The following is a 250,949-nucleotide window of genomic DNA, read 5'->3' as shown; positions in this document are numbered from 1 at the left end:
TTTACTCTAAGTAATGTACCAATTCAGCTGGTAGGAAGGGAAAATCACTGATGCTTTGTACCGAAGATGAAATACAATAGTTATAATATTAAATAGAACAAATAAGTTATGCTATTATCCATTATACAAAATTTTTAAAATACTTCCTGATCAGATCATGAAATCCAGTTTGTCTTCTTTTGGTTAGGCTAAAATAGTGAAATCTAGAACTTTGTCTTATCCCTGCCAAACTTCACTATTCTTTCACTCCTATGCTGTACTCTTTATAGCCACAAGCCTCATTTCATTTATTCTATAGATCTTAAGCATCCCGATTCTAGACATGGATTGAGAACTTTTTCCAACTTTCTACTTCATTTAGTGTATGTGTACAAAATTCACTAGAGCCAATAATATTTTGTTACAGCTACCACTATTCAATGTAAAAAGTTAATGCCTGTGCTGAAAATAATTATCTTTAACATTCCGAGCCCACAGACTTCCTTATCAGCACATAAATAGAGTCATCAGTCTGGAACATAGCTATGGATGTGAGTTTGCATTCTGCTAGTCATGAACATGTCCTCAAAAAATCCAGCATATCCCCAATCCAATAATTATTCACATACCCTTCTTCTATTAATTTGGCTCTTTGCTCTGTTGTTGTGCCAGTTCAAAATCTATATGTGATTCACAGATCAGTTAACAGCATTACGCTCTGATTAGTCCACAGTCTCACCACAACCTTAGGGAGACATAATTTCCCGAATTTTGAAAGAAGACACTATGCTGCCACCTTGATGCTTTTTGAGTGAGATTTGTCTGCTTCACTAGAGTGATTAATGAACAAGGCTGAATTTCTGTTTTGTTCTCAAGCCATTTCACCCCTTCCTACTAACAATCTGATTCTTTGAACTCTTTTTGACACACTTTTAAGAAAACCCACTGAAGCATCTACACAAACTATTAATGTCAGTACTTGACCCGTTTCTCCATTTTTCCACTAGAAAATTTAAGAATAAAATATCATTTTTCTATTCTTAAAGATTTTCATAGATATAGGATGGGAAATAATCATATACCAGACAATCTAAAAGCACTGCTTGTAAAGAAATACTTCTGGAAAGAAAGTAAAAAATGATTAACATTGGTAGTCCCCAGGGAAGAGAACTGGGGAGTAGGTGTGAGAGTGAGATTTTTTTACTGTATACTCTTTCACACTTTCTGAATTTCAATCTCTGTGAATGTATCATCTCTCCAAAAGTTTTCAATTAAAAATTAAAATAAAGGGGGAAAAAGTTTTTATTTGTTCTGGGTTTCTATGGGATGGTGGGGGTTAGAAAAGGAAAAGAATATTAGATACTGGGAGTGATTAAGGGCCCAATTTTATGGAACAGGCGAAGCCTATATCTAAATAGAGCCCTAAATAATCAATAGCCTAGACACAGAAATTTCCTATGCAGGAAACATTAAGAAAACTGGAGTTAAACATGAGTGCTGGAAGATAAGTTTCAGTTGGAAATAAGGGGCCTGTTGTCATTAAGAGGAAAGTTTCATTATCATGTACTACATAATAGGGAGTAACTGCAATTTTATTTCATAAAGCTGGTACAAGATAAATGTCATGTTTAGGTAATGAAATCTGTCAGTAGCACCTAAAATGAACTTGTTAAAAAATGGAATCAGTTAATCCCATTAGGAACAGAATAATCCAGGATAAAACATGGACTTGCTTTGTGGTGACATGGATGAAACTTAAAAAGTGGGGGGCATTTAAATAATTTCAAAAAGAGAAAAAGAGGAATTGCAGAGTGAAGAACATGGGAGAAAATATCTGATTTGGAGCAACAATGATTTCAGTTAATAATATTGAGAATGAAGGAACTGCACAGCTGTGAGAAATGTCACTCTACATAGGTAAATTCTGGTACTAGGGTACAGTCATAATGCAAGGACTGAAGGTATCACTATATGAGTCAGTAGAATAATAGGAAAATAAAACGTGTTCAGAATGGATGGAAGATTCCCTTAAGGAAGGGAAGAGCAGAGGGACAGTAGACAGGGCCCTTCAGTTAGAGGGAATGGAAGGAAAAAAGTTTGTAAAAAGAGAAAAGGTACTCATCAACAAGGAAAACACAAAATAGCTACACTTACAAATTGATAGAACAATAAGAACAAGCGCTTCAAAGAAAGGAATCTCACATGGATAAGAAATACAATTAACATTCCAAGTAGCTGACTATATAAGAGAAATTGAAGCACAAACACCAGGAAGTTAGCAACTGAGGATGAGACATAGGGTGATGAGAAAGAGTACAGAATCTGAGGTCGCTGTTGACATATGTGAAATGAAATGAGACTGGTTCTAGATGACATGGAGAAGCTGGAGAGGAAATGGAAAGGGATGGGCAGGAGCAGGAGCAAGAGCAGGAATTGGTGGTTTGAAAGGAAGCAGATATATGGGTTCCCATTGCATAAGGACAAAATCTATGGCGGGGGAGGGGCAGGCAGGGCAGAAGAAGCACAAAATATTAGGGAAGGAAAAAAATAACTAAGAAAGCAAGGTGCTTGAGACGGTAGCACCTTGATCTAGACTACAGGGATGGGGGAAGTGCAGATAGCTCTCCCGCCAAAAAAGCCAAGCAAAGAAGACAGTGGATATTGGCAAGAGTCATACTAGGACATGGCATTTAAGTATCAAAGGGGCTTCTGTTAGCCCTGTCTAAGCAACTCTAAAAGTTTAGAGCTTGTTTTTTGTTTTTAAAGAAACAGTTCACAGTTTTTAATGAATCTGTAAACCAAAAAGCTCCCATTTCAAAATAAAAACAAATCCCAGGTCATGTAGATGTTTACAGTATGACTACGTTTATCTAAGCAACATATATACATGTTCAGTTTAAGATGTTAACTAAAATTCTGTGACAAACAAGCTTTTTTTAAATACCAACAACATTATAGAGTTAATGCCGAGTCCTAAGGATAATCTAGTAGTCACTAAGCTTTTCTTAAGTCTTCACTTCAGAGGCTGTTATTTCTAGTTCAAGTAAGCAAGCAGAATCGTTCATATGCTCGAACTTGGAATCTTGATTACTACCATATCAGGTGGCTCGCAAAACAAGAAGTCAACCATATTAAGAATGTTTTAAAGTGAACAACTTGCAAACCCTAGAGATGGATAAACCCTCAGAAGGCATTAACGACCATAGAAACTGCACAGGCTACTCTTCTGAAATGAGATCTCTCAAAGCAGTATAGTTCAAAATAAAAGATTTTAAATTAAAATTGGCATAGGTACAATTTCCCCACCAATTTGCGTGTGTCAAGCATTTAGTGAACTTTTCCACTTCAAAAAGTGAAATAGAAAACTGGATACCATATTTAATTAATTACAGAGCCTTCAACTCAGGGACAATATCTCTGCTGACCAGAGCCAGTTGACAGGGGAAATGAATTTGCGGCTCATCTTCTGCTCTGTCTTCTGTTCCTTGATTCAAATTTAAGAATGTTCATTTCACTTTTGGTTTTGTCACTTTTGCCTGTGGGGGTTTGGGCCTGCTGACCCTCCCCACTTGAAGAGGCAGCCTGCTGTTCTGCTTCTTTCTGCTTTAACACTATCCAATCAAATGCATAGTCATATTGGTAATTCAGCTTCCTGAAAAGCATGTGGAACAGCTGCCTCAGGGTACCTGTAATCCGGGGCTTCCTCAAAGGACAGCCCGCGACAGTGCTTTAAGTACATGGCAAATTCTGCAGGAAACCCCTTACATAAAACATCAACAGGTGTGGTCATCTTCATTTCACTAATCTGTTCACATTTTTGCTTCATTGTTGCAGCCTTTAGGCCTTGCCATGGCAGGCTGCCTCTATTAAAATACATCAAAACATGTCCCTATTGATTCCATGTCATCTCGGCGACTCTGTTCAATACCAATATGGGCACTGATACTAGCAAAGGAAGAGTGCCAGTGAGACTTTTACCGGATCTGTAGGGTATGTGTTGCCCTGTTCTGTTGTCTCTGTACTTCTTGGCCAAACCAAAATCAATAAGGAATAACTCCTTCCACTGCTGCCCAGTACCCATTAGGAAGTTTTCTGTTTAATGTCTCTGTGTATAAGATTCTGTGTATTGCACATATTCGATTCTACTGATCATCTGATCAGCTAACATAAGTACAGTTTTCATTGAGAACCTTCTTGAACAGAAATTGAAGAGATCTTCAAGGCTGGGTCCCAGAAGATCCATGACTAGCACATTATAGTCTGTTTCCTGACCATACCACCGTATCTGGGGGATGCCAACCCCACCTTGAAGAATATTATAGAGTTCCTTCTCATATAACAACCGCGGCTGCCTGGTATTCTGCGATTCTAATTTTACTGCCACCTGCTCGTGGTTGGTGAGGTCTATCGCCAAATGAACGTGCCCAAAGGAGCCAGAACCGATCTCCCGTACCAGTTTATATCTCCCTCCGACCAAGGACATCGGCCTTGGTCCACTGCTGCTCGCCATCCTGAGAGGACAAAGATGGGGTTGGGGTTAAGCTCTGACACCTCTAAGGGACGATGGACGCCCCTAGGGCTCGTCCACGGAGCCAAGGTTGTGAAGGCAGGTAGGTTTTGAACAGAAAACGCTGGCTGTTTCTCAGCGTCACAGGGCCCAGAATCGGCCAAGGGGAACCTGACCGCCGCTACTGTCGGGTTTCTTTTCACCAGCCCCACAGACTGTTGAGGGGGTTCTTACCGTTAGCAGGCTGAGCCTCTGGCTTCTGGCTTCCCGTTAACGGCCTCGCCTTCACGGCGACTTCGGGGGCTGGTACAGGGGAGCCGTGAAAGTTATGGCGGCGATACCGCTACCCACCACTGCCGCCGGCTCCCGCCAGGAAGGACCCCTGGTCACTCCGCCGACGCTGCCATCTTGTTACAATGGCTGCAGCCAACACAAAATTGCCCGGGTTCCAGGAAGGCGCTTCGTAGACGCAGAGAACTCTGGGAAGGGAATCACGGGCGCTCTTAGAACGTTCAAGACAGATTATCTGCAGAGCCTTTCAAAGGCATCAGCCTGTCCTAGAAAAACAGATCTACTCCACGTCCCCCATCTACTCATGTCACACATCTGAGCAGCTCTGATGTGGGGTTTCCTCCTCACAACGTCCAGGGGCCCTCTCCTTGCTCCAGCTTGAAGATGACCTCTGGTTTGGGAACTTGGTTCCTGTGAACAGGACACGATACAGGATGGGTCCAGTTAATTGGGTTTAGGCCTTTTCAACCACGCTTTCTATTTGCTCTTCAGGAAAGTAATCCCATTTCCCTGGGAATAGAGTAATAATCACAGAAGTGTAAAAGGACTGAAGTATCTCGGGCAAATCAAAAAGATGACACCATTACACACTTCAGATGCCCCAAAGCATTCAGCAGCTGAGAATGGAAGCAGCGTCTCTGAGGCCCCCTGGCAAGGGGCACAGGGCAGCTGTGCTTACTCACCCACTGCGCACAGTTGGCTGTAGGTCTCCAGTGTCACATCCTGGTACAGGGCACCTCTGTACAGGGTCCACGTGCGGCCACTCCTCCCTGCTCAAGTCCACAGGGACGTCCTCGAACGACCCCTGTTACAATACAGTCCCATTCAGGTGACATGGTCAGCACCGGGGGCTGGATGGAAGAGAAACTAGGAAGTTAGTTGTCTTTAATGATTTTCGTCAATGATATGCTATGCTTATTAATACCTAGTTATACCTAACATTGTGCAGGGTAAAAATATCTAAAGCTGTTAATTTCTCTTATTCATCATGTGTTAAATTCAATCAGTAAATTATTATTCAGAAATTAAGATGAAATTAGCTTTCTAAATCTTCTAGTTCTTTTAGGAAATACCTAGAATTCATTTCTTTCTTTCTTTGGCCAGTGCTGTGTGCTAATTCGCTCAGTCCCTGTCCGACTCTTTGTAACCCCATGAACTGGAGCCCCGCCAGGCTCCTCTGTCCGTGAGATTCTCCAGGCAAGAAAACTGGAGGTGGGTTGCCCTTTCCTTCTCTGGGGGATCTTCTTGACCCGGGATGGAACTCGAGTCTCCAGCATCGGCCGGAGGAATCTTTACCACTAGCGTCACCTGGGAAGGGTATCTGAGACCTCAGCAAAAACACAGTTATGCCTATTTCTCCCACCTGTTTCTCTGAGGCAAGCTAGACTTTTTCTGTCAAGCACCTACAAATTTCTCCAGCCTCTACCCGCTGCCCAATTCCAAAGTCACTTCATGTCTTTTTAGGTGTTTCTTATAATAGCACTCCACTCCCAAGTACAGAAAGCCGTTTCCTAGGACTGTTGTAACAAAGTATCACAAACCGTGTGGCTCAGAACAATAAGAATTCTTGCCTTGCAGTTCTGAGGGCCAGAAGTCTAAAACCAAGGTGTCAACCAGGTCATGCTCTTGTTGAAGGTGCTAGGGAGGGATGTGTTCCATGCCCTCTCCTGGTTCTGGTGGCCTCAGGCATCTCTTGTCCTATAGACGCATCACTCCAATCACACGGTCATCTACTCCTTGTGTGCCTCCACACGGTCTCTCTTGTGTGTTTGTGTGTCTCTGTGTCTGCACTTCCCTTTTTTGTAAGAAAGCCAGGCATATTGGATTAGGGCCCACCTAACGACCTTCGTTCTAGATTGATTACTTCTGGAAAGACCCGACAGGTTCCTGCTGTGAGCTGTGTGCTATGCCGGGATTCGTGGTCTCTGGAGGAGAGGAATTCGATCCAGGGCAAAGAGACGAGGCTTCCCCACTGGAACCTTTTGGGTAACAGAATTTTATTAAAATATAAGAGAGAGAGAGAGAGAGGAGAGAGGAGAGAGAGAAAGCTGCTGACATGGACATCAGAAAGGGGGCAGAAAGAATGCCCCCTTGCTAGTTTCTGGCAAGGTGTTTTATGTCTGTTAGCAAGCTTATTAATCAGATAAGAGATGACACCTCAAGGCTGAGGGAGTTTCACCAGGCCCCTCTCCCACAATATGCATTTTGAGATAGGATGGACCAAGGTGTGTCATCCCCCGGCCATAAAACAATTGACATGAATACTGGTTTCTTGAGCCATTATCAGCCCAAGGGTTGAGAAAAGAAAAAAAAAAAAAAAGTAGTTAGTCTTAGGCAGAAACCATTTGAAGAAAGGCAGGTTCCAAAGCAAATACATGGTTTCATTAACATAGCTTAAGAAAACTTTTCTGTAAGAAAAACATATTGGTTAGCTCAAGGCAGAACTAGGTGTCGTCAACACATATAGAGAAGAAAAAAAAAAAAAAAAAGTCTGCCACTTACAGTTTATTTTCTCCTGCTGCTCTGGGACTTCTGGCCTTCCTCCCTGTTACCATCTCAGGCCCTATTTTTAATTAAGGTCACATTCAGAAATAGTGGGGGTTAGGACGTCAACATATTTTCTTGGATGGACACAATTTTACTCATAACAGAGTCCTCAGGAAGGAGGAAAAGAGAGAACAGGCTCCATCTTGAAAGCAGGACTCCATCTTGGGCCGGACTGTGGACTTTGAGCTGTATGCGCAGTATCTATGGAAACAACATACCAACTGGAAAACCAGGCCCCCTGGATGGAAGAGCCCCAGGGCTTGTACCTAGACTCTCTGTTGCCTGAAAGAATACCCTAATTATCTGTGTAACCGAATAGAATCATAAATTCTATTATGCTTATTGGGGTATGACCTCAGGCCTATTGATAATTGTCCACTGTTAACTACCTAGGCTTAAGGCATATGAATCATGGGTTAACTTTGATTGTATCTTTCTTTTCCTTTGTTCTGAAGAAGGAATTCATAGGGCCTGGACTCCACGTTAGGCCTGTTCATGCTGATCACGCTAGGCTGCCTTTCCAATGGACTCTGAACTCTGTGTTTAGTGCCTATGAAAACAACAACAGAAGGGTAAGACCCCCTCCAGACAGGGGAACCTTGAAGATCGTATCTGGGTTACTCATCACCTAAGAGAAAACATACACTGATCACCCCTTCCTCCAGACAGGCCATAAATTTTTCTGTATCCATCTGAGTGTAACCTCGGGTTTATGATTATGGCTAATTGTTTGACTGTTTGAGCACATGAGCACATAGCACGTGAATGGTGGGATTATTGGGATTGTATTTTCCTTGGTTTATGTAAGTCTCAAGGAATCTGGGGTGGTGGGTTTCAGACACGTACACATGGGGTATAAAAGATTTTCACAAGTGCTGGTCGGGGGTCCTTGGCTAAGAGGAGACTCTGCCTTGGGCCTGCCGGTTGTAATAAACTGCACTCCACTATCTGCATTGTCCTTCTGAGTGAGTTTTGTTTCCCAGAACGTGTGGGTACAACACTTGGTGCATTGGCCAGGAAACTCTTCACTTTGAGGAGACAGTCTCATTTGAGGCCACCCTGAGGCTTTGTGGCTTGAATCTCCTAGAGGGGGGAAGGAGCCTTGCCCCTCTGGAAGAATTCAGCCTTTCAACGCCTGGTTTCTTCGCTTTGGCAGGTAGTGAAGGGCGGCAAGGGAACTGAGTGCTCAGGTGAGAGGAACCCACCCGGCAGGGTGGAAGAGGGGGCCTGATCACCCCCCCTGGGAGGCCACTAGAAGGGGCACGGACCCACAGGGGCCTGGAATAGGCAGGCAGCAGCGATTGCTTGGTACACAGGTCGACGAGCGTGCTACGGTTTAGGAAGGAAATTTGTGAAGGTCATTTAGGAGGTGTGTCCACGCTGTCTCAGGAAAATTATTACCAGCGACCGCCAGGGGATTTTTAGGATAGGAAAACTTTTCCTTGTATGCTCGTATTCTGCCCTCCCCCAGGAGGTGTCCTGTCTGCTTGTGAAATTCTTGACCCCTTGGAATTGTTAGGCTAGAAGGAAGGGGATACATAAGTGAGTATGAATTGCTTTCCTGGAGATGGCCTGGGACATGGGATATTTAACCCATCTGTGTTTTCATCACACCTGATCAAGCCCACCAAGGCAGAATGGACTTTAAGGGAGAACAGTCTTGGATCACGTGGGGTTCTGGTTCGATTGTGCTGACCGGCAGGTGAAGGCACGCTGATCCCCTTCTCCCTCTCTGGCAGGTAAGGCTCTTCTCACCCCAGTTGGGAAGGAGGCAGAATGGCAATTTAAGTGTCATTGAGTGGAACTATCAGAAGTACATAGGGTACTGAGAACTTCGCAGACAGAACAAAAAGGAAAAGTAGAAGAAGGTAAGCAGATGGGAGGAAGTGAATCTAAGGCAACTGTATTGGAGTGCATGATTAAAATTTAAAGAAGGGATTTGAAGGAGACTATGGGGTGAAGATGAAGCCTAACCGCCTCCACATACTCTGTGAGGTCGAATGGGCCCCTATGGGAGTAGGATGGCCACCAGAGAACACCATGAACTTAAAAATAGTGGAAGCAGTCTATACAGTAGTCACAGGAGAGCCAGGACACCTGGATCAATATCCATATATTGACTCATGGCTAGGGTTAGCTCAAGACCCTCCTACTTGGACAAGGCTCTGTATCCAGAAGGGAAAGGGAAAAATATTAATGGCACAAAATTGACTGATGATAAAAAAGGAAATTCTACAGAATTGGACGGGGACGACCTGACCCCTCCCCCATACTGGATAATGACGCGCCTGCCTCCCAGTGCTCCGCCAGGATGGGAGGCCGCCTTAATGCCCGATCCAGGGCCAGGTGAAGTCCTGCAGCAGCCGCTGCTCCTCCGCCAGCTCTCCCCGAGGTCGTAGAGCCGCCACCCTCGGCAGGCTCCTCCAATCCCGGTGACAGACGCCTCTGGCCAACACTTCCAGGATCCAGCTCCAGCCAAACCGCCCAAGCTATACCCGCCTCTCCCGGTGAGTACGGACAAGAAAGGGAGGGAGATGTTGGAATTAAGCAGAGAAGGAAATGGCAACCCACTCCAGTGTTCTTGCCTGGAGAATCCCAGGGATGGGGGAGCCTGGTGGGCTGCCGTCTCTGGGGTCACACAGACTTGGACATGACTGAAGCGACTTAGCAGCACAGCAGCAGCAGCAGCAGCAGCAACAAGGCTAATCGGAGAAGGCAATGGCACCCCACTCCAGTACTCTTGCCTGGAAAATCCCATGGACCGAGGAGCCTGGTAGGCTGTAGTCCATGGGGTCGCTAAGAGTCGGACATGACTGAGCGACTTCACTTTCACTTTTCACTTTCCTGCATTGGAGAAGGAAATGGCAACCCACTCCAGTGTTCTTGCCTGGAGAATCCTAGGGATGGGGGAGCCTGGTGGGCTGCCGTCTATGGGATCACACAGAGTCGGACACGACTGCAGTGACTTAGCAGCGCTCTGCCAGAGAGCCGGAGGGGAACGAAAGAGAACAGACAAGAGATTTACAATGCTAGCTGCTGCTCTGGGAAAGTCTATCTCGGGCCCTCCGGAAAACCTCATCTGCCCCAGGGACAGGAAAGTCCTTCAACCGGTCCCAGCGGAGGCCCCGGGGCCCCATTACAGCCGAACCAGTGTGCCTGGTGCCAAGCTTTTGGCCACTGGAAGAATGAATGCCCTAAGGCAAGGAAGGAAGAGGAAGCTCCCGCAGTTGTGGGGCTTGCTGACCTGGAAATTAAATAGGGCTGCTGGGGCTCAGAGATATCAGGTCCCCAAGAACCCACGGTAGCCTTAAAAGTGGGGGACCAAAACATTGACTTCATGGTGGATACAGGAGCAGAACTGTCGGTAGTAACAAAACCTGTGGCACCACTGTCCAAAAAGACTACCGCTGTAACTGGGGTATCAGGAGAAGAGATGATTAAATCGTTTTGCCAGCCCAGAAAATGTCAGATGGGGGGAGGGGGCACCAAGTGATTCATGAATTCCTCTACATTCCTGAGTGCCCAGTACCCCTGTTGGGAAGCGACTTGCTCTCCAAACTAGGAACACAAGTGACTTTCTCCTCTGAGGAGAGGCCCACCTTCCAGATGGACACTATGACTTACTTGCGCTCTCTCAATACCACCCCAAGATGAGTGGAGGTTGCATGAGCCTCCGAAGGAAGAACCGGTGGGCTGGAAGAGCATGAGAGAGAGCTAACGCAATTATTCCCTGAGGTCTGGGCGGAAGACAACCCCCCTCCCCCCCCCCCCCACCCCAGGCTGGCTAAACATCAAGCACCAGTGATAATAGAACTCAAACCAGGCACCATCCCAGTTAGAAAGTGCCAGTACCCGCTACCAGTAGAGGCCTGGGCCAGCATACTGCCCCACATCAATAGATTGAAGCAGGCATTCTAGTAGAGTGCCAGTCGGCTTGGAATACGCCGATCCTGCCAGTCAAAAAGGAAGGAGGACAGGACTATAGGCCTGTACAAGATCTCAGGCTAGTCCAGACCCTAGTTGGGTCCTATATACTGATGGCACTAGCCTGATAAAACAAGGACAACGGCTGTCAGGTTAGCCAAAGAGAAGGGGCTATCAAGACTGGAAAGGGATGGTGGGAATTGCCAAGTGGCAAATTATTGGTACCGGAGGAGCTGGCACACAATCTGGTAAGTCAAACACACCAAGCGACCCACCTAGGCCATGCTGCCTGCTCACAGGTTAATGCGGCCTCTCGGGTATTCAGACAAAAACCTCTGGATATTTAGCTGAAAGGCACGCTGCCCTTTGAACACCTGGGAGTGGACTTCACTGAAATGAAACCTCACTGACACTACCGTTACCTGCTGGTCATGGTATGTACGTTCTCGGGATGGGTAGAAGCTTTTCCTCCCTGGACTGAAAGAGCATCAGAAGTAGCCCGGTGCCTGCTTAGGGAAATAGTTCCCAGATTTGGACTTCCTACCAGCATTGGTTCAGACAATGACCCAGCTTTTGTAGCTGATTTAGTACAACAAGTAAGCAAAACTTTAAACATCAAATGGAAACTGCACACTGCATATAGGCCCAGAGTTCTGAGATGGTGGAATGAACCAACCGGACATTAAAGAGACTCTCTAAGTGGATCTTAGAGACTGACTGCTCCTGGGTGGACTTGCTCCCGACGGCTCTGCTCAGACTCAGGATGACCCCACGGTCCCAAGGCTATTCTCCATACGAAATTGTGTATGGGAGGCCCCCTCCCATAATAGAACAGGTGTCAACAAATTTGCCTCAGGTAAGGGGGAATAGGATTTCACAGCAGATGGAACTGGGTAAGGTAATAAATCGGGTAACTAAGTTTGTACAAGAAAGGGTGCCGTTCCCCCTTGGGGAACAGATTCATGAGTTTATGCTTGGTGACCAAGTATGGGTCAAAGATTGGAAACATGATTGGCTAGCCCCTTGGTGAAAGGGCCCTTATGTTATTCTAACTACCCTTACTGCAGTTAAGTTGCGGGTATTGTCCCTTGGATCCATCATACGAGGGTGAAGAGAACATACCACGCAGACCCAAAAAAACGCTGAGTGGACTGCACAGAGGGACCCCGCTGACCCTCGAGAGACTATGACCATCCTTAAGAAGAAGGAAAAGAAGATCCTGGATGAGCCCCTTCAGGATGAAGCCACACAATCAACTCCTGCTGCTTGGCCTCATCGACGTGGTTTTGAATTTAACTTCCATTTCAACTCAGGACAATGTTTTCATCTCATGGGCACATTCCTACGTGGACTTCCACAACACTTCCAACTGCTGGGTATGCAGGGCTATGCCTCTGTCAGCGATGGATGGACTTCCTTGGTGGGTGTCACCACTCTGCCAAGAAGATTTTAAACCACTCTGCTCTTTTCTGGGATGACGAAAAGAGACTTTCCTCTCTCTTGTCAATCATAACCTCTCCTTGCTCTCTTGGTGTAAGACCTACAGTCAATAGACTCGGCTCATGGGGTTACATTTGATATAAATGCCAGTGTAACAAAAGCCTAACCTACAACAAGCCCCAGTAAATCTACCTTATTTACATGCTAGGTGGACAAGATCCGTGTTTCAATGGTATGCGTATATTGCTGCCTATTCGTACCCTCTATAGGGACAACAGATATCATGATTAAAGTAGAGGCCTTGACTAATTTCACAAAACGGGCCCTCCTAGATAGAACAAAAGCCATCCAAGCCTTAAATGAAGAGCAAATCCAAATGAGAAAAGCGGTAATTCATAATAGAATGGCTTTGGACATACTCACAGCTGCTCAAGGAGAGACCAGTGCTATAATTAAGGTTGAATGTGGTGTATACATTCCTGACTTATCTGGCAACGTATCGACTGCTTTAGATGACATGAAAAACCAGGTAAAAGCAATGTCAAATGAAAACATTCCTTTCTGGACTTCGGTCCTATCTTGGGTGAAGGGCAATGGGTGGAAAACTATATTTACCACTGTTACAGTTGCCTTGATAGTTTTGCTTTGTGGACCCTGAATTTTACAATGTATAATGAACTTTGTAACCCGAAGGTTGATGTCATTCTCCCAAATTGGCGGTCGGAGAGCCAGGGTGCAATATATCCCTATGAATGATGCTCATAATATGAGTTAAGAGCATCAAGAGGGGGGAATGAAGAAGGAATTCATAGGGCCTGGACTCCATCTTAGGCCTATTCATGCTGATCATGCTCAGCCACCTTTCCAATGGACTCTGAACTCTGTGTTTAGTGCCTGTGAAAACAACAACAGAAGGATAAGACCCCCTCCAGGCAGGGGAACCTTGAAGATCGTATCTGGGTTACTCATCACCTAAGAGAAAACATACACTGATCACCCCTTCCTCCAGACAGGCCATAAATTTTTCTGTATCCATCTGAGTGTAACCTCGGGTTTATTGATTATTGGCTAATTGTTTGACTGTTTGAGCACATGAGCACATAGCACGTGAATGGTGGGATTATTGGGATTGTATTTTCCTTGGTTTATGTAAGTCTCAAGGAATCTGGGGTGGTGGGTTCAGACACGTACACATGGGGTATAAAAGATTTTCACAAGTGCTGGTCGGGGTCCTTGGCTAAGAGGAGACTCTGCCTTGGGCCTGCCGGTGTAATAAACTGCACTCCACTATCTGCATTGTCCTTCTGAGTGAGTTTGTTTCCCAGAACGTGTGGGTACAACACTTGGTGCATTGGCCAGGAAACTCTTCACTTTGAGGAGACAGGTCTCATTTGAGGCCACCCTGAGGCTTTGTGGCTTGAATCTCCTAGAGGGGGGAAGGAGCCTTGCCCCTCTGGAAGAATTCAGCCTTTCAACGCCTGGTTTCTTCGCTTTGGCAGGTAGTGAAGGGCGGCAAGGGAACTGAGTGCTCAGGTGAGGAGGAACCCACCCGGCAGGGTGGAAGAGGGGGCCTGATCACCCCCCCTGGGAGGCACTAGAAGGGGCACGGACCCACAGGGGCCTGGAATAGGCAGGCAGCAGCGATTGCTTGGTACACAGGTCGACGAGCGTGCTACGGTTTAGGAAGGAAATTTGTGAAGGTCATTTAGGAGGTGTGTCCACGCTGTCTCAGGGAAAATTATTACCAGCGACCGCCAGGGGATTTTTAGGATAGGAAACTTTTCCTTGTATGCTCGTATTCTGCCCTCCCCCAGGAGGTGTCCTGTCTGCTGTGAAATTCTTGACCCCTTGGAATTGTTAGGCTAGAAGGAAGGGGATACATAAGTGAGTATGAATTGGCTTTCCTGGAGATGGCCTGGGACATGGGATATTTAACCCATCTGTGTTTTCATCCACACCTGATCAAGCCCACCAAGGCAGAATGGACTTTAAGGGAGAAACAGTCTTGGATCACGTGGGGTTCTGGTTCGATTGTGCTGACCGGCAGGTGAAGGCACGCTGATCCCCCTTCTCCCTCTCTGGCAGGTAAGGCTCTTCTCACCCCAGTTGGGAAGGAGGCAGAATGGCAATTTAAGTGTCATTGAGTGGAACTATCAGAAGTACATAGGGTACTGAGAACTTCGCAGACAGAACAAAAAGGAAAAGTAGAAGAAGGTAAGCAAGATGGGAGGAAGTGAATCTAAGGCAACTGTATTGGAGTGCATGATTAAAATTTAAAGAAGGGATTTGAAGGAGACTATGGGGTGAAGATGAAGCCTAACCGCCTCCACATACTCTGTGAGGTCGAATGGGCCCCTATGGGAGTAGGATGGCCACCAGAGAACACCATGAACTTAAAAATAGTGGAAGCAGTCTATACAGTAGTCACAGGAGAGCCAGGACACCTGGATCAATATCCATATATTGACTCATGGCTAGGGTTAGCTCAAGACCCTCCTACTTGGACAAGGCTCTGTATCCAGAAGGGAAAGGGAAAAATATTAATGGCACAAAAATTGACTGATGATAAAAAAGGAAATTCTACAGAATTTGGACGGGGACGACCTGACCCCTCCCCCATACTGGATAATGACGCGCCTGCCTCCCAGTGCTCCGCCAGGATGGGAGGCCGCCTTAATGCCCGATCCAGGGCCAGGTGAAGTCCTGCAGCAGCCGCTGCTCCTCCGCCAGCTCTCCCCGAGGTCGTAGAGCCGCCACCTCGGCAGGCTCCTCCAATCCCGGTGACAGACGCCTCTGGCCAACACTTCCAGGATCCAGCTCCAGCCAAACCGCCCAAGCTATACCCGCCTCTCCCGGTGAGTACGGACAAGAAAGGGAGGGAGATGTTGGAATTAAGCAGAGAAGGAAATGGCAACCCACTCCAGTGTTCTTGCCTGGAGAATCCCAGGGATGGGGGAGCCTGGTGGGCTGCCGTCTCTGGGGTCACACAGACTTGGACATGACTGAAGCGACTTAGCAGCAGCAGCAGCAGCAGCAGCAGCAACAAGGCTAATCGGAGAAGGCAATGGCACCCCACTCCAGTACTCTTGCCTGGAAAATCCCATGGACCGAGGAGCCTGGTAGGCTGTAGTCCATGGGGTCGCTAAGAGTCGGACATGACTGAGCGACTTCACTTTCACTTTTCACTTTCCTGCATTGGAGAAGGAAATGGCAACCCACTCCAGTGTTCTTGCCTGGAGAATCCTAGGGATGGGGGAGCCTGGTGGGCTGCCGTCTATGGGATCACACAGAGTCGGACACGACTGCAGTGACTTAGCAGCGCTCTGCCAGAGAGCCGGAGGGAACGAAAGAGAACAGACAAGAGATTTACAATGCTAGCTGCTGCTCTGGGAAAGTCTATCTCGGGCCCTCCGGAAAACCTCATCTGCCCCAGGGACAGGAAAGTCCTTCAACCGGTCCCAGCGGAGGCCCCGGGCCCCATTACAGCCGAACCAGTGTGCCTGGTGCCAAGCTTTTGGCCACTGGAAGAATGAATGCCCTAAGGCAAGGAAGGAAGAGGAAGCTCCCGCAGTTGTGGGGCTTGCTGACCTGGAAATTAAATAGGGCTGCTGGGGCTCAGAGATATCAGGTCCCCAAGAACCCACGGTAGCCTTAAAAGTGGGGGACCAAAACATTGACTTCATGGTGGATACAGGAGCAGAACTGTCGGTAGTAACAAAACCTGTGGCACCACTGTCCAAAAAGACTACCGCTGTAACTGGGGTATCAGGAGAAGAGATGATTAAATCGTTTTGCCAGCCCAGAAAATGTCAGATGGGGGGAGGGGGCACCAAGTGATTCATGAATTCCTCTACATTCCTGAGTGCCCAGTACCCCTGTTGGGAAGCGACTTGCTCTCCAAACTAGGAACACAAGTGACTTTCTCCTCTGAGGAGAGGCCCACCTTCCAGATGGACACTATGACTTACTTGCGCTCTCTCAATACCACCCCAAGATGAGTGGAGGTTGCATGAGCCTCCGAAGGAAGAACCGGGTGGGCTGGAAGAGCATGAGAGAGAGCTAACGCAATTATTCCCTGAGGTCTGGGCGGAAGACAACCCCCCTCCCCCCCCCCCCCACCCCAGGCTGGCTAAACATCAAGCACCAGTGATAATAGAACTCAAACCAGGCACCATCCCAGTTAGAAAGTGCCAGTACCCGCTACCAGTAGAGGCCTGGGCCAGCATACTGCCCCACATCAATAGATTGAAGCAGGCATTCTAGTAGAGTGCCAGTCGGCTTGGAATACGCCGATCCTGCCAGTCAAAAAGGAAGGAGGACAGGACTATAGGCCTGTACAAGATCTCAGGCTAGTCCAGACCCTAGTTGGGTCCTATATACTGATGGCACTAGCCTGATAAAACAAGGACAACGGCTGTCAGGTTAGCCAAAGAGGAAGGGGCTATCAAGACTGGAAAGGGATGGTGGGAATTGCCAAGTGGCAAATTATTGGTACCGGAGGAGCTGGCACACAATCTGGTAAGTCAAACACACCAAGCGACCCACCTAGGCCATGCTGCCTGCTCACAGGTTAATGCGGCCTCTCGGGTATTCAGACAAAAACCTCTGGATATTTAGCTGAAAGGCACGCTGCCCTTTGAACACCTGGGAGTGGACTTCACTGAAATGAAACCTCACTGACACTACCGTTACCTGCTGGTCATGGTATGTACGTTCTCGGGATGGGTAGAAGCTTTTCCTCCCTGGACTGAAAGAGCATCAGAAGTAGCCCGGTGCCTGCTTAGGGAAATAGTTCCCAGATTTGGACTTCCTACCAGCATTGGTTCAGACAATGACCCAGCTTTTGTAGCTGATTTAGTACAACAAGTAAGCAAAACTTTAAACATCAAATGGAAACTGCACACTGCATATAGGCCCAGAGTTCTGAGATGGTGGAATGAACCAACCGGACATTAAAGAGACTCTCTAAGTGGATCTTAGAGACTGACTGCTCCTGGGTGGACTTGCTCCCGACGGCTCTGCTCAGACTCAGGATGACCCCACGGTCCCAAGGCTATTCTCCATACGAAATTGTGTATGGGAGGCCCCCTCCCATAATAGAACAGGTGTCAACAAATTTGCCTCAGGTAAGGGGGAATAGGATTTCACAGCAGATGGAACTGGGTAAGGTAATAAATCGGGTAACTAAGTTTGTACAAGAAAGGGTGCCGTTCCCCCTTGGGGAACAGATTCATGAGTTTATGCTTGGTGACCAAGTATGGGTCAAAGATTGGAAACATGATTGGCTAGCCCCTTGGTGAAAGGGCCCTTATGTTATTCTAACTACCCTTACTGCAGTTAAAGTTGCGGGTATTGTCCCTTGGATCCATCATACGAGGGTGAAGAGAACATACCACGCAGACCCAAAAAAACGCTGAGTGGACTGCACAGAGGGACCCCGCTGACCCTCGAGAGACTATGACCATCCTTAAGAAGAAGGAAAAGAAGATCCTGGATGAGCCCCTTCAGGATGAAGCCACACAATCAACTCCTGCTGCTTGGCCTCATCGACGTGGTTTTGAATTTAACTTCCATTTCAACTCAGGACAATGTTTTCATCTCATGGGCACATTCCTACGTGGACTTCCACAACACTTCCAACTGCTGGGTATGCAGGGCTATGCCTCTGTCAGCGATGGATGGACTTCCTTGGTGGGTGTCACCACTCTGCCAAGAAGATTTTAAACCACTCTGCTCTTTTCTGGGATGACGAAAAGAGACTTTCCTCTCTCTTGTCAATCATAACCTCTCCTTGCTCTCTTGGTGTAAGACCTACAGTCAATAGACTCGGCTCATGGGGTTACATTTGATATAAATGCCAGTGTAACAAAAGCCTAACCTACAACAAGCCCCAGTAAATCTACCTTATTTACATGCTAGGTGGACAAGATCCGTGTTTCAATGGTATGCGTATATTGCTGCCTTATTCGTACCCTCTATAGGGACAACAGATATCATGATTAAAGTAGAGGCCTTGACTAATTTCACAAAACGGGCCCTCCTAGATAGAACAAAAGCCATCCAAGCCTTAAATGAAGAGCAAATCCAAATGAGAAAAGCGGTAATTCATAATAGAATGGCTTTGGACATACTCACAGCTGCTCAAGGAGAGACCAGTGCTATAATTAAGGTTGAATGTGGTGTATACATTCCTGACTTATCTGGCAACGTATCGACTGCTTTAGATGACATGAAAAACCAGGTAAAAGCAATGTCAAATGAAAACATTCCTTTCTGGACTTCGGTCCTATCTTGGGTGAAGGGCAATGGGTGGAAAACTATATTTACCACTGTTACAGTTGCCTTGATAGTTTTGCTTTGTGGACCCTGAATTTTACAATGTATAATGAACTTTGTAACCCGAAGGTTGATGTCATTCTCCCAAATTGGCGGTCGGAGAGCCAGGGTGCAATATATCCCTATGAATGATGCTCATAATATGAGTTAAGAGCATCAAGAGGGGGGAATGAAGAAGGAATTCATAGGGCCTGGACTCCATCTTAGGCCTATTCATGCTGATCATGCTCAGCCACCTTTCCAATGGACTCTGAACTCTGTGTTTAGTGCCTGTGAAAACAACAACAGAAGGATAAGACCCCCTCCAGGCAGGGGAACCTTGAAGATCGTATCTGGGTTACTCATCACCTAAGAGAAAACATACACTGATCACCCCTTCCTCCAGACAGGCCATAAATTTTTCTGTATCCATCTGAGTGTAACCTCGGGTTTATTGATTATTGGCTAATTGTTTGACTGTTTGAGCACATGAGCACATAGCACGTGAATGGTGGGATTATTGGGATTGTATTTTCCTTGGTTTATGTAAGTCTCAAGGAATCTGGGGTGGTGGGTTCAGACACGTACACATGGGGTATAAAAGATTTTCACAAGTGCTGGTCGGGGTCCTTGGCTAAGAGGAGACTCTGCCTTGGGCCTGCCGGTGTAATAAACTGCACTCCACTATCTGCATTGTCCTTCTGAGTGAGTTTGTTTCCCAGAACGTGTGGGTACAACACTTGGTGCATTGGCCAGGAAACTCTTCACTTTGAGGAGACAGGTCTCATTTGAGGCCACCCTGAGGCTTTGTGGCTTGAATCTCCTAGAGGGGGGAAGGAGCCTTGCCCCTCTGGAAGAATTCAGCCTTTCAACGCCTGGTTTCTTCGCTTTGGCAGGTAGTGAAGGGCGGCAAGGGAACTGAGTGCTCAGGTGAGGAGGAACCCACCCGGCAGGGTGGAAGAGGGGGCCTGATCACCCCCCCTGGGAGGCACTAGAAGGGGCACGGACCCACAGGGGCCTGGAATAGGCAGGCAGCAGCGATTGCTTGGTACACAGGTCGACGAGCGTGCTACGGTTTAGGAAGGAAATTTGTGAAGGTCATTTAGGAGGTGTGTCCACGCTGTCTCAGGGAAAATTATTACCAGCGACCGCCAGGGGATTTTTAGGATAGGAAACTTTTCCTTGTATGCTCGTATTCTGCCCTCCCCCAGGAGGTGTCCTGTCTGCTGTGAAATTCTTGACCCCTTGGAATTGTTAGGCTAGAAGGAAGGGGATACATAAGTGAGTATGAATTGGCTTTCCTGGAGATGGCCTGGGACATGGGATATTTAACCCATCTGTGTTTTCATCCACACCTGATCAAGCCCACCAAGGCAGAATGGACTTTAAGGGAGAAACAGTCTTGGATCACGTGGGGTTCTGGTTCGATTGTGCTGACCGGCAGGTGAAGGCACGCTGATCCCCCTTCTCCCTCTCTGGCAGGTAAGGCTCTTCTCACCCCAGTTGGGAAGGAGGCAGAATGGCAATTTAAGTGTCATTGAGTGGAACTATCAGAAGTACATAGGGTACTGAGAACTTCGCAGACAGAACAAAAAGGAAAAGTAGAAGAAGGTAAGCAAGATGGGAGGAAGTGAATCTAAGGCAACTGTATTGGAGTGCATGATTAAAATTTAAAGAAGGGATTTGAAGGAGACTATGGGGTGAAGATGAAGCCTAACCGCCTCCACATACTCTGTGAGGTCGAATGGGCCCCTATGGGAGTAGGATGGCCACCAGAGAACACCATGAACTTAAAAATAGTGGAAGCAGTCTATACAGTAGTCACAGGAGAGCCAGGACACCTGGATCAATATCCATATATTGACTCATGGCTAGGGTTAGCTCAAGACCCTCCTACTTGGACAAGGCTCTGTATCCAGAAGGGAAAGGGAAAAATATTAATGGCACAAAAATTGACTGATGATAAAAAAGGAAATTCTACAGAATTTGGACGGGGACGACCTGACCCCTCCCCCATACTGGATAATGACGCGCCTGCCTCCCAGTGCTCCGCCAGGATGGGAGGCCGCCTTAATGCCCGATCCAGGGCCAGGTGAAGTCCTGCAGCAGCCGCTGCTCCTCCGCCAGCTCTCCCCGAGGTCGTAGAGCCGCCACCTCGGCAGGCTCCTCCAATCCCGGTGACAGACGCCTCTGGCCAACACTTCCAGGATCCAGCTCCAGCCAAACCGCCCAAGCTATACCCGCCTCTCCCGGTGAGTACGGACAAGAAAGGGAGGGAGATGTTGGAATTAAGCAGAGAAGGAAATGGCAACCCACTCCAGTGTTCTTGCCTGGAGAATCCCAGGGATGGGGGAGCCTGGTGGGCTGCCGTCTCTGGGGTCACACAGACTTGGACATGACTGAAGCGACTTAGCAGCAGCAGCAGCAGCAGCAGCAGCAACAAGGCTAATCGGAGAAGGCAATGGCACCCCACTCCAGTACTCTTGCCTGGAAAATCCCATGGACCGAGGAGCCTGGTAGGCTGTAGTCCATGGGGTCGCTAAGAGTCGGACATGACTGAGCGACTTCACTTTCACTTTTCACTTTCCTGCATTGGAGAAGGAAATGGCAACCCACTCCAGTGTTCTTGCCTGGAGAATCCTAGGGATGGGGGAGCCTGGTGGGCTGCCGTCTATGGGATCACACAGAGTCGGACACGACTGCAGTGACTTAGCAGCGCTCTGCCAGAGAGCCGGAGGGAACGAAAGAGAACAGACAAGAGATTTACAATGCTAGCTGCTGCTCTGGGAAAGTCTATCTCGGGCCCTCCGGAAAACCTCATCTGCCCCAGGGACAGGAAAGTCCTTCAACCGGTCCCAGCGGAGGCCCCGGGCCCCATTACAGCCGAACCAGTGTGCCTGGTGCCAAGCTTTTGGCCACTGGAAGAATGAATGCCCTAAGGCAAGGAAGGAAGAGGAAGCTCCCGCAGTTGTGGGGCTTGCTGACCTGGAAATTAAATAGGGCTGCTGGGGCTCAGAGATATCAGGTCCCCAAGAACCCACGGTAGCCTTAAAAGTGGGGGACCAAAACATTGACTTCATGGTGGATACAGGAGCAGAACTGTCGGTAGTAACAAAACCTGTGGCACCACTGTCCAAAAGACTACCGCTGTAACTGGGGTATCAGGAGAAGAGATGATTAAATCGTTTTGCCAGCCCAGAAAATGTCAGATGGGGGGAGGGGGCACCAAGTGATTCATGAATTCCTCTACATTCCTGAGTGCCCAGTACCCCTGTTGGGAAGCGACTTGCTCTCCAAACTAGGAACACAAGTGACTTTCTCCTCTGAGGAGAGGCCCACCTTCCAGATGGACACTATGACTTACTTGCGCTCTCTCAATACCACCCCAAGATGAGTGGAGGTTGCATGAGCCTCCGAAGGAAGAACCGGGTGGGCTGGAAGAGCATGAGAGAGAGCTAACGCAATTATTCCCTGAGGTCTGGGCGGAAGACAACCCCCCTCCCCCCCCCCCCCCCCCCACCCCAGGCTGGCTAAACATCAAGCACCAGTGATAATAGAACTCAAACCAGGCACCATCCCAGTTAGAAAGTGCCAGTACCCGCTACCAGTAGAGGCCTGGGCCAGCATACTGCCCCACATCAATAGATTGAAGCAGGCATTCTAGTAGAGTGCCAGTCGGCTTGGAATACGCCGATCCTGCCAGTCAAAAAGGAAGGAGGACAGGACTATAGGCCTGTACAAGATCTCAGGCTAGTCCAGACCCTAGTTGGGTCCTATATACTGATGGCACTAGCCTGATAAAACAAGGACAACGGCTGTCAGGTTAGCCAAAGAGGAAGGGGCTATCAAGACTGGAAAGGGATGGTGGGAATTGCCAAGTGGCAAATTATTGGTACCGGAGGAGCTGGCACACAATCTGGTAAGTCAAACACACCAAGCGACCCACCTAGGCCATGCTGCCTGCTCACAGGTTAATGCGGCCTCTCGGGTATTCAGACAAAAACCTCTGGATATTTAGCTGAAAGGCACGCTGCCCTTTGAACACCTGGGAGTGGACTTCACTGAAATGAAACCTCACTGACACTACCGTTACCTGCTGGTCATGGTATGTACGTTCTCGGGATGGGTAGAAGCTTTTCCTCCCTGGACTGAAAGAGCATCAGAAGTAGCCCGGTGCCTGCTTAGGGAAATAGTTCCCAGATTTGGACTTCCTACCAGCATTGGTTCAGACAATGACCCAGCTTTTGTAGCTGATTTAGTACAACAAGTAAGCAAAACTTTAAACATCAAATGGAAACTGCACACTGCATATAGGCCCAGAGTTCTGAGATGGTGGAATGAACCAACCGGACATTAAAGAGACTCTCTAAGTGGATCTTAGAGACTGACTGCTCCTGGGTGGACTTGCTCCCGACGGCTCTGCTCAGACTCAGGATGACCCCACGGTCCCAAGGCTATTCTCCATACGAAATTGTGTATGGGAGGCCCCCTCCCATAATAGAACAGGTGTCAACAAATTTGCCTCAGGTAAGGGGGAATAGGATTTCACAGCAGATGGAACTGGGTAAGGTAATAAATCGGGTAACTAAGTTTGTACAAGAAAGGGTGCCGTTCCCCCTTGGGGAACAGATTCATGAGTTTATGCTTGGTGACCAAGTATGGGTCAAAGATTGGAAACATGATTGGCTAGCCCCTTGGTGAAAGGGCCCTTATGTTATTCTAACTACCCTTACTGCAGTTAAAGTTGCGGGTATTGTCCCTTGGATCCATCATACGAGGGTGAAGAGAACATACCACGCAGACCCAAAAAAACGCTGAGTGGACTGCACAGAGGGACCCCGCTGACCCTCGAGAGACTATGACCATCCTTAAGAAGAAGGAAAAGAAGATCCTGGATGAGCCCCTTCAGGATGAAGCCACACAATCAACTCCTGCTGCTTGGCCTCATCGACGTGGTTTTGAATTTAACTTCCATTTCAACTCAGGACAATGTTTTCATCTCATGGGCACATTCCTACGTGGACTTCCACAACACTTCCAACTGCTGGGTATGCAGGGCTATGCCTCTGTCAGCGATGGATGGACTTCCTTGGTGGGTGTCACCACTCTGCCAAGAAGATTTTAAACCACTCTGCTCTTTTCTGGGATGACGAAAAGAGACTTTCCTCTCTCTTGTCAATCATAACCTCTCCTTGCTCTCTTGGTGTAAGACCTACAGTCAATAGACTCGGCTCATGGGGTTACATTTGATATAAATGCCAGTGTAACAAAAGCCTAACCTACAACAAGCCCCAGTAAATCTACCTTATTTACATGCTAGGTGGACAAGATCCGTGTTTCAATGGTATGCGTATATTGCTGCCTTATTCGTACCCTCTATAGGGACAACAGATATCATGATTAAAGTAGAGGCCTTGACTAATTTCACAAAACGGGCCCTCCTAGATAGAACAAAAGCCATCCAAGCCTTAAATGAAGAGCAAATCCAAATGAGAAAAGCGGTAATTCATAATAGAATGGCTTTGGACATACTCACAGCTGCTCAAGGAGAGACCAGTGCTATAATTAAGGTTGAATGTGGTGTATACATTCCTGACTTATCTGGCAACGTATCGACTGCTTTAGATGACATGAAAAACCAGGTAAAAGCAATGTCAAATGAAAACATTCCTTTCTGGACTTCGGTCCTATCTTGGGTGAAGGGCAATGGGTGGAAAACTATATTTACCACTGTTACAGTTGCCTTGATAGTTTTGCTTTGTGGACCCTGAATTTTACAATGTATAATGAACTTTGTAACCCGAAGGTTGATGTCATTCTCCCAAATTGGCGGTCGGAGAGCCAGGGTGCAATATATCCCTATGAATGATGCTCATAATATGAGTTAAGAGCATCAAGAGGGGGGAATGAAGAAGGAATTCATAGGGCCTGGACTCCATCTTAGGCCTATTCATGCTGATCATGCTCAGCCACCTTTCCAATGGACTCTGAACTCTGTGTTTAGTGCCTGTGAAAACAACAACAGAAGGATAAGACCCCCTCCAGGCAGGGGAACCTTGAAGATCGTATCTGGGTTACTCATCACCTAAGAGAAAACATACACTGATCACCCCTTCCTCCAGACAGGCCATAAATTTTTCTGTATCCATCTGAGTGTAACCTCGGGTTTATTGATTATTGGCTAATTGTTTGACTGTTTGAGCACATGAGCACATAGCACGTGAATGGTGGGATTATTGGGATTGTATTTTCCTTGGTTTATGTAAGTCTCAAGGAATCTGGGGTGGTGGGTTCAGACACGTACACATGGGGTATAAAAGATTTTCACAAGTGCTGGTCGGGGTCCTTGGCTAAGAGGAGACTCTGCCTTGGGCCTGCCGGTGTAATAAACTGCACTCCACTATCTGCATTGTCCTTCTGAGTGAGTTTGTTTCCCAGAACGTGTGGGTACAACACTTGGTGCATTGGCCAGGAAACTCTTCACTTTGAGGAGACAGGTCTCATTTGAGGCCACCCTGAGGCTTTGTGGCTTGAATCTCCTAGAGGGGGGAAGGAGCCTTGCCCCTCTGGAAGAATTCAGCCTTTCAACGCCTGGTTTCTTCGCTTTGGCAGGTAGTGAAGGGCGGCAAGGGAACTGAGTGCTCAGGTGAGGAGGAACCCACCCGGCAGGGTGGAAGAGGGGGCCTGATCACCCCCCTGGGAGGCACTAGAAGGGGCACGGACCCACAGGGGCCTGGAATAGGCAGGCAGCAGCGATTGCTTGGTACACAGGTCGACGAGCGTGCTACGGTTTAGGAAGGAAATTTGTGAAGGTCATTTAGGAGGTGTGTCCACGCTGTCTCAGGGAAAATTATTACCAGCGACCGCCAGGGGATTTTTAGGATAGGAAACTTTTCCTTGTATGCTCGTATTCTGCCCTCCCCCAGGAGGTGTCCTGTCTGCTGTGAAATTCTTGACCCCTTGGAATTGTTAGGCTAGAAGGAAGGGGATACATAAGTGAGTATGAATTGGCTTTCCTGGAGATGGCCTGGGACATGGGATATTTAACCCATCTGTGTTTTCATCCACACCTGATCAAGCCCACCAAGGCAGAATGGACTTTAAGGGAGAAACAGTCTTGGATCACGTGGGGTTCTGGTTCGATTGTGCTGACCGGCAGGTGAAGGCACGCTGATCCCCCTTCTCCCTCTCTGGCAGGTAAGGCTCTTCTCACCCCAGTTGGGAAGGAGGCAGAATGGCAATTTAAGTGTCATTGAGTGGAACTATCAGAAGTACATAGGGTACTGAGAACTTCGCAGACAGAACAAAAAGGAAAAGTAGAAGAAGGTAAGCAAGATGGGAGGAAGTGAATCTAAGGCAACTGTATTGGAGTGCATGATTAAAATTTAAAGAAGGGATTTGAAGGAGACTATGGGGTGAAGATGAAGCCTAACCGCCTCCACATACTCTGTGAGGTCGAATGGGCCCCTATGGGAGTAGGATGGCCACCAGAGAACACCATGAACTTAAAAATAGTGGAAGCAGTCTATACAGTAGTCACAGGAGAGCCAGGACACCTGGATCAATATCCATATATTGACTCATGGCTAGGGTTAGCTCAAGACCCTCCTACTTGGACAAGGCTCTGTATCCAGAAGGGAAAGGGAAAAATATTAATGGCACAAAAATTGACTGATGATAAAAAAGGAAATTCTACAGAATTTGGACGGGGACGACCTGACCCCTCCCCCATACTGGATAATGACGCGCCTGCCTCCCAGTGCTCCGCCAGGATGGGAGGCCGCCTTAATGCCCGATCCAGGGCCAGGTGAAGTCCTGCAGCAGCCGCTGCTCCTCCGCCAGCTCTCCCCGAGGTCGTAGAGCCGCCACCTCGGCAGGCTCCTCCAATCCCGGTGACAGACGCCTCTGGCCAACACTTCCAGGATCCAGCTCCAGCCAAACCGCCCAAGCTATACCCGCCTCTCCCGGTGAGTACGGACAAGAAAGGGAGGGAGATGTTGGAATTAAGCAGAGAAGGAAATGGCAACCCACTCCAGTGTTCTTGCCTGGAGAATCCCAGGGATGGGGGAGCCTGGTGGGCTGCCGTCTCTGGGGTCACACAGACTTGGACATGACTGAAGCGACTTAGCAGCAGCAGCAGCAGCAGCAGCAGCAACAAGGCTAATCGGAGAAGGCAATGGCACCCCACTCCAGTACTCTTGCCTGGAAAATCCCATGGACCGAGGAGCCTGGTAGGCTGTAGTCCATGGGGTCGCTAAGAGTCGGACATGACTGAGCGACTTCACTTTCACTTTTCACTTTCCTGCATTGGAGAAGGAAATGGCAACCCACTCCAGTGTTCTTGCCTGGAGAATCCTAGGGATGGGGGAGCCTGGTGGGCTGCCGTCTATGGGATCACACAGAGTCGGACACGACTGCAGTGACTTAGCAGCGCTCTGCCAGAGAGCCGGAGGGAACGAAAGAGAACAGACAAGAGATTTACAATGCTAGCTGCTGCTCTGGGAAAGTCTATCTCGGGCCCTCCGGAAAACCTCATCTGCCCCAGGGACAGGAAAGTCCTTCAACCGGTCCCAGCGGAGGCCCCGGGCCCCATTACAGCCGAACCAGTGTGCCTGGTGCCAAGCTTTTGGCCACTGGAAGAATGAATGCCCTAAGGCAAGGAAGGAAGAGGAAGCTCCCGCAGTTGTGGGGCTTGCTGACCTGGAAATTAAATAGGGCTGCTGGGGCTCAGAGATATCAGGTCCCCAAGAACCCACGGTAGCCTTAAAAGTGGGGGACCAAAACATTGACTTCATGGTGGATACAGGAGCAGAACTGTCGGTAGTAACAAAACCTGTGGCACCACTGTCCAAAAAGACTACCGCTGTAACTGGGGTATCAGGAGAAGAGATGATTAAATCGTTTTGCCAGCCCAGAAAATGTCAGATGGGGGGAGGGGGCACCAAGTGATTCATGAATTCCTCTACATTCCTGAGTGCCCAGTACCCCTGTTGGGAAGCGACTTGCTCTCCAAACTAGGAACACAAGTGACTTTCTCCTCTGAGGAGAGGCCCACCTTCCAGATGGACACTATGACTTACTTGCGCTCTCTCAATACCACCCCAAGATGAGTGGAGGTTGCATGAGCCTCCGAAGGAAGAACCGGGTGGGCTGGAAGAGCATGAGAGAGAGCTAACGCAATTATTCCCTGAGGTCTGGGCGGAAGACAACCCCCCTCCCCCCCCCCCACCCCAGGCTGGCTAAACATCAAGCACCAGTGATAATAGAACTCAAACCAGGCACCATCCCAGTTAGAAAGTGCCAGTACCCGCTACCAGTAGAGGCCTGGGCCAGCATACTGCCCCACATCAATAGATTGAAGCAGGCATTCTAGTAGAGTGCCAGTCGGCTTGGAATACGCCGATCCTGCCAGTCAAAAAGGAAGGAGGACAGGACTATAGGCCTGTACAAGATCTCAGGCTAGTCCAGACCCTAGTTGGGTCCTATATACTGATGGCACTAGCCTGATAAAACAAGGACAACGGCTGTCAGGTTAGCCAAAGAGGAAGGGGCTATCAAGACTGGAAAGGGATGGTGGGAATTGCCAAGTGGCAAATTATTGGTACCGGAGGAGCTGGCACACAATCTGGTAAGTCAAACACACCAAGCGACCCACCTAGGCCATGCTGCCTGCTCACAGGTTAATGCGGCCTCTCGGGTATTCAGACAAAAACCTCTGGATATTTAGCTGAAAGGCACGCTGCCCTTTGAACACCTGGGAGTGGACTTCACTGAAATGAAACCTCACTGACACTACCGTTACCTGCTGGTCATGGTATGTACGTTCTCGGGATGGGTAGAAGCTTTTCCTCCCTGGACTGAAAGAGCATCAGAAGTAGCCCGGTGCCTGCTTAGGGAAATAGTTCCCAGATTTGGACTTCCTACCAGCATTGGTTCAGACAATGACCCAGCTTTTGTAGCTGATTTAGTACAACAAGTAAGCAAAACTTTAAACATCAAATGGAAACTGCACACTGCATATAGGCCCAGAGTTCTGAGATGGTGGAATGAACCAACCGGACATTAAAGAGACTCTCTAAGTGGATCTTAGAGACTGACTGCTCCTGGGTGGACTTGCTCCCGACGGCTCTGCTCAGACTCAGGATGACCCCACGGTCCCAAGGCTATTCTCCATACGAAATTGTGTATGGGAGGCCCCCTCCCATAATAGAACAGGTGTCAACAAATTTGCCTCAGGTAAGGGGGAATAGGATTTCACAGCAGATGGAACTGGGTAAGGTAATAAATCGGGTAACTAAGTTTGTACAAGAAAGGGTGCCGTTCCCCCTTGGGGAACAGATTCATGAGTTTATGCTTGGTGACCAAGTATGGGTCAAAGATTGGAAACATGATTGGCTAGCCCCTTGGTGAAAGGGCCCTTATGTTATTCTAACTACCCTTACTGCAGTTAAAGTTGCGGGTATTGTCCCTTGGATCCATCATACGAGGGTGAAGAGAACATACCACGCAGACCCAAAAAAACGCTGAGTGGACTGCACAGAGGGACCCCGCTGACCCTCGAGAGACTATGACCATCCTTAAGAAGAAGGAAAAGAAGATCCTGGATGAGCCCCTTCAGGATGAAGCCACACAATCAACTCCTGCTGCTTGGCCTCATCGACGTGGTTTTGAATTTAACTTCCATTTCAACTCAGGACAATGTTTTCATCTCATGGGCACATTCCTACGTGGACTTCCACAACACTTCCAACTGCTGGGTATGCAGGGCTATGCCTCTGTCAGCGATGGATGGACTTCCTTGGTGGGTGTCACCACTCTGCCAAGAAGATTTTAAACCACTCTGCTCTTTTCTGGGATGACGAAAAGAGACTTTCCTCTCTCTTGTCAATCATAACCTCTCCTTGCTCTCTTGGTGTAAGACCTACAGTCAATAGACTCGGCTCATGGGGTTACATTTGATATAAATGCCAGTGTAACAAAAGCCTAACCTACAACAAGCCCCAGTAAATCTACCTTATTTACATGCTAGGTGGACAAGATCCGTGTTTCAATGGTATGCGTATATTGCTGCCTTATTCGTACCCTCTATAGGGACAACAGATATCATGATTAAAGTAGAGGCCTTGACTAATTTCACAAAACGGGCCCTCCTAGATAGAACAAAAGCCATCCAAGCCTTAAATGAAGAGCAAATCCAAATGAGAAAAGCGGTAATTCATAATAGAATGGCTTTGGACATACTCACAGCTGCTCAAGGAGAGACCAGTGCTATAATTAAGGTTGAATGTGGTGTATACATTCCTGACTTATCTGGCAACGTATCGACTGCTTTAGATGACATGAAAAACCAGGTAAAAGCAATGTCAAATGAAAACATTCCTTTCTGGACTTCGGTCCTATCTTGGGTGAAGGGCAATGGGTGGAAAACTATATTTACCACTGTTACAGTTGCCTTGATAGTTTTGCTTTGTGGACCCTGAATTTTACAATGTATAATGAACTTTGTAACCCGAAGGTTGATGTCATTCTCCCAAATTGGCGGTCGGAGAGCCAGGGTGCAATATATCCCTATGAATGATGCTCATAATATGAGTTAAGAGCATCAAGAGGGGGGAATGAAGAAGGAATTCATAGGGCCTGGACTCCATCTTAGGCCTATTCATGCTGATCATGCTCAGCCACCTTTCCAATGGACTCTGAACTCTGTGTTTAGTGCCTGTGAAAACAACAACAGAAGGATAAGACCCCCTTCAGGCAGGGGAGCCTTGAAGATCGTATCTGGGTTACTCATCACCTAAGAGAAAACATACACTGATCACCCCTTCCTCCAGACAGGCCATAAATTTTTCTGTATCTATCGGAGTGTAACCTTGGGTTTATTGAGTATCGGCTAATTGTTTGACTGTTTGAGCACATGAGCGCATAGCACGTGAATGGTGGGGTTATTGGGATTGCATTTTCCTTGGTTTATGTAAGTCTCAAGGAATTTGGGGTGGTGGGTTCAGACACGTACACATGGGAATAAAAGATTTTCACAAATGCTGGTCGGGGTCCTTGGCTAAGAGGAGACTCTGCCTTGGGCCTGCCGGTGTAATAAACTGCACTCCACTATCTGCGTTGTCCTTCTGAGTGAGTTTGTTTCCCAGAACGCGTGGCTACAACACTCATAGAGTCACAGGGTAGCTGTGCATACCCAGTGAGAGGAGGTGGCTGTAGTTTTCAGCGTCATGTCCTGGTACAGGAACCTCTGAGCAGAGTCCAGGTGCTGCCACTCCTCTCTTCTGAAGTCCACGGTCATGTCCTCAAAGGACACTGACACCTGTAAACACAGCCCCATTTGGGGTGACCAGGTCAGCACAGGGGGATAAGGGAAAGATAGGAAATTGTTTTTAGTGATTTTTACCATAATACCCATAGGCTATGCCTTTCAGAGGCCTACTTACACGTAATGCATAGAATGAAAATATCTAGTCATAAATTTCTGCCACCCATTGTACATAACAGTCGTTCGTTTTTAAAAATTATACTTTTTATTTGCTATCTATTTTATACATAGTAGTGTGTATACCTGACTCAGTTTGCTGTAGAGCAGAAACTAACACAGCAGTGCAAACCAACTATACTCCAATAATAAATAAATAAACAGTGTGATTGAAAGGGGGGAAAATAATCATTTTGTCCAGGATTTGAAGTTTGTTCTACTTTGTTGCTCATGTTCATGGGAAATTTGTGTTTTATTCGTTTTTGAAGGAGGCATGTATACTTTATTAAAATGTATTTATTTATATATCCTTGGCTGTGCTGGGTCTTTGTTCCTGTGCATGGGCTTTCTCTAGTTGTGGCAAGCGGGGGCTACCATCTAGGTGTGGTGCGAGGGCGTCTCATTGCAGTGGCTTCTCTCATTGCAGAACACAGGCTCTGGAGCACACAGGCTTCAGTGGTTGGGGTGCACAGGCTCAGCAGTTTGGCTCCCGGGCTCTAGAGCGCAGCCTCAGTAGTTTTATCGCACAGGGTCACTTGAACGAGCGGCCCCTGCCTTGACAAGCGGACTCTTAACCATCGGATCAGCAAGAAAACTCAGCATCTACACTTTTTTTCCCTCAATTTACATAGCTCCCTCTACTGCTGCTTTCATTTAGTCTTCAAAAATACAGGCATTTTCTCTTGACGCCTTCCTTCTGGGTCAATTTTAACTTAATTCCATACTTGTCGGAAAACGTACTCTGTCTGATTTCAACATATGGTCTATCTAGAAGAATGTTTCATGTGTCCCCAGAAAAGAATGTGTGTTCAGCCAAGGATGGGTGCGGTGTTCTCTAATATAGAAGTCAACTTGGTCACTTTACTCATTTGTCCTCCACTTGTTCAACCAGTTCTTTGTCGACTTTTTGGTGAAAATGGAAACAGAGATGTTAGAAATTTATATTGCTATGCAAAGGAACTAGAATACACAAAGCAGAGATTAGCATGGAGGATTTCTATTATGTAATGTTAAGACTTACTGTAACGCTACAGTAATTCAGACAGTGTGGTATGGATGTAAGTACAGACACACATATTAATGAAACAGAATAGAGGGTCTAAAAAACGGATTTGCACACATATGGACAACTGTTTTATGAAAAAAGTGACAAAGTACTTCAATGGGGAAAAGGAAAGCCTGTTTTAAAAACTGTGCTGGAACAAATAGATAAACATTTTGGAGGAGAAAGCAAACCGTGATCCACACCACACACCATATACAAAAATTAACTTAAGTGTTCTCACCGCACACACAAACACACACACCCACACACAAAGTAACTCTGTGAGGTGAAGAATGTGCTGACGAACTTGACTGTGGTATGAAAACAGACATACAGATCAATGGGACGGAGGAGAAAATCCAGAAATAAACCCACACATTGATGGTCAATTGATTTTTACCAAAGGAGCCAAGAATATGAAAAGGGAAAGGACAGTCTCTTCAATTAATGGTTTGGCAAAACTGGACAGCCACATGCAATAGAATGAAACTGGAGCGCTCTCTTACACCACACATCAAAGTTAACTGAAAATGGATTAAAGACTTGACCATAAGACCCCAAACCATACAACTTCTGATGAAACCAAAGGTGGTAAGCTCCTAGACGTAACTGGTGGAGATAAATTATTGGATTTGACACCAATATCAAAGGCAACGAAAGCAAAAATAAACGAGTGGGAATATACCAAACTAAAAAGTTTATGCACAGCAATTGAGACCTTCCACAAAATGACAAGGCAGCTTACTGAATGGGAAAAATATTTGCAAATTGTATGTCTGATATGTGGTTAAAATCCAAAATATGTGGGGCTTCCCTGATGATTCAGATGACAAAGAGTCTGCCCGCAATGCAGGACACCCTGCTTAGATCCCTGGGTCGGGAAGATCCCCTGGAGAAGGAAATGGATTTAAGGAAATAGAATTCAAATCCACAGATTTAAAATCTGTGCCTTGGGTTGACAACACTTCAACACACCAAGAGAGATAACCAGGCATTCTGTGCCATCTGGGGGGATGAATTAACAAGCATTCAATACCACTTCTGAAGTACATTTGACTAAAATTCGAATCTGTTTTGATCAAGCCTCTAAAATTCTCAGTTCATATTAACGTATGGACATGGGAACTATGAAATAACACCACAAGAATACAATTAGGAAATTCCAAAAGGTGGAACATAGTTCACGGCAAATGGCCAGGTTGCTTCAACAAAAACATAGCCAGGGGTAGAGCCCATTATATCAGTTCCGGATTAAAAGGGACTTGAGAGATTATTGGGAGACTATCCTCCACAAATCTCATATTTCTGTATATCTTTCAAGCAGACCAAAGATTGCCTTTTTTCCAAACTATCTTTTTGAATATTTATATAGTGAACAGCCTCAAAAGATAGAGCCTCCCTCTCCAGAGCAAAGGGCAAGTTACACTGGAAATTATGCTCAAGACACTTCTTCCTCAAGGCAAGGATCAGGCAGGCTTACTAGCCTTTATGAAAGAGTCGACACCCATAAGCTAGGGGTGCTTCACCTATAACGGAACCTACTGCACACGCAGGATTTATCTGGCCTTCTGCAACACCCTGTGGGGACTGAGGCTTAGGGAACTCGTGGAAATGTTGATACTCTGGCTGCCACTAACGCTGTGAGTATTCCAGTCCTTTGTCTCTCACCCAGGAGACTCATGTTTTCTACCAGCAGGCATAACACCATGGCCAGCTAACTCGTTAGCTTTCACGGAGGATAAAATAGTAGACCCTATGCCTCAACTACGGAAGCCCACACACCTAGAGCCTGTTTTGGCAACAAAAGAAGCCTCCACGGTAAGTCCGCACACAACAACGAAGAGATGCCCCTGCTCGCTAGAGCTAGAGCGATGCCTACACGCCAATGAACACCCAGCACAGACAAAATTAATAAAATAAAAAAAAATAAATAAACGAACCCATACCTGCCAACATCTTGACTTTAGCCCAATGGGAGCCATTTAGGACTTCACAACTACAAGACTAACATTTTGTGTTGTTTTAAGCCAATGAGTTTATGGCAGTTTGTTACAGGAATGATAGAAAACGGACAGAGGCAAATTCAGGAGATTTGAGAGAAGTCTCTGGAATCAGTAGTGGAAATGTTGATCAAATTGTACGGTCAATAAACGGTCGTCCACTTTACTGCCAGTCAGTGAGGAGGAACTGAAGAAGTTATTGCATACGAAGTACCCTGAAGTAGGTTTAAAGACAGGCAATGGCACCCCACTCCAGTACTCTTGCCTGGAAAATCGCAGGGACAGGGGAGCCTGGTGGGCTGCCGTCTGTGGGGTCGCACAGAGTCGGACACGACTGAAGTGACTTAGCAGCCGCAGCGGCAGCACAGGATGAATATCATCCTAAGAAAAAGGTAAAAAATCATTAGGGAGGGTGGAGGAAAATGGAAGAGGAAATGGGAGAATTAAAGTCACTTTCTCTTTCACCAAACCCTCCTCCTCCTTTCTCTGCTGTCTCCCCTCATTTTGCTCCCTTTCCACGGCAGCTCTTCATCTTCACGCCTCAATCTGACTCGTAGTAAGGGCGAAGCTATGTTCTTCAAAATGGGCAGTTAAATAGTAGATTTCCCTGCAAAGAAGGACAAGGAGACAGTAATGAATTATCTCCCTGTGTGAGGTGTGTGTTTGTCATGCCCTAGCTCTGATTCCATTTCATGCTTAGCCTAGATTTTGACCTCCAGGAGTATTTTCTTATCCGCAAACTATACAGCTGGGAAAACAGAGATGATAAAGCAATATTATTAAGGAATAACTGGGAAAGGAAACCCAAGAGTCATCTAATTCTACATTTTTCCTGAAGACAGCTAGCCTTCCCTAACCACTTTGCCAATAAAGCAAATGCCATCAAGTAGCTACCCAGGGTCGAAACAGTACAAATCTACATGCTGTTCAACTCCCCTACATTATTCACTGAGGGCTTCTTTTCCTGAGCCCAGGGAAGACCGCAGAAGTTTGCGCAAGTACCTGGCAGTGTGTTTTCAGTTTACAGCCCTGCATATGGGGATGTGCAATTGTAGTTGCACAGAATTCTTCAAGCAGCAGCTTTGGTTGTTTGTTGGAGCAGGCATGTCAGGACCAGAATGTGATGCACCACATCAGGGGGAATGTGGCCAAAATAATGTAACTATGTAGGCAAAATCCACTACAATATTGTAAAGTAATTATCCTCCAATTAAAATAAATTAATTACTTTAAAAAAAAAGAAAAAAAGACTCTGACTCTATGCCACCTCCCACATAATGGAAGAACTAAATGCTCGAGGGACCCACTGAGAGGGCCTGCAAATGGCCATAGCTGAAGTCCTTCCAAGAAAAGTGAGCTGGGAGAAATCACAGTAGTGTATCCAGAAGACTAGTGATTTCCCAGTTGATTTCCATTGGCAGTTTGTTGAGGCTTCCCAAGATTTACCATCATGGATCCAGGGGTAGCTCAAAATCACCCACTGGTCTTATCTACTTTGTGTCAAGCTTGGAGAAGGAAATGGCAACCCACTTCAGTGTTCTTGCCTGGAGAATCCCAGGGACGGGGGAGCCTTGTGGGCTGTGGTCTATGGGGTCACACAGAGTCGGACACGACTGAAGCGACTTAGCAGCAGCAGCAGCAGCAGCAACAGGACCGAATGCTACATAAAACCTAGCAGGAGCTGCTCAATTTGGGGACAATGTAGAGAAAGAGGAAGGAGAAAAGAAGCAGTTAAATATCACTGTGTTAGCCACTTGGTTACAACTATTTTCTGAGGGAAGAAGCCCTACTCTGGACAACATGTGAAGGTAGCCAAGGTAGCCAAGGTAGATGGGAAAACTGTATGTCATTATTACATTATGCCAAGATACTGAAAGAGGGACTGTAGAAAGAGATTCCTGAGAATGCAGACCCTGCAGGAACAAGGGAATCAGGAAAGCCTAGGACGAAACCCTCGGCTAGGGAATAATAGGAAAAAGGCTCAAAGTCAACTGATTGAGGGAATCTTGGATGTAGAAACTGGTGAACCACAAGCTTCAATAAGTTGCCCTCAGGCTAATTATGCTTGCCTTTTCTGGTAAATATTGGTGCTGGAGAGGACTCTTGAGAGTCCCTTGGACTGCAAGGAGATCAAACCAGTGAATTCTAAAGGAAATCATCCCTGAATATTCATTGGAAGGACTGATGATGAAGCTGAAGCTTCAAAGGCATGATGTGGACAGGATCAGGAGCAGGGTGGGCAAGATCAAGGGCAGCATGTGGGTGGGCTCAGAGGCAGAGGTGGGTGAATTAGGGGCAGGGTTTGGGTGGGAAGCCACCAGGAAGCTCACTTGGCTGGGGTTGGTGACAAAGTGTGGGCAGGGTTCAGGGTGGGACCTCCTTCCTAGTTGTTAGCACCTCACTTTCAATCTCTCTCCAGAGCCACAAGACTCTTCTGTTATGTTTACAACCCACAGAATAAGAGGTACTGCAAGCAACTCCAGGTGTTATGCCCTGAGCACTCAAGGGACCCCAAGGTGAGACTTGTCCTTCTCTCCCTCATGAACTTCCATTCCTCACCTTCTCCGTACCACCACCTTCTTCCTCCGGTTCTCCATGCTTGAAATGTCTCCTATTCCTTCTTCCTTCTGCCTGAATGCCTTCATACCTTCTGGCTAACCTCTGTGGGTCCCTACCTCTCTTCCTGACCTCCCCTACATTCCCCTCTTCTTACTGATCAATCATCTTCTAGTCTCACTTTTCTGTCTGCCTGACTGCTGTTTCTTATTGATAACCTCCTTGCCTGACCACATCCCTCAACATTTCTCTCTTTCTGCCTGTCTAGCCTACATTACCTGGAAAATCCCATGGATGGAGGAGCCTGGTAGGCTTCAGTCCATGGGGTCGCTAAGAGTCGGACATGACTGAGTGACTTCACTTTGACTTTTCACTTTCGTGCATTGGAGGAGGAAATGGCAACCCACTCCATTGTTCTTGCCTTGAGAATCCCATGGACAGAGGAGCCTGGTGGGCTGCAGTCCATGGGGTCACACAGAGTCGGACACGACTGAAGGACTTAGCAGCAGCAGCAGCAGCCTACATTCCTCTGCTCCTCACTGTATAACCATTCCCTGTTTCTCCTGTCTCCTTGCTTGCCATCTACTTTCTTTTCCAAGCCCCTGCCTGACATTCCACCCCCAATCATCCCCAAAAGGCCACCCTCAATTCCTCTCTTTCGACTTTCTGACTTCCCTTCATTCTTATTCTCCCAACCTCACATCCCAAGTCACCTTCTCCCTGATTCTCACCCCCAAAATCCTTTCTTCTTCCTTGTTTGATCAGCCCCCATCCATCTTACCCTCCTGGCCTCATTCCTCACCTCGTCCATGTTTTATCAACCTCCATTCATCTAAGTCTCCCTGTCAGACCTCCCCTCCATCCTTCCCCTCCTTCCTGTTTAATCTCTTTCTAGTCTTCCATTCTTCCTGCTGATCACCTCCTTTTCTATACCCCTGCCTAACTTCTTCCTCCATTCTCCATGCTTGATCATACTCCTTTCCTTCCTTCTTCTTAACTTGTTGTTGTTCACCCTCTCAGTCATGTCTGACTCTTTGAGACCCCATGGACTCCAGCACACCAGGCTTCCCTGTCCTTCATCATCTCCTGGAGCTTGTTCAAACTCATGTTCATCGAGATGGTGACACCATCCAAACATCTCATCCTCTGTTGTCCCCTTCTCCTCCTGCCTTCAATCTTTCCTGGCATCAGGGTCTTTTCTAATGAGTCAGTGCTTCAAATCAGGGAGCCAAAGTTTTGGAGCTTCAGCTTTAGCATCAGTCCTTCCAATAAATATTGAGGGTTGATTTCCTTTAGGATTGACTGGTTTGATTTCCTTGAAGTGCAAGGCATTCTCAAGAGTCTTCTTCAACACCACAGTTCGAAAGCATCAATTCTCTGGCGTTCAGCCCTCTGTATGGTCCAACTCTCATATCCATACATGATTACTGAAAAACCACTAGCTTTGACTATATGGACCTTCATTGGCAAAGTAATATCTCTGCTTTAATACGCTGTCTAGGTTGGTCATAGCTTTCCTACCAAGGAGAAGGTCTTTTAATTTCATGGTTGAAGTCAGCATTTGTAGTGATTTCAGAGCCCAAGAAAATAAATTCTGTCAGTTTCCATTGTTCCCACATCTACTTGCCATGAAGTGATGGGACTGGGGGCCATGATCTTTGCTTTTTGAATGTTGAGTTTTAAGCCAGGTTTTTCACCCCCCCCCACTTTCACTTTCATCAAGAGTCTCTCTAGTTCCTCTTCACTTTCTGCCATAATTGTGGTGTCATATGCATATCTAAGGTTATTGATATTTCTCCCTGCAGTCTTGATTCCAGTTTGTGCTTCACCCAGCTAGGCATTTCACATGATGTACTCTGCATAGAAGTTAAATAAGCAGACTGACAATATACAGCCTTGATGTACATCTTTCCCAATTTGGAACCAGTCCATTGTTCCATGTCTGGTTATAACTGTTGCTTCTTGACCTGCATACAGATTTCTCAGGAGACAGGTAAGGTGGTCTGGTATTCCCATTTCTTTAAGAATTTTCTGCAGTTTGTTGTGATCTACATAGTCAAAGGTTTTAGCACAGTCAATGAAGCAGTAGTAGATGTTTTTTCCGGAATCCTCTTGCTTTTTCTATGATCTAGCAGATGTTGGCAATTTGTTCTCGGGCTCCTCTGCCTTTTCTAAATCCAGTTTGAACCACTGGAAGTTCTCAGTTGGCATACTGTTGAAGCCTATCTTGAAGAATTTTGAGCATTACTTTGCTAGTGTGTAAGAACATTCTTTGGCATTGCCTTTCTTTGGAATTGGAATGAAAACTGACCTTTTCCAGTCCTGTGGCCACTGTGGAGTTTTCCAAATTTGTTGGCATATTGAGTGCAGCAATTTAACAGCATCATCTTTTAGGACTTGAAATAGCTGAGCTGCAATTCCATCACCTCCACTAGCTTTGTTCATAGTTATGCTTCCTAAGGCCCACTTGACTTTGAACTCCACAATGTCTGAATCTAGGTGAGTGATCACACCATTGTATCATTAAGATATTTTTTTGTAGTTCTGTGTATTCTTGCCAACTCTTCTTAATAGCTTCTGCTTATGTTAGGTCTGTACTGTTTCTCTCCTTTATTTTATCCATCTTTGCATGAAATGTTCCTTTGATATCTCTAATTTTCTTGAAGTGATCTCTAGTCTTTCCCATTCTGTTGTTTTCCTCTATTTCTTTGCATTGATCACTTAGAAATGCTTTCTTATCTTTCCTTGCTATTATTTTGAACTCTGCATTCAGATGGGTATATCTTTCCTTTTCTCCTTTGCCTTTAGCTTCTTCTTTTCTCGGCTATTTGTAAGGCTTCCTCAGACAACTATTTTGCCTTTTTCTTGGGGATCATTTTTATCACTGCGTCCTGTACAATGTTAAGAACCTCCATCCATAGTTCTTTAGGCACTCTATCAGATCTAATCCCTTGAATCTATTTTGTCACTCCCACTGTATAATTGTAGGGATTTAATTTAGGTCATATCTGAATGGCCTAGTGGTTTTCCCTACTTTCTTTAGTTTAAGTCTGAATTTTGCAATAAGGAGTTCATGGTCTGAGCCACAGTCAGCTCCCACTCGTTTTTTTACTGACTGTATAGAGCTTTTCCATCTTCTGTTGCAAAGAATATAATTAATCTGATTTCGGTATTGAGCATCTGGTGATGTCCATTCCATGTGTAGAGTTGTCTCTTGCATTGTTTTGCATTCCAGTCCCCTATGATGAAAAGGACATCTTTCTTTGGTGTTAATTCTAGAAGGTGTTGTAGGTCATCGTGGAGCCATTCAAATTCAGGTTCTTCAACATTAGTGGTTGAGGCACAGACTTGGATTACTGTGATATTGAATGGTTTGCCTTGGAAACGAACAGAGATCATTCTGTCGTTTTTGAGATTGCACCCAAGTACTGCATATCTGACAATTTTGTTGGCTATGAGGGCTACTCCATTTCTTCTAACGGATTTTTATGCACAGTAGTAGCTAAAATGGTCATCTGAATCAAATTTGCCCATTCTGGGCCACTGTAGTTCACTGATTCCTGAAATGTCAATCTTCACTCTTGCCATCTCTTGTTTGACCACTTCCAATTCACCTTGATTCATGGACCTAACATTCCAGGTTCCTATGAAATATTGTTCTTTACAGCATCAGACTTTACTTCCATCACCAGTCACATGAAAATTGGGTGTTGTTTTCGCTTTGGATCCAACTCTTAATACATTCTGGAGTTGTTTCTCCATTCTTCTCCAGTAGCATACTGGGCACCTACTGACCTGGGGAGTTTATATTTCAGTGTCATAACTTTTTGACACTTTTTGAAAACCCTCTTACACTGTTGGTGGGAATGCAAAGTAGTACAGCCACTATGGAGAAGAGTGTGGAGATTCCTTAAAAAACTGGAAATAGAACTGCCATATGACCCAACAATCCCACTGCTGGGCATACACACCGAGGAAAGCAGAATTGAAAGAGACACATGTACCCCAATGTTCATTGCTGCACTGTTTCTAATAGCCAGGACATGGAAGCAACCTAGAAGTCCATCAGCAAATGAATGGATAAGAAAGCTGTGGTACATATTCACAATGGAGTATTACTCAGCCATTAAAAAGAATACATTTGAATCAGTTCTAATGAGGTGGATGAAACTGGAGCCTATTATACAGAGTGAAGTAAGCCAGAAAGAAAAACACCAATACAGTATACTAACACATATATATGGAATTTAGAAAGATGGTAACGATAAGCCTATATGAGAGACAGAAAAAGAGACAGAGATGTATAGAACAGTCTTTTGGATTTTGTGGGAGAAGGGGAGGGTGGGCTGATCTGAGAGGATAGCACTGAAACATGTATATTATCCTATGTGAAACAGATCGCCAGTCCAGGTTCAATGTATCATACAGGTGCTCGGGCTGGTGCACTGGGATGACCCAGAGGGATGGGATGGGGAGGGAGGTGGGAGGGGGGTTCAGGATGGGGAACACATGTAAAACCCATGGCTGATTCATATCAACGATCTGTTTCTTTGAACTCTTTTTCACACACTTTGAACAAAACCCACTGAAACGTCTCCACAAAACTATTAATGTCAGTACTTGACCTGGTTTCTCCATTTTTCCACTAGAAAATTTAAGAATAAAATATTATTTCTCTATTCTTAAAGATTTTTCATAGATATAGGATGGAAAGTAATTATATACCAGGCAATCTAAAAGCATTATTTGTAAAGAAATATTTCTGGAAAGAAAGCAAAAAATGATTAATATTGGTTGTCCTCAGGGAAGAGAACTGGGGAGAGGACTTGTGCACATCTTTTCATGTGCTTATTTGCTATCTGTAGATAATCTTTGATAAAGCATCTGTGCATACATTTTGGACATTAATTGGGTAGGTAGTTTTCTTATTTGTAGCATTTCTGAGAGATTGTCATATATTCTGGATACGAGCCCTTTATCATTAAAATGTATTTTGCAAACAGTTTCTCCTAGTCTGTAACTTGTCTTCTGAAAAACAGAAGTTCTTAATTTTATGAACCAGAGTCTATTAATGGACCATATTTTTTGGTGTCATACCTAACAAATCTTTGCTTAACTCAAGGTCACAAATAATTTCCCTTATGTTTTTTGTAGAAGTTTTATAATTTTACACTTAGGCCAATGATCCATTTTGAGCTAATTTTCATATATCATATGAAATATAGATCCAAGTTCATGTAATTTTTTGTACATGCATTTCCACTTTTTGAAGAGAATGTACCTTTTGGACAGAAGAATACAAAATGTACAGAAAATACAACACAGTACTTTTGCATCTTTGTCAAAAGTTAACATATATATATGGGGCTATCTATCCACCCTCTACTTACTTGTCTTGATGCCAGTATCACACTGTCTTGCGACCCCACGGACTGTATGTAGCCTGCCAGGCTCCTCTGTCCATGGGACTCTCCAGGCAAGAATACTGGAGTGAGTTGCCAGTATTTCCTTCTCCAGGGGATCTTCCTGACCCAGGAATTGAACCCAGGTCTCCAGCATGGCAGGAAGATTCTTACCGACTGAGCTACAAGGGAAACCCCTGTCTTTATTACTGCACCTTTATAATAAGTCCTCATGAGAGTTATACATCATGAGAAACGCTGGGCTGGATGAAGCACCAGCTGTAATCAAGATTTCCGGGAGAAATATCAATAACTTCAGATATGCAGATGACACCACCCTTATGGCAAAAAGTGAATAAGAACTAAAGAGCCTCTTGAGGAGAGTGAAAAAGTTGGCTTAAAGCTCAACATTCAGAAAACGAAGATCATGGTATCCAGTCCCATCACTTCATGGCAAATAGATGGGGAAGCAGTGGAAACAGTGAGAGACTATTTTGGGGGGCTCCAAAATCACTGCCGATGGTGACTACAGCCGTGAAATTAAAAGACATTTACTCCTTGGAAGAAAAGTTATGACCAACCTCGGCAGCACATTAAAAATCAGAGACATTACTTAGCCAACAAAAGCCCATCTAGTCAAGGCTATGGTTTTTCCAGTAGTCACGGATGGATGTGAGAGTTGGACTGTAAAGAAAGCTGAGTGCCGAAGAATTGATGCTTTTGAACTGTGTTGTTGGGGAAGACTCTTGAGAGTCCCTTGGACTGCAAGGAGATCCAACCAGTCCATCCTAAAGGAAATCAATCCTGAATATTCATTGGAAGGACTGATGTTGAAGCTGAAACTCCAATACTTTGACCACCTGATGTGAAGAGCTGACTCATTTGAAAAGACCCTGATGCTGGGAAAGATTGGAGGCAGGAGGAGAAGGGGACGACAAAAGATGAGATGGTTGGATGGCATCACCGACTCAATGGACATGCGTTTTAGTAAACTCCAGGAGTTGGTGATGGACAGGGAGGCCTGGCGTGCTGCAGTCCATGGGGTCACAGTCAGACGCGACTGAGCAACTGAACTGAACTGAATAATAAGTCTTAAAGTCAGGGAGTGTAAGTCAGGCAAAACTCTGTCTTTTTATTCAAAGCTGTTTAGGCTATTTGGGTCCTTTGAATTTCCATATAAATTTTAGAATCATCTTAGTCAATTTCGACAAGAAAAGCTTGGTGGCACTATGATTGGCAATGTGCTAAATGCCTAGATCAGTTGGGGAGGAATTGACATCTTAACAATACTGTGTTTGCTGATCCATGAACACAGTATACATCTCTCCATTTATTTACATCCTTAAGAGTCTTTGGATTCCCTAAGTTCTCTCAGCAAGTTTTCTGTTTTTGGTATATAAATCTTACATGTCTCTTGTCAGGTTTGTCCATAAGTATTTGATATTTTTAATGCAATTATAAATGGTATTATAATAAGTATATGGAAATGCAATCAATTTTTGATAAATTGACCATGAGTCTTGAAACCTTACTAAGCTTATTTATTAATTTGAGTAGCTTTTAAATAAATAGATTCCATAAGGATTTTCTATGGAGACAATCATGTTTTACTTCACCCTTTCTAATCTGAATGCATTTTCTTTCTTTTTTGTTCTTGCTGCACTGGCTAGAATCTCTAATACAATGTTGAATACATGTGCCAAGAGGACATCCTTGACTTGTTCTTGATCCTAAGGGGAAAATATTCAATTTTTCACCCTTAAATATGATGTTAGCTATAGGTTTTTCACAGATGCCCTTTACCAAATTGGGGACATTGCCTTCTATTCCTAGTATACTGAGTTTTGTTTTGTTTTATTTTTTTTAATTAGTGTACCAACTTTGTCTAGTTGCAGTGAGTGGGGGCTACTCTTAGTTGCGGTGCATGGGCTTTGCATTGTGATGGCTTCTTGTTGCTGAGCACAGGCTCCGGGTGAGCAGGCCTTAGTGGTTGTGGCACACCGGCTCCAGAGCATGGGCTCAGTAGTTGTGGCACATGGTCTTAGCTGCTCTGGGGCATGTGGAAGCCTCCCAGACTAGAAACTGAACCCATTTCCCCTCCATTGACAGGCAGATTCCTGTCTACTGTACCACCAGGGAAGTCCCTAACAACATTTAATACATTGTGTTTTCATTTTCATCTAGTTCAAACTACTTTTTAAATTTCTCTTTTGATTTATTCTTTAATGCATGGGTTATCTAGATGTGTGTTATTCAGTTTTCAGTTACTTAGGGATTTTGCAATTATCTTTCTATTGGTTTCTAACTCAGTTCTACTGTGGCTAGAGAACATACTTTGTATAACTTGAATATCTTAATACTTATTGAGATGTATTTTTATGGGCAAAATTATAGTCTGCTTTGTAAAAGTTCTGTGTGCACTTAAAGGGAAAGGAATGTGGACTCTACCGTTATTTAGTGGAGTGTTCTATAAAAGCCGATTAGGCCAACTTGCTTAATAGAGTTGATCAGATCTTATGTATCTTTATTGATTTTCTGTCCACTTTTCTATCAAATACTTAGAGTATTGTTGAAATCTCCAATTATAAATGCTGACTTCTCTAATTCTTGCAGTTTTAAACAGTTGATTATCTTTTAAAGAGATCCAAATAATAAGAAAAATGTTTATTGCTTCCTGAATTCTGCTTCATGAATTTTGAAGCTCTATTATCACATGCATAAGCACTAAGGATTAGTTTGGATTCTTCTGATTAGTGTTAGCATGGTACACTATGCTTTTTTGTAGAAATTGACTAAGATGATTCTAAAATTTGTATGGAAATTCAAACTGTTTTTAAAAATCCTTTTTATTTTGTATTGAGGTATAGCTGATTAGCCATCTTGTGATAGTTTCAAGTGAACAGCGGAGGGACTCAGCCATACATATACATGTATCCATTCTCCCCAAAGCTCAGCTCCCATCCAAGCTGCCACGTAATGAGCAGAGTTCCATGTGCTCTACAGTAGGCCCTTACTGATTATTGATTTTAAATCGAACCGTGTGTACATGTCCATACCAAACTCCCTAAATATTCCGTCCCTCTGGCAAAGCCTAATACATGTTTTGCCATCCTTCTACTTTTAACCTAATCTTGTCTTTTATATTTAAAGTGGATTTCTTGCTTTTTTTTACCCACTTGAAAATCTATTTTCCACTTACATATAATAAGATTATAGATGCGGTTGTGTTTAAATCTACCATATGGCTATTTGTTTTCTATTTGTTCTATCAATTCCTTGGTCCTTTCCCCCTTTATTTCTGTCTTATTTTAAATTAATTATTTTTTATGATTCCATTTTGTATTCTTTGTTATGTTTAAGAGCTTTAATACTTCCTTGTTTTATTTTAGTGGTTGCTTTAGGGTTTATAGTGTTGATATCATTAGCTTATTACAATTTAATGTCTTGACATTATGCCATTTTATGTATAATTCAAGAACCTTACAACAACATACTTCCATGTCCTTTCCCACGTTTTGTGCTATGGTTGTCATATATTTAAATTTGAGTATGTTATAAATGGCATGACTCATTGATATTCTAATTTTAAACAGTTGATGATCTTTTAAAAAGATCCAAACAATGAAATCAATATTTATATTTACCCATGTAGTTACCATTTTTGATGCTCTTCATTCCTTTGTGTAGATGTAGATTTCCATCTGGCATCATTTGCCTTCTGCCTTAAGGAACTCTTTTGGTAGTGCAGGTCAGCACAGAAAACAGCAAAATTCTGTAAAGCAATTATCCTTCAATACAAAAATAAATTTTACAAAAGAGTATCAGATGCTGCAGAGAAGTCATTCGTGAAAAGAAGAGTCAGTGAGGCAAACTTCATTTCTGTCTTATTTTAAGAAATTGCCACAGCCACCTCAACCTTCAGCAAAAACCATCCTGATCAACCAGTAGCCATCATCATCAAGGCAGGACCTTCCGTCAGTAAAATGATTCTGACTCACCTAAGACTCAGATGATGGTTAGCCTCATTTAGGCATAAGTGCTCTGCTGCGCTCAGTCATGTTTGACTCTTTGCAACACTATGAACTGTAACCTGCCAGGCTCCTCTGTACATGCGATGTTCCAGGCAAGAATACTGGAGAGGGTTACCATTTCATCCTCCAGAGGATCTTCCCGACCCAGGGATCGACACACCGTCTCTTGTGTCTCCTCTGCTGGCAGGTGGATTCTTTATCATTCAGCCACCTGTGAAGCCCTTAAAGAATAAAGTTTTTAATTAATTAATTTACATTGTTTTTAAGATACAATGCTGTTGAACACTTAGTAGACTACAATACGATATGAAGGTAACTTTTACATGCATTCAGAAACCAAAAATTTGTGTCTCGCTTTATTGCAATATTCACTTTATTGCGGTGGTCTGGAATACTCACAATATCCCTGAGGTATGCCTGTACTAGTTGTTGCAATAAGAGGCTTGAGAGTGTGTACAATAAGTTACACTTGAGACTGACCACAGTTTGCTGAGGAAGCCCCCTACCTGGAAGAGTTAAGACTAACTGTAACACTGTTGAGGCTGCTGCTGCTGCTGCTAAGTCGCTTCAGTCCTGTCTGACTCTGTGCGACCCCATAGACGGCAGCCCACCAGGCTTCCCCGTCCCTGGGATTCTCCAGGCAAGAACACTGGAGTGGGTTGCCATTTCCTTCTCCAATGCATGAAAGTGAAAAGTGAAAGTGAAGTCGCTCAGTCCTGTCTGACTCTTAGCGACCCCATGGACTGCAGCCTACCACGCTCCTCCATCCATGGGATTTTCCAGGCAAGAGTACTGGAGTGGGGTGCCATTGCCTGTCTTTAAACCTACTTCAGGGTACTTCGTATGCAATAACTTCTTCAGTTCCTCCTCACTGACTGGCAGTAAAGTGGACGACCGTTTATTGACCGTACAATTTGATCAACATTTCCACTACTGATTCCAGAGACTTCTCTCAAATCTCCTGAATTTGCCTCTGTCCGTTTTCTATCATTCCTGTAACAAACTGCCATAAACTCATTGGCTTAAAACAACACAAAATGTTAGTCTTGTAGTTGTGAAGTCCTAAATGGCTCCCATTGGGCTAAAGTCAAGATGTTGGCAGGTATGGGTTCGTTTATTTATTTTTTTTTATTTTATTAATTTTGTCTGTGCTGGGTGTTCATTGGCGTGTAGGCATCGCTCTAGCTCTAGCGAGCAGGGGCATCTCTTCGTTGTTGTGTGCGGACTTACCGTGGAGGCTTCTTTTGTTGCCAAAACAGGCTCTAGGTGTGTGGGCTTCCGTAGTTGAGGCATAGGGTCTACTATTTTATCCTCCGTGAAAGCTAACGAGTTAGCTGGCCATGGTGTTATGCCTGCTGGTAGAAAACATGAGTCTCCTGGGTGAGAGACAAAGGACTGGAATACTCACAGCGTTAGTGGCAGCCAGAGTATCAACATTTCCACGAGTTCCCTAAGCCTCAGTCCCCACAGGGTGTTGCAGAAGGCCAGATAAATCCTGCGTGTGCAGTAGGTTCCGTTATAGGTGAAGCACCCCTAGCTTATGGGTGTCGACTCTTTCATAAAGGCTAGTAAGCCTGCCTGATCCTTGCCTTGAGGAAGAAGTGTCTTGAGCATAATTTCCAGTGTAACTTGCCCTTTGCTCTGGAGAGGGAGGCTCTATCTTTTGAGGCTGTTCACTATATAAATATTCAAAAAGATAGTTTGGAAAAAAGGCAATCTTTGGTCTGCTTGAAAGATATACAGAAATATGAGATTTGTGGAGGATAGTCTCCCAATAATCTCTCAAGTCCCTTTTAATCCGGAACTGATATAATGGGCTCTACCCCTGGCTATGTTTTTGTTGAAGCAACCTGGCCATTTGCCGTGAACTATGTTCCACCTTTTGGAATTTCCTAATTGTATTCTTGTGGTGTTATTTCATAGTTCCCATGTCCATACGTTAATATGAACTGAGAATTTTAGAGGCTTGATCAAAACAGATTCGAATTTTAGTCAAATGTACTTCAGAAGTGGTATTGAATGCTTGTTAATTCATCCCCCCAGATGGCACAGAATGCCTGGTTATCTCTCTTGGTGTGTTGAAGTGTTGTCAACCCAAGGCACAGATTTTAAATCTGTGGATTTGAATTCTATTTCCTTAAATCCATTTCCTTCTCCAGGGGATCTTCCCGACCCAGGGATCTAAGCAGGGTGTCCTGCATTGCGGGCAGACTCTTTGTCATCTGAATCATCAGGGAAGCCCCACATATTTTGGATTTTAACCACATATCAGACATACAATTTGCAAATATTTTTCCCATTCAGTAAGCTGCCTTGTCATTTTGTGGAAGGTCTCAATTGCTGTGCATAAACTTTTTAGTTTGGTATATTCCCACTCGTTTATTTTTGCTTTCGTTGCCTTTGATATTGGTGTCAAATCCAATAATTTATCTCCACCAGTTACGTCTAGGAGCTTACCACCTTTGGTTTCATCAGAAGTTGTATGGTTTGGGGTCTTATGGTCAAGTCTTTAATCCATTTTCAGTTAACTTTGATGTGTGGTGTAAGAGAGCGCTCCAGTTTCATTCTATTGCATGTGGCTGTCCAGTTTTGCCAAACCATTAATTGAAGAGACTGTCCTTTCCCTTTTCATATTCTTGGCTCCTTTGGTAAAAATCAATTGACCATCAATGTGTGGGTTTATTTCTGGATTTTCTCCTCCGTCCCATTGATCTGTATGTCTGTTTTCATACCACAGTCAAGTTCGTCAGCACATTCTTCACCTCACAGAGTTACTTTGTGTGTGGGTGTGTGTGTTTGTGTGTGCGGTGAGAACACTTAAGTTAATTTTTGTATATGGTGTGTGGTGTGGATCACGGTTTGCTTTCTCCTCCAAAATGTTTATCTATTTGTTCCAGCACAGTTTTTAAAACAGGCTTTCCTTTTCCCCATTGAAGTACTTTGTCACTTTTTTCATAAAACAGTTGTCCATATGTGTGCAAATCCGTTTTTTAGACCCTCTATTCTGTTTCATTAATATGTGTGTCTGTACTTACATCCATACCACACTGTCTGAATTACTGTAGCGTTACAGTAAGTCTTAACATTACATAATAGAAATCCTCCATGCTAATCTCTGCTTTGTGTATTCTAGTTCCTTTGCATAGCAATATAAATTTCTAACATCTCTGTTTCCATTTTCACCAAAAAGTCGACAAAGAACTGGTTGAACAAGTGGAGGACAAATGAGTAAAGTGACCAAGTTGACTTCTATATTAGAGAACACCGCACCCATCCTTGGCTGAACACACATTCTTTTCTGGGGACACATGAAACATTCTTCTAGATAGACCATATGTTGAAATCAGACAGAGTACGTTTTCCGACAAGTATGGAATTAAGTTAAAATTGACCCAGAAGGAAGGCGTCAAGAGAAAATGCCTGTATTTTTGAAGACTAAATGAAAGCAGCAGTAGAGGGAGCTATGTAAATTGAGGGAAAAAAAGTGTAGATGCTGAGTTTTCTTGCTGATCCGATGGTTAAGAGTCCGCTTGTCAAGGCAGGGGCCGCTCGTTCAAGTGACCCTGTGCGATAAAACTACTGAGGCTGCGCTCTAGAGCCCGGGAGCCAAACTGCTGAGCCTGTGCACCCCAACCACTGAAGCCTGTGTGCTCCAGAGCCTGTGTTCTGCAATGAGAGAAGCCACTGCAATGAGACGCCCTCGCACCACACCTAGATGGTAGCCCCCGCTTGCCACAACTAGAGAAAGCCCATGCACAGGAACAAAGACCCAGCACAGCCAAGGATATATAAATAAATACATTTTAATAAAGTATACATGCCTCCTTCAAAAACGAATAAAACACAAATTTCCCATGAACATGAGCAACAAAGTAGAACAAACTTCAAATCCTGGACAAAATGATTATTTTCCCCCCTTTCAATCACACTGTTTATTTATTTATTATTGGAGTATAGTTGGTTTGCACTGCTGTGTTAGTTTCTGCTCTACAGCAAACTGAGTCAGGTATACACACTACTATGTATAAAATAGATAGCAAATAAAAAGTATAATTTTTAAAAACGAACGACTGTTATGTACAATGGGTGGCAGAAATTTATGACTAGATATTTTCATTCTATGCATTACGTGTAAGTAGGCCTCTGAAAGGCATAGCCTATGGGTATTATGGTAAAAATCACTAAAAACAATTTCCTATCTTTCCCTTATCCCCCTGTGCTGACCTGGTCACCCCAAATGGGGCTGTGTTTACAGGTGTCAGTGTCCTTTGAGGACATGACCGTGAACTTCAGAAGAGAGGAGTGGCAGCACCTGGACTCTGCTCAGAGGTTCCTGTACCAGGACATGACGCTGAAAACTACAGCCACCTCCTCTCACTGGGTATGCACAGCTACCCTGTGACTCTATGAGTGTTGTAGCCACGCGTTCTGGGAAACAAACTCACTCAGAAGGACAACGCAGATAGTGGAGTGCAGTTTATTACACCGGCAGGCCCAAGGCAGAGTCTCCTCTTAGCCAAGGACCCCGACCAGCATTTGTGAAAATCTTTTATTCCCATGTGTACGTGTCTGAACCCACCACCCCAAATTCCTTGAGACTTACATAAACCAAGGAAAATGCAATCCCAATAACCCCACCATTCACGTGCTATGCGCTCATGTGCTCAAACAGTCAAACAATTAGCCGATACTCAATAAACCCAAGGTTACACTCCGATAGATACAGAAAAATTTATGGCCTGTCTGGAGGAAGGGGTGATCAGTGTATGTTTTCTCTTAGGTGATGAGTAACCCAGATACGATCTTCAAGGCTCCCCTGCCTGAAGGGGGTCTTATCCTTCTGTTGTTGTTTTCACAGGCACTAAACACAGAGTTCAGAGTCCATTGGAAAGGTGGCTGAGCATGATCAGCATGAATAGGCCTAAGATGGAGTCCAGGCCCTATGAATTCCTTCTTCATTCCCCCCTCTTGATGCTCTTAACTCATATTATGAGCATCATTCATAGGGATATATTGCACCCTGGCTCTCCGACCGCCAATTTGGGAGAATGACATCAACCTTCGGGTTACAAAGTTCATTATACATTGTAAAATTCAGGGTCCACAAAGCAAAACTATCAAGGCAACTGTAACAGTGGTAAATATAGTTTTCCACCCATTGCCCTTCACCCAAGATAGGACCGAAGTCCAGAAAGGAATGTTTTCATTTGACATTGCTTTTACCTGGTTTTTCATGTCATCTAAAGCAGTCGATACGTTGCCAGATAAGTCAGGAATGTATACACCACATTCAACCTTAATTATAGCACTGGTCTCTCCTTGAGCAGCTGTGAGTATGTCCAAAGCCATTCTATTATGAATTACCGCTTTTCTCATTTGGATTTGCTCTTCATTTAAGGCTTGGATGGCTTTTGTTCTATCTAGGAGGGCCCGTTTTGTGAAATTAGTCAAGGCCTCTACTTTAATCATGATATCTGTTGTCCCTATAGAGGGTACGAATAAGGCAGCAATATACGCATACCATTGAAACACGGATCTTGTCCACCTAGCATGTAAATAAGGTAGATTTACTGGGGCTTGTTGTAGGTTAGGCTTTTGTTACACTGGCATTTATATCAAATGTAACCCCATGAGCCGAGTCTATTGACTGTAGGTCTTACACCAAGAGAGCAAGGAGAGGTTATGATTGACAAGAGAGAGGAAAGTCTCTTTTCGTCATCCCAGAAAAGAGCAGAGTGGTTTAAAATCTTCTTGGCAGAGTGGTGACACCCACCAAGGAAGTCCATCCATCGCTGACAGAGGCATAGCCCTGCATACCCAGCAGTTGGAAGTGTTGTGGAAGTCCACGTAGGAATGTGCCCATGAGATGAAAACATTGTCCTGAGTTGAAATGGAAGTTAAATTCAAAACCACGTCGATGAGGCCAAGCAGCAGGAGTTGATTGTGTGGCTTCATCCTGAAGGGGCTCATCCAGGATCTTCTTTTCCTTCTTCTTAAGGATGGTCATAGTCTCTCGAGGGTCAGCGGGGTCCCTCTGTGCAGTCCACTCAGCGTTTTTTTGGGTCTGCGTGGTATGTTCTCTTCACCCTCGTATGATGGATCCAAGGGACAATACCCGCAACTTTAACTGCAGTAAGGGTAGTTAGAATAACATAAGGGCCCTTTCACCAAGGGGCTAGCCAATCATGTTTCCAATCTTTGACCCATACTTGGTCACCAAGCATAAACTCATGAATCTGTTCCCCAAGGGGGAACGGCACCCTTTCTTGTACAAACTTAGTTACCCGATTTATTACCTTACCCAGTTCCATCTGCTGTGAAATCCTATTCCCCCTTACCTGAGGCAAATTTGTTGACACCTGTTCTATTATGGGAGGGGGCCTCCCATACACAATTTCGTATGGAGAATAGCCTTGGGACCGTGGGGTCATCCTGAGTCTGAGCAGAGCCGTCGGGAGCAAGTCCACCCAGGAGCAGTCAGTCTCTAAGATCCACTTAGAGAGTCTCTTTAATGTCCGGTTGGTTCATTCCACCATCTCAGAACTCTGGGCCTATATGCAGTGTGCAGTTTCCATTTGATGTTTAAAGTTTTGCTTACTTGTTGTACTAAATCAGCTACAAAAGCTGGGTCATTGTCTGAACCAATGCTGGTAGGAAGTCCAAATCTGGGAACTATTTCCCTAAGCAGGCACCGGGCTACTTCTGATGCTCTTTCAGTCCAGGGAGGAAAAGCTTCTACCCATCCCGAGAACGTACATACCATGACCAGCAGGTAACGGTAGTGTCAGTGAGGTTTCATTTCAGTGAAGTCCACTCCCAGGTGTTCAAAGGGCAGCGTGCCTTTCAGCTAAATATCCAGAGGTTTTTGTCTGAATACCCGAGAGGCCGCATTAACCTGTGAGCAGGCAGCATGGCCTAGGTGGGTCGCTTGGTGTGTTTGACTTACCAGATTGTGTGCCAGCTCCTCCGGTACCAATAATTTGCCACTTGGCAATTCCCACCATCCCTTTCCAGTCTTGATAGCCCCTTCCTCTTTGGCTAACCTGACAGCCGTTGTCCTTGTTTTATCAGGCTAGTGCCATCAGTATATAGGACCCAACTAGGGTCTGGACTAGCCTGAGATCTTGTACAGGCCTATAGTCCTGTCCTCCTTCCTTTTTGACTGGCAGGATCGGCGTATTCCAAGCCGACTGGCACTCTACTAGAATGCCTGCTTCAATCTATTGATGTGGGGCAGTATGCTGGCCCAGGCCTCTACTGGTAGCGGGTACTGGCACTTTCTAACTGGGATGGTGCCTGGTTTGAGTTCTATTATCACTGGTGCTTGATGTTTAGCCAGCCTGGGGTGGGGGGGGGGGGGGGGTTGTCTTCCGCCCAGACCTCAGGGAATAATTGCGTTAGCTCTCTCTCATGCTCTTCCAGCCCACCCGGTTCTTCCTTCGGAGGCTCATGCAACCTCCACTCATCTTGGGGTGGTATTGAGAGAGCGCAAGTAAGTCATAGTGTCCATCTGGAAGGTGGGCCTCTCCTCAGAGGAGAAAGTCACTTGTGTTCCTAGTTTGGAGAGCAAGTCGCTTCCCAACAGGGGTACTGGGCACTCAGGAATGTAGAGGAATTCATGAATCACTTGGTGCCCCCTCCCCCCATCTGACATTTTCTGGGCTGGCAAAACGATTTAATCATCTCTTCTCCTGATACCCCAGTTACAGCGGTAGTCTTTTTGGACAGTGGTGCCACAGGTTTTGTTACTACCGACAGTTCTGCTCCTGTATCCACCATGAAGTCAATGTTTTGGTCCCCCACTTTTAAGGCTACCGTGGGTTCTTGGGGACCTGATATCTCTGAGCCCCAGCAGCCCTATTTAATTTCCAGGTCAGCAAGCCCCACAACTGCGGGAGCTTCCTCTTCCTTCCTTGCCTTAGGGCATTCATTCTTCCAGTGGCCAAAAGCTTGGCACCAGGCACACTGGTTCGGCTGTAATGGGGCCCGGGGCCTCCGCTGGGACCGGTTGAAGGACTTTCCTGTCCCTGGGGCAGATGAGGTTTTCCGGAGGGCCCGAGATAGACTTTCCCAGAGCAGCAGCTAGCATTGTAAATCTCTTGTCTGTTCTCTTTCGTTCCCTCCGGCTCTCTGGCAGAGCGCTGCTAAGTCACTGCAGTCGTGTCCGACTCTGTGTGATCCCATAGACGGCAGCCCACCAGGCTCCCCCATCCCTAGGATTCTCCAGGCAAGAACACTGGAGTGGGTTGCCATTTCCTTCTCCAATGCAGGAAAGTGAAAAGTGAAAGTGAAGTCGCTCAGTCATGTCCGACTCTTAGCGACCCCATGGACTACAGCCTACCAGGCTCCTCGGTCCATGGGATTTTCCAGGCAAGAGTACTGGAGTGGGGTGCCATTGCCTTCTCCGATTAGCCTTGTTGCTGCTGCTGCTGCTGCTGCTGCTGCTAAGTCGCTTCAGTCATGTCCAAGTCTGTGTGACCCCAGAGACGGCAGCCCACCAGGCTCCCCCATCCCTGGGATTCTCCAGGCAAGAACACTGGAGTGGGTTGCCATTTCCTTCTCTGCTTAATTCCAACATCTCCCTCCCTTTCTTGTCCGTACTCACCGGGAGAGGCGGGTATAGCTTGGGCGGTTTGGCTGGAGCTGGATCCTGGAAGTGTTGGCCAGAGGCGTCTGTCACCGGGATTGGAGGAGCCTGCCGAGGTGGCGGCTCTACGACCTCGGGGAGAGCTGGCGGAGGAGCAGCGGCTGCTGCAGGACTTCACCTGGCCCTGGATCGGGCATTAAGGCGGCCTCCCATCCTGGCGGAGCACTGGGAGGCAGGCGCGTCATTATCCAGTATGGGGGAGGGGTCAGGTCGTCCCCGTCCAAATTCTGTAGAATTTCCTTTTTTATCATCAGTCAATTTTTGTGCCATTAATATTTTTCCCTTTCCCTTCTGGATACAGAGCCTTGTCCAAGTAGGAGGGTCTTGAGCTAACCCTAGCCATGAGTCAATATATGGATATTGATCCAGGTGTCCTGGCTCTCCTGTGACTACTGTATAGACTGCTTCCACTATTTTTAAGTTCATGGTGTTCTCTGGTGGCCATCCTACTCCCATAGGGGCCCATTCGACCTCACAGAGTATGTGGAGGCGGTTAGGCTTCATCTTCACCCCATAGTCTCCTTCAAATCCCTTCTTTAAATTTTAATCATGCACTCCAATACAGTTGCCTTAGATTCACTTCCTCCCATCTTGCTTACCTTCTTCTACTTTTCCTTTTTGTTCTGTCTGCGAAGTTCTCAGTACCCTATGTACTTCTGATAGTTCCACTCAATGACACTTAAATTGCCATTCTGCCTCCTTCCCAACTGGGGTGAGAAGAGCCTTACCTGCCAGAGAGGGAGAAGGGGGATCAGCGTGCCTTCACCTGCCGGTCAGCACAATCGAACCAGAACCCCACGTGATCCAAGACTGTTTCTCCCTTAAAGTCCATTCTGCCTTGGTGGGCTTGATCAGGTGTGGATGAAAACACAGATGGGTTAAATATCCCATGTCCCAGGCCATCTCCAGGAAAGCCAATTCATACTCACTTATGTATCCCCTTCCTTCTAGCCTAACAATTCCAAGGGGTCAAGAATTTCACAGCAGACAGGACACCTCCTGGGGGAGGGCAGAATACGAGCATACAAGGAAAAGTTTCCTATCCTAAAAATCCCCTGGCGGTCGCTGGTAATAATTTTCCCTGAGACAGCGTGGACACACCTCCTAAATGACCTTCACAAATTTCCTTCCTAAACCGTAGCACGCTCGTCGACCTGTGTACCAAGCAATCGCTGCTGCCTGCCTATTCCAGGCCCCTGTGGGTCCGTGCCCCTTCTAGTGCCTCCCAGGGGGGGTGATCAGGCCCCCTCTTCCACCCTGCCGGGTGGGTTCCTCCTCACCTGAGCACTCAGTTCCCTTGCCGCCCTTCACTACCTGCCAAAGCGAAGAAACCAGGCGTTGAAAGGCTGAATTCTTCCAGAGGGGCAAGGCTCCTTCCCCCCTCTAGGAGATTCAAGCCACAAAGCCTCAGGGTGGCCTCAAATGAGACCTGTCTCCTCAAAGTGAAGAGTTTCCTGGCCAATGCACCAAGTGTTGTACCCACACGTTCTGGGAAACAAACTCACTCAGAAGGACAATGCAGATAGTGGAGTGCAGTTTATTACACCGGCAGGCCCAAGGCAGAGTCTCCTCTTAGCCAAGGACCCCGACCAGCACTTGTGAAAATCTTTTATACCCCATGTGTACGTGTCTGAACCCACCACCCCAGATTCCTTGAGACTTACATAAACCAAGGAAAATACAATCCCAATAATCCCACCATTCACGTGCTATGTGCTCATGTGCTCAAACAGTCAAACAATTAGCCAATAATCAATAAACCCGAGGTTACACTCAGATGGATACAGAAAAATTTATGGCCTGTCTGGAGGAAGGGGTGATCAGTGTATGTTTTCTCTTAGGTGATGAGTAACCCAGATACGATCTTCAAGGTTCCCCTGCCTGGAGGGGGTCTTATCCTTCTGTTGTTGTTTTCACAGGCACTAAACACAGAGTTCAGAGTCCATTGGAAAGGTGGCTGAGCATGATCAGCATGAATAGGCCTAAGATGGAGTCCAGGCCCTATGAATTCCTTCTTCATTCCCCCCTCTTGATGCTCTTAACTCATATTATGAGCATCATTCATAGGGATATATTGCACCCTGGCTCTCCGACCGCCAATTTGGGAGAATGACATCAACCTTCGGGTTACAAAGTTCATTATACATTGTAAAATTCAGGGTCCACAAAGCAAAACTATCAAGGCAACTGTAACAGTGGTAAATATAGTTTTCCACCCATTGCCCTTCACCCAAGATAGGACCGAAGTCCAGAAAGGAATGTTTTCATTTGACATTGCTTTTACCTGGTTTTTCATGTCATCTAAAGCAGTCGATACGTTGCCAGATAAGTCAGGAATGTATACACCACATTCAACCTTAATTATAGCACTGGTCTCTCCTTGAGCAGCTGTGAGTATGTCCAAAGCCATTCTATTATGAATTACCGCTTTTCTCATTTGGATTTGCTCTTCATTTAAGGCTTGGATGGCTTTTGTTCTATCTAGGAGGGCCCGTTTTGTGAAATTAGTCAAGGCCTCTACTTTAATCATGATATCTGTTGTCCCTATAGAGGGTACGAATAAGGCAGCAATATACGCATACCATTGAAACACGGATCTTGTCCACCTAGCATGTAAATAAGGTAGATTTACTGGGGCTTGTTGTAGGTTAGGCTTTTGTTACACTGGCATTTATATCAAATGTAACCCCATGAGCCGAGTCTATTGACTGTAGGTCTTACACCAAGAGAGCAAGGAGAGGTTATGATTGACAAGAGAGAGGAAAGTCTCTTTTCGTCATCCCAGAAAAGAGCAGAGTGGTTTAAAATCTTCTTGGCAGAGTGGTGACACCCACCAAGGAAGTCCATCCATCGCTGACAGAGGCATAGCCCTGCATACCCAGCAGTTGGAAGTGTTGTGGAAGTCCACGTAGGAATGTGCCCATGAGATGAAAACATTGTCCTGAGTTGAAATGGAAGTTAAATTCAAAACCACGTCGATGAGGCCAAGCAGCAGGAGTTGATTGTGTGGCTTCATCCTGAAGGGGCTCATCCAGGATCTTCTTTTCCTTCTTCTTAAGGATGGTCATAGTCTCTCGAGGGTCAGCGGGGTCCCTCTGTGCAGTCCACTCAGCGTTTTTTTGGGTCTGCGTGGTATGTTCTCTTCACCCTCGTATGATGGATCCAAGGGACAATACCCGCAACTTTAACTGCAGTAAGGGTAGTTAGAATAACATAAGGGCCCTTTCACCAAGGGGCTAGCCAATCATGTTTCCAATCTTTGACCCATACTTGGTCACCAAGCATAAACTCATGAATCTGTTCCCCAAGGGGGAACGGCACCCTTTCTTGTACAAACTTAGTTACCCGATTTATTACCTTACCCAGTTCCATCTGCTGTGAAATCCTATTCCCCCTTACCTGAGGCAAATTTGTTGACACCTGTTCTATTATGGGAGGGGGCCTCCCATACACAATTTCGTATGGAGAATAGCCTTGGGACCGTGGGGTCATCCTGAGTCTGAGCAGAGCCGTCGGGAGCAAGTCCACCCAGGAGCAGTCAGTCTCTAAGATCCACTTAGAGAGTCTCTTTAATGTCCGGTTGGTTCATTCCACCATCTCAGAACTCTGGGCCTATATGCAGTGTGCAGTTTCCATTTGATGTTTAAAGTTTTGCTTACTTGTTGTACTAAATCAGCTACAAAAGCTGGGTCATTGTCTGAACCAATGCTGGTAGGAAGTCCAAATCTGGGAACTATTTCCCTAAGCAGGCACCGGGCTACTTCTGATGCTCTTTCAGTCCAGGGAGGAAAAGCTTCTACCCATCCCGAGAACGTACATACCATGACCAGCAGGTAACGGTAGTGTCAGTGAGGTTTCATTTCAGTGAAGTCCACTCCCAGGTGTTCAAAGGGCAGCGTGCCTTTCAGCTAAATATCCAGAGGTTTTTGTCTGAATACCCGAGAGGCCGCATTAACCTGTGAGCAGGCAGCATGGCCTAGGTGGGTCGCTTGGTGTGTTTGACTTACCAGATTGTGTGCCAGCTCCTCCGGTACCAATAATTTGCCACTTGGCAATTCCCACCATCCCTTTCCAGTCTTGATAGCCCCTTCCTCTTTGGCTAACCTGACAGCCGTTGTCCTTGTTTTATCAGGCTAGTGCCATCAGTATATAGGACCCAACTAGGGTCTGGACTAGCCTGAGATCTTGTACAGGCCTATAGTCCTGTCCTCCTTCCTTTTTGACTGGCAGGATCGGCGTATTCCAAGCCGACTGGCACTCTACTAGAATGCCTGCTTCAATCTATTGATGTGGGGCAGTATGCTGGCCCAGGCCTCTACTGGTAGCGGGTACTGGCACTTTCTAACTGGGATGGTGCCTGGTTTGAGTTCTATTATCACTGGTGCTTGATGTTTAGCCAGCCTGGGGTGGGGGGGAGGGGGGGGTTGTCTTCCGCCCAGACCTCAGGGAATAATTGCGTTAGCTCTCTCTCATGCTCTTCCAGCCCACCCGGTTCTTCCTTCGGAGGCTCATGCAACCTCCACTCATCTTGGGGTGGTATTGAGAGAGCGCAAGTAAGTCATAGTGTCCATCTGGAAGGTGGGCCTCTCCTCAGAGGAGAAAGTCACTTGTGTTCCTAGTTTGGAGAGCAAGTCGCTTCCCAACAGGGGTACTGGGCACTCAGGAATGTAGAGGAATTCATGAATCACTTGGTGCCCCCTCCCCCCATCTGACATTTTCTGGGCTGGCAAAACGATTTAATCATCTCTTCTCCTGATACCCCAGTTACAGCGGTAGTCTTTTTGGACAGTGGTGCCACAGGTTTTGTTACTACCGACAGTTCTGCTCCTGTATCCACCATGAAGTCAATGTTTTGGTCCCCCACTTTTAAGGCTACCGTGGGTTCTTGGGGACCTGATATCTCTGAGCCCCAGCAGCCCTATTTAATTTCCAGGTCAGCAAGCCCCACAACTGCGGGAGCTTCCTCTTCCTTCCTTGCCTTAGGGCATTCATTCTTCCAGTGGCCAAAAGCTTGGCACCAGGCACACTGGTTCGGCTGTAATGGGGCCCGGGGCCTCCGCTGGGACCGGTTGAAGGACTTTCCTGTCCCTGGGGCAGATGAGGTTTTCCGGAGGGCCCGAGATAGACTTTCCCAGAGCAGCAGCTAGCATTGTAAATCTCTTGTCTGTTCTCTTTCGTTCCCTCCGGCTCTCTGGCAGAGCGCTGCTAAGTCACTGCAGTCGTGTCCGACTCTGTGTGATCCCATAGACGGCAGCCCACCAGGCTCCCCCATCCCTAGGATTCTCCAGGCAAGAACACTGGAGTGGGTTGCCATTTCCTTCTCCAATGCAGGAAAGTGAAAAGTGAAAGTGAAGTCGCTCAGTCATGTCCGACTCTTAGCGACCCCATGGACTACAGCCTACCAGGCTCCTCGGTCCATGGGATTTTCCAGGCAAGAGTACTGGAGTGGGGTGCCATTGCCTTCTCCGATTAGCCTTGTTGCTGCTGCTGCTGCTGCTGCTGCTGCTAAGTCGCTTCAGTCATGTCCAAGTCTGTGTGACCCCAGAGACGGCAGCCCACCAGGCTCCCCCATCCCTGGGATTCTCCAGGCAAGAACACTGGAGTGGGTTGCCATTTCCTTCTCTGCTTAATTCCAACATCTCCCTCCCTTTCTTGTCCGTACTCACCGGGAGAGGCGGGTATAGCTTGGGCGGTTTGGCTGGAGCTGGATCCTGGAAGTGTTGGCCAGAGGCGTCTGTCACCGGGATTGGAGGAGCCTGCCGAGGTGGCGGCTCTACGACCTCGGGGAGAGCTGGCGGAGGAGCAGCGGCTGCTGCAGGACTTCACCTGGCCCTGGATCGGGCATTAAGGCGGCCTCCCATCCTGGCGGAGCACTGGGAGGCAGGCGCGTCATTATCCAGTATGGGGGAGGGGTCAGGTCGTCCCCGTCCAAATTCTGTAGAATTTCCTTTTTTATCATCAGTCAATTTTTGTGCCATTAATATTTTTCCCTTTCCCTTCTGGATACAGAGCCTTGTCCAAGTAGGAGGGTCTTGAGCTAACCCTAGCCATGAGTCAATATATGGATATTGATCCAGGTGTCCTGGCTCTCCTGTGACTACTGTATAGACTGCTTCCACTATTTTTAAGTTCATGGTGTTCTCTGGTGGCCATCCTACTCCCATAGGGGCCCATTCGACCTCACAGAGTATGTGGAGGCGGTTAGGCTTCATCTTCACCCCATAGTCTCCTTCAAATCCCTTCTTTAAATTTTAATCATGCACTCCAATACAGTTGCCTTAGATTCACTTCCTCCCATCTTGCTTACCTTCTTCTACTTTTCCTTTTTGTTCTGTCTGCGAAGTTCTCAGTACCCTATGTACTTCTGATAGTTCCACTCAATGACACTTAAATTGCCATTCTGCCTCCTTCCCAACTGGGGTGAGAAGAGCCTTACCTGCCAGAGAGGGAGAAGGGGGATCAGCGTGCCTTCACCTGCCGGTCAGCACAATCGAACCAGAACCCCACGTGATCCAAGACTGTTTCTCCCTTAAAGTCCATTCTGCCTTGGTGGGCTTGATCAGGTGTGGATGAAAACACAGATGGGTTAAATATCCCATGTCCCAGGCCATCTCCAGGAAAGCCAATTCATACTCACTTATGTATCCCCTTCCTTCTAGCCTAACAATTCCAAGGGGTCAAGAATTTCACAGCAGACAGGACACCTCCTGGGGGAGGGCAGAATACGAGCATACAAGGAAAAGTTTCCTATCCTAAAAATCCCCTGGCGGTCGCTGGTAATAATTTTCCCTGAGACAGCGTGGACACACCTCCTAAATGACCTTCACAAATTTCCTTCCTAAACCGTAGCACGCTCGTCGACCTGTGTACCAAGCAATCGCTGCTGCCTGCCTATTCCAGGCCCCTGTGGGTCCGTGCCCCTTCTAGTGCCTCCCAGGGGGGGTGATCAGGCCCCCTCTTCCACCCTGCCGGGTGGGTTCCTCCTCACCTGAGCACTCAGTTCCCTTGCCGCCCTTCACTACCTGCCAAAGCGAAGAAACCAGGCGTTGAAAGGCTGAATTCTTCCAGAGGGGCAAGGCTCCTTCCCCCCTCTAGGAGATTCAAGCCACAAAGCCTCAGGGTGGCCTCAAATGAGACCTGTCTCCTCAAAGTGAAGAGTTTCCTGGCCAATGCACCAAGTGTTGTACCCACACGTTCTGGGAAACAAACTCACTCAGAAGGACAATGCAGATAGTGGAGTGCAGTTTATTACACCGGCAGGCCCAAGGCAGAGTCTCCTCTTAGCCAAGGACCCCGACCAGCACTTGTGAAAATCTTTTATACCCCATGTGTACGTGTCTGAACCCACCACCCCAGATTCCTTGAGACTTACATAAACCAAGGAAAATACAATCCCAATAATCCCACCATTCACGTGCTATGTGCTCATGTGCTCAAACAGTCAAACAATTAGCCAATAATCAATAAACCCGAGGTTACACTCAGATGGATACAGAAAAATTTATGGCCTGTCTGGAGGAAGGGGTGATCAGTGTATGTTTTCTCTTAGGTGATGAGTAACCCAGATACGATCTTCAAGGTTCCCCTGTCTGGAGGGGGTCTTACCCTTCTGTTGTTGTTTTCATAGGCACTAAACACAGAGTTCAGAGTCCATTGGAAAGGCAGCCTAGCGTGATCAGCATGAACAGGCCTAACGTGGAGTCCAGGCCCTATGAATTCCTTCTTCAGAACAAAGGAAAAGAAAGATACAATCAAAGTTAACCCATGATTCATATGCCTTAAGCCTAGGTAGTTAACAGTGGACAATTATCAATAGGCCTGAGGTCATACCCCAATAAGCATAATAGAATTTATGATTCTATTCGGTTACACAGATAATTAGGGTATTCTTTCAGGCAACAGAGAGTCTAGGTACAAGCCCTGGGGCTCTTCCATCCAGGGGGCCTGGTTTTCCAGTTGGTATGTTGTTTCCATAGATACTGGGCATACAGCTCAAAGTCCACAGTCCGGCCCAAGATGGAGTCCTGCTTTCAAGATGGAGCCTGTTCTCTCTGTTTCCTCCTTCCTGAGGACTCTGTTATGAGTAAAATTGTGTCCATCCAAGAAAATATGTTGACGTCCTAACCCCCACTATTTCTGAATGTGACCTTAATTAAAAATAGGGCCTGAGATGGTAACAGGGAGGAAGGCCAGAAGTCCCAGAGCAGCAGGAGAAAATAAACTGTAAGTGGCAGACTTTTTTTTTTTTTTTTTTCTTCTCTATATGTGTTGACGACACCTAGTTCTGCCTTGAGCTAACCAATATGTTTTTCTTACAGAAAAGTTTTTCTTAAGCTATGTTAATGAAACCATGTATTTGCTTTGGAACCTGCCTTTCTTCAAAATGGTTCTGCCTAAGACTAACTACTTTTTTTTTTTTTTTCTTTTCTCAACCCTTGGGCTGATAATGGCTCAAGAAACCAGTATTCATGTCAATTGTTTTATGGCCGGGGGATGACACACCTTGGTCCATCCTATCTCAAAAATGCATATTGTGGGAGAGGGGCCTGGTGAAACTCCCTCAGCCTTGAGGTGTCTCTCTTATCTGATTAATAAGCTTGCTAACAGACATAAAACACCTTGCCAGAAACTAGCAAGGGGGCATTCTTTCTGCCCCTTTCTGATGTCCATGTCAGCAGCTTTCTCTCTCTCTCTCTCTCTCTCTCTTATATTTTAATAAAATTCTGTTACCCAAAAGGTTCCAGTGGGGAAGCCTCGTCTCTTGCCCTGGATCGAATTCCTCTCCTCCAGAGACCACGAATCCCGGCATAGCACACAGCTCACAGCAGGAACCTGTCGGGTCTTTCCAGAAGTAATCAATCTAGAACGAGGTCGTTAGGTGGGCCCTAATCCAATATGCCTGGCTTTCTTACAAAAAAGGGAAGTGCAGACACAGAGACACACAAACACACAAGAGAGACCGTGTGGAGGCACACAAGGAGTAGATGACCGTGTGATTGGAGTGATGCGTCTATAGGACAAGAGATGCCTGAGGCCACCAGAAACCAGGAGAGGGGCATGGAACACATCCCTCCCTAGCACCTTCAACAAGAGCATGACCTGGTTGACACCTTGGTTTTAGACTTCTGGCCCTCAGAACTGCAAGGCAAGAAATTCTTATTGTTCTGAGCCACACGGTTTGTGATACTTTGTTACAACAGTCCTAGGAAACGGCTTTCTGTACTTGGGAGTGGAGTGCTATTATAAGAAACACCTAAAAAGACATGAAGTGACTTTGGAATTGGGCAGCGGGTAGAGGCTGGAGAAATTTGTAGGTGCTTGACAGAAAAAGTCTAGCTTGCCTCAGAGAAACAGGTGGGAGAAATAGGCATAACTGTGTTTTTGCTGAGGTCTCAGATACCCTTCCCAGGTGACGCTAGTGGTAAAGATTCCTCCGGCCGATGCTGGAGACTCGAGTTCCATCCCCGGGTCAAGAAGATCCCCCAGAGAAGGAAAGGGCAACCCACTCCAGTTTTCTTGCCTGGAGAATCTCACGGACAGAGGAGCCTGGCGGGCTCCAGTTCATGGGGTTACAAAGAGTCGGACAGGACTGAAGCGAATTAGCACACAGCACTGGCCAAAGAAAGAAATGAATTCTAGGTATTTCCTAAAAGAACTAGAAGATTTAGAAAAGCTAATTTCATCTTAATTTCTGAATAATAATTTACTGATTGAATTTAACACATGATGAATAAGAGAAATTAACAGCTTTAGATATTTTTACCCTGCACAATGTTAGGTATAACTAGGTATTTAATAAGCATAGCATATCATGACGAAAATCATTAAAGACAACTAACTTCCTAGTTCTCTTCCATCCAGCCCCCGGTGCTGACCATGTCACCTTGAATGGGACTGTATTGTAACAGGGGTCGTTCGAGGACGTCCCTGTGGACTTGAGCAGGGAGGAGTGGCCGCACGTGGACCCTGTACAGAGGTGCCTGTACCAGGATGTGACACTGGAGACCTACAGCCAACTGTGCGCAGTGGGTGAGTAAGCACAGCTGCCCTGTGCCCCTGCCAGGGGCCTCAGAGACGCTGCTTCCATTCTCAGCTGCTGAATGCTCTGGGGCATCTGAAGTGTGTAATGGTGTCATCTTTGATTTGCCCGAGATACTTCAGTCCTTTTACACTTCTGTGATTATTACTCTATTCCCAGGGAAATGGGATTACTTTCCTGAAGAGCAAATAGAAGCGTGGTTGAAAGGCCCTGAAACCCAATTAACTGGACCCAATCCTGTATCGTGTCCTGTTCACAGGGAACCAAGTTCCCAAACCAGAGGTCATCTTCAAGCTGGAGCAAGGAGAGGGCCCCTGGACGTTGGAGGAGGAAACCCCACATCAGAGCTGCTCAGATGTGTGACCTGAGTAGATGGGGGACGTGGAGTAGATCTGTTTTTCTAGGACAGGCTGATGCCTTTGAAAGGCTCTGCAGATAATCTGTCTTGAACGTTCTAAGAGCGCCCGTGATTCCCTTCCCAGAGTTCTCTGCGTCACGAAGCGCCTTCCTGGAACCCGGGGCATTTTGTGTTGGCTGCAGCCATTGTAACAAGATGGCAGCGTCGGCGGAGTGACCAGGGGTCCTTCCTGGCGGGAGCCGGCGGCAGTGGTGGTAGCGGTATCGCCGCCATAACTTCACGGCTCCCCTGTACCAGCCCCCGAAGTCGCCGTGAAGGCGAGGCCGTTAACGGGAAGCCAGAAGCCAGAGGCTCAGCCTGCTAACGGTAAGAACCCCCTCAACAGTCTGTGGGCTGGTGAAAAGAAACCCGACAGTAGCGGCGGTCAGGTTCCCCTTGGCCGATTCTGGGCCCTGTGACGCTGAGAAACAGCCAGCGTTTTCTGTTTCAAAACCTACCTGCCTTCACAACCTTGCTCCGTGGACGAGCCCTAGGGGCGTCCATCGTCCCCTTAGAGGTGTCAGAGCTTAACCCCAACCCCATCTTTGTCTCTCAGGATGGCGAGCAGCAGTGGACCCAAGGCCGATGTCCTTGTCGGAGGGAGATATAAACTGGTACGGGAGATCGGTTCTGGCTCCTTTGGGCACGTTCATTTGGCGATAGACCTCACCAACCACGAGCAGGTGGCAGTAAAATTAGAATCGCAGAATACCAGGCAGCCGCGGTTGTTATATGAGAAGGAACTCTATAATATTCTTCAAGGTGGGGTTGGCATCCCCCAGATACGGTGGTATGGTCAGGAAACAGACTATAATGTGCTAGTCATGGATCTTCTGGGACCCAGCCTTGAAGATCTCTTCAATTTCTGTTCAAGAAGGTTCTCAATGAAAACTGTACTTATGTTAGCTGATCAGATGATCAGTAGAATCGAATATGTGCATACACAGAATCTTATACACAGAGACATTAAACCAGAAAACTTCCTAATGGGTACTGGGCAGCAGTGGAAGGAGTTATTCCTTATTGATTTTGGTTTGGCCAAGAAGTACAGAGACAACAGAACAGGGCAACACATACCCTACAGATCCGGTAAAAGTCTCACTGGCACTCCTTCCTTTGCTAGTATCAGTGCCCATATTGGTATTGAACAGAGTCGCCGAGATGACATGGAATCAATAGGACATGTTTTGATGTATTTTAATAGAGGCAGCCTGCCATGGCAAGGCCTAAAGGCTGCAACAATGAAGCAAAAATGTGAACAGATTAGTGAAATGAAGATGACCACACCTGTTGATGTTTTATGTAAGGGGTTTCCTGCAGAATTTGCCATGTACTTAAAGCACTGTCGCGGGCTGTCCTTTGAGGAAGCCCCGGATTACAGGTACCTGAGGCAGCTGTTCCACATGCTTTTCAGGAAGCTGAATTACCAATATGACTATGCATTTGATTGGATAGTGTTAAAGCAGAAAGCAGAACAGCAGGCTGCCTCTTCAAGTGGGGAGGGTCAGCAGGCCCAAACCCCCACAGGCAAAAGTGACAAAACCAAAAGTGAAATGAAACATTCTTAAATTTGAATCAAGGAACAGAAGACAGAGCAGAAGATGAGCCGCAAATTCATTTCCCTGTCAACTGGCTCTGGTCAGCAGAGATATTGTCTCCTGAGTTGAAGGCTCTGTAATTAATTAAATATGGTATCCAGTTTTCTATTTCACTTTTTGAAGTGGAAAAGTTCACTAAATGCTTGACACACGCAAATTGGTGGGGAAATTGTACCTATGCCAATTTTAATTAAAATCTTTTATTTTGAACTATACTGCTTTGAGAGATCTCATTTCAGAAGAGTAGCCTGTGCAGTTGCTATGGTCGTTAATGCATTCTGAGGGTTTATCCATCTCTAGGGTTTGCAAGTTGTTCACTTAAAACATTCTTAATATGGTTGACTTCTTGTTTGCGAGCCACCTGATATGGTAGTAATCAAGATTCCAAGTTCGAGCATATGAACGATTCTGCTTGCTTACTTGAACTAGAAATAACAGCCTCTGAAGTGAAGACTTAAGAAAAGCTTAGTGACTACTAGATTATCCTTAGGACTCGGCATTAACTCTATAATGTTGTTGGTATTTAAAAAAAGCTTGTTTGTCACAGAATTTTAGTTAACATCTTAAACTGAACATGTATATATGTTGCTTAGATAAACGTAGTCATACTGTAAACATCTACATGACCTGGGATTTGTTTTTATTTTGAAATGGGAGCTTTTTGGTTTACAGATTCATTAAAAACTGTGAACTGTTTCTTTAAAAACAAAAAACAAGCTCTAAACTTTTAGAGTTGCTTAGACAGGGCTAACAGAAGCCCCTTTGATACTTAAATGCCATGTCCTAGTATGACTCTTGCCAATATCCACTGTCTTCTTTGCTTGGCTTTTTTGGCGGGAGAGCTATCTGCACTTCCCCCATCCCTGTAGTCTAGATCAAGGTGCTACCGTCTCAAGCACCTTGCTTTCTTAGTTATTTTTTTCCTTCCCTAATATTTTGTGCTTCTTCTGCCCTGCCTGCCCCTCCCCCGCCATAGATTTTTGTCCTTATGCAATGGGAACCCATATATCTGCTTCCTTTCAAAACCACCAATTCCTGCTCTTGCTCCTGCCAATCCCTTTCCATTTCCTCTCCAGCTTCTCCATGTCATCTAGAACCAGTCTCATTTCATTTCACATATGTCAACAGCGACCTCAGATTCTGTACTCTTTCTCATCACCCTATGTCTCATCCTCAGTTGCTAACTTCCTGGTGTTTGTGCTTCAATTTCTCTTATATAGTCAGCTACTTGGAATGTTAATTGTATTTCTTATCCATGTGAGATTCCTTTCTTTGAAGCGCTTGTTCTTATTGTTCTATCAATTTGTAAGTGTAGCTATTTTGTGTTTTCCTTGTTGATGAGTACCTTGTTCTCTTTTTACAAACTTTTTTCCTTCCATTCCCTCTAACTGAAGGGCCCTGTCTACTGTCCTCTGCTCTTCCCTTCCTTAAGGGAATCTTCCATCCATTCTGAACACGTTTTATTTTCCTATTATTCTACTGACTCATATAGTGATACCTTCAGTCCTTGCATTATGACTGTACCCTAGTACCAGAATTTACCTATGTAGAGTGACATTTCTCACAGCTGTGCAGTTCCTTCATTCTCAATATATTATTAACTGAAATCATTGTTGCCCAAATCAGATATTTTTCTCCCATGTTCTTCACTCTGCAATTCCTCTTTTTTCTCTTTTTGAAATTATTTAAATGCCCCCCACTTTTTAAGTTTCATCCATGTCACCACAAAGCAAGTCCATGTTTTATCCTGGATTATTCTGTTCCTAATGGGATTAACTGATTCCATTTTTTAACAAGTTCATTTTAGGTGCTACTGACAGATTTCATTACCTAAACCATGACATTTATCTTGTACCAGCTTTATGAAATAAAATTGCAGTTACTCCCTATTATGTAGTACATGATAATGAAACTTTCCTCTTAATGACAACAGGCCCCTTATTTCCAACTGAAACTTATCTTCCAGCACTCATGTTTAACTCCAGTTTTCTTAATGTTTCCTGCATAGGAAATTTCTGTGTCTAGGCTATTGATTATTTAGGGCTCTATTTAGATATAGGCTTCGCCTGTTCCATAAAATTGGGCCCTTAATCACTCCAGTATCTAATATTCTTTTCCTTTTCTAACCCCCACCATCCCATAGAAACCCAGAACAAATAAAAACTTTTTCCCCCTTTATTTTAATTTTTAATTGAAAACTTTTGGAGAGATGATACATTCACAGAGATTGAAATTCAGAAAGTGTGAAAGAGTATACAGTAAAAAAATCTCACTCTCACACCTACTCCCCAGTTCTCTTCCCTGGGGACTACCAATGTTAATCATTTTTTACTTTCTTTCCAGAAGTATTTCTTTACAAGCAGTGCTTTTAGATTGTCTGGTATATGATTATTTCCCATCCTATATCTATGAAAAATCTTTAAGAATAGAAAAATGATATTTTATTCTTAAATTTTCTAGTGGAAAAATGGAGAAACCGGGTCAAGTACTGACATTAATAGTTTTGTGTAGATGCTTCAGTGGGTTTTCTTAAAAGTGTGTCAAAAAGAGTTCAAAGAATCAGATTGTTAGTAGGAAGGGGTGAAATGGCTTGAGAACAAAACAGAAATTCAGCCTTGTTCATTAATCACTCTAGTGAAGCAGACAAATCTCACTCAAAAAGCATCAAGGTGGGCAGCATAGTGTCTTCTTTCAAAATTCGGAGAAAATTATGTCTCCCTAAGGTTGTGGTGAGACTGTGGACTAATCAGAGCGTAATGCTGTTAACTGATCTGTGAATCACATATAGATTTTGAACTGGCACAACAGAGCAGAAAGAGCCAAATTAATAGAAGAAGGGTATGTGAATAATTATTGGATTGGGGAATATGCTGGATTTTTTGAGGACATGTTCATGACTAGCAGAATGCAAACTCACATCCATAGCTATGGTTCCAGACTGATGACTCTATTTATGTGCTGATAAGGAAGTCTGTGGGCTCGGAATGTTAAAGATAATTATTTTCAGCACAGGCATTAACTTTTTACATTGAATAGTGGTAGCTGTAACTAAATATTATTGGCTCTAGTGAATTTTGTACACATACACTAAATGAAGTAGAAAGTTGGAAAAAGTTCTCAATCCATGTCTATGAATCGGGATGCTTAAGATCTATAGAATAAATGAAATGAGGCTTGTGGCTATAAAGAGTACAGCATAGGAGTGAAAGAATAGTGAAGTTTGGCAGGGATAAGACAAAGTTCTAGATTTCACTATTTTAGCCTAACCAAAAGAAGAAAACAAACTGGATTTCATGATCTGATCAGGCTCAGTATTTTAAAATTTTGTATAATGGGATAATAGCATAACTTATTTGTTCTATTTAATATTATAAAACTATTGTATTTCATCTTCTGTACAAAGCATCAGTGATTTCCCCTTCCAGCTGAATTGGTACATTACTTAGAGTAAAGATGAGCTGCTGGAAGAACTAAATGGGTACCAGATCGTCTATGTAAGTGGATACATGCTGTCTTGTTTTAATCTCTCCTGCACATGACCCATGTCATCTTGGGAAAATTATATACCTGTTCTGGGCTTTAGTTTCCTCTTTCAATCTAGCTCATATGGTTTCTGGGAGAATTAAATGAGTTTGTATGCGTGTACATACTTCTGTGTCACTTAGAACAGTGCCTGGCATGTCCTAAAAGCTATTTAAGTACATAGCATGTAGTAAGAACCATATGAGTGTTTTCTGTCATCGTCATCGTCATCATCATCATCTGGGTTGCCTGTGTCCAACCTGGATCCGTTGGATGTAACTCCTCTATATTTGGCTGCTGCTTCTGCTGCTGCTGAGTTGCTTCAGTCATGTCTGACGCTTAGCGACCCCATGGACTGCAGTCTACCAGGCTCCTCCGTCCATGGGAGTTTCCAGGCAAGAGTACTGGAGTGGGTTGCCATTGCCTTCTCCCTATATTTGGCTAACTGTATTAAATTTGAATTTTGCCTCCTCTTTCTCCTTTTAAGAGAGAAACATGGGATTGAATCATACACTCGATAACTACTGTAAAAGCTTCATTTCACAATGAGAAACGATGAATTCAAGAGGAATTATTCATTGTTTCTTTTAATTAAAATGATTACTCATTTTAGATAAAAAACTGTGACAATACGGTGACCAGATAAATATAAGGAAAACCAAAATAGACCTTTGTGTCATGTTGCTTTCATCAATAAGAACACATTGGATAAGTATACAGATTGTGAATATAAGTACACTGGAAAAATAACTTACATGATCCCATAGTTAGTTCATAAGAACAACCCCTTAAAAGTGACTCATTTGGGAATGGTTTGACGTAGACCTTAAACTTACAAGTTCTAATATAAGTAACATAGGCAAACCTTGAGAAGATTATCGGTTCTGGTTAAATTTTACTTTTTCCTTTTTCTATACCATGTCAGTTCTCATCTAAATGAGAAATTCTGAGAACCTAATCAGTGTGGGAAAGCCCTCAGCCAGAAACAAGAACACATTCCTCATTGAAAATTTCTTACTGGGAAGATAGCCTATGTATGCAGTGAATGTGGAAAGGTCCTCACTCAGAAGCCAACACCTCTTTGTCCATCCGATTAGTCATTCTGTGGAAAACCCCTATGAATGCAATCAGTGTGGTGAAACTTTCATTCATCAGTGGGTAGTGAGGTTGCATCAGAGAATTCATTCAGGAGAGAAACTCTGCATATGCACTGATGTAGGCAGGCTTTTATCCCAAAGACCCACTTGGTTGCACATCAAAAAATTCATAGTGGAGAGAAGCCATATGAATACAGTGACTATGGGACATCTTTCCCTTCCAAATCACAACTGCGTGAGCATAGCAAAACTCACACAGGGAAAAAACCCATACCTGCACAAGATGTGGGAAGGTCTTCACCAAAAGATCAAACCTCCTTATATACCAGAAGTTTTGGACTGGACAAAGAGCTTATGTTTATGCTGAATGTGGAAGGGCCTTCACTTAGAAGTCAATCTTGATGACACATCAGAGAATTCATACTGGTGAAAAACTTTATGAATGCAGTGACTGTGGTAAAATCTTTACACAGAAGTCACACCTCACTGTACACCTGAATGTTTATACTGGCAGGAAACCTTCCGTATGTACTGAATGAGAAACATCCTGAACTCCCCATGACCACTCTAGTAACACCTCCCCATTCTTCTCTAATGCTATCTTACCTTTGGTACCTTACGAACCTTCCTGACTTCCCCAGTCCTGCATTGGTATATCTCAGAAGGGGACTGTTCTATCCTGAATTATCACCCTCTCCCATAATTGTATCTCTTAGGAGATAATTTCTCTCTTGCACCCATGCCATATACTGAGGGCACCACTGTGGCACTAAAAATATCCCAGAACTCTATATATCTCAGATCCAAACACTCCCCTATCCTACTCCGGGAAGCTTTCTGGACCAGGGATCAAACCTGTGTCCCTTGTGTTGGCAAGTGGATTCTTATCCACTGTGCAACCAGTGAAGTCCTTAATGAGTTTTAATCCTAGTAGTATATGCTGGGGAGTTCTTCGTTTTCTCTCCAATCTATTTGACTTTACTGATTTTTGACATTTTAATTCTTCCTCAGCATTCTGAGAAATGCTTTCCCATTAGAAGCACTGATCCTGGCTTCTATACTCCTGGGTGAGAAAAAAAAAATAATAATAATCCTAGTAGTATAAAACATAGTATGCCTATTACTAAATACCTAATATAAAATAACATTTTGTAGAAGAATATATAATTGAAATTTATGCAATTCACTGTGTTCATGCAGTAATAGTTATTCTTTACTAAAAATGAGGACTACATAGACAGAAGAATGGATAGAAAAGATATGATATATACGCTTCCCGGGTTGCGCTAGTGGTAAAGAACCCGCTTGCCAATGCAGAAGACGTAAGAGACGTGGGTTTGATCCCTGAATTGGGAAGATCCCCTGGAGTAGGCAGTGGCAACCCAGTCTGGTATTCTTGCCTGGAGAATCCCCATGGACAGAGAAGTCTGGCCTGCTACAGTCTACGGGGTCGCAAAGAGTCAGACATGACTGAAGCGACTGAGTATACTCAGCCATCAAAAAAGAATGAAATAATTCCATTTGCAGCAATGTGGATGGACCTAGAGATTATTATACTAAATGAAATAGAGGAGGACAAATACCACATGATGTCACTTATATGTGGGGTCTAGAACATGAGAGTCCCTTGCACTGCAAGGAGATCCAAACAGTCCATCCTAAAGAAAATCAGTCCTGAATATTCATTGGCAGGATTGATGCTGAAGCTGAAACTCCAGTACTTTGGCCACCTGATGCGAAGAGCTGACTCATTTGAAAAGACCCTGATGCTGGGAAAGATTGAAGGTGGGAGGAGAAGGGGACGACAGAGGATGAGATGGTTGGATGGCATCACGGACTCAATGGACATGAGTTTGAGTACACTCTGGGAGTTGGTGATGGACAGGGAGGCCTGGCGTGCTGCAGTCCATAGGGTCGCAAAGAGTTGGACGTGACTGAGCGACTGAATTGAACTGAACTGAGAACATGACACAAACGAACTTCCTACAAAATAGAAACAGACTCACAGAGAGACATAGAGGACAGACTTGTCTTAGGCAAGGGAGAGGGGAAGGGAGAGGGATGGATTGGGAATTTGGGGTTAGCAAATACAAACTAGTACATATCCAGTGGACTACCAACAAGGTCCTACTTATAGCACAGGGAATGCTATTCAATATCCTGTGAAAAACTATAATGGAAAAGAATACTTTAAAATGTATGCATATGTATAACTTTGGCATACAGCAGAAATGAACACAATAGTGTATTAATAAATCAACTATACTTCAATAAAAATATTGATAAAAATGAGGACTAAATTAAGCCCTCTTAAATCCTCCAGCTAGTTTGAGAAACACTAGAAACACCTTTCCTAGGCAGTAAAGTACCAGATGTTATGCTGGGAACTGAGTAGGGAGAACTATATCATAGACACACTTGGCCCTGTAGCAACCCTGAAATGTGAAAAGCAAATACAGGTAGGTAGGAAAGGTAAATTCTCCATGGGCGGGGGGCAGTTTACTAGTGTTGGAGAAGCTTAAATTGGATGACAAGTAATGTAATGAAAAGTGCGAAAGTGTAGAAGTTTAAAAAACAAATGATCTCACATAGCTCTATGTCAAAGAAAGGTATATGTGACATTCAGGGAAGCAAAATGAATTAAAAATCTGAGGACAAATGCCGGATTCCATCGTAGAAAAAGTTAGCATTGTTTCCTTGATCTAATGGGTCACCATGGAGGGATTATATATGCAGGGAAGATACATGAACTAAGTTTTGTACCTTTGAAGAATTATACTCACTGTTGCAATTGTATTTTATATTTCATCATGTTTAAATGGAGATGTTTAAAAACAACATTAAAAGAGGAACTGACCGTAAACCGAGTCCTTGCACAGAATTTTAAGTCCAGACTGAAAATGGCATACTCTAAGACCAAATTTTAAACATTTAAATTTTCCAGTTTTAGGCAGGAGTGGCTGAGAAGTTAAAAATTATATATACTTAAGTGTACAATGGTGGTGTTTTAATATAAATATAGTCTTTTCACTTTGACCTACCTAAGGCCCAAGTAGTGTCAAAAGTTCCAGAGGAAAATTCAAATGTAGGATGGTTTGCACCTATATGAAATGAAATCGTCAGTGAGGTGTGCACATGAAGAACCATATCCACTGAGTTCTGCTTTGGCCCTATGACCTCAGCACTTTTAGCTGGTCCTAAGCCAGCGGTTCTCAAACTTGAACATGTATCAGAATCACCTAGAGGGTGCGTCAGCACACATATTGCGAAACTTCATACCCAAAAGTCTGGTGTAGGACCTGAGAATTTGCATTTCTGCCAATCTCTCAAATGATGCTGCCTCCGCTAGTCCAAGTAACATACTGTGAGAACCATTATCAAAAAGACGGCTGTGTCAAACCCTACTATAATACACTTACAACAAGGTTACTATCGACAACACTCTTTTTCATTAGGCCGACCCCTTGTCCAGTTTACACCTGTTGTTTGGTATAACCATTATTACTATTATTAATGGCTGCAATGCACAGCTTGTGAGATCTTAGTTCCCTGACCAGAAATTGAACCCTGATCCTCAGCAGTGAGACCACAGAGTCCTAACTACTGGACCTCCAGGAAGGAAGTCCCCCAGCATAATTGTTAACGATGCCTCTTTCCCATTCTAAAGTGTCCTGATTTAGATGATAAAGTACAAGGTTAACACGCCTACACTCCATAAGGAGATCAAACTTGTTTTTGAAATTCAGTTATCGTAAAACACTTCTCTTGGAAGAATTGGCATATTTTATACCTGTGACCAATGCAAATCTTACAAATGACTGTATATCTTTTCCAGCTACATCTGATAGGAAGGTAAGAAAGAAGCTTATATCTCGATTTTAATTACTCTGCAGGACTATCAGGCACAAATGTCTACAGTCGAAATAGATCCTGGTGCTGACTTTGTTCATCCTGTATCTCCTCTGACCTAAATTTATAGAGTCATACCTGGACATTTTGCTTCAGGGATTCTTAAAGTCCCCCTAAAGACACTGGGAAAGCAATGGGTGCAAAAAAACAGACACATGAATTAATGATAACTCATTAAAAACTTGGTTATTTCCTGCTTTTATTGGGAAGGGGCTTGGGTCTGTGAAGTCAGGAGCATTGTAGAGATCAGATCCACCAGCCTGGAAATACCCATACTTCAGCTGGGGGTCGCATCCTGTGGGAGAGCCAAGGAGCACCACATTTCTATGGCCACAAGCTGTGTATCTGTAACTGATATGATTGCGTGACACCTAGAAAAGGCAGGTTTCTCGCTGGGACCAAGTGTACAACTATCTGCTCCTAAGTTGTTAAGTATCTGTCTTTACACCCTGATCCAAGACTTCAATTTCTATAAAACAGTCATGTATATGCACAAATTTTAAATGCAGAAATGTCGCTACAGTGGTGTTAATTGTCAAAACCAAAACTATCCTTCATACATGTTTACTAACAGTATCTTGGTATTAAAAATACGCTACATGCAAAAACTCAATATTAAGAAACAGTTAAAATTGTACACAAAAATATTTGCTGACAGAGAAATATTTAAGTTACAGTAAAGAGAAAAAAAAGGTTAACAATTCTAGTTTTCACTTAAAGTGTGTGCATATATTAGTATATTAAAAACTCATAAGCAGAAACACTGAAGCCCATACCCAGAAAAAAATGCCTGAAAGCATAAACATCAAAATGTTAGTAGGATTGATAGTTAGGAGGTAATAGAGTTAGTTCAGTTCAGTTCAGTCAGTTCAGTCGCTCTGTCATGTCCGACTCCTTGCAACCCCATGGACTGCAACATGCCAGGACCCCTTGTCCATCACCAACTCCTGGAGTTTACTCAAAGTCTATTGAGTCCATGATGCCATCCAACCATCTCATCCTCTGTCATCCCCTTCTCCTCCCGCCTTCAATCTTTCCCAGCATCATGGTCTTTTCAAATGAATCAGTTCTTCCCATCAGGTGGCCAAAGTGTTGGAGTTTCAGCTTCAGTATCAGTCCTTCTAATGAATATTCAGGACTGATTTCCTTTAGGATTGACTGGTTTGATCCCCTTGCAGTCCAAGGGACTCTCAAGAGTCTTCTCCAACACCACAGTTCAAAAGCATCAGTTCTTTGGCACTCAGCTTTTTTATAGTCCCAAACTCACATCTGTACATGACTACTGGAAAAACCATAGCCTTAACTAGATGGACCTTTGTGGACAAAGTAATGTCTCTGCTTTTTAATATGCTGTCTAGCTTGGTCATAACTTTCCTTCCAAGGAGTAAGCGTCTTTTAATTTCATGGCTGGAATCACCATCTGCAGTGATTTTGGAGCTCAAAAAAATAAAGTCTGACACTGTTTCCACTGTTTCCCCATCTACTTCCCATGAAGTGATGGGACCAGATGCCATGATCTTAGTTTTTTGAATGTTGAGCTTTAAGCCAACTTTTTCACTCTCCTCCTTAACTTTCATCAAGAGGCTTTTTAGTTCCTCTTCACTTTCTGCCATAAGGGTGGTGTCATCTGCATATCTGAGGTTATTGATATTTCTCCAGGCAATCTTGATTCCAGCTTGTGCTTCTTCCAGCCCAGCGTTTCTTATGATGTACTCTGCATATAAGTTAAATAGGCAGGGTGACAATATACAGCCTTGACGTACTCCTTATCCTATTTGGAACCAGGCTGTTGTTCCATGTCCAGTTCTAACTGTTGCCTCCTGACCTGCATACACGTTTCTCAAGAGACAGGTCAGGTGGTCTGGTATTCCCATCTCTTTCAGAATTTTCCAAAGTTTATTGTGATCCACACAGCCAAAGGCTTTGGCATAGTCAATACAGCAGAAATAGATGTTTTTCTGGAACTCTCTTGCTTTTTCCATGATCCAGCGGATGTTGGCAATTTGATCTCTGGTTCCTCTGCCTTTTCTAAAACCAGCTTGAACATCTGGAAGTTCACGGTTCACGTATTGCTGAAGCCTGGCTTGGAGAATTTTGAGCATTACTTTACTAGTGTGTGAGATGAGTGCAATTGTGTGGTAGTTTGAGTATTCTTTGGCATTGCCTTTCTTTGGGATTGGAATGAAAACTGACCTTTTCCAGTCCTGTGGCCATTGCTGAGTTTTCCAAATTTGCTGGCATATTGAGTTCAGTACATTCACAGCATCATCTTTCAGGATTTGAAATAGCTCAACTGGAATCCCATCCCCTCCACTAGCTTTGTTCATAGTGATGCTTTCTAAGGCCCACTTGACTTCACATTCCAGGATGTCTGGAAAAATAGAAAGGGGGTCTAGGTGAGTGATCACACAATTGTGATTATCTGGGTCGTGAAGCTCTTTTTTGTACAGTTCTTCTGTGTATTCTTGCCACCTCTTCTTAATATCTTCTGCTTCTGTTAGGTTCATACCATTTCTGTTTTTTATGTTTACTAATATAAATAGTAAACATAAAATAATAAGGCATAGAATTAGCATAGAATTGGTATAAGGTTAAGACTCTATGGATTGCAAGGAACGTTCATGACACAAACCACATTATCTAACCACTGAGAAATTAGGTTAGAAATCAATTTTTAAAAAAGGATTAACTTTTTATTGCAAAATAGAAAAGTGCTTCAAAGTGCTTACACAGGTGAAATGAAAAAAAAATCATAACTGAAATTTTAAAATACTTATTAATGAACAATAATGATAATACAATACAACATATCTTGTGGATCTTAGATGGAAATGTTTAGCCTTCAGGCTTAAATTAGAAAAAGAGGGGTTGACTAATAATTCGCTGGGCATCTGATGTAAAAAATCCCATCATTGAATTAACAGTAGCCCCATCACCAAGGTAGATTCCCCCCATCACTCAACTCAGAATAGCCAACCAAACCCTTTCAAAATCACCCCTGACCAGCGCTAACCTGTAACCCTGACAACTCCTTTGCTTCCGAGTTCCAACCTCTAACAACCTGGTATTTAGTGGAGAGGCAAGGTAAGTCGAAAGCTCATGCTCAAGAGCACTTGGGAAGCCATGTTCCCCAGTCGACAGGCCGCTTTCATGCAGAGTTCATTAGAGTGCCTTTACACTTTGCAGATTTGCTGGGCTTCTAATATGGCTACATTCAAGTGTCATTGCTTCTTAGGGACCGCCATCGTGGAAGGGTGTCCTTGCACTACAGTGGAAGAAGCTTTTGCCTCCTGTCTCACCCAGCAGGCCAGTGGGGCTGCCCTGGGAGAAGGTAGCCTGCCCCTTATTTGGGTAAACTTCCTGGTGCAGGAAGGTCTTTGGGGTTAGGCTCTGAGGAGCTGCTAAAGGCAATACATGGGTGAGAGGGGCGCCATTACTAATGAAAAGAGTAAGAATAACCCAGAATAAGTCCAGGAGATACTGTTATAGCAGAAATTGATTAAGCCTGCTTCCAATATGCTAGGTCTTATTCTTTTAAGCCCACTCAGCCATTTTGTCGAAAATGTTTCTCTTTTTCACTTAATTACATTTTGAAAATGATTATTTCTAACCAAAGCTGTACATTGCACGTGGTGTTTGCTTCTCTGAGAAAGCGCTCCCTAACACTCCCTTCTTTTGTAAGCATTCTTTATTCCAGAAAGTCACAGTGTGATAGCTTCAAGGTCTGCCAAAACCCACCCAAGACTGCCTGACACCAACTTTGACCATGTAAAAGTTTTCCGAGAGGAAAGAAGAATGCAAGCTTGCATCTGCCCTACTCCTTACCTGCAACACTCCCTTCCCCTCCTGAACTATAAGACCCCCTTTCTATTTTTCCCAAGGGAGGGCACAGTCTTGAGGGCACTAGGCTACTGTGGCCTCCTTTGCCTGGCAAAGCAATAAAAGCTACTCTTTTCTACTTCACTCAAAAGTCTGTCTTTGCATTTCTTTTCGGCATTGGAGAACATGATAGCCTATGGTGAACGGTGTCGGATTCTTGATCTCCAGAGAAGATTTAGCTTCGGGACCAGGGACCAGGCTTGATCACTCAAGAGCTTTTGTGTAGCAGAGTTTTATTAAAGTATGGAAAGGGACAGAGAAAGCTTCTGACATAGACATCAGAAGGGGGACAGAGTGCCCCCCCCCGGCTAGTGTTAGCAAGGGAGTCATATACTTTTAAAATTAGTTATTACAATAAATCAAAAGAATCTCTCCAGGTTTTAAAGATCTTACTAGACCCACTCCCATAATTTACAGTTTAAGATAACAGGATTAGCCAGAAGGTTTTCAGGAAGGACAAACTGTCCTCAAGCAGGATACATTGTTATAAAATCCTTAGTACAGAGTGTGAACTGAGTTGTTTGTTGTGTAATCATCAGTTCTGGGCTTAAAGAAAAAAAAACAAAACGTTTTATGTAACTAAGGAATGTAGAGAAAGAAAGGAAAAAAGGTGTTTGTCCTTTCCTCCTCCTTGAGAATTCCAGACCCCTATCACCTCTTTGAGAGCCCCAGGCCCCTTTCTCCTCCTTGGGGACCCCGGACTTCTTCTTAACCTGCCTAGGAACTGACCCTCTCTTTCCCCTTTTTCTTTTAGGAGAATTATGTTGCCAAGGGAAAGGGGCGTCATTTTCATTCCATAACTACTTCCTACTGTTGAGGGGCATGATCCCTAAATTGTTGAGGCAACACATTCTCCTAACCCTCATATTGAGGGTCTCTGATCCAGGGGCTCCAAGTAATAGTTGGAGGAGGTTGTGGCACTGGTAGGAGCCTGGACAATCATTTGCAACTTAAAAGCTTTCAAACGGTTAGAAACAAATCCAGTTACACAGTTACAGATGCAGGGAGCAAACAGCAAAAACAGAACAATTAGAATTATTACGATTAAGATTGTGTTCTACCATGGGGAGCTAGTTAACGTTTCCCAAAGTGAGGTGACTGAGGCTCCAGGAGGATCCATAGCCTGAATCATCTTGTTCATGTGTTTAGTAAAGTAAGTAACATTAGTACTCATAACTAGTATATATGTACAACATTGGGTATGAATAATGGCACAAGTTCCTCCTTGTGCAGCCGTTAGAATATCTATGGCCAATCTGTTTTGTACAACCACCTTTCTAATTTGTATTTGTTCAGTATTAAGGGCTGAAGGTTAGTCAAAGCATCAACTCGTAGCATAACATCTGATGTGTAGTTCCCAGAGAGGAAACGAATATTATAGCCAGATAACCATACCAGTGAAATACAGATCTTGCCCAATGAGTTTTAAGGTGTGGCAGATTAGTAGGCTTCTCTGAAAACTCTGAAGCCGTGAGTAAAAGTTAGACCTAGGGTGCATCTTCCTATCCAGCCAGGGGGAAGCCACACCCATAGGTAAGAGCCACGTATCCAGTGGGTCCCATTTGGAGTAAACCCGTGTGACTGAGGGATCCAATCCCAATCAGTTCCTGGCCAGGCAAAAGGAGGACCTACGCTGAGATTGGAAAACACAGGAATGATTGTACTGTATATTTCTTGAGGCAAAAACCCCAGTTGTTTCCAATCATTATAAGTAAGTTGTCAGCTAACTTCTGGGGATGGCTCTATTTTTCCCCCAGCATATGGGAGCATTAGATAGTAGGCGTCCCCTTTTAGGAGTCAGCCATATGACCTCATCCCATATTTGATAAACATCAGGTAGAAAACCACCAGATCTAGACCCATTTACCTTCTTATGTGCTGTAAAATAGTCTAAACCGAGTTAAAACATAATCAAAGTTAAAAGTTACATTATGTCCATAGTTACATCAGTCCATCTTAGGATTGTCAGATGTCATCTGATCAAGAAGAGGTGTCACATATGATTTTTGTTGGTCAAAGTATTCTCAGAGTTGAAGAAAGTCCTTTCCTTGAAGTGGAGAAATCCACCATGGGAAGTCTTCAATTGATGAGGAGGGGAGTCCTCGGCAGACCCACCAGTTAGACTGATTGTGGAATGCAATGTAGGGATGAGTCCAGGACAGGAAGGCACTGTCTTGAAAGTCAAACGGCAGACTCAGGCAGGACTTTTGGAGTCGGCAGAAGCAAGCCCACCTGGATTCTCAGGCCCATCTCGGTTCCTGGCCCAAACAGTGGCTTGTTTGACTCCAAGGCTGGGTCAGGAGTCAACCTCCTGGTAATGTCTGTTGAAAAGCTAAAAGCTGAGTCACATAGTTTATTTTGAGGCTTCAGGATCTATCATGATATCTGTGCACAAAAACAGTCTGTCACAGAGACAGTCCCTTTTTCTTAGGGGCAGTTTGAGCCCTCATTAAAGCTATGGGTAAAACTTTAAACCAATTGTCTTGTGTTTCCTGAGTTAGCTTATGCAGATGTCTCTTAATAATGCCATTAGCTTTTTTCTACCTTTCCCGAAGATTAGGGTCTCCAGGTACAGTGTAAGTGATATTCTATTCCTAGAGCTTTCAACACCCCTTGAGTTACAGCAGCTTTAAAGGTGGAGCATTGTTGCTCTGAACTTTAGAGTTTAAGATCCCAGTTACATCATGAGGAGTCAGTACAGTAAGATTTTGTCCATTCATTAACCTCCGGCTTTAGTGGATACTGCTTTTGATGTGAAAGTAGGTGAGGGTCATTGAGCTTGATAAAGACAGGAACAGCATTTTGTGCACGACCCACCGTTTTTCCATCAGTTCACACTCCAGTATTTACAGTTGGATCCATTAAAAAGAGCTGGTTCGATCTCCATGAAAACAGAGGCCTGGACCTTGTTCGGTATATCCCTCTCCAGAAGGGGCGAGGGAGACTCTGGCAAGATTAGAAACTCGTGAGAAAACAGCACAGAGTCCCAGTTGCCACTTAAAGGATGACTGACATAATAATGTTTGGCTCATCCAGACAGTCCCATTATGGTAGTGGATCGGGCGGAAGGCGGGCCAGGGGCTTCAGTGAGCACAGAGAAAGTTGCCCCAGTGTCTAAAAGAAATCAACTGATTGACCCCCCCCCCCCCACACACACACACAGTTATTAATACCCAGGGTTCCTCAGGTGTAATTAGGATGGTAGCTTGTGTGGGGACCCCCGGGCACCTTCAGTCCAGATTGTCTTGAGAGTCCGACCCCTGGGGCCTACACTTTGGAGGGCAGTCTCTTCTCTAGTATTGGTCCTTTGCAGACCAGACCTGGAGCCAGGGGCGGCTTAGATGCCCGAGGGCAATCCCGCTTGAGATGCCCCTCCTTTCCACAGTAATAACAAGTGTTTCCCTTTTCACGTGGGTTCCTCTGGGCATTTTTCCTCATGCTGTTTCAGAGCAGATCCAACAGCCATTGTTGGGGCTTCAGTCTTTTGCCTGGTTCCTTTTTTGCCTCTTATTTTCCCCCTTATATTCTCTACCATAATATACCGTCTGAGCCAGCTGTAACAGTTTTTCTAAAGACTGATTCGGTCCAAACGCCTGTTTTTGCAACTTACGGCAGATATCTGGAGCTGACTGAGTGAGAAATCCATCTTTTAAGATCATTCCTCCTTCTGCACTTTGAAGATTGACGTCAGTAAACTTGTGGAGAGCCTCCCATAGTCTAAACTAGGAGTTTATCAGGAGTTTCCTTCTCTCCCTGGTCTATGTCAGCTAACTTAGCATAAAGGCTTAGCATGTGCTCACTTGAGTCCTTCAAGAATACATCTGGCAAAGTGACTCTGTCATAAGAACTGCTTGGCTCCTAGTAGGAAGGAGGGCTATTTCATGTTCCCTCTTTCCCCTTGTCTCACGTTCAAGCCATTCATCTCCAAAAGTAGTGGACTGTGTTAGTTGTTCAGTCGTGTCCAACTCTTTGCAACCCCACGAACTGTAGCCCGCCAGGCTTTTCTATCCAAGGAATTCTCCAGGCAGGAATACTGGAGTGGATTGCCATTCCCTTCTCCAGAGGAATTTCCCAACCCAGGGATCGAACCCTGGTCTCCTGCCTCGAAGGCAGATTCATTACCATTTGAGCTACAGGGAAGTCTCAGCTTCCCCCAAAACTCGAGTTCTCAAGTCAGGAGTCAGCGTCTGTCCCAAGACATACATTACATCTCTCCAAGTAAGCTCATAAAGTAAAGTTAGTCCCGTAAAGTCTTCTGTGTACTTTTTGGATCCTCTCAATGGTCTCGACTGCAATTAGTACTGTTTGAATTTCTACCAAGACAGAAGCAACCCCTCCTGGAAGGGTGCCCTGACTCTCAGCCTGTCCAGCTGGGAGCCCCAGATACAGGGGCAAAGTAAGAGAACAGGAGGCAGCTGAGGGTTTCACACCCAAATCTGCACCCTTAGGACACAAGTCTGGCATGTCTCATAGAGAGATAAAGAACAACACATATGGAACTTCTACCCATTTCTCTTGTTTCCTACAGAACTGGTCTAGTTGTAAAACAGTAATAATTGAGATTCTTCAACAGGTCAGCGTTCCCTGTCTTCCAAAGGATACTGTGGCCATTCAGTATCACAAAAGAAGATAGGGTGTCTTTCTAAATTCTGGGGATCAAACCTGTCCCAGCTTTTTTTAGAAAATACATTTTAAAGGAGTGGTTCTGGAACTGCTGGCTCCCATCTGTAAGAGAGAAAAAAGCGGCATCCACAGCCATGGCTTTTTTCCGCTGGAAGCGTCCTTCCCTGCTCTAGATGGGGGTGTAGAAGACTCTCCACCGGAAGCTTTCCTTCCCTGGTCAGATTTAGTCTGTCCCTTACCGATGGAGGCATCTTAACTTGTCCCTCCCGGTACTACCACTGAGGTGGGGTGGAGATGCATCAGGGGTAGACCTGATGGCATCGCAGATTGATTACTTCCATACCACCAAGACCTTTGTTTGATTTACCCTTTTCTCTGTTGCCACCCAGAGTGTAACAGAGTAGCTTTCCCGGAATGTTTCCCAAGCTAGTACTACTAGGGGAAGCATCCATCTTGTGTGTGCCTGTGCCCATTCCTGAGTACTGTCCTGATCTCAGTAGAAGTGGTGAGTCATTGCCACATCGGTATACCAAAAGAGGTGGTAGAGGGTTGGCTAGCGAGGAAAAAGTGAGCTACTTGAGCTACTAGGAACAATCCTTCCAGTTCATTTCCACAGATTCCAAAAAAGAATATCTAAGGAGTTGAGACAAAAGCCTCCTCTGGTCTACTAAGAGCTAGAGCTACCAGAGAAAGAAGCCCACTGTACTTCCAATCTGAACAGATCCTGCAGTTCCCAATCTGTGTCCTCAAAAACCTCATGGCCACCAGCAGTGCTTCTATCCATATAGATAGGAGGCACAGCCATGACAAAGACTCACTTTCAGGTCGCTGGCCCCTGAGGCAGGCAGCCAAACTAGTAACCTCCAGCCTGAGAGACGTTCCTGGAGCTAGAGTTCCACCTCGCTCCATACATGCTCCTAGTAACTTTCTAGCAAGGCTTGCCTAGTCTAGCAAGGCTAAGCGCTTCCATACATGGGGGTCTAAGTAAAAGTACACAGTAACGGCATGGACCACAAGTCCCTTGAAAGTCTATGGTCCAACAGATCAGGTTAGTAGTTCTAATTCCCCACGCAATTATGAAGTGGTCAAAGAGACCAGGAAAAGCTGACCGAGCAAGGAAAGTTCGGTCCACATGCTTCGCCCATTTCTGCCTGCTCCCCTCGCAGGGATGTTGGGTGTCTCTTTGCATTGGCAGGTCGGATAAAAGCCCGATAAGTCCATAATGAGTCTTGCTCCTTCCAGAAGCCTTCACTTTGAGATCCATCTTGGCTGAGGGGTACGTGCGCACCCCAGAAGAGGGTCCCAGGGTAGCTCAGGTGTGAAAAAAAGAAACCAAATAATTGGCCTGAAGGAAGACCAAGGACCCAGAAGAACTGACCTATATAAATGACTTAACCGCCTCTTTACTGTGCTTCTCCTCACTAGCGGGTATGCCCACACCCTTTCTCTCTGGGTGTGCATCTCTGCCTTGCTCCTATCCCAAATAAACAAACTGTTTCTCTATGTGCTCTCCCACTTGTTGTTGTGCTATGTCTCCAATAATAAGCTTTGCACCTGCATTTACAGTTTCTGCCTCCGTGATAAATGCATTTTCCACTGGGGACAAAGATCCAGGGAAAATTGGCTTCTAGCCTCTATCCCTTGCTAGTTTGGTGGCTAGGATTCCTGGTTTTCATCCAGGCTACCCAGGTTCAATTCGTGGGCAGGGAATTAAGATCTCGCTTCATGCCACCGTTCTCTTCTGCCTCGCCAAGATCAACACCAGTCCCTCCAGATGAAATAGTAAGTGCTATCAGCAAAAATTAGTTTATTTATTTATGTTTTGGCCCTGCTGTGTGGCTTGTGAGATCTCAGTTCCCCAAGCAGTGATTGAACCTGGGCTATGGCAGCTAAAGCCTGGAATTCTGACCACAAGACCACCAGGGAACTCCCCAAAATTAGTTATAAATTGATATGACCAATGGGTGTTTTCTCTGTCTAATGTAATGTGTCAATAAAAACATCTTCTAGGACATTTTATTATTCATAATTCCTCATAAAATAAAATCTAATAATTATCCTATTTGAAAGGATCTGGCCCTGTGCTCTGGTGTTCTCTGTATCTTTGTGCCCTCAGACCAGTCACATCTGTTCTGGGCCCCAGTTCTACATTCTGGGCATTAGAGGGCTGGACTTTGTGACTACCCAATAATAGTGTGAAATTTTTCCATTAAAAATCTGGGTGTAAATTAAATAAACTATCATTGGTTTTTATCTACTGACACATGTAAATAATTGTAGCTGTTGGTTCAGAGGTCCCTGCTCAGTGGTGGTGGTTTACTTGTTACATGGTATCTGACTCTTTGCTACCCCATGAAATGTAGCCTGCCAGGCTCCTCTGTCCATGGGGTTCCCCAGCAAGAATACTGGAGTAGGTTCCCCAGCAAGAATACAAGGATCAAACCCAGGTCTCCCACACTGCAGGTGGTCTCCTGCAACGCAGGCGGATTTTTGACCAGCTGAGCCACCAGGAAACCCTGCTCAGTAAATACTGTAAAATATTTTTCACCTACTAAAGGAAGGCATGCAAGACAAGACTGATCAGAAAACTGGATATTACTCCTTGCATGTGTGTGTGTGTGTGTGTGTGTGTGTGTGTGTGTGTGTGTACTCAGTCACTCAGTTGTGTCTGACTCTTTGTGACCCCATGGACTGTAGCCCACCACGTTCCTCTGTCCGTGGGATTCTCCAGGCAAGAATACTGGAGTGGGTTGCCATTTCCTCCTCCAGGGGATCTTCCTGACCCAGGGATCGAACCCGAGACTCCTTCGTCTCCTGCACTGCAGGTGGATTCTTTACCACTGAGTCACTGGATAAGCCCACTCCTTGCATCTACTGTAGGACAAAAGGTACTCATTGTTACATTCTTAGCTGCAGATGTGAAAAGATTATGACCTTGCATTCTTCCTTGTTTTCAACTAGATGCCCACATACTTGTGAAGATTTGAGACTGGCCTGCTCCAGAATGCAGGGCAGCCAGTGGTAGAGTTTAAGAGGAGACTGCTTTTCCTATTTAAAGTGGCAGTTCTCCAACACTTTCAATTCACATCACTCTGTCCTTCCAACCCTCTTTAGAAGTTATCACCTTTTAACAACGTTTATTGCCTTTCTTCTTCACCAGAATGTCAGGTCCAGGAAGTTAGGGGTTTGGGGGTTGCTTTGTTCAACCAAACATTAAGTATCAAGAGCAGTGACTGGTGATCAATAGATTATTGTTGAATGAATAAATAGCATCTTATATACTCGAAGTTTGCCATCTCTAGTATTTTCTGCATTACTCTACAAAATCAATATTATAACTAGTCGTGTCATCCAGAGATGCTTGCAGCGTCTTTTAAAGGGAATAATTAATCTTTTAACAAAATGAATACAGCCATATATGTTTTGCTGCTCTCTACATGTGTGGTAAAGATACTAAAAATATGGAGAAGGAAATGGCAACCCTCTCCAGTACTCTTGCCTGGAGAATCCCTTGGACAGAGGAGGCTGGTGGGCTACAGTCCATGGGGTCGCAAGAGTCGGATACGACTGAGCGACTGACACACACCCACAATTGAGATACTTGATGGTGCAAGGGCACACTTTCTCTACTCTCCCATCTCCTGCAGGAAGCAGGATGGGGCAGGCAGCACCTGGGAGGCAGGGTGACTCCCCCCACCCCCACCCCTTCTGGAAGTCTTGGGGCCTCAGTGCCTGCAACAGCTGGCCTTGGGCAAATAAAAGACTAAGTTGTTTAAAAAAAAAAAAAGATACTAAAAATAAAGCAGCTGAATACATATGTGAGAAGCAGAAATCACTGCAATATCAGCATGAACAGAAATGAGCAAACAGGAAATGAATAAGATAAATTCCAATAAAAAGGAAGGCTATGAAGAAAACAAATGCATAGTGAGGAGTTAGAGAGTTGTGGGATAGGTCAGGGAAGGAAAACATCTGAGGAAAACACATCTGAATGATAATATCTTATATGTGGATTTTAAAAACATGGTACAAATGAACTTATTTATACAACAGAAATAAACTCACAGATGTAGAAAACAAATTTATGGTTACCAAAGGCAGGTGGGGAAGAGGGTTAAATCGGAAGTTTGAGATTAAATTATACACAATACTATAAGTAAAATAAAGAACAAAGCTCTACTATATTAATCAGGAAAATTAAACTGTTAGATGGTGAGATGGACAGGGAAGTCGGGCGTGCTGTAGTCCATGGGGTTGTGAAGACTCAGACACGACTTGGTGATTGAACAACAACAACAAACTTAGATAAATATCTAAATATAAAAAGAGAAAGTCTGCATGGAGAAAAGTACAGTCCTGTCCTTGAATGGACTAAGAAAATCTTTGGCCCCAGCCCAGAGACGCCACCCAGTGGTGGGATGATCAAGAAGGCAGGCGCTCCATGGCCTTGACACTTAACTGTGGCCCCTGCCAAAGGTGCTCTGCCCCTAAGGCTCACCCCGGCACACCACTCATGCACCTGCTCAAATGTCTTTTTTTTTTTCTTTTTTAAAAAATTACTGAAATGCAGTTGATTAGCAATGTTGTATTAGCTTCAAGTGCACAGTAAAGTGATTCAGTTATACAGTCATTATTTTTACATTCTCTTCCATTGTAAGTTATTACAAGATGCAGGGATGGTGGTTCCACTACATCCTCATTCAACGTGCCTATTTGTCGTGCTGTGCAGAAGACAAATGGATCTTGGAGAAGGACAGTGGATTATCTAAACTTAACCAGGTAGTGTCTCCAACAGCAGCTGCTATACCAGATACAGTTTTGTTGCCTGAGCAAACGAACACATCCTTTGATACTTGGCATGTAGATACTTATCTGGTAAATGCCTTTTTTAAAATCAGTGCTGCTAGTAAAGACCAGCAAAAGCAGTTTTCTTTCCATTGGCAAGGCCAGCTATATACCTTCACTGTCCTACCTCAGAGGTAGATCAACTCTCCAGTCCTGTGTCATAATTTAGTTTGTAGGGATTTTGGTCAACTTTCCCTTCCACAAGACATCACATCACATGTCTTCATGCTCAGTCACTTTAATCATGTCTGGCTCTTTGCGACACTATGGACTGTAGCCTGCCAGGCTCCGCTGTCCACAGGATTCTCCAGGTAAGAATATTGGAGTGGGTTGCTGTGACCTACTTCAGGGGATCTTCCCAACCCAGGGGTCGAACCCATGTCCCTTACATCTCTTGCACTGGCAGGCAGATTCTTTACCACCGGTGCCACCTGGGAACCCCACATTGGTCCATTACATGGATATTATGCTGATTGGACCTAATGGACAAGAGTGACCAACTACTGTAGACTTGTGGATAAGATATTTGTGTGTCAGAGGACGGGAAATGAATCTGAGAAAAAATTCAGAGGCCTTCTATCTCAGTGAGATTACTAGGGGTCCAGTGGTGGGGGGCTTGTTGAGATACTCCTTCTAACCTCTTGAAGAGGAAGTTTTGCATCTGGCTCTTCCGTAAGCAAAAAGGAGGGACAACACCTAGGGCCTCTTTGGACATCAGAGGCAACACAGTCCTCATCTGGACGAGCTACTCTGGCCTATTTACCAGGTGATTCAAAATTAATGGCTACCAAAGTGGGAGGGCTTCCCTTGTGGCTCAGCTGGTAAAGAATCCGCCTGCAATGCAGGAGACATGGGTTGGATCCCTGGGTTGGGGAGATCCCCTGGAGAAGGGAAAGGCTACCCACTCCGGTATTCTGGCCTGGAGAATTCCATGGACTGTATAGTCTGTGGGATCACAAAGAGTAGGACACGACTGAGTGACTTTCACTTTCAAAGTGGGAGGGGTTAATTGCGAGTATGGGATTAACAGATGCACATTACCATACATAAAGTAGATAAACAACAGGCACCTACTATATAGCACAGGGAACTATATTCAGTATCTTGTAATGACCTATAATAGAAGAGAATGTAAAAATGATGACTGTATAGCTGAATCACTTTACTGTGCACTTGAAACTAATACAACATTGCTAATCAACTGCATTTCAGTAATTTTTTTTTAAAGAAAAAAAGACATTTGAGCAGGTACATGAGTGGTGTGCCGGGGTGAGCCTTAGAGGCAGAGCACCTTTGGCAGGGGCCACAGTTAAGTGTCAAGGCCATGGAGCGCCTGCCTTCTTGATCATCCCACCACTGGGTGGCGTCTCTGGGCTGGGGCCAAAGATTTTCTTAGTCCATTCAAGGACAGGACTGTACTTTTCTCCATGCAGACTTTCTCTTTTTATATTTAGATATTTATCTAAGTTTGTTGTTGTTGTTCAATCACCAAGTCGTGTCTGAGTCTTCACGACCCCATGGACTGCAGCACGCCCAACTTCCCTGTCCATCTCACCATCTAACAGTTTAATTTTCCAGATTAACTTAAACATTAAGTTAGTTTTAATAATATGATTAGCACTTATTCACCTACCACCCAAAATAAAAGGTATGGCCTTAACAATAATTCCATCTAACCACGTGTCTCCTCAATTCCTGGCCCTGCCTGTCCTCAACTGAGGTAAACATCATCCTAAATACCAAGTTCATCAATTTTTTATTTCCTTTTAATACAATTTTATCACAACTATACAAAATCCTAAATAATTCTTTTTAGTTTTATGAAAGTGTGTTACGCTTTTTATACTATTTCGGGAATCACAGTTCCCCCCCCCCCGCCCCCCGCCTTAAATTCATCCCTATTGTTGGGTACTGTTCTGGTTCATTCATTTTGACTCCATTCACTTTTGTTTCCAGGTTTTGCTATCGTGAACAAGATACCATGCATATTCTAGGTTTCCTGTGCAAGTGGTTCTCATAGATATATTCCTAAGCATGGACAGGATAGATTGTGAGGTCTGTAAATATTCACTGCAGGAGGAAATGCCAACTATTTTCTGAAGTGGTCACACTGATTTATATTCCTTCAACAGGGCAAGAAGATCCTGTATTTATATATCCTCTCCAACAGTCTGTTTTGTCAGACATAATTTTTGCAAGTTGAATGGGTGTAAAATGTTTTCTCATTATTTGTATTTCCCTGATCACTAATGACTTTGAACATCTCTTCGTATGATTATTGGCTCCTTCTTTCTTCTCTGAAATAGTCTAGTAGACTTAGCTTTTTAAAAACATAACCATAGTACTATTATGACATGACATTAACAATGATTCCTGGCGCTGTATTAGACTAGTATGCATACCAAACATGCTTCCACTGATTCCATTTCTTCTTTCATGTATTCATTCAGCAAACACCCAGACCAGGACTATAGGGGCAGAAAGAGAATCTGGGATAATCAGAGACTCTAACCATCTAAGAAAGTAAAAATTAGCTAAGAATGTAAAAGTATGCTCTGCCATTCATAAGGCTGGGAGAACCGACACAGATAAAGTCAGATGAAAAATAATAGGAAATATTATTTCTCTCAAGGATGTCCTGTATCTGTAATGCCATAAAGAACTCCTGCTTTGAGTGACTGCTGCTTTTTTACTCACTGAGAAACTTTGTTCTCTACAATCATAAAGTATCAAACTGTTTGATATCAGTATAGATAAAACATCCCACTCTTGCTGAAGAGCAGCTAAGGTTTCCAACCCCAGTGCAGAGAGAGGGGGGTATCTAGATAGAAAGTTCCATATCTATCTTAACTTTATGGTTTCCAAGGAAACAGGATTCTGAGTTCACTTTATAGTCCACATATAGCCCGGCTTTGGTTTGAGTTTACCAAAACACTGCTTCATTCACATTTCATCTGAACTTCACCATTTCTCAGAATTTCAGAACTCCATTTTTTCTTTTGTTTAGTGAACCACTCCATGGTTCCTCTGGTGTGTGGTCTCCCTCACTGACTGATAAATTTGTCAGACTACAGATTAATCCCAGATGTTCTTAGGCTAATTGGAATAGGACACGCTTATATTCCAGATTGTTAAACTGAGGCCCAGATGGAATGTCACTGGACTGAGAGCATCCAGCAAGTTCACACCTGAGCTCCTCCAAACACCTTCCTTACTTGAGGATTCAGAAGGGCCTGCAGTGGGATACAGAGCCCTCTACCTCGGTCAGGAGGATTCCATGAAGGAGATATTGGAACTTGGGTTCCAATACGTAGAAAGATACGTAGGCATTCCCAGGAGAAGGGCAGCATGACTTCTTCATGTGGCCCAGTGACATCTCCCAGAGGGCAAGGGCATCTCCAGGATTTCCTTACTAGAGGTGACAAGGGGCAACAAACTGGTTAAAGGGCAGAAGCGGTCTTGTCTTAAAGCTACATTTGCAAAGTAAGGGCACTATTACTATATAGATTTTATTTTATGAAAAAAGCAAATTTTCCTAAAATATTTTTATTGACATATTGTTATTAGATTAAGGGAAAATTTTAAAACTTATTTTAGCTGGGGTGGCTGGAGTGGGTATGTCGATAATGTCGATTTGGGGAGCATCCAAATCCCACAGCCAACCCCACAAGCCCAGCAGAGGGGAAGCTTACGCTGACTCCTTCCCCCTTTCCTCCAGCGCTTTATCCTAGGAGGGCCTGTAGGTCCCTGGTTTCTTCCCTTTCGCCCCTCGTGATATGTTCCAGGAGAAGCCTACAAGCAGTCCGACTTCTCATCCCCTGTTATCTGCCAGGAGATAATAGCCACTGGCATCTCTGTGTCTTCCCAGAGGCCTCTCACCTTCTCTGAACATCATTACACAGATCCATAGAGTTCAGAGCCAAAGATTCTTTCTCCAAGAAGCCCGCCCAGAGAAACGCCCCCATTCTTGCTCGCCACCGCTCCGCAACGTGAGTAGAGGCTTCCTCATCCTCTGTACGGAATGGACACTCCTCCGACATGGCGTACCCCACGGGGAAGCGCAACTTGGGCGCGGCCACATTCCCCGCCTGACAACGCTGCCGAGGGGCATTGAATGCCCCAAAACATTGACTCCGTAACATCGCCATGTTGACTGTTGGTTGACTGTGGCTTCGAACGTGGTTTTGCGCCTGTGCAGAGCCACGCCCCTTCGTGTGAACCTCCCACCCAAACCCCGAGAAGGGGCGGTGCTAGGGGTGGTGACCGGAAGCGGCTGCAGTTTTCTGCCGAGGTTTAATAGTTGTTGTGAAGAGGATCCCGTTGCTCTTTGCCGGAGCGGTGTGAAGGTAAAGGGGACCGAGGGAGGGTGAGTGTTGGGGAATTCTGTCTGGTCAGTGATGGAATCGGTTGTCTGGATATAGTTGGATGATTCGCCTTTTATTTTTCAGGCTTTCCTCTTTTCTCATATCAATGTTAAGGTCTTAAAGTTCACTCTGAGACCCACAGGGTTTGGTGCATTATATTCTAAGTGTTTTCCAAGAGTTGATTTTTTTTTTTTTTTTTTGGTCCATGAATTATTTAGAAGTGCGCTTTCATTTTACAAAAGTTTATCGTTTTACTAGACTTCTAAGTTTTCTTTGGTTAGAAAAATGTCTGCATGAAGCTCATTTCTTGAAATCTGAGGGGACTCATGGCCTAGTCTTTGGTGACTTTTTAATAAATGTTCCTTGTATAACTCGAAAATGATATTTAATTGTTTAGCTGTCAATTGTGTTGTACAAAATTTGTACTTTTTTGTTTGCTTATTCTCTTACAGAGAAAGGAGAGATTAAGTCTTCACTGTGATAATGATTTTATTCATTTCTTCTTCCGCTGTCCATGATCCAATTTGAGTTGTTTTGTATGGAGCGGTTAGTCTTAGATCGAGGTGCATATATTTGAATGTTCATTCGATTACTTAAGCACCGTTTGTTAAAAAGACTGCAGTTCCTCCACTGACTCCTTTTGTACCTTTGTCAAAAATAAATTTGCCATACTTTTGTGCAGCTATTTCTAGATTCTTAGTTATGTTCTATTTGTCTATGTGTCTGCTTTTATCGTGAAAGTATGTTGAATTTTGTCAATACTGTATGAATTTATATGATTTTTCTTCTTTAGCTTGTTAATATGGGGGAATCCCCTTATTGATTTTTGAATATTGAACCAGCCTTACATTCCTGGAATAAACTTCACTTGCTTGTGGTGTGTAATTCTTTTTTTTTATATTGCAAGAATTATTAATTAATGCTTTTTTTGAGGATTTTTGTGTCCAAGTTTGTGACAGACATTGGTCTGTAGTTTTCTTTTTTGGTCCTGTCTTTGGTTTTAGTATTAGGATAATACAGATCTCAATAAATGAGTTAGGAAGTGTTCTCTCCTCTTCTATTTTCTGGAAGAGATTATGTAGATGATATTTTTTCTTTTAATGTTCAGTAGAATTCTCCAGTGAAACCATCTGGGCCTGGAAATTTCCTTTTGGAAGCTTTTGATTATGGCTTCAATTTCTGCAGTAGTTAAATAACTATTCAGGTTATCTATTTAGTGTCTGTTCAGAGTACCTACATATTTAATAGTGGGTAAATTGTAGGAGTCTATGTTTTGTGAGAAAATTGGACTATTTCATCCAAGTTATTGAATTTATGTGCATAAAGCGGTGTGTAATATTCCCTTACTTTCAATGACTACAGAATCTATAGTTATATCTACTGTTTCATTTCTGATATTGGTAATTTGTGTCTTCTCTCTTTTTATCTTTGTCAGTCTTGCTAGAGGATTACGAATTTCATTGTCTTTTCAACAAACCAGCTTTTAGTTTCATTGATCTTTCTCTGTTTTCAATTTTATTGATTTCCACTCTTACATTTATTACTTGCTTCCTTCTGATTGCTTTGGGTTTTCTTTGCTCTTCTTTTTCTAGTATCTTACGTTGGAAGCTTACCTTATTGATTAATACCTTAATTCTTTTCTAATATAAACATTTAGGATTATAAATTTACCTTTCAACACTGCTTTATCTGCATCCCAAATTGTGATATGTTGTATTTTCATTTTTATTCATTACTTTTTAATTTCCCTTGAGACTTCCTCTTTGATCCATGGATTATTTAATTGTATTGTTTAATTTCCAAAGTTTGGCGACTTTCCTGTTACCTGTTACTGATTTCTAGTTTGATGCTATTATAATCAGAGAACATAAGCTGTATGATTCCAGTTTGTTAAGTTTTGTTTTATGACCCTGGAGAGTGTCACACAGGTGCTTGAAGAGAATGTGTATTCTATTCGTGTTTGGCTGGAGTAGGATGGATATGTTCAGTTAGGACTCTTGAGACTCTTTTCTTGGTCTTTTGATGCAGGCTTTTCTTAGAGCTTTGTTGTCTGTGCCTACTGATGGTTCTGAGTTATAAGCTTCTCTAGTGGCCTGTTTGTGATACACTCGAAGGAAAGGAAACCCAGGGAACTCACTGCAGTTGTTCCTTAGGCCCTGAGGTCTGTGGACGGTGCCTTTTCTTTTTAACTTTGAGTCTTTCTATTTGTATTTGTTGTTATGTCATTTTTTCCCCCTGGTCTCTTCCACATTCATTATTCTCTTCTATCTGTATTTTCCTGTATTAACTTTGTTAATGTAAATTTTGCTAGGTAAGCACCTGTTTCACATCAATATAAAATATGTTGCTATACAGTTAGGCATAATATCCTACAATAACTACTTTGAAACACTGCCTTATCTGGGAATGATTCTCATTCTGTCTTCTCTCTCTGTATATGTGTGCGTGTGTGTGTGTGTGTGAGAATATATATGTTTTTAAACTCTTCTTTATCTCATTTGCTAGGGAGTTATTTGTGACATTGGTCGTTTTAAAGGACCAGCTCTTTGTTTTCTTTAAACTCCTGTTATATTCATTTGATTTATTTAAGGTTTTTCTTAATTACTGTTTTCCTTTGGGGGGGGGTGCTTAATTTTGTTTTGTTTTTTTTTTTTTCCTACTTCTGATGTTTTAGAGTGAATACTTAGCTCTCTTTTGTTCTTGTTCATTTTTTTATTTATTATTTTATTGAAAGGTAATTGCTTTACAGAATTTTGTTTTCTGTCAAACCTCAACATGAATCAGCCATAGGTATGCATATATCCCCTCCCTTTTGAACCTCCCTCCCATCTCCGTCCCCATCCCACCCCTCTAGGTTGATACAGAGCCCCTGTTTGAGTTTCCTGAGCCATACAGCAAATTCCTGTTGGCTATCGATTTTACATATGGTAATGTTAAGTTTCCATGTTACTCTTTCCATACATCTCACCCTCTCCTCCCCTCTCCCCATGTCCATAAGTCTACTGTCTATGTCTGTTTCTCCATTGTTGCCCTGTAAATAAATTCTTCAGAACCATTTTTCTAGATTCTGTGCATTAGAATATGGTATTTATCTTTCTCTTGCTGACCTCACTTCACTCTCTATAATAGGTTCTAGGTTCATCCACCTCATATACCCTGAGGAAACCAGGGTTGAAAAAGACACATGTATCTCTTTTTTGTTCTATTTATTTGTATATTTACTTTGTTGGTCTCTGGGGGCAATTTCATACATCACCAGTGTAGTACAGCTGAGCCATTAATCTTGTAGCTTCACCACTGTTAACTGGTTCATTTTTATGACACTGCTGAAAAATCAGTTGTTTCTATAGAGATTAAAGATAAAAACCTTTTGAGAAATGTGCAAGTTCCTTTTGTATACCTACAGATTTTTCCACTCTATTAGATTTTTCATCTTTCACAATATTTATTTTCTTTGAATTAGTGGTAACTGGTTTTGCTGTATTCTTTACCTTAAAGTTTTTTGGCTGGCTCTATGGAATACACTCCTGGACTTCTGTCCTTAGTTTGTCCATGGGCATGGTCTTTGATACCCTCGTGCAGCTGCTCAAGCTCCAGGTGACTCCATCTGCACCTGTTATATTTATTTTTAATTAAAAATAAAGCCATTTAAATATATACATTTCACTCCGTATACAACTTTAGCATGTTCCATGACTTCTGGTAAAAATTTTGTAGCTTTTGTATTGATTTCTGACTTTGATCCTGGGTTATTTAGGAAAGTGTTCTTTTTCTTTTTTTCCCTTGTGGCTCGGCGGGTAGAGAATCTGCCTGCAATGTGGGAGACCTGGGTTCGATCCCTGGGTTGGGGAGATCCCTTGGAGAAGGGAAAGGCTACCCGCTTCAGTATTCTGGCCTGGAGAATTCCAAGGACTGTATAGTCCACGTGGTCGCAAAGAGTTGGACACGACTGAGCGACTTTCACTTTCTTTTTCTTTTAAAGCAGATTGATTTATTTAGTTATATAAAAGAGACATGTATATATATTCAACACCTTAAAATTCATCAATTTGAAGTGTACGGTTCAGTGACTTTTAGTACATTCACGGAATTGTTTAGTCAACACCACAGTATAATTTTAGAACGTTTTCAGTACCCCAGAAAGAAACTTTTCATGCATTAGCAGACATTCATCATTCATGCCACCCTGTGTCCCCAGCCCTAGGAAACTTCTAATCAGTTTTCTGCCTCATGTGTTTGCCTATTATGGACATTTCATATATATGGAATCATAAAATATGTGGTCTTTTGTGACTGACTTCTTTCCCTTAAGATAATGATTTCAAGGTTCATTTATGTTATAGCATATATTGGTACTTCTTTTTTTTTTTTTTTTCGTTTCATATATGATATTATACGTATTTCAATGCCATTCTCCCAAATCATCCCACCCTCTCCCTCTCCCACAGAGTCCAAAAGACTGTTCTATACATCTGTGTCTCTTTTGCTGTCTCGCATACAGGGTTATTGTTACCATCTTTCTAAATTCCATATATATGCGTTAGTATACTGTATTGGTGTTTTTCTTTCTGGCTTACTTCACTCTGTATAATAGGCTCCAGTTTCATCCACCTCATTAGAACTGATTCAAATGTATTCTTTTTAATGGCTGAGTAATACTCCATTGTGTATATGTACCACAGCTTTCTTATCCATTCATCTGCTGATGGACATCTAGGTTGCTTCCATGTCCTGGCTGTTATAAACAGTGCTGCGATGAACATTGGGGTACACGTGTCTCTTTCAATTCTGGTTTCCTCAGTGTGTATGCCCAGCAGTGGGATTGCTGGATCATAAGGCAGTTCTAGTTCCAGTTTTTTAAGGAATGTCCACACTGTTCTCCATAGTGGCTGTACTAGTTTGCATTCCCACCAACAGTGTAAGAGGGTTCCCTTTTCTCCACACCCTCTCCAGCATTTATTGCTTGTAGACTTTTGGATCACAGCCATTCTGACTGGCATGAAATGGTACCTCATAGTGGTTTTGATTTGCATTTCTCTGATAATGAGTGATGTTGAGTATCTTGTCATGTGTTTGTTAGCCATCTGCATGTCTTCTTTGGAGAAATGTCTATTTAGTACTTTGGCCCATTTTTTGATTGGGTCATTTATTTTTCTGGAATTGAGCTGTAGGAGTTGCTTGTATATTTTTGAGATTAGTTGGTTGTCTGTTGCTTCATTTGCTATTATTTTCTTCCATTCTGAAGGCTGTCTTTTCACCTTGCTTATAGTTTCCTTTGTTGTGCAGAAGCTTTTAAGTTTAATTAGGTCCCATTTGTTTATTTTTGCTTTTATTTCCAGTATTCTGGGAGGTGGGTCATAGAGGATCCTGCTGTGATGTATGTCAGAGAGTGTTTTGCCTATGTTCTCCTCTAGGAGTTTTATAGTTTCTGGTCTTACGTTTAGATCTTCAATCCATTTTGAGTTTATTTTTGTGTATGGTGTTAGAAAGTGCTCTAGTTTCATTCTTTTGCAAGTGGTTGACCAGTTTTCCCAGCACCACTTGTTAAAGAGATTGTCTTTAATCCATTGTATATTCTTGCCTGCTTTGTCAAAGATAAGGTGTCCATATGTGCGTGGATTTATCTCTGGGCTTTCTGTTTTGTTCCATTGATCTATATTTCTGTCTTTGTGCCAGTACCATACTGTCTTTATGACTGTGGCTTTGTAGTAGAGCCTGAAGTCAGGCAGGTTGATTCCTCCAGTTCCATTCTTCTTTCTCAAGATAGCTTTGGCTATTTGAGGTTTTCTGTATTTCCATACAAATTGTGAAGTTATTTGTTCTAGCTCTGTGAAGAATACTGTTGGTAGCTTGATAGGGATTGCATTGAATCTATAAATTGCTTTAGGTAGTATATTCATTTTCACTATACTGATTCTTCCAATCCATGAACATGGTATATTTCTCCATCTATTAGTGTCCTCTTTGATTTCTTTCACCAGTGTTTTATAGTTTTCTATATATAGGTCTTTAGTTTCTTTAGGTAGATATATTCCTAAGTATTTTATTCTTTTCGTTGCAATGGTGAATGGAATTGTTTCCTTAATTTCTCTTTCTATTTTCTCATTATTAGTGTATAGGAATGTAAGGGACTTCTGTGTGTTGGTTTTATATCCTGCAACTTTACTATATTCACTGATTAGTTCTAGTAATTTTCTGGTGGAGTCTTTAGGGTTTTCCAAGTAGAGGATCATGTCATCTGTAAGCCGTGAGAGTTTTACTTCTTCTTTTCCAATTTGGATTCCTTTTATTTCTTTTTTTGCTCTGATTGCTGTGGCCAAAACTTCCAAAACTATGTTGAACAGTAATGGTGAAAGTGGGCACCCTTGTCTTGTTCCTGACTTTAGAGGAAATGCTTTCAATTTTTCACCATTGAGGATAATGTTTGCTGTGGGTTTGTCATATATAGCTTTTATTATGTTGAGGCATGTTCCTTCTATTCCTGCTTTCTGGAGAGTTTTTATCATAAATGGATGTTGAATTTTGTCAAGGGCTTTCTCTGCATCTATTGAGATAATCATGTGGTTTTTATTTTTCAATTTGTTAATGTGGTGTATTACACTGATTGATTTGCGGATATTGAAGAATCCTTGCATCCCTGGGATAAAGCCGACTTGGTCGTGGTGTACGATCTTTTTAATGTGTTGTTGGATTCTGATTGCTAGAATTTTGTTAAGGATTTTTGCATCTATGTTCATCAATCATATTGGCCTGTAGTTTTCTTTTTTTGTGGCATCTTTGTCAGGTTTTGGTATTAGGGTGATGGTGGCCTCCTAGAATGAGTTTGGAGGTTTACCTTCCTCTGCGATTTTCTGGAAGAGTTTGAGTAGGATAGGTGTTAGCTCTTCTCTAAATTTCTGGTAGAATTCAGCTGTGAAGCCGTCTGGACGTGGGCTTTTGTTTGCTGGAAGATTTCTGATTACAGTTTCAATTTCTGTGCTTGTGATGGGTCTGTTAAGATTTTCTATTTCTTCCTGGTCCAGTTTTGGAAAGTTGTACTTTTCTAAGAATTTGTCCATTTCTTCCATGTTGTCCATTTTATTGCCATATAATTGTTGATAGTAGTCTCTTATGATCTTTTGTATTTCTGTGTTGTCTGTTGTGATCTCTCCATTTTCATTTCTAATTTTATTGATTTGACTTTTCTCCCTTTGTTTCTTGATGAGTCTGGCTAATGGTTTGTCAATTTTATTTATCCTTTCAAAGAACCAGCTTTTGGCTTTGTCGATTTTTGCTATGGTCTCTTTTGTTTCTTTTGCATTTATTTCTGCCCTAATTTTTAAGATTTCTTTCCTTCTACTAACCCTGGGGTTCTTCATTTCTTCCTTTTCTAGTTGCTTTAGGTGTAGAGTTAGATTATTTATTTGACTTTTTTCTTATTTCTTGAGGTATGCCTGTACTGCTGTGAACTTTCCCCTTAGGACTGCTTTAAAGTGTCCCACAGGCTTTGGGTTGTTATATTTTCATTTTCATTCATTTCTATGAAAATTTTTATTTCTTTTTTGATTTTTTCTGTGATTTGTTGGTTATTCAGCAGCGTGTTGTTCAGCCTGCATATGTTGGAATTTTTAATAGTTTTTCTCCTGTAATTGAGATCTAATCTTACTGCATTGTGGTCAGAAAAGATGCTTGGAATGATTTCAGTTTTTCTGAATTTACCAAGGCTAGATTTATGGCCCAGGATGTGATCTGTCCTGGAGATGGTTCCGTGTGCACTTGAGAACAAGGTGAAATTCATTGTTTTGGGATGAAATGTCCTATAGATATCAATTAGGTCTAACTGGTCTATTGTATCATTTAAAGTTTGTGTTTCCTTGTTAATGTTCTGTTTAGTTGATCTATCCATAGGTGTGAGTGGGGTATTAAAGTCTCCCACTATTATTGTGTTATTGTTAACTTCTCCTTTCATACTTGTTAGCATTTGACTTACATATTGTGGTGCTCCTATGTTGGATGCATATATATTTATAATTGTTATATCTTCTTCTTGGATTGATCCTTTGATCATTATGTAGTGTCCTTCTTTGTCTCTTTTCACAGCCTTTGTTTTAAAGTCTATTTTATCTGATATGAGTATTGCTACTCCTGCTTTCTTTTGGTCCCTATTTGCATGGAAAATCTTTTTCCAGCCCTTCACTTTCAGTCTGTATGTGTCCCTGTTTTGAGGTGGGTCTCTTGTAGACAACATATACAGGGGTCTTGTTTTTGTATCCATTCAGCCAGTCTTTGTCTTTTGGTTGGGGCATTCAACCCATTTACGTTTAAGGTAATTATTGATAAGTATGATCCTGTTGCCATTTACTTTATTGTTTTGGGTTCAAATTTATACACCCTTTTTGTGTTTCCTGTCTAGAGAATATCCTTTAGTATTTGTTGGAGAGCTGGTTTTGTGGTGCTGAATTCTCTCAGCTTTTGCTTGTCTGTAAAGCTTTTGATTTCTCCTTCATGTTTGAATGAGATCCTTTCTGGGTACAATAATCTGGGCTGTAGGTTATTTTCTTTCATCACTTTAAGTATGTCTTGCCATTCCCTCCTGGCTTGGAGAGTTTCTATAGAAAGATCAGCTGTTATCCTTATGGGAATTCCCTTGTGTGTTATTTGTTGTTTTTCCCTTGCTGCTTTTAATATTTGTTCTTTGTGTTTGATCTTTGTTAATTTGATTAATATGTGTCTTGGGGTGTTTTGCCTTGGGTTTATCCTGTTTGGGACTCTCTGGGTTTCTTGTACTTGAGTGATTATGTCCTTGCCCATTTTAGGGAAGTTTTCAACTATTATCTCCTCAAGTATTTTCTCATGGTCTTTCTTTTTGTCTTCTTCTTCTGGGACCCCTATGATTCGAATGTTGTAGCGTTTAATATTGTCCTGGAGGTCTCTGAGATTGTCCTCATTTCTTTTAATTCATTTTTCTTTTTTCCTCTCTGATTCATTTATTTCTACCATTCTATCTTCTAATTCACTAATCCTATCTTCTGCCTCTGTTATTCTACTATGTATTGCCTCCAGAGTGTTTTTGATCTCATTTATTGCATTATTCATTATATATTGACTCTTTTTTATTTCTTCTCGGTCCTTGTTAAACCTTTCTTGCATCTTCTCAATCCTTGTCTCCAGGCTATTTATCTGTGATTCCATTTTGATTTCAAGATTTTGGATCAATTTCACTATCATTATTCGGAATTCTTTATCAGGTAGATTCCCTATCTCTTCCTCTTTTGTTTGGTTTGGTGGGCATTTATCCTGTTCCTTTACCTGCTGGGTATTCCTCTGTCTCTCCATCTTGTTTAAATTGCTGAGTTTGGGGTGTCCTTTCTGTATTCTGGCAGTTTGTGGAGTTCTCTTTATTGTGGCGTTTCCTCTCTGTGTGTGGGTTTGTACAGGTGGCTTGTCAAGGTTTCTTGGTTAGGGAAGCTGGTGTCGGTGTTCTGGTGGGTGGAGCTGGATTTCTTCTCTCTGGAGTGCAATGAAGCGTCCAGTAATGAGTTATGAGATGTCTATGGTTTTGGGGTGACTTTGGGCAGCCTGTATCTTGGAGCTCAGGGCTGTGTTCCTGTGTTGCTGGAGAATTTGCTTGGTATGTCTTGCCCTGGAACTTGGTGGCCCTTGTGTGGTGCTTGGTTTCAGTGTAGGTATGGAGGCGTTTGATGAGCTCTTGTCAATTAATGTTCCTTGGAGTCAGGGTTTGGACTTAAGCCTCCTGCTTCCAGTTGGCGGTCTTATTTTTACAGTAGTCTCAAAACTTCTCCTTCTATACAGCACCATTGATAAAACATCTAGGTTAAAGATGAAAAGTTTCTCCACTCCTTTCGAAGACAATGGGTTGCTTTTCTGGGTGCCTGATGTCCTCTGCCGGCATTCAGAAGTTGTTTTGTGGCATTTACTCGGCGTTTAAATGTTCTTTTGATGAATTTGTTGGGGAGAAAGTGTTCTCCCCGTCCTATTCCTCTGCCATCTTAGCTCCTCCTCGGTACTTTTTTTTTATTGCCAAATAATACTCCATTGTATGCACACACCAAATTTTGTTTATCTGTTCATCAGTTGGTCGACATTTAAATGGTTTCCACTTTTTGGCTACTATGAATAATACTGCTGTGAATATTTGTGCACAAGTTTTGGAGTGGACATGGGCTTTCATTTCTCTTGGTAGCTACTAGGAGTAGAACTGCTGGGTCATACGATGACTCTATATGGGTAGCATTTTGAGGAACTGCCAACGTATTTTTCAGAGTGGCTGTACCTTTTTAAAATTTTACCAGTACTGTCTGAGAGCTCAAATTTATTCACATCTCACCAACATTAGTTACTGTCTTTTTTTTTAGCCATCCTAGTGTATATGAAATGGTTTGCTAATGAATAGAACATTTTTGGTTTTGATTGCATTTCCTAAGGCATTATGATATTGAACATCTTATACTATAATCAAGGATGCAGCCTGTCCATTCCCAACATTCAGACATCTACCAGGTTTTTTTGTGGCCAAGTTATTTGATAGAATTTTGTTAAAAGTTCTACAGGCAGAAGAAAAGAAAGCATATTCTCTCTTTCTCTGAAACAACGTCATCTTTACATGTTTAAAATTTAACCTATTCATACTTTTTATTTTGCTTTTTATTTTGTATGCTTTCCTGTTTCTTTTTCATCTCATTTCTTAACTTCTCTTGTCTTAAGTTCCTCCTCAGTTTATGTGATATTTACCCTTCTCCAACAAGAATGACTAAATCTATAGTGCCTGGATTAGTTGATCATAATGAAATTGTATCTCAGCTTGGACACGGAGACAACTTCCCCTCCCTAGTTCCCTCAACAGGAGAAACAGTTTTTACCTCTGGACGTTTTTGTGGCAATTAAAAATTTTAGTCCCAGACTGTTAATAATTTCCTTATGGCATATATCTTCTGTCTTAAGAAACTTTACTTAACATTTTTTTTCCAAATTATAATCATGTTTTCAACATCTATTTAATAATAGAACCATGTTTATTTTGAGCCTCCCACATATAAGGTACCATGTGGTACACCATTGAGAATGTGAACTTTGAAGCCAGGTAGACTGACTTCAATTTAACATCACTAAACCTCTGTTTCTGTATGCATGCTGCTGCTGCTGCTGCTAAGCCACTTCAGTCATGTCCAACTCTGTGCGACCCCATAGACGGCAGCCCACCAGGCTCCTGTGTCCCTGGGATTCTCCAGGCAAGAATACTGCAGTGGGTTGCCATTTCCTTGTCCAATGCATGCATGCATGCTATGGCACTTCAGTCGTGTCTGACTCTTTGTGACCCCATGGACTGTAGCCCACCAGGCTCCTCTGTCCACGGGATTCTCTAGGCAAGAATACTGGAGTGGGTTGCCATTTCCTTCTCCTCTATATGCATACTGTGAGATAATAATAATTACAGCAGTACACAAATAATGGGATTGATGTGCACATTAAATGAGATACCTCCTTCTGCATATTACATGATTCCTTGTAATAACCATACTTGCTAATATGAATTAAGTATTTATCTGGGCCAGTCTGTTGCTGAGTTGCTTAAAAACATCAACTCATTTAATTCTCACAGTCCCTTGAAATAAATATTTTTGATTTGTTTTGGGGAAAAGAAAACCTGAAGAAACATTTTCATATTCATATAGCTAAAGGATGACAGAGCTAGAAATGAAGCTTTTGTTAATTTTAGTCTGAGTGTCATGGTCACACTCATATTCCGTTTTGATGAATGACTTGAATAGGTTGATGTGAATAGGTTCAGTAGTTTGAATAGGTTGAACAGGTTGATGTGACTGTCTACTCCACAGTATTCAGTGCCATAAACAATACTTTGGTGTTCTCAGGAAGCACTTGTGGGGTGAATGCAGAATAACTGACCACATGAACACTGTCTTTCCAGGTTTTTTGGAATCTCTGCTTAGCCCTTGGGACAGACCCTGTGGTGAAGGCTGCAGGATCTTCCATATCAAGCATCAGCAGCTGTGGTTAAGTCCACAGGTGCCCACCTGACCTCGGGTTCCTGGGAAGAGCAGAGTTGTCAGCAAGAGAACCTGTGGGTAAAGCCCAGCAGAAAGATGCCAGGCAATCGGAGTGCTGCTGGGCCGTCTCCGACCCTGAGTACAGGGGGATGTGACAATTCCTGTGAGGTAAGGAGTAGGAAGAGGCACCCAGGGACAGAAATTCTCCAGAATGAAAGATAATATCTCACTATTTTAATTTGTATGACTTTTTTTTTTTTAAATCAGGCAACATAATCAGGGGATTTTTATTGCTTATTTATTTATGTGAATTTCCTTCTGTCCATTGTTGATTTATTTATATTAGCTTATGGATTTTTACAGAGTTTTTTTTTAAGAGTAAGGTTAATAACCTTTTATCATTCTTATATATTGGGTTGGCCAAAAAGTTTGTTTGGGGTTTTCTGTACGATGTTATGGAAAAAACTCAAACGAACTTTTTGGTTAACCCAGTATTTCTGTGAATATTTTTTGCCACTTTGTAATTTGAAATTAGTTTCTAGTTTATCCATAAGTGACAAAAGGTGCCAAATAGTTGTCAAAGTCTTCTTAAAACAATGGCTCTTCTCTGCTTTGTTTCTCCCAGATTCCAGCTCTCTAGAAGCAAGCTCTCTTAAACTTTTTAATGGATTTCTTTTTAGTTTTGAACATTATCTACTGACTTTCCACTATGTAAGGTAGAGATTTAGCTTTTCCACGCACCTCCACTCATATGCACATTTGCCTCTACCTATCACTGTTCTGATTAGATCTATCGTGTTTATTATTGTGACTGTTTATAGTTGAGTTGTGTAGTATCCCTGCTTACTATTTCTTCACAACTTTTACTGTTCCCTGGAATTAATGGATTGATCATTTCTTTGCTTTACTATATACATATCAATAATTCAACGCCAAATTCTTTCTAGTTAGTTAAATCTCCTCTCTGTATATTCAGTTAAAGAATCTACCTGCAATGTGAGACTCAGGTTCAATTCCCCAGTCGGGAAGATCCCCTGGAGAAGGGACTGGCAACCCACTCCAGTATTCTTGCCTTGAGAATCCCACGGACAGAGGAGCTGGGTGGGCTACAGTCCATGGGGTTGCAAAGAGTCGGACACACACATAGTGACATTACTTATAAATACTCATACCGTGTTTACTATGAGCCCAGCACTGTTACACATACACTCTATCTACTAACTCATCTTCGTTACAATCTGGAGAAGTAGGTACCATTGTTTTTCTCATTTTATAGAAGGGGAAACTGTTGTTGTTTGTTGTTTAGTTGCTGAGTCGTATCCAACTCTTTGCAGCCCCATGGACTGTAGCCCCCCCAGGCTCCCCTGTCCATGAAATTTTCCAGGCAAGAATGCTGAAGTGGATTGCCATTTCCTTCTCCAAGGGGAAACTGGGGCATAGAGAAAAACTATCTGACCCAAGTTAACACAGCAAGTAAGAGCGGGGAGTGCTATCTCAACTCTGGGTATCAGTGTCTTCTCTTTGAAAAAATCTCTCCTGGACCTTGTTGACTTGCTGAAGGCTGGTCTGGTTGCTCTCTCGCCTTCACACACAGCTATGACTTTGGTGTCTTCTGTCCACCATCTATCAGGAAATCCTTTTTACTTCTGTCTTGTATCAGATTCCTTTCCCTGAGAATCCTGTTTTTTTTTCCTTCTTGTTTCCTAGATCCTGTGTCTTCCTCTTTCTTGGTTTACCCCCTAATTTGGAGGGTGGGGTACTTCCTTCAGTATATCCTTGAAAATGGATGCATGACAAGAGAACTTTATGAAGCTTTGCATATCTGAAAATGTCACGTAAAATGTATTTATGTAATATATATAATTGTATAAATACATTTACAGAAATACAAAAGTAATAAATACCATGGAAGTATGTTTATTTGACCCTGATAATAAATTTATCTTTTTGGCTGAGTGTAGAATTCTAGGCTGGAAATCATTTTTGTGTAGAATTTTACAAATCTGTTTCCAGTCTAGTCCTTTTCCCGCTCACACACACATTTTTTTCTGCTTTTCAAAAAATCTCTTATTTCAGTTGTTGAGCCTCCATATTTTAAATTCTTTGCTCTACCGATTTCCATTTCTTTCTCTTTTGCTCTCCTTCCTAGAAGTTTTTTTAAAAAAACTTTATCTCCCAAATCATCTTCTGTGTCTCTCATTAATGCTGTTCTATATTTTTGGAAGACGGAGGGATACTCAAGATACTGGAATGGTATCTTGAGACTGAAAAATGAGGCAGGCAACTCCATATAATCAATGGATCAGTTTATGGTTATAGGTAACTTACTCACAGGGTGAGATCAGGGGGGCGATGAACCAGAAGCATTCACAGCTGCCTCCTACACAGCTGAGGGACGATTGGGACAGTTTCACAGTTAACCTAGGGTCTGGGGGGTGGGTACGTGCTTGGAAACAGCAAGTGCATTCCTAAGTCAAGCTTTATGAATGGGCAACTAGTCTTATGGGCACTGGGAATACCTCAGTGAAGGTCTTCATTATTATTTAAAGACTAATAGAGCCTAGAGGCCACAAGATCTAATGATCATTAAGCAATATCTATTAACTATTAATACAAAGCCCTTGGTGACAGAGAAGAGACTTACTACATGGTACAGCCCTAGGCAGGGTCAGTGAGGCGGCCCAAGATGGCATCTGTTATGATAACAACTGTACATATGTTTTTTATATATAATTTCATTTATTTATTTGTTTAGGCTGTGTTGGGTCTTCGTTGCTTCATGAGGGCTTTCTCTAGTTGCAGTGAGTAGGGGCTACTCTCTACTTGCAGTGCTCGGGCTTGTCATTGCAGTGGCTTCTCTTGGCTGTGGAGGAGGGGCTCTAGGGCACATGGGCTTCAGTAGCCGCAGTTCCTGGGCTCTAGAGCACAGGCTCAACAGTTGTGGCATATGGGCTTAGTTGCTTTGTGGCATGTGAAATCTTCCTGGACCAGGGTTTGAACCCATGTCTTCTGCAGTGGCAGGTGAATTTACCACTGAGCCACCAGGGAAGCCCATGTTTTTGTTTTAGATAACTCTTTTTCTTTTCAGGATTTTTGTTTAGTATCTTATCACTCTTATATTAGTAATAGTTTTTAAATTTAATTTTTAAATGATAATACAGTCAGATGGCTCAAAAATAAAAATTTTAAATATATATAAAATTTTAAAATATGAAAAGCTATATACAGTCTAAATTCTCTTATCTTTTTCCTGTCTATTCACTTCTCTTTATTTTTAATTTTTATTTAGTTTTTGGCTGCACCATGGTGGGGCATGTGGGATCTTAGTCCCCTGACCAGGGACTGAACCCACACCCCCTGCGGTGAGTGGAAGCATAGAGTCTTAACCACTGGACCACCAGGGAACTCGCTGTTCACCTCTCTTTAATACATATAACCAAGTTAGTTTTCTCGGCGTGAATTTCTTTATGTAAGTAAAAGCAGTTGAGAGCACACTGTTATTTTTTCTTTTTTTAGTTCAGGAAAGGTAGCCCACAAGACAAATTCTTATCAGTTTTTGGTAATTTTAAATCGTTTGGTAAAATAGAAAATGAGTTATAAACCATGCTGCCATGAACATTTTTGTTCATGTCATGTATGTGTGTCCACCCTCTCTTGACTGTATACATAGGGATGGAGTTAGTGGGTCCTAGATTCAGCCTATCTTTTAAAAAATATTTTTGTTGTGAAATATAACGTATGTCCAGAAAAGCGTGCAAAACCAACATGTACAGCTCAGTAATTTTTCACTATGACGGTCTAGAAAATGTCCATAGTTAGCATTCCAGAATTCCCCTACTTCCAAAGTCAGGTACTCTCCTGACTTTTATGATAACTTATTTCCATTGAAAAGAAAATCACAAGCTTCAGAGTGGAAGAAGAGACAGACAACAGAGGACTTGTACCCAGGATGTATAAAGAACAGCAGAACAATAAGAAAAAGCAGATGACCCTGTAGTCAGAGAGGTTATTTGAATAGGTGTGTAACAAAGGAGGAAATCCAAATGGCTAGTAACACGTGAGATGGTACTCAGGGAAATCAGGGAAATGCAAAAGTGAAACCACAATGTAATCCTACCATACCTCCACCAGAATGGCTAAACTTAAGAAGCCTGACAATGACAACTGTTAGCAAGGATAAGGGTCTGTATCAGTAGCTCATATACTCATCTCAGTACATATAGTTGCTGATGTATTGGCTCATATCAGCAGTCCATAGACTGCTGGTGGCAGTATAAACTGGTACAGTCTCTTTGGAAACATTTTAGCTTTCTTCATCAAAGCATGTGTAGACCATATGAGGAAACTCTTCTAGAAAATACCCAAGAGAAATCCTTGCCTAATGTACCAGGTTGTTGTTGTTCAGTCACCCAGTCGTGTCCAACTCTTTGACCTCAGGCATGAGGAGACTCCTGGACAAAAAGCTGGCAATGATCTGTTTCCAGACCAGAATGGGAATTAGATAAGTATTTGCCTTGAATAATCAGTTAGGCCAACTATTTATGTTGCACAAATTTTTATGTGATTATTGTATTTTGTAAAAATCTTTTGAAAGAGAATACATGCCCTCCAATTTTGACCTTAGTCTCCCATATACCCTTTCCAAGGGCAGTTACAAGGACACACACACACACACACACACACTGCTGTATCCATTTTTAAACTTCTAACACTTTTCTCATTTCTTAATAAATTTTAGTGATAATTAAATGTCAATAGATGTAAAAAGTTGCCTCATTCTTTTCAAGGCTGAATCTTACTCAATTATATGGATATATCACAATGTATCCAGCCCCCTGTTAATAGACATTTAAGACATTTCCAGGCTTCCCTGGTGGCTCAGATGGTAGTGAATCCACCTGCAATGCAGGAGACCTGAATTCCATCCCTGGGTTGGGAAGATCCCCTGGAAGAGGGCATGGCAACCTACTCCAGTATTCTTGCCTGGAGAATCCCCATGGATAGAGGAGCCTGGCGGGCTACATTCCTTGGGGTCACAAAGGGTCAGACATGACTGAGCAAGTAAGCACAGCAAGATATTTCCAGCTTTTGCTATTACAAACAATACTGCAATGAAAATCCTTATTTCATCCATGTATGTATGTGTGTGTATATACACACACACACACACACACACACACACACACACATATTTCAATTAACACAAAAGGGAATATGTCTAAAGAGAAATTTCTGAAAATGAAATTCTTGGGACAAATGATATATATATATATATATATATATATATATGAATTTTTATTTTTGATTGATATAGCAAAATGACCTTCTTTGTGGGTTTTTTCAATTGTATAAGAATGCCTGTTTTCAGCATACTCAAGACAGAACAGCATCTTGTCATATTTTTCTTTTTGGCCCATGTAATAGGTTAAAACATGTATCTTATTACAGATCTAATTTGCATGTCTTGTATCATGACTGATGTTGAATACATGTAATTGTGTTTAATGACCCATTTATAGTATTTTTTAAGCTGATTTTAAATTTCCTTTGCCCATTTTTCTATTAGATTGTTGCTATTTATATATTAAAGACAGTGGCTCTTTGTCTTTTATGTGCATCCCGAATATTTTCCCTCAATTTCTCAACTGTCTTTTAAAAGAAAAATTCTGGCATTTTCTCCATGCATTTCACAAAATTGTGCTTATCAATCTTTTGTGTCCTCCAAGTTTTGTGCCATAAGTAGATGGCCTTCCCTATTGCTCATATCTGTATTTTTTTTAATTCCTCCATTTTCTTTTTTTTCCTTTTGTCTTTTTTTTGGTCATGCCATGTGGCATCCAGGATCTTAGCTCCCTGACCAGGGATCAAACCTGTGCCCCTTGAATCGAGAGCAGGGCATCTTAACCACCAGACTACCAGGAAAGTCCTGTGCATTTTCTTTTTAGTGCTTTCATGTCTTTGGTTTTGCTTTTACTTCTGTGACTATCTGGATTTTTGATGGTTGTTTTAAAGTCTTAGCTGGGGATCAGTCTTCATTTTCTTCAAGATGCTTACACATTTGTCCCATCACTGTTTGTTGAATAACCTATAGTTTCCCCACTAACATGCAGCACTTCATCATATATACACACATTATAATATATAATTGTGTGTGTATTTATGAACCTTATTCTCTTCTATTGATCTAATGGTCATAGTCTATATGATTCTAATTCCTCTAATTCCTCTAATAAATAGGAGGGCTAAATCTCTGATTACTCTTCTTTTTCAGAAATTTACTGTTTCCTTTACTGTTTTGTTTTCCATACACAATTTATAGTCTGCTTACTAAATTTAAAAATAATCCTCTTGTTGTCAGTGAATTTGTATTAAACTTGTATTTTAAGAGGGCCATTTGTCTCTATAATAATTCAGATTTATTACTAAAGTACAGTGTATGTCTGTATTTTCTTCAAGTAATCTTTGCATTTTTGATTAGCGTGATAAAGTTTTCTTCAAGTGTATTTTTGACATCAGTGCTTGTTTCTGTTATCTAAATGAAAAATTACAATGCAAATGTATATGAATGTATATCATTACAAATTGGAACTAAAATGAAGAGGTACACATAAAAGGTAGTTGAAGAGTGAGTAAAAGGAAAAATGAAGAATCCTATGGTTCTCTTATTCTTGTTCAGGAGAACAATATAGATAGACCTTATTAGAGAAACATGCGTACAGTTACGGTTCCCTTTCCTCCACATCCTCTCCAGCATTTATTACTTGTAGATTTTTTGATGATGGCTGTTCTGACTGGTGTGAGGTGATGATACCTCATTATAGTTTTGATTTGCATTTCTCTAATAATTAGTGATGTTGAGCATCTTTTCATGTGCCTGTTGGCCATCTGTATGTCTTCTTTGGTGAAATCTCCATTTAGGTCTTCTGCCTATTTTTGTTTGGGCTGTTTGCTTTTTGGTTACTGAATTGTGTGAGCTGTCCGGATATTTTGGAAATAAAGCCCTTGTTGGTCGCATCATTTGTAAATATGTAAGGGAGACAAATGCCTAATCTCAGTTAATCATTCATGAGACAGATAATGGGGAGTTAAAGGGTCTGTGTCTGGCCTTGTCCACAGATTCAGGCACAAGGAGAAAGCTCTGCATTTGGCCTTGTCACAGGTAAACAAGGGAGTCATTTCCAAGTTGTATGGGGGTCATGGGAAAGAGTGGACAGCCAGACTTACCTAAGTCATGTGGGAAGAATGGTTCTTTGTGGTAAGTCATTTCTCAAAAAGGAATACAGATGAGGGGTGAGGATTTCTTGACTTTCACTGTTTTGGGGGCTTAGGTGAAGTTCAGCATTGTCACAGGTTGTCAGTTCTGTTTGAAAACTGGAGTCTAATCCTAAATGTCCACGCCACCAGACATGCATTCTTCTGCCCCATAGAATTGCTGAGCGATGGCCAATGGAAATGGTTCAGGAAGACATTTGGAGGTGTTCACAGGTGTTCTGAGTGTTTGATGCAGGAGCTGCGGCCCTCCCTGCTGTTTGTGACAGACTTCTTAGCAAGATAAAGGGGAATGGTGATAATATCCTAGTCGTAGGTATTGGAAGACCTGACAGTCAGTTAAATTTAAGGCTCTTGCAATTTGGGGGAAATGTGCCAGGGCATTCTTCTTTGTGAGGAAGGCTTCAGGGGGTGGTTCTGAAAGACAAAGATCATTAATGTCTTTTGCTTTCCTGTACTTCTGAGGTCTAAGGTGTTTCCTCTTCAGGTTCTGTGTTGTTGCTAGTCTTCTACTGACAGAAAATCATTAAGGCCCATTCTAGTAGCTATAAATTCACCTTACCCCCCAATTATCTCCTGCTACTTACCAGACCTTTTATCTAAATGGATCATGTACAAGAGAGACAGGGACATTTTTCATGAATTCACAGAGATCCATTAGGTTGTGTACTTTGGCCTATGTGGGTCACTGTAGGGGGACATAGTAAGCAGTGTACTGAACCAAGTAGTAATTAGCCTTTTGATCTAGGACAGTGTTCATCCAACGAGAGAATCCAGGTAACTGAACAAGAATTAAGTTTCAATATGTGGGCTCCCCCACTGCTGGCTGGGCTGCCATCCAGAGGGTTAGCAGCCAGGCTGGTCTAGGTCACTTGGTGAAAGAAATATTATACCTAGGATGTTCAACAGAGGATCCCACATTGTCAAAATATGTCCCTATAACCCCTGATCTTAATTAATTACCCAGGGATTAGCTGAAAAGAGCTGATTCCTTTCCAGCCATATTCATTGACCCAGCTGCCATAATAGGGTGTATGAACCAGAAGCAGGTAAGGGTGGTAGACTCTGAAATCCTTTGGAGTCCATTTAAAAATTTTTTTAAACATATAAATTTTATTTTTCCAATGATCATTATTATTGCAAAAAGTGCTTAATAATACATAGAAAGTAAAAGCCTCTTTGTAATCTCATCCTGGAGAGTCTGCCAGAGAATTATCTGAAAATTTCCAGGAAATGTTTGGTTGATTCTTTTTGTGATATTAGAGGTTGTTAGCCTGATCCATTCTTTATTAGGTTCCTCATTAGTTTTTTATCTGATGATTGATTTTTATCATTACCTAGATCATTAATTCGCTCAGTCGTGTCCGACTCTTTGTGACCCCAATGGACTGTACAGTCCATGGAATTCTCCAGGCCAGAATACTGGAGTGGGTAGCCTTTCCCTTCTCCAGGGGATCTTCCCAACCCAGGGATCAAACCCAGGTCTCCTGTACTTCAGGCAGATTGTTTACCATCTGAGCCACCAGGGAAGCCCCATTAATTCACGAGGAGTTACAAAATGGTGATGTTCTAATTCTGTCATTCCTTCTGGATTTATTGGCTGGAATGTTTCTGTAAAGAAGAACTTTCTCTCATCAAAGCTGTATTTTCCCTTTTTCTTTGACTGATAAAAAGCTCAAGGGGCTTGCCCCCAGCCAGGCTCTGGGTTTATGGATGCTGGACTTCCTCCTGTGTTCCCCTTAACAGGAACCCACTGAATCAGAGCTCTATTCTGGCCTACGTTGTTTTAGCACTGGCATTTGCACTGTATTGTTTTTATGCATTTCTAGTATCCCCTATGGAGAAGGCAATGGCACCCCACTCCAGTACTCTTGCCTGGAGAATCCCAGGGACGGGGGAGGCTGGTGCGCTGCCATTTATGGGGTCACAGAGTCGGACACGACTGAAGCGACTTAGCAGCAGCAGCAGCAGTATCCCCTAAGGCAGCATTTAGTCACATTGAACTGTCTGGGCTGCCATATTTTCTCCTGAGGGTACCAATTATTGTTCTTAGGGCTCCTACTACATAGGTTTGATTGATCAGTTCCTAATCTGAGTCCGTTTTTGAGGAGGCTGTTCTAGTGCTTGACCATACCAGATGCAGTGGATGGTAGTGAATGTTGAAGTCCATCAGATACCTTGACTATCAGCCTATCATTACATGACTTTTGCAGTAAAAGGCGTACCGCTCTCAGGCTGCAAATAAATAGTCCAGGATGCTGAATACCTGACACTGATTAATTCTAAGGGCCACAGTGGAGTGGCTGGAGTCAGCTGAGCAGACTGAAATAGCAACACTTCAACCTGAAAAAATATCAACAGTTGTATGCAACAGCATACAGTGAAATCCCTGAGAATGGGTTCTTGAGATGCGATGCTGTGTGCCAGGAGCAGGCAGGCCCACAATTCATGCAGTGTGCTATTCCTCATCCCAACAGACCATTTTTTAGAAGGAGTCACATTTTGGCCAGCCATGGTAACTTCTGCATCAGAAAGATATAGTCTTGTAATTTGTGCCCAGTCTGTGATGATAGATGTGTTTGTTGCCATGTCCATGTGATGACGAATGCAGAAAAGTAATAGCAGTGATCTGGGTCCTGAAAGCTCCATCAGCAGTATGATTCTAGTCAGTGGCATCAGAGAATGGACCCTTACCATGAGACCTACATAGGTGACCCTGACCATTCAGTTAGCAGCCTTGATTTATTTCCATTACTCACCATACTAAAGAGGGCCATCCAGCCTCCCAGCCAGTGGTCTTCCATGTGGGAGACTGAACAACTGGACGTTGGCTGTAGCTCCAGAGTCAATAGATATCAAAGGGAGTACTGGTCAGAGTTATAAGAATAGCCTTGAGTTCTGCCTGCTGAAGGGTGTGCCCACATCCATTCTCAGTTCTGCTAAGGTTGAAGAGCCCAGAGTAGAATGTTAGGTTCCAGCTAAGCCCAGTCGTTAGTGGATCAGGTTCAGGCATTTGAGGAATCGTCTATGAATCAAGTGCCCCACAAAGCCCAGCAGCCTTGTTCTATGGTTGGCAGAGTGGGAAATAAATTTTCCCCCAAAGGGATAGCTGTCCCATTTTCCTCTGAAGCCAAGATGCTGCTGGAGCCAGGCCAGCTGTGCTCTTGAATATACTCTTTCCTTTTGACAAATGGAGGCTTGTTGGATACTTCCCACCTTGTCAGTCATCGAGTCTGAATTGACCTACACCCAGATGGGACTATCAGGCTAGATGGCCTCCATGGGTCAGGTGTTCAGTTTGGACAAAGGCCCAGTAGAAAACTAATTGCTGCTTTTCATAAGGGGTATAGGTAGTAGCTGTATAAGAAGAAGAAAAGCTGGTACCCTAAGGAGCTTTTCCAAATGGGCTTCCCTTTGCTACTGGCCCCAGCAGGCAATACTATCAGTTATACAGACTGGTAACTCAGCAGGGTCATTGAGGCTTTGAGGGCCCTGAAAGTAGAGAGCAGAGAATGTGCCACAGCATGCCGGATAGCATCCTCTACTGGCCCATTGGTTTGGGCCCCACTCAAAGGACACTGCGGTTTAGCAAATATGAAGGATCTAGTAGAATGTCCAGGCAAGGCACATACTGTCTCCTTTTCCCAAAGAGCCCAGGATGGTGCTGAACTTCCTTTTTTGGCATAGGATTCAAAGAGGTAGAAGGTTTTCTTTGACTGCAAGAGGAATAGAGCGTCATGAATCCATCCAGAGGTCCCAGACACTTTATTTGCATTTTGTCAGGGTTTACCAGCCACCTCTGATGTGGCAAAGGCATGATAATACTGTGGGTGGAGCCATTGAGACTAAGGTTTCTGACTGGCTAACCAAGACTTCATCTATACAGTGAAAAGTTTGGACAGTGGAGGGTAGAGGCAGTCTTGTTACTAAAGTCTGACCCACTCACTGGTGGTGCTCTCATTACCCCTGGGAGAGTACTGCCAATGTATATGGAAGGTCTTGCCATATGAATGCTGATTGGTCTTGGTGCTTGGTGTGAAGAACTGGGAAGGGGTGAAGATTTTAAGCTAACAAGCTGGTGTGCCACAGTTTCAAGTATGTTGACAGAGGCCATGAGACTCCTGAGTCAGTGATGGGATACTTTATAGTCACAGAAAAATCAGTAGCCATAGTCAGCATGTTTGCATTTTAGGGGAAAAAAAAGTTAAAGCTCTTGGCAACCCATGAAGTCTCTGCAAATATAAAATAGAAAATGGTTTTGTTATGGAATAAGCATCAAAGCTGGGTTTCCTGGGTAGCTCAACTGGTAAAGAATCCACCTGCAATATGGGAGACCTGGGTTCGATCCCTAGGTTGGGAAGATCCCCTGGAGGAGGGAATGGCATCTCACTCTAGTATTCTTGCCTGGAGATTCCCCATGGACAGAGGGGCCTAGTGGGCTGCAGTCCATGGGGTCACAAAGAGTCGGACATAACTGAGAGACTAAACACAGCACAGCACACAAGCATCAAAGCAGACCACAGTGTGCATCACAAGCAGTTAGCTAAAGAGATTGCAAAGACAGAAGGAAATCTCATTCATCCTTTTCTGTGACAGAGCATATAGAGTCCATTACATGCTGGTTTTCAAGACACATGATAATTTATCAAGTCCTCATGCAAGAGGACTTAACAGGACAATTTGTCATACATTCTTTTGTAGTTCATCCTAAGTTCAGCTGATAATGGGAGTGGCTATCTGTGCTAGTTAATTGCCTTTATCCAAAGGCAACATTGAACTTCTCTTTTCTCTATGACAATCAGATAGTTACAGCTTAGAGCCAGGCACCTAGGATAAGGTGACAGAGAGATAGAGTACCATCTTCCTTAATGTTTACATGTCAGTGAGGTGGCCCTTAAGAAAACCCTTAAGAAAATCCCAGGTCCTTAAGAAAAACATTCCTGGGTTATAATGCTGACAAAAGGCTTATTTAACCATTTAAAAGATTTACATATATTTTGATATATATGTAAGTGGCAGAGGAAGCATTTACAAATACCAGTTTTCTCAAGGAAATACTCTAAGGAAAGGGAGAAGATCTCTTTCAGTAACAGGGAAAATTCCATTTTTAAAAATCCTTGCACTTTCAATTTATAATAACAGCACACTTTTCTAATTATCTCCATTGTAATTTCTACCTTTGTCTAGGCAGTGTGCGGCCACCTAAATATCTAGCAAGTCCATATAACAGCAAAATAAAGCAGTTAGGAAAATCACCATAGGATGAATTTTAAAAGTCAGTGCAGTCTTCAGAATGGGAGAAAATAATAGCAAATGAAGCAACTGACAAAGAATTAATCTCAAAAATATACAAGCAGCTCCTATAGCTCAATTCCAGAAAAATAAACGACCCAATCAGAAAATGGGCCAAAGAACTAAACAGACATTTCTCCAAAGAAGACATACAGATGGCTAACAGACACATGGAAAGATGCTCAACATCATTCATTATCAGATAAATGCAAATCAAAACCACAATGAGGTACCATCTCATGCCAGTCAGAATGGCTGCTATCCAAAAGTCTACAAACAATAAATGCTGGAGAGGGTGCCGAGAAAAAGGAACCCTCTTATACTGTTGGTGGGAATGCAAACTAGGACAGCCACTATGGAGAACAGTGTGGAGATTCCTTAAAAAACTGGAAATAGAACTGCCATATGACCCAGCAGTCCCACTGCTGAGCATACACACCGAGGAAACCAGAATTGAAAGAGACACGTGTACCCCAGTGTTCATTGCAACACTGTTTATAATAGCCAGGACATGGAAGCAACCTAAATGTCCATCAGCAGATGAATGGATAAGAAAGCTGTGGTATGTATACACAGTGGAACATTACTCAGCCATTAAAAAGGATACGTTTGAATCAGTTCTAATGAGGTGGATGAAACTGGAACCTATTATACAGAGTGAAGTAAGTCAAAAAGAAAAACATCAATACAGTATGCTGCTGCTGCTGCTGCTAAGTCGCTTCAGTCGTGTCCGACTCTGTGTGACCCCATAGACGGCAGCCCACCAGGCTCCACCATCCCTGGGATTCTCCAGGCAAGAACACTGGAGTGGGTTGCCATTTCCTTCTCCAATGCATGAAAGTGAAAAGTGAAAGGGAAGTCGCTCAGTCGTGTCCGACTCTTAGCGACCCCGTGGACTGCAGCCCACCAGGCTCCTCCGTCCATGGGATTTTCCAGGCAAGAGTACTGGAGTGGGGTGCCATTGCCTTCTCCGTCAATACAGTACTAATGCATATATATGGAATTTATAAAGATGGTAACGATGACCCTATATGCGAGACAGCAAAAGAGACACAGATGTAAAGAACAGTCTTTTGGACTCTGTGGGAGAAGGTGAGGGTGGGATGATTTGAGAGGGTAGCGTTGAAACGTGTATATTATCATATGTGAAGTGGATCACCAGTCCAGGTTCGATGCATGAGACAGGGTGCTCATGGCTAGTACACTGGAATGACCCTGGGGGATGGGATGGGGAGGGAGGTAGGAGGGGATTCTGGATGGGGAACACATGTGTGCCCGTGGGTGATTCATGTCGATGTTTGGCAAAAACCACTACAATATTTTAAAGTAATTAGTCTCCAATTAAAATAAATAAATTTAAAAAAGAAAAAGAAAAACAAGAGAGACCGTTAACCTTTCTCAGATTGAAAATAGTACTACTTTGTAGTTCCTAAGGAAATGGCAACTCACTCCAGTATTCTTGCCTGGAAAATTCCATGGAGAGAGGAGCATGGCAGGCTACAGTCCTTAGGGTCACAAAGAGTGGGACATGACTGAAAACTAAAAAAACAAAACAAAACTTATGAAGTCTTACCCAATCCAAGCCCAAGGAGTAGCTCTCTGGAGGCCTGATTTAATTTTTAATTGAGTTTTTTCTTATAAAGTCCAGTGAATTTCTCCTGAGTTCTTGTCTTTGAATAATTAGCATCACACACACATAATTTATCGATGCAGTAATGGTTCCATCTCCCCAGATAATATTTCCCAGATGCAAAACACAAAGACACCCATAGTCATTTCTAGTATATTATTATGAAACACTCTTTGAAGGGTACAGATTGAACTTCCAGTGCTTAATGTATTTGGCCTTAATTATTTTGGGACTTCCCTTGTGGCTCAGCTGGTAAAGAATCCACCTGCAATGCAGGAGACCTGGGTTCGATTCCTGGGTTGGGAAGATCCCTTGGAGAAGGGAAAGGCTACCCACTCCAGTATTCCGGCCTAGAGAACTCCATGGAGTGCATAGTCCATGGGATTGCAAAGAGTTGGACATGACTGAGTGGCTTTCACTTAATTATTTAAGTCTTGAGGAACAACCCAGCCTCTGAGCCATTGCTTGCATTAGTCCAAATCAGTGACAGGCATGCAAATCTCCATGAATAATAGGCATCTTCTTTTGTTTATCCGTACCAGGACTGGAGAGAGTGTGCATCCTAAAATTAATCCAGTGTCATAAGACCTATCCTTTGCAGTTGCTAGCTATAAATGCTAGATTTCTGTTTGTCTATTAATTAGATGATTTCATACTATTCTTCTATCCCTACAGGTAAAGCCGTAGTCTAACACTAATTCACTGAGTGTTTGTTCCTTTGAATATGAACAGTGCTGTAATTCTGAACTAGTGATGCTATTCTGGAGTTATTTGATAACTAACTGCTTCTAGACTGTCCAGTTGAGTGGTTCTGAGACCTATATGGTGATTTTTGCTCTATTATTACATCATTCCAAACAGTCCAATTCCCATATGTTTTCAATTTTTATTTGATTTGAATTTCCACGGCTTTTAAACATTTTGTATGACATGATTCCATCCAGTTGTATTCCATGCAGTTGTATTATGTACTTTTTTAATTATTCCAAAACACTAAGTTTATTATTCAAAGTCTCACTATCAAAAGAGTTAGCTATACCTGTGCCTGCTCCTGTTTCTTACAGGATTGTATTCTAATAAGCCTCCTTTTGCTCTTGTACAGCCCCAAACAGGTCCCTTACACAGACTTCATACTGAGAGAGCTCAAGAGATGCATGTCTGGTTTTGAAGACTGGTATTAGCCTCAGATACATTAAGAGAAACTATCCACCAATAATCCTAGGGGGCTATTAAAATAGACTCAGGGCATTGAAATATTCCATATGTAGTAGAGAGATCTCTTTTATATATATATATGGGTCTGTTGATAGGTTTCTCACCAGTTTGGATGAGGTAAGTGGCCCTAGGAGTAAAGAATCTGCCTGCCAAGGCAGCAGCACAAGAGACGTGGGTTCCATCCCTGAGTCAGGAAGATCCCCTGGAGGAGGGCATGGCAACCCACTCCAGTATTCTTGCCTGGAGAATCCCATGGACAGAGGAACCTGATGGGCTACAGTCCATAGCGTAGCATAGAGTCAGACACGACGAAGACACTTAGCACACACAAGCAATTTACTGTGACTGTCTTTACAGCTATCAGTAGTTTTATTGAACGAAACTCCTACAGTAGTAAAAGTGAGAGAGCAACAGTTCTCTTGATTGTAGTATAGTTAAGAGAATTCTTCTATAAAGATCCTTCCAGTCAAAGTAGTTAGCAAAACATTTTTTGTGTCAAATTTAGGGCTGGAGTATCTTGATTCATATTAGTTACTTTGCTTTGGTATTATCAAAAATTACTCATGAAGATGGTTCCACCTTTACTCTGCCAATAATTGGGTTGTTTCAGATTTTAAGTCCAGATCATGTCTGTTCTAGGAATACAGTATGGAATTGATCAGAAATACGTAATTGTGGAGACCATTATTTGGAGCATAGGAAAAAGAACAGTGTAATATATGTTTTCTAGTAAAATCTGATTCTTAGGTAATTGAAATAACCCTCCTATGACAACGCCAGCAAGGCAGTCTATGAGAATGGTAATGTTTGCTTGTAGGGGATGAAAAAAAATAATTTTCTTTCCACTCCTCTAAGTTCTTGGCTGAGAGCCCTTTAGCAAAAGACAAATTAATATGAGAAAACAAGTTTATTAACTTATATACCTCAAGTATATATGGGTGATACCCAGGGAACAATGAGTAGTAACTCAAAGCTGCAGCTTAGAACGCTTGCTCATATAGCATCTTTAACAAAGAACAGTAAATTTATGGGGAAATGACAGGACAAAAGAAAGCAGTTTTAATCTTCCAAGGGCAGCATACTGTGGGAAGGTAAATATATGGGAGGAGACTAATGGTAGATAAAGGCTAGTTAATAAAGTTTGTGCCATCTCCAGGCTGAAAGGATCTAAAGTTGCCTCCCGTGATTAACTTTTGTCCTCCTGGTAGAGAAGAGAAGAGAGACGTTGTTGAAAATTTATATCTTTAAAAAATGTTTATTGTAGTATAGTTGATTTACAATGTTGTGTTAGTTTCTACTGTACAGCAAAGTGAATCTGTTATACATATACATATACCCATTCTTTTAAAAATTCTTTTTCTGTATACGTCATTACAGAATGTTGAGTAGAGTTCCCTGTGCTATTCAGTAGACTCTTATTAGTTATCTATTTTCTAAATAAATAGTAGTGTATATATGTGAGTCCTAGTCTCCCATGAAAATTTTTATCTTGCTTTTAGGCAAATGGGAGGGCAGGGAGCTTTTCTTGTACCTGCTTCTTCTCAACTCCATTCAGCTCAAAATAATCCTTATGCCAAAGTGGCGTATTCTGCTACCCTTCAACCTCTTTTCAGTTGAGCTCAACACCAGTATCAGTCACTCTAGAAAACTTAAATTTCAAGTCCTTTGTGGGAGCAACAGTCCAGTCCTCCTGAGGTGCTAGCTTCACAGGAAAAGCATGGATCCAATTTTTTTTAACTTGGATAGCCTTCATGGGGAATGAGCACTTGAAAAGGTTTCTCCCAGTGTGGGGACAGCCTGTCTTTTCCTGGGACACTTTTATATAGATGAGATCTCCTTTTTGATAGATGTGGCAGACTTTTTCCAGGGGGTCCTTCCAGGTTCTTATGACTTTATGTCTCAGAGTTTCTGAGGAAGATAGAAACCCTGTTAAGACCTGAGTGTGATTTTGGGAAGATTCAGTTAAATTAGGCACAGGACATGGTCTCAGACCAAAATTCATAGGCCTGCTATTTATAAGTTCAAAGAGAGTGATTTCATGCTTGCTGGCAAGGGTGCTCTAATTTCTAACAAGCTAGTGGTAAAGCTGTAGGCCTTTTTACCCTAATTGGTTGCTGAATCTTGGCAAGTAAGTTTCTTCAGAGCTTGATTCATTTGTTGTATTAATACATGTCCACAGGATTAAAAATGATAGGGTGTATGATAGCTTATAGAATTCTGCAAACATTTTATAATTCCTGAACACCCAGTGGAAATAAAGTGACTTTCTGTCTGATTCAATATGCCTGGTATCCCCAAGGTGTAAATTATATTTATTAAGAGAACTTTTACCATTGCCTGAGCATTGTCTTTTTGAAGAAAGGAAAACTTCAGGCCATTCTGACATCATACACACCATAAGTAGACAAAACCTCTTACCTTCTGCCAGCATCACTTCTGTGAAATCCAACTACTAGCAGTTCCTGTTGGCTAAGTTGCTTGGGGAAAATTTCTGGTGCTTACCATGGGAGTAGCCTGTACAGAATTCTGCTGACAGATAGCACATCTCTTTAATATGTTTTGAGTGAGCTCATCTTTTTGATAGTTGTAGTGAGAGTCTCATGCCTTTAAAATTGCTCTTAACTGAGTTTGTTGATGACACAATGATACCAGCCAAGTATACAGACCATGGAATAGGAATTATATTGTTAGGTACTTTCCATAGTATAGTCAAACTTCTTTTTAGCCTTTTTCTTAACCCATTTGTTCATTTCCTTTTAGAAGGCATATTAATATTATTATTATTATTATTTTGGTTTTGAACCTTTAATGAGAAAAATGTATAATATCGAGCTCAAAAACACTGTGTGTGGTGTGTCACTGGGTCCAGGGTTAGGGATACACAGAATAGGACTAGCAAACAAGATATGTGTAAACAAAGATACACACAATCATAGAGTGAGAAACTGGTGCCTGGCACAGTTTAAGTCTCAGTTTCCTCATCGCTCAGCAGCATATGGGGATCCCACGGCTGATGGGGAATAGACGTCCTGACTTTGGGCATTGCAGGGTGCCCAACACCTCCACCTCCAGCAGCACGTGGTGCATCTTTCTCAGAAATTCCTCGTTATGCTCATATCCCTGAATCGGCTCTTTAGGCACCTCGGTCAGATGCAGGGTGTCCACAACTTCCAGAAGCGCCGCCCACTCCACTTTGGGTATCATACGCACTGTGAAGTCAGGGTTGAATTCCACAGGATTGATAGAGACCTCAGTGGCCTGGAGACGCAGGGGGAAGCCACGGGGCCCCACCCCCTGCACGTACAAGCTCAGCAGGTTCAGAAGACATATTATTTAAAACAAAATGAAAGTTTCTTGTTGTATTAGAAGTGTGGCTTCTAAGTTGAATTGGCTTTGTTTTAACAGTGACTTTTGCACCTCTGTCAGCAAAATCATTGCCTTTAGAAATTTGCTCATTCTGCCCTATGTGGGCTCTACAATGGATTACTAATGTCTGAACAGGTAGCTGCAAAGGTGCTAATTACTTGGATATTGATTCTCCATGAGATATTTTAGTTCCCACTGAAGTCGAGAATCCTCCCCCCCTTTTTTTCCCCAAATTTGTCTCATTACACAACAGACACCAAACACATATTTACTATCAGTATGTAGGCTCTCTTTGGGTCTTGAACCAAGATTTGCAGCCCTAGAGCTGTTATTAACCTGGCTGTTCAATTCAGTCGCTCAGTCATGTCCGACTCTTTGCAACCCCATGAAACGCAGCACACCAGGCCTCCCTGTCCATCACCAACTCCCTGAGTCCACCCAAACCCATTTCCATTGTGTTGGTGATGCCATCCAGCCATCTCATCCTCTGTTGTCCCCTTCTCCTGCCCTCAATCTTTCCCAGCATCAGGGTCTTTTCAAATGAGTCAGCTCTCCGTATCAGGTGGCCAAAGTATTGGAGTTTCAGCTTCAGCATCAGTCCCTCCAATGAACATCCAGGACTGATTTCCTTTAAGATGGACTGGTTAGATCTCCTTGCAGTCCAAGGGACTCTCAAGTCTTCTCCAACACCACAGTTCAAAAGCATCAATTCTTCTGCGCTCAGCTTTCTTCATAGTCCAACTCTCACATCCATACATGACTACTGGAAAAACCATAGCCTTGACTAGACCGACCTTTGTTGGCAAAGTAATGTCTCTGCTTTTTAATATGCTGTCTAGGTTGGTCATAACTTTGCTTCCAAGGTGTAAGCGTCTTTTAATTTCATGGCTGCAATCACCATCCACATTGATTTTGGAGCCCAGAAAAATAAAGTCAGTCACTGTTTCCCCATCTATTTGCCATGAAGTGATGGGACTGGATGCCATGATCTTAGTATTCTGAATGTTGAGCTTTAAGCCAACTTCTTCACTCTCCTCTTTGACTTTCATCAAGAGGCTCTTCTTCACTTTCTGCCATAAGGGTGGTATCATCTGCATATCTGAGGTTATTGATGTTTCTCCTGGCAATCTTGATTCCAGTTTCTGCTTACTCCAGCCCAGCGTTTCTCATGATGTACTCTGCATATAAGTTAAATAAGCAGGGTAAACCTGGCTGTTGCTACTGCTGCTGCTAAGTCACTTCAGTCATGTCCGACTCTGTTCGACCCCATAGACAGCAGCCCACTAGGCTCCTCTGTCCCTGGGATTCTCCAGGCAAGAATACTGGAGTGGGTTGCCATTTCCTTCTCCAATGAATGAAAGTGAAAAGTGAAAGTGAAGTTGCTCAGTCATGCCCGACTCTTAGCAACCCCATTGACTGCAGCCTACCAGGCTCCTCCATCCATGGGATTTTCCTGGCAAGAGTACTGGAGTGGGGTGCCATTGCCTTCTCTAAACCTGGCTGTTAGTGCAGATTAAATTCCAGGCAAAACATAATCCTCCAAGATTTCTTGAGCAGTCACCCCAGCATATGAAGCCTCGAGATGGACTCTTTTCATCTTGGATGCGTGGCACATCAGTAAACATTATCAAGTGTGCAATTTTTTTTGTTTGCACCACGCAGCTTGCAGGATCTTAGTTACCCAACCAGGGATTGAACCTGGCCCCCCCTCGCAGTGTAAGCACAGAGTCCTAACCACTGGACCCTCAGGGAATTCCCTGAAGTATGCAGTTTGAACAGAAGTATCAGAAAAATTCAGTTGCTGCCTAGTGTCTTCTGCTACTACCATTGTACGCTTGTTTGATCTTTTTTAATTTTGTTTGTCTTTTGGATTTTTGTTTGTTTGCCACACTACTCAATATGCGGGATCTTAGTGCCCTGACCAGGGATCAAACCCATGCCCCCTGCAGTGGAAGTCCTAACCACAGGACTGCCAGAGAATTTCCACCATTGTACACTTGTGGTCATCTCTTTGGTTAGGAACTGGTAAAGAGTAGCAGGGTCTAGGAGATTGCATCTTTTGAACATAGCTGTGGTTGCCAATGGGGTGGGGGTGGGGAGGGAAAAAGGGTTGGAAGTTTGGGGTTAGCAGATGTAAATTATTATGTATAAGATGGATAAACAACAAGATCCTTTTGTATAAGACAGCAAAGTATATTTAGTATTCTGTGATATATCTTCATAATAGAAGAATATGAAAAAGAATATATATGTGTATAACTGAAGCACTTTGCTGTACAGCAGATATTAACACATAACACAACATTGTAAATCAACTATACTTCAATAAAGTTTTTTTTAAAAAAAGGAATATAAAAAAAAGATTGCATCTTCCAAGTACAAGATTCAGATTGGACAGTAATGCTTATTCACAGTTAGTCAAATGGCATAGTGATAAGTGCTGAATCTTAGGCACTTGTAGGATAGCTGTCACAGCCTGTGAGAGGTACAAGTAAGTGACCCAGGGCAAGGGTGTGTGTCTTTTCACTAAGTGTGGTGGCTGTTGCTACCAGTTGGAGACATCCATGCACTCACAGTGTCACAGTCTCCAGAAGAACTGAGAAAGGTGCCTTTGGTCTATAGTCTAATCCTACCTTTTGAGTTAAAATTCCACTAGCAGTGCCTTTATTTTCATGACAAAACAAGTGGGAAAGTTTTTCAAAATTTGGAATCCTTAAAGCTGCAGGAGAGACTGTAGTCAGTTTCAGCTGTTCAGAAACCTCTTCAAATTCTAAGGGCCAAATCAGAGCCTTAGGTTAGTACTCCACCAGAAGTTTTGCCCTCTCTGCAGAAGCTGGGATCCACTGTCTGCAATGCCCTACCTGTGCCCCAAATTAAGTCATTTTATTGTAATAGGCTCCTTGATCTGCTAAATTACAGCCTTACCTGACAACAGATACAAGTATTTTCCTTCAGTTTGGCAGTATTTGAAATTGTCTAGGGAGGCATTGTGCCCCACTGAAGTAGGGAATTGTAACAAAGCCAAAATGCCAGCTTTGTGTTACTCTTCAGTTTTGGAGGCTACCATAAAATCATCTACATAGTGAATAATTATAGATGTCCCTCCATGGGCCAGATTCCCCTTAGCTTTCCTCTGAGTGTCTAGAGAAAACAATAGAGAGTCTTGGAACCCACGAGTAATTCTTTGCCATAAATACTGGAGTCAGGGCTTCCCAGGTGGTATTAATGGTCAAGAACTTGCCTGGCAATGCAGGAGACGTAAGAGACGCAGGTTCAATCCCTGGGTTGGGAAGATCACCTGGAGGAGGGCATGGTAATCCACTCCAGTATTCTTGCCTGGAGAATCCCATGGACAGAGGAGCCTGCAGGGCTACAGTCCACAGGACTGTCTGCAAAGAGTTGGACACGACTAAAGCGACTTAGCACATACTACTAAGTAAAAGCAAATAATAATTTAGATTCATTAGCTACAGAAACATAAAAAAGAGCAAAACACTGAGAAAAACTTTACAAACTATGGTCCCGAAGTCAGAATAGCTGGTAGGGCTAGAAACTGAAGCAGTTAATGGAACAACAGGTTTATTTACTTCTCTAAACTCTGTGTCAATCTACATGGTGGTTGTCCATCTTCATCAAATTTACCTTCCTTCTTTACTGGAAGTATGGATGAATAAGAGGGTGAATTTCCTTTTTAAAATTATTCCTGGCTTTTCTAATTCTTTTATAACTGATTTTATTCCCTTGAATTGGGCTTTCAACAAAGGATATTGTTTTACACATGGCCATAGCTTATCCTTTTGGTAAGCTTCTGTATCTTGAATTAAACCAGTATCATTGTTCTCTAGGGCCCAAAGTCATATATTGATTGTTTCCATTTGGGGTAATTTTCTGGCACAACCCTCTTTCCTATGCCCCTTTCCTCTCTGAAGGCACATAAATAACCAAACCAGGTGGGATAGCCATAAGCATTCCATCTAGTTTACAGAATATGGTAGCTTTTATCCTGCACAGAAAATTTGCAAGCATATCTCTTGCTAGTAGTTTTACAGGAGAAGGTGAGAAAGCATCCTTGTCATCAGAGGACCTGTGTTTGTGGGAAACTGGAAGAAAAGGAGCGAGTAGAAGGCTGATCTGAAATGCCAAACTTCAGTGGTGATTATCGACTCACCACTAGATGGAAAGTGACACATTTCTCAGGAAACTGCAGAATAAACAGCACCAGTTGTTTTTGTATAGTCGCTAAGTCGTATCCGGCTCTTTATGACTCCATGGACTGCAGCACACCAGGCTCCCCTGTCCTTCAGTATCTCCCAGAGTTTCCTCAAATTCATGTCCCTTGAGTCGGTGATACTGTCTAACCATCTCATGCTTTGCTGCCCCCTTCTCCTTTTGTCTTCAGTCTTTCTCAGCATCAGGATCTTTCCCAATGAGTCAGCTCTTTGCATCAGGTAGCCAAAATATTGGAACTTCAGCTTCAGCATCAGTCCTTCCAATGACATTTCAGAGTTGATTTCCTTTAGGATTGACTGGTTTGATCTCCCTGCTGTCCAAGGGCCTCTCAAGAATCTTTTCCAGCACTGATACTTTTCAGAAAAGGCAAGCATAGATTAGCCTGAGGGCAAGGTATTGAAACTTGTGGTTCACCAGTTTCTACCTCCAAGATTCCTTCAATAAGTTAATTTTGAGCCTTTTGGCTGTTATTTCCTAGCTGAGGGTTTTGTCCTGGCCTTTCCTGATTCCTTATTCCTGCAAGGTCTGCATTCTCAGGAGTCTCTTTCTACAGTCCCTCTTAAGTGTCTTGGCCTCATGTAATAATGGCATACAGTTTTGCCACCTACCTTGGCTCCCTTCACATGTTGTCCAGAGTAGGGGTTCTTCCCTTGAAAAATAGTTGTAACCAAGTGCCAAACATGCCTACCCCGGTAACTCAGATGAAAAACAATCTAGCTGGAGTGCAGGAGACCTGGATCCCATCCCTGGGTCAGGAAGATCCCCTGGAGTAGGGAAGATCCCCTGGAGTAGGAAATGGCAATCCACTCCAGTATTCTTGCCTGGAGAATTACATGGACAGAGGAGCCTGCTGGGCTGTTTAACTGCTTCTTTTCTTCTTCCACTTTCTCTAGATTATCCCAAAACTGAGCAGCTGCTGCTAAGTTTTATATAATAGACTGTCCTATGTTGACACAAAAGTACAGCAGAACACTGCCCTGGATCCATGCTGGTAAATCTTGAGAAAGTATCAACAAACTGCCGATGAAAATCAACAGGGAACTCACTAGTCTTCCGAGTATACTGCCTTGATTTCTCCCAGCTCACTTTTAGCAGAAAGGCTTCAAGTACGGCCATTTGCAGGCCCTCTCAGTGGGCCCCTCAAGCCATTAGTTCTTCCATGGTTGTGGGAGGTGGCATATAGTCAGTGTCTTTTGGCCACAATTCCCTCTGATGTGGTATGTTACCTTCCAGTCCTGACATGCCTGCTGCTTAATCATATAACCAAATCCTGTTGCAGAATTCTGTGTAGCAACCAGGGCACATCCCCATGTGTGGGGCTGTAAACTGAAAACACACTGCCAAGTACTTGTGCAAACTTCTGTGGGTCTTCCCTGGGCACACGAAAAGAAGGCCTCAATGAAAAATGTTGGAGAGTTGAAGGTCATGTAGATTCATACTGCTTCAAGTCTGGGTAGCTACATAGTGAATCAGCTTTATTGGCAAAGTGGTTAGGGAAGGCCAGCTATCTTGTCATTGAGTCAGGAAAAATGTAGAATTAGATGACTGTTGGATTTCCTTTCCTATACTGTATATTTCAGCCTAGCACCTTTGTTGTTTGTCTTTTCTAAGTGACTGCTGCAACCACTCTCCATCCTGTAGCCACCGTGGGAAGAGGGGCGGGGGACACATTCTTTTATCCAAGTTCCCAGTTATTCCTTGATAATATTGCTTTGTCATCTCTGCTTTCCTAGCTATACAGTTCGTGGATAAGAAAATAATCTTGAAGGTCAAAATCTAGGCTAAGCATGAAATCAAATCAGAGCTAGGGCATGAGACAAACACACATCTCACACGGGGCAGATAATTCATTACTGTCTCCTTGTCCCTCTTTGCAGGGAAATCTGCTGATTAACTGCCCATCTCAAAGGTCATAGCTTCACCCTTACTAGGGGTCAGATTGAGGCCTGAAGATGAAGAGCTGCCATGGAAAGGGAGCAAAAGGAGGGGAGACAGCAGAGAAAGGAGGAGGAGGGTTTGGTGAAAGAGAAAGTGACTTTAATTTTCCCATTTCCTCCATCTTCCCAAATAATTTTTAACCTTCTTCTTAGGATGATATTCATCCTGTAAACATGAGTAATTCCTTTGCTGGAGATGAAGTGCAATTGTTTAGTTGCTCAGTTGTGTCCAACTCTTTGCAACACCAAGGACAGTAGCCTGCCAGTCTCCTCCATCCATGGGATTCTCTAGGCAAGAATACTGGATTGGGTTGCCATTCCCTTCTCCAGGGGATCTTCCCGACCCAGGGATCGAACCCAGGTCTCCTGCATTGTAAGCAGATTCTTTACCATCTGAGCCACCAGGGAAGCCTGAGGATGAGGTCCTAATAAAAACCACTGTATATGTTAATTCATCCAAATTAAAGAAAGCTTTCTCAGGTCAATATAAGCCTGCATTTTCCTTTAAAATGGATTCCCTTCCAAATGTCATACAGAGCTGTATTGGCCATTCAAGAGAGAAGATCTGCAGGCAACATCTGGGCTTTCCATCTTTCCCACCATTAAAGCTGATGGTGACCCTGATGGATTTTTAGGTCCTGTATTATGCATGTTTACTCAAAAAGAAAATCTAGAATTTGGAGAGTGGGATCCATCCAGGTAGTATTTGAAAAGAGCAAAGCGCTAAGAGGGAGGCATTTGATAATTTACCTTCACTGGTCTGCTTAGTTTAGGAACTTTCAGGCCATCCCATCAGCAGCAGCATACTGTTGTGGAAAATTAAAAATACAATCTCCTGACAACCCAGGAAATCTTCTCCACAAATGTAGAATAGAAGTAGAATGATTTCATTACTGAGTATTAAACCAGACAGTGATTGGCATCATGGGCAACCTGCTAATCAGACTGCAAAGATAGCAAGAAATCAACCATTTGTTTAACTGAGCAGATACAGTCCAGTACCTGCATGTTCTTAAGATGAATGACAACTAGTGGTCCTACAAGAGGACCTGAGAGCACCGTTTTCTCTACATTCTTTCATGGTTCATCCTAAGCTCAGCTGGTAATGGGAGTGGCATCTGTGCCAGTTAATTGCCTTTGTTTGCCTGCTAAGTCACTTCAGTCTTGTCTGACTCTTTGAGAGTCTGTAGACCTTACCCTGTCAGTCTCTTCTGTCCATGGGATTCTCCAGACAAGAATACTGGAGTGGGTTGCCATGCCCTCTTCCAGAGGGTCTTCCTGACCCAGGGATCAAACCTGTGTCTCTTATAGCTCCTGTATTGGGAGATGGGTTCTTTACCACTAGCACCACCTGGGAAGCCAGGTTAATTGCCTTTATCCAAAGGCAAATCAGAATTCTCCTGTCTCTTATTACAAGCAAGTAGTTCCAGCTTCGGAGAAGGCAATGGCACCCCACTCCAGTACTCTTGCCTGGAAACGCCCATGGATGCACGAGCCTGGTAGGCTGCAGTCCACGGGGTTGTGAAGAGTCAGACATGACTGAGCGACTTCACTTTCACTTTTCACTTTCATGCATTGGAGAAGGAAATGGCAACCCACTCCAGTGTTCTTGCCTGGAGAACCCCAGGGACGGGGGAGCCTGGTGGGCTGCCGTCTATGGGGTCGCACAGAGTCGGACACGACTGAAGCGACTTAGCAGCAGCAGCAGCAGCAGCAATTCCAGCTTACAGCCAGGCCCCCAGGCTAAGCTCCCAGGATGACAGTGAGACAGAGCACTGTCTTCTTTGGTGTTTATATTTCAAGGAGATGGCCCCCAGGCCCATAAGAAAAATATTCCTGGGTTGTAATGCTGACAGAAGGCTTATTTTCCCTTTTAAAATTTACATACATATCCAAGGGACAGAGGAATGTTTACAAATACCAGTTTTATCAAGGAAATGTTCTAAGAAAAGTGAAGGAGGGAAAGGTCTCTTCTCTTATATCAACAGGGAAGGTTCCTTTTTTTAAACCTTATAGGCTGTGAGTTCCCTAAGCCCAAGTTCCCACAGGGGTGACTCAGATCATTCTTGACAAATGCCTGCATGTGCACTGAGTTGCATTACAGGAAAGACCCCTGAGCCTGGGCACCTGGCTGCCTAACAGCAGCCTGGAAACCAGTTTCAGAATCATTTGCTGTAAGCACAAACCTGAGAAATGCCAGGGAAAGAGCACTTGGGGTCTTGCTTTCCTGTCACACTCAGCAAGATGTGTAGGAGCACAAGAGACCCATGGAGGAGTGTCTTCCAAGTCCAGTGGGACAGAAGAGAAGGCCTAGGCAGTCGACACAGCACTCCCAGTGCCGTCAGTCTGTGCTGTGTGTTCATTTACAGTCACAATGTCTCAAACGGCCAGGGCCACCGGAGCGACATACATTCCATTGGCGGTAATCCACAGTGAGCCTGCACCCCCTGCTAGTTTTTTCCACTGGCCGTACTATTGGTGCTTTACTGTCATAATCTACCTGCCACATTTTAGTCTTAATCAAGGCCGTGACTTCTCTTTGTCCTCCAGGGAGTCTCTGCTGTTCCTCTTCCGTCACCTGTGAGAGGATAGGGAGATGAGTTGGGGAGTGAATTGCACACTCTGCTGTCATCTCTCTGCACATGGCAGTCCCTGAACCAAAGAATTCCCTTTGGTTTTTATCCAGCTTTCCTAGAACAAGCATGCAAAGCACTGTCCCAGTGACATATTCAGTCGTGGAAGCCACAATGACAGTTCCACTGACCCATGAACAACGTGGGGGTTAGGGGCATCAACCCCCTTCTGAGTGGAAAATCCAAGTATAACTTTAGACTCTTCCAAAACTTAACTACTAAGTCTACTATTGACTGGAAGCCTTACAGTTAACACAAACAGTTGATTAACACCTATTTTGTATGTTATATGCATTAACTGGGTGGTAGCAGTAAAGAAGCCGCCTGCCAGTGTAATAGATGGGCCATGTAGGTAGGTTTGATCCTTGGATGGGGAAGATCCCCTGGAGAAGGAAATAGCAACCCACTCCAGTATTCTTGCCTGAAAAATTCCATGGACAGAGGAGCCTCCCTGGAACCACAAAGTCAGACACGACTGATCACACACTCACACCCATGCATTATATCCTGTATTCTTCAAGTAAGCTGGAGAAAAAAATGTTATTAAGAAAATTGATAAGGAGATGCACCTAGGATGGAAGTGGGGGAGATGGTGAAGGCTGCAGCCTGCCCCTCTGGGCTCAGTCCTCAGTCCCCTGTCCCTCTAACCTTCCCTGTGCCAGCCCATGTCCTGGCGGAGGCCCAGATGGTGGACCTCCACACCACCATATACAACGCAGTCCGTGGTAGATGCTTCAGAGGCTGCTTAGTGGCTGGACAGGGAGGAGCTGGACAAGCTGATGGGCGAGTTGGCCAATGGGGGAAAGGGGTCGGGGGTTAAGGTGGGGATGCCGCTTGTCATCACCTCCCATTACAGCCACCTAGATGTGGTTGTGGAGAAGGCAATGGCATCCCACTCCAGTACTCTTGCCAGGAAAATGCCATGAATGGAGAAGCCTGGTAGGCTGAAGTCCATGAGGCTGCACAGAGTCGGACACGACTGAAGCGACTTAGCAGCAGCATATGTGGTTGAGTAAGGTGGACCGTGCAGTGCCAGCTTGGAGGCGGGTGGCTTGGTACACTTCAATGACAAGACCATCAAGGGTGCGCAGCCACCCTGGGCCACCTAGGCCACTGACCCCTTGGACCTGGTGCAGGGCCTGCTGTACTGTGGAGCCTTGGTGAGCTACACCATGCGCACGTGCATGAAGCACCTGTGTGCTGACTGCTTCAGGGGGCACATGGAGGTGTTGTGCTACTCAGCAGACGAACACCAGGTGGACCTGGAGGTGACCAACCGACATAGGCACACGTGCCTCATGATCTCCTGTTACACAGGCCACTGCCAGATCACCCGCTATCTATTACTGCAGGGTGCCCAGGTGCACCTGTGCAGCATCAAGGACAGTGTGGCCCTGTGTGACTGCACCAAGGCCTGCAGCCTGGGTATCCTGCAGCTGCTGTTTGGGTGCCAGGCTCACAGGGAATGGGATGGCTATGGCGTAACACCACCTCTGGCTGCCCACATGACAGACCACACCAGCATCGTGGAGGACCTCAGCCAGGAGCAGCCTGCTGGGGAGGAGACGTGGCCAGGGATAGCCCAAGAAGGCCCCTCCACCAGCCAGGCATGTGTGTAGCCCCAGGGTGCCTGCTGCTGCAGCTCTTCCCAGGAGGAACACCTGAGCACCAGCTGGGAAGCTGCCTGACAGCCTTGGAGCTGCTGGGAGCCACCTACATGGCTAAGAAATGGGATCTGCTTGGGGTCCTGAAACTCTTGGTAGGGGGCTATGGAGCTGCGTCACCAGGGGACATATATCTGCCTAAACCCGAATCCTCGCCTCTGACTATTCCAGGGAGGTGAACACCACCAAGGAATTGGAGGCACTCATCATGCAGGGGAATGAGAAGCATATGCAGGCACTGTTGACCTGAGAGCGGTCCTGGTCCCTCCCACCTGGACACTTCCCACTATATGCGCTACCAGGATGTGGTGTAGGCAAACTTGGACAGCATCTAGTGCTGCATCCACTAGTGGAAGTACACCTTGGACATGCAGGAGAACAACCTGGAGCCTCAGACCGCTAGAAGTTTCCTGTCCTTTGATGAACTCTTCTCCTAATTGCTTAAGAACTGCTTGGCCAAGGGGCAGCCTGAGTACGCCAGATGGCTTTGCAGATCTAATGTGGGTGCTGTGCAAAGGTCTGGAAAGTTGAGCGGGCCCAAGGAGCCCAGGGACTCAGCCCAGTTCACCACGGCCCTGGCCATCATCCTCTACCTGTTCTACCTGCTGGAGAAAGTGGAGTGCAGGCCGGATCAGGAGGACATGAAGCACCAGAGCTACTGCTCAAGTGTGCCCATCACAGCAAGAATGTCTTCACTCCTGCACATGGCGGTGGACACCAACCACAAATGTGGTTCCCTTCTAAGTGGGCACATTCCCCTCTATCCAGGTGGTCAAGGTGCCCTTGACTGCAGGGCCAACTAGACAGCCGCAATTTTGACAACAACACCCCCAGTGCACATTGCAAAGCAGAACAACTGCCTGGGATCATGAATGCCCTGATAGAGGCAGGGACCCACATGGACACCACCACCCCCTTTAAGAAGACAGCCTAAGAGCTGCTACATGAGAAGCTGCTGGCCAAGAGCACCACTCAGCCCTTCAACTTTGTGACCCTGTAGTGTATTTCAGCCTGCACTCTGGACAAGAACAAGATCCCTTTCAAGGGCTTCATTCCCTAAGAGCTAGAGGCTTTCATCTAGCTGTACTGAAAGGGGTTGGAGAGGAGAACCCAGCAGGGCCAGGGCCCATACCTGTCCCCACCCCGTCTCTGGAGACCATTTCTGGTGGCTGGAAACCAGGGAAGAGTTCACGGGTCTCCATGGCCCCCTCCCCTTATCAGGGAGAGGGGACAAGAATCAATGAGCTGTTGGTGGTAGAAGCTTCCAGACCATGTGCTCAGAGAACTGACTCTTTCTAGGGGTTAGCACACTCATGCTCCATAAGGAGAAGATGCTCAACCTCCCACACGTCCCATCTGCCTGAGTTTCAGAGAATCTTGGCTCTGCCCTGTGGCAGAGGGATTGAAGCCATTGCCTTCCTTCCCTACTAGAAATACAAGAAGCTGAGAGTTGGGTTTGACCTCTACCTTTTATGTATCAAACCAGATAGACCCAGCTACCCAGGGCAGTGTTAGAACTGGAGGCCCTGAGGGGGCAAAATGGGAGAATCAACATTTCTGGCACATTTGCACCTGCTCCTTCTGCCCTGCTGTGGGTTGGACTCTTCCCCGAGCCACCAGCCCCTTGGGTAGCTTTTGTGGCTTGGTGTTCTGTTTATTTACCTGGCGGAGAGGAGTTGGTGCTTACCAGGTGGTGCAGTGGTAAAGAACCCACCTGCAGTGTAAGAGACACAGGAGATGTGGGTTCCATCCCTGTGTCGGGAAGATCCCCTGGAGAAGGGAATGGCCACTCACTCCAATATTCTTGCCTGGAGAAGCAACCCCACAGACAAAGGAACCTGGTGGGCTACAGTCCATGGGGTCGGAAAGAGTCCAAGAGAACTGAGCACCAACATCGGCAGCTTACATGTGTGGTGCAGAAGGTTTTACTTGTCTACACTTTTTAAAATTTATTTATTTATTCTAATTGCGGACTAATTACTTTACAATATTGTGGTGGTTTTGCCACACATTGACTTGAATTAGCTGCGGGTATTCATGTGTTCCCCCATTCCAAACCCTCCTCCCAACCTCCCTCTCCCACTTTTTAAAAAAGATTTTGGTGTCAGGCTCCCTAAGTTCATTTCATGTAGCAAGGTTTTATCTTGCCTGAGATGGCCTCGGCCAGCAAGGGTGAGCTATATTTTGTGAGGAATTTAGAAGGTAACAGTCCCCCAAACAAGGGTGACCGTACATTTCTGAACACTTGACTCATTAGCCTTTTACTTGGGCCGCCCTACTTCCCATTCTCACTAGAAAGAGAAGTCATTTTCCAAACAAGGAGCAAGCGGCTTGCCAGCCACTTCCCACCCAACAAGAGCTATTAATAGGTTGGTTGGTTTGGGGGTTGATTTTCAGTTTCTGAGTTCAAACTGCAGGTCACCTCTGCCTCACAAATCACGCAGAAGGACACAGGTTTGTGGCGAACAACCCAAGTGTCTGTAGCCATTTTTTAGATGCTTGGAAACCATGATCCACGTGACCCTGAGACAATTCCAGGTATTGACATACTAACCCACTGAGTCAGCTAGATAAGATGGTGGATGTGCGAAATAGGTTGTCGAATAAAGTAGTACAAAATCTTGGTCTCCCATCACTGGGGGTGGGGAGGGTGATCAAGTGCTCTTGCTGGAGAAGCCACCCCTGCAAGATTGTCTTGTGTGGAGGCGGGGTGGGGGAGGTATCCTCCATGTGCCATGGCTGCCAGCAGGAGAGTGTTTTTGGCATCTTGGGAAAGCAGTCAAGAGTAGAAGGGGACTGGAACTGCCACCCCCACAGCTCAGGAAAGAGGCCATTCCCACCCTGTGCCTCTCCTCCAGCCCTGTCTTGGGGAAGCTACACAGAAGCCTCCAGAAGCCATGGTAGGTCCTTGGATATTCTGTCCCTCTAAGGGGACTAGGTCTTGTTTGGATTTGCAGTGTTAGTTAGGACGTTCTTTATTTTCCAGACTAGGTTCTTACCTTCTGTCAAGGCAGGAAATGCCATCACTGTCCCTGGCAGTGTAGTAGCCTGGAATAAAGAAACGAGGCAGTATCCAAAAAAAAAAAAAAATCCATAAGGAAGAGAAAAAACATTCACAGTACTGTCCTGTATTTATTGATACTGTAAGTTTATGTCATCTCTTTACAAGAGGAGTTATTTGTCAGTAGCTACATCAGTATTGTTTTATGTGATACAAACACTATAGATGTTTTACATTTTATTAACACTAGATATGACAAATGAAAAGATAATGTAAAAAAGAAATTCATATTTATTTACACTTATGATTCATGCCCTGATAATGAAGAAACAGCAATATGATTGCTTTATGGTAGCTCAGCCTATATGCTAATGAGTGAATTGTTTTAAAATTTTTGTGGCATACAGTATAATAGTCATATTCATAATCAGTATCAAGCATTTTTACTTTAAAAAACAGGTCTGATGACTGGCTTATATGTAGTTTTCCCATTTACAAGACAGAGTGAGGTATCCCTTACAATAATGTAATTCTTTCAGAGCAAAGTTGTAAAACAGTAAGAAAACTAACACACTAATAATTTCATATTAAATATCACTCATCTTCTGCCTATGTAAGGATAGGCTGTCCATTGCAATACATCTTGCACACAATATTTTCTATACGATGCATACCTAGAAGATGAGAATGGCTAAAACACATCCCATACAGTTCTTGTCATACAGTTATTAGATTTTCACATGAAGACATGCAAAACACATACACAACAGATATGTTTGATAACCATAAGGCATGATGATTCTTTGCTAAAGTGGATGTGGATCATCATGAAGGTTTTCATGCTTGTCTTTGTGTTGAGTAGATTGGGGAGGAAGAGGAAAAGGAGGAGTTCGTCTTGCTGTCTCCGGGGAAGCAGAGGTGAAGGAAATGGAAGGGAAGGCAGGAGAGGCAGGTACACATGGTGTAACTTTATGGAAACACATCGTGATCTCTGAGTTTTTTGCTTTTTCTTTCTTCCAAAAATGCTTCTATAGTGTACCAACCATTCTTCCACCATTTGCTTTAGTTTCAGTGCCTGTATCATAGAAGATGCTATATTATAAAAGAAGTCAAAAGCAGTCTTGAGCAGTCTGCCAGATTGTCTAATGTCAGTTTGTTTTCTTTCTTTTTTTTATTCTTTTTAATTCATTTTTTTAATTTTTTTTATTTTTTATTTTTTTGGATTCATTTTGATATTTGGCAAAACTAATACAATTATGTAAGGTTTAAAAATAAAATAAAATTAATTAAAAAAAATAAATAAAAATAAAATATCAAAAAAAATAATTCATTTGTTTTAATTGGAGGCTAATTACTTTACAATATTGCATTGGTTTTGCCACACATTGACATGAGTCCACCACGGACGTACATGTGTTCCCCATCCTGAACCTCCCTCGCCATCCCATCCCTCTGGGTCAACCCAGTGCACCAGCCCTGAGCATCCTGTATCATTCATCAAACCTGGACTGGCGATTCATTTGACATATGATAATATACATGTTTCAATGCCATTCTCCCAAATTATCCCACCCTCGCCCTCTCCCACAGGGTCCAAAAGACTGTTCTATACATCTGTGTCTCTTTTGCTGTCTCGCATACAGGGTTATCGTTACCATCTTTCTAAATTCCATATATATGCATTAGTATACTGTATTGGTGTTTTTCTTTCTGGCTTACTTCACTCTGTATAATAGGCTCCAGTTTCATCCACCTCATTAGAACTGATTCAAATGTATTCTTTTTAATGGCTGAGTAATATTCCATTGTGTATATGTACCACTGCTTTCTTATCCATTCGTCTGCTGATGGGCATCTAGGTTGCTTCCATGTCCTGGCTATTATAAACAGTGCTGTGATTAACATTGGGGTACACGTGTCTCTTTCAATTCTGGTTTCCTCGGTGTGTATGCCCAGCAGTGGGATTGCTGGGTTGTATGGCAGTTCTATTTCCAGCTTTTAAACGAATCTCCACACTGTTCTCCATAGTGGCTGTACTAGTTTGCATTCCCACCAACAGTGTAAGAGGGTTCCCTTTTCTCCACACCCTCTCCAGCATTTATTGCTTGTAGACTTTTGGATCTTAGCCATTCTGACTGGCGTGAAATGGTACCTCATTGTGGTTTTGATTTGCATTTGTCTGATAATGAGTGCTGTTGAGCATCTTTCCATGTGTTTATTAGCCATCTGTATGTCTTCTTTGGAGAAATGTCTATTTAGTTCTTTGGTTCATTTTCTGATTGGGTTGTTTATTTTTCTGGAATTGAGCTGCAGGAGTTGATTGTATATTTTTGAGATTAGTTGTTTGTTGCTTCACTTGCTATTATTTTCTCCCATTCTGAAGGCTGTATTTTCACCTTGCTTATAGTTTCCTTTGTTGTGCAGAAGCTTTTAAGTTTAATTAGGTCCCATTTGTTTATTTTTGCTGTTGTTTTCAGTATTCTGGAGGTGGGTCATAGAGGATCCTGCTGTGATTTATGTTGGAGAGTGTTTTGCCTATATTCTCCTCTAGGAGTTTTATAATTTCTGGTCTTATGTTTAGATCTTTAATCCGTTCTGAGTTTATTTTTGTGTATGGTGTTAGAAAGTGTTAGAGCTTCATTCTTTACAAGTGGTTGACCAGTTTTCCCAGCACCACTTGTTAAAGAGATTGTCTTTTCTCCATTGTATATTCTTGCCTCCTTTGTCAAGGATAAGATGTCCATGCTGCTGCTGCTGCTGCTGAGTTGCTTCAGTTGTGTCCGACTCCTAGCAACCCCATGGACTGCAGCCTACCAGGCTCCTCTGTCCATGGGATTTTCCAGGCTAGAGTACTGGAGTGGGTTGCCATTGCCTTCTCTCAAGGTGTCCATAGGTGTGTGGATTTATCTCCAGGCTTTCTATTTTGTTCCATTGATGTATTTTTCTGTCTTTGTGCCAGTACCATACTGTCTTTATGACTGTGGCTTTGTAGTAGAGCCTGAAGTCAGGCAGGTTGATTCCTCCAGTTCCACTCTTCTTTCTCAAGATTTTTTTGGCTATTCGAGGTTTTTTGTATTTCCATACAAATTGTGAAATTATTTGTTCTAGCTCTGTGAAAAATACCGTTGGTAGCTTGATAGGGATTGCATTGAATCTATAGATTGCCTTGGGTAGTATACTCATTGTCACTATATTAATTCTTCTAATCCATGAACATGGTATATTTCACCATCTATTAGTGTCCTCTTTGATTTCTTTCACCAGTGTTTTATAGTTTTCTATATATACGTTTTTTCTTTATTTAGGTAGATATATTCCTAAGTATTTTATTCTTTTCATTGCAATGGTGAATGGAATTGTTTCCTTAATTTCTCTTTATGTTTTCTCATGATTAGTGTATAGGAATGCAAGGGATTTGTGTGTATTGATTTTATATCCTGCAATGTTACTATATTCATTGATTAGCTCTAGCAATTTTCTGGTGGAGTCTTTAAGTTTTTCTACACAGAGGATCATGTCATCTGCAAACAGTGAGAGTTTTACTTCTTGTTTTCCAATCTGGATTCCTTTTATTTCCTTTTTCTGCTCTGATTGCTGTGGCCAAAACTTCCAAAACTATGTTGAATAGTAGTAGTGAGAGTGGGAACCCTTGTCTTGTTCCTGACTTTAGGGGAAATGCTTTCAGTTTTTCACCATTGAGGATAATGTTTGCTGCGGGTTTGTGATATATAGCTTTTATTATGTTGAGGTATGTTGCTTCTCTGCCTGCTTTCTTGAGGGTTTTTATCATAAATGGATGTTGAATATTGTCAAAGGGTTTCTCTGCATCTATTAAGACAATCATATGCTTTTTATTTTTCAATTTGTTAATGTGGTGTATTACATTGATTGATTTGTGGATATTGAAGAATCCTTGCATCCCTGGGATAAAGACCACTTCGTCATGATATATGATCTTTTTAATGTGTTGTTGGATTGTTTGCTAGAATTTTGTTAAGGATTTTTGCATCTATGTTCATCAGTGATATTGGGCTGTATTTTCCTTTTTTTGTGTGACATCTTTGTCAGGTTTTGGTATTAGGGTGGTGGTGGCCTCCTAGAATGAGTTTGGAAGTTTACCTTCCTCTGCAATTTTCTGAAAGAGTTTGAGTAGGATAGGTGTTAGCTCTTCTCTACATTTTTGGTAGAATTCAGCTGTGAAGCCGTCTGGTCCTGTGATTTTGTTTGCTGGAAGATTTCTGATTACAGTTTCAATGTCCGTGCTTGTGATGGGTCTGTTAAGATTTTCTATTTCTTCCTGGTTCAGTTTTGGAAAGTTGTACTTTTCTAAGAATTTGTCCATTTCTTCCAAGTTGTCCATTTTACTGGCATATAGTTGCTGATAGTAGTCTCTTATGATCCTTTGTATTTCTGTGTTGTCTGTTGTGATTTCTCCATTTTCATTTCTAATTTTATTGATTTGATTTTTCTGCCTTTGTTTCTTGATGAGTCTGGCTAATGGTTTGTCAATTTTATGTATCCTTTCAAAGAACCAGCTTTTGGCTTTGTTGATGTTTTCTGTGGTCTCTTTTGTTTCTTTTGCATTTATTTGTGCCCTAATTTTTAAGATTTCTTTCCTTCTACTAACCCTGGGGTTCTTCATTTCTTCCTTTTCTAGTTGCTTTAGGTGTAGGGTTAGGTTATTTATTTGACTTTTTTCTTGTTTCTTGAGGTATGCCTGTATTGCTATGACCTTTCCCCTTAGCACTGCTTTTACAGTATCCCACAGGTTTTGGGTTGTTGTGTTTTCATTTTCATTCGTTTGTATGCATATTTTGATTTCTTTTTTGATTTCTTCTGTGATTTGTTGGTTATTCAGCAGCGTGTTGTTCAGCCTCCATATGTTGGAATTTTTAATAGTTTTTCTCCTGTAATTGAGATCTAATCTTACTGTATTGTGGTTAGAAAAGATGCCTGGAATGGTTTCAGATTTTTTGAATTTACCAAGGCTAGATTTATGGCCCAGGATGTGATCTGTCCTGGAGAAGGTTCCGTGTGCACTTGAGAAAAAGATGAAATTCATTGTTTTGGGGTGAAATGTCCTATAGATATAAATTAGGTCTAATTGGTCTATTGTATCATTTAAAATTTGTGTTTCCTTGTTAATGTTCTGTTTTAGTTGATCTATCCATAGGTGTGAGTGGAGTATTAAAGTCTCCCACTATAATTGTGTTATTGTTAATTTCTCCTTTCATACTTGTTAGCATTTGTCTTACATATTGTGGTGCTCCTATGTTGGGTGCATATATATTTATAGTTGTTATATCTTCTCCTTGGATGGATCCTTTGATCATTATGTAGTGTCCTTCTTTGTCTCTTTTCATAGCCTTTGTTTTAAAGTCTATTTTATCTGATATGAGTATTGCTACTCCTGCTTTCTTTTGGTCCCTATTTGCATGGAAAATCTTTTTCCAGCCCTTCACTTCAGTCTGTATGTGTCCTCTGTTTTGAGGTGGGTCTCTTGTAGACAACATATACAGGGGTCTTGTTTTTTGTATCCATTCAGCCAGTCTTTGTCTTTTGGTTGGGGCATTCAACCCATTTATGTTTAAGGTAATTATTGATAAGTATGATCCCGTTGCCATTTACTTTATTGTTTTGGGTTCGAGTTTATACACCCTTTCTGTGTTTCCTGTCTAGAGAAGATCCTTTAGCATGTGTTGGAGAGCTGGTTTTCTGGTGCTGAATTCTCTCAGCTTTTGCTTGTCTGTAAAGCTTTTGATTTCTCCTTCATGTTTGAATGAGATCCTTGCTGGGTACAGTAATCTGGGCTGTAGGTTATTTTCTTTCATCACTTTAAGTATGTCCTGCCGTTCCCTCCTGGCCTGAAGAGTTTCTATTGAAAGATCAGCTGTTATCCTTATAGGAATCCCCTTGTGTGTTATTTGTTGTTTTTTCCGTTGCTGCTTTTAATATTTGTTCTTTGTGTTTGATCTTTGTTAATTTGATTAATATGTGTCTTGGGGTGTTTCGCCTTGGGTTTATCCTGTTTGGGACTCTCTGGGTTTCTTGGACTTGGGTGATTATTTCCTTCCCCATTTTAGGGAAGTTTTCAACTATTATCTCCTCAAGTATTTTCTCATGGTCTTTCTTTTTGTCTTCTTCATGATTCAAATATTGGGGCATTTAATATTGTCCCAGAGGTCTCGGAGATTGTCCTCATATCGTTTAATTCGTTTTTCTTTTTTCCTCTCTGTTTCATTTATTTCTACCATTCTATCTCCTACCTCACTTATCCTATCTTCTGCCTCCATTATTCTACTGTTGGTTCCCTCCAGAGTGTTTTTTATCTCATTTATTGCATTATTTATTATATATTAGCTCCTTGTTAAACCTTTCTTGCATATTCTCAATCCTTGTCTCCAGATTATTTATCTGTAACTCCATTTTGTTTTCAAGATTTTGGATCATTTTCTCTATCGTTATTTGGAATTCTTTATCAGGTAGATTCCCTATCTCTTCCTCTTTTGTTTGGTTTTGTGGGCACTTATCCTGTTCCTTTACCTGCTGGGTATTTCTCTGCCTTTTCATCTTGTTTATATTGCTGTGTTTGGGGTGGCCTTTCCATATTCTGGCAGTTTGTGAAGTTTTCTTTATTGTGGAGTTTCCTCACTGTGGGTGGGGTTGGACAGGTGGCTTGTCAAGGTTTCTTGGTTAGGGAAGCTTGTGTTGGTGTTCTGGTGGGTGGAGTTGGATTTGTTCTCTCTGGAGTGCAATGAAGTGTCCAGTAATGAGTTATGAGATGTCAGTGGGTTTGGTGTGACTTTGGGCAGCCTGTATATTGAAGCTAAGGGGTATGTTCCTGTGTTGCTGGAAAATTTGTGTGGTATGTCTTGCTCTGGAACTTGTTGGCCCTTGGGTGGTGCTTGGTTTCAGTGTAGGTATGGAGGTGTTTGATGAGCTCCTGTCAGTTAATGTTCCCTGGAGTCAGGAGTTCTCTGGTGTTCTCAGGATTTGGACTTAAGCCTCTTGCCCCTGGTTTTCGGTCTTATTCTTACAGTAGCCTCAAGACTTCTCCATCTATACAGCACTGATGATAAAACATCTAGGTTAAAGATAAAAAGTTTCTCCACAGTGAGGGACACCCAGAGAGGTTCATAGAGTTACATGGAGAAGAGAATAGGGAGGAGGGAGATAGAGGTGACCAGGAGGAGAGGAAGGGGAATCAAAAGAGGAGAGAGCAAGCTAGCCAGTAATCACTTCCTTATGTGCTCTCCACAGTCTGGACCGCTCAGAGGTGTTCACGGAGTTATACAGAAAAGAGAATAGGGAGGAAGGAGACAGAAGTGGCCAGGAACATAAAGGGGGAAATCAAAAGGAGAGAGACAGATCCAGCCAGTAATCAGTTCCCTAAGTGTTCTGTATAGTCCAGAACACACAAAGAGATCCACAGAGTTGGGTAGAGAAGAGAAGGGGGAGGGAGGAGATAGAGGCGACCTGGTGGAGAAAAAGGAGAGTCCAAAGGGGGAGAGAGCAGTCAAGCCAGTAATCTCGCTCCCAAGTAAAAATGGGTACTGAAGATTGGGTTCTTAAATGTACAAAATTGATAACAAATACCAAAAAGCAAAGATTAAAAATCTAGAGTAGAGGTTGGATTCTCAAAAATACAATATTAAAGAAAAAAACAAAGTCAAAAAAATATAAAATATATATATATGAAGTTTGCTTTAAAAATAGGGTCTTTTTTTTTTTTTTTTTTTGCAAAGTAATAGTAAGCCTGGTAGGCTGCAGTCCATGGGGTTGCTAAGAGTCGGACACGACTGAGAGACTTCACTTTCACTTTTCGCTCTCATGCATTGGAGAAGGAAATGGCAACCCACTCTAGTGTTCTTGCCTGGAGAATCTAGGGATGGGGGAGCCTGGTGGGCTGCTGTCTAAGGGGCCGCACAGAGTCGGACATGACTGAAGCAACTTAGCAGCAGTAACAGCAGCAGTAGGTTATAAAAATGAAAATTAAAGGAGTAATAGAGGAATTAAAAATAAAAAATTTTTAATTTAAAAAATGCTAATAGAAAAATATATCTAGGACTTTCTCTGGTGGTGGTGTGGACAGTGTGGGGTCAGTTCATTTTCAGATAGTTCCTTAATCTGGTTTATTCTTCTCAAAATCTGTAGGCCCCTTCCTATGTAGTTGGTGCTAACTACAGGGTTTTAATCTATTGCACCTGTCACTTCCAAAGTGGTTCCCTCTGTTTATGTTAGCTTCTGTTTCCTGGTCTCTTCAGTGTTTAATTTCCACCCTGACACAAGGGGGCGGTGGTTGACACTTTTTTAGGCTCACTTGTTCATTCGTGCTATGGGAAGGGAGGAACACTGCAAACAAATAACACACGTGTGCTCGCAGTGTCTCGGCCACACTGGGTTTGCCCCTGCTCACAGTGTGTGTGCTTTCCCTGTCTACCCTGCTTAGGCTCTAGGTTGCTCTGCTAGGAACTGTCTGAGGCTGGCCCTGGTTGTATGCACTTCCCAGGTCTAAGCTGCTCAGATTCAGGTACTCGGGTACTCCACAAAGGCACAGACTTGGTTGGGGCTGCATTTTGTGCCCTTCCCAGGTCCAAGCAGCTCAGGTGACCAGGTGCTTGGCGAGCGTGGTCTCTGTGACTTATCGCCTCCCCTGTCCCTGCCACTTGGTTTTCTGGGTGTACAACTGGTGTGCCTTCTCAGGTGTGCCGTGTGTCTCTTCTGGGGAGCTGATCTCTGGCTGCAACCCTCCCGGCAGATATCAACCATCCAGAATCCTAAGAAGTCTTGGTTAGCAACGAAGCCTGCTTGCAGTTTGGTAGATGATGCCTCTCTGGGGCCGTGATTGCCCCCTTCCAGCTCTGGCTACCCTCGCCTGCCTGTCTCTGGTGGGGGGTGGGCTGGTCCACAGCCAACTAGCTCTGCTCAGTCCTTTGTTCTGTGAGAGGGCCTGGCAGTGTCGTAGGTTAGGGCTTTTCACGGGATAGCTATCCCACAGTCTGGATTGCTGTCTCAAGTTAGTTCCCTCAGATTGCCCTCGGGGCATTCAGGACCGGTCCTTACTCTAAGCAATGCAGCCCTGCCCAGCCCCAGCTTGCTAGTGGCGGATACAGGCATCTGTGCTGCTTCTCCACTGGGGGAGTTACCGTTGGGCACATAATCTGTGGGTTTTAATTATTTATTTACTTTTCCTCCTGGTTATGCCTGAGGTTCCAGGGCTCGCCACAGACTCGTCAGTGAGAGTGTTTCCTGGTGTTTGGAAACTTCTCTCTTTTTTAAGACTCTCTTCCTGGGACAGATCTCCATCCCTACCTCTTTGTCTCTCTTTTTATCTTTTATATTTTTTCCTACCTCCTTTCGAAGACAATGGGCTGCTTTTCTGGGTGCCTGATGTCCTCTGCCAGCAATCAGAAGTTGTTTTGTGGAATTTACTCAGCGTTCAAATGTTCTTTTGATGAATTTGTGGGAGAGAAAGTGGTCTCCCTGTCCTATTCCTCCGCCATCTTAGGACCACCCCCTCCAGTTTGTTTTCTAACTCTGCTTCTTCTGCGTCTTCTTGTCTTCTTCCTCCTCATTGTCAGGCATTGGTTGGGAAGTAGGCACTCATCTCCATCAGGTAGTCTTCTGTGAATTCCTCTGGTGTGGTGTCTATTAGCACTTGAATTTTTCCAAGATCCATATCTTGAAACCCTTATCCCCTGCACCCCCTTTTTTTTTTTTTGCCACATCTACAACTTCCTGATTTCCTTGATGGGCTCTGTCATAAATCCTGTGAAGTCATACACAACATCTGCACAGTTTTCTCCAGCAGGATTTTATTGTTTTGGGGCTTGATGGCTTTTGTGGCTTTTTCTGTAACAATAATGGCATCTTCAATAATGTAATCCTTTCAGACTTTAAAGATGTCCTCTCTATTGGAGTTCTCTTCCATAGTGTTGACAATCATTTCCATAGAGGACTGTGTGTAATGAGCCTTAAAAGTCCTTATGACCACCTGATTTAGAGGCTTAAATAGAGATACATTGTTTGGGGGCACTTGAATTACTTTAATGCCTTTAAGTTTAACACCTGGGGTTCTGGGTGGCCAGGGTATATTGTCCAAGATCAAAAGAACTTTAAAAGACAGTCTCTTACTGGAAAGGTACTTCTTTATCTCAGAGACAAAGCATCGATGGAACCAATCCAGGAAAAGAGTTCTGATTCTTCAGGCCTTCTTGCTGTACAATCAAAAGACTGGCAGCTGGTGTTTATCTTTTCCCATCAAGGCTTCCCTGGTGGCTAAAATGGTAAAAAATCTGCCTGCAATGCAGGAGACACGGGTTAGATCCCTGGGTCAGGAAGATCCCCTGTGGAAGGAAATGGCAACCCACTCCAATATGCTTACCTGGAGAATCCCATGGACAGAGGAGCCTGGAGGACTAGAGTCCATGGGATCTCAAAGAGTTGAGACTAACACACTGAGGTCTCAGGATTAGCATCTTTATAGATAAGGGCAGTCCAGTTCATAAACTCAGCTCCTTTTGAACAAAACAGTAGCATTAGCATATCCATTTCTGCCTTAAATCCTGGTACTTGCTTCTCTTCCTTACTAATAAATGTCTTTTCTTAAATTTTTTCCCCAGAATAGGGCACGTTTGTCTGTATTCAAAAGCTGTTCAGGCAGGTATCCCTCTCCTCAGTGATTTTTCTACATGGTATCTGGAACTCATCTGCTGCCGCCTGGTGGGTACAAGCTGCTTCTCCTCTTGACATTTTAAGGCTTCCCTGATAGCTCAGTTGGTAAAGAATCCACCTGCAATGCAGGAGACCTGGGTTGGATCCCTGGGTTGGGAAGATCCCCTGGAGAAGGGAAAGGCTACCCACTCCAGTGTTCTGGCCTGGAGAATTCCTTGGACTACACAGAATCGGACATGACTGAGCATCCGTCAGTCAATCCTGACATCCCTGCCTTCAATCCTGGTGCTTGCTTGTCTTCCTTACTAATAAATGTCTTTTTTCACATATTTCCGGCAGAATAGGGCACTTTTGTTTATTCAAAACCTCTTCAGGCAGATACCCCTCTCCTCAGTGATTCCTCTACATACCTGGAACTCATCTGCTGCCCCCTGGTGGGTACAAGCTGCTTCTCTTGACATTTTAAAAGCCAAACAAACCTCTTTCTTAAAATTATCAGACCTTTCTGTACTGACATTACATTCTCCAGCTTTAGATTCTTCACCTTCCTTTTGCTTTAGGTTGTTGTAGAAAGACTTTGCTTTTCCTTGAATCATATAGAGAAGCTTTTGGTATGCCTTTCTCAGAGCAATCCTGCATCTACATTAAAGCTGCATTTTCAAGATGAGATAAGGTGTTTCATAAAAAGTGCAAGGTTTTCATGCCTGTTGGTATAGCCGCAGTGACAGCTTCATCTGTTTCTTTTTTTTTTTTTTAATGCAGTAGTCCTTATTGCTGGATTTAGTTGCCTTGAGATGGTGGACAACCACAGCCGCAGACCTCAACCTATAGCACATATCAAACAATTCAACTTTTGTTGTAATGCGATGGCTTTTCTCTGCTTCTTGGGAGCACTTCCAGCATCACTAGTGGTTTGGTTTGGTTCATGGTGTTATTCAAGGTTTACAGTATTGCACTAAGCATGATGAAAAATACATGAGGACCACAGAAGATGACTTGTTACTTCAATACACAATTTGTTGGAGAAACAAACTGCTCACACAGAGATGATTAATATCACATGGTGTTTTAAGCAGATACCTGCATCACTTGAGCTCATTGAAATTGCAAAAGGAGGTGGGTATGAAGTGATTGCAGTTGTGCAGTATGGATGACAGTTAAATCTATGCAGTTATAATTTATTTCTGACTTTTCCCATGTGCTTACATTTCTCTTGACTGTGAACAGCGGCATGTATTATTGTAACTGTGTGCATAAGTTTTGATAAATTGAACCTTTTTATAATAGATTTTGGAGAAGGCAATGGCACCCCACTCCAGTACTCTTGCCTGGAAAATCCCATGGGCGGAGGAGCCTGGTAGGCTGAAGTCCATGGAGTCTCAAAGAGTCGGACACGACTGAGCAACTTCACTTTCACTTTCATGCATTGGAGAAGGAAATGGCAACCCACTGCAGTGTTCCTGCCTGGAGAATCCCAGGGACAGGGGAGCCTGGTGGGCTGCCGTCTGTGGGTTGCACAGAGTTGGACACCACTGAAGTGACTTAGCAGCATAATAGATTTGCATACATTTTATGATAGTAAATAGCAAAAGAGACTATTATCTACACATTTTTGATGAATTCAGGACATACCTAACAGTTTCTAAACATTTTGATATTTCTAGGTTACACGGTTCATCTGTGAGTTTTTCAGATAAATAGTTGCAAATCCCAATAATTTTTTTCAATAGATTTTTTGAAAATAATCCATGTGTAAGTGGGCCAGTGTGGCTCAAACCAATGTTGATCAAGGGTCAATTGTACATTGAAATGGCTTAACAGCCCACCTCAACCCCCAGGGACACTTTTCACTTATCTGTACCTAAACCCCATGAACTGAATCTGGGTGCTCCCTCATTCTCTCGAGATCAGATAAAATGGTCTTAGGTACCTGTATCCAACAGAGCCTTAAAAGTCTGATCTCTCCCTTCGCCAAAGTTCTCCAGCATACTCAGAGGGGGCGTGCATGGCCTTTGGTCCCTTTTGGGAACAGGGACCCCCCTGCTCCACCCCAATAATTTCTTCAAAGGGGTCAATTTCAGAATACAAGGGAAGGGAGGGACAAGGTGTGGAGTGAGAGGGAGGCTAAAGGCCAGAAGGCACGTCTTTATGTTTAGTTTATAACAATGAAACAGCTGCTTGGGCCTCAACCAAAGGTTCTCTTGTTTTCAATATGCCCAGAGCTCTGTATCAGATGGCAAGGTCCTTGTGACTGATGCCATCTCTTTCAGATTTGAGGATGCCTTGATTCTGTTCAGTTCATTTGCTCAGTCATGTCCGACTCTTTGTGACCCCATTAATGGCAGCACGCCAGGCCTCCCTGTCCATCACCAACTCCCAGAGTTCACCCAAACCCATGTCCATTGAGTCGGTGCCATCTAACCATCTCATCCTCTGTCGTCCCCTTCTCCTCCTGCCCTCAATCTTTCCCAGCATCAGGGTCTTTTCAAATGAGTCAGCTCTCCGCATCAGGTGGCCAAAGTATTGGAGTTTCAGCTTCAACATCAGTCCTTCCAATGAATATTCAGGATTGATTTCCTTTAGGATGGACTGGTTGGATCTCCTTGCAGTCCAAGGGACTCTCAAGAGTCTTCTCCAACACCATAGTTCTAAAGCATCAATTCTTTGGCGCTCAGCTTTCTTCACAGTCCAACTCTCACACCCGTACATGACCACTGGAAAAACCATAGCCTTGACTAGATGGACCTTTGTTGACAAAGTAATGTCTCTGTTTTTCAATATGGTGTCTAGATTGGTCATAACTTTCCTTCCAAGGAGCAAGCATCTTTTAATTTCATGGCTTCAGTCACCATCTGCAGTGATTTTGGAGCCCAGAAAAATAAAGTCAGCCACTGTACTGTTTCCCCATCTATTTCCCATGAACTGATGAGACTGGATGCCATGATCCTAGTTTTCTGCATGTTGAGCTTTAAGCCAACCTTTTCACTCTCCTCTTTCACTTTCATCAAGAGGCTGTTTAGTTCTTCACTTTCTGCCATAAGGGTGGTGTCATCTGCATATCTGAGGTTATTGATATTTCTCCCAGCAATCTTGATTCCAGCTTGTGCTTCATCCAACCCAGTGTTTCTCATGATGTACTCTGCATAGAAGTTAAAAAAGCAGGGTGACAATATACAGCCTTGACGTACTCCTTTTCCTATTTGGAACCAGGCTGTTGTTCCATGTCCAGTTCTAAGTGTTGCTTCCTGACATGCATACAGGTTTCTCAAGAGGCAGGTCAGGTGGTCTGGTATTCCCATCTCTTTCAGAATTTTCCACAGTTTATTGTGATTCACACAGTCAGAGGCTTTGGCATAGTCAGTAAAGCAGATATAGATGTTTTCTGGAACTTTCTTGCTTTTTCGATGATCCATCATATTTTGGCAATTTGATCTCTTGATTCTGTAGCCATGGCCATATTGCTTTCTAGTCATACACATTGGCTAGCTTAGGCATTACTAGTGCAGTTGTTGCTTTGTTCAGTCACTAGTCATGTCCCACTCTTTGTGACTCCATAGATTGCAGCACGCCAGGCTCCTCTGTCCTCCACTACATCCCAGAGTTTGCTTAAATTCATGTTCATTGAGTTGGTGATACAATCTAACCATCTCATCCTCTGTCATTCCCCTCTCTTCCTGCCTTCAATCTTTTCATCATTAGGGTCTTTTTTTAGTGAGTCAGCAGTTCACATCAGGTATCCAAAGTATTGGAGCTTCAGCTTCAGCATCAGTCCTTCCAATGAGTATTCAGGGTTGACTTGTTTTAGGATTGACTAGTTTGATTTCCTTGCAGTCCAAGGGACTCTCAAGGCTGTGATCCATGAAGGGGAACTAGTGCAATGGCAATCTTTAAAGATGTTCACTTCAGTTTGGGGCGTTTGCTACCCATGTTCATGATAGTGGGAGAGGAAAAAGTTTTTTTCCAGGTTCTTAGGGTCCCTGGCAGGATCTAAAAATTAAACTGACAGAGACAGATTAACAGAGAAAACCGTACACATTTGTTTGTAAGTTTTACATGACACGGGAGCCTTCATAAGGAAAGGAAGACACAAAGAAACAGTTAGACTTCAGGAGTTCTGGGCTGGGTTTGGTGAAGACTGGATGGTTGTGGAGGAATATGATAAGTCAGAGAGTGTGAGGGAAGTTTAGTTAACTGGGAGAGACTTAGCACAAACTGTTTCTTAGGGTCCCTTTGGTTTTCTGAGATAAGGATGCTCCTTTCCTCTCAGTGTAAGCAGGGAACCTTTCACATGAAGGTTTAATGACCTGTTTCAGGGAAGAAGGGCAGGGGGAAAGATCAGAGTGACCTCTCAAAGTGCTTCATTTTAAAGTATTCAATATAACAAGGTGCATATTTGGGAGTAGCACATCCTGAAACACATCTGTAATACTATATCTTAAGTTTTTGCTCACTTTTAAGATAAAGTGTCTACGGAAATTTTTCAGGGCAGTGGGGTTGATCTCAAAAGGGGAGATGGGTGGGAAGTTCAAGGGAGAGGGGATATATGTTCATCTATGGCTGATTCATGTTGATATTTACCAGAAAACAACAAAATTATGTAAAGCAATTATCCTTCAATTAAAAACAAATTAAAATTGAAAAAAAAATTTATCTAGAATTTTTTGGGTCAGTTTCTCACTTGGCAGTAGGTCATCTTCATCAGCGTTATAGATCCAGTATAGGACAGTAAGAGCCCAGATGCCAGTCACAGCCTCATCTGTGGTTTCATCCAGAAGTTTGTCTTGGTGAAATCTCCCCAAGAAACTGAAATTATAGCATGCAGGATCTACTGCAGAAAACCTCTTGAGTCCTTTGGTGTGGTTTCTCAATGGATCTGAGGTAGGCATGTAGGCATGATAGACTGTAGAGGGACTGAGCCATAAGACGTTTCAGTTCTTCCCGTTCTTTTGCAACAAGCGTCACATCCCCTCCTGCTCCTTCGTTGCTCAACCGTCCAGCCAAAGCTGTAACCATGTGCCTGGCTTCTGCTCATACTGGTCATGAGTTTCTGTCCCCCTGCCCTGTGTATGGATGCTCACCTCTGAAACTATTCTCTGAGTAAGTGTTGTGAACCATTTCTGACCTTCCCCAACTCTTAGTACAGGCATCCCTCATTTTAATTGTGCTTTGTTTTATTGTGCTTTACAGATATCTTGAGCTTTTTCTTTTTTTCAGTTCTTTTCTATCATAGTTTATTACAAGATATTGAATATATTTTCCTATGCTGTATAGTACGTGCTTGTTGTTTATCTATTTTAGGTATGGTATGTGCATCTCTTAATCCCATACTCCCAGTTAACCCTGCCCACTTTGGTAGCCATTAAGTTTGCGTTCTGTGTCTGCTTCTGTATTGTGTTTTATTTTTTTTTTTAACAAATGGAAGGTTTGTGGGCAACCCAGCATTCCGTGAGTCTGCTGGCACCATTTTTCCAATAGCATTTCCTCTCTGTGTCACATTACAGTAATTTTTGCAATATTCCAAACTTTCTCATTATTATTATAATTGTTTTGATGATCTATAACCAGTGATCTTTGATGTTACTATCAATCCATGAGTCTAGGATTGCAAACTTAGATGATAAATATGTGTTCAGACTGCCCTGCTTCCTGTCTCTCTCCCTCTCCTCAGGCCTCTCTTTTCCTGAGACATAATAATATTGAAATTAGGCCAGTTGATAAACTTACAGTTGCCTCTTAAGTGTTCAATTGAAAGGGAGAGTCTCTTACTTTAAAACAAAAGCTAGAAATGATTAAACTTAGTGAGTAAGGCGCATCAGAAGTTGAGGTAGGCTGAAAGCCAGGCCTCTTGTACCAGTCAGTGAAGTTGTAAATGCAAATGAAAAGTTCTTGAAGGAAATTCAAAGTGCTGTTCCAGTGAACACATAAGTGATAAGAAAGAAACAGCCTTATAGCTGATACGGAGAAGCTTTTAGTGGTCTGGATAGAAGATCAAACCAATCACAACATTCCCTTAACCCAAAGCTTAATCCAGAGCAAGGCTGTAACTCTTTTCAGGTCTGTGAAGCCTGAGAGAAGTGAAGGAAGCTGCAGAAGAAAAGTTTGAAACTAGCAGAGGTTGGATCATGAGGGTTAAGGAAAGCTGTCTCTGGAACATAAAAGCGCAAGATGAAGAAGCAAGTGCTAATGTAGAAGCTGCAGCAACTTATCCAGAAGATCTAGTTAGAATAACTAATAAAGATGGCTACACCAAACAGCAGTTTTTCACTGTACATGAAACAGCTTTATATCAGAGAAAGACACCATCTAGGACTTTGATAGTTGGAGAGAAATGCCTGACTTCAAAGATTCTCAGGACAGGCTGGCTCTTTTTTAGGGGATAATGCAGCTAGTAACTTTAAGAAGAAGCCAGCTGCTCACTGACCATTCTGAAAATCCTAGTGCTCTTAAGAATTATGGTAAATCTACTCTGCCTATCCTCTGTAGGTGGAACAACAAAACCTGGATGGCAGCACATCTGTTTACAACATGGTTTACTGAATATTGTAAGTCCACTGTTGAGAACTATTGCTCAGAAAAGATTGTTTTTGTAATATTACTGCTCACTAGCAATGTAGCAGTACACAAAAGCTATAATGGAGATGTTGTTGTTCTTGCTCAGTTGCTCAGTTGTGTCTGACTCTTTGTGACCCCATAGACTGCAGCATGCCAGGCTTCCCTGTCCTTCACTATTTCCCAGAGCTTGTTCAAATTCATGTCCATTGAATCAGTGATGGACATCTAACCATCTCATCCTCTATCATCCCCTTCCCGTCCTACCTTCAATTTTTCCCAGCATCAGGGTCTTTTCTAATGAATCGGCTCTTCACATCAGGTGGTGAAAGTATTGCAGCTTCGGCTTCAGCATCAGCCCTTCTAATGAATATTCAGGATGGATTTCCTTTAGGATTGACTGGTTTGATGTCCTTGCAGCCCCAGGGACTCTCAAGAGTCTTTGACTCAAAAGCATCAATTCTTTGGTGCTCAGCCTTCTTTATGGTTCAACTCTCACATCCATACATGACTACAGGAAAAACCATAGCTTTGACTAGACAGACCTTTGTAGGCAAAGTAATGTCTCTGCTTTTTAATATGCTGTCTAGGTTTGTCATAGCTTTCCTTTCAAAGAACAAGAGTCTTTTAATTTCGTGGCTGCAATCATCATCTGCAGTGATTTTGGACCCCAAGAAAATAATGTCTGTCACCGTTTTCATTGTTTTCCCATGTAGCCCATGGGACTGGATACGATGATCTTTGTTTTTGAATGTTGAGATTTAAGCCAGCTTTTTCACTGTTCTCTTTCACCTTCATCAAGAGGCTCTTTAGTTCCTCTTTGGTTTCTGCCATAAGGGTGGTGTCATCTGCATATCTGAGGTTATTGATATTTCTCCAGCAATCTTCTTTCCAGCTTGTGCTTCATCCAGCCCAGCATTTCACATGATGTACTCTGCATATAACTTAAATAATCAGGGTGACAATATACAGCCTTTATGTACTCCTTTCCCAATTTACAACCAGTCCGTTGTTCCATGTCCAGTTCTACCTGTTGCTTCTTGGCCTGCATACAGGTTTCTCAGGAGGCAGGTAAGGTGGTCTGGTATTCCTGTCTCTTTAGGAATTTTCCAATTTGTTGTGATCCACACAGTCAAAGGCTTTAGCATAGTCAATGAAGCAGAAGTAGATGTTTTTCTGGAATTCTCTTGCTTTTTCGATGATACAACAGATGTTGGCAATTTAATCTCTGATTATTCTGCGTTTTCTAAATCTATCTTGAACTTCTGGAAGTTCTCAGTTCACATACTGTTGAAGACTGGCTTGGAGAATTTTGAGTATTAGTTTGATAGCATGTGAGTTGAATGCAATTGTACTGTAGTCTGGACATTCTTTGACATTGCCCTTCTTTGGGATTGAAATGAAAATTGACCTTTTCCAGTCCTGTGGCCACTGCTGTTTTCCATATTTGCAGGCATATGAAGTGCAGCACTTTAACAGCATCATCTTTTAGGATTTGAAATGGAGATGTACAATGAGATTAATGTTTTTGTGCCTGCTAGCACAATAGCAGTTCTACAACCCATGGATCAAGGAGTAATTTCAGCTTGCTGCTGCTAAGTCACTTCAGTCGTGTCCTAATCTATGTGACCCCATAGACGGCAGCCCACCAGGCTCCCCCGTCCCTGGGATTCTCCAGGCAAGAACACTGGAGTGGGTTGCCATTTCCTTCTCCAATGCGTGAAAGTGAAGTTGCTCAGTCGTGTCTGACTCTTCTCGACCCCATGGACTGCAGCCTACCAGACTCCTCCGTCCATGGGATTTTCCAGGCAAGAGTACTGGAGTGGGGTGCTATTGCCTTCTCCGAATTTCAGCTTAAGGCTTATTATTTAAGAAATACATGGCATTGAAACATGTATAATATCATACGTGAAACGAATCACCAGTCCAGGTTCAATGCATGATACCGGATGCTCAGGGTGGGTGCACTGGGATGACCCAGAGGGATGGGATGGGGAGGGAGGTGGGAGGGCGGTTCAGGATGGGGAACACGTGTATACCTGTGGCAGATTTATGTTGATGTATGGCAAAATCAATACAATATTGTAAAGTAATTAGCCTCCAATTAAATAAATTTATATTAAAATAAGTAAATAAATAAAAAAGAAATGCATCTCATAATGTTTTAGCTGCCATAGGTAGTGATTTCTTGGATAGATCTGGGCAAAGGCAATTGAAAATCTTCTGAAAAGGATTCACCATTCTAGATGTCATTAAAAGCATTCATGACTCATGGGAGGAGGAGTCAAAACATCAACATTAACTGGAGTTGGGAAGATGTGGATTCCAAACATCATGGTTGACTTTGAGGGTTTCAGGACTTCACTGAAGGAAGTAACTGCAGATATTAGAAATAGCAAGAGAATTAGAATTTGAAGTAGAGCCTGAAGATGTGACTGAACTGTTGCAATCTCATTGTGAAACTTGAATAGATGAGGAGTTGCTTCTTATGTGTTTGGAAAGAAAGTGGTTTCTTGAAATAGAATCTACTCCCAGTGAAGATGCTGTGAAGATTGTTGAAATGACAACAAAAAGTTTAGTGTATGACATAAAGTTAGTTGATAAACAGTGGCAGAGTTTTAAGAGGATTAACTCATATTTTGAAAGTTCTATTATGAGTAAAATGTGTCAGACAACATCAGATGCTGCAGAGAAGTTGTTCATGAAAGGAAGGGTCAGTGAGGCAAACTTCATTTGTGTCTTATTTTAAGAAATTGCCACAGCCACCCCAACCTTCAGGAACCACCATCCTGATTAGTCAGCACCCATCAACATCAAGGCAAGACCCTCCATCAGCAAAATGATTATGACTCACCAAAGGCCCAGATAAGGGTTAGAATCTTTTAGGAATAAGTGCTATGCCATGCCCAATGTTCAACTCTTTGCTATCCCTTGGATTGTAACCCACAAGACTCCTCTGTCCATGGGGTTTTCCAGGCAGAATACTGGCGTGGGTTGCCATTTACTTCTCCAAGGGATCTTCCTGACCCATTGTCTCTTATATCTCCTGCACTGGCAGGCAGATTCTTTACCTGGGAAACCCTTTAGGAGTAAAGTATTTTCTTTTCTTTTTTTAAATTAATTTATTTTAATTGGAAGATAATTACTTTACAATATCGTGGTGATTTTTGCCACACATCAACATGAATCAGCCACAGGTACACATGTCCCCCCATCATGAACCCCCCTCCCACCTCACTCCCCACCCCATCCCTCTGGGTTGTCCCAGAGCACTGGCTTTCAGTGCCGTGTTTCATGCAATGAATTTGCACTGGTCATCTCTATTACGTATGGTAATGTACATGTTTCAATAATATTCTGTCATATCATCCCACCCGTGCCTTCTCCCACATAGTTCAAAAGTCTGTTCTTTACACTTGTGTCTCTTTTGCTGCCTTGCATATAGGGTCATCATTACCATCTTTCTAAATTCCATATACATGTGTTAATATACTGTATTGGTGTTTTTCTTTCTGACTTACTTCACTCTGTATAATAGGCTCCAGTTTCATCCACCTCATTAGAACTGACTCAAATGCATTATAACTGAGTAGTATTCCATTGTATATATGTACCACAGCTACCGTATCCATTCTTCTGCTGGTGGACATGTAGATTGCTTCTGTGTCCTAGCTATGGAAGATAGAATGGTGAAAATAAATGAAGCAGAGAGGGAAAAAAAGAAAAAAGAATTAAAAGAAATGAGGACAGTCTGAGAGACCTCTGGGACAATGTTAAGTGCCCCGACATTCGAATCATAGGTGTACCAGAAGAAGACAAAAAGAAAGAGCATGAGAAAATACTTGAGGAGATAATAGTTGAAAACTTTGCCAAAATGGGGGAGGAAATAGCCACCCAAGTCCAAGAAACCCAGTCAGTCCCAAACAGGATAAACCCAAGGCAAAACACCCCAAGACCCTTATTAATCGAACTAACAAAAGTTAAACACAAAGAGCAAACATTAAAAGCAGCAGAGGAAAAGCAACAATAACATACAAGGGGAATCCCTGTAAGGATAACAGATGATCTTTCAATAGAAACTGTTCAGGCCAGAAGGGAATGGCAGGACATACTTAAAGTGATGAAAGAGCCTACAAGCAAGATGACTCTACTCAGCAAGGATCTCATTCAGATATGAAGGAGAAATCAAAAGCTTTACAGACAAGCAAAAGCTGAGAGAATTCAGCACCACCAAACCAGCTCTTCAACAAATGCTAAAGTATCTTCTCTAGACAGGAAACACAGAAGAGATTTATTTAAATTAACCCAAAACAACAAAGTAAATGATAATGGGATCATACTTATCAATTATTACCTTAAATGTAAGTAGGTTAAATATTTCAGCCAAAAGACAAAGACTGGCTGAATGGATACAAAAACAAGACCCTTATATATGCTGTCTACAAGAGACCCACCTCAAAACAAGGGACACATACAGACTGAAAGTGAGGGGCTGGAAAAAGATATTTCATGCAAATGGAGACCAAAAGAAAGCCAGAGTAGCAATACTCATATCAGATAAAATAGACTTTGAAATAAAAACCATGTTAAGAGACAAAGAAGGACACTACATAATGATCAAAGGATCAATCCAAGAAGAAGAAATAACAATTATAAATATATGTGCACCCAACATAGGAGCACCTCAATACATAAGCAAATGCTAGCAAGTTTGAAAGGGGAAATTAACAGTAATACAGTAACAGTGGGAGACTTTAATACCCCACTCACACCTATGCATAGATCAACCAAGCAGAAAATTAGCAAGGAAATACAAGCTTTAAATGATACAATGGAGTTAGACCTAATTGATATCTACAGGATATTTCACCCTAAGTCAATGGAATTCACCTTTTTCTCAAGAGTACACAGAACATTTTCCAGGATAGATCAGATCCTGGGCCATAAATATAGCTTTGGTGAATTTTAAAAAATTGAAATAATTTTCAAGCATCTTTTCTGATCACAATGCAGTAAGATTAGATGTCAACTACAGGAAAAAAAAACTATAAAAAACACAAACATTTGGAGGCTAAACCACACACCTCTGAATAACCAGCATATCATGGAAAAAATCAAAAAGTAAATCACAATATGCATAGAAACAAATGAAGATGAAAACACGACAATCCAAAACCTGTGGGATTCAGTAAAAGCAGTGCTAAGAGGGAGATTCATAGCAATACAAGCCTACCTCAAGAAACAAGAGAAACCAACTAAACAACCTTTAGGAATAAAGTATTTTTAAGTAATTAATTTACATTGTTTTTAAAGATACAGTGCTGTTGAACACTTAACAGACTACAATATGAATACAGTTATAATAAATGTAACTTTTATAATCACTGGGAAACTGAAAAATGTCTTACTTTATTGTGATATTCACTTTATTTTGGTGATCTTGAATACCCACAGTGTCTCTGAGGAATGCCTGTACTAGTTGTCACATAAGGTGGACTTGAGACTGAACACAAGATTGGTGAGGAAATCCCCCACTTGGATAAGAATTAGGACTAACCATAACACTGTGTTCAGGCAGCTGTCTTTAAACCTGCTTCATGGTACTTGGTATGTAATCATTTTTCCAGTTCCTCCTCATTCAGTTCAGTTCAGTCACTCAGTCAGGTCCAGCTTTTTGCGATCCCATATACTGCCACACTTCCCTGTCCATCACCAACTCCATGAGCTTGCTCAAACTCATGTCCATCAAGTCAGTGTTCTCCTCATTGACTGGCAATAAAGTGAAGGACCATATATTGAACATACAATTTGGTCAACGTTTCCACTACTGATTCCAAAGACTTTACTCAAATCTCCTTAATTTGTCTCTGTTAGTTTTCTATTACTGCTGTAACAAACTGCTATAAAGTCGGTGGCTTAAAACAACAGAAATTTTAAATCTTGTATTTCTGAAGTCCTAAATGGATCTCACTGGGCTAAAGTCAAGATGTTGGCAGGAATGGGTTCCTTTTTTTTTTAATTTTATTTATTTTGTCTGTGCTGGGTCTTCGTTGGTGTGTTGCCTTTTCTCTAGTTGGGGCAACTTGGGGCTACTCTTCGTTGCAGTGTGTGGACTTCTCATTGTGGAGGCTTCTTTTGTTGCAGAGGACAGACTCCAGGTGTGTGGGCTTCTTTAGATGTGGCACATGGGCTCAGTATTTGCGGTTCCCAGGCTCTAGAGCATGGGCTCAGTAGTTGTGGCACATGGGCGTAGTTGCTCTGCAGCATGTGGGATCTTCCCAGATCAGGGATCAAACCTTGTCTCCTGCATTGCAAGCAGATTCTTTACTACTGAGCCACCAGAGAAATGCGGATGGGTTCTTTTCTGAAGGCTCAAGGGAAAAATCAATTTCTCTGCTCTTCTTAGCTTTTAAAGGCCACACATATTCCTTGATATCATTCTCTTCATCTTTAATACCAGCAACAGTCAGTTGGTTCTTCTCATGCTACATCACTCTAAACTTCTCTCCTACCTTACTCCCACACTTTTAAGGACTCTTTACATTACCCCCACCCAGACAGTCCAATCTCCTTGTTTTAAGGTCAGTTGATTAGCAAACTTAGACATCCTGGAATGTGAAGTCAAGTGGGCCTTAGGAAGCATCACTACGAACAAAGCTAGTGGAGGTGATGGAATTCCAGTTGACCTATTTCAAATCCTGAAAGATGATGCTGTGAAAGTGCTGCACTCAATATGCCAGCAGATTTGGAAAACTCAGTAGTGGCCACAGGACTGGAAAAGGTCAGTTTTCATTCCAGTCCCAAAGAAAGGCAATGCTAAAGAATGCGCAAACTACCGCACAGTTGCACTCATCTCACATGCTAGTAAAGTAATACTCAAAATTCTCCAAGCCAAGCTTCAATAGTACGTGAACCATGAACTTCCAGATGTTCAAGCTGGTTTTAGAAAAAGCAGAGGAAACAGAGATCAAATTGACATCATCTGCTGGATCATCAAAAAAGCAAGAGAGTTCCAGAAAAACATTTATTTCTGCTTTACTGACTATGCCAAAGCCTTTGACTGTGTGGATCACTATAAACTTTGGAAAATTCTTCAAGAGATAGGAATACCAAACCACCTGACTTGCCTCCTGAGAAATCTGTATGCAGGTCAGGAAGCAACAGTTAGAACTGGACATGGAACAACAGACTGGTTCCAAATAGGAAAAGGAGTACGTCAAGGCTGTATATTGTCACCCTGCTTATTTAACTTCTGTGCAGAGTACATCATGAGAAACGCTGGGCTGGAGGAAGCAGAAGCTGGAATCAAGATTGCTGGGAGAAATATCAATAACCTCAGATATGCAGATGACACTACCCTTATGGCAGAAAGTGAAGAAGAACTAAAGAGCCTTTTGATGAAAGTAAAAGAGAAGAGTGAAAAAATTGGCTTAAAGCTCAACTTGCAGAAAACTAGGATCATGGCATCCGGATGGTCCCATCACTTCATGGCAAATAGATGGGGAAACAGTGGCAGACTTTATTTTCTTGGTTTCCAGAATCACTGTAGACAGCGACTGCAGCCATGAAATTAAAAGACACTTGCTCCTTTCAAGGAAAGCTATGACAAACCTAGACAGCATATTAAAAAGCAGAGACATTGCTTTCCCAACAGAGGTCCATATAGTCAAAGCTATGGTTTTTCCAGTAGTCATGTACACATGTGAGAGTTGGACCATAAAGAAGGCTGAACGCTGAAGAATTGATTCTTTTGAAATAAGTCAGGCAGAGAAAGAAAATTCCATATGATCTCACTTTATGTGGAACTAAGAAAAACCAAAGACAAACAGCTCAGAGATACAGAGAACAGTTGGTGGTTGCCAAAGGCAAGAGTGGGTGGTGGACAAAAGGTGAAGAAGTCAAAAGTTAACAAACTTTTGATGATATACAGCCTTGTACTCCTTTCCCAATTTTGAATCAGTCTGTTGTTCCATGTCCAGTTCTAACTGTTGCTGCCTAGCCTGCATACAGGTTTCTCAGGAGACAAGTGAGGTGATCTGGTATTCCCATCTCTTTAAGAATTTTCCACAGTTTATTGTCATTCACACAGTCAAAGGCTTTAGTGTACTCAATGAAGCAGAAGTATATGTTTTTCTGGAATTCTCTTGCTTTCTCTATGAGCCAGTGAATGTTGGCAATTTGATATCTGGTTCCTCTGCCTTTTCTAAGACTAGCTTGTGCAACTGGAAGTTCTAGGTTCACATACTGCTAAAGCCTGGCCTGAAGAATTTTGAGCATTATCTTGCTAGCATGTGAAATGAGTGCAACTGTATGGTAGTTTGAACATTCTTTGGCACTGCGCTTCTTTGGGATTGCCCTACTTTTCCAGTCCTGTGGCCACTGCTGAGTTTTCCAAATTTGCTGGCATACTGAGTGCAGCACTTTCACAGCATCATCTTTTAGGATTTGAAATAGCTCAGCTGGAATTCCATCACCTCCACTAGCTTTGTTCATGGCAGTGCTTTCTAAGGCCCACTTGACTTCACACTCCAGGATGTCTGACTCTAGGTGAGTGACCACACGATCATGGTTATCAGGGTCATTAAGACCTTTTTTGTATAGTTCTTCTATGTATTCTTGCCACCTCTTGTGAATGTCTTCTGCTTCTGTTAGGTCCTTACTGTTTTTGTCCTTTATCATACTCATCCTTGCATGAAATGTTCCCTTGATATCTCCAATCTTCTTGAAGAGATATCTAGTCTTTTCCATTCTATTGTTTTCCTCTATTTCTTTGCATTTTTCACTTAAGAAACCCCTCTTATCTCTCCTTGGGAACTCTGCATTCAGTTGAGTATATCTTTCCCTTTCTCCCTTGCCTTTTGCTTTTCTTATCTCCTCAACTATTTGTAAAGTCTCCTTAGACAAACACTTTGCCTTCTTGCATTTTTTTTTTTCCCTTTGGGATAGTTTTGGTCACTGACTTCCCTGTTGGCTCAGACAGTAAAGCGTCTGTCTACGATGCGGGAGACCCGGGTTCGATCCCTGGGTTGGGAAGATCCCTTGGAGAAGGAAATGGCAATCCACTCCAGTACTATTGCCTGGAAAATCCCATGGACAGAGGAGCCTGGTAGGCTACAGTCCATGGGGTCGCAAAGAGTCGGACACGACTGAGCGACTTCATGTTCATGTTCACATTTGGCCACTGTCTCCTGTACAGTGTTACAAACCTCTGTCTATTATTCTTCAGACACTCTGTCTGCCAAGTCTAATCCCTTGAATCTATTTATCACCTCCACTGTATAAGGGATTTGACTTAGGTCATACCTGAATGGCCTAATGGTTTTCCCTACTTTCTTCAGTTTAAGCCTGAATTTTGCAATAAGGAGCTGATGATGTGAGCCACAGTCAGCTCCAGGTCTTGTTTTTGTGGACTATATAGAGCTTCTCCATTTTTTGCTGCAAAGAATATAATCAATCTGATTTCAGTATTGACCATCTGGTGATGTCCATGTGTAGAGTCTTCTCTTGTGTTGCTGGAAGAGAGTGTTTGCCATGACCAGTGTGTTCTCTTGAGAAAACTCTGATAGCCTTTGTCCTGCTTCATTTTGTACTCTGCTGGAGTCCAGCTCCAGCAGCCAGGGAATCAGCCTGAAGGGATGAGCGGTGTTGGCAAAGAATGTTGTCGGCAAAGAATGATGTAGCCTCTGATGTAGCCTCTGACTCGAGGTTCGAGGTTCGGGGACTACATGTTTATTTCAAGCATCAGGTCTTCTTTTATACTTTGACAAAAGCATTGGTCAGAGGTTTGACATTTTCAGTTCCCCCTCACCCAGATTATTGTCTCATTGTTGCCCTTCAAACAGAGTTCCTGCTTCAACGATTAGCTCAGAATCATGTTTACTTGTGATTACATTGTAACTCAGGCCACATTCCTCAGTTTATTTCTTATCTTTCTAAATCCTGTTTGCCCCTAGTATCTTAAGTTCACTATCTCCTAAAAAGGCTTCTAGCTATTCTTAATGATTCCTAAACCCTAAGTTCAGCAAACTTCCTTTGCCATAAACATTCTCCTCACAAACAGGTCTCAGATAACAATCCTTCCCGTGGCCTCAAGCTGTGGCCTACGTGCTCATCCTGGAACATGCTTTATAAAAATCCTTGAACAAATGTCAATGGTTACTTTATAGATTATTTTCTGGGCACAACTGCAGAAGGCTTTGTGCTTTCTCATGCTTCTCTCAAGAACAATAAGCACCTTAACATTCTTTCCAGCCAACTCAACTGAAGAAAGGAAAGAGCAAGTCAGAATCACAAAACCTAACTCCTTCATCCCGGGACCGTGCCTGCGGAATGAGGAGAGGGGGTTGGGGCCGTGCCTCCATTTTGTCAGTAATGCCTAACACGGCTCCTGACAGTACTCCAAAGCCAAATTTGCCTGTTACTCCAGGTATCTCTTGACTTCCTACGTTTGCATTCCAACCCCCTGTGATGAAAAAAGACATATTTTTTTTTGGTTTTAGTTCTAGAAGGTCTTGTAGGGCTTCATAGACCCATTCAGCTTCTTCAGCATTAGTGTTTGGGGCATAGACTTGGATTGAATCATTTGCCCTGGAAACGAACTGAGATCTTTCTGTTGTTTTTGAAATTGTACCCAAGTACTGCATTTCAAACTCTTGTTAACTATGAGGGCTACTCCATTTCTTCTAAGGGATTCTTGCCTACAGTAGTAGATGTCATGATTATCTGAATTAAATTCTTCCATTCTGATCCATCTTAGTTCCCTGATTCCTAAAATATCGATGTTCACTCTTGCCATCTCCTGTTTAACCACTTCCAGTTTACCTTGATTCATGGACCTAACATTCCAGGTTCCTATGCAATATTGTTATAGCATCATTCTTTACTTTGACCACCAGATACATCCACAGCCTGCCTCTTCATTCTTTCTGGAGCTGTTTCTCCAGTCTTCCCCAGTAGCAAAGGGGGCTATGGATTTGGGGGGTCTCATCTTCCAGGGTCGCATCTTTTTGCCTCTTTGTACTGTTCATTGGGTTCTCATAGGAAGAATACTGGACTAGTTTTCCATTGCCTCCTCCAGTGGACCACCTATATCAGGTACATAGAGACAAGACTATGATTTTCCCAGTAGTCATGTATGGAAATGAGAATTGAACCATAAAGAAAGCTGAGTGCCGAAGAATTGATGCTTTCAATTTGTGGCGCTGGAGAAGACTCTTTGAGAGTCCCTTGAACTGCAAGGATATCAAACCTGTCAATCCTAAGTGAAAGTGAAAGTGAAGTCGCTCAGTCATGTCCGACTGTTTTCGACCCCGTGGACTGTAGCCTATCAGGCTCCTCTGTCCATGGGATTTTCCAGGCAAGAGTGCTAGAGTGGATTGCCATTTCCTTTTCCAGGGGATCTTCCCAACCCAGGGATCAAACCTGGGTCTCCCACATTGCAGGCAGATGCTTAACCATGCGAGCCACCAGGGAAGCCCCATCCTAAAAGAAATCAACCCTAAATATTCACTGAAGGACTGATGCTGAAGTTCCAATACTGAGGTTGAAGCTCCAATACTTTGGACATCTGATGCAAAGAGCTGACTCATTGGAAAAGACCATGATGCTGGGAAAGATTAAAGACAAAAGGAGAAGGGGGTGACAGAGGATGAGATGACTGGATGGCATCACTGACTCAACATGAGTTTGAGCAGACTCTGGGAGATAGTGAAGGACAGGGAGGCCCGGCGTGCTGCAGTCCATGGGGTGGAAAAGAGTCGGACATGACGTAGCGACTGAACAGACTTATTTCACTTAGCATAATGCTCTCAGGGTACATCCATGTTGTTGCAAATGAAAAGATTTCCTTCTTTTATGGCTAAATAATATTCCATTGTTTTCTTTATCCATTTCTTCATTTATGGATGCTTAGGTTGATTTTATATCTTAGCTATTGTAAATAATACTGTAGGGACTTCCCTAGTGGTCCAGTGGTAAATAATCTTCCTTGCAATTCAGGGGATGCAGGTTTGATCCCTGGTTGGGAAACTAATATCCCACATGCTGCAGAGCAACTAAGCCCATTTGCCACAACTAGAGAGCCCATGCACCACAACTACTGAGCCCAAATGCCTTGAGGAAGATCCTGAATGATGCACCAAAGATCCACATGCTGCAACTAAGACCCAACATAACCAAAATAAATAAAATCCAATCTTTAAAAAAAAATACTGCAATGAACAGGAGAGTGCATATATCTTTTTAAATGAATGTATTCATTTCTTAGGTAGATACACAGAAGTAGAAGTGCTGGATCATATGGTGGTTCTATTTTTAATCTTTGAGGAAGTTTTGTATTGTTTTGCATAATGAAAGTGAAAGTTGCTCAGTCGTGTCTAACTCTTTGCAACTCTGTGGACTGTACTGTAGCCCACCACGCTCCTCTGTCCATGAGGATTCTCCAGGCAAGAATACTGGAGTGCGTTGCCATTTCCTCCTCCAAGGGATCTTCCTGACCCAGGGATCAAACTCAGGTCTCCCACATTGCAGGCACCACCCAGTAAGCCTAATTTTACATTTCTGCTGACAGTGCATGAGTTCCGTTTTTTTCTATATTCTCATTAACACTTGATATTTATTGTCTTCATAATAGCCATTCTAACAGGTGTGAGGTGATAGCTCACTGTGGTTTTGACTTGCATTTCCTGATAATTAGTGATGTTGAGCGTCTTTACATGTACCTCCTGTTGGCCATTTGTGTGTCTTCTTTACAGAAATGTCTATTCGGATCCTCTACTGCTTTTTAATCGTGTTTTTTTTTTTTTTTTTGCTGTAGAGTTGTATGATTTCTTTACATATTTTGGATGTTGTTGTTGTTGTGTTAGTCACTCAGTCATGTCCCCACTCTTTGCAACCCCATTGACTGTAGTCCACCAGTCTTCTCTGTCCATGGAATTCTCCAGGCAAGAATACTGGAGTGGGTAGCCGTTTCCTTCTCTAGGAGATTTTCCCAACCCAGATATCAAACCTGGGTCTCCTGCATTGCGGGCAGATTCTTTACTATCTGAGTCACCAGGGAAGCCCCACATATTCTGGATATTAACCCCTTATCAGACATAGGCTTTGCAAATATTTTTCCCAGTCAGTAAGCTGTCTTGTCATTTTGCGGAAGGTTTCATTTGCTGTGCATAAACTTTTTAGTTTGGCATATTCCCACGGTTTGTTTTTGTTTTTGTTGCATTTGCTTTTGGTGTCAAATCCAAAAATTCATCTCCAAGACTTACATCAAGGAGCTTACCACCTATGTTTTCATCTAGAAGTTGTATGGTCTCCGGTCTTGTAGTTAAGTCTTTAATCCATTTTTAATTAACTTTTATGGGGGTGTAAGAGAGTGTTCCAGTTTCATTTTGTTGCATGTGGCTGTCCAGCTGTCCCAAACATTTATTGAAGACACTGTCCTTTCCCCCATTTTATATTCTTGGCATCTTTCTTATAAATTAATTGACCGTAAATGTGTGGGTTTATTTCTGGACTTTCTCTTCTGTCCCATTGATCTGTATGTCTGTTTTTATACCACAGTCAAGTTAGTTAACACATCCATCACCACACAGAATTACTTTCTGTGTGTGTGCTTGTGAATTGGTGAGAACACGTAAGTTAATTTTTGTATGGTGTGAGGTGTGAATCATGGTTTGTGTTTTCCTCCAAAACTTATTATAACTATTTGTTCCAGCACCGTTTTTAAAAAAGACTTTCCTTTCCTGCATTGAAACACTTTGGCACGTTAGTCAAAAAACAGTTGTCCATATGTGTGCAAATCTGTTTCTGGACCCTCTATTCTGTTTCATTGATATATGTGTCTATACTTACATCAATACCATTCTGTCTGAATTATTGTAGCTTTATAGTAAGTCTTAATATTACATAGTATAAATCTTCCATGCTAATCCTTGCTTTGTGTATTCTAGTTCCTTTGCATAGCCATATAAACTTTTAATATCTCTGTTTCAGTTTTTAACAAAAAGTTAACAAATAATTGGTTGAAGAAGTAGAAGACAAATGAGTAAAGTGATATAGAATTTAAACAACACTCAATCAAGTTGATTTAAATATTAGAGAACACTGAACCTATCAGTAGCTGAATATACATTCTTTTCTAGGGACACCTGAAACATTCTTCTAGATAGACCATATGTTGAAATCATACAGAGTGTGTTTTCTGACAACTGTGGAATTAAAATTGATCAAACAAAAGGGCATCAAGAGAAAATGCCTATATTTTTAAAGACTAAATGAAAGCAGTAGTACAGGGAACTATGTAAAGTGAGAAAAAAGTGTACATGCTGGACTTCCCTGGTGGTCCAGTGGTTAATAGTTTGCTAGTCAAGGCAGGGGAGCACGTTCAACTGACCCTGTGCTCCACAACTACTGAACCCTTGCTCTAGAGCCTGTGAGACACAACTTCTGAGCCTGTGAACCCCAACCACTGAAGCCTGTGCACTCTATAGCCTGTGCTCTGCAGCAAGAGAAACCACTGCAATGAAAAGCTCTTGCACCACAACGAGAGAGTAGCCCCCACTTTGCCACAACTAGAGAAAGCCCACGCACAGGAACAAAGACCCAGCACAAACATACATGCCTCCTTCAAAAAGCAATAAAACACTAACTTCCCATTAACATGAGGAACTAAATAAGATAAACTTCAAATCCCCTTTTGATCACTTTATTTACTTTATTTATTTATTTTTATTGGAGTATATTTGCTTTGCAGTGTTTTAGTTGCTGCTGTACAGCAAAGTGAATCAGCTATACACACTACTATGTATAAGTAGTTATATACTACTATAGAAAACTAATGAAAATTAATTTTTTAAAATGAAAGACATATACAATGAATGGCAGAAATTTATAAGTACATATTTTTATTCTATACATTACATGTAAGTAGGTATTTAAAAGGCATAGCCTATGGGGTATTATGGTAAAAATCCTAAAAGCATTTTTCTATCTTTCCCCTATCCTCCCATGCTGACCCGGTCACCCTGAATGGGATTGTGTTTAGAGGTGACAGTGTCCTTGGTGTTTGTTTACAGGTGTCAGTGTCCTTTGAGGACGTGACTGTGGACTTCAGCAGGGAGGAGTGGCAGCATCTGGACTCTGCTCAGAGGCGCCTGTACCAAGATGTGATGTTGGAAAACTACAGCCACCTCCTTTCACTGGGTAAGCCCTGTCAGAATGTGAATCTGTGAGGAACCTGTATGGGTAAAGTTTTGTCCGTCCAAGAAAATATGTTAATGTCTTAAACTGCACTGTCTTTGACTGTGACCTTATTTAGAAATAGGATCTTCCCAGAAGTAATCAAGCTAAAACAATGTCATTAGTTGGGCCCTAAACCAATATGACTGGCATTCTTATGAAAAAGAGAAGTGTAGACACAGACAAGCACAAACACTCGAGGGACCGTGCGGAGGCACACAAGGAAAAGATGACCATGTGATTGGAGGGATGCATCTATAGGACAGGAGGTGCCTGAGGCCACCAGAAACCAGGAGAGGCGCATGGAACACATCCCTCCCTAGCACCTTCAACAAGAACATGACCTGGCTGACATCTTGATTTTGGACTTCCGGTCCCCAGAACCACAAGACAAGAAATTCCTGTTGTTCTGAGCCACCCAGTTTGTGGTACTTTGTTACAACAGCCCTAGGAAACTGCAACTTTCTGTACTGGGGAGTGGAGTGATATTATGAGAAACACCTAAAAAAACATGGAAATGGCTTTGAATTGGGCAGCAAGTAGAGGCTGAAAAGATTTGTAGGGGCTTGATAGAAAAAGTCTAGTCTAGATTGCCTCAAAGAAATTTGTGGTAGAAGTAGGAATGTTAAAGGTGGTTTTGGTGAGATCTCAGATGGTACAGTCCATGGGGTCACAAAGATTCGGATACAAGTGAACACACACACACTGCCAGATGGAAGATAGGCATATGTTGTTGGAAATTGGTATAAAGGTAAATCTTTTTTTTTTTTAATTTTATTTTATTTTTAAACTTTAACAATATTGTATTAGTTTTGCCCAACATCGAAATGAATCTGCCACAGGTATACCCGTGCTCCCCATCCTGAACCCTCCTCCCTCCTCCCTCCCCATACCCTCCCTCTGGGCCGTCCCAGTGCACCAGCCCCAAGCATCCAGCATCGTGCATCGAACCTGGACTGGCGACTCATCTCATACATGATATTACACGTTTCAATGCCATTCTCCCAAATCTCCCCACCTTCTCCCTCTCCCACAGAGTCCACAAGACTGACCTATATATCAGTGTCTCTTTTGCTGTCTCATACACAGGGTTATTGTTACCATCTTTCTAAATTCCATATATATGCATTAGTATATTGTATTGGTGTTTTTCTTTCTGGCTTACTTCACTCTGTATAATAGGTTCCAGTTTCATCCACCTCATTAGAACTGATTCAAATGTATTCTTTTTAATGGCTGAGTAATACTCCATTGTGTATATGTACCACAGCTTTCTTATCCATTCATCGGCTGATGGGCATCTAGGTTGCTTCCATGTCCTGGCTATTATAAAGGTAAATCTTATAAAGTGGCAAAGAATTTGGCTGAATTTTGTTTTTTTGGGTGGAAAGAACTTGTAAGTGATGAACTGGGATATTTAAGTGAGGAAATTTCTAAGCCAAGTGTTAAAAGCGAGACTTGATTTGTCCTTAATGCTTATAGTAAAATGATAGAGGAAAGAGAGAATTTGAAGAAGGAATTGTTAGTAAAAAGGAACTAGAACATGAAGATTTTGAGAATTTTCAGCCTATCCATATTGTAAAATATGACATGTACTCTGGAAAGGGCACCAAGTGTGTGGCTGGAGAACCAGTTGCTAAAAGGATTAGGCATGTGAGTTGTAGATCCAATCAGCCATCTCAGCAGAAACACTGCCAGCTTGGGATGAACAGGGCAGAGGCAGGAAATAAGGAAGGAAGGAAGACTGGATTTCTTGGATTCTCCAGCCAGGAAATAGGCTAGTAAAGCTATTTGGCGGTGAATATCTTCTAAGAAAAGCGGTGAATGACCCTCCAAATGGTTCAGAAGCCAGCAGAGCTCTCACTGCCACCACAGGCCCAGAGAGCACAGACTAGGAAGATGCAGGGTGACAAGCTGTCACCTCTTTGCTTCCAGAAGATGAGCCACCTAGTTGATTTCCAGGGCTAAGAGGGCAAGGCCACCACCCAGGGCTGAGGGTGTAAGGTCACCACATAGGATCTGAGGTCACATCTCTTAACAGTGACATGCTCTCTTGAACTCTCTCTTCAGCTCTCCCTTATGATACTTGTTGACTATCAGTTTTGTTCCAGGATTTAGCTTTGGGTCTTCCCTGGTGGCTCAGATGGTAAAGAACCTGCCTGCAATGCAGGAAACCGGCATTCGATCCCTGGGTTGGGAAGATTCCCCTGGAGAAGGGAATGGCTACCAACTCCAGGATTCTTGCCTGGAGAATTCTGTGGACAGAGGAACCTGTCACGTCCATGGAGTCTCAAAGAGCCAGACCCAACTGAGCGACTAACACTTTCACTTCCTTTTATTTAGCCTTACAGCAAGCCCTGGTGGCTCAGTTGTAAAGAATCTGCCTGCCAAGCAGGAGATGCAGACTCGATCCCTGGGTGGGGAAGATCCCCTAGAGTAGGAAATGGCAAACCCACTCCAGTGTTCTTGCCAGGGAAATTCCACGGATAAAGGAGCCTGGTGGGCTACAGTCCATGGGCGCAAAGAGTCAGACATGATTTAGGAACTAAACAACAATATTTAGATTACATGGAGTTTACTGCCCACTTTGGGCACATTCTCAAGCAATTCACCTCTGGGAAGACCCAGTCTCAGTGCTGCAAGGGTGGCTCCTGGCCTCACGCCATCCACAGGCTGAGCCTCCGTCAGAAGAACTTGGGCCCCTTACAAGCAGCACTGGAAGGCAGGTCTACCATTTGCCACATTTTCTATGTCAGTGCTGGCTTCTTCTGTGTTCACTCACCATTACTGAGGGAATCCTTGTTAAGTTTTATTTTCCTCCACTAACTAAAATGCTTAAATTCTGTGAGTAAATTGAGACATTGTAGCAAACCAAAAGTTGTTTCTCAGAAGGAGAGCAGAGGATGGCAGAGCTTAGCTCCAGAATCCTAGGACCTGTGCTGTGATTCGTCTCAGGGGAACTGCCAAAGCCTCCATCCCTGTGTCACTGACACTTCAAGCACCAATGGATCTGATGGGTCATGTGACCCAAGTGGCAGGGTGGCTTGTATGGCGGTCTGGACGTGTCACACAGGGCCTTCTCCTATTCTGATCTCCACTCAAAATGGCAGCTTTTTGAATCACCTGGTAAATAGGCCAGAGTAGCTCATCCAGATGAGGACTGTGTTGCCTCTGATGTCCAAAGAGGCCCTAGGTGTTGGCCCTCTTTTTGCTTATGGAAGAGCCAGATGCAAAACTTATTCTTCAAGAGGTTAGAAGGAGTATCTCAACAAGCCCCCCACCACTGAACCCCTAGAAATCTCACTGAGATAGAAGGCCCCTAAATTTATTTTCAGATTCATTTCCTGTCTCCTGACACACAGATGTCTTATCCATAAGTCTAGAGTAGTTTCTCACTCTTATCCACTAGGTCTAATAAGCATAATATCCATGTAATGGACCAGTGTGGGGTTCCTAGGTGGTGAAGAACCTGCCTGCTAGTGCAGGAGATCTAAGGGACATGGTTTCGATCCCTGGGTTGGGAAGACCCCTGGAGGAGGTCATGGCAACCCACTCCAGTATTCTTACCTGGAGAATCCCATGGACAGAGGAGCTTGGCAGGCTGTAGTCCATGGGGTCTCAAAGAGTTGGACATGACTGAAGCTACTGAGCACATAGACATGTGATGTGATGTCTTGTGGAAGGGAAAATTGCCCAAGAACCCTGCAGGTTAAATTATGACGTAGGACTGGAGAGTTGATCTACCTCTGAGGCAGGACAGTGCAGGTTTATAGCTGGCCTTCCCAATGGAAAGAAAACTGCTTTTGCTGGTCTTTACTAACAGTACTGTTTTTAAGAAAGGCATTTGCCAGATAAATATATACATGCCGAGTATCAAAGGATGTGTTCATTTGGTCAAGCAACAAAACTGTATCTGGTATAGCAGCTGCTGTTGGAGACACTACCTGGTTAAGTTCATGATAATCCACTGTCCTTCTCCAAGATCCATCTGTCTTCTGCACAGGCCAAATAGGCATGTTGAATGTAGTGGAATCACCATCCTTGCATCTTTCAAGTCCTTGCTGCTGCTGCTAAGTCGCTTCAGTCATGTCCACCTCTGTGCGACCCCATAGACAGCAGCCCACCAGGCTCCCCCATCCCTGGGATTCTCCAGGCAAGAGTACTGGAGTGGGGTGCCATTGCCTTCTCCATCAAGTCCTTGATGGTAACACCAACCTCAGCAATCCCTCAGGAAAGCAGTACTGCTTTTGGTTTACTGTTTTCCTAGATGGAGACAGTTCTAGTGGCTTCCACTTGGCATTTTCCACCATAAGAGGCTTCACTCCATAGGTCAGGAGACCAATATGAGGACACTGCCAGTTGCTGAGTATTCTAATTATGCATTCCTATACCAGAGAAATAACCACGAGATGGGTTTAGTGATCCACTGAGCTCACTGTGTGTGATTGACCTGAGCTAAAACTCCATTGATCACTTCACTTTTATAAGCCCCAACTCTGTCTGGTGAGCCACAGTAATGTTTTGGATCTTTTGGAATTAGTGTCAGATCAGAGCCAGTGTCCTATCTGGTAATATCTGGAAAGCCTCATTGCTTTTTCCCCAATGCAGAGGTACCCTGGTAAAGGGCTATAGGTCCTTTTAGGAAAAGTTGGGAGAAATATTAGTGGTGTAAATTTTTGGCAGTGTCATGGGTTCATTCCTCCAGGGACCCAGCCTCCCCTTCATTCAGAAGTGTTCATTCTCGGTGTATAAACTGACTCAAGTCTGAGAGTTGATTGAGGAGCTGGGATTCTGTGTTTGGATGTTTCAAGTTAGACTTCTTTTCACTTGACCTAGAACTCTTTTCCTTCTACAGATCAAGTAAGATTTTAGTAAATTGCCCACCTATTTGTTTCCTATGGAAGTCATGATCAACTAGCCAAACTCACAGGTCTCTGTGAATCTTTTTGACAGCACAGAAGGTTTGGTTCATCCCTATGTAATATATATTAAAGACATGTATTTTTTTTTCTATTTGGCAGTAGGATAGCATAAGAGAAAGAAGTTTAAATCTCTACCTGGCCACTTGTTGTATGAATAACTAAGCCACTTACTAGCTGTGTGACTTTGGAATTTTACCTCTCCAAGGCTCAGTTTCCTTGTCTGCTAAGGGGAATAAGAGGAGAGTTGGTTTGAAGATTAAATGGATTAATTCATCTAAAGTGCCCAGGGCAATGTCTGGTACATAGTAAATACTCAATATTCTTTTATTTTTTTGCTCTTAATTTGTTTATATGCATGTCTGTGAGCAGGTGAACCACTCTAAAACAGGTGTTATATTTAATGCTATCCCCCCATTCTCATATAGTGTTAGAAGGATAGAGAGGTATAGACATATAACACATAAATATATGGTTGTGTAGCATAGTTTCTTAAATATCTGAAAACTGTCTTTTGCTAAATGTTCATACACTGTTTCTGTCCTGCTTTTCTTAGACTGTCCTAACTCTGCTGGCTTCAAAGAAGGTTATCTCTTAAATAATGAAACACCAAGATAAAGATATGGGCTTTCCAGGTGGTGCTAGTGGTAAAGAGCCAGCCTTCCAGTGCAGGAGATGTAAGAGACCCAGGGATTTGATCCCTGTGTCGGGAAGATCCCCTGGAGGAGGGCATGGCAACCCACTCCAGTATTCTTGCCTGGAGAGTCCCATGGACAGAAGAGCCTGGTGGGCTACAATCCATGAGGTCGCAAAGGGTTGGACATAACTGAAGTGACCTAGTATACACACACGCAAAGTAAAGGTTTGTTTTGAAAGATGTTTGAACTCTAATGAGTTGTAGAATGAATTAAAACAGTATTATAGAAATTTCTACCCTTATTTGTGAATTGGACTGTTCTGATTACTACTCTGACGCTGTGCTAACCACATCGACCTTGTATTTGGCAATCCAGTGCCTCCATTTGGCCCCTGCCACACCAGGTTTGAACTTCCTTTGTGGCTCAGCTGGTAAACAATCTGCCTGTAATGGGAGAGACCTGGGTTCAATTCTTGGGTTGGGAAGATCCCCTGGAGACGGGAACAGCTACCCATTATAGTATTCTGGTCTGGAGAATTCCATGGACTGTATAGTCCATGGGGTCACAAAGAGTCGGACATGACTGAGCAACTTTCACTTCACTTCATTTCACTTCACTTCACCCCAGGTTCCAATTGCTCTCACTGCATTTAGGTTTTCCAGTTCAGTGGCAGCAGTTCCCACTGAAATTTCTGACCTACAGTGAAGAACAATCATAGATTATCGGGGGCCCCCTCACAAATTTATTTGTCACAGTTGTCATGACTGGTGTGTCTCTGGACCATCCTGGTGTGAGTGAGCAGATGTTTCTTGATAAGTCTACTCTTAACATTCCAATCTCCCTAAGCCTTCAGATGCCTTTCTCTGTAGTACTCCAAAGCAGTCCTAGAATTCCAGCTGCATTTATGTGGGCTGTGATTTGGTTCATGTTCCAGCCAACCAGCCAAATATACTGTTTGTACCCTTCCTAACCCCTCAAGTGGCAAGATGACATTCAGAATCTGCTTAGTGTACACATACTAAAAATTTCAGTCTTATCCAACTTTGTTCCTTCCATTATCCCACACATATCACCCAGATTTCTGTCCTTATAAATTGGACAAATCATGCAGTCATTTTGGAGTATCTCAGATCTTCTCATGGGTCGCACTTTGTATCTTACCCTTTGGGCCTTTGTTGTTGTTTAGTCCCTAAGTCATGTCCAACTCTTTGCAACCCCATGGACTGCAGCATGCCAGGTATCCCTGTCCTTCACTGTCTCCTGGAGTCTGCTCAAACTCATGTCCATTGAGTTGGTGATGCCATCCAACCATCTCGTCCTCCTTCTCCTCCTCCCTCAATATTTCCCAGCATCAGAGTCTTTTCCAGTGAGTCAGCTCTTCGCATCAGGTGGCCTAAGTATAGGAGGTTGAGGAATTCTCCAGGCAAGAATATTGGAGTGGGTAACCCTTCCTTTCTCCAGGGGATCTTCCCAAACCAGGAATTGAACCACAGTCTCCTGCATTGAAGGCAGATTCTTTACCAACTGAGCTATCAGGGAAGCCCATAAATACAAAGAAACATGAAAATAAACGTTGCTCAGTCATGTTCGACTCTTGGCCACCCCATGGACTATACAGTCCATGGAATTCTCCAGGCCAGAATACTGGAGTGGGTAGCCTTTCCTTCTCCAGGGTATCTACCCAACCCAGGGATCGAACCCAGGTCTCCTGCACTGTAGGCAGATTCTTTACCAGCTGAGCCACCAGGGAAGCACAGTGGTGTGACCCAAAACTTTATTCTTGAAGGGTCCAGGCCTGAATTGTATCGCTGTAGTTTTACATTGACTTCAATCACAGGGCATGCTTGTGTGTGTGCTCAGTCACTTCAGTTGTGTCCGACTCTTTGCAGTCCCATGGATTGTAGTCCCCCAGGCTACTCTGTCCATAGAATTTTCAGGCAAGAATACTGGAGTGGGTAGCCATTTCCTCCTCTGGGGGATCTTCCTGACCCAAGGATTGAACCCGTGTCTCCTGTGTCTCCTGCACTGCAGACAGATTCTTTACCCCGAGGCACTGGGGAAGCAATCACAGGGCATGATAGTATGCCTTACGGGATCGCCTGTATTCTAGACATACTCTTCTTTTTAAAAAAATTTTTATTGGATTATAATTGATTTACAATGTTAGTTCCAGGTGTACAGCAAGGTGAATCAGTTATACATATACATATATCCACTCTTTTTTTTAAGATTCTTTTCCCATATAGGCCATTACAGAGTAGTGAGTAGAGTTCTGTGTGCTATACAGTAAGTCCTTATTAGTTATCTATTTTATATGTAGTAGTGTGTATATGTCAATCCCAATCTCTCAATTTATCTCTCCTCCCCTCTTACCGTCTGGTAACCATAAGTTTGTTTTCTACATCCATGACTCTACTTCTGTTTTGTAAATAAGTTCATTTGTATCCTTTTTTTTTTTTTTAAGATTCCATAAAAATATGGAACACTTCATGAATTTGTGTGTCATCTTTGCTCAGGGGCCATGCTAATCTTCTCTGTATCATTCCAATTTTAATATATGTACTGCTGGGCTTCCCTGGTGGTTTAGATGATAAAGAATCTGCCTGTAATGTGGGAGACCCAGGTTCAATCCCTGGGTCAGAAAGATCCCCTGGAGAAGTGAAAGGCTACCCACTCCAGTATTCTTGCCTGAAGAATTCCATGGACGGAAGAGCCTGGCAGGCTCCAGCCTATGTGGTCTCAAAGAGTCAGACATGATTGAGCAGCTTTCACTTCACTTCACTGCTGAAACAAGCACTAAGACATACTCTTCTTTATTTCCATTGTGATATAGCAGGCCACAGTTTCCGCTTGATAGTCAAGATCAACCACCCCAGCCAGCACAGTAACTCCCTTCTTTGCCTGTTGATTCAGAGATGTGAAAAGACCAAGATTTCCGGGTGGCAGACTTATCTTCCAGTTCAATAGAATCAGTGTTGTGTCTCTTGGTAGAAGTATTCCTCCCTTTGGAACTAAGGCATGTGGAACAGCAGAGCATAAGACTGCCAGTACAGGAAACAAAATTTTTGCTAATGGGCCATTAGGAGTGATAGTAAGTGGTGCCATTCCTGGCCCAGGGCTGAGGGGGTGGGGCTACCATCCTGGTGGGCTTGGAGGACAGAACATTGAACCAGTGAGGATTATTGTCAAGCTGTGGCTCAGCTGGTAAAGAATCCGCCTGCAATGCAGGAGACCTGGGTTCGATCCCTGGGTTGGGAAGATCCCTTGGAGAAGGAAAAGGCTACCCACTCCAGTATTCTGGCGTGGAGAATTCCATGGACTGTATAGTCCATGGGGTTGCAGAGTCAGACACGACTGAGTGACTTTCACTTTCACTTAAAATCTAATGGAATTTGCCCTGCTCGGTTTCAGACTTGCTTGAGACCTGCCATACCTTTCTAAATTCTAATTTCTCCCTTTTGGAATGGGAGTATCTATCCTATGCCTGTGACACCACTGTGTTTGGAATATTTTAGAAACAGGTAGTGCGTCTGCTTTCATAGATATGCATGGAGAGGAATTTTGTCCCAGAATGACTTATACTCAAGTCTTACCCATAAGATTTAGATGATTTAGATGCTGAGATCTGAGACCCTGGGTTGATGTTTAGATGAGATTTTAGACCTAAGAGTTGATTGGGGATATTGGGATAGGGTTAATGTATTTTATACATGGGAAAGATGTGAATTTGGGGGGGTCAGGGGACATGCTCTTATTGGTTGAATAGTGACCCCTCAAAAAAAGATATGTCAAAATCTTAACCCCCAGTACCTGAGAATGTGCCTTTATTTGAAAGTAGTATCTTTACAGAAGGGATCAAATTAAAATGAGGTCATTGGAGTGGACCCTAACCTGAGTGGTATCCTTATTAAAAAAAAAAAAAAAAGGAGATTTGGGCACAGAAATAGGCACACATAGAGGAAAGACAGTAAGAAGACACACAGGGAGAAGATAGCCATGGGACTGGATTAAAATACATTTACAAGCCAAGGAACACCAGAGATTTTGGCAGACAGAATAAGCTAGAAGGTGCAAGGAAGGATTCTCCCCTATATCTGCTGGAGTGACCATGACACTGCTAACACCTTGATTTCAGAATTCTAGCCTCTAGAAATATCAGATAATACATTTCTGTTGTTTTAAGTCACCTAGTTTTTGGTACTTTCTCTCTTTCTTTTTTTTTTTTTTAGTTCTACCAGGGTATTGCTACCAACCCATCTCCCTCCACCCTCATGCCTGCATGCTCAGTCATGTAACCCCAAGGACTGCAGTCCACCAGGCTCTGTCCATGTACTTTTCCAGGCAAGAATATTGGAGTGGTTTGCCATTTCCTTCTCCAGGGATTTTTTGGTACTTTCTTAAAGAAGCCCTAGGGAACTAACACAGAACCTCAGTGAGGTGGTTTCCATTCTCAGCTGCTAAGTGCTCTGGGGCATCTGAAATGTGTAATGGTGTCATCCTTGATTTCCCTGAGAGTCTTCACTCCCTTTGCACATTCATGCTTATTACTCTTTTTCCAATGAAATGTGGTTACTTTTCCAAAGAACACATGGAAAGCAATTAGTTGGACCCCATTTTCTATCATTTCCTGTTAACAGGGTATGAAGTTCCCAAACCAGAGGTCATATTCAAGTTGGAGCAAGGAGAGGAGCCTTGGGCACTGAAGGAAAAAACCCTACATCACAGCTGCTCAGGTGAGTGTGATCCTGGCAGAAGGAAGACAATGGAAATACTTAAGACCAATACCTTTAAAGTGCTGTGATTGCTGCCCTTTTTGAAGGTTCAAAACTTTAGAAACTCCTTGGCCTCTGAGGTACCAAACTGCTCTTCCCTGTATTTCCCTTACTGCTTCTTGGCTTAGCTTCCCTCCAGGAGAATTGCTACAGTATCTGTACTCTAGATCATATGCCAGACTTCCTTACTATGGATCTGGCTTTCTTGGATGTTTTCTCCTCCCATTACATTTTTATGCTTTAGTACTGAAACCCCACTCCCAAGGTCTTAGATCCTTATTGTATACATTCAGGTTTTAATGGATTTGCCTTCTTTGGAGATCAGTTGGTTGCCTCACTCCTGTTCTACCTGGTTCCCTTTCAGCTTCTTCTCCCTCTTGTTTTCATCTTCTCACTCTAAGATATCAACAAACTGTCATCTACAACCAGCCCCACCTCCTTTTCTCTTTGTAGATATTGCTTTCAGATTCCTCACTTCTCTTCACCTCCCCTAATCTCCATGCCTGCCTTCCATCTTCTCACTTTATGATCCCTGTCACCTAGCATTTTCTCTTTTAAAATCAAATTTATTAAGATATAATTTACATACCATAATAAGTATCCATTTTAAGTGTACAGTTTGGTGAGTTTTGACAAAGGTACACACTGTTATAAGCACCACCCCAGTCGTGATACATTCCATCACACAAAAATGCACCTTCATGCCCCTTGTAGTTAACACTCTACATGACTTTGGCCCCAAGCAACCACTGAGTTACTTTTTGTCATTATAGACTAGATTTGCCTTTATTACTGTTGCATATAAATGGAATCATTCTGTATGTACCTTTTTGGGTCTGGCTTTATTTGTTCAGCCTAATGATTTTGCAGTTCATTCATGTTATTGAGTATATCACTTAGTTTGTTTCTTTTAAATAGTGGATACTATTCCATGGTATGACTATTAAATAGTTCCTTTTAAATAGTGAATACTGTTCCGTTATAATTTTTTTTTATCTCTATGCCTGTTAATGACAAGTGGTCATTATTTGGTTATTATGACTACAGTTGCAGTAAACATTCTGATTTGTCTTTGTGTGAGCATATGTCTACATTTTTCTTGGGTAAATGCCTGGGATTAGCGCTGCTCTGCAGATGGTGACCGCAGCCATGAAATTAAAAGACGCTTACTCCTTGAAAGGAAAGTTATGACCAACCTAGATAGCATATTCAAAAGCAGAGACATTACTTTGCCAAAAAAGGTCCGTCTAGTCAAGGCTATGGTTTTTCCAGTAGTCATGTATGGATGTAAGAGTTGGACTGTGAAGAAAGCTGAGCGCCGAAGAATTGATGCTTTTGAACTGTGGTGTTGGAGAAGTTGAGAGTCCGTTGGACTGCAAGGAGATCCAACCAGTCCGTTCTAAAGGAGACCCAGCCCTGGGTGTTCTTTGGAAGGAATGATGCTAAATCTGAAACTCCAGTACTTTGGCCACCGCATGCGAAGTGTTGACTCATTGGAAGACTCTGATGCTGGGAGGGATTGGGGACAGGAGGAAAAGGGGACAACAGAGGATGAGATAGCTGGATGGAATCACCAACTCAATGGACGTAAGTTTGAGTGAACTCAGGAGTCGGTGATGGACAGGGAGGCCTGGCATGCTGCGATTCATGGGGTCGCAAAGAGTCAGACACAACTGAGCGACTGAACTGAACTGAACTGAACCATTATCTTCATTACCTCCACCATAGTTTGGCCCCAGATAAATAGCAGGGAGGGAACACAGCTGCACCCTTCAACAGAAATTGGATTAAAGATTTACTGAGCATGGCCTCACCCATCAGTGTTTGCTCACCTTTCTTATAATTTCATATAATTGCCAAACTGTCTTCCAAAATGGCTTTACATTCCCAACAGCAATACATGAGAAATTCTGTTGCCCCAAATCCTTGCCTATACTTGTTATCATCAGTCTCTTTAAACTTTGCTATTAGAATGGATATGTAATGGTATGTTATGAATGTAAGCAGCATTTCTCTGATGAGTAATAATGTTAAATACCTTCATGTGCTTATTATCATTTGTACATTTTTTTGTGAAGTGTCTATTGAAATATCTTTCCTATGGGGGGGGTTGTTTGTCTTCTTATTGAGGTATAAGAGTTTTTTATATTTGCTCGATACAATTTCTAAGCCAGATATATGTACTGCCAATATTTTGTTGTAATGTGTATCTTACAGTTTTAGTCTTACTGGTGCCTATCAAAGGAAAAATATTTTAATTTTTATGGAGCCTAATTTATCATCTTTAAAAAAGTTTTAGTATTTTTTGTGATCTATTTAATAAATCTTGGCTTACTGCAAGGTTCTTGCTTCTTGGAAGAAAAGCTATGACGAACCTAGACAGCATATTAAAAAGCAGAGACATTATTTTGCCAACAAAGGTCCATATACTCAAAGCTATGGTTTTTCCAGTAGTTATGTATAGATTTGAGAGTTGGACCATAAAGAAGGCTGAGTGCCATGCTGCTTTAAAAAAAAAAAAAAAAAAACAGTAAAATGTTTATTTTCTTAGAAAAAAAAAAAAGTGGGCAAGAGGGATTCAAAAGATTGTGATCACACTTCGTCTGCATCTGAGCAAAACTGATGTTGCAAGCTTGATCTTTGATTAAGAGACCCAGGAAATGAAACCACCTGCTGCTCCCTCCTATGTCACTTCCAGGAGTCATGTCATGACATGCTTTGAATTGATAGTAGCGTCTCTACTTCTTCATAGCAGAGAAACTAGGCTTGCCATAGCAACCATCCCATCTCCAAAGTGCAACACTGCCAGTGAGAAACAAGGCTCTGGACTACTGGGGGAGGCAGGGAGGAGGGAGCGAGGAAGGAGGCGCTTGTCTTAGAAGCAGAACCAGTCTAGAACAGAAGTTGGATAACTGAGTTCACCACTACTTCATCTTTTAGAAAAAATAGGTTGGAGAGCATCTGTAAAACCAACAGTATCTTCAAGGTGAAATTGCAGAATTTTGCTGCAGACCTGGACACAGAGAAGTGAAAAGTTGCAATAAGTTTTAACTAGCAGCAACAAAGAAATTTCGATAACAGTTTTTGTTTGTTTTTAGCAATATTCCTTTGCAAGTTCATTAAGAAACACTGTAAGTTAATGCAGCATACGATATGGAATGATCTTCTTTTGCTATAGTGCTGTTTGCTGAAGAGAACCGACCTTTGCAAAGATTTCAACTAGGGTGTAACCTATTTACACAGTAGTAGCTCCCGGTTTCAGAGAAGGCAATGGCACCCCACTCCAGTACTTTTGCCTAGAAAATCCCATGGACGGAGGAGCCGGGTAGGCTGCAGTCCTTGGGGTCGCTAGAGTTGGACACGACTGAGCGACTTCACTTTCACTTTTCACTTTCATGCATTGGAGAAGGAAATGGCAACCGACTCCAGCGTTCTTGGCTGGAGAATCCCAGGGACGGAGAAACCAGGTGGGCTGCCGTCTGTGGGGTCGCACAGAGTCGGACACGACTGAAGCGACTTAGCAGCAGCAGCAGCAGCTCCCGGTTTGAGTGGTAGGATTGGTGCTATGTGATACCTTCTTCTTCTGAACAGTAATCTCGACCCTTTTCAATTTTTTCATCCAGCATTCTGAAGAATTCTTGTTGGCTTTCAGAAATGTGCATGTTTGCTCTGGGTTGATGAACTAATCCTGAAATCTCTTTATTAGTTTTAAGTCTTACATTTGAACTGGCACTTTTTCCCAAGTTTTCTTGGTTCCTGGCTGCTATTTTCTGCTCCTCTTCTGCCCCATTTTTCATGTATTTGACCTCTTCCACCGGTTTGATCCTATACTCATCGCCAAACACATCTCCATTCTGGTAGTTCTTCCCTTTCTGGGCTTCCTCTTCGTTTTGAACAGTGGCAACATGCTTGGTGGAGGCACAGCGCATAGTCTCATTCGGTCAGCTTCAGCTGGGCTGAACTGCAAATCATCTCTACAGACACAGGGACATTTTTTTTCCCTTTAGACACAGGGAAAATCCACCTTCTTGCTGAGTCGGTCAAGATGGGTGCACCTTGGGCGCTAGCGGGGGTGCTGAAGGTGGCAAGCCTCCGGCCCCGGTCCTCCTCTCGGGTTTTCTTCCTCCCTCCTTCTTGTCTTCCTTCCTCTTCCTCCCCACGGTGAGTCCGGGTCTCCCCCTCCTCCCCGAGGCCGGGGGTAAGAGCCCCGAAGCACCTGAAGCCCGGCCCAGGTGCGTGCGTGCACGTCCTTACCCCGGCCCCCCGGGAGTGGGCAGGGAGCCAGCGGGGGCTGGCGGCGAGCGAGTGAGGGAGGGGGACGGAGGGAGAGGACCTCCTCGCCCCTCCATGATGCTTTTGAACTGTGATGTTGAAGAAGACTCTTGAGAGTCCTTTGGACTGCAAGGAAATCAAACCAGTCAATCCTAAAGGAAATCAATCCTAAAGGAAATCAATCCTATATATTCATTGGAAGGACTGATGCTGAAGCTGAAGCTCCAATACTTTGGCCACCTGATGGGAAGAGCTGACTCATTAGAAAAGACCCTGATACTGGGAAAGATTGAAGGCAGGAGAAGGGGATGACAGAGGACAAGATGATTGGATGGCATCACCCACTCAATGGATATGAATTTGAGCAAGCTCCAGGAGATGGTAAAGGACAGGGAAGCCTGGCGTGCTGCAGTCCCTGGGGTCACAGAGTCTAACATGACTGAGCAACTGAACAACAACATTGCAAGGTCACAAAGATATTCTCATATTTTCTTCTATACAGTTTATCATTTTAGCTTTTTAAGTTTAGGTCTATGATCCATTTTTGTGTTTAATGTAAGGGTTGATGTTCATTTTTTTCAATACAATATTCAGTTGTTCCAGAACCATTTATTGAAGAGCTTTTTCCCCACTGAATTACCTAGGCACAGTTATTAAAATCAGTTGATTTCACATATGTGAACCTATTTCTGGACTTTCTGTTCTGTTTAATTGATCTATTCAACTGAACTCAACTCGTGCTTGTGCTCAGCCATGTCTGACTCTTTGTGACCCCATGGACTGTAGCCTGCCAGGCTGCTCTGCCCATGGAGTTTTCCAAGCAAGAATACTGGAGTGGGTTGCCATTTCCTCCTCTAGGAAATCTTTTTGACCCAGGGATTGAACTCACGTCTCTTGTGTCTCCTGCATTGAGAGACAGATTCTTTACTGCTGAGAAAAGGTTTTATTATTATTCAGTTATGGTGAGGCCAACATATCTGGAGACAACTGCCATTGAAAATAGTTTGTAACAGCTTCCAAGAGGAAAAGGCATACCACACTGTGCAGAGTCACACCCGGGAGCACTAAGGTCAATCAGGAGGTAGAAGTTATAGGGGGAAAGCATGGGCAACAGCCTTTATTATGATTTTCATAGGAAAGAATGGGTGAGGTAGAATAAGCAGGCTGGAAAGGTTTAGAGTTAGTTAGTTTGAGTAATTTCAGTGGACTCTGGGGTGTAGTGTAGAGACTATCCTTAGTTGCCTGGTACCCAGCCTGAGGTGATTAGGGCAGGGTTCTAGTGGCTCAACGTGTGAGATCTTGAAAAAGGAGATAGTTGGTGGATATGGGCTCTGGATTTGTTGGTTTGCATATGGTAGGTATACTTATAGGAAAGTCACTTGCTGTCTCTGGGAAATAACTAGGTCTGGGAGAGGCAGTCTCTCCAGGATCAGCTAGACATCAGATGCTAGAGCATCTAGAATACAGAAAATAAGAAAATATAGTTAATACACTGTCCTTTTGGCAGACCCCTATTTTATTTGTTGTTGTTCAGTCACTCAGTCATATCCGACTCTTTGCTATCCCATGGACTACAGCACGTCAGGCTTCCTTGTCCTCCACCATACTTTATTACTATAGCTTTTATAATGAGTCTTGCAATCAGGTAGAGTAAGTTCTCCAGGTTGACTTTTTTAAAAAATTACTTTGACTCTTCTAGGTCATTTGCATTTCCATATAAATTTTATAACCAGTTTTTAATTTTTTGGAAAAAAACTTGCTGGGATTTGGTTTGGCATTAATTCTAAGATCAATTTTAAGAGAACTGACATCTTAATAATATTGAGCCTTCTAATCTGTGAATATAGCAACTTTCTACATATATTTAGATCTTTGATTTCTTTAGCAATGTTTTATAATTTTCATATAAAAGTTTTATGTATCCTTCATTAAATTTATCCTAGGCATTTGATGTTTTTGATACTATTATAAATAGCATTAAAAATTTTTTTCAGATTATTTATTGCTAGTATAAATTGCTAGGAATTTATTTTTGTACATTGACTTTATGTCCTGAGGCATTAATTTTTGTAACTAATTAATTAATTTACTTTTGGCTGTGTGGGGCCTTCGTTGCTACTCTCAGGCTTCTTGTAGCTGTCGCTTCTTCTGTTGTGGCGCACAAGCTCTAGAGCATTCCGGCTTCAGTAGTTTCAGTGTGTGGGCTCAGTAGTTACAAGTCGTGTGCTCTAGGGTGCAGGCTGAGTAATTGCGGCACACAGGCTTCGTTTCCTCATGGTTTGTGGGATCATAGTTCCTTGTGGGATTGAACCTCCTGTGTCTCCTGCACTGGCAGTCATTTCTAAATCCACCTATTAATTGTTTTTTTTACATTTTTTTAATATTTTATTTTATTTTTAAACTTTACAATATTGTGTTAGTTTTGCCAAATATCGAAATGAATCCACCACAGGTATACATGTGTTCCCCATCCTGAATGATCCTCCCTCCTCCCTCCCCATACCATCCCTCTGGGTCATCCCAGTGCACCAGCCCCAAGCATCCAGTATCGTGCATGGAACCTGGACTGGCGACTCGTTTCATACATGATATTATACATGCTTCAATGCCATTCTCCCAAATCTTCCCACCCTCTCCCTCTGTTTGGGGTTTTTCATGTAAGTAATCAACACTTTAAGGGCACTTTTACTTCTTCTTTTCCAATTTCATGCTTTTATTTCTTTTCCTTTCCTTATTTCACAGTCAAAGACCTTTATTTAATTCAGTGTTGAATAGAAGGGGTGAGGATGGACATGCTTGCCTTGTTCTGATATTTGAGGCAAAAAAAAAGTACCATTAATGATGTTAGCTGTAAGTTTTTTGAAGCTGCCCTTTATCAGGCTATGTAAGTTCCTTTCTAATTCTAGAATTTTTAAGAGGTTTTTTTCTTATTATGGTTATTTGTTGGATTTTATCAAGTGCTTTCTCTTCATTTATTAGAGTGATCATGTGAGTTATTTGCTTTTATTTTGTTAATATGTGTATTTATTTTTTATTTCAGTAAATAAACAATTGAGATTTTTTTATTTCAATAAACAATTTTAAATTGACCTTACATTTTTGAGATAAATACTAGTTTGATTATGATTTATTATCCTTATTATTATATTGTTGGATTCTATTTACTGAAAAAATATTTGCACTTTTCATGGGTGATATTGGTTTGTAGTTTTCTCTTTTTTGCAGTATCTTTGTCGGGTTTGAGTATTAGGGTTATGATGGCCACAAAAAAATTAGTTGTGAAGTGTTCCCTTCTCTATTATCTGAAAGTTTGTGGAAGATTTTTACTTCTTTTTTTACTGTTCATGAAATTCACCAGTGAAATGATCGGCCCTCAAATTTTCTTGATGGGAAAGTTTTAGTAACGGATTTACCAGTGAACTCATCTGGGTCTCAAGTTTTCTTTGTGGGACTATCTTTCATTTCAAATTCAGTTTCTTTACTAGATATAAGGATATTCATATTTCTTCTTGCTTTGATAATTTTTCTTTCAGGAAGTTTGTGCATTTTATCTAACTTGTCAATATTTGACATTCAGTTGTCTCATAATATTCCTGTATTATCATTTTACTAATTTAAAAAGTATTTATTTATTTGGCTACACTGGGTCTTAGTCACGGCATGTGGGATCCACAGCTGTGGCATGCGGGATCCAGTTCCCCAACCAGGGAACACTGCATTGGAAGTGCAGTGTCCCAGGCACTGGACTATCAGGGAAGTCCCTGTATTATCATTGTAATGTCTATTATATGTTCAGTAATGTGCCCTCTTTCTCTGAAATTGATAAAATTTAAATTCAACAGGATTATAAAAATAGAAATTTGTATTTACTTTAGCGTAGCCTCAAAATGTATAAAGAAAATATTGACTACACTAAAAGGAAAAATGGAATACATATTCATAATTGGAGATTTTGACATTCCTATCTCAGTAACTGATTTTTGTCTGTTTACAGACAAAAGAATCTGTAAAGATTTGAACATGATATACCAGTATGACCTAATTGACATCATAGTTCTCTACATCCCACAACTGTAGAATACACATCTTTTCAAGTGCATGTGGCCCACTGACCAAAATAGACAGTATTTTGGGACATAAAACTAATGGCAAAAAACTTCAAAGGATTGGAATCATGCATTATATTTTCTCTAATTACTATTGAAATAAATCAAAACTCTGAACAGAGAGACAATTAGAACATACCCGAATGTTTTGAAAGTAAGCAACACATATACAAATAGCCCATAAGTCAAAGAAAAATCCATAATACAATTAGGAAATATTTTGAGCAGAATGATAATGAAAGTATGACACATCAGAACTTGTGGATGAAGTACCACCCAGATAGAAATTTATTGCTTTAGATCAAGGGAAAATCCTGAGCTCATCTCTTCCCATTTGTTGTTCAGTCACTAAGTCGTGTCTGATTCTTTGTAACCCCATGGACTGCAGCACTCCAGACTTCCCTGTCCCCTTCTCCTCCTGTCTTCAATCTTTCCCAGCATCGGGTGGTCTTTTCAGTGAGTCAGCTCTTCACATCAGGTGGCCATAGTATTGGGGCTTCAGCTTTAGCATCAGTCCTTCCAATGAATATTCAGGATTGATTTCCTTTAGGATTAATTGGTTTGCTGTCCTTGCAGTCCAAGGAATTCTCAAGAGCCTTCTCCAGCACCATCAATTCTTCAGCACTCAGCCTTCTTTATGGGCCAGTTCTCATATCCATACATGACTACTGGAAAAACCATGCTTTGATTATGCAGACCTTGTCAGCAAAGTGATGTCTCTGCTTTTTAATATGCTGTCTGGGTTTGTCATAGCTTTTCTTCCAAGGAGTGTGTGTCTTTTAATTTCATGGCTGCAGTCACCGTCCTCAGTGATTTTGGAGCCCAAGAAAATAAAATTTGCCACTGTTTCCATTTTTCCTCATCTGTTTGCAATGCCGGAGACCCTGGTTCGATCCCTAGGTGTGGAAAATCCCCTGGAGAAGGGAATGGCTACCCACTCCAGTATCCTTGCCTGGAGAATTCTGTGGGCTACAGTACATGGGGTTGTAAAGACTCAGACATGACTGAGTGACTTAACACTTTCTCTTCCTATGAACACACCTAAACTATAACTACATAGAGAACAACTATCTCTGAAAATGACATGAAGACTAGCATAACAAATTTTCCACAACTGAGGACATAAAGAAAAGTCCACATTGAGATATGTAGGAGGGGCAGAGACACAGTCTATTCAGAACCCACACACTCAGTGTGACAGCCTGCAAGCAACAGAGATATCATAACTGCAGAGGTCCCCCTTGAAGAGCAAGGGGTTCGAATCCCATGTTGGGCCCCTCAGCCCAGGATACCTGCCCTAGGAAAATGAATCCCTACAACATCTGGTTTTGAAAACCAGTGGCAATTACATCTGGGAGAGCTGGATGACTGTCAGAAACTAAGATTTTACTCTTGAAGAGCTCACAAACAGACTTTCTCTCTGTGAGTCCCAAAGGAAGCAGCTTGGAAGTGCCTGGGCTATATGAGAATGAGATTCATTGACTAATTTTAGAGCATGTGCCAGAGGGGCAGGGATCTGGTGAAACTTTCTCTAGGGACAGAAGTGCTGGTGGGCACCATTTTTTCACTCTCCTTCCACCTAGCTGGCCTGGTGCTGGCAGGTACCATTTCTGTCACTCTCCACCAGCCTCATTAATACCATACATCCAGTATTCCTCTCAAGACCCATCACACTGCACCCAGTGAGCTGCCTCGGATGGCCCTAGTGCCCCCTGAAAAATGGCTCCTGCTCCAGGGGGCCAAATCCATCCACCAGCATGCTCACAGGAGAAGGCAATGGTACCCCACTCCAGTACTCTTGCCTGGAAAATCCCATGGATGGAGGAGTCTGGTAGGCTGCAGTCCATGGGGTCTCGAAGAGTCGGACACGACTGAGCGACTTCACTTTCACTTTTCATTCTCCAGTGTTCTTGCCTGGAGAATCCCAGGGATGGGGGAGCCTGGTGGGCTGCCGTCTATGGGGTCTCACAGAGTCGGACACGACTGAAGTGACTTAGCATAGCATAGCATGCTCACAGCAGTTATGGCCCAACCACCACAGGTGGGTACATGCAGCCCACACAGGGGATACCCCTGGAACACCTGTTTCTGGTGACCAGGCATAATTGCACCACTAAATATTAAGAAAATATTACGACCAACTTTATGCTAACAAATTTGATAACTGAGGTGAAATGGACACAGTCCTAGAAAAACACAAATTACAAGAAATGTCAAAAACAGAGAAGTTTTAGCAATCTTTTTGTCCATTAAAGAACTTTAACCTCTAATTTAAAACCTCTCCTTATTGGTGAATTCTTCCTGTCATTTAAAAAATCCCAGTATTGTACAAGTTACTGTTTATTAAGAGTACTTTTAAAAAATTTGGGGGCTGTGCTGGGTCTTCATTGTGGCACGTGGGCTTTCTCTAGTTGTGGTGTGTTGGCTTTATATAAGTTGCCTTGTGGTTTGTGGAATTGGAATCTTGAATGTGGAATTGGAATCTTAGTTCCCTATTCAGGGATCAAACCCATGCCCCCTGTATTGAAAGGTGGATTCTTAACCACTGGACCACCAGGGAAGTTCTTTTGGATAACAACAACAAAAAAAATAATAACATTTTCTACTTCATTTCATAGTAAGTTGAACTATATTAGAGTAAAAAAAAAATATCCTTCTCCAAAAGATATCATTAAGAAAGTGAATAGGCAGGCCACAAACTGGGAGAAGATATTTACAGTACCCAGATTTGAGAAATGACTCACATTCAGAATATATAAAGAACTTGTAGAAATAAAAAAGAAAAAGGTAATCTAGCCAGTAGAAAAAGAAATGGGTAAAAGACTTGACCAGGTACTTTTAGAAGGAGGTATCCACACAATAGTTGTGTATATGAAAAGTTGAACATCATTATTCATCAGGGAAATGTAAGTTAAAACCACAGTCAGACAACCCTACACACATAAATAAAACAGAACAATGACTAAAATGTAGAAGACTGACAATATCAAGTGTTATCGGGATTTTGGAGCAACTGGAATTTATATGCATTGATGGTAGTAACGTAAATTCTTTCATTCAATTTGGGAAACTGGCAGTATATACTAATGCTAAATGTATAGCTATTCTGTATCTCAGGAATGTCACTCCTAGGCATTTATTTAAGAGAAGTGGTATGGACCTAACAGAAGCAGAAGATATTAAGAAGAGGTGGCAACAATACACAGAAGAACTATATGAAAAATTTCTTCATGACCCAGATAACCATGATGATGTGATCACTCACCTAGAGCCAGACATCCTGGAATGTGAATTCAAGTGGGCCTTAGGAAGCATCACTATGAACAAAGCTACTGGAGGCAATGGAATTCCAGTTGAACTATTTCAGATCCTAAAAGATGATGCTGTGAAAGTGCTGCATTCAATGTGTCAACAAATTTGGAAAACTCAGCAGTGGCCACAGGACTGGAAAAGGTCAGCTTCATTCCAATCCCAAAGAAAGGCAATGCCAAAGAATGTTCAAACTACCGCACAATTGCACTCATCTCACACACTAGCAAAGTAATGCTCAAAATCCTTCAAGCTAGGCTTCAGCAGTACGTAAACCATGAACTTCCAGATGTTCAAGCTGGATTTAGAAAAGGTAGAGGAACTAGAGATCAAATTGCCAACATCCACTGGATCATCGAAAAAGCAAGAGAGTTCCAGAAAAAACATCTACTTCTGCTTTATTGACTTTCCCAAAGCCTTTGACTGTGTGGATCACAACAACTGTGGAAAATTCTTAAAGAGAGAGGAATACCACCCTACCTGCCTCCTGAGAAATCTGTATGCAGGTCAGGAAGCACCAGTTAGAACTGGACATGGAACAACAGACTGGTTCCAAATCAGGAAAGAAGTACGTCAAGGTTGTATATTGTCACCCTGCTTATTTAACTTATATGTACAGTACATCGTGTGAAATGCCAGGCTGGATGAAGCACAAGCTGGAATCAAGCTTGCTGGGAGAAATACCAACCTCAGATATGCAGACGAAACCACCCTTATGGCAGAAAGTGAAGAACTAAAGAGCATCTTGATGAAAGTGAAAGAGGAGAGTGAAAAAGTTGGATTAAAACTCAGCGTTCAAAAAACTAAGATCATGGCATCCGGTCCCATCACTTCATGGAAAATAGGTGGGGAAACAATGGAAACAGTGAGAGACTTTATTTTGGGGGGCTCCAAAATCACTGCAGATGGTGACTGCAGCCATAAAATTAAAAGACATTTGCTCCTTGGAAGAAAAGCTGTGACCAACCTAGACAGCATATTAAAAAGCAGACATTACTTTGCCAACAAAGCTCCATCTAGTCAATGCTATGGTTTTTCCAGTAGTCATGTAAGGATGTGAGTGTTGGACTATAAAGAGCTGGGCACCAAAGAATTGATCTTTTTGAACTGTGGTGTTGGAGAAGACTCTTGAAAGTTGCTTGTATTGGAAGGGGATCAAACCAGTAAATCCTAAAGTTAATCAGTCCTGAATATTCATTGGAAGGACTGATGCTGAAGCTGAAACTCCAATACTTTGGCCACCTGATGTGAAGAACTGACTCATTGGAAAAGACCCTGATGCTAGGAAAGATTGAAAGTGGTAAGAGAAGGGGACAGCAGAGGATGAGATGGTTTGATGGCATCACCAACTCGATGGACATGAGTTTAAGTAAGCTCCAGAAGTTGGTGATGGACAGGGAGGCCTGATCTGCTGCAGTCCATGGGACTGCAAAGAGTCGGACACGACTGAGCGACTGAACTGAACTGAGCACATACATCCACTAAAATAAATGTACAGGAATTTTCATATCAGCCTTATCATAATTATCAAAAACATGATGCTCTTAAAGTGCCGCACTCAGTATGTCAGCAAACTTGGGAAAGTCAGCATTGGCCACAGGACTGGAAAAGGTGTTTTCATTCCAATCCCCAAAAATGACAATGCCAAAGAATGTTCAAACCACTGTACAGTTGCACTCATTTCACATGCTAGCAAGGTTATGCTCAAAATCCTTCAAGCTAGGCTTCAACAGTACATGAATCAAGGATTTCCAGATGTACAAGCTGGGTTTCAGAGAAGCAGAGGAACCAGAGATCAAATTGCCAACATTCATTGGCTCATAGAGAAAGCAAGGGAATTCCAGAAAAACATCTGCTTCATTGACTACACTAAAGCCATTGACTATGTGGATCACAACAAACTGTGGAAAATTCTTAAAGAGATGGGAATACCAGACCACCTTAACTTTTCTCATGAGAAACCTCTGTTTAGGTCAAGAAGCAAGGGTTAGAACCAGACATGGGACAATGGACTGGTTCAAAATTAGGAAAGGAGTATAACAAGGCTGTATATTGTCACCCTGTTTATTTAACTAATATGCAGAGTACATTATGCAAAATGCCAGGCTGGATGAATCACAAGTTGGAATCAAGATTGCTGGGAGAAATATCAACAATCTCAGATATGCAGATGATACCACTCTAATGGAAGATGGTGAAGAGGAACTAAAGAGCAGCCTCTTGATGAACATGAAAGAGGAGAGTGAAAAAGGTGACTTGAAACTCAGCATTTAAAAAAAACTAAGACCATGGCATCTGGTCCCACCACTTCATGGCAAATAGAAGGGGAAAAATTAGAAACAGTGACAGATTTTATTTTCTTGATCTCCAAAATCACTGTGGATGGTGACTGTAGCCACAAAACTAAAAGACACTTGCTCCTTAGAAGAAAACCTATGACGAACCTAGGCAGGGTATTAAAACAGAGAGACATTATTTTGCTGACAAAGGTCCATATAGTCAAAGCTATGGTTTTTCCAGCAGTCATGTACAGATGTGAGAGTTGGACCATAAAGAAGGCTGAGCATTGAAGAATTAATGCTTTTGAATTATGCTGGAGAAGACTCTTGAGAGTCCCCTGGACTGCAAGGAGATCAACCAGTCAATCCTAAAGGAAATGAGTCCTGAATATTCATTGGAAGGAGTCTTGCTGAAGCTGAAGCTCTAATACTTTGGCCACCTGATGCGAAGAGCCAACTCATTGGAAAAGACCCTGATGCTGAAAAAGATTGAAGGCAAGAGGAGAAGTGGGCAGCAGAGGATGAGATGGTTAGACAGCATCACTGCCTCAACGGACATGAATTTGAGCAAGCTCTGGAAGATAGTGGAACACAGAGGAGCCTGACGTGCTATGGTCCATGGAGTTAGAAAGAGTCGGGCACAACCTAACGACGGAACAACAACAGCAAAACAATTTAATTAAGCACACAAACATTTTTAAATGGCACAAAAGAAGATATAAGCAGGAGTGGAGGAAGAGGATATTAACCTGTCCTTTTATTTGAGAATAAACTGGACTTTTGTGAGCCATTTTTTGAGTGGCAATGAGAATGCTAGCTTGCATGCACAGCTCTTTCTAAACAGATGACTGTCCATTTCTGTACGGTTCACTGAATCTGTGGGCTCAGTAAAGGGCTCAGGAAGCTTTTTACTGAAGAAGCAAATTTTTATGATGAATGTTGGTACTGGTGATCTTTTGTCCAATATATAAATGGTTTAGAAGTTATGTTTTATTTACAACTTAGACATTTTATATACATTTAAGTGTTTAATAAAGTGAAAAGTAAAACCACCTCTAAAATTTAGCCTAGGAATCCAGGGGTTAGTAACTTCCAAATAAATTAAAGCCAAATATATGAGAATACAATGCAACTTAAGAATAAGAGGATGAGATTTTGGACTGGACATGTATTCAGAGTACTGTATCTAACTGACTAACAGGGGAAAACTGGATTTGATGGCTCAGAGCATTCTCAATATCTAAAAACTCTTGCTGATGAGATAGTGTACAGTTCTTCCATTTTACAATTATTATTGAGAATATAATATGTCTCATGAACTGTGATTCACTCTTGGCAAGAATAGTATATTAATTGTGTTAAAGCTAATTCACAGTAATAAAGAGAGCATTAAATATAATGACTTACATATAGAATTTTCTTACATATAGAATTTTCTTACATATAAAGTCTCTAATATCACAGGCCATTGGAAAACCTAGCTGCTTCTGCTTATTCATGAATCCATTACTCAGCTCCACCGTCTTTTGAATTTTTGTGGCATCTACATGTTTGAATCCATGTTGCTGTCAAATCCAGGTTTTAGTAAGCATGAAGGTAGAAGGTATAGAGAAAATATGCCTACTGTTTCAATGCTTTGGTTTGAAGGTGGCACCCAGTGTTTTCTCTCATATTCTGTTGAGAACATTGTCACATGGTCACAGCAATTTTCAAGGAGGCTGAGAAATGTTATATGACTGGGCAGCCATATTCCTGGCTACTAATCCATTAATGCAAAAGAATGGTGAAACAGATTCTAGTGGTCAGCTTTCATTCTACCACAGATGGCTTTTCATCACTTTCATTATGTACTTCTTATTAAATATATTTAATTTTATTTCCAGGGAAACAGTTACACTTGGATGGAGAGTTGGAGTATAGACATCCATTTATTGTTTGTATAGGTCAAAATGGCTACGACCACAGTATTTTTCCTGTAGACATGAATAAATTATTTGTTTAGTTTTATTGAGATATAATTGACATACAGCATTGTATAAGTTTAAGGTGTACAGCATAGTAACTTGACATACGTATATTGTGAAATGATTGCCACAGCAAGTTTAGTTAACATCAAATTATATAGATACAAAAATGAAAAGGAAAAGATTTTCTTTGTGATGAGAACTTGTAGAATCTACTCTCTTAGCAAACTTAACTATTTTATCACATTAATTTGATATTGATGCTGATAAGCAATAAGCAGTGAGATTAGTGAGGATTTAGAATGGAAAGCTAATGAGGACTTAGACTCTGAGTTACCCATTCAAGCCTAGGCTCTCCATAGATGTTTCCCCTTAAAACCCTTCTCTGTTTAATCTTCAGTCCACCTTACTTGATATCCCCTACCAAAATAAAGCTAGATTGCTTATGTTAAACTCCAATCTCCAATACTGAATATATGTGTAATTATTCTGAACTTCACTTTCCTTATCTACAGTGGTGGATAAGATACCTCATAGGGCTTTTGAAAGGATTAAATGAGTTCATATGTATATATTTTGTAGAACAGTGCCTGTACCACCAAATCATGTAAGAGCTTGGCACATAATAAGTGCTATTTATGTACTTTCTATCATTGTCATCATCATCATCATCAGATTTACTGGTTTCTCTGTGACCAATTTGGATTAACTTAAGTGTGCCTCTTAATCTTCTGTTATGTATTATTTGTGTCATTTTACTTTTTTTCTCTTTTAGATGGAAAGTTTGGGATTAAAACCTTACAAAAAAGAATTTCTGGAAAAGTTTCATTTCATGGTGAAATGGAAGGTGAAGATGCAAAAGATGATTCATTGTATTCCATTTTAGAAGTACTGTGGCAAGATGCTGAACAGATAAAAAGCTACCAGGAAAAGCAGAACAAACCTTTGAGTCATGCTGCTTTCATCAATAAGAAAATATTGAATACAGAGTGGGATTATGAATATAAAAACAGTGGAAAATTTATTCATCCAGGCCCAAATTGTATTCCTTCACAGAAAAGACCCCATAAACGTAACTCATTTGGAAAGAATTTAAAGCATAATTTAGATGTACATATTCATAGTGAAAGCAATGCAACAAATAACTTTGATAAAATTATTGGACACAGTCAAGTTTTCACCCAGAGCTCTTCTTATACTAAACATGAAAATACACATACTGGAGTGAAATTCTGTGACAGCAATCAGTGTGGAAAAGTCTTCAGCTTCAAACAAGCACTCAGTCACAATCTGAAATTTCCTGTTGGGGAGAAAGCAAATATGTGTACTGAACTTGGGAAGATCTTCACCCAGAGGTCTCAACTCTTTGCACCTCAGAGAATTCATACTATGGATAAACCTCATGAACTTAGGAAATGTGTAAATGTTTTTACACAGAAGCCACTACTCAGTATTTATTTGAGAGTTCATAGAGATGAAAAGCTATATATATGTTCTGAGTGTGGAAAGGCATTCATCCAGAATTCAGAATTAATTCTGCATGAGAAAATTCATACTAGAGAAAAACCCTATAAATGTCATGAATGTGGAAAATCATTTTTCCAAGTGTCATCTCTCCTAAGGCATCAGACAACCCATACTGGAGAAAAACTTTATGAATGCAGTGAATGTGGGAAAGGCTTCTCCCTAAACTCAGCCCTCAATGTACATCAGAAAATTCATACTGGAGAGAGACACCATAAGTGCAGTGAGTGTGGGAAGGCCTTTACCCAAAAATCAACACTCAGAATGCATCAGAGAATTCATTCAGGAGAGAGATCCTACATATGTACTGAATGTGGGCAGGCCTTCATCCAAAAGGCACACTTGATTGCGCATCAAAGAATTCATACTGGAGAGAAGCCTTATGAATGCAGTGACTGTGCGAAATCTTTCCCTTCTAAGTCACAACTCCAGATGCATAAGCGAATTCACACAGGAGAGAAACCCTACATATGCACTGACTGTGGTAAGGCCTTTACCAACAGATCAAATCTGAATACTCACCAGAAATCTCACACTGGAGAGAAGTCTTATATATGTGCTGAATGTGGGAAGGCCTTCACGGATAGGTCAAATTTCAATAAACACCAGACTATTCATACTGGAGAGAAGCCCTATGTTTGTGCTGATTGTGGCAGGGCCTTCATCCAGAAGTCAGAGTTACTTACACATCAGAGAATCCATACTACAGATAAGCCTTATAAATGTTCTGACTGTGAGAAATCCTTCTCAAAGAAACCACACCTCAAAGTACATCAGCGAATTCACACAGGAGAGAAACCATATATATGTGCAGAATGTGGGAAAGCTTTCACAGACAGGTCAAATTTCAATAAACACCAGACAATTCATACTGGAGATAAACCCTATAAATGTAGTGACTGTGGAAAAGGGTTCACTCAGAAATCCGTTCTGAGTATGCATCGCAATATTCATACATGAAAGTAACCCTGTTTCTTGAAAATGAGAAAGCCTTACAACAGAAATCAGGTCTAAGTGTGTGTTAAAAATTCAGCCAAGACAGATCAGATATTGAATGCATTGCATAATAAAAAGAATGTGTCAGGCTCTTTCACCTGAGATGAGAAAAATTATTCAGAAGAGACTCTCTAAGAATGCATTGAATGATGAGGAATTTCCATATTTGCAAATCCTCACAAATATAATTGAATTCATACTGGGGAAAATGTTATCAGTTTGAGATATTAGGAAAAGCCTTCCTGTAGAAAGTATTATAAGGCAAATTATTACCAAGTTCTTTATAGATAAAGTATGAAAAATGATATAAATGACAGTAATGTTTATTGTGTTGTATTAAGCAATTTAAAGTGACAACAAAGTGAAAGGTAGGACAAAACAATAATATATTTGATGTATAGACCTGCTCTCAGATCTATTTGTAGCAAAACACATTGCACAATGGGAGGAATAATTGAGTTGAAATTCTTTTTTTTGTATTTGTGTCTATCAAATATGTTTGCTACTGAATATTTTGCTCATGTGAATCCACAGTTTTAAAGTCATTATGGTTTTATATATACACTCATCTGCTGATATAATTTTACACAAACAAATATAATCCTGTCATACATGTTGATTTCCATGACATCATATTTTTATCTTCCTTCATTGTGGTACAGTGCAGAAATAACCACAGGTCTCTCCCATCCTTTTATGCACCCCTCTTTGTAATATTACTGTTGTTTCTCTTATTAAGAGGCAGAGCTCTCTCTCTACTCCTTGACTCTGAGTTTGGCCATGTGAATTGCTTGGGCCAATATACATTAACAAAGAGATTCAAGAAGATGCTGGAGAGGTGTGAAAAGCCTGCTTTGAGACTTACCCTTTCTTGCCGCTCTTTTGAATTCTGAGACCTTCATGTGAAGAAGCTCAAATTACTAAGGGATGTGAAACCACGTGGAACAGAGATGAACCAATCCAGATGAAGCCCCTTAAACCAAATGCCAGATGTGGGAGTAAGGCCTTCTTTAACCTCCAGCCCCAGCCATGCCAGCCCACACCAGAAGAGCCACATCAGTCATCCCAACCAACCTGGAGACTTATGAGATAGAAAAATGATTGTTTTAAGCTACTAAGTTTGGTGTAGTCTGTTATACAGCAAATGCTGAGTAATACATAAAAGTGTACACCTACTGGGGGTGTTGTATCAAAATATAAAACATGTGGCATCAGCTTTGGGCCTGGGCATCAGGTGGAGACTGGAAAAGCAATGAGGAAAACTGTTAAGAAAGTCTGCAGAAGATGGCAGTCCATGTTGTTTAGTGAGGGAAAAAATAGCAAAACAGCTACCATGCTCTGTGGAAAGATAGAGAATATACCAAATGAACTTGTGGATCTGGCTAAAGAGATTTCCAACAGAATGTTGAAGTATATGTTTGCTTCTTTTAGCTGCATATGATAAAATGCAGAAAAAAAAATGAACTAAGTAAATAACTGTTCCATTTGCCATCAGAGTTCAGAACAAACACCTAAAAAAACAGGACTTGGCTGAGTTGGAAGGTAACTGCTTCACATCTCCAGTCTCTCCAGCCATCAAAATATTCTCAAGGTGAAAAAGTGACCTCCAGAGTAGAGATCAAATCATAGATGTGGTTCTAAGACCCTTTGTTAAAATGTGTAAAATATTTAAGTTGGTGTTTGGGAGACCCTGTCAGCTAAGCTAAACAGCTCTCAAAAACTTCTCAACAGTGTCCCAATAGCCTGACTCACTGTTCAAAGTAGAGAGGGGCCCATCTTAAAAAGAATTGTTGATGTTGCATTTGGGACATAGAGTCAATACAAACCAGATTCATAGAAAACTTGCAACATTTTTAACAGAGTTTTACTAACAAAACTACCTCCATGTTGGACTTAAAGGACTGAAAAAGTCCAAAGTGAAAAATGGACTCCCCTGTCTTAACTTCTGTGAACAGGAAGCAAGCTGTGAAAGTTACTCAGCTGCAAGCATGGGCCATTTCTTATGGGAAAAGAAGGCCGTCTCAGAGAGAAGATCCAAGAACAATGTACTAAAATGGATTGGGAAGCCATTCCCAGGCAGAACTATGACCTAAACAAGAAACATTTTTTGCCCCTGGAGCAGAGATACCTGACAGTATTTGCTCTGTGGGATTTCAGAATTGTTATTGAACAGTGATTGATATATGCCTCTTTTTCCTTCCCTTTTTGAATGGAAGTATCTGTTACAGTTATCCTGTCCCTATCTCACTATTGTATTTATATTTATGTGTATGCACATGTGTGAGTATGTGTGTGTTGGGTTAGGGGAGTGGTCATATAACTTGTCATTTAGTTCACAGGTCTCTGGATAAAAAAAAAACTGAGAATCTACACCCAAGGAGCCTCAGCCATATTTGAATCTGATATAGAAGTCTTAAGGTCTTGGATTTGAGCCTAATGTTTTAATTTGGGATGAATGTTTGGAGGTCTTGGAATGGGGGTGAATAGATTTTGCCTGGTGTGATAATGTAAATAATTTATTATCAGGACAGAGACTGTGATAGAAAATACTACAATTTTCCATCCCTGTATGTATGCCTGTTTTCAGTCATTATTTTGCTTTGTGTTTCAGTTGGGATAATTTCTATTAACCTATCTTCAAGGTCACTCATTTTAACCTCTACCCTGGCTCTGTCAGATCTACTGATGAACCCATTGAAGGCAATCTTTATCTCAGTTAATGTTTTCTTTTTATTTCTAGATTGTCCATTTGAATTTGAAAGAGTTTTCATCTCTGCTGAAATTCCCCACATGTTTATACCTGTTGTTTACATTTTCCACTACCCTCTTTAACATACTAATCATTGTTATTTAAACTCTTTGTTTGACAGTTAAAACAACTAAATCAACTGAATCTGGATCTGTTGATTGTTTTGTCTCTTGACAGTGGATTATTTATTCTTGCTGTTTTGCATATAATATTTGGCTGAATGTCAGATGTTATATGTAGGATAGTAGAAACTGAGGTAAATATGTAATTCCTGGGAGTAGACATGTTACTTTCCTTATAGGTCATTGGCATAGGGGAATTGAGGCCAGCTAGTTAGGGTTTGTTCTGGTGTTTAGGTGGTGGTGTTGCTCTCTTTACCTACAATGTATCAATGACTTCAAATTTCTCTAGTGTTACCTTGTGCTTCCAGTAGGCACTGGTTTTCCGGATAATTTTTCTCAGTATTCCCGCACCACCCTTGCCTTTAGGCCTTTCTTAATGTGCTTATACTATGGAGAGGCACTCTCTCTATGCTCTTGCCTTTCCCTTAGTAGCAGACTTTTATTATTACCTGGGTCTTGGTGACCTGATGAGTGGGAGGGCAGGAGGTGTCTGGGGCCAGCCTCAGTCTTAGACAGGCCCTATATCCCTAGATCTTGGAAGGTGAAGCTTTTTCAGTGATCCTGCCCTTCCCATTAGTATTAATATAGGGCTTTAAATGGTCTGAACCTAGGAAGGTTTCCTGTCCTTCCCTTTTCCTTTCCTCTAGCTACAGTAGATCTTTACCTATGTCTTGGGGGCAACAAGGTTTGCTGCACTTCACCCAGTGGCTTAAAGTTTTTATTCTGTGAGGGAGTAGGGTCCCATCAGGGCTTTGGCCATTTCTGTATCAGCAGCTGTGCCCCTAAAGGCCTACACCACTGAGAGAGGCTTTCTGCAGTCTCCCATCCTACGCCTGATGTTTCTTATGAGCAACCAGTGGAGGTCTATGGAGAAGAACCTGAAAGTGGGGGCCTATGTCTCCCGCTCTCAGAGCTCTGATATTCTCTCACTATCCCACACTCAACTTTTAAAACTTTATTTAAGATTCTTGCTGAATTCTTAATTCTGGTGTGGTGGACCCATCTTCTTTCCTGCTCTGCCACAGATAACCCAGTGATAACTTCCTGCCTTCTTTGAGGCATTTGTCTTATATATCAAGCTAGTTTGTTCCCCTATGACATTAGCTCCCTGATGAATTCAAGGAAAGTTATGATTTTATAGATTACCTGGATTTTTTCTAATTGTAAGAATGGGAGCTGAGCTCTTTCCAAGTGTCTGCATTTCTAGCCAGAATCCAGAAATCTGGATGGTCTCCTTTGGCCACTACTATCAGAATATATGCCCCCTTTCCATGTGACTTTACCACTTTACCCAAGAGGTAGAGTCTATTTCTCCAGCCCTTGAAACTGGATTTGGCCGTTTTCTTTGGTCAACGGGATATTAGCAAATATGACACTAGCAGAGGCTTGAGAAGTACTTGCACATTGAGGTTTGCCCACTATTGCTGCTCTTAGAAATCCTGAGCCCAAGTATGGAAAAGCCTGAGTTATGCTATGAGTAACCTTATGGAGCAGCAGTGGAACAGAGATGAGCCATCCCAATTGAGGTACCCTAAACCAACTAGATTTCATCTGCAAGATATGTGAATGAAGCCATTCTATCCATGTAACCATGGTCAGTCCGCCTGTGGTCAGCAGCCTCTGAGACGACCTTGCATCATGATCCCCACCTCTTGGTATCTACACCTTTGTATAATCCTGTTCCCATGGGTTTGCACCAGGTTAATGACTTGGTTCTAGTGAATAGAATAAGGCAGAGGTAATGGGATGTCACTTCCAAGATTAGGTTACAGAAAGACTGGGGCTTCCATTTTGGATGCTCTCACTCTCAGTTGGTTCACCTTAGGGGAAGCATGAGGCAGCTCTATGGAAAGACCTATGTGGATGAGTTTGGGAGCATATTCTCCCAATCTAGTCTTCAAATATGACCATAGCCTTAGCTGACAGTTTGACTGCAACTTCATGAAAGACCTTCAGCCAAAGGCACACTTCTGAGCCTCACCTGAATTCCTGACCCACAGAAACCACAAGAGAATAAATGTTTTAAGCTGCTGAATTTTAGGGCAGTCTGTTTCTAGACTAGAAAAGGTCTGCCATCGACCCCACTGATCCCAGACAACTCACAGAATCATTGATTAAAATGTTTATTGTTTTAAGCCACTATGTTTTTGGAGGCTTGTTACCCAGAAAAAGCTACCTAATACATTTATTATTTACTGACTTTCCTCCACTATGTATTCAGAACAGATAACCAATACTAATTAACTACTATGAATGCTTTCATGTTTTAATCTGTGCTCATATAAATTATATATAGATATACATATGTTACATGCTTATAATCAGATAGAAGCTATATAAGATTTGTTTTCTTCCTTGACTTTCAAATATGGGATCGTATCACATAATTATCTCTGCTTGCTTTATTACTGAATAATAACATTTTTGAATAATTGCATCATAGTTTGCAGGGTGGATATGCAATAACTTATTTAACTGTTTGCATATTAAGATTTATTTATATACCCCTTTTTCAACTTAGCAATGCTGTTCAAAATATTACGAGGCGGTTTTCATAATGGCTGGGTAGATAGGCTCAGGAACCGATGGCTAGGGTTTCAATCCTGACTCTACCAGTTACTAGCTCTGTGACCTTGAGCAAGTTAGTAATCTCTCTGTACTGATTTATTCAGCTGTAAAGGATGGTCACAGTAGTACATATCTCATAGATTCAACGTGAGATGAGTATAAACTTCCTAGGGCTATATAGTTCCACAAACTGAGTGGCTTCAACAGAAATGTATTGTGAGGCCAGAAGTCTGAAATCAAGGTGTCAGCAGGGCCACACTTCCTCTGAAGGTACTAGAGGAGGAATTGTTTCCTGCTTCTCTCCTAGTTTCTGGTAGTCTCAAGTATTCATTGGCTTGTGGATGCATCACTCCAGTCACACAGCCATTTTCTTCCTGAGTGTCTCCAGGTCGTGTTCCCTCTGCATGTCTGTCTCTGTGTCTGATTTTCCCTTTTTTATAAGAATACGGTCATATTGGATTAGGCCCACCCTACTGACCTCATTTTAACTTGATTACTTCTGTAAAGACTCTATTATCAAGTGAATTCACATTCTGAGGTTCTGGCAGTTAGGACTTCAATGTATCTTTGCTGTTGCTACTGCTAAGTCACTTCAGTTGTGTCCAATTCTTTGCACACCGCATGGACTGTAGCCCACCAGGCTCCTCTGTCTACAGGATTCTCCAGGCAAGAATACTGGAGTGGGTTGCCATTTCCTCCTCCAGGGGATCATCCCGACCCAGGGATCGAACCTGTGTCTTCTGCATTGCAGGTGGAATCTTGACTGCTGAGCCACTGGGGAAGCCCCTCAACATATCTTTGAGGGTACACAATTACTCATAATAAATTAATGCATTTGTCTATATAAAGCACTTAGAACTATGAATACTAGATACATACCACTTGCTGAGTCTGCCTGGAGAAGGCAATGGCACCCCACTCCAGTACTCTTGCCTGGACAATCCCATGGACAGAGGAGCCTGGAAAGCTGCAGACCATGGGGTCGCGAAGAGTCGGACACAACTGAGCGACTTCACTTTCACTTTTCCCTTTCATGCATTGGAGAAGGAAGTGGCAACCCACTCCAGTGTTCTTGCCTGGAGAATCCCAGGGACGGGGGAGCCTGGTGGGCTGCTGTCTATGGGGTCGCACAGAGTCGGACATGACTGAAATGACTTAGCAGCAGCAGCTGAGTCTGCCAAGGCCCCCCTACCATTCTTTATGATTGGGCAGGATTTGAGGGCTTATCTGTGGTGTCTTAGTCTCCAACTACCTAAAGAAAATGTTTAGAGTAACAGGAAAAACGGGCCAAGGACCAAGGCTTGTTACCACCTTTTGAGGGCTAGGCTAAGAAAGATTCATGTATAGAGGATAATGGGAAGGAGCAGCCGGAAAGAAGAAAACATACCAGATGAGAAAGTGACTCATAGACAATAGAGTGTTTCCAAGGAATGTTTCAGTGGAGAAACTTTCCAGACTAAAGGTCAATTCACATGAGGATGGAAAACTGGTTCTTGGATTTTGTGACAAGGAGGTCATTATTACCTTTGGTGTTATTTAGAAGTGAATTTAAGGAAAACAACTGAGCAAATTTGAAGGGATTTCTGAACTCAGGTGGTGTTACTTCACCACAAAATTTTTCCGGTAGAAAAAAATATTAGGCTATTGGGCTGCATTACTCTGTTGTTGTCTAGGTTGTACTGAGAAATGTGTTTTCAAGAGTCCTTTGTGATTCCAAGTCAGCCAAAAGTAGAAATTGCATGAGATTTGGGAGGTCAAAATGAAGGAGCAACCATTACTCCAAAAGTTTGAGATTAGATTCAGAGAAGGACAAATGCAGAGATACCTAGGTCTTAACATTTCTTCACTCTCTTCCACTCTGTATTCAGCCCTTTCTATCTCCCAGCCAGGGCTTCTCTGGTAGCTCAGCTGGTAAAGAATCCGCCTGTAATGCAGGAGACCCCAGTTCGATTCCTGGGTTGGGAAGATCTGCTGGAGAAGGGATAGGCTACCCACTCCAGTACTCTTGGGCTTCCCTGGTGGCTCAGATGGTAAAGAATCTGCCTGCAATCTGGAGACCCAGGTTCGATCCCTGGGTTGGGAAGATTCCCTGGAGAAGGGAGTGGCTACCCACTCCAGTATTCTGGCCTGGAGAATTTCATGGACCTGTATGGTCCATGGTCTGGCAAAGAGTCAGACAAGACTGAGCAACTTTCACTTGTCTCCTAGCCCTGCTGACCTTCGGCCTGCCACTTGATGCCTGGCTGCAGCCCACAAAGGCAACAGCTCTTCATAGACTTCTTCATCAGCTCCCCTTTCACAGTGTTACTTAAGCAGCTGAGTGTGCCTGGCTTCTCAGATTTTCTTGCAAGCACTGACTTATCCACCCATGCCAGTGTTTCAAAAAGGCTGATTTAGTGACTTCTCTAATCTTCCAACTTCCCCTTCCATGCCTTTACTTCCCCAGCTACTCCCACAATTGTGCATGATCTAATTCATATTTTTAAATTCCTTATTTCATTATACTCATAATGAATCCGCTTCCCCAAATGAACCCTGATTGTTAATGTTACACTTTCTTTTCCTGATAACTTGGTAAACATCACTCTTCTAAAATTGGGTGGTGCCATTGAGAAATCTTAGATTAACCTGCTATTTTTCTTGTATGTTTCTGCCATATGATTCTTTTTTTATGCTTGAAGTTAAGGATCTTTAGAAGTGTATGCCTTAGTCTTGATTTTTGTAAACTGATTTTGACTGGGTTATAGTGAGTTGTTCCAATCATGATTCAAACCTTTTATTTCAGGGAAGTGTTATTTTGCTTAACTTTTTAATCTGGTCTATCTTTTCTTCATGGACATCGGTTATGCATATGTAATGTGTCTTTGTCATCTCCATCCATTTCATACTGCTCTACATTCATTTCATATCATTATTCTTTTTGGTTGTTTATGGTTGGCTCTTAAGACTCCATGAATCTCTCATGTTTCTTAATGTCTAGGCATTAATAGCCAGTGTGCTCAGATTTATTTACATTTCAGGACAATAAGGATAGACGATGTCTCCCTCCCTGGAGACATTCACAGAGAAGATTTACTTACATTCTAGGATAATAAAGATCATGTCTCTCTTCCTAAGAGGATGGGCAATAATAAATCAATGTAACAATATTGTGTTTTCCCTACATTTTAATTATGTCAATTTTCAATCATGTACAAACATCAAAAGAACAGTACAGTTAACACACATAACTTTCATCTAGATTCAACAGTATACGTAAATTTTTTCCTGAGTAATTGATGGCAAATTACAGACATTAGAACATTACACTCAAATACTTGAGCATCCATCTCCTAAAAATAAGGACATTCACCCCCATACCTAGATTATCATTATCAATCTAGTTCTCATATGATATTGAATATGATATTGCATATCCAGTCCATTTTCAAATTTCTCTCACTGTCTCCAAAATATATTTTACAACTTTATTGAGGTATAATAACATATAGTAAATGGAAATTATTTAAAGTGCATAATTTGGTGAGTTTTGGCATATATATGTACCTTTAAAACCATCACTATGATAAAAACAATGAATGTATCCATTACCCCTAACAATTTCCTTATGACCCTTTGACACCCATCTCTCTCTCCCTACACTCTCCCCTCCCATCCACAGGCAACCACTGATCTGTTTTTCATTACAAATTAGTTTGAATTTTCTACAGTTATATATATATGGAATCATATTGTAGGTATCCTTGTTTTGTTTGGCTTCTGTCATTCAGCATAATTATTTTGTGATTCATTTTTGTTGTTACATGTGTCTATATTACTTACTTTTTACTCCTAAGTGGTATTTCATTGTATAGATAAACCAAATTTGTTTACCCATTCATGTGTTGATAGAAATCTATGGTGTTTCTAGTTTTTGGCTGTTACAAATAAAAGTGATACGAACATTTCAATGCAAGTCTTTGTGTGGACATAGCTTTCATTTCTCTTGTGTGAATACCTGGGAATGAATATTTTTGTTATATGTTGAGTGTGTGTTTAGCTATTTAAGAAATTACTAAACTGTTTTCCAAAGTGCCATACCATTTTACGTTCCCACAAGCAGTGTGTAAGTGTTCCATTTGCTTCATATCTTTGCCCTCACTAGGTATAATTACTCCTTTTAAATTTTAGCCATTTTTGTGGGAATGATATGGTATCTCACTGTGGTTTCAATTTACATTTTCCTATAATGCTGTGGAGCGTCTTATGCTTATTTATAATCTATATCATCTTGGTTGGTGTATCTTTTATTTTGCCCAATTGTAAGAGCTCTTTATATATCCTAGATATAAGTCCTTTGTTGGATATATATTTTGCAAATATTTGCTCCCAAGTTTGCCTTTTCATTTGAATAACAGAAGAGAAAAAGTTTTTAATTTTAGTTGAGTCCAGTGTATTTATACTTTCTTTCATAGTCCATGCTTTTTGAGTCATTGTTAAGAAATTTTTGCAAATTTCAAAGTCACTAAGATTTTATCCTATGCTTTCTTCTAGACATTTTATAATATTGGTTCTTACATGTAGTTATGTCCATTTTGATTTAATTTTGTATATAGTCAAGAAAGGATTTAAGTTCATTTTGTTTTGCATATGGCTGTCCAGTTGTTCCAGAACCATTTGTTTTAAAAAAAAAAAAAGTTATCCTCCCACCATTGAATTACCTTGTCATTTCTATTAAAAGAAAATCAGTTGATTGGTTGTATTTCTGGAAATACTTCAGTTCTTATTTATTTATTTGGCTGCACCGGGTCTTAGTTGTGGCATGCAGAATCTTTAGTTGTGGCATCCAAACTCTCAGTTGTGGCAAGTGTGAGCTAGTTCTCTGACCGTGGATCAAACCCAGTACCCCTGCATTGGGAGTGTGGTGTCTGAGCCACTGGACCTCCAGGGAAGTCCCTCTAGAAGTACTTCAGTTCTATTTTTCTGTTTGTCTGTCTTACTGGCATTGTAACATCACTGATTACTGTAGCTTTATAATAAGTCTTGAAGTCAAATAGTATAAGTCCTCTAACTTTACTCTTTTCCACAATTTTTAGGCATATATGAGTCTTTTATATTTCCAAATGAATTTTGGAATCAGCTTGTTGGTTACTATAAAAAGCCTGCTTGGGTTTTGATTGGGATTGAATCGAATCTATGGAGCTATTTGGAAATAGTTGACATTTTAATAATACTGAGTTTTCAGATCCATGAACAGATATATCTTTCCATTTATTTAGGTCTTCTTTCATTTCTCTCAAAAGTGTTTTCTAGTTTTTAGTATGCAAATTTTACACATTTTGTCAAATTTATCCCTAAATATTTTATATGTCTATATTATTTTAAATGATATTAGTTATTTTAAAGTTTCCAATAGTTATTTGCTAGGATAGAGAAATACAGTTGACTTTTGCATGTTGAGCTTGTATCCTATAACCTTGCAAAGCTCATTTATAAGTTCTAGTAGCTAGTTTTGATCCTGTAAGCTTTTATACATAGACAATCATGTCATCTGTAAGAAACGGTAGTTTTGCTTCTTTGTTTCCATTTTATTTATTTCTTGTCTTATTGTACTCGCTAGAACCCACTCCAGTATTCTTTCCTGGAGAATCCCAGGGACGGGGGAGCCTGGTGGGCTGCCGTCTATGGGGTCGCACAGAGTCGGACATGACTGAAGCGACTTAGCAGCAGCAGGAGCAGCAGAACCTGCAGTACAATGAGCAGAAGTGACTACAGTGGAAATATTTGCCTTTGTCTTGATCTTAATAAGAAAACAGGTTCAATCCCTGGGTTGGGAAGATCCCTTGGAGTAGGAAATGGCAACCCACTCCAGTATTCTCACCTGTAATATTCCGTGGACAGAGGAGCCTGGCAGGTAAGAGGAGCCTGGCAGGCTATAGTCCATGGGGCTGCAGAGTCAGACAAGACTGATCACACACCCTGATGGCCTATGTGGGATCTCTCACCTCACCTCAATACATAATATAGTATTGGATTATAATACACTTTGCTATTCCCATCTATTGTTATGATTTATAATCCAATTCCATTGTGATCAGAGAATATACTTTGCCATTATATATACGTAGTCCTGCATCCATGTCTCCATCCCTTCATATACTCTAGGCATCATTCCTGCCTTGTATTCCACCTGTGCTTCCCTTGTCTCCACCCTCATTTGAAATCCACTGAGCCCCGCCCCTGCGCAAGGTATGCTCCCTATGGGCTCCATACACAGCCCTCACAGTGTCCACTGGTCCGTTTCTTTTCCTCCTCTCCCTGCTTGCATGCTAGAGTTCTCTGCAATCCCATCTAATTCTGTAAAACACGGCCCTTCCCATCTGTCCATCTGGTTCCACTCAGTCTCGTCCTGGAGGGGCAATAAGGGCGGTGCTCCGGTACACTGAGGTTGTGGGAGTCTAAGCGGCTAATTCATTCTCGGGACTAGAATGGTAAATTTGGGCCCTCTGCTCAGGTCGAACTAACCAAACGAGATATATTCGCTCTTCCTTCACGCAAGAGTTAAGTGTGAGTTACCTCCGAAATCTCTTATGGTGTGCGGGCCTTGTGGGGTGGTCTATGTGGTGGACGGGGTACGAGAGACGTAATCAATGATGCTACAGTAATACAGAAGTTCCAGCAATGCCAATAGTGGTACTGGCAGTAAGACAAACAGAAAAATATAGTTGAAGTACTTCCCGAGGGACTTCTATGTGGAGGGCAGGGTGTTTGTAGAGGTTCCCCACAAGCCCCGCCCACTATGGCTTCTTTTGGCAATCATAGGGGAAAAGGGCGGGTCCAGAACACAGACTAAACTTGGGCTTCCTTTTGTGTCTTTTGAAGCGACGGCTGTTTGCAGTTGTTGGCTTGCTGGTGGCGGGTCACTTCCCTTTTAGAAGTTCAGGCTTTGGACAGACCAAACGTTTGTTGTTCATATAAACTTGAGCACTTTGTCCTTATCCTCGCCATTTCTCAGCTTCTTAATTTATGACATAGGGATGAAGATGGTAGCTATGTCATGACTGGTGCAGAGCGTTTGGAGCTAGGCTCTGAGCATACTAAAGGGGTGTGATGGGTTATCTAGGGCATCCTGATTAGTTAGGGATAGAAATATGCTGAGCCACCATGAAAGGGGACTTCCCTGGTGGTGCTAGTGGTAAAGAACCAGCCTGCCAATGCAGGAGATGTAAGAGACTTGGATTTGATCCCTGGGTGGGGAAGATCCCCTGGAGGAGGAAATGGCAATCCACTTCAGTATTTTTGCCTGGAGAATTCCATGAACAGAAAAACCTGGCAGACTGCAGCCCATGGGGTCCCAAAAGTGTTGGACACGGGCTGAAGCAACTTAGCACACAGATATGTGCTAATAGAAATAACAACTATTAGCATTCTGCCCTTATGAGCTGGCACTGTGCTAAGTGCTTTACTTTCTTCAGCTCATTTTCTCAGCCTAACACTGTACCAGGTGAGTGCTATCATCATCTTCATTTTATCATTCCAAGCTGGGTGGTGCATGAAATACTTCCAGGTGCTGGGCCTCTCTGCTGACCTCTGCCCCTTCCTGTGTCCACAGCCACTTGCTTGTGAGTCATCTGCTTTCAGAGTCCCCTTGGGATGTGGAGAGTTCCTGCTGCAGCTGTGAAGGGGGTGGCCTGGCTGTGAGGACTGCACAAGAAGATCCCCATGAATTACAAGGTGAGTCAGACCTAGTGGTACTACCATGATACCTAAGGCCACAGTAGATAGATCCCTCTCAGGCTGGACTCAGACCCACCACAGAGCTGTATGTGGGTTTATACACACTGCATTTATATGGGTTGTTTATATGGATTATTTCACTTTCTGACCTCTCCTGGGCCCAGAAAATGGGGGCATGGAACACTCCCCCTAAAATTATATCAATTATTCCACTTTTTCATTTCCCATACCTAAACCTTCACAACTATATCAACAGTGATTTCTCCTGATTTAATTATCTGGGATATGCAGAGAAGCACCAGACTCCCTTCAAATTTATATACTTCTTTTTCTTGACTTACTCTTTTAGTTAAAACCTTCAAAACACTATTAATAATATCTTCTAGGCATCTAAACTAGTCATTTGACCCCAGGTTTCTATTGTCACTGGGCTTCCCTGGTGGCTCAGACGGTAAAAGCCTGGTGGGCTACATTCCATGGGGTCCCAAAGAGTTGGACACGACTGAGCGACTTCACTTTCTTTTGTTACTTACCAGACCATCCTGACGTACCACAGATCCACACTGAATTCCCATAACCCAGAGCTCGGAGCCTTCAATATTTATACCAATTCTCATCTTAATGTACTCCTCAGGGACTCTGTGGGGCCAAGGGGCTGGATCTTCTCTGGTCTGCTCGGCTGGGTCTGTGCCCACTCTTTTGGCTGCTTTCCAGAAACCTGTTGTGCTCTCACAACATCTCCTTTGTTCACATGGTGAGTTTATATATCAAAACAAACATTTGTTTACAGTTTCTATTTTTGTGTCCTAGAAAAAATCTGACTTAAATGCTTGTGGCCAGTCTACCACATTTAATTGGAAGATTCACATTGTGTTTTCATCCTTTAAAATCTCCTCTGGATGCATTATGTTCCCTTTCTCACTCCTGATTCTATATCGGTTTTAACTTTATTTTAATCAAGTTTGAGTGGTCTATAGACTCTTTCCTATTTCAGTGGTGTTTTGGTTTCATGTGTCAAGTATAATATATATTTTTAGAAAATGTCTCTTCATTCACCTTTCTCCTATTATTTGAAATCACTTTGTTGTTCTGTTTATAACTTCTTGAGAAAGATGCTTAGCTAGCAAATCTTTATTGTTCCCAACATATTCATTAAAGATTATACATTTTCCTCTATATGTTCCTTTAAGCCCATAAGTTTTTTTCTATAAACTTTTAAATCAAAGTATAACATTTATCCAGGAAAGTATACACATTTTAAAAGTATAGCTCAATGAATTTTAGAGCACAGCCTTGTAACCACCCCTGAGATCAAGAAGTTAAACATTCTCAGTGACCCAGGAGTGCCTTTCTCGGCTCCCTGTGGTGTGGACCTGTACTGCTTTGGAAATATGAAGAATCATTTTCAGTTGTCACAAGACAAGGCAGGACTGAAGTCATTTGTTCAATAGAGGTGGGGAGATGAAACATCCTGCAGGGTGTGGGATAGATCTGCCCAACACAGAACTGTCCCACCCAAAATGCCAACAGCTCTACCACTGACAGACATGGGGGCAGACTCATCCTTGCTCCCTTTGCTGCCGTGGCCCCAGCCTGTGACCTGTTAGCTTACTCACACCCTCCAATTCCAGTTGCCTTTCATTCCCAGATGTCTGTAGTTACCTGCCACATTTATCTGGCACCTGTGCCCTGTCCCACCTGGTGTGTCCACCTGGAAATGCCTTTTCTGGATTAGCCTGAGGGACACAATGCACCTTTCAAAACTTATACCCCTTCCACGGCTTTGCAGCATTTGGGTGTCCACACTACTGACTATAAGCCCTTCAAGGATAGGAAATGTGTATTCTGCAATTTCTGTTTCCCCAAACACCCAGGAAAACCCCAGCTACATAAAAGGAGTTCAAAAAAGGTTTGTTATATGAATACTCAATAGTATGGTGTTCATTATATGATTTTATTTTAATTGGGAAGCTTTATTTAATACAGTGGGTATCTTGCCATGAGCATCGGCTGTACTGTTGTTCCTGCAAAATTATTTGATCCTTTATCCATTCTGTGGCTGATCAATCTCAAATAAAAACAGTTTTTGGCTGTTATCAATAAAGCTCCTCTGGACATTCTAGTACATGCTATTTAGTGCACATATGTACACATTTCTGTTTGGTATATACATAGAAATCAAATGGCTGGACCATATCATAGATGTATTGTTAGCTCTTGAAGCAACTATTGATATTTTCCAAAGTGGCTATACCATTTTACATCCCCCCTAGCAGAGGAGGAGAATTTCTGCTGTTCCACACCCTCACCAGCACTTGGCAGCAAATGCCTCCCTTTCTGTGACTGCATCTTCTAGATTTCTTCCACCATGTGCCTTGAGTCTCTTTCTTTTCATTGTTTTCCATTCTTTTTAGTTCTCTGTAATTCAGTAATGGTATTTTCTATTTCTATTATCCATGCCTCACCTGTTTCCAGTTTGCTATTAAAACCTGTTGATTTTTTTTATTTATTTTTTTATTGAAGGATAATTGCTTTACAGAATTTTGTTGGTTTTTGTCAAACCTCAACATGAATCAGCCATAGGTATACATATATCCTCTCCCTTTTGAACCTCCCTCCCATCTCCTGCCCCATCCTACCCCTCTAGGTTGATACAGAGCCCCTGTTTGAGTTTCCTGAGTCATACAGCAAATTCCTGTTGGCTGTCTATTTTACATATGGTAATTAAATTTACATGTTATTCTTTCCATACATTTCACCCCTCTCCTCTCTTCTCTCCATGTCCATAAGTCTATTCTCTATGTCTGTTTCTCCATTGCTTCCCTGTAAATAAATTTTTAAGTACCATTTTTCTAGATTCCGTATATATGCATTAGAATATGATATTTATCTTTCTCTTCTGACTCACTTCACTGTGTATAATAGGTTCTAGGTTCATCCACTTCATCAGAACTAACTCAAATGTATTCCTTTTTATGGCTGAGTAATTTTCCATTGTATATATGAACCACAACTTCTTTATCCATTCATCTGTCAATGGACATCTAGGTTGCTTCCATGTTCTAGCTATTGTTAATAGTGCTGCAGTGAACAATGGGATACATGTGTCTTTTTCAATATTTGTTTCCTCGAGGTATATGCCTAGAAGTGGGATTGCTGGGTCTTACGGTGGTTTTATTCCTAGTAAAACCTTCTGTTGATTTCTTACTTTCACTTACTGTGATTTTAGCTACAGACTTTCTGTATGTTGTTTTTTTTTTTTTTTCATAAATTCCCATTGTTTGGTGACTTTCTTCATTTTACCATATCTTAAATTGAATATGTTAATTTCTTGGTCTTTTTTTTGCCAGAGCTTGTGCAATTTTCGCTATGCTATGCTATCTCCAGCTGAAAGAAGTTGGTGATACCACCATAAAGGGTACTATATTAAAATCCAACTAAATGTTTATAAAGGATAAATAAAACAAACTATATCAGGGAAAAGACATTTTCCAAAATATTAGTTACGAGAGCTTAAAAAAAAACTTCTAGAATTACATCCCCTTAATCCTAAATTATTAATCTTATTACTCCATCATTTACATTTACATTATTGGAAATTTACTGTTTTTATCAAAGTATAGTTGATCTACAGTGTTGTGCTGGTTTGAGGTATATAGCAAAGTGACTGTTTTTTCAGATTCTTTTCCCTTACAGATTATTATAAAATTATTGAGTATAGCTCTAGGTGCTATACTGTATGTCCTTTGTTGTTGTTGTTTAGTCGCTACGTTGTTTCTGAGTTTAGTGCAACAAGGTACCCAGAAGATAAAAGTGTGCTCTGAAGGGGCCATGTTGCCTGAGGCTGCTAGCCTTGGAACCAAGGAGGGGTTAGGGTGGAGGTGGAACTCCTGCAATGAAGAGACCCCAGAGTGCTTTGTTCCAAACAAGATAGAGGTTCCTTTTCCCTCTCATAAGATTCCAGGGTGAGTGATGGGCCCTCTGTGGGTGAAGGGTACTAGGGCAGCATTGCCACCCTCCTAGGGCACTGCCCTCATCTGTAGCATGGAGAGACTGGGCCATGGGCCCACCTGGGTCCCAGGGTAAAGGACAGAGGTCCTATTAGCAGGGAAGTGGCTAGAACTGGGTTCCTGGTACATGAGGGGACTGTGTCACACAAGGCACACTTCCAGTACAGCCTGTCAGCTCCCCAGGGGCAGAGGGTGACCCCTCATACCCAGCACAAGATCCAGCGCTTGGCTCACTGATGAATGAATGGCTCCAAGAGCCAATGCACAGAGGCTTCTCAAAAGTACTTTTCACACTTGGGTGCCACTCAGGGTGGGGACCTGAGGAAGCGGGAGGTAGGGGGTGGGTGGTGCTTGCTGAAGCTGAGAAGAGGGTGCAGGAAGGGCCCAGGCAGGAGGAAACTCAGCCAGAATTTGGAGAAGTAAATTCCACTGAGAGAAATGTTGATGGGGAACACAGGAAGGACTGAAGTGGGACTGGCTGGAGGACACTTTTCCTACAGGGTTTCCTGGACTGTATGGGGAGAGTAGTAGGGCTGGCTGACCCCTCAGAGAATGGGCCCTAAGAGGCCCTCTGAGCTCAGGGAGTGGAAGAAAGCACTACTACATCCTCAGCAGCAGAGAGGTTTCACAGTAACATGTAGGCCAAGGCTGAGCCTGCTGCTGGGGGCTGCCCAGGGTTCTCCCAGAGGAGCCCTTAAGCCCATCCCATTTTCCCAGCCAGCTATGCCAGGTGGCCGGGGCACTGGAGATTCTGGACTCTGCTTCCCCACAAAAAGGAGACCAAGTGTGATGGTGGCAGTGAGGGTGGTTGTGGTGGTGCATGGTTTGGGATCAGAACACTTGTCTTTCTGTTTATACAGGACAGAGGGAGGAGGTAAGAAGAGGAAGTGTCCAGAATCATTGTCATGTTCGAGGTGAGCATGGCTAGAAGCATGTGCTCTGTTCTCACACAAAGAAAAGGGAGATGTGTCAGTGCTTCATACCTTTAGGAAACAGGGAAATGCTTTCTAGTGCCCTGGATACATTTCGGTTCAGTGGCCCTCCAAGCAGTCCAGGGTCATTGTTGAAGGTCACCCAGGCAAGCCACTTTCAACTGCAACCGCCTCATCTTTAGAATGTTGACAAGTTGCTTATCCTGTAGATGCAGGACCGCAGAGAGAGTGAAGTAAGATAGGAAACTTTGAAGCATGGCAACAAGGAGCCAATACTGTGCCCAGGTAAGGAAATAGTCTCTGATAAAGTGAGCCTAATCAGATTGGAAAGATTCCATAAATATTATTGGTCTAAAACACTGCTCAAATTCCTAATGAACACATACCCCCAAAGGACCAGTTAATTTTTAAACCATTTATTTAGAAATAACTTCAAACTGAGAATTTCTGTGAATAATACAGAGAATTCCTATAAGCCCTTCAACCAAATTCAACAATTGTTAGTATTTTACCACATTTTCTTTGTGATTCTCCCTCCTTCCTTCCCTCCATCCTCTCTCTATATACACATTTATATATATAGGCATTATTTCCTTTTATGAACCACTTTATAGTAGGTTGCAGACATGATGGCTCCTTGTTCCTGGATACTTCCCCATGCATTTCCCAAGGACAAGTACATTCTCCTACATAACCACGGTCTTAGCTTGGGCTACCATAACAATACCATAGACTGGGTGACTTAAGCAACAGAAATGTGTTCTCATACAGTTCTGGAGACTAGAAGGAAGTCTAAGATCAAGGTTCTGGCTGATTGCATTTCTAACAAGGGCTTCCTTCTTGGCTTGTAGATGGTAGTATACTTTTTTCCCCCAAACTTTAAACTTTTTTTTTTTTTTTGCATTGGGATATAACTGATTAACAATGTGTGGTAGTTTCAGGTGAACTGCAAAGGGATTCAGCCATATATATACATGTATCCATTCTCCCCCAAAGCCCCCTTTCATCGAGGCTGGCATATAACATTGAGCAGAGTTCCATCTAGATCTTTGTTAGTTATCCATTTTAAATATAGCAGTGTGTATATTTTAAATGGATAACCAACAGAAACCTTTTGTATAGCACATGGAACTCTGCTCAATATTATATGCCAGCCTGGAGCGGAGCAGGGTTTAGGGGAGAATGGATACATGTATATGGATGGCTGAGTTCCTTCACTGTTCGCCTGAAACTATCACAACATTGTTCATTGGCTATATCCCGATGCAAAATAAAAAGTTTAAAGTTTGGGGAAAAAACAGTAGACAGCCAGGAAGGAAGCACTTGTTAGAAATGGAATCAGCCACAACCTTGATCTTAGACTTCTGGTGTTAAAAAAAATAAAATTGAATTGAAGTCACTCAGTCGTGTCTGACTCTTTGCGATCCCATGGACTGTAGTCTACCAGGCTTCTCTGTCCATAGAATTTTCCAGGCAAGAGTACTGGAGTGGATTGCCATTTCCTTCTCCAGGGGATCTTCCTGACCCAGGGATCGAACCCAGGTCTCCTGGATTGCAGGCAGACGCTTTACCCTCTGAGCCACCAGGGAAGCCCATAGTAAATTAAAAAAATAAATACAGCAGTGTATACTTGACCTTCCCAAAGGCACTAACTATCCCTTTCCCCTGGCAACCATAAGTTTTTTTCTAAGTCTGTGAGTCTGTTTTTGTTTTGTAAGTTTGTTTGTATCATTTCTTCTTAGATTCCACATATAAGTGATGTCACATGATATTTCTCCTCCTCTAACTTCATTCAGTGTGACACTCTCTAGGTCCATGTTGCTGCAAATGGCATTTCATTCTCTTTAATGGCTGAGTAATATTCCATGGTTTATATGTACCATATCTTCTTTATTTATTCCTCTGTCAATGGGCATTTAGGTTGCTTCCATGTCTTGGTTATTGTAAGTACTACTACAGTGAACATTGGGGTGCATGTATCCTTTCGGGTCATGTTTTTCTCCAGATATATGCCCAGGAGTGGGATTGCAGGGTCATATGGTAGCACTATTCTTAGTTTTTTTAGAGAACCTCCATACTGTTCTCCATAGTGGCTGTACCAATTTACATTCCCACAAACAGTGTAAGAGGGTGCCCTTCTCTCCACATCTTCTACAGCATTTGTTGTTTGTGGATTTTTTGATGATGGCCATTTTGACTGCTATGAGGTGATATCTCATTGTAGTTTTAATTTGCATTTCTCTAATAACTAGTAGCAGTGTTGAATGTCTTTTCATGTGCCTCTTGGCCATCTGTATGTCCTCTTTGGAGAAATGTCTATTCAGGTCTTCTGCCCATTTTATGAGTGGGTTGTTTGTTTTGATGCTATTAAGCATCATAAGCTGTTTGTAAATTTTGGAGACTAAAGCCCTTATAGGCCACATCATTTGCAAATATTTTATCCCAGTCTGTAGTTTTTCATTGTTTATTGTTTCCTTTGCTGTGTAAAAGCTTTTAAGTAGGTCCCATTTATTTTCCTTTTATTTCCATTATTCTAGGAGATGGATTGAAAAAGATGTTGCTGTGATTTATGTCAGAAAGTGTTCTGCTATATTTACCTCTAGGAATTTTATAGTGTCCTGTCTCACATTTAGGTCTTTAATCCATTTTGAGCTTATTTTTGTGTATAGAGTTAAGGAATGATCTAAAATAACTTTTTTACATGTGGCTGTCCCGTTTGCCCAGCACCATTTGTTGAAGAGACTGTCTTTCCAACATTGTGTAGTCTTGCCTCCTTTGTCATAGATTAATTGACCATAGGTGCATAGACTTATTTCTGGGTTTCTATCCTGATGCATTATAGATGGCTGTCTTCTCACTGTTTCCTCAAATGGCCTTTCCTGGCTGGATGCACATAGACAGTGAGCATGAGCCTTCTCTGATATCTCTTCTTATAAGGGACACTAATCCTATCAGATCAAGGCACCACCCTTAGTTCAGTTCAGTTCAGTCTCTCAGTTGTGTCTGACTCATTGCGATGCCATGGACTGCAGCACACCAGGCCTCCCTGTCCATCACCAACTCCCGAAGTTTACTCAAACTCATGCCCGTTGAGTCGGTGATGCCATCCAACCATCTCATCCTCTCTCATCCCCTTCTCCTCCTGCCTTCAATCTTTCCCAGCATCAGGGTCTTTTCAAATGAGTCAGCTCTTTGCATCAGGTAGCCAAAGTATTAGTTTCAGCTTCAGCATCAGTCCTTCTAATGAGTATTCAGGACTGATTTCCTTTAGGATGGACTGGTTGGATCTCCTTGCAGTCCAAGGGATTCTCAAGAGTCTTCTCCAACACCACAGTTCAAAAGCATCAATTCTTTGGCACTCAGTTTTCTTTACAGTCCAACTCTCACATCCATACATGACTACTGGAAAAACCATAGCCTTGACAAGACAGACCTTTGTTGGCAAAGTAATGTCTCTGCTTTTTAATACTCTGCTGCTGCTGCTGCTACATCACTTCAGTCATGTCCAACTCTGTGCAACCCCATAGACAGCAGCCCACTAGGCTCCTCTGTCCCTGGGATTCTCCAGGCAAGAATACTGGAGTGGGTTGCCATTTCCTTCTCCAATGCATGAAAGTGGAAAGTGAAAGTGAAGTTGCTCAGTCGTGCCCGACTCTTACTGACCCCATGGACTGCAGCCTACCAGGCTTCTCCGTCCATGGGGTTTTCCAGGCAAGAGTACTGGAGTGGGTTGCCATTGCCTTCTCCAAATACTCTGTCTAGGTTGGTCATAACTTTTCTTCCAGGGAGTAAGTGTCTTTTAATTTCATGGCTGCAATCACCATCTGCAGTGATTTTGGAGCCCCCCAAAATAGTCTGCCACTGTTTACCCATCTATTTGCCACGAAGTGATGGAACCAGATGCCATGATCTTTGTTTTCTAAATGTAGAGTTTTAAGCCAATTTTTTCACTCTCTTCTTTCACTTTCATCAAAAGGCTCTTTAGTTCTTCACTTTCTGCCATAAGGGTGGTGTCATCTGCATATTGGAGGTTATTGCCCAGGAATCTTGATTCCAGCTTTTGCTTCTTCGAGCCCAGTGTTTCTCATGATGTACTCTGCATATAAGTTAAATAAACAGGGTGACAATACACAGCCTTGACATATTCTTTTCCCAATTTGGAACCAGTCTGTTGTTCCATGTCCAGTTCTAACTGTTGCTTTCTGACCTGCATAGAGATTTCTCAGGAGGCAGGTCAGGTGGTCTGGTATTCTCATCTCTTGCAGAATTTTCCAAAGTTTATAGTGATCCACACAGTCAAAGGCTTTGGCATAGTCAATAAAGCAGAAATAGATGTTTTTTTTCTGGAATTCTCTAGCTTTTTCGATGATCCAGCAGATGCTGGCAATTTAATCCCTGGTTCCTCTGCCTTTTCTAAAACCAGCTTGAACATCTGGATTGTTCATGCATTGTTGAAGCCTGGCTTGGAGAACTTTTGATCATTACTTTACTAGAGTGTGAGATGAATGCAATTGTGCGGTAGTTTGAGCATTCTTTGGCATTGCCTTTCCTTGGGATTGGAAGGAAAACTGACCTTTTCCAGTCCTGTGGCCACTGCTGAGTTTTCCAAATTTGCTGGCATATTGCATGCAGCACTTTAACAGCATCATCTTTCAGGATTTGAAATAGCTCAACTGGAATTCCATCACCTCCACTAGCTTTGTTTGTAGTGATGCTTCCAAAGACCCACTTGACTTTTCATTCCAAGATGTTTGGCTCTAGGTGAGTGATCACACCATCGTGATTATCTGGGTCATGAAGATCCCTTTTGTACAGTTGCTCTGTGTATTCTTGCCACCTCTTCTCAATATCTTCTGCTTCTGTTAGGTCCATACCATTTCTGTCCTTTATGGAGCCCATCTTTGCATGAAATGTTCCCTTGGTATCTCTAATTTTCTTGAAGAGATCTCTAGTCTTTCCCATTCTGTTGTTTTCCTCTATTTCTTTGCATTGATCACTGAAGAAGGCTTTCTTATCTCTTCTTGCTATTCTTTGGAATTCTGCATTCAGGTGCTTATATCTTTCCTTTTTCCTTTGCTTTTTGCTTCTCTTCTTTTCACAGCTATTTGTAAGGCCTCCCCAGACAGCCATTTTGCTTTTTTGAATTTCTTTTCTTGGGGATGGTCTTGATCCCTGTCTCCTGTACAGTGTCATGAATGTCTGTCCATTGTTCATCAGGCACTCTATCAGATCTAATCCCTTGAATCTATTTGTCACTTCCACTGTATAATCGTTAGGGATTTGATTTAGGTCATACCTGAATGATCTAGTGGTTTTCCCTACTTTCTTCAATTTAAGTCCGAATTTGTGAATAAGGAGTTCATGATCTGAGCCACAGTCAGCCCAGTCTTGTTTTTACTGACTGTATAGAGCTTCTCCATCTTTGGCTGCAAAGAATATAATCAGTTTGATTTCGGTGTTGACCATCTGGTGATGTCCATGTGTAGAGTCTTCTCTTGTGTTGCTATGAGCAGTGCGTTCTCTTGGCAAAACTCTATTAGCCTTTGCCCTGCTTCATTCCGTATTCCAAGGCCAAATTTGCCTGTTACTCCAGGTGTTTCTTGGCTTCCTACTTTTGCATTCCAGGCCCCTATAATGAAAAGGACATCTTTTGGGGGTATTAGTTCTAGAAGGTATTGTAGGTCTTCATAGAACGGTGAACTTCAGCTTCTTCAGCATTACTGGTCAGGGCATAGACTTGGATTACCGTGATATTGAGTGGTTTACCTTGGAAATGAACAGAGATCATTCTGTTGTTTTTGAGATTACATCCAAGTACTGCATTTTGGACTCTCTTGTTGACTATGATGGCTATTCATTTCTTCTAAAGGATTCCTGCCTATAGTAGTAGATATAATGGTCATCTGAGTTAAATTCACCCATTCCAGTCATTTCAGTTCGCTGATTCCTAAAATGTCAACATTCACTCCTGCCATCTCCTGTTTGACCACTTCCAGTTTGCCTTGATTCATGGACCTGACATTCCAGGTTCCTATGCAATATTGCTCTTAACAGCATCAGACCTTGTTTCTATCACCAGTCACATCCACAGCTGGGTATTCTTTTTGCTTTGGCTCCATCTCTTCATTCTTTCTGGAGTTATTTCTCCACTGATCTCCAGTAGCATAAGGGGCACCTACCGACCTGGGGAGTTCATCTTTCAGTGTCTTATCCTTTTGCCTTTTCATACTGTTCATGGGGTTCTCAAGGCAAGAATACTGAAGTGGTTTGCCATTCCCTTCTCCAGTGGACAACATTTTGTTAGAACTCTCCACCATGACCAGTCTATCTTGGGTGGCCCTATGGGCATGGCTCATAGTTTCATTGAGTTAGATAAGGCTGTGGCCCATGTGATTAGATTGGTTAGTTTTCTGTGATTGTGGTTTTCAGTCTGTCTGCCCTCTGATGGAGAAAGATAAGAGGCTTATGGAAGCTTCCTGATGGGAGAGACTGACTGAGGGGGAAAATGGGTCTTGTTCTGATGGGTGGGGCCATGCTCAGTAAATCTTTAATCCAGTTTTCTGTTGAAGGGTGCAGCTGTGTTCCATCCCTGCTATTTACCTGGGGAAAAACTATGGTGGAGGTAATGAAGATAATGGTGACCTCCCTCAAAAGATCCCATGCATGTACTGCTACATTCAGTGCCCCCAGCCCTGCAGCAGGCCACCACCGACCCACACCTCCACCGGAGACTCCTGGACATCCACAGGCAAGTCCATTACCGTCTCCTGTAGGGTCACTGCTCTTTTCTCCTGGGTCCTGGTGCACAAGGTTCTGTTGTGCCCTCCAAGAGTCTATTTCCCAGTCCTGTGTAAGTTCTGGCAGCTCTGTGGTGGGGTTAATGGCGACCTCCTCCAAGAGGGCTTATGCCATACCCAAGTCTGCTGCATCCAGAGCCCTGTCCCTGTGACAGAGCACCACCAACCCATACCTCCACAGGAGACACTCAAACACAATTCTGTCTCAGTCTCTGTGGGGTCCTGGGTCCTCAGGGTTTGTTTGAGCCCTCTGAGCATCTCTGGCGGGAATGGGGTTTGATCCTAAACATGAATTTACCCCTCCTACCATCTTGCTGGGGCTTTTCCTTTGCTCTTGGACGTGGGGTATCTCCTCACAGCCACTCCAGCATCTACTGTCTTGCTGGGTTTCTCTGACCTTGGACGCGTGGTATCTCCAAGGGTATCTCCTTGTATCACAAGGGTATCTCCACCATTAGACTTCATTTAACCTTAATTACTTCCTCAGAAGGAATTCCCTGGTGACTCAGAAGGTAAAGAGTCTGCCTGCAATGAGGGAGAACCAGGTTTGATCCCTGGGTCAGGAGGATCCCCTGGAGAAGGAAATGGCAACCCACTCCAGTATTCTTGCCTGGAAAATCCCATGGACAGAGGAGCCTGGCAGGCTACAGTCCATGGGGTTGCAAAGAGTTGGACATGACTGAAGCAACTTCACTTCACTTCACTTCTTCAGAGGCCCCACTTCCCTTTCAGTACTTTAAATATATCTTGCCATTCTCTTCTGGCCTGCAGAGTTTCTGCTGAAAGATCAGCTGTTAATTGTATGGAGTTTCCCTTGTATGTTACTTGTTGCTTTTCTCTTGCTGCTTTTAATTTCTTTCTTTCTGTTTAGTCTTTGTTAGTTTGATTAGTATTTGTCCTGGCATGTTTCTCCTTGGGTTTATGCTGTATGGGACTCTGCTTCTTGGACTTGATTGACTATTTCCTTTCCCATGTTGGGAAATTTTTTTTTGTTTATTTTAATTGGAGGCTAATTACTTTACAGCATTGTGGTGGTTTTTGCCATACATTCATATGAATCAGCCATGGGTGTACATGTGTTCCCCATCCTGAACCCCCCTCCCACCTCCCTCCCATCCCATCCCTCGGGGTCATCTCAGTGCACCAGCCCTGAGCACCCCTGTCTCATGCATGGAACCTGGACTGGCGATCTATTTCACATATGATAATATACATATTTCAGTGCTGTTCTCTCAAATCATCCCACCCTTGCCTTCTCCAGAGTCCAAAAGTCTGTTCTTTACATCTGTGTCTCTTTTGCTGTCTCGCATATAGGGTCATCGTTACCATCCTCCTAAATTCCATATATATGCATTAATATACTGTATTGGTGTTTTTCTTTCTGACTTACTTCACTCTGTATAATACGCTCCAGTTTCATCCACCTCGTTAGAACTGATTCAAATGCTTCTGGGCTTAAATTGGTGGTTTTATGTGCACCTATGCATGTGAATCATCTACAGGGGTTTGCTCCTGAGGCTACCCTGGAAGACTTGGGTCAGCCCCAGTGAGGACTGGGTGTGGAGGTGGTGCAGCTGCTTGGATTGCAGGAGCCCTGGCAGCAACCCAGTACTCAGGGGAGCCATCAGCTAGGGCAGCAGGAAATATGGTGCTCTTAGGGTTTTTCTAGCCTCTGGCAGCTCTGTCCCAGTGAGGATTGAGCATGGAGGTGCATGGTTCCTTGGGTCACAGGGACCTGGCTATACTGTGTATGGCAGGGGCACCATTGGTGCGGAGATGTCTATTAGGTTTTTCTCTAGTCTCTGGCGCTCTTTTACAGTGAGGAATGAGCATGGAAGTGGCACAGCTGCTTGGATCACAGGGTCCCTGGTGGCACCAAGTGTGCAGACACATGGACTGCCCATCCGAAGGATCGATGGCCCTATTAACTCTTTTCCTAAGCTTCTAGCAGCTGGCAATCAAGCCTCTTTGGTCCTTCTCTGTTGCTCGGCCCATTCAGGCACTTACAAGGCCCCATGGCTGGGGTCCGTCTCCTATGACATGGCTATATCAGGCGCTTAAATGGCACCCAGGCTGGGGTCCCTTCTCTGTGGTCTGGTGCGTCAGGCACTTAAAAAGGCCACCCTGGCTGGGGCCTTCTCTGTTGCTTGGCATATCAGGCATTTAAAGCTCTCGCGCCCAGGCTGGGGTTCATCTCTGTTGCTCAGCTTGTCAGGTGCTTAAATGGTCGCACTGGTTGGGGTCGTTCCCTATTGCTCAATGTGTCAGGTGCTTAAGGGCCCCGCCTACCCTGTTGGGGTCCTTCTCTGTTGCTCAGTGTGTGGGGTGTTTAAAAGGTCCCCATAGTTGGAGACCTTCTCTGTTGCATGGAGGGACAGGCACCTAAATCACCACCCTGACTGGGGTCCGTCTCTATTAGTTGGCATGTCAGGTACTTATAAGTGCCTCTGGCTGAGCTCCAGCTCTTTTGCTTAGTGCATCAGGCGCTGAAATGGCCACCCATCTTGGGGTCCTTTTTGTTGCTTGGTGCATCAGGCACTTAAAGGGCCACCTGGTTGGGTCCCTCTCTATTGCTCGATGTGTCAGGTGCTTAAATGGCCCCCACGTGCAGTTGCGGGGGTCCTTCTCTGTTGCTTGGCATGTCAGGCACTTAAAGGGACCCCGAACTGGGGTGCTTCACTGTCACTTGGTGTGTCAGGCATTTAAAGGGACCATGACTGCAGTCCTTTTCTGTTCTCTGTACATCGGGCGCTAAAGGGCCCCCTGCCTGGGGTCCTATTGTGTTGCTTGGCATGACAGGCTCTTAAATGGCCACCCTGGCTGGGCTCCTTCTCTGTGGCCTGGTGCGTCAGGCACTTAAAAGGCCACGCTGGCTGGGGCCTTCTCTGTTGCTTGGCATATCAGGCATTTAAAGGGCCGCCCTGGCTGAGGACGTTCCCTGTTGGTCAATGTGTCAGGTGCCTAAGGGCCCCGCCCACCCCGTTGGGGTCCTTTCTCTGTTGCTCAGTTGTGTCAGGTGTTTAAAGGGTCCCCGTGTTGGAGCCTTCTCTCGTTGCTTGGAGGGACAGGCACTTAAATGGCCACCCTAGCTAGGGTCCTTCTCTATTGCTTCGTGTGTCAGGCACTTAAATGCCTACCCTGGCTGAGGTCCTTCTCTATTACGTGGCGTGTCAGGCACTTAAAGGGCCTCTGACTGGGGTCCTTCTCTGTTGCTCAGTTCACCAGGTGCTTAAATGACGCCCCTGGCTTGAGTTTTTCACTGTTGCTTGGTGTGTCTGGAGCTTAAATGGCCACATTCCCTGGGTTCCTTAATCTGTTGCTTGGTGCATCAGGCACTAAAGCCTGCCCCCCGTCCCCCCCCCTACCCCCCCAGCACCCGGTTTGGGTCCTTCCCTACCTGCTCTCTGTATCAGGGGCATAAGGGGCCCCCTGCTTGGGGTCCTTCTCTGTTGCTTGCAACATCAAGCGCTTAAATGGCCAAACTGGCTGGCATCCATCTCTTATTTTTTCGTGTCAGTCACTTAAAGGGCCCCCTGGCTGGGTTCCTCTTTTGTTCAAGTGCATCAGGGCGCTGAAATGGCCACCCATGTTGGGGTCCTTTTTTGTTGCTTGGTGCATCAGGCACTTAAAGGCCCACCTGGTTGGGTCCCTCTCTACTTGCTCAATGTGTCAGGTGCTAAATGGCCCCCCACCTGCAGTTCGGGGGGTCCTTCTCTGTTGCTTGGCATGTCAGGCACTTAAAGGCCCCCGATTGGGTCCTTCACTGTTACTTGGTGTGTCAGGCACTTAAAGGGGACCATGCCTGGAGTCCTTTTCTGTTTTCTCTGCACATCGGGCACTTAAAGGGCCCCTGCCTGGGGTCCTTCTCTGTTGCTCAGTTCACCAGGTGCTTAAATGATCCCCCTGGCTTGAGTTCTTCACTGTTGCTTGGTGTGTCTGGAGCTTAAATGGCCACATTCCCTGGGTTCCTGTTCTGTTGCTTGGTGCATCAGGCACTAAAGCCTGCCCACATTCCGCCCACCCCCAACCTGGTTTGGGTCTTTCCCTACTGGCTCTCTGTGTCAGGGGCCTAAGGGGCCCCCTGCCTTGGGTCCTTCGCTGTTGCTTGCAACATCAAAGCGCTTAAATGGCCAAACTGGCTGGCATCCATCTCTTATTTTTCGTGTCAGTCACTTAAAGGGCCCCCTGGCTGGGGGTGCTTCTCTGTTACTTTGGCACATCAGCCACTTCTTAGTGCCCCTGGCTGGGCTCCTTCTCTTTTGTTCAGTGCATCAGGCGCTGAAATGGCCACCCATGTTGGGGTCCGTTTTTGTTGCTCGGTGCATCAGGCACTTAAGGGCCCACCTGGTTGGGTCCCTCCCTATTGCTCAATGTGTCAGGTGCTTAAATGGCCCCCACCTGAAGTTTGGGGGGGGTCCTTCTTCTGTTGCTTGGGCATGTCAGGCACTTAAAGGGACCCCCGACTGGGGTCCTTCACTGTGGGGAGTGTCAGGCACTTAAAGGGGACCGTGCCTGGAGTCTTTTCCTGTTTCTCTTTAGCACATCGGGCACTTAAAGGGCCCCCTGCCTGGGGTCCTATTGTTGTTTCTTGCATACAGACTTTTAAAATGGCCACCCTGGCTGGGGTCCTTCTCTGTTGCGTGGCATATCAAGGCATTTAAAAGGGCCGCCCTGGCTGAGGACGGTCTCCTGTTGGTCAATGTGTCAGGTGCCTAAGGGCCCGCCCACCCCGTTTGGGGTCCTTCTCTGTTGCTCAGTGTGTCAGGTGTTTAAAGGGGTCCCCGTGGTTGGAGTCCTTCTCTGTGCATTGGAGGACAGGCACTTAAATGGCCACCCTAGCTAGGGTCCTTCTCTATTTGCTTCGTGTGTCAGGCACTTTAAATGTCCTACCTGGCTGAAGGTCCTTCTCTATTACGTGGCGTGTCAGGCACTTAAAGGGCCTCTGACTGGGGTCCTTCCTCTGTTGCTCAGTTCACCAGGTGCTTTAAAATGGACGCCCCTGGGCTTGAGTTTTTCAACATGTTGCATTGGTGTGTCTGGAGCTTATAATGGCCACATTCCCTGGGTTCCTTATCTGTTGCTTGGTGCATCAGGCACTAAAGCCGCCCCGTCCCCCCCTACCCCCCCAGCAACCCGGTTGTGGTCCTTCCCTACTGCTCTCTGTATCAGGGGCATAAGGGGCCCCCCTGCTTGGGTCCTTCTCTGTTGCTTGCAACATCAAGCGCTTAAATGGCCAAACTGGCTGGCATCCACCTCTTATTTTTCGTGTCAGTCACTTAAAGGGCCCCCTGGCTGGGTTTCCTCTTTTGTTCAGTGCATCAGGCGCTGAAATGGCCACCCATGTTGGGGTCCCTTTTTTGTTGCTTGGTGCATCAGGCACTTAAAGGGCCCACCTGGTTGGGTCCTCTCTATTGCTCAATGTGTCAGGTGCTTAAATGGCCCCCACACCTGCAGTCGGGGGTCCTTCCTGTTGCTTGGCATGTCAGGGCACTTAAAAGGGCCCCAGATTGGGGTCCTTCACTGTTACTTGATGTGTCAGGGCACTTAAAGGGGACCATGCCTGGAGTCCTTTTCTGTTTCTCTGCACATCGGGCACTTAAAGAGCCACCCTGCCTGGGGTCCTTCTCTGTTGCTCAGTTCACCAGGTGCTTAAATGATCCCCCTGGCTTGAGTTCTTCAACTGTTGCTTGGTGTGTCTGGAGCTTAAATGGCACATTCCCTGGGTTCCTTTTCTTGTTGCTTGGTGCATCAGGCACTAAAGCCTGCCCCCTTCCGCCCACCCCCACCTGGTTTGGGTCTTTCCCAGCTGGCTCTCTGTGTCAGGGGCCTAAGGGGCCCCCCTGCTTGGGGTCCTTCTCTGTTGCTTGCAACATCAAGCGCTTAAATGGCCAAACTGGCTGGCATCCATCTCTTATTTTTTCGTGTCAGTCACTTAAAGGGCCCCCTGGCTGGGGGTGCTTCTTCTGTTACTTGGCACATCAGCCACTTATTAGTGCCCCTGGCTGGGCTCCCTTCTCTTTTGTTCATGCATCAGGCGCTGAAATGGCCACCCATGTTGGGGTCCTTTTTTGTTGCTCGGTGCATCAGGCACTTAAAGGCCCACCTGGTTGGGTCCCTCCCTAATTGCCTCAATGTGTCAGGTGCTTAAATGGCCCCCACCTGAAGTTGGGGGGTCCTTCTCTGTTGCTTGGCATGTCAGGCACTTAAAGGGACCCCCGACTGGGGTCCTTCACTGTTGGGAGTGTCAGGCACTTAAAGGGGACCGTGCCTGGAGTCCTTTTCTGTTTTTCTTTGCACATCGGGCACTTAAAGGGCCCCCTGCCTGGGGTCCTATTGTGTTGCTTGGCATGACAGACTTTTAAATGGCCACCCTGGCTGGGGTCCTTCTCTGTGGCCTGGTGCGTCAGGCACTTAAAAGGCCACCCTGGCTGGGGTCCTTCTCTGTTGCTTGGCATATCAGGCATTTAAAGGGCCGCCTGGCTGAGGACGTTCCCTGTTGGTCAATGTGTCAGGTGCCTAAGGGCCCGCCCACCCCGTTGGGGTCCTTCTCTGTTGCTCAGTGTGTCAGGTGTTTTAAAGGGTCCCCGTGTTGGAGTCCTTCTCTGTTGCTTGGAGGGACAGGCACTTAAATGGCCACCCTAGCTAGGGTCCTTCTCTATTGCTTCGTGTGTCAGGCACTGTAAATGCCTACCCTGGCTAAGGTCCTTCTCTATTACGGTGGCGTGTCAGGCACTTAAAGGGCCTCTGACTGGGGTCCTTCTCTGTTGCTCAGTTCCCAGGTGCTTAAATGACGCCCCTGGCTTGAGTTTTTCACATGTTGCTTGGTGTGTCTGGAGCTTAAATGGGCCACATTCCCTGGGTTCCTTATCTGTTGCTTGGTGCATCAGGCACTAAAGCCTGCCCCCGTCCCCCCCTACCCCCCCACACCCGGTTTGGGTCCTTCCCTACTGCTCTCTGGATCAGGGGCATAAGGGGCCCCCTGCTTGGGGTCCCTTCTCTGTTGCTTGCAACATCAAGCGCTTAAATGGCCAAACTGGCTGGCATCCACCCTCTTATTTTTCGTGTCAGTCACTTAAAGGGCCCCCTGGCTGGGTTCCTCTTTTGTTCAGTGCATCAGGCGCTGAAAATGGCCACCCATGTTGGGGTCCCTTTTTGTTGCTTGGTGCATCAGGCACTTAAAGGGCCCACCTGGTTGGGGTCCCTCTCTATTGCTCAATGTGTCAGGTGCTTAAATGGGCCCCCACCTGCAGTTCGGGGGTCCTTCTCTGTTGCTTGGCATGTCAGGCACTTAAAGGGCCCCCGATTGGGGTCCTTCACTGTTACTTGGTGTGTCAGGCACTAAAGGGGACCATGCCTGGAGTCCTTTTCTGTTTCTCTGCACAATCGGGCACTTAAAGGGCCCCCTGCCTGCGTCCTTCTCTGTTGCTCAGTTCAGCAGGTGCTTAAATGATCCCCCTGGCTTGAGTTTCTTGCACTGTTGCTTGGTGGTGTCTGGAGCTTAAATGGCCACATTCCCTGGGTTCCTTTTCTGTTGCTTGGTGGCATCAGGCACTAAAGCCTGCCCCCTTCCGCCCACCCCCCAAACCTGGTTTGGGTCTTTCCCTACTGCTCTCTGTGTCAGGGGCCTAAGGGGCCCCCCTGCTTGGGGTCCTTCTCTGTTGCTTGCAAACAGCAAGCGCTTAAATGGCCAAACTGGCTGGCATCCATCTCTTATTTTTCGTGTCAGTCACTTAAACGGGCCCCCTGGGCTGGGGGTTCTTCTCTGTTACTTGGCACATCAGCCACTTATTAGTGCCCCTGGCTGGGCTCCTTCTCTTTTGTTCAGTGCATCAGGCGCTGAAATGGGCCAACCATGTTGGGGTCCTTTTTTGTTGCTCGTGGCATCCAGGCACTTAAAGGGCCCACCTGGTTGGGTCCTCCCTATTGCTCAATGTGTCAGGTGCTTAAATGGCCCCCACCTGAAGTTGGGGGGGTCCTTCTCTGTTGCTTGGCATGTCAGGCACTTAAAGGGACCCCCGACTGGGGTCCTTCACTGTTGGGAGTGTCAGGCACTTAAAGGGGACCGTGCCTGGAGTCCTTTTTCTGTTTCTTTGCACATCGGGCACTTAAAGGGCCCCCTGCCTGGGGTCCTATTGTGTTGCTTGGCATGACAGACTTTTAAATGGCCACCCTGGCTGGGGTCCTTCTCTGTGGCCTGGTGCGTCAGGCACTTAAAGGCCACCCTGGCTGGGGTCCTTCTCTGTTGCTTGGCATATCAGGCATTTAAAAGGGCCGCCCTGGCTGAGGACGTTCCCTGTTGGTCAATGTGTCAGGTTGCCTAAGGGCCCCGCCCACCCCCGTTGGGGTCCTTCTCTGTGCTCAGTGTGTCAGGTGTTTAAAGGGTCCCCGTGGTTGGAGTCCTTCTCTGTTGCTTGGAGGGACAGGCACTTAAATGGGCCACCCTAGCTAGGGTCCTTCTCTATTGCTTCGTGTGTCAGGCACTTAAATGCCTACCCTGGCTAAGGTCCTTCTCTATTACGTAGGGCGTGTCAGGCACTTAAAGGGCCTCTGACTGGGGTCCTTCTCTGTTGCTCATTCACCAGGTGCTTAAATGACGCCCCTGGCTTGAGTTTTTCCACTGGTGCTTGGTGTGTCTGGAGCTTAAATGGCCACATTCCCTGGGTTCCTTATCTGTTGCTTGGTGCATCAGGCACTAAAGCCTGCCCCGTCCCCCCCCTAACCCCCCCCAGCACCCGGTTTGGGTCCTTCCCTACTGCTCTCTGTATCAGGGCATAGGGGGCCCCCCTGCTTGGGGTCCTTCTCTGTTGTTGCTTGCAACATCAAGCGCTTAAATGGCCAAACTGGCTGGCATCCATCTCTTTATTTTTCGTGTCAGTCACTTAAAGGGCCCCCTGGCTGGGTTCCTCTTTTGTTCAAGTGCATCAGGCGCTGAAATGGCCACCCATGTTGGGGTCCCTTTTTGTTGCTTGGTGCATCAAGGCACTTAAAGGGCCCACCTGGTTGGGTCCCTCTCTATTGCTCAATGTGTCAGGTGCTATGAAATGGCCCCCCACCTGCAGTTCGGGGGTCCTTCTCTGTTGCTTGGCATGTCAGGCAATTAAGGGCCCCCGATTGGGTCCTTCACTGTTACTTGGTTGTGTCAGGCACTTAAAGGGACCATGCCTGGAGTCCTTTTCTGTTCTCTGCACATCGGGCACTTAAAGGCCCCCTGCCTGGCGTCCTTCTCTTGTTGCTCAGTTCACCAGGTGCTTAAATGATCCCCCTGGCTTGAGTTCTTGACTGTTGCTTGGTGTGTCTGGAGCTTAAATGGCCACATTCCTGGGTTCCTTTTCTGTTGCTTGGTGCATCAGGCACTAAAGCCTGCCCCCTTCCGCCCACCCCCAAACCTGGTTTGGGTCTTTCCCTACTGCTCTCTGTGTCAGGGGCCTAAGGGGCCCCCTGCTTGGGGTCCTTCTCTGTTGCTTGCAACATCAAGCGCTTAAATGGCCAAACTGGCTGGCATCCATCTCTTATTTTTCGTGTCAGTCACTTAAAGGGCCCCCTGGCTGGGGGTGCTTCTCTGTTACTTGGCACATCAGCCACTTATTAGTGCCCCTGGCTGGGCTCCTTCTCTTTTGTTCAGTGCATCAGGCGCTGAAATGGCCACCCATCTTGGGGTCCTTTTTTGTTGCTCGGTGCATCAGGCACTTAAAGGGCCCACCTGGTTGGGTCCCTCCCTATTGCTCAATGTGTCAGGTGCTTAAATGGCCCCCACCTGAAGTTGGGGGGGTCCTTCTCTGTTGCTGGGCATGTCAGGCACTTAAAGGGACCCCGACTGGGGTCCTTCACTGTTGGGAGTGTCAGGCACTTAAAGGGGACCGTGCCTGGAGTCCTTTTCTGTTTCTTTGCACATCGGGCACTTAAAGGGCCCCCTGCCTGGGGTCCTATTGTGTTGCTTGGCATGACAGACTTTTAAATGGCCACCCGGGCTGGGGTCCTTCTCTGTGGCCTGGTGCGTCAGGCACTTAAAAGGCCACCCTGGCTGGGGTCCTTCTCTGTTGCTTGGCATATCAGGCATTTAAAGGGCCGCCCTGGCTGAGGACGTTCCCTGTTGGTCAATGTGTCAGGTGCCTAAGGGCCCCGCCCACCCCGTGGGGTCCTTCTCTGTTGCTCAGTGTGTCAGGTGTTTAAGGGTCCCCGTGGTTGGAGTCCTTCTCTGTTGCTTGGAGGGACAGGCACTTAAATGGCCACCCTAGCTAGGGTCCTTCTCTATTGCTTCGTGTGTCAGGCACTTAAATGCCTACCTGGCTGAGGTCCTTCTCTATTACGTGGCGTGTCAGGCACTTAAAGGGCCTCTGACTGGGGTCCTTCTCTGTTGCTCAGTTCACCAGGTGCTTAAATGACGCCCCTGGCTTGAGTTTTTCACTGTTGCTTGGTGTGTCTGGAGCTTAAATGGCCACATTCCCTGGGTTCCTTATCTGTTGCTTGGTGCATCAGGCACTAAAGCCTGCCCCCGTCCCCCCCCCACCCCCCCAGCACCCGGTTTGGGTCCTTCCCTACTGCTCTCTGTATCAGGGGCATAAGGGGCCCCCCTGCTTGGGGTCCTTCTCTGTTGCTTGCAACATCAAGCGCTTAAATGGCCAAACTGGCTGGCATCCATCTCTTATTTTTCGTGTCAGTCACTTAAAGGGCCCCCTGGCTGGGTTCCTCTTTTGTTCAGTGCATCAGGCGCTGAAATGGCCACCCATGTTGGGGTCCCTTTTTGTTGCTTGGTGCATCAGGCACTTAAAGGGCCCACCTGGTTGGGTCCCTCTCTATTGCTCAATGTGTCAGGTGCTTAAATGGCCCCCACCTGCAGTTCGGGGGTCCTTCTCTGTTGCTTGGCATGTCAGGCACTTAAAGGGCCCCCGATTGGGGTCCTTCACTGTTACTTTGGTGTGTCAGGCACTTAAAGGGGACCATGCCTGGAGTCCTTTTCTGTTTCTCTGCACATCGGGCACTTAAAGGGCCCCCTGCCTGGGGTCCTTCTCTGTTGCTCAGTTCACCAGGTGCTTAAATGATCCCCCTGGCTTGAGTTCTTCACTGTTGCTTGGTGTGTCTGGAGCTTAAATGGCCACATTCCCTGGGTTCCTTTTCTGTTGCTTGGTGCATCAGGCACTAAAGCCTGCCCCCTTCCGCCCACCCCCCAACCTGGTTTGGGTCTTTCCCTACTGCTCTCTGTGTCAGGGGCCTAAGGGGCCCCCCTGCTTGGGGTCCTTCTCTGTTGCTTGCAACATCAAGCGCTTAAATGGCCAAAACTGGCTGGCATCCATCTCTTATTTTTTCGTGTCAGTCACTTAAAGGGCCCCCTGGCTGGGGGTGGTTCTCTGTTACTTGGCACATCAGCCACTTATTAGTGCCCCTGGCTGGGGCTCCTTCTCTTTTGTTTCAGTGCATCAGGCGCTGAAAATGGCCACTCATCTTGGGGTCCTTTTTTGTTGCTCGGTGCATCAGGCACTTAAAGGGCCCACCTGGTTGGGTCCCTCCCTATTGCTCAATGTGTCAGGTGCTTAAATGGCCCCCACCTGAAGTTGGGGGGGGTCCTTCTCTGTTGCTTGGCATGTCAGGCACTTAAAGGGACCCCCAGACTGGGGTCCTTCACTGTTGGGAGTGTCAGGCACTTAAAGGGGGACCGTGCCTGGAGTCCTTTTCTGTTTCTTTGCACATCGGGCACTTAAAGGGCCCCCTGCCTGGGGTCCTATTGTGTTGCTTGGCATGACAGGCTTTTAAAATGGCCACCCTGGCTGGGGTCCTTCTCTGTGGCCTGGTGCGTCAGGCACTTAAAAGGCCACCCTGGCTGGGGTCCTTCTCTGTTGCTTGGCATATCAGGCATTTAAGGGCCGCCCCTGGCTGAGGACGTTCCCTGTTGGTCAATGTGTCAGGTGCCTAAGGGCCCCGCCCACCCCGTTGGGGTCCTTCTCTGTTGCTCAGTGTGGTCAGGTGTTTAAAGGGTCCCCGTGGTTGGAGTCCTTCTCTGTTGCTTGGAGGGACAGGCACTTAAATGGCCACCCTAGCTAGGGTCCTTCTCTATTGGCTTCGTGTGTCAGGCACTTAAATGCCTACCCTGGCTGAGGTCCTTCTCTATTACGTGGCGTGTCAGGCACTTAAAGGGCCTCTGACTGGGTCCTTCTCTGTGCTCAGTTCACCAGGTGCTTAAATGACGCCCCTGGCTTGAGTTTTTTCACTGTTGCTTGGTGTGTCTGGAGCTTAAATGGCCACATTCCCTGGGTTCCTTATCTGTTGCTTGGTGCATCAGGCACTAAAGCCTGCCCCCGTCCCCCCCCTACCCCCCCAGCACCCGGTTTGGGTCCTTCCCTACTGCTCTCTGTATCAGGGGCATAAGGGGCCCCCCTGCTTGGGGTCCTTCTCTGTTGCTTGCAACATCAAGCGCTTAAATGGCCAAACTGGCTGGCATCCATCTCTTATTTTTCGTGTCAGTCACTTTAAAGGGCCCCCTGGCTGGGTTCCTCTTTTGTTCAGTGCATCAGGCGCTGAAATGGCCACCCATGTTGGGTCCCTTTTTGTTGCTTGGTGCATCAGGCACTTAAAGGGCCCACCTGGTTGGGTCCCTCTCTATTGCTCAATGTGTCAGGTGCTTAAATGGCCCCCCACCTGCAGTTCGGGGGTCCTTCTCTGTTGCTTGGCATGTCAGGCACTTAAAGGGCCCCCGATTGGGGTCCTTCACTGTTACTTGGTGTGTCAGGCACTTAAAGGGGACCATGCCTGGAGTCCTTTTCTGTTTCTCTGCACATCGGGCACTTAAAGAGCCCCCTGCCTGGGGTCCTTCTCTGTTGCTCAGTTCACCAGGTGCTTAAATGATCCCCCTGGCTTGAGTCTCTTCACTGTTGCTTGGTGTGTCTGGAGCTTAATATGGCCACATCCCTGGGTTCCTTTTCTGTTGCTTGGTGCATCAGGCACTAAGCCTGGCCCCCTTCCGCCCACCCCCAACCTGGTTTGGGTCTTTCCCTACTGCTCTCTGTGTCAGGGGCCTAAGGGGCCCCCCTGCTTGGGGTCCTTCTCTGTTGCTTGCAACATCAAGCGCTTAAATGGCCAAACTGGCTGGCATCCATCTCTTATTTTTCGTGTCAGTCACTTAAAGGGCCCCCTGGCTGGGGGTGCTTCTCTGTTACTTGGCACATCAGCCACTTATTAGTGCCCCTGGCTGGGGCTCCTTCTCTTTGTTCAGTGCATCAGGCGCTGAAATGGCCACCCATCTTGGGGTCCTTTTTGTTGCTCGGTGCATCAGGCACTTAAAGGGCCCACCTGGTTGGGTCCCTCCCTATTGCTCAATGTGTCAGGTGCTTAAATGGCCCCCACCTGAAGTTGGGGGGGTCCTTCTCTGTTGCTGGGCATGTCAGGCACTTAAAGGGACCCCCGACTGGGGTCCTTCACTGTTGGGAGTGTCAGGCACTTAAAGGGGACTGTGCCTGGAGTCCTTTTCTGTTTTCTTTGCACATCGGGCACTTAAAGGGCCCCCTGCCTGGGGTCCTATTGTGTTGCTTGGCATGACAGACTTTTAAATGGCCACCCTGGCTGGGGTCCTTCTCTGTTGCTTGGCATATCAGGCATTTAAAGGGCCGCCCTGGCTGAGGACGTTCCCTGTTTGGTCAATGTGTCAGGTGCCTAAGGGCCCCGCCCACCCCGTTGGGGGTCCTTCTCTGTTGCTCAGTGTGTCAGGTGTTTAAAGGGTCCCCGTGGTTGGAGTCCTTCTCTGTTGCTTGGAGGGGACAGGCACTTAAATGGCCACCCTAGCTAGGGTCCTTCTCTATTGCTTCGTGTGTCAGGCACTTAAATGCCTACCGTGGCTGAGGTCCTTCTCTATTACGTGGCGTGTCAGCACTTAAAGGGCCTCTGACTGGGGTCCTTCTCTGTTGCTCAGTTCACCAGGTGCTTAAATGACGCCCCTGGCTTGAGTTTTTCACTGTTGCTTGGTGTGTCTGGAGCTTAAATGGCCACATTCCCTGGTTCCTTATCTGTTGCTTGGTGCATCAGGCACTAAAGGCCTGCCCCCGTCCCCCCCCTAACCCCCCAGCACCCAGTTTGGGTCCTTCCCTACTGCTCTCTGTATCAGGGGCATAAGGGCCCCCCTGCTTGGGGTCCTTCTCTGTTGCTTGCAACATCAAGCGCTTAAATGGCCAAACTGGCTGGCATCCATCTCTTATTTTTTCGTGTCAGTCACTTAAAGGGCCCCCTGGCTGGGTTCCTCTTTTGTTCAGTGCATCAGGCGCTGAAATGGCCACCCATGTTGGGGTCCCTTTTTGTTGCTTGGTGCATCAGGCACTTAAAGGGCCCACCTGGTTGGGTCCCTCTCTATTGCTCAATGTGTCAGGTGCTTAAATGGCCCCCCACCTGCAGTTCGGGGGTCCTTCTCTGTTGCTTGGCATGTCAGGCACTTAAAGGGCCCCCGATTGGGGTCCTTCACTGTTACTTGGTGTGTCAGGCACTTAAAGGGGACCATGCCTGGAGTCCTTTTCTGTTTCTCTGCACATCGGGCACTTAAAGGCCCCCTGCCTGGGGTCCTTCTCTGTTGCTCAGTTCACCAGGTGCTTAAATGATCCCCCTGGCTTGAGTTCTTCACTGTTGCTTGGTGTGTCTGGAGCTTAAATGGCCACATTCCCTGGGTTCCTTTTCTGTTGCTTGGTGCATCAGGCACTAAAGCCTGCCCCCTTCCGCCCACCCCCCCAACCTGGTTTGGGTCTTTCCCTACTGCTCTCTGTGTCAGGGGCCTAAGGGGCCCCCCTGCTTGGGGTCCTTCTCTGTTGCTTGCAACATCAAGCGCTTAAATGGCCAAACTGGCTGGCATCCATCTCTTATTTTTCGTGTCAGTCACTTAAAGGGCCCCCTGGCTGGGGGTGCTTCTCTGTTACTTGGCACATCAGCCACTTATTAGTGCCCCTGGCTGGGCTCCTTCTCTTTTGTTCAGTGCATCAGGCGCTGAAATGGCCACCCATGTTGGGGTCCTTTTTTGTTGCTCGGTGCATCAGGCACTTAAAGGGCCACCTGGTTGGGTCCCTCCCTATTGCTCAATGTGTCAGGTGCTTAAATGGCCCCCACCTGAAGTTGGGGGGGTCCTCTCTCTGTGCTTGGCATGTCAGGCACTTAAAGGGACCCCCGACTGGGGTCCTTCACTGTTGGGAGTGTCAGGCACTTAAAGGGGACCGTGCCTGGAGTCCTTTTCTGTTTCTTTTTGCACATCGGGCACTTAAAGGCCCCCTGCCTGGGGTCCTATTGTGTTGCTTGGCATGACAGACTTTTAAATGGCCACCCTGGCTGGGGTCCTTCTCTGTGGCCTGGTGCGTCAGGCACTTAAAAGGCCACCCTGGCTGGGGTCCTTCTCTGTTGCTTGGCATATCAGGCATTTAAAGGGCCGCCCTGGCTGAGGACGTTCCCTGTTGGTCAATGTGTCAGGTGCCTAAGGGCCCCGCCCACCCCGTTGGGGTCCTTCTCTGTTGCTCAGTGTGTCAGGTGTTTAAAGGGTCCCCGTGGTTGGAGTCCTTCTCTGTTGCTTGGAGGGACAGGCACTTAAATGGCCACCCTAGCTAGGGTCCTTCTCTATTGCTTCGTGTGTCAGGCACTTAAATGCCTACCCTGGCTGAGGTCCTTCTCTATTACGTGGCGTGTCAGGCACTTAAAGGGCCTCTGACTGGGGTCCTTCTCTGTTGCTCAGTTCACCAGGTGCTTAAATGACGCCCCTGGCTTGAGTTTTTCACTGTTGCTTGGTGTGTCTGGAGCTTAAATGGCCACATTCCCTGGGTTCCTTATCTGTTGCTTGGTGCATCAGGCACTAAAGCCTGCCCCCGTCCCCACCCCCCCTACCCCCCAGCACCCGGTTTGGGTCCTTCCCTACTGCTCTCTGTATCAGGGGCATAAGGGGCCCCCTGCTTGGGGTCCTTCTCTGTTGCTTGCAACATCAAGCGCTTAAATGGCCAAACTGGCTGGCATCCATCTCTTATTTTTCGTGTCAGTCACTTAAAGGGCCCCCTGGCTGGGTTCCTCTTTTGTTCAGTGCATCAGGCGCTGAAATGGCCACCCATGTTGGGGTCCCTTTTTGTTGCTTGGTGCATCAGGCACTTAAAGGGCCCACCTGGTTGGGTCCCTCTCTATTGCTCAATGTGTCAGGTGCTTAAATGGCCCCCCACCTGCAGTTCGGGGGTCCTTCTCTGTTGCTTGGCATGTCAGGCACTTAAAGGGCCCCCGATTGGGGTCCTTCACTGTTACTTGGTGTGTCAGGCACTTAAAGGGGACCATGCCTGGAGTCCTTTTCTGTTTCTCTGCACATCGGGCACTTAAAGGGCCCCCTGCCTGGGGTCCTTCTCTGTTGCTCAGTTCACCAGGTGCTTAAATGATCCCCTGGCTTGAGTTCTTCACTGTTGCTTGGTGTGTCTGGAGCTTAAATGGCCACATTCCCTGGGTTCCTTTTCTGTTGCTTGGTGCATCAGGCACTAAAGCCTGCCCCCTTCCGCCCACCCCCAACCTGGTTTGGGTCTTTCCCTACTGCTCTCTGTGTCAGGGGCCTAAGGGGCCCCCCTGCTTGGGGTCCTTCTCTGTTGCTTGCAACATCAAGCGCTTAAATGGCCAAACTGGCTGGCATCCATCTCTTATTTTTCGTGTCAGTCACTTAAAGGGCCCCCTGGCTGGGGGTGCTTCTCTGTTACTTGGCACATCAGCCACTTATTAGTGCCCCTGGCTGGGCTCCTTCTCTTTTGTTCAGTGCATCAGGCGCTGAAATGGCCACCCATCTTGGGGTCCTTTTTTGTTGCTCGGTGCATCAGGCACTTAAAGGGCCCACCTGGTTGGGTCCCTCCCTATTGCTCAATGTGTCAGGTGCTTAAATGGCCCCCACCTGAAGTTGGGGGGTCCTTCTCTGTTGCTGGGCATGTCAGGCACTTAAAGGGACCCCGACTGGGGTCCTTCACTGTTGGGAGTGTCAGGCACTTAAAGGGGACCGTGCCTGGAGTCCTTTTCTGTTTCTTTGCACATCGGGCACTTAAAGGGCCCCCTGCCTGGGGGTCCTATTGTGTTGCTTGGCATGACAGACTTTTAAATGGCCACCCGGCTGGGGTCCTTCTCTGTGGCCTGGTGCGTCAGGCACTTAAAAGGCCACCCTGGCTGGGGTCCTTCTCTGTTGCTTGGCATATCAGGCATTTAAAGGGCCGCCCTGGCTGAGGACGTTCCTGTTGGTCAATGTGTCAGGTGCCTAAGGGCCCCGCCCACCCCGTTGGGGTCCTTCTCTGTTGCTCAGTGTGTCAGGTGTTAAAGGGTCCCCGTGGTTGGAGTCCTTCTCTGTTGCTTGGAGGGACAGGCACTTAAATGGCCACCCTAGCTAGGGTCCTTCTCTATTGCTTCGTGTGTCAGGCACTTAAATGCCTACCCTGGCTGAGGTCCTTCTCTATTACGTGGCGTGTCAGGCACTTAAAGGGCCTCTGACTGGGGTCCTTCTCTGTTGCTCAGTTCACCAGGTGCTTAAATGACGCCCCTGGCTTGAGTTTTTCACTGTTGCTTGGTGTGTCTGGAGCTTAAATGGCCACATTCCCTGGGTTCCTTATCTGTTGCTTGGTGCATCAGGCACTAAAGCCTGCCCCCGTCCCCCCCCCCAACCCCCCAGCACCCGGTTTGGGTCCTTCCCTACTGCTCTCTGTATCAGGGGCATAAGGGGCCCCCCTGCTTGGGGTCCTTCTCTGTTGCTTGCAACATCAAGCGCTTAAATGGCCAAACTGGCTGGCATCCATCTCTTATTTTTCGTGTCAGTCACTTAAAGGGCCCCTGGCTGGGTTCCTCTTTTTGTTCAGTGCATCAGGCGCTGAAATGGCCACCCATGTTGGGGTCCTTTTTTGTTGCTTGGTGCATCAGGCACTTAAAGGGCCCACCTGGTTGGGTCCCTCTCTATTGCTCAATGTGTCAGGTGCTTAAATGGCCCCCCACCTGCAGTTCGGGGGTCCTTCTCTGTTGCTTGGCATGTCAGGCACTTAAAGGGCCCCCGATTGGGGTCCTTCACTGTTACTTGGTGTGTCAGGCACTTAAAGGGGACCATGCCTGGAGTCCTTTTCTGTTTCTCTGCACATCGGGCACTTAAAGGGCCCCCTGCCTGGGGTCCTTCTCTGTTGCTCAGTTCACCAGGTGCTTAAATGATCCCCCTGGCTTGAGTTCTTCACTGTTGCTTGGTGTGTCTGGAGCTTAAATGGCCACATTCCCTGGGTTCCTTTTCTGTTGCTTGGTGCATCAGGCACTAAAGCCTGCCCCCTTCCGCCCACCCCCACCTGGTTTGGGTCTTTCCCTACTGCTCTCTGTGTCAGGGCCTAAGGGCCCCCCTGCTTGGGGTCCTTCTCTGTTGCTTGCAACATCAAGCGCTTAAATGGCCAAACTGGCTGGCATCCATCTCTTATTTTTCGTGTCAGTCACTTAAAGGGCCCCCTGGCTGGGGGTGGTTCTCTGTTACTTGGCACTATCAGCCACTTATTAGTGCCCCTGGCTGGGCTCCTTCTCTTTTGTTCAGTGCATCAGGCGCTGAAATGGCCACTCATCTTGGGGTCCTTTTTTGTTGCTCGGTGCATCAGGCACTTAAAGGGCCCACCTGGTTGGGTCCCTCCCTATTGCTCAATGTGTCAGGTGCTTAAATGGCCCCCACCTGAAGTTGGGGGGGTCCTTCTCTGTTGCTGGCATGTCAGGCACTTAAAGGGAACCCCCGACTGGGGTCCTTCACTGTTGGGAGTGTCAGGCACTTAAAGGGGGGACCGTGCCTGGAGTCCTTTTCTGTTTCTTTGCACATCGGGCACTTAAAGGGCCCCCTGCCTGGGGTCCTATTGTGGTTGCTTGGCATGACAGGCTTTTAAATGGCCACCCTGGCTGGGGTCCTTCTCCTGTGGCCTGGTGCGTCAGGCACTTAAAAGGCCACCCTGGCTGGGGTCCTTCTCTGTTGCTTGGCATATCAGGCATTTAAAGGCCGCCCTGGCTGAGGACGTTCCCTGTTGGTCAATGTGTCAGGTGCCTAAGGGCCCCGCCCACCCCGTTGGGGTCCTTCTCTGTTGCTCAGTGTGTCAGGTGTTTAAAGGGTCCCCGTGGTTGGAGTCCTTCTCTGTTGCTTGGAGGGACAGGCACTTAAATGGCCACCCTAGCTAGGGTCCTTCTCTATTGCTTCGGTGTGTCAGGCACTTAAATGCCTACCCTGGCTGAGGTCCTTCTCTATTACGTGGCGTGTCAGGCACTTAAAGGGCTCTGACTGGGGTCCTTCCTCTGTTGCTCAGTTCACCAGGTGCTTAAATGACGCCCCTGGCTTGAGTTTTCACTGTTGCTTGGTGTGTCTGGAGCTTAAATGGCCACATTCCCTGGGTTCCTTATCTGTTGCTTGGTGCATCAGGCACTAAAGCCTGCCCCCGTCCCCCCCTACCCCCCAGCACCCGGTTGGGTCCTTCCCTACTGCTCTCTGTATCAGGGGCATAAGGGCCCCCCTGCTTGGGGTCCTTCTCTGTTTGCTTGCAACATCAAGCGCTAAATGGCCAAACTGGCTGGCATCCATCTCTTATTTTTCGTGTCAGTCACTTAAAGGGCCCCCTGGCTGGGTTCCTCTTTGTTCAGTGCCATCAGGCGCTGAAATGGCCACCCATGTTGGGGTCCCTTTTTGTTGCTTGGTGCATCAGGCACTTAAAGGGGCCCACCTGGTTGGGTCCCTCTCTATTGCTCAATGTGTCAGGTGCTTAAATGGCCCCCCACCTGCAGTTCGGGGGTCCTTCTCTGTTGCTTGGCATGTCAGGCACTTAAAGGGCCCCCGATTGGGGTCCTTCACTGTACTTGGTGTGTCAGGCACTTAAAGGGGACCATGCCTGGAGTCCTTTGTTCTGGTTTCTCTGCACATCGGGCACTTAAAAGAGCCCCCTGCCTGGGGTCCTTCTCTGTTGCTCAGTTCACCAGGTGCTTAAATGATCCCCCTGGCTTGAGTTCTTCCACTGTTGCTTGGTGTGTCTGGAGCTTAAATGGCCACATTCCCTGGGTTCCTTTTCTGTTGCTTGGTGCATCAGGCACTAAAGCCCTGCCCCCCTTCCGCCCACCCCCAACCTGGTTTGGGTCTTTCCCTACTGCTCTCTGTGTCAGGGGCCTAAGGGGCCCCCTGCTTGGGGTCCTTCTCTGTTGCTTGCAACATCAAGCGCTTAAATGGCCAAACTGGCTGGCATCCATCTCTTATTTTTCGTGTCAGTCACTTAAAGGGCCCCCTGGCTGGGGTGCTTCTCTGTTACTTGGCACATCAGCCACTTATTAGTGCCCCTGGCTGGGCTCCTTCTCTTTTGTTCAGTGCATCAGGCGCTGAAATGGCCACCCATTTGGGGTCCTTTTTTGTTGCTCGGTGCATCAGGCCACTTAAAGGGCCCACCTGGTTGGGTCCCTCCCTTATTGCTCAATGTGTCAGGTGCTTAAATGGCCCCCACCTGAAGTTGGGGGGGTCCTTCCTCTGTTGCTGGGCATGTCAGGCACTTAAAAGGACCCCCGACTGGGTCCTTCACTGTTGGAGTGTCAGGCACTTAAAGGGGACGTGCCTGGAGTCCTTTTCTGTTTCTTTGGCACATCGGGCACTTCAAAGGGCCCCCTGCCTGGGGTCCTATTGTGTTGCTGGACTGACAGACTTTAAATGGCCACCCTGGCTGGGGTCCTTCTCTGTTGCTTGGCATATCAGGCATTTAAAGGGCCGCCCTTGGCTGAGGACGTTCCCTGTTGGTCAATGTGTCAGTGCCTAAGGGCCCCGCCCACCCCGTTGGGGTCCTTCTCTGTTGCTGCAGTGTGTCAGGTGTTTAAAGGGTCCCCGTGGTTGGAGTCCTTCTCTGTTGCTTGGAGGGACAGGCACTTAAATGGCCACCCTAGCTAGGGCCTTCTTCTATTGCTTCGTGTGTCAGGCACTTAAATGCCTACCGTGGCTGAGGTCCTTCTCTATTACGTGGCGTGTCAGGCACTTAAAGGGCCTCTGACTGGGGTCCTTCTCTGTTGCTCCAGTTCACCAGGTGCTTAAATGACGCCCCTGGCTTGAGTTTTTCACACTGTTGCTTGGTGTGTCTGGAGCTTAAATGGCCACATTCCCTGGGTTCCTTATCTGTTGCTTGGTGCATCAGGCACTAAAGCCTGCCCCCGTCCCCCCCCTCCCACCCCCCCACACCCAGTTTGGGTCCTTCCCTACTGCTCTCTGTATCAGGGGCATAAGGGGCCCCCTGCTTGGGGTCCTTCTCTGTTGCTTGCAACATCAAGCGCTTAAATGGCCAAACTGGCTGGCATCCATCTCTTATTTTTCGGTGTCAGTCACTTAAAGGGCCCCCTGGCTGGGTTCCTCTTTTGTTCAGTGCATCAGGCGCTGAAATGGCCACCCATGTTGGGGTCCCTTTTTGTTGCTTGGTGCATCAGGCACTTAAAGGGCCCACCTGGTTGGGTCCCTCTCTATTGCTCAATGTGTCAGGTGCTTAAATGGCCCCCCACCTGCAGTTCGGGGGTCCTTCTCTGTTGCTTGGCATGTCAGGCACTTAAAGGGCCCCCGATTGGGGTCCTTCACTGTTACTTGGTGTGTCAGGCACTTAAAGGGGACCATGCCTGGAGTCCTTTTCTGTTTCTCTGCACATCGGGCACTTAAAGGGCCCCCTGCCTGGGGTCCTCTCTGTTGCTCAGTTCACCAGGTGCTTAAATGATCCCCTGGCTTGAGTTCTTCACTGTTGCTTGGTGTGTCTGGAGCTTAAATGGCCACATTCCCTGGGTTCCTTTTCTGTTGCTTGGTGCATCAGGCACTAAAGCCTGCCCCCTTCCGCCCACCCCCAACCTGGTTTGGGTCTTTCCCTACTGCTCTCTGTGTCAGGGGCCTAAGGGGCCCCCCTGCTTGGGGTCCTTCTCTGTTGCTTGCAACATCAAGCGCTTAAATGGCCAAACTGGCTGGCATCCATCTCTTATTTTTTCGTGTCAGTCACTTAAAGGCCCCCTGGCTGGGGGTGCTTCTCTGTTACTTGGCACATCAGCCACTTATTAGTGCCCCTGGCTGGGCTCCTTCTCTTTTGTTCAGTGCATCAGGCGCTGAAATGGCCACCCATGTTGGGGTCCTTTTTTGTTGCTCGGTGCATCAGGCACTTAAAGGGCCCACCTGGTTGGGTCCCTCCCTATTGCTCAATGTGTCAGGTGCTTAAATGGCCCCCACCTGAAGTTGGGGGGGTCCTTCTCTGTTGCTGGGCATGTCAGGCACTTAAAGGGACCCCCGACTGGGGTCCTTCACTGTTGGGAGTGTCAGGCACTTAAAGGGGACCGTGCCTGGAGTCCTTTTCTGTTTCTTTGCACATCGGGCACTTAAAGGGCCCCCTGCCTGGGGTCCTATTGTGTTGCTTGGCATGACAGACTTTTAAATGGCCACCCGGGCTGGGGTCCTTCTCTGTGGCCTGGTGCGTCAGGCACTTAAAAGGCCACCCTGGCTGGGGTCCTTCTCTGTTGCTTGGCATATCAGGCATTTAAAGGGCCGCCCTGGCTGAGGACGTTCCCTGTTGGTCAATGTGTCAGGTGCCTAAGGCCCCCCGCCCACCCCGTTGGGGTCCTTCTCTGTTGCTCAGTGTGTCAGGTGTTTAAAGGTCCCCGTGGTTGGAGTCCTTCTCTTGTTGCTTGGAGGGACAGGCACTTAAATGGCCACCCTAGCTAGGGTCCTTCTCTATTGCTTCGTGTGTCAGGCACTTAAATGCCTACCCTGGCTGAGGTCCTTCTCTATTACGTGGCGTGTCAGGCACTTAAAGGGCCTCTGACTGGGGTCCTTCTCTGTTGCTCAGTTCACCAGGTGCTTAAATGACGCCCTGGCTTGAGTTTTTCACTGTTGCTTGGTGTGTCTGGAGCTTAAATGGCCACATTCCCTGGGTTCCTTATCTGTTGCTTGGTGCATCAGGCACTAAAGCCTGCCCCCGTCCCCCCCCTACCCCCCCAGCACCCGGTTTGGGTCCTTCCCTACTGCTCTCTGTATCAGGGGCATAAGGGCCCCCCTGCTTGGGGTCCTTCTCTGTTGCTTGCAACATCAAGCGCTTAAATGGCCAAACTGGCTGGCATCCATCTCTTATTTTTCGTGTCAGTCACTTAAAGGGCCCCCTGGCTGGGTTCCTCTTTTGTTCAGTGCATCAGGCGCTGAAATGGCCACCCATGTTGGGGTCCTTTTTTGTTTGCTTGGTGCATCAGGCACTTAAAGGGCCCACCTGGTTGGGTCCCTCTCTATTGCTCAATGTGTCAGGTGCTTAAATGGCCCCCCACCTGCAGTTCGGGGGTCCTTCTCTGTTGCTTGGCATGTCAGGCACTTAAAGGGCCCCCGATTGGGGTCCTTCACTGTTACTTGGTGTGTCAGGCACTTAAAGGGGACCATGCCTGGAGTCCTTTTCTGTTTCTCTGCACATCGGGCACTTAAAGGGCCCCTGCCTGGGGTCCTTCTCTGTTGCTCAGTTCACCAGGTGCTTAAATGATCCCCCTGGCTTGAGTTCTTCACTGTTGCTTGGTGTGTCTGGAGCTTAAATGGCCACATTCCCTGGGTTCCTTTTCTGTTGCTTGGTGCATCAGGCACTAAAGCCTGCCCCCTTCCGCCCACCCCCAACCTGGTTTGGGTCTTTCCCTACTGCTCTCTGTGTCAGGGGCCTAAGGGGCCCCCCTGCTTGGGGTCCTTCTCTGTTGCTTGCAACATCAAGCGCTTAAATGGCCAAACTGGCTGGCATCCATCTCTTATTTTTCGTGTCAGTCACTTAAAGGGCCCCCTGGCTGGGGGTGCTTCTCTGTTACTTGGCACATCAGCCACTTATTAGTGCCCCTGGCTGGGCTCCTTCTCTTTTGTTCAGTGCATCAGGCGCTGAAATGGCCACCCATGTTGGGGTCCTTTTTTGTTGCTCGGTGCATCAGGCACTTAAAGGGCCACCTGGTTGGGTCCCTCCCTATTGCTCAATGTGTCAGGTGCTTAAATGGCCCCCACCTGAAGTTGGGGGGGTCCTTCTCTGTTGCTTGGCATGTCAGGCACTTAAAGGGACCCCCGACTGGGGTCCTTCACTGTTGGGAGTGTCAGGCACTTAAAGGGGACCGTGCCTGGAGTCCTTTTTTGTTTTCTTTTGCACATCGGGCACTTAAAGGGCCCCTGCCTGGGGTCCTATTGTGTTGCTTGGCATGACAGACTTTTAAATGGCCACCCTGGCTGGGGTCCTTCTCTGTTGTGGCTGTGGCATATCAGGCATTTAAAGGGCCGCCCTGGCTGAGGACGTTCCCTGTTGGTCAATGTGTCAGGTGCCTAAGGGCCCCGCCCACCCCGTTGGGGTCCTTCTCTGTTGCTCAGTGTGTCAGGTGTTTAAAGGGTCCCCATGGTTGGAGTCCTTCTCTGTTGCTTGGAGGGACAGGCACTTAAATGGCCACCCTAGCTAGGGTCCTTCTCTATTGCTTCGTGTGTCAGGCACTTAAATGCCTACCCTGGCTGAGGTCCTTCTCTATTACGTGGCGTGTCAGGCACTTAAAGGGCCTCTGACTGGGGTCCTTCTCTGTTGCTCAGTTCACCAGGTGCTTAAATGACGCCCCTGGCTTGAGTTTTTCACTGTTGCTTGGTGTGTCTGGAGCTTAAATGGCCACATTCCCTGGGGTTCCTTATCTGTTGCTTGGTGCATCAGGCACTAAAGCCTGCCCCCGTCCCCCCCCTACCCCCCCAGCACCCGGTTTGGGTCCTTCCCTACTGCTCTCTGTATCAGGGGCATAAGGGGCCCCCCTGCTTGGGGTCCTTCTCTGTTGCTTGCAACATCAAGCGCTTAAATGGCCAAACTGGCTGGCATCCATCTCTTATTTTTCGTGTCAGTCACTTAAAGGGCCCCCTGGCTGGGTTCCTCTTTTGTTCAGTGCATCAGGCGCTGAAATGGCCACCCATGTTGGGGTCCTTTTTTGTTGCTTGGTGCATCAGGCACTAAAGCCTGCCCCCTTCCGCCCACACCCCAACCTGGTTTGGGTCTTTCCCTACTGCTCTCTGTGTCAGGGGCCTAAGGGCCCCCCTGCTTGGGGTCCTTCTCTGTTGCTTGCAACATCAAGCGCTTAAATGGCCAAACTGGCTGGCATCCATCTCTTATTTTTCGTGTCAGTCACTTAAAGGGCCCCTGGCTGGGGGTGCTTCTCTGTTACTTGGCACATCAGCCACTTATTAGTGCCCCTGGCTGGGCTCCTTCTCTTTTGTTCAGTGCATCAGGCGCTGAAATGGCCACCCATCTTGGGGTCCTTTTTTGTTGCTCGGTGCATCAGGCACTTAAAGGGCCCACCTGGTTGGGTCCCTCCCTATTGCTCAATGTGTCAGGTGCTTAAATGGCCCCCACCTGAAGTTGGGGGGGTCCTTCTCTGTTGCTTGGCATGTCAGGCACTTAAAGGGACCCCCGACTGGGGTCCTTCACTGTTGGGAGTGTCAGGCACTTAAAGGGGACCGTGCCTGGAGTCCTTTTCTGTTTTCTTTGCACATCGGGCACTTAAAGGGCCCCCTGCCTGGGGTCCCTATTGTGTTGCTTGGCATGACAGACTTGTAAAATGGCCACCCGGCTGGGGTCCTTCTCTGTGGCCTGGTGCGTCAGGCACTTAAAAGGCCACCCTGGCTGGGGTCCTTCTCTGTTGCTTGGCATATCAGGCATTTAAAGGGCCGCCCTGGCTGAGGACGTTCCCTGTTGGTCAATGTGTCAGGTGCCTAAGGGCCCCGCCCCCCCCGTTGGGGTCCTTCTCTGTTGCTCAGTGTGTCAGGTGTTTAAAGGGTCCCCGTGGTTGGAGTCCTTCTCTGTTGCTTGGAGGGACAGGCACTTAAATGGCCACCCTAGCTAGGGTCCTTCTCTATTGCTTCGTGTGTCAGGCACTTAAATGCCTACCCTGGCTGAGGTCCTTCTCTATTACGTGGCGTGTCAGGCACTTAAAGGGCCTCTGACTGGGGTCCTTCTCTGTTGCTCAGTTCACCAGGTGCTTAAATGACGCCCCTGGCTTGAGTTTTTCACTGTTGCTTGGTGTGTCTGGAGCTTAAATGGCCACATTCCCTGGGTTTCCTTATCTGTTGCTTGGTGCATCAGGCACTAAAGCCTGCCCCCGTCCCCCCCCTACCCCCCCAGCACCCGTTTTGGGTCCTTCCCTACTGCTCTCTGTATCAGGGGCATAAGGGCCCCCCTGCTTGGGGTCCTTCTCTGTTGCTTGCAACATCAAGCGCTTAAATGGCCAAACTGGCTGGCATCCATCTCTTATTTTTCGTGTCAGTCACTTAAAGGGCCCCCTGGCTGGGTTCCTCTTTTGTTCAGTGCATCAGGCGCTGAAATGGCCACCCATGTTGGGGTCCTTTTTTGTTGCTTGGTGCATCAGGCACTTAAAGGGCCCACCTGGTGTCCCTCTCTATTGCTCAATGTGTCAGGTGCTTAAATGGCCCCCCCCTGCAGTTCGGGGGTCCTTCTCTGTTGCTTGGCATGTCAGGCACTTAAAGGGCCCCCGATTGGGGTCCTTCACTGTTCTTGGTGTGTCAGGCACTTAAAGGGGACCATGCCTGGAGTCCTTTTCTGTTTCTTCTGCACATCGGGCACTTAAGGGCCCCCTGCCTGGGGTCCTTCTCTGTTGCTCAGTTCACCAGGTGCTTAAATGATCCCCCTGGCTTGAGTTCTTTCACTGTTGCTTGGTTGTCTGGAGCTTAAATGGCCACATTCCCTGGGTTCCTTTTCTGTTGCTTGGTGCATCAGGCACTAAAGCCTGCCCCCTTCCGCCCACCCCAACCTGGTTGGGTCTTTTCCCTACTGCTCTCTGGTCAGGGGCCTAAGGGGCCCCCTGCTGGGGTCCTTCTCTGTTGCTTGCAACATCAAGCGCTTAAATGGCCAAATGGCTGGCATCCTCTCTTATTTTTCGTGTCAGTCACTTAAAGGGCCCCCTGGCTGGGGGTGGTTCTCTGTTACTTGGGACTCAGCCACTTATTAGTGCCCTGGCTGGGCTCCTTCTCTTTTGTTCAGTGCATCAGGCGCTGAAATGGCCACCCATGTTGGGGTCCTTTTTTGTTGCTCGGTGCATCAGGCACTTAAAGGGCCCACCTGGTTGGGTCCCTCCCTATTCTCAATGTGTCAGGTGCTTAAATGGCCCCCACCTGAAGTTGGGGGGGTCCTTCTCTGTTGCTTGGCATGTCAGG

The 250,949-nt window shown here is 43.9% G+C and overlaps 3 protein-coding genes, 1 non-coding gene and 9 pseudogenes across 7 annotated transcripts; 7 read left to right on the top strand and 6 right to left on the bottom strand.

The window, feature by feature from the left end:
- Window positions 1–3,438: 3,438 nt before the first annotated feature.
- On the bottom strand, window positions 3,439–4,810 carry LOC113888054 (annotated as a pseudogene).
- Window positions 4,811–12,843: 8,033 nt separating this feature from the next.
- Window positions 12,844–13,463, top strand: LOC113888053 (annotated as a pseudogene).
- A 5,091-nt stretch (window positions 13,464–18,554) lies between these two features.
- On the top strand, window positions 18,555–19,175 carry LOC113888052 (annotated as a pseudogene).
- Window positions 19,176–24,270: 5,095 nt separating this feature from the next.
- Window positions 24,271–24,891, top strand: LOC113888051 (annotated as a pseudogene).
- A 5,088-nt stretch (window positions 24,892–29,979) lies between these two features.
- On the top strand, window positions 29,980–30,600 carry LOC113888050 (annotated as a pseudogene).
- A 20,895-nt stretch (window positions 30,601–51,495) lies between these two features.
- On the bottom strand, window positions 51,496–52,116 carry LOC113888049 (annotated as a pseudogene).
- Window positions 52,117–57,203: 5,087 nt separating this feature from the next.
- LOC113888048 lies at window positions 57,204–57,824 on the bottom strand (annotated as a pseudogene).
- Window positions 57,825–64,745: 6,921 nt separating this feature from the next.
- Window positions 64,746–67,400, top strand: LOC113886677 (casein kinase I-like). Of its 3 annotated transcripts, none has more exons than XM_027533010.1 (3): window positions 64,746–65,194; window positions 65,687–65,928; window positions 66,158–67,400. In XM_027533010.1, the coding sequence occupies exon 3, from the start codon at window positions 66,159–66,161 to the stop codon at window positions 67,167–67,169; it is 1,011 nt and encodes a 336-aa protein (XP_027388811.1). In that variant the 5' UTR covers window positions 64,746–65,194; window positions 65,687–65,928; window position 66,158; the 3' UTR covers window positions 67,170–67,400. The 3 variants fall into 3 exon arrangements, with proteins under 3 accessions (XP_027388811.1, XP_027388810.1, XP_027388809.1); XM_027533009.1 differs by having other exon boundaries at window positions 64,747–65,194; window positions 65,464–65,928; XM_027533008.1 differs by having other exon boundaries at window positions 64,750–65,194; window positions 65,364–65,928.
- Window positions 67,401–92,707: 25,307 nt separating this feature from the next.
- Window positions 92,708–201,343, top strand: ZNF81 (zinc finger protein 81). 2 transcript variants are annotated; one of them, XM_027533000.1, is made up of 5 exons: window positions 92,708–93,440; window positions 105,365–105,611; window positions 169,975–170,101; window positions 180,332–180,427; window positions 197,172–201,343. In XM_027533000.1, exons 2-5 carry the CDS (start codon window positions 105,540–105,542, stop codon window positions 198,878–198,880), a joined length of 2,004 nt encoding a protein of 667 aa, XP_027388801.1. In that variant the 5' UTR covers window positions 92,708–93,440; window positions 105,365–105,539; the 3' UTR covers window positions 198,881–201,343. The 2 variants fall into 2 exon arrangements, with proteins under 2 accessions (XP_027388801.1, XP_027388800.1); XM_027532999.1 differs by having other exon boundaries at window positions 92,726–93,420.
- LOC113887479 lies at window positions 123,812–124,179 on the bottom strand (annotated as a pseudogene).
- Window positions 133,994–136,448, top strand: LOC113886682 (protein fem-1 homolog A-like). The gene has a single exon (XM_027533014.1). It carries the CDS (start codon window positions 134,188–134,190, stop codon window positions 134,632–134,634), a length of 447 nt encoding a protein of 148 aa, XP_027388815.1. The 5' UTR covers window positions 133,994–134,187; the 3' UTR covers window positions 134,635–136,448.
- Window positions 178,166–178,269, bottom strand: LOC113888335. The gene has a single exon (XR_003509961.1). It is a non-coding gene; the product is annotated as a U6 spliceosomal RNA (small nuclear RNA).
- Window positions 184,022–184,416, bottom strand: LOC113886684 (annotated as a pseudogene).
- Window positions 201,344–250,949: the final 49,606 nt, after the last annotated feature.

Source organism: Bos indicus x Bos taurus, chromosome X (genome assembly GCF_003369695.1).
Source record: "Bos indicus x Bos taurus breed Angus x Brahman F1 hybrid chromosome X, Bos_hybrid_MaternalHap_v2.0, whole genome shotgun sequence".
In the NCBI taxonomy this organism is placed as follows: Eukaryota; Metazoa; Chordata; class Mammalia; order Artiodactyla; family Bovidae; genus Bos; species Bos indicus x Bos taurus.
This window is presented reverse-complemented; position numbering and strand designations above follow the sequence as displayed.

What these genes read in the sequence shown, in the direction of transcription:
- ZNF81 (XM_027533000.1), top strand. Translation starts at nt 105,540, where the DNA reads ATGCCAGGCAATCGGAGTGCTGCTGGGCCGTCTCCGACCCTGAGTACA. An exon ending in GATGTGACAATTCCTGTGAG is followed by an intron (nt 105,612 to 169,974) that starts GTAAGGAGTAGG and finishes GTTTGTTTACAG; the next exon opens with GTGTCAGTGTCCTTTGAGGA. An exon ending in CAGCCACCTCCTTTCACTGG is followed by an intron (nt 170,102 to 180,331) that starts GTAAGCCCTGTC and finishes TCCTGTTAACAG; the next exon opens with GGTATGAAGTTCCCAAACCA.
- LOC113886677 (XM_027533010.1), top strand. Translation starts at nt 66,159, where the DNA reads ATGGCGAGCAGCAGTGGACCCAAGGCCGATGTCCTTGTCGGAGGGAGA.
- LOC113886682 (XM_027533014.1), top strand. Translation starts at nt 134,188, where the DNA reads ATGCGCACGTGCATGAAGCACCTGTGTGCTGACTGCTTCAGGGGGCAC.